This window comes from Harmonia axyridis, chromosome 3 (genome assembly GCF_914767665.1).
Source record: "Harmonia axyridis chromosome 3, icHarAxyr1.1, whole genome shotgun sequence".
Lineage (NCBI taxonomy): Eukaryota > Metazoa > Arthropoda > Insecta > Coleoptera > Coccinellidae > Harmonia > Harmonia axyridis.
Window position 1 is genome coordinate 8,983,417 of NC_059503.1, and position 288,227 is coordinate 9,271,643.

The 288,227-nt window shown below is 36.4% G+C and overlaps 2 protein-coding genes across 4 annotated transcripts; both read right to left on the reverse strand.

Moving 5' to 3' along the window:
* Positions 1–19,141: 19,141 nt before the first annotated feature.
* On the reverse strand, positions 19,142–19,932 carry LOC123675195 (ejaculatory bulb-specific protein 3-like). The gene is made up of 2 exons (XM_045610508.1): positions 19,705–19,932; positions 19,142–19,419 (listed from the first exon to the last, which is right to left on the reverse strand). The coding sequence occupies exons 1-2, from the start codon at positions 19,889–19,891 to the stop codon at positions 19,214–19,216; spliced, it is 393 nt and encodes a 130-aa protein (XP_045466464.1). The 5' UTR covers positions 19,892–19,932; the 3' UTR covers positions 19,142–19,213.
* A 7,869-nt stretch (positions 19,933–27,801) lies between these two features.
* On the reverse strand, positions 27,802–191,847 carry LOC123675196 (neurotrimin-like). 3 transcript variants are annotated; one of them, XM_045610510.1, is made up of 11 exons: positions 191,706–191,846; positions 90,443–90,540; positions 80,749–80,956; positions 76,780–76,938; positions 47,530–47,658; positions 47,007–47,141; positions 38,154–38,303; positions 30,842–30,916; positions 29,705–29,797; positions 29,172–29,347; positions 27,802–28,028 (listed from the first exon to the last, which is right to left on the reverse strand). In XM_045610510.1, exons 1-10 carry the CDS (start codon positions 191,800–191,802, stop codon positions 29,178–29,180), a joined length of 1,314 nt encoding a protein of 437 aa, XP_045466466.1. In that variant the 5' UTR covers positions 191,803–191,846; the 3' UTR covers positions 27,802–28,028; positions 29,172–29,177. The 3 variants fall into 3 exon arrangements, with proteins under 3 accessions (XP_045466466.1, XP_045466465.1, XP_045466467.1); XM_045610509.1 differs by lacking the exon at positions 27,802–28,028 and having other exon boundaries at positions 28,484–29,347; XM_045610511.1 differs by lacking the exons at positions 27,802–28,028; positions 29,705–29,797 and having other exon boundaries at positions 28,484–29,347; positions 191,706–191,847.
* Positions 191,848–288,227: the final 96,380 nt, after the last annotated feature.

The window sequence follows — 288,227 nt, forward strand, 5'->3', positions numbered from 1 at the left end:
AGATGTCCTTTTGAGAGCAGCGGCAGTCGACAAATGTTTGAGTTGTTCCCTCTTTCGCGCTGATATGTGGGAGGGTGTCAAAGATTGGTTATTAGGGTTGATTTTCAAATGAGCGGCCTCTAGAGGTTTCAATGTGAAAGGATGTGAAAATTAAGCAACGAGGTTTCAACAATGGTTGTCGCTTGGAATCATAGATTCATTCCGGTGGATGATATGTTATTTGTGGTTGAGTTTTTTTGAAGTAGAAACTGAAAAAGCTATTCTTAACATGTACTTCACTCAAAAACTCCCGATGGTAACCAGTAAAGACACATACTTTATTAAAATTCGACTCTAGTTGTCAATATAGTCACTTTCAAGAGTGATACATGTAACGGGTGTTTTTCCAACTGTGGTTCCAACAAGACGGCGCAACATGTCACACAGCTCGTGCCACAATCGATTTATTGAAAGACACGTTTGGTGACTGCCTAATTTCACGTTTTGGACCTGTGAATTGGCCCTCAAGATCTTGTGATTTAACACCGCTAGACTACTTTCTGTGGGGCTATGTAAAGTCATTGGTCTATACAGATAAGCCACAAACCCTTGACCATTTGGAAGACAACATTCGCCGTGTTATTGCCGATATACGGCCACAAATGTTGGAAAAAGTTATCGAAAATTGGACGTCCAGATTGGACTACATCCGAGCCAGCCGTGGCGGTCATATGCCAGAAATCATATTTAAAATGTAATGTCACAAGATTATCTTGCGGATGAATAAAATTCATGTCAATCGAATAATCCATCGTTAATTTATTGCAATTTAAAATTCAATACCTCTAAAAAAAACACCCTTTACTTCAATATAATTATAATTTTTCAATACCTAAGTTGTATAAGATTAGTCTCTGCTTTCGAAATGGGCAATCACTGCCAGTGATCACTGGTGTCCAGATCTGGCGAACCAGCTTGATAGGGATATATCAAACTGAGTAGGTTGACATTTCAACCAACTACTTGACTTGAATATCAAGCTCATGAAAAATTACATACTTGGGCTTGACTGAGAGATTGGAGCATTCGCCAGTTATCAGTAGTTTTCTCACAATTCTAATTAATCTATTGATAGATTTTGGTAGTTTCAGAAATATCTTCCCAAACTTGGCCAAAATGGCCAAGGATTTTTCATCAACGCCAGCATCTTCAGCTCCTGTTGAAAGACAATTTTCCAGAGCTGCTCTTACAGTTACAAAAACTCGCAATAGGTTAGGCGACAAATCTATAAGATGCCTCATGTGTCGCAGATCCTGAATGGAAAATGATGAAATCAACCAAAGCCTGGATGTTTCCCAACATTAAGAAACTTTAATTTTTATTGTTTTTCATTTTGTTATGATTCATTGCGATTTAATTTATGTTTCTATTTCAAAAAAGTCAATATTTTCGGTTCTTTTAATCGATAAGTTTAATAAGTAAAAGTGTTTTTTGCAAGGTTCCTTATCATTTTTTCATTGATGTGACACTTCACAATAAAACTGCTAAAAATCAAATAACTTGATATGATTCAAGTATTCGATAAATGAATACTTGACATGCTTTGAGATTGAAAAACTACTACTTGCTTTGAAATCAAGTCAAGCTCAAGCCAAGTAGCTTGAAAATCAAGCCAAGCCGTGAATCCCTAAATATGAGTGTACACTTCATTTGTTGAGTAGTGTATAGTCGATGAGGGAAGCGTGCAAAACTTAGCATATTTCTGACATCGGACAGATACTCGCAGATGTGTGAAATTTTTCAAAGGGCCTCAAAAAAAAATCGACGGTGCTTTCACTCCACGCCACCTGAATTTCGGGTGATCAGATTCAATAAGATATTTTGTTTACAGCTTCACGGCACGTACCTCGGCTAAGAGATCGAGTGTTGGCCGTGGAAATATTTCAGGCTGGAAAAGCTCCCAGAAAGGAAGGAAAGGAAATTGAAGTCGATGTGAACGGGAAAAATTCGGAAAATCCATTAGCTTATCGGAATAATAAACCGGAATATCAATTAGAAAAGAGCGACGCTGACGAATTTCTCCATGAAGAAATGTGAAATCGTTTGTTCTGAATAAAATATAATTTTTCCGAGATCTCATTTTGCTCTTGAGCGGAATGGTGCCGTTCGAATGAGTTTTAAAGTCGACTGGAATTTTATTCATAATCGAGGGATAACAGGGCACTCTGAATATTTTTATTGGTTGATGGATATAAAAAGTATTCAATTAAAGTTCTGCTTCACCCATTAGGAAGTGGCCATGCCGTATTTTTCGTGATTCTGTATTCGAATTGGATCGCAGAATACAGAATTTCAAATATAGGTAAGACTGCACAATACTTAAGATACAATAATTAAGAATTTCAACAAGAAATGCATTTGAACCATTACAGCGATATTTGTATGTAGGCTTGGTTAATCGATCGTCTAGAGGTATGATTCGATTACCTGGCCTTTCGTCTATTTCTCCGTGACTTTGTTGAATTTGTAATAATTAAACTCTTTTGAATTATTTACATCTATTTACAAAGCCACAATTATACAGCACAAACTCAGTATTGAGAAGATCCTAATAACGTCCTAATTACAAGTTTCTCACTACGGTACCGAATTTCGTCTTTAACTCTAGTTTTAATTACTCGAAACGTCTTCGATTAGCACGTCTTTGTCGTACTGAAAGTTTTCGGTCGTCTCGTCTTTGATTTGTTCGCGACTCTTCTTAATCTAGTCCGCAAACCGTCTTTTCGTCTTACGTCTTAAGTTTCATCCGACAGAACTTACTCTTACTTCGACTTAGACCGAACTTTACTCGTCTTCGTCTTAACTTGAACTTTACTCGTCTTTGACTTAACTTGAACTGACCCTCTGCCGATTGGAACTACCCTGTCTTGAATATCGATCTCCCTTCTTTCGGCTTGACCACACTCTTAGGGAAAGTACCATCCCCTAGTCCAATAAGAGCTTTGCCGTACCGCCCACAAAGATCTTCGCGGATTCCTGGAAATCGAATATTCTCGAAGGACTAGAACCTGATACACAGATGTGACACATCTGGTAAGACCGTATTGTCTTCGAACTTTCACAACCCCCCAGTAAATCTCTTCAAGATTTACAACTCTTGACATATCTTCGACACCTCGAAGAATAACATATCCTTTTTACATTATATGTACAATAACAATTCGTTCCCTGTTAATTCATTGAAACTGTCATGCCCTCGACACTAGAAAAAAATAATAGGTCTCCAAGCATCCGGTTGACCATCTCAATTATTTACAGGGAACAATAACTGGATCACACATGTATATTTATGGACAGTATTGAAGGAAATAACAGTCATGAGACTAACCAGAAAAACACAAGACTACCACTGGCGAAAAAAAATAGTAAACTTAGTTTGAAGAATCAATATTTACATAATGATATTTGCAATCAAATGATAGTTATTCCAGATTTCCTTTATAATGATAAGGTTTACAACTTTCTCCAGAACTACAGAAATAGGTATGGCACTGGAATTTTTTCTCATTTGTATTCAGTATGTTATGCCATTCATCCTGGAAAGATACACGCTTCGACAAAGTTTAGACATTGTTAAATATTTTCTTCAAAATCAGTGCTCATTTGTGAAAACTAAGAGATATGTAAGAAAAATTCATTTACAACCTTATTCAGATAATCCACTCACTATTGTAGACAAATTTGAAGTGGTACCAAGTACGCCACAGTACTCCGTGAAACATACGAACTTGGGAATCCCTGTACATCACATTCTTCGTACAGCAGAATACCGACACAGTTACTTTAATAATGTCTTGATGTAATTTCTCTCCAGCGCTGAAATCATTTTATTGCTCCAACAATCGACCAGAGATGCTGCAATTGTAACAATTCGAATGTCTACTAAAATCCTAGACGTCATCTTCAACAACTAGCATATTCGGTTTTTCGAATTCAATTCTTAGCATCTTCATTTCTCGCTACCAATAAAAACACAAGTGCTTTTCTAGTTTCGGACTCCATCCAGAGAAATAAAAGTTCATGATAACGTATTTTTCCAACTAGGGGAAATAAACCAAAAATATGTCCCAACAAAAACATAGAGAAATGCTTCAGCATTGTAGAATTCAGTTACTCACTCCTCATACCATTCCCAGATATTCAACTACGTATCGTATAATTTACTATCTGAGGCAACAACAGAATGAGAAAATATAAAATGTTAATGCTGTTCATCAGTTCTTTATGGTTCATGAAATATATTACCTCGATGCTGTTTAACTATCAATTTCATCCGTTGTTTATGTTTACGAAACCCTCTAGGTACGCAGTTTTTCCCGTGAAAATTGGAATTGATGTCGAAATTTTGCTCAGATGCACGGGCTTAAGGGTGCTTTTATGACTGGATAATTATAAGAAACTATAAAAAGCTGAAAACGAATTTTCGGTGGAAACCGAGATTTGAATATTCAGCTGGAATATGAGTTGAAGAGCGAATTACTCTCTTACTGAGAGTTGCCCGATTTATTCTGTCGAAAAGATGGAATGTTGACCTTACATGTGGTGTAAGAAGCACCGATGATGCTTTGGTGGCTTTAATTCGGCAGTTGTTTCAGAAGTCATAAAAAAGTCGACGAAATGGTTTTGAAGTAGAGTGAGATAGAGGTGGGGTTGAAGATATGAGAAGGTAGTATCTTAACTATTTTTTGAAAATGGTGCCCCGCTGGCTCCTCACAGATCAAAAGCAATAACGCATAGTCGCTTTCGAACCCTGTTTGGATCTGTTTAAACGGAATAAACGGGATTTTTTTAGTCAATAAGTGACAATATCGAAACATGGACACACTGCTGCAATACGAAGACCCCTGCTGGGGCCGAAGTAGAGTATAGCGTGACACCCATAACGCCACCTTTCGGTCAGACAGAGTCACTACAACTATACTCCTGAATCAAAGTGAGCAACAGCTGAGTGGAATTGATTATCTTGACAAAGGTTGAACCTTCCACAGTAAAACGTTATTGGATCCATTGAGTGCAGAAATTAAGAAAAAAGTCTCAAATCCAGAAGAAAAAAATCTCAATCTCTTTGTACTAAATAGATAGAACCCATGTTCAAATAGAACGAATTGCGCTACCAAGACCTTCACCACTTATAGCTTCTCGAGATCTGGCTCCCAGTGATAACTGACTTTTTGCAAAACTCACAAAAATGCTCCAGGGAAAGAAGTTTCGTTGGCTTATGGAGAAGCTATTTCTCATGTTGAAGTCTTCTTCGATAGCAAAGACTATTCGTTCTGTAGGAAAGGTATTTTGAAGTTGAAGGAGCGAAGAAGTATATGTATCTTTTGTGTAGGTAACTCTGTTGACGAATGAAGTTGAATTTTCAAAATGTCTTTCTTTCTGGATCCCATTTTGAAAACCACAATTCTTCTCTATATCTCTAAAGCGGTGATTCATTTCTATGATATGTTATGAGTAAAAATATAGACCATAAGAATTACTGGAAATGAATGACCGCCACGGCTGACTCGGATGTAGTCCAATCTGGACGTCCAATTTTTGATGACTTTTTCCAACATTTGTGGCCGTATATCGGCAATAACATGGCGAATGTTGTCTTCCAAATGGTCAAGGGTTTGTGGCTTATCCGGATAGACCAATGACTCTACATAGTCCCACAGAAAGTAGTCTAGCGGTGTTAAATCACAAGATCTTGGAGGCCAATTCACAGGTCCAAAGCATGAAATTAGGCGGTCATCAAACGTGTCTTTCAATAAATCGATTGTGGCACGAGCTCTGTGACATGTTGCGCCGTCTTGTTGGAACTACAGCTCCTGGACATCATGGTTGTTCAATTCAGGAATGAAAAAGTAAGTAATCATGGCTCTATACCGATCACCATTGACTGTAACGTTCTGGCCATCATCGTTTTTGAAGAAGTACGGACCAATGATTCCACCAGCCCTTAAAACGCACCAAACAGTCAGTTTTTCGGAATGTAACGGTGTTTCGACATACACTCGAGGATTAGCTTCACTCCAAATGCAGCAGTTTTGTTTGTTGACGTAGCCATTCAACCAGAAGTGCGCTTCATCGCTAATGGACGTAGTGCGCGATACGTATTCCACACAGAACCATTATTGTTGAAATAAAATTGCACTATTTACAAGCGTTGTTCAGGCGTGAGTCTATTCATGATGAATTGCCAAACCAAACTGGGAATAAATCACTTGACAGCTGCTAAATCGGTCATCATCTTGAACAGTGATGCCATATTAAAGTTATATACCTCGAAAAAAAACACCCGTTATTTTGAACAAAAACGAAATATTTGAAACGGTTATTTCTTTGGAAGGTTTCTTAATTCGAGAACGAATCAATATATCTCTGTTCTGCTTATCTCCACCTATTATTGAAAAAAAAAGAAATCGAGGGTCTTCGAAGATTTTTCCTCTGCATTCAATGTTGATGATATTCTTTCAGTGAGCATTGAATTTAGGGCTTGTTCCATACGTGAAGGTGGCTAGGTTGACGAATAATGTAAAATTTTTAAAAATGTATTTTAGTCATTAGATTTTGGCTCCTTGATTGAAGTGTTAAGTACCTACCTTATTCAGACCATCAAGTCAGCAATTCAGCAGAAGCTCTTGAGGATATTACCGAAGTAATAGGCGAAACTAACTAGTCCTAACCTCACCTAACCTAACCATTTGATACCAAACTTAACGAAGTCATCATCAAGCATCAGATTTTCCTTAAGTGAGATTCATGCTAAAAAGCCAGACTCTTAAATCCTGAACCCCTCACCCTAAATATGCGAAGCAACCATTACGTCACTTTATTTTCCGAAAACATCTCGGAACCATCGTAGCCTGATATTTATCCAGCCTTCGGGAGAATAACTCAAAAATAACACCTCCAGATTTCCACCTATTAGAGGGCATGGCGTGAGGAGTCAACACGAAAAGTGGACCCCCCGAGACCTGTTACGCGGGAAGAAGTCCCGTAGGCCCCCCATTAACCTTTTGCGGGGCCCTTCTTCACACTACTTTATCTCGCAAAGCAAGTGCCAGAATAATGAAGGTGTTTACATGCAGAACGGCAGTTCTACAACGTGAAACTCGATAATTAGACGGCTGAAGAACGTTCCGCTGAAAGTACTTCATTATCGGAAGGGCTGAAGGGCGGTGATTGCCCCTACATTCATAATTTCCTCATTAAAAAACCCCATTCCAATTTAAATATCCTAGTTGCGTGTCTTTTGGCCTGCAACTCTTTATCTTCCTGTTCACGGTGAACGATAGTGAGGTGTTAATTGCTAGGGTTGGTTGGCGTTAACTTAATTGAAGCATTTCTTTCACATCGACACTTTGGTCCTAATTACATTTTTTTTTTAAGTTCGTTCATTTTTGTTGTGATGGAATGAACGAGCGTTGTGACTCTCGTGTAAAGATTCATTTATTTCGCTTATTTTCAGTGGATTCAGTGATGATAATTAAATGTTGAGTTAATTGGTTAGTCTAGAAATCTGCACAGTGGTGGAGTAGTTTCAAGAATGAGTAAGCAAATGGTGCTGCGGACCTTCGTTATTTTATTAAAGCTGTTAACCCACATAGGTAAAGACGATTATCAGCTACTATAGAGTTTGTACAAAGTGTACAAAATAGTACTTTAAATTCGTTGAAGTATAAATCTCAAATTTTTAATATTTTCTTCGGAATAACTTAAGAAAACTTGTCATCCTTTGGCGGCGCTTATGACAGTTGATACCCTCTGCCAGGCACCCCTAAGCTATTATGATTAGAATTATGCTTTCGATATAGTGTGTGTGCCAATTGCAACTTTTCGAAAAATATAATAGTGTTAAAATAGCGAAAATAATCTTCTGTAAGGAGATGATTTTTGGAGCAAATGACCAGGAACCATTCGTAGTGTCACACTAATTGGCAGAGCTTTTTCCTTGATCTTGCTTGAAAGCTATTGAATTTCTGAATTGGATCCAGAAATTAAGAGAAACATTTTAATAAAATAACAAATATCTGAATTACCAACAAAATCAAATCAACGAAAATAGTTTTTTTCGATAAGAAGTCCAGATGACAGACAAATTATTTTTCCAAGTATGAATTGTGGATATGAGATCACTAAATTCGTTATTGAAATACTAAGTAATAATAATTTCAGTAAGATAGGAATATCAATCTCAAACGATAAGCAGAAATGGACGAGCTTTCATCAGAGCTTTATCAAGAAATCCACCTGAAAAGTTCAGATCCATTAGGAAATCAAGAATTTAAGTTAATCCGAGAAGTTTTAGAATATTCCAGAACTAGATTTGATATTTTAATAAACTGAATTGAATGAAAATATGAAAAAGAGATGTTTTTCAATTTTAATAATAGTAGCATAAAGTTTCTCGGCCAACTTGAAAGGAATCCTTCTAAACTTATCTATAAACCATCGTGAATGAGAGTGCTGAAAATATACATATCCTTTCCAAACTAATTTCAGGGTTCTGCATCTTCACGGATGAAAATTGTAGAGATGCAAGGTCATTGGAAATTTATGAAATAGTCGAACAAACTTCGCGCATAATTTTCAACCAAACCAACTTTATCATTCAATGGTTTCCTACCCAACCTAAAGCATCCACAAGATTATCTTGCTGATAAATAAAATTTATGTCAATCGAATAATCCATCGTTGTTTTATTGCAATTTAAAGTTCTGTAGCTCTAAAAAAACACCCTTTACATTGGTACAGTGTTTTTGGTTACATAAAAGATGAAATATTTTCAATATTACTGAGCATAATTGTCGAAATATCGAATCCTACTTGAAACTGGAAATCATCTATCGAAATTAAACAGACTTTCCTCCTCGATTGACCTTTTCCCAGTTCTCGATGAATAATAGACAAACGCAAAGGACGAAGTCATCCAGGAGTAATTCCTTTGTTTCCCAGCCTCCGAAACTCCGAGCTATTTCGGAATGAAAGATCTTATATATAACGGACTTAAATTTTCCAGAAACGAAAGGAATATGGATTCTTAACGACCCACCACTCTCGGAGGAAATAAAGGGAATTTTTATCTGCATAATTATTTTACCTTCTCGGGAGCATTCAGGAGAAGAAAACGGACGCTATCTGTGACTTCCACTTTTTACTCCTTATTCCTATCCGAGGCGGCTTGGCTGCGTCTCCTTTCATGGAATTATGAGTTCCGACAGTTCTTGACAGTCGATTAACGCCTGATTTTATTTATGATGTTACCCTCGAATCCTAATACCTTCCTAAATTAAAAAGATATTTCTTCCTCGCTTTTCAATAGTAAGACGGCAAATATTAAAATCGCATCGTCTGGAGGCAGCTTTGACGTTCTATTTTTGAAGTGGGAGACGAAGAAGAAGAAGAAGAGGGGGATATTAGGTATTGTGTGGGGGTGATATTGGATGGAGGGGGTGGCTTCGACAGTGAATATTTAATTAGAAGGTGGTAGGAGGAGGAGGTGGGGTGAGATGTTCGATTCTAGATCAAAGGAGGGTGCACTAATAAGCTGCAGAATAAGTCTTCTATAGTTTTTTTTATCCATAGATTATTATCGCTAACTTTTCTTCGTATAATTATCTGTTGGAAAAAGCCAAGATGGGAAAGTCGTAGAACTAATTGATAAGTTTTAATCACAATAATGAATAATAGAACATTTTCACATTAAAAAGATATACTAGAGGTGACTCGTGACATAAAAGACAACGCTTCAGAGGAGACAGATGATTATATGGGAATTGATAGTTTAAAATATCTTAGGATATTAGTCTCAGAGCTTCAGCGTGATCATCGATAAAATGGTGAAATTATGATCTACTCTATGTATTCGGAATTATAGATTCTCGATTATTTGGTTTGAAACATCGTGTGGTTGGTAATATCATTTCAACCAATTTTTTTCAGAGACGATAGGCAGACCAAGCACTAAAAGGAACTATAGAGAGTTTTTTTTCGAGGTATATAACTTTCAGTTGGCATTACTGTTCAAGATAGCGATCGATTCAACAGCTGTCAAGTGATCTATTCTCAGTTTGGTTTGGCACTTCATCATGAATAGACTCACGCCTGAACAACGATTGCAAATAGTGCAATTTTATTTCGAAAATAATGGTTCTGTGCGAAATACGTATCGCGCACTACGTCCATTTTATTTTGCTTAGCAATGAAGCGCACTTCTGGTTGAATGGCTACGTCAACAAACAAAACTGCCGCATTTGGAGTGAAGCTAATTCTCAAGTGTATGTCGAAACACCGTTACATCCAGAAAAACTGACTGTTTGGTGCGCTTTATGGGCTGGTGGAATCATTGGTCCGTACTTCTTCAAAAACGATGATGGCTAGAACGTTACAGTCAATGGTGATCGGTATAGAGAAATGATTACTAACTTTTTCATTCCTGAATTGAACAATCATGATGTCCAGGAGCTATGATTCCAACAAGACGGCGCAACATGTCACACAGCTTGAGCCACAATCGATTTATTGAAAGACACATTTGGTGACCGCCTAATTTCACGTTTTGAACCTGTGAGTTGGCCTCCAAGATCTTGTGATTTAACACCGCTAGACTACTTTCTGTGGGGTTATGAAAAGTCATTGGTCTATGCGGATAAGCCACAAACCGTTGACCATTTGGAAGACAACATTCGCCGTGTTATTGCCGATATACGGCCACAAATGTTGGAAAAAGTCATCGAAAATTGGACGTCCAGATTGGACTACATCCGAGCCAGCCGTGGCGGTCATATGCCAGAAATCATATTTAAAATGTAATGCCACCAGATTATCTTGCGGATAAATAAAATTCATGTCAATCGAATGATCCATCGTTGTTTTATTGCAATTTAGAGTTCTATAGCTCTAAAAAAACTGTTGTTTCTGTACAGAATTATGGAAATATCAATTTTAGAAAAGTCGATACCTAAAGTCACAGGAGATGAAATGGTTCCTTATTGGGTGCTAAAGAATTGATTTGAGGGTTGAGAACGAAAAACTTGGCAACTAAGAAAAACCTTAAAACTTTTTTCAAAGTTACGCACATATCAGAAATAATTTTCATCTCTAGAATATTGGTCCATCATTTCTAATAATGTATCTTGGGTTTCATTCGAAAATAGGAGTCTGAGATTTCTACAATGAGCGTTTTGATATGATCAGAATATAAAAATAAATTTCGAAAGCTTTGACCATGAAGTTAAGTATAAGAATTGGTTCCTGTGTCACTTTGATTCCTCCTCAGTGCACAATAAATATATGAATTTTGAAAAGTGCAATGGATGAACCTTAATCGAATATTTTACTTTCGGAATAATCCAATTTTAACTGCGTGTATCTGAGTTCAAAATTCCACTGAACTCTAATAACCTTTTTCTCTTGAGTTGTGATGTTGGATATAATGAACCCTTCTGTGAATTTTACGTGTGTTTTTTCCACAAATTTCATTTAATTATCTCTCAGAGCTAGCGTGGAAAGCACCGAACTCGACTGGAAAGCATACAGCTGACTGAATATAGACGTATTTCTGTTTTATTATTTCTAATAATAAACCTTGCGAATTACTCTCAAGAAAAAACTCAACCTACCCTGAAATTCACACACTTCACATCTGAGAGGATAAAAGGAGCTTCAAATTTATGACAACTGACAGTAATGACAATTAATTAATGCCAACAATGAAATAAATGCTGAGAGAAACATTTTCTATCCTATAAAAGCCAAGCAGAATATCTCTACAGTACAAATTTCTATGAGAAAGAGAACATTTCATACGCATTAGAGTTTCAAATATGCGGAATAGCAGTATAAAAGGCTTATGCAGCAAACGCCTCAGGATTTTCTGAGAAAATAATAAGGAATCCGATTTTCTCTAATTAGTAGCTCTGTTACTTGTGAGTTGAATTCAATTTATACCTGATTAAGTTGCCAGAACTACAATGTTCATATTTTACGAAACTTCTGCCTCTCTTGCAGTGGAAAATTATTTACCTGAATAGTTCATGAGCTCAGGGCCGGGCCCCGGTTATGTTTTCAGTTTTTTCAAAGATTATAACTCAATCCAAATTCATTGAATTCTGGATATTCTTCCAATTTTTATTTCGAATGAATCGATTTAATTGGATTGAGTAGGTTTTAACCGATGAAAATTCATTTAAATTCAAATTAAAAAAAAACAATTTACTACACAGCAACTCCTTCAGATTTAAGATTTGGAATAACTGTTATTTCAAATAGCAGTTATTAAGTTACTGTTATTTTAAATAGCAGTTATTAAGTTACTGTTATTTTGAATAACATTTATTAAATAACTGTTATTTTGAATAGCATTAGTACCTCTTATTGGAAAAGTCTATAGTTAGAAACTATTCCCGGCTCAAGATTTTGAATGTACAGCCCTCAAGAATTAATTAAAAACATGCACACCATCAGTAAAGATCTTTCCAATTTATCTTCAAACTACCAACTGAAATTTCTGCTAGCCCTACATGTTCTGAGGTGGCTACAACGCGCTATTGACACAATGACGTGTTGTTAATGAGTTTCAGTCTACATCGTGATACACTTGTTAGCAATCACGCTTCCCTTCTACAACTACTGCAGCACGTAACTTCGGCAACACATTTATTAAAACGAATATTCGACATGAATATCGAGGAGCTCACCAATTAAGAACTTCGATGTTTCGGCTCCGTTGTTTGAGGTCCAACTTTGCTGCATTATGATTCAGTCGAATCGGATACCGTTCATTTTGGAATTGAAAATTGCGGAGAGATTGACTCAGGCATAAATATTAGGTTCGATAGTTTTGCCAGGATATACTGTTATTGGAAATTTAAGGTTTAGGCACTCACCATATTGTAAAGGGTGTTTTTTAGAGCTATAGAACTTTAAATTGTAATAAAACAACGATGGATTATTCGATTGACATGAATTTTATTTATCCCCAAGATAATCTTGTGGCATGATATTTTGAATATCATTTTTGGCATATGACCGCCACGGCTGGCTCGGATGTAGTCCAATCTGGACGTCCAATTTTCGATTACTTTTTCCAACATTTGTGGCCGTATATCGGCAATAACACGGCGAATGTTGTCTTCCAAATGGTCAAGGGTTTGTGGCTTATTTGCATAGACCAATGACTCAACATAGCCCCACAGAAAGTAGTCTAGTGGTGTTAAATCACAAGATCTTGGAGGCCAATTCACAGGTCCAAAACGTGAAATTGGGCGGTCACGAAACGTGTCTTTCAATAAATGGATTGTGGCACGAGCTGTGTGACATGTTGCGCCGTCTTGTTGGAACCACATCTCCTGGACATCATGGTTGTTCAATTCAGAAATGAAAAAATTAGTAATCATGGCTCTATACCGATCACCATCCAACGTTCTGGCCATCATCGTTTTTGAAGAAGTACGGACCAATGATTCCACCAGCCCATAAAGCGCAGCAAACAGTCTTTTTTTCTGGATGTAACGGTGTTTCGACATGCACTTGAGGATTAGCTTCACTCCAAATGCGGCAGTTTTGTTTGTTGACGTGGCCATTCAACAAGAAGTGCGCTTCATCGCTAAACAAAATAAAATGGACGTAGTGCGCGATACGTATTCCGCACAGAACCATTATTTTTGAAATAAAATTGCACTATTTGCAAGCGTTGTTCAGGCATGAGTCTATTCATGATGAATTGCCAAACCAAACTAAAAATGAATCATTTGACAACTGTTGAATCGGTTGCCATCTTGAACAGTAATGCCAACTACAAGTTATATACCTCGAAAAAAAACACCCGTTATTTATCAATTTCTTGTGAAAACTCTTTTTATTTGAGAATGAAAATATTTTATCTCATTATTTTGTTTTTTTTCAAATGTTGTTTATGGTTATTCTGCCCTGTGCCTTGTGATACCTTGTTGACATAAACTCAAACTCGTGATTTTTCATATGCAAGAATGGCTAAAGAAAATTCTCTGAAATTTATTTATAAGGTACTGAATGGGATGTTTTTAATATCCAAGGTTGCATTATTGAGTATTTGGTGGATGCTGAGGGCAAGAACTTATGAATATGCTAGTTACTCACGTAGATGATAAAACGTCAGTTTTGTTGGTAGATGTATAAGGCACAAACACCGCTAAAAAGCTTGGTTCACGTTTGTTAAAGACGACGAAATACATATTTTAGAGCTGATGACAGAATACATGTATTTACACGTACAGGATTCTCCAAAAATTAAATCTTAAATAGATGGCTAAAGGGGTAGGTGGTAGTCGAAATAAATAGATCGTAGATGTCATACAATAAACTAAGGTATTTTCAAACATTAGTTTAACATTTAAATATTAGTCAATTTGTGTCTGCATCGTGAAGTTGTTCTTGATTAAACATGTCAGTTTACGAGCCACACTCTCGTCTTTTCCGGGAGGTTTAAATTTTCTGCTTCAATATGAAGAAATCTGTGTCTGAGACTCATCGAATGCTCTCAATGACCTCTGGTGAGGCCGTTATTAGTGAAAGAAAGCGCTGAGAGTGGTTTCGACGCATCAAACACGGTGATTTGACGTCGAAGAAGGTTTTTGAAGATGCAGAATTGGAGGCAATACTTGATCAAGACTCGTGAAAAACGCAACTAAATTTGGCAGGATCATTAGGAGTGACGCAACAACCATTTGAAAACTCCTGAAAGACCTGAGAATGATTCAGAAACAAGGAAATTGGGTGTCGTATGATTTGAAGCCGAGATATGTTGAACGGCGTTTGTTTGCTTGTGAACAGCTGCTCGCAAGGCAAAGATGGAAGGGTTTTCTGCATTGCATTGTGACTGGAGACGAAAAATGGGTCCATTGGGATATTTCCAAGAGCTGAAAATTATGGGGATATCCCGGCCATGCTTCCACGTCGACGGCCAAACCGAATATTCACGGTTCCAAGGTCATGCTCAGTATTTGGTGGCACCAGCTCGGCATAGTGTATTATTAGTTGAGAAACCGACTGAAACAATTAAAAGCGATCGTTATCGGACACAATTAATGCGTTTGCGCCGAGCATTGAAAGACAAACGTCCAGAATACAACGGGAGACATAATAAAGTGATTTCACAGCATGACAATGCTCGACCCCATGTTGCGATCACTTGTTTGATTGCTTCAAAAGATGATCAGTTTTTTTAACGTAGGATTCGTTCGTTGCTCATTGCCCCGTTGTAAATTTTGATCCTTAATTTTACCCAAAAGAAAGTTCATTTCTGACCCGGGGCTCCAACCCTCAACCTCCGGCTTCAAATACGCGCTCCATCCCACCGAACCAACATAAAAAGGACAAACGCATCAAATCCGCGCTGTGACAGGGCCATACGTTCCCCGAACACATCACGCCAGTCCCAAGGATGCGCCCGCACGCTCTAATTTTAATTGCAGCGTCGATCATTCAATCTATCCCCAAAATTGCGATCGGCGAAAGATCACGCGACGTATGAATCACCGTCGAAGAACACGCGAGCGTCCCAAAGGTGTCGACGTTCCACGTCGACGAACGGAGTGAATCATCATTCCAGGGACGCCCCGCTAATTATCGGCGCTTCACGCCCTCTTTGAAGTTTTCAGATTGACGTCGATGAGATTGAAATGTTAATTTCGGTAAATGGACTCCGTGCCAACAAAGGAGGCCGATGATTATCACGACACGTCGGATAAGGGTGGAGGAGGGGGTTGTTTGGGGGCGGTTTTAGCCCGTGCGAGGATTTGTGCGGGCAGATGGAAAATAGTTGGTTTGGGGAAAATTAATCCGGGGGAAATTGGATGTGTAGACATTGAGATGTATGTGTTGGAAGATTCTATCTCGAATTTCCGCAGGTTCTAATGCATATTGAATAGATATTCAATTAGTTGAATGGGACAATTATACAAATAGGTATACCTGGAATAGAATGGGTGGATATTCAATGTTTTAGATTAACAAAAAGGTTCGCGTATTTGACCAGGTATGTTCATTGAGTAATCCTGCGAATTTCATATGAAGGTTTGTTTTAGGAAACGATGTTCGAATGTTTGTAATTTCCGAAATGTTTCAAGAGCTTGGTCAAATTTAATTTTGTCTGTAAACACGATAACTTGTGATTTAATAACCTTGATGATTTGATTAATTAACAGAATGGTTCCGGTGTAATACCTGGATGAATTATATTTTGCAATAATTCCGAAAATACTGAGCGGATTGATTGGAATCCTTGTATTTCATTATCCACAGTATTTTATAAGATTCTATCGGTGAAAAAGTAATTTCAATAATTGGTTCTCACCGAAAATGTTTGCTAAATTGACAAACTACAAAATCTAAAGAAAATGAAAAAAAACTGAAACATGTGGTTAAAATTTTAGTTCCGCACAACAACGAATCGTATCTGGTCGAGAAATTGGGTTGAGATTTTAAGTAGCTTCCTACTCGGCCTCAAAGATTTGATATAGGCCCCAACAAATTCTTGAGGCCTAGGTCTAATCTTTGGGGCTTAGTAGGATTCAGTCCCAAAGTTGCAGTTGAATGAGGTGCAATGAATGAACATACGCTGAAAATCTTTATGGGGATATAAGATTCTATCTCGAATTTCCGCTGGTTCTAATGCATATTGAATAGATATTCAATTAGTTGAATGGGACAATTATACAAATAGGTATACCTGGAATAGAATGGGTGGATATTCAATGTTTTAGATTAACAAAAAGGTTCGCGTATTTGACCAGGTATGTTCATTGAGTAATCCTGCGAATTTCATATGAAGGTTTGTTTTAGGAAACGATGTTCGAATGTTTGTAATTTCCGAAATGTTTCAAGAGCTTGGTCAAATTTAATTTTGTCTGTAAACACGATAACTTGTGATTTAATAACCTTGATGATTTGATTAATTAACAGAATGGTTCCGGTGTAATACCTGGATGAATTATATTTTGCAATAATTCCGAAAATACTGAGCGGATTGATTGGAATCCTTGTATTTCATTATCCACAGTATTTTATAAGATTCTATCGGTGAAAAAGTAATTTCAATAATTGGTTCTCACCGAAAATGTTTGCTAAATTGACAAACTACAAAATCTAAAGAAAATGAAAAAAAACTGAAACATGTGGTTAAAATTTTAGTTCCGCACAACAACGAATCGTATCTGGTCGAGAAATTGGGTTGAGATTTTAAGTAGCTTCCTACTCGGCCTCAAAGATTTGATATAGGCCCCAACAAATTCTTGAGGCCTAGGTCTAATCTTTGGGGCTTAGTAGGTATCAGTCCCAAAGTTGCAGTTGAATGAGGTGCAATGAATGAACATACGCTAAAAATCTCTATGGGGATATAAGATTCTATCTCGAATTTCCGCTGGTTCTAATACATATTGAATAGATATTCAATTAGTTGAATGGGACAATTATACAAATAGGTATACCTGGAATAGAATGGGTGGATATTCGATGTTTTAGATTAACAAAAAGGTTCGCGTATTTGACCAGGTATGTTCATTGAGTAATCCGGCGAATTTCATATGAAGGTTTGTTTTAGGAAACTATGTAATTTCCGAAAGGTTTCGAAAGACAACTCCTGATGGTTAAATTCAATTTTGTCTGTAAGTATGATAACTTGTGATTAGATAACCTTGATGATTACATTAATTAACCAAATGGTTCCGATGAAATAGCTGAATGAATTATATTTCTCAATCATTCCAACAATACAGATCCGATTGATTTCATTATCCATGGTATTTCATAAGATCCTATCTCTAAAAATTGATTTCAATAATTGGGTTTTAAAGAAAATGTTTGCTAGATTGGGAACCTACAACATCGAAAGAAAATAGAACAACTGAAACATATGTGGTTGAAATGTTGGTTCTGGTCATCAACGAATCGTATCAGGTCGAGAAATTGAGTTGAGATTTTGCGCATATATACAGGGTGTTCCGCATAATATTGAACATACAAAAATGGGATATAGGTGGAATTGGTTTGCTTCCTACTCGGCTTCGAAAATTCAACCTAGGCCCCAGGTTTTTTTAAATGCATCGCGAAGATTAGCTTTGAAATATTTGGTAATTGTTTTTTATATTTGTGGGTCCATAATTTTGTTCCTAGCAATAACCTGCAACAAATATCTATAAATACATACCAACCATTAAGATTCTAATAAAGAGAATATTTTCAGATCTGTGCATGAAATAATATTGAAGGGGTTCAAAAGCATGAAATTAAAGAAATTTTCGAAAAATTCTTGAGGCCTAGGTTGAATCTTTAGGGATGAGTAGGTATCAAACCCCGTCTACTTCCCATTTTTGTATGTTCAACCTTCTGCCGAACAACCATTTCAATCTTTCTTGAAGAATTTCTTGCCGATAGTGCTCATCAGAGCCATAGAAAACTCAAGCAGAATATTGAAAAAATTCTTTAATAACTCCGATCGATCCGATAGAGTTGAAATTAAATAAAATAAGTTTCATGCTAAATTTCGTGTTGCTCACTTCATCATAACCATAGGAAATACAAGCAAAATAAAATGGGAAAAACAATGATTTGAAATCAGTAGCTTTTGAATGCTGGATACCTCATATCTTTATACAATTCTGTGGTCTCCAAAGGTGCAGTTAGCGCATGAACGAACATACACTCAAAAGCTTCTGACTTCGCTTCAATGATATCCCCATTTTTATAAATAATTGTTTTCCTTCTAAGAATTCTGTGTTGTTTTACCTATAACATAAAAAAAAAGTCGAAACTCTGCAAAAGTTGTCACTGGTGACTCGAAATAAAAAATTTAGGACCAACGAAAAGGCCACCTAAAAAAGTTGTGACCTTTAGATCCCATTTTTTTTTTAATTGGGGATATTCATCAACCTTCATATTTTAAATATATGAGTCCAAAAGAGCTCAAGTTAAACGTTATTTAATCTCCATATAAGATGTAATGTAAGTAATGTAATTAAGTTGTACCCAATCAGTTTTTTAATTAGATAGTGAAGTTACTTTAACTTTGCTCAAAGAGGGTTCTATTATAGGTAGGCTTATGTTTCATTCGAGAACATAGGTAGATAGACAAAAAGGATATGCTTCAATTATTTATTCTAGAGTCAAAATATACATTAAATTCAAAATCGTTCACCATTTTTCATCATATTTAGAAACTGCTAAGGTCAATTCCGCCAGATTGGAGATTCTCGGCACACTTCTTGGCATATTTTCTATCAGGGTCATATTTATCCAACATTTGCTTGATGTACTCTGGTTTGTTATCCTTCAAGTATTGGGTCATCTTCTTGGCTCCTTCCTTATGCTTGTCTGTACATTTGGCACAGCAAGTTTCCATAATTTCTGGGATATGGTCTGAGAAAAACAAGTTAATAAATAATAATCGACCATTAAAGTCTTAAGAAACGTTTGGTGATGTTATTTTGTGGTGGAAAATAAAATATGAATTGCCAAGAATTGTGGGAAAAAACTTTATGAGTTGATTAAATAATTCTTTATGCATATTTTATTTCAATAAAGAGATAAGGATAATTTGAATTGAATTTGGTGTAGATACAATCAAACTTGGAAACTATCTATTTTACCATTCAATTTGCAAAAACAAAGATGATATGTAACAACAAAAATTATGCAACTTACTTTTCAATTCTTCAGCCTCTGGTGTGCAACCCTTTCCTTCCAAAAGGCAATTGAAATGATTCTGGAGTAATCTTTCATTTTTAATGATGGCATCGATGTCGATATTCTCGAATTTCGAAGAATAGAAGTCATCGCATTTCACGATTGCTGAGAATGCAACAACTGCGACAATCACAAGAGAGTACATTTTGAGGTTGTTCTGTTGAAGAAGCTACTGATGACTTGGTATAGCTCGAGGCGATATTTATAGTCGAAATATTAATTCAGCCACCAAATATACCCACAATTATTCTATCATTAGAAGACCAATTAAGAATTGTTGTGAATTGAATTGTATAAAAAATCAAGGATGGTGCTCATCGTCTTCGTTAACAATTCGAAGATGAAGATGGTGATGGAGATAATCTCCATCTTACGTAGGTCGATTAGATATATTGCATTAATAATGTGTTGTTGTATTGTGGAAAGTTTTGCACGTTATATTTTTTGTTTATTACGTGACCAAAACCATGGAAAATTGGAGAAGAATATCAAGAAATTACCGAATATTGCCGTATCCATAGAACCGATGTAGTTGAAATAAAGGTGTTGATATAAAATGAAAATTTTCAATGAATATCCCAGCTGGTAACATAAGAGAAATCATGGAATATTCAAGAAGAATATTGGAAAATAAATACCCAATTTTTTCCATGATTTCAGATATTCAGATATTTCAGTGACAACATATTGCATTGAGTAGAGATTTTGCTATTTAATGAAAAAACATTTCAACTTTCAAACAATATTTCTTTTCGATCGTGTCATATGAATCATAGAAAATTCAATCAGAATATCGGAAAAATACGATGGATGAAGCAATGACGTGAAGCCAGGAGCATAGTACCTTCCATGACCATGGACACCTTGTTCACAGGATCTTAATCCATTAGATTTTTCATTAATGTGTGGTCATATAAAGCAGCTGATCTATCATGTTTGAATCACATCTCAACAACAATTACTTGATGAAATTCAAGATGCAAAAAACCAAATAAGAAATGACCCAAATCTGATCCACTGAGTAACAGAATCCTCAGTTAGTCGATATGAGGCATTCAAGCCGAATATGGACATTTCAATTTTCATTGTTGAGGACGGTTGATACAATGTTTAGAAGTGAAACATAATTCTAACTGTGACAAGAAATTTTTTTCGAATTCCTTTAACTTCTAAACAAAAACGAATCGGACCTATGTTAATACGAAACAAAAATGTTCAGGATGAGTGCAGAGGGTCACAATTTGTTAAAGAACTTTTAGAGCTACTGAAAGTCCAGTCAATATGGAAGTTTTCATTTCTTCGATTTCATATGTTTTTTGATGTGCTGAATCCTAATCTTAGGTTTGCCAACAAAATTTTATGAGGAACATTGAAAAAAAAGGCAAAAAAAGGGGAAAAATTGCATTTTTGGCGATTTTTTGCATAACACTAGAGAAATATCAGATTTTCGTGAATTTTTCTCCTTTTTTTGTATTTTGTCAATGTTCCGTCATGAAATCTCGATGGCAAACCCTCAGATTCGGATTTATAGCTCTCAAAAAAACATATGAAATCGAAACGTCTTTGTAAGCACAAATTGACTATGAAAGTGAGGGGTGTTTTTTTTAGGGCTACAGAACTTTAAATTGCAATAAAACAACGATGGATTATTCGATTGACATGAATTTTATTTATCCGCAAGATAATCTTATGGCATTACATTTTAAATATGATTTCTGGCATATGACCGCCACGGCTGGCTCGGATGTAGTCCAATCTGGACGTCCAATTTTCGATGACTTTTTCCAACTTTTGTGGCCGTATATCGGCAATAACACGGCGAATTAATGTTGTCTTCCAAATGGTCAAGGGTTTGTGGCTTATCCGCATAGACCAATGACTTTACATAGCCCCACAGAAAGTAGTCTAGCGGTGTTAAATCACAAGATCTTGGAGGCCAATTCACAGGTCCAAAACGTGAAATTAGGCGGTCACCAAACGTGTCTTTCAATAAATCGATTGTGGCACGAGCTGTGTGATATGTTGAGCCGTCTTGTTGGAACCATAGATCCTGGGCATTATGGTTGTTCAATTCAGGAATGAAAAAGTTAGTAATCATGGCTCTATACCGATCACCATTGACTGTAACGTTCTGGCCATCATCGTTTTTGAAGAAATACGGACCAATGATTCCACCAGCTCATAAAGCGCACCAAACACTCAGTTTTTCTGGATGTAACGATGTTTCGACATACACTTGAGGATTAGCTTCACTCCAAATGCGGCAGTTTTGTTTGTTGACGTAGCCATTCAACCAGAAATGCGCTTCATTGCTAATCAAAATTCGCTCATGAAAATCGGGAACAACGACAATCTCATTTTGCACTTTTTGCAAGCGTTCTTCAGGCGTGAGTCTATTCATGATGAATTGCCAAACCAAACTGAGAATAAATCACCTGACAGCTGTTAAATCGGTCGCCATCTTGAACAGTAATGCCAACTTAAAGTTATATACCTCGAAAAAAAACACCCTTTATTATTATGTGGTCTTCGAGTGTTCAACTGACGAATGAAAGCTCTCGAGTTCATACGTCAGTGCTTTCCTCATTTCCATACTCAAAGTGAATCACCATAGGAATTCCGCAGACGACACGAATTGCTCTACGACTCCTTAAAGTCAATCATACCCGCTCATGCAAACACGCCGAATCCCATACGCCATCAAACTGCGGACGATCGAACATCTCCTCATCCAATAGTTGACAAAACGGCATTCCGGTCCCAGAGGAAGAACGACAGTCGATTAGTGACTTGCCCAAATCGCGAAACATTCCTCATTTCGCATTCAACATCAATCGGAGCGGTTCAGCCGGCGAGATAAGCCGATTGCAATCCGGAAGGTCAATTCGGGGGCGGTTGGCGGCACTGACATCGTTCCCCCATCTAATACCGCAGGCAACCCTTCCTCTCCCGCTCTTATCAAACACATCTAATTACTTGAAGGATTTCATTAGCCGCCCCCTTGAGATTTGGGGTCGGCGGTGTGATCGCACCCTGTTTGATTCCCTGCCGCAAATTAAGTCCGTGATGTATACGCTTTTGATTAGCCGCCTTCTTTTTTTCGGGGATGCTCTCACGGGCCGGACGACTGCGTGCAGTGGCGGCGATGTACCAAATAGAACAAGGTCCATCAGAACTTTCATATTTCAACTCTGATTCCGCCGTTTTGCAATAGATGGTTGTAGCGGTGAGTGGTAGTCGAAATAAATAGATCGTAGATGTCATACAATAAGCATAGGTATTTCTAAACATAACGCGAAATATCGAAATATCAGTAGATTTGAGTCTTCATCATAGTTATTCTCGATAAAAAATGTCAACTTACGAGCCAAATTCTCGTCATTTGCGAGTGGTTTTAATTTTCTGCTTTAATATTAAGATATCTGCGACTGGGGCTCATTGAATGCTCTCAAATACTTATGGTGAGGCCGCTCTTAGTGAAAGAACGTGCCGAGAGTGGTTCCAACGCTTCCAGAACGGCGATTTTGACGTCGAAGACCAGCGTGGAGGTGGAAGAGAGAAGGTTTTCGAAAATGCAGAATTGGAGGTACTACTTGATCGAGACTCGTTTTAAACGCAACAAGAATTGGCAGGATCATCGGGAGTGACGCAACAAGCCATTTAAAAACGCCTGAAAGTCATGGGAATGATTCAGATACAAGGAAATTGGGACCGTATTAGTTGAAGCTGAGAGATGTTGAATGGCAAGGCAAAGACGAAAGGGATTTCTGCACCGCATTGTGACTGAAGACGAAAAATGGGTTCCTTACGATAATCCCAAGTGCAAAAAATCATAGGGATATGCTTCCACGTAGACGGCCAAACCGAATATTCACGATTCCAGGATCGTGCTCAGTATTTGGTGGGACCAGCTCAGCGTTGTGTATTATCAGTTGTTAAAACCGACTGAAACAATTACAGACGATCTTTATCGAACGCAATTTATGGGTTTGAGCCGAGCATTGAAAAACAAACAGCCCAATACAACGAGAGACGTGATAAAGTGATTTTACAGCATTACAAAGCTCGACCCCATGTTACGAAAGTGGTCAAGACATACTTGCAAACGTTGAAATGGGAATTCCTACCCTATCCACCATATTCTTCAGACGTTGCTCCCTCGGACTATCACTTGTTTCGATCAATGGCATACAGCCTGGCTGATCAGCACTCTTATGAAGAAGTAAAATATAGGATCGATTGGTGGATCGCTTCAAAAGATGACCAGTTTTTTCAACGCCGGATTCGTACCCTGCCCGAAAGATGGGAGAAAAATAGACAATAGTTTGAATCATAAATGTATCACCAGGTTTTCACAATAAAGCCTTGAATTTCGGAAAAAAAAGGCGGAAGCAAATTGAACGCCTATGTTATATTTTTCAACTTTTCCGTGAAGCGCTTCAGTCGTGACGCCGTCTGCGGTCACCAACATCGCTGACTGCCCTGTCCGCCACTGACTACGATGGAAACTTTAATGATTTTTGGTGTTTGAATAGGGATAGATCTACTGGGAAATCTGCTCGATAACATCGGGGCTAATTGCCAGAGCGATTGAAGTGTTGCGGCAGATCGTGTGGTAATGGGCTTAGCGTGCGCTGCTCCCTCTGGTGGAGGCGACGGAATATGGAAATGAGAGATCTGGAGCGTGATAAGGCGGAAAGTTGGGTTTTTATGTGGATATCGCCACACACTGGAAAAACAATTTCGAATTTGCCGTTCTGGTCGAAGAGAGATGAGTTTCGATGGGAAAAGCACTGATGCCAAGTGGGGAGCTTTTGAGCGCTCGTTTTATGTGCCAGTTGAACCCTTGAAGTGGACGAATCAGAACTCAAAAGCTCCTGACATAACGTCAGTACTTTCGTCATTTTTTTTACTGCTAACTAGTTTATTCGTTTGAATTATTTTGCTTCGACAGATAAATTCATGATTTCCAAGAGAATTACTTCAATATTCAATCATAAAGAGCCTCCAGATAGAGCAAATTTAGGTTCGGAATATTTCAACTTTCCGTTGTTATCTTGTTAGCCATGATACTATGGCAGAAGCCAAGCAGCTAGTACAAAACTTGGTATGTCATTCGAAAGCACACTAAATGGGGTAATTTCTAATGTTAAATTGAAGAATTACCATAAACATTTCGACCATGTGTTATTTGACATCTTTTGTTGCAAATAACTTGTTTGATCTACACTTGAACTTTGACCCTTTTAAAAGTAGACACCCTGTAAAGAGTTGAATCTTCAGGCGTAGAATTAACTGATATAGGTTCAAGTATGAAATTTTTTTCTTAGTTCACTATAATTAGCAGACAAAAAGAAATGCATCTTCTATTTGGTAATTTTAAAAACTCGGTGATGAGGTAATCCAATCACCTGCCGCCTTGTTATCTATCAGTTCTTCTCGGGATAATAAGGGTTAAAACCCTACCCCTTAAGAGCTTGCCGCCCACATTTTGACAGAGGAATTAGTTTGTTCATTGAATTTTTCATTTTACTCATGGCAACTTTGGCCATGAAATTGTATTCAAGTAAGTCAATTCTCATTGAGGATGGTATATAATATATTCTCTTGATGCAGAGAAATGAAAAAATTGTTAATTTCATAGAACAAAGCATGTGTAGATAAATTTCAGTATTAGCAGAGGAAATGTGTGCTAATTACGTTTCAACGTATTACACAAGAGCACAGATGAAAATCTCAGCAAAAACTCCGTCTCTCCGAATATGTGTAGTTATTGATTTATGTATTTGTTTACAGAATGAGCTGACATATTTATATCAAAGAGCTTATTCTTCATCCAAAAAAATCTTTTCATCTTTCCTCTTCGTCAAAAGTTGACGACGAATATATTATTATCAAATCTTAAAACAGAAAAGAAAAAACCAGAAAGGAGTAATAAATGCAGAAGATTGTAAAAGTTCGACACGAATCAAAGTCCAAATTAATTCCCCACCATGCAAAACTTTCGGCCACCCTATGCACGAACACCACCAGGCTAACACACGTATCCTGCAAATTGGGAGGACGACAGGATTTCGATAACCTACATAATTCATGGCAGAGCCCGTGTAGCTCGTCGAGGTCCATCCAACCAAAGTTGTTCCACGAAACGGCAAAACACCAAACATTTCGATATTGTAAAGTTGGCATTCGCCATACAGCATTGTTGTCTTTCGGAAGGTCACCCGGGGAGGAACAATGGAATCTATTCGGTGAAAAGTGACCGGAAACGGTCGGACGTTAACATTAACTTCCGGTTTGGGGAGGGAGGGCAAATCGTGATATGTGTGGTGCGAAATAAACAAGCCTGATGTGTGTACCGCTTGCGAGATTTGTTTACTGAATTATGACTGCATCGAATTATGAATTTCGTTTCGGTTAACCCTTTATTGTGTGCAGATATGTGGATTTTTGGCAGGTCTTTCTCTCTCGACAACTATAACATGGGCCAATAAAATGAGGAAAAAATTGGTGGTGCCGGAAGTCAGATCTAGTTTTAGAGATACAGATTGATAGACTTTTTCTCGATTCTGTCCAAAAATAAAGAAATAAATGAATCTTTGAGGGCTAATAAGATAAATATTTAACAGCCCTTTCTATACTAGGCTAACTTGCCCTTCTCAATTTCATGCTTATGATATTATTTTGTTTAAATTTCCTTCACGAAACCATCACGGCATTTTTGGCTTCTTTATACTAAAGATATACATATGCCGTGTTCTCAGTTTGGTTTGGCAATTCATCAAATTCAGCCAAGCGATCATCAAGTAAGGCGTAGATTCGTCGAATGGCCCAAAATGACATTGCCGTTGTTCCCGATTTTCATAAACGAATATTGTTTAGCGATGAAGCGCACTTCTGGTTGAATGGCTACGTCAACAAATAAAACTGCCGCATTTGGAGTGAAGCTAATCCTCAAGTGTATGTCGAAACACCGTTACATCCAGAAAAACTGACTGTTTGGTACACTTTATGGGCTGGTGGAATCATTGGTCCGTACTTCTTCAAAAACGATGATGGCCAGACCGTTACAGTCAATGGTTATCGGTATAGAGCCATGATTACTAACATTTTTTCATTCCTGAATTGAACAACTATGATGTCCAGGAGCTGTGGTTCCAACAATGTCACACAGCTCGTGCCACAATCGATTCATTGAAAGACACGTTTGGTGACCGCCTAATTTCACGTTTTGGACCTGTGCATTGACCTCCAAGCTCTTGTGATTTAACACCGTTAGACTATTTTTTGTGGGGCTATGTAAAATCATTGGTCTATGCGGATAAGCCACAAACCCTTGACCATTTGGAAGACAACATTCGCCGTGTTATTGCTGATATACGGCCACAAATGTTGGAAAAAATCATCGAAAATTGGAGGTCCAGATTGGCGGTCATATGCCAGAAAGAATACAATTCAAGCTATTCAAAATGAAATCTCCCATTGGAAAACCCCTTTATAATGAAACGATACAGCATAAAATTGTAACACTACTGTTTGAAGGGCGCAAAGTAACAAAACCATAGCCCTATTCATTTAAGATCTTTTCATTGCCTTGGAAACGTACTTTTCATTGAGCGTTTTATGAAAGAAAAGCTTCGATTCTTTCATTAAAACCCTTATATATTCCGAGGTGAAATGAGTTGAAAATTGACTTTTCTTGTTGTACCTATTCAATTTCCTCACAATAAACTTCTTGACCCTTATCAACTGACTGCTAATGGAAAAGGTGATTAGCGACTGATGCTTATAACCCCAAAAAAACTGTCATAAACTCACCATTTTAACGATGAACCTCCTTCCGAATGTCATTTGATTTTATGGATAAAATTCTCCCGACCTCGTCCATCCATATCGAAGTTTTAAAACCCCGAGATAGAGTTGATGCATTTCACAAACTCCAAGGCGACAGATAACTCAATGATTTATATTCCTTCAGAGACTCCACACCCATAATATACCCTTTGTGCTCTTATATTAAAATGTAAATGTCACACTTTCATTGACTACGAAAGCTCCACTGTCGATGAAAATGATTTTATTAAAGTACTGTAGTACGCGTTGAAAGCAGACTTGGTGCCTTTAATATTGAAATAATCAATCAATCTTTCAGATGGGGAAGAATATATTGATTGTCGGCAAACAAACCCAGTCAACTGAAACTTGGATGATGCTGCTACGGATCGTTCAAATTTGACAGTTAATTAATGTTCTTCCAGCGCTGGCTCTTCAGCAAAATAAAACTGAAAAATGAAAACTTTGTTACTGGATTCGCTCTTGGTAAGGATATTAACTTCGCTGATATGAAGCGTATTTCCGTTCAAGAATTTTCGTCTAGAATTTCCATAAATTGGGTGCAGACATCTCAAATGAGGGAAACACGTCTTTGCGAGTTATTATTTTCTATTTTTATCGACAATGATTTTCAGTGATCAGAATTTATTTCAGTTTATTTAGTTGTCTCTTAACGAAGACTATGAAATATGTACATGATCGAAACAGACACTAAAGAACAATTAAAAGTTTTGTGCCTGAAGTGGTGATGAGAAACAGTAACAAAACCTTCACAGAATACTTCTCCTAATTAATTTGCACAGTTTCAGAAAGGTTTAACACAGACCTAGGAGATTCATGAAATATAATATCAGTAGATGAGGGTAAGGACCTAATTGTGGATGATGGAATAAAGGCAAATAAAACAGCTTCAACCTTTTTGGTTTTACTCAACATATAATTTACAACTAATACATAAATTGTACCTCATTGTCATTTTCTCTTTAAAAAAGAAACTATCAACCATTTCCGATGGAAACAACTATACTCATAAATTATTTACTCTGTACAATTCTATAACCGATAAACTTCGTTGATAAACGTCAGTACTCCGGAAAAAATACATTAGGTATTTATAGATACTCATCAGTTCATATCACGCTTGAAAATGATTCGAATTCATTAGTTATGGATTCCATAATAGGAAATATAAATAGTGTGATATAAAAAAATTAATGCTAGAGCAGATTGTAGTTATTGATTTTGAATTCATAGACTTCCCTTTCTTTCAGAACAGCTCAATATTTACACGATCTCCAAATCCTAAGAATGTTTATCGGATTTGTAACTTACTATCTAGATTGTCTTAATAAATACAATATGTACAATTATGATTACGAATAAATTAAATTACAGGGAAGAATGAACATCATAGGTCTATCATACATTACCAGCATTAAATATAAGTAAGTTCTTAGGGATTTATAAAAATACTTAATGATTCTTTACAACAGCGGACACAAAATTATTATATTCGTGAAAAACTGAGAGGAAGAGCTCAAAAAGGATCATGTTCAAAATAAATCATCTTTAAGAAAAATATGCTATTTTACATTATATTACACCCTGCACCACATAAGAGATGTTGCCACAAGGACTGTCTTCAGGATATAGGACGATGTTGATGATGACAAATCGCCACTGTTTGTCGAACGAAGGGAGTAATCATTAATATTGCTTAGGTTTTCTTCAACGCTTACTTTGCTAGGATTACTCCTGAGTCTGAGATCTGTAAGAGATGTGTAAAAGATAAATCATTGTGAAATGTTAGATATTCAATGATGTGATAACAAGGGCAGCAATTTTTTTCTGAGAGAGGTGTAATAGGAATCCCGAGTATTATAATGAAGATAGAATTAGTAATAGTTCGAAAAATGCCGATTTGAATAAAAATTCAAAAAAGTTTTGATATCTCTGAAATGATGCATATTGAAATATACAGAAGAAAAATATATTACAGGATTGCATTCATATTCAACTTCATAAAAAAATTGAAAAAAAAATATGTGAAGAAATAATCCTGGCGTGTTTCAGTGGAGATGTCAGAAAAAAATGTTTCTGTATGAAAATGTGGAAACATATTCACCTTTTCCCCTCTCCGTTACTGCAGGTTCGGATATTTCATTGCTGCTTTGAGCCGAGCTTAATTCTTTTAAACGGGTGCGCTGTTTGCCGACAGCTGCAAAGAAAAATGTGCATAATTTACTATTTTGTTTTGCTTTGTTCCAGCTTGTGTTTCGTATTTAATATCAAGAAAGGAAGCTGTTCAATGTCTCGAAAAATTCGAGTCTTTATTGCCGAACCACGAATATAAAAGCAGTTGTATCGTGTGTGAGGATATACGCATTTTTATCATTCCGCCCATAAAATTTATCTCTCATCTTTCCTGAACTTGGTTGATCGTTAAACTCTCCATCGGGAAGTGAATAAAAAGTCCTGGAAAATATTGACTACGTCGTTCTGAAGTGGAATCGGAGTATAAGGACGTTTATTTTGTGTCTTTCAGACTCACCTTGATGATTGATATGACCCATTTGATATTCAAGGAAAAAACATTGAATTTTTATGTTATGTTCCTATGGGAATATAAGCTCTTCAGCAGATAGTCTAAATCGGTGGAATTATGGAATAATGACATGGAACAACAATAAAATCTCTTTTTCGCCTGTCCTAGCAAATTGAGGCATCGGTAGGCGAAATGGACTGATATTAAATCTGTTGAGCATCTGATGCATCTCTTATCTTCGCCTAAGTTAGCGTTTCCCTATTGGATTGAATGTAAATTCTTGTATGAAAAAACCTTATGCCTGCCTCGAGAACCTTTTCTTCGTCAAAAGTTGCTCAAGTGAGTGCCAAACTTTACGTTCGTCCTTAAAGCAGAAATTCTAAAGTGTGTGAAAAGTCAGAAGAGCATTGGATTACATGTATCATCTTTTGAAGGTGACTATGCTGAACTTCTTTTAGTGCATATCTAAATCATTAAGGATCTTTGTAGATTCCTAGACAACCAAAAACATAGTCCCACACTTTCAATTTAGGCACTCGATATTATTAGTTCTTTGAAAACGCGTACAGCTTCTAAAACGAGTACAGCTTATCCTTAATGTTATCCTTCAAATTGTTATTTCCCTAAGGACATGCAGGTGGTTTTTGAGAAAAGAAGAATATTTGAATTGTAACCAACAAGAAGCAAAAAGGTTATCATAATTCTATTATCACATACCTTTATCCAGAATCAATTTGATAGGAGCAGGTGTCGTGGTTGTTGTTGTCCTCACCGTTGAAGGGGAAGGTATGTCTGCAAACGAAGAGAAAGTAACAATGAAAAAATGAAGTATGAACTATTGTAATGAATTAAGTGAATCGATTATAATAAAAATTCTTTAAAATTCATACCGAAGACAGTCGCGCAATGTTTTAGTTCATACTCAAAATAAACTTTCAATGGCTTGACATCTATTGAGAACGCTTATGTTTATAACACAACAGTCCCCATTCAGGTATAGTATATCCAAAGGCATTTGGAGGAAGATGAATATTTCGATTATACAAGGTTTTTCCAAGTTTCCAGAAATTCCTTCAGGGCCAGTGAAATTATTGCTTAACAATACTTTCAAATAAACCCCGGTATTTAGCAGAAGGCGGTATCCACTTCAAAGGGACATATATAGCCGAGCGTTTTTATGGACTAGTTCAAGTGACTTTGGATATACTATACTGACTTCATCGGAAGCTGTTTATGGGAGGGGACTTAGAGTAGTTGGGAACAATTGGAAAAATAGCATCGTAAAGACTTATTTTTTATGTGAAACTTGACTACTTTCGGATACATTGAACATTAAAAATTTCATGAATCTCTTGATGGGAAGTTCCTGGCAATATTGAAACCAAATTTAAATTCCAACCCACGCAATGAATTGAGCGGAAATCTCAGGATATCCCTTTATGCATAGGTCCAGGGAAAGAGTCCGCCATTTTTTAGAGGCGAGCGCAAAAAGGATTAGGCGCTCCGAGACTTCTTTGAGGGACATTCAATGATTTCCCAGAGGATGTGAATCATGCAGGTGGCAGATGAAACATTTTTGGGTTTGAAAAATTCGTAGCGTCTCTCCACGCAGTCGAAACGGCGAAGCGTGAGCTACGTCTGGAAAATCTGTGTATTCAAAGTTCGGGAGTTTTGTGCTCAATAATTCCTGAGATTGCGTAAAGGTGATTCATCAGTGTATATTGAGATAAATTGCATTATATGGAATGAATGCCGTTCCGTTTCGGAAACGACGAGATTTGTCCATTTGTGCTCTTAGTAATTCGAGAGTAATTCGATGGAAGCATGATTGGATCACAGGTAACCGGATTTTTATGTGCACTCTGAAACGTAGCTATTGTTTCAGGGTCTTTGATGTTGACTGCTCAGACATCATATTGCATTAGGTTCGTCTACATTCGTATGTTGTTTTTATTTGTTATTCGATTGAGAATTTTATGGAATTTTAAATTATTGACAGCTTTCAATTTATAGTGCGGTGAAGAAAAAATCAGTTTTCATTTTATTCATTCAAAATACATACATCCGACAGAACGAGGCCCAATAATAGGTGTATCCAATGAAGAAAAAATTATGATTATGAATTGAATGAGAAAAAAAATGCAATTGCAAATAAATAAACAAACAAAAGTCTTTCATGATTCTTAGTACCTCAATGCATGACTCACCGATGTCCTAAACTGAGATAATGACAAGAATAAGATGTCAACATTTCTGAGATTGTAATTCGAACTTTCCATATCTCGCAATGGAAAGTCCAGACGTGGAAAATAATTTTGCGTATAAGGATATTGAATCAATTATACTTGAACCTTTTGGCAAAACCATAGGATGCCAACTATATTCAATTTGAAAACGCTCTTTGAAACAGCCATCGATGACCATTTCAGTGCAATCAACTTCGTAAATCGTCTGGACAAAAAGTTCTCTATATGGTACTCGTATACCGATGGATCATAATCAGAGGTCAGATGGATCATAATTTGAGGTCTCTGGAATCACATGTATGCCACTGACCATGAAACAACTGGCCAGGAATCGAATCAACTATGGGTACATGGCCGATGATCTTACGAAAACGGCATCAAGATAAACACCTGTTGGCTCCGAGCCTTTCTGTGGTCCTAAAAACGACCAATATCAGACAACGGTCCAACAATGAGAGTAGAAAAATAGAAACACTCCTAGCCTTGATCAAGCAAAGAAATTTGTGGTTCTTTCACCTACCAATACCAGAAAGTTCTTGGAGCTGCCACGAGCTGGTGGGACTGCTGACAGAATATTGTAGATCCAAATAACTTTTGTACCACATGAGTGAATCAGCAGATGAGATCTGCAGGCTCTGTGGAGAAGAGGATGTCCAGGGTTGACTGGCCTAAGAACCAAACATATGGGAAAGTCAGTTCTGGATACTCACGAAGTAACAGGCAAGGCTCCAAACATCTTAAGGAATTGTATGAATAGGTAGGGTTGAGAACAAAATATCAATTTAACAATTAACAAGGTTAACAGAGCCCCAACGACCTGGATTCAGTAATAATAATAGATCATTTCTGCGTATTTAAAATCACCCGCAAACAGACATGTACAGGAACAAATGACATCTAAAATGTCATTGACAAATGAAAGTGCTCCCTAAGTTTGATCACTGAGGAACGTCTAAAGTCTCCGAGAACCGTTTCTGTCATGGATACAGAACCAACTTCCTGTTTCGATAATTTAAATGACCGACAGAGAGCAATAGGTTTTTACAGGATTGATATTTTCAATTGGAGGCATTCCCTTTCACATAGAACCAAACAAAAAAAAACCATTCCATCGAATCAGCTCGCACAATTAAATATCCACATTACGTTGGTATAAAACTATCGAATCCTCAGCTCACTTCATTAATGGCCCGGCCATCAGCGTTCTGTCGAATCGAATAGATCAACGTTTTCCACCTCATGTGGGAGGAATCGAACGGAAAACAGATATTTCCCGGAGAATTCGCCGCTCCCAACGTCCATCGGAAGCCATTCCGAGAGACGAACGGCAAATGTATTTAAGTTTTTTATTCGGAAAAGTTCCCCATGTTTCGAATTCATCACAATGAACCTTTGAGCCGAAATGGCCTCGGGGAGGTTCAATTAAAAATTCAATCAATTCCGAAGAAACGTCGTTGATTGCCGCCGGTCCTAAAAGCACATTTCTTTTGTTAAGACAAACAATATCCATATTTCTTGCTCTGGATGGAGTCGCTTAAATTTTCGTTTGCTCATAAATAACCAGCCGTTTTTTTTTCAAGCGGTGAATTTGGTGCTTGAATAAGAAAATCGATCGTCAAGTTCATGAAGTGAAATTGAAAGCGATTTGAAATGACAGTTTCCTTTGTGTATCACCTAAACCAAACATTTTGCCTGGTGCTGAAATGTGTATCAACTGTTTCAGAGGATCCAGTGAATGAGAGGCTTGCGGCAAAACCTAACAAACGTTTCTTGGAGAAAGTCTATAGTTGATTGCTTGATTGTCTGCTGATTTCACCTCCATCTTATGATCTTTTGTGACTCCATCAGAGCTCTTCTCACCGCTGCACCAGTGACTACCCTTTAGAGTTAGACTTTTGATGAACTCTAAAACATGAATGGTGAGGCAGTCTGTGAACAGACGATTAGAAGTTTTTCCATTCAATTTAATCTGACAAACCTATTCTCAATATATACTTCCTTCCTTACAGCGATCCAAGTTTTGAAGTATGTATTCCGAAAAAACTTCTTGGAGTGAACCACCCTGGATGATTCCGCCGAGTACTTCTTTCGGCTGCCATCTTCTCTCGAAACATTTTCTTACAGTTAAAGTTTCCTACATCACAGAACGGTTCCGAGTCAGTAAAAGGAGTTCTCCATCCTTTCTGGTAAGTGTGTATAAATATCTTTGTTTCCTTTGATTCAAGACTTATTATTCTTGCCTTAATAATTGATTTTTCTTGGGAGTTCCTATATAAATGTTGGACTCGACGATAAGGAGCTCAGTGCTGCGATAGCAGTTTGACAATCACTATATCACAGTGGCTACTGTGAGTACTTGGTGCTTGCCTCAGAGACCCATGCAACGGCTCTTCTTTTGTACCATTTGATGCTATTCCCTTTAGAAGTTTAGGTAAACGATGACCATGTCCTAATAAGTAAAACTATGAGTTTAAAGGTACAGCTCTCTTGAACAGGTAAAATCACAGGAAAGTACGAAATAGAACTTTTCACACCTAATCTCTCGTCAACCCTATTTTGTGACAAAACCATCAACCTTTCAATCCATTTAAAAAAAATGAGTATTTTGCTTTGGTGGCAATCTCTATACAACTTTAAAAACAAGTTCTGCTTAACGTGGCCTTGAGCACTTTCAGCTTTTCAATCTTCTTCAACATCATTATTTATAATTCACGGAATTATAATTATGGATACTGAGCCGGGCCTCATATCTCAATTTACCACCAAGGGATCTGATGAAAAAATATCAACATGACCCGTATTTCAACATTTCATGCAGATATAGTAGGCAGCGCTTTTATGAGTTATAATTCCGTGAAAAAAATGCGAATGCATTAACCTTATGACTCGGATATTTTATGTCGATATAACTTTGGTTATTAACGGGAACGTAAAAGACGTTATTATCTGAAGGGTGCCAGAAAATTATTCAATGATGAGAAGTGGAGTTTTCAGTGGGGCTTGAATTGTATGGAATTTGGTTGAAATGAGAAATATTCACTTATAATCGTAGAAAACAGTGTGATTTACAATTTCAAATTTGATGAGAATGGGGACAAATTATTCAATCTCGTTATAAATTTTTTTTCTTCTATATTTTCTATTTCTTTATGAAGACCCGAGACTACTAGTCTCCTCTACATATTTCTGAACCAGTTTATTTCTGAATTATAGATGGCGTTCAATAATCATTCAGTGCTTCACGCCTTGTTGCTTATAAGGAGACTGCATTCAATCTAGAATTGTTATGACTGTGGTTCTGCTGGTGGTAAGAAAGAATCTTGAAGAAAAACTTTTCATTCTGATCTTACAGCATCTGAACTAGGGATTATTACTTGATTCAGTATCATAGCAAAATTCGCGATTCAGTTGTTCAAGCTACTAACGTTGAAATAAAGTTGTGCATATCTACACTACACAATATAATGAACTCGAATGTCAAAAGATATTTTTACCGAATATAAAGAATGGTGTTCTTCGATTTCCAGATATATTTCATTGTTCAGTTCAATACAAGGGTTCGGAGAAGATTGAAGACCTAATAATGTTTCCTGAGAGTTTCCATTGATTATCGAACTCCTCTATGCGTGCTTTTACGAATGCGCTAATGTTTTTCCAGGAACAGGTGGCTTCAAACGCAGAAAAAAGATGTGAGGATGATGGAGGGTGCTGAATTTTTTGTAGAATCCTACAAATTTATTTCAGAAGCTGTATGTGTTGTTAGTTGTTGAAATATTATTGGCCGATTCTAATCGATATCTAGAAAACTGTAATAATATGATATTTATTTTTACAAATAGAGAATGAATTATGCAATATTCACTATTCACAAAGTATAAATGGGCTTATTAAAGAAATATTCCTAGAAATATTCAAGGATTTTCGCTGCGAACGAGACTAGGAATTGAATCATTATATAGGAGCTTAGAAGAATCGACGTTGATACTAAAAGATTGGACGGTCAATATGAGAAAGAAAGACGGAACCGAATATGAAGAAGCAACGGTGAAGACAATGTGAAACGCCTTATGCAAACTCTTACAAGAAAGTACTATAAAAATTGTAACATTATGATTGATCCGTTTAACAATAATGTATTTAAATCAGCCAGAAATGTCCACGATGCAATAGTAATAGATCATTATAGTAGAGAATAGCAACGAATTCAATGTTTACTTGAATTTTTATAAAGTCATAAATTTTTTTCTCAAAAAATTTTCCGCCGAATATCTCTTGGGAATTGGCAAATGCCTCATAATCTTATCACAAATTTCTCAAGCTTTTTTCTTGGCGACAAACCTCAGCCTTCAGCATCAGGCTGTTAACCAAGTAAAGAGCTTTCACTTGTCATAGAATTATCTCATCGATTTATCAATGTCCCAAGGATATTACCACTGAAAAGTGTATCAAGGTGAAAAGTTCTAATTGGATTTTCAGATTCTCCGCCAGAATCGACAACTGCTAAATATCCATCGCAAAAAGAAATCGAATGAAACCGAATCTGAGCAGTAAATTCGCCGAGCGACCACAATTCATTCCGGCCAAACTAGGGTGAAATAAAATCACTTGGGATAACCGCCCTCGAACTTGAAAAAGCGTTGTAGAAAGAGCAGTTACGGTACAGGCCGGAATTGCTACGAATGGCTGACAGCAATAGTTTCCTCGGCAAAGAAACGATAACAAGACCACACTCCGCGAGAGCGAAAATCTCGACCTAACCCCCTTAAACCTGTCGAATGGCCGGAGTCAGGTATATATACTTTCCGACCATCAATCTGATAAAGCGAGTTCATAGAATTCGAAATACTACCCCGGAATCGAAGAAGTGAAACCATTGTGCGCGATTTTCGCCGACGTACAACATATATCGCCTGTCATTCTCACTTGTAGCCGTCCTTCTACTTGTCAACTACACGCGCGACGGTGGCGCCACCTTCGTTACGGCCGTAAAAGGACACGAAATGCGGCTCAGCCGTCATCCCAAGATGCCACATTCCTTATTTTACGCTTCTTCCTTTTTAATACGACCCGCATGGTTTCTTGTTGGTGTTTCATCTCTCAATATCCGGCAAATTGGATTCGAGAGTTGCAAGGAAACCGCCATGGTGGAAGCAATCAATTCATATTTTCTTCGGTGAGAATTTGACAGCATCGGTATTTTTATGTCGCGGGAGAAATTGAACAAATCAAGATGAATGTATTCTTTTAATGATGTTCTTTGTCTCTAGGAGTGTTGGGAATTTGATCCTGATATGGCGCCACAAAAGGATCAGGGTTGTGTTCATAAGAACCGAATATAAAGCCGATTTTCTGAAAGTCGAGTGTGAATGAACAAAATTGTATCAAATCTCTTGTTTGAGTTATGGGAATATACTAGAATGGATTTTTTCTACCTCTGCTATGAAAAGAATCATATATTTCATAGCTCACAAAATTTCAAAACTATGTATTGCTCATACTGTGAGATGTTTTATTCCTAATGCCGCTTTGCCACCACGCTTGATGGACCAATGAAATTGGGCTTTGAAAACAACCTTTCTTCGGAAACGCAAAATATGCATAGATACCGTCAACGAAGGCCAGTTTGAACTGAAGCTGTCTTTTTCTTACTCATGTGTTTGCGCAGTCACCTTTCAGGCTCGTGCCACAAACTTCCACAGCCGTGAGAAAAGATGAACTTTCCCCACTTGTAGCATAATATTGTATTTCTCAGGGAAATTAACTTTTCTGGAAAAATTACTCACGATATAATTTGATGGTACCATCCGTTTCTCCAAGTGAATTTTTTGATACACATTTGTAGGAACCATAGTCATTTTTATTGACTGATTTTATGGTCAGCTTCATGTGTAGTTTGTAGGCGTTATTGTCCAGGGTTTGTTCATATTTGGCACCTGAAAAAAAATTGAAGAATTACACCATGAAAATCTTCAGTTCTTTAAATGACAAAAAAAAAATTGAAGGCACATTAGTAATACTGTCTGCATATTGTTTCTTATATCCCTCATAATAACCATAGGTATATGAGATAAAAGGATTATAATTCAGTGAATAATTCTCAGAGTACGAATTAGGTTATTGACTTTCACGATGATTAAACATCAGAGTATGCAGATTTAATTCAGCGAGTTTTCATAATGAATACTTTCGTTTCTTTTTTGCACGGTTTCAAATAATCCCTTTCTCCGACCTAACAATTTCACTCAGATGAATATGATGAAATACAGGAAACAATGGAAATCCCTATTCCTGAAAATATCCTGTTCAGATTCCTGGAATCTGAATAATCTGATCCTCAATTACCGTATTCAATGTAAGTAGGTACCTTTGAGGAGAGATATGAATTTCCTGATGAAAATATTCCATTAATGCATTCAATGCTCAATATTTCATCGTTAGAGCGCTTTTAGAGATACCTACCTATTCGATTCTAGTGTAATGTGCGCCGATGTTTGCAGTGAAATTCATAACTGAATGAACGAAATTCTTTCCTACAACTAGGTATTTCGGTTCGAATGGAAATTTTCCTATAATACGGCCTTCAAATCAATAATATCTCACCATGAGGAATTTTCATTTCAGTCATCAAATTCATTATAATTCGTTTATAGAAAAATACTCGGCCAATAGGAAATTTAATCAGAATTGGAGCTGTAGAACGTGAGCAAACGGGAATTTTATGTTTGCGCATGCTCAACGCCCTCTATATTTGTTGAAAGACCGAAATAAACTGTGCTGACAAGTCAGTATCTCAGGATTTGATATAAATCTATTGGTGAAAAACTGATCAAAAATACCGTCAAATAGAAGGCGAAAATATTTTTCCTTCTTACCTACCACAAATACTAGATCTCCAATTAGCCACATTTATGAAACTCCTAGTCGGATTTTGCCTATTAAGTTGTTCAACTGAGACATATTTCTATGAAAGAATGCATTTTTTCAGGAGTTGCATCTTCACAGGCCGGTAGCATCTTCTTAAAGCAAAAAGAAGCTGTTCGATTACTCGCTGTTCCTGACAGGATTAAAAGCTGTCGATCACTGTTCAGGAAAGATGTTATACTTATTGCTCCGTCTCAATAAAGTAATTCTACTATGGGTACCGGGGCATTGTGGTATTTAAAGGAACGAAACAACCGATAAACTTGCAAAAAAGGCATCAAGGTTAAAACTTGTTGGTCCTGAGTCTTTCTGCGGGCTTGGGAAAGACCAGTATAAGTCAGCGGTCCAACAATGGGAGTGGAACAATGGACAACTCTCTGGAGGAACAGTCCGGGTCTTGCTCAGCCAAAGAAATTTGTAGTGCTTTCACCGACCTATAGCAGGAAGCTCTCAATGCTATCACGAGCTGAGCTTCTGGTAATACTCAGTTCTAGTTACTTACGAAGAAATAGCCAAGGCTAGGATATGTCTGTTTCGTTAACAGTATCCTCTTTGGATTTGTATGAATAGGAAGGGTCGAGAACAAAAGATCTATCTGGTCGCAGTTTCTGGAAGGCTGACTACTCCGTCAGCTTGCATATTGAGTATCTTATACATACATCTTTGAAAACAAGGACAACTTTTATAAATACTAAAAACGCTACGACCATCATATCAAAAAAGAGGAAGAATATGTGCCACTATTTCATCGCCAATATTTGTCACATGTGATTTATTTTAGTAACCGTTCCATAAAAACATTGTTTTACACTCATTATTGACACCTCCTTCAAATTTTGAATAGATGGAAGAGTACGAATATGATCCTAGCCTGAAAATTTCAAGTTTCTAGAGGGTTTATGGCCTTTCTGGACCAGAGGGACTTACATAATTGAATTTGCCGACTGATTCGTTATCGGTCAGTTGAATCTCATCTTTCGGGACAATTCCCAGCACCAAATTCGCGAATAACGAAATGATCTGTTCAAAGACGAGCGCTAAAAGACAGACCGTGCCGCCGCCCGTAAATAAAAGCAAGAATAAAAAGACCACCGATAGAAACATACTGCAGATAAACAGACAGCTCCACCGGCAATCTTGTCGTAATTCTGTCAAAGAGATGCAGATTGATGGCCGTTCCCCCCTTCGGTAATGAATTCGAACGTGTCCCTCCCTTACATCTCCAACACCCCCATCCGAAAACGGAGAGAGCGAACTTCCAAGGATGCCGCCGACAGAAGCTCTCTTAATGGAAATCATTTCGATTCGACATGTCCGAGCAGCGCGATCTGGAATTGCTGGAATCACGGGGGCGGCGTGAAATATTCATACTGTGTTGTAGGTGAAAGGGGAGAGGACGTCCCGCATCATCGTGATAACGGCCATTTGGACCCTTTTATCCGCGAAGTGGCCCCAAAATTCCTTACGTCAGTCATAATGTTCCAGATTTTTTTCCATTAACGAATCATCTGCGGTCTCGATGCGGGATTTGGAGCTGAAATCGACATCGATTTGTGATTATGACCGGTCGTGGGATGTGTTGACGAAGGTTAGGGGCATTTCGTTCCATTGACGTTACAAATAACCTGTCATTTGGGAGCGGACGGTGTAAACACACGCTTGTCGTTTCAGTGGGGTGTTGCTGTTGGAATTTGGAGAGGCGATTTTGAACGATGCCTGATAGGATTTGAAACTATGCTTTTTTTTTGTTGAACAAAATGGAGTTTCTCATAAGAGAAACTCCATGATGTCGACCTATCGACATAATAATCGGATAGCTTACATATATGTTATGGGATTGTATGGGTACTTTTATGTACCTTTCACATCAGATCAGATCAAGCTTCCAAATGGCTAAACAGTCAAGTTACCAATTCAGTATTTAAACCTGTTGGGAAAGAAGTTCTGATCCGTTAGAGAGTGATTTGATCACTGCGTCCATAGTACTAACAACTAGAGGATGCCACAAATTCGAAGCTCACTGAGAGCATCTTGAGAAATCGAGAAATCGAGGACCAACTATTATTTTTTTCAGAATAATAAGATAACAGAAAGCAGATCATTGATAGCTTGATTCCTTACAGGTTACAGGGGGTTACTGACTTTCAAAAATTTTGGCTATACCTTGGATTCTGTTCAAGATATTTGAGAAGTTTTAAAACTTTTTCATACCACCAGTGTTCGAAGTAACATCTTAAGATGCTTATTGCAGTTGTATGCTGAGTGTAAGGTGTAATATCAACTATTCATTCCACTTCCTCTTCACCTCCGCTCCATTGAATTAACTCATTCAAAACGATTCAATTTTGGATCGAAACTGATCCGACCTACGTTAATGTCTTTTCCATGAAAACAGAAACTTGTTTTTCCCTATCCCCCAAAATTATCAATCCTAATGTCATACACGATCGCATATATGTCCGAAAATAACCGTGTTAAGGGCTCGAAAGCCCTACCTATCCGTCTTTTCGTAGGCACATGTCGCGCGCGTTGAAACGAAAACATAATCAATCTTAAAACGTAACAAGGATCCTTCTCAAACTTCGAGTTTATTTACACTGTTAATGCTATGCCCGTACACGCTTATCTGGCGCCCTCTGTGTACCCGCCTCATGCGAAAACAAGGTCCTGTCACAGATCCGATTCTCCTTTATTTGGTCTCTCTCCCGGGGTCCTGGAACTGAAATCATCTGAATTATTGGCCTCGGGGCATGCCGTGCGTTCCTAGCCTTAAGCCTTAGTTGATGACACACATAAATTACCTTTAAATACTCGGCCCTATATATCCTTCTCCCTAATGCGTCCAAGGTAATTGTTCAATATTAAATGGAGATAAATAGAAAGGCATGAATAAGAGAAAACTCGCCCACGCTCTGACTCAGGAAACGTACGATATGCGTGAAAACGGGCCTAGATTAATCATCAAAATTTTCCGAAAATTTATCAACGTTGCATGTTTCAGCTATCTTTCAACATCTGAAATTCTCCACTGACCAGACGTGGATGAATATTTCTACCTATCTGGGGTAAACTAAATATCACGTCTCTTTCAACATTAAGTAGGCCATAATGGTTTCCATTGGTGCCACCACTAATGTTACCGAACTTTCAATGTCCAAAAATTATATTCTCAGCTCTTAAAACTTGCTAGGTTTCTTTTGAGGTTACCTATACATTTTTTTGAGTCAAGTAACCCCATCAAAAATTGTGAGTTCAATTCAATGATTCTGCCGGTCAGAGTAAAGTACCTACAGATAGAAAGAGCCGTACAGATGAAGTTTTATTCCAAATTACTGAATTGGACTTTCAATATTAGCCTGACATCCATTTTTCTGAAATCAAATTTCTTTGGAATCATTATTGAAGTTCAGTGCTGCTGGTATAATGACATCTAATATCAGATGCTACGGAAAACAAATGTCAGATGCTAATAGTTTCCTTCATTTAAGTTGCCTCAAAGGTCCAATCATATTAGTTTTCGAATATCATTCGATAATATATATCTTTTTTTCACCAGAATAATTTTTTTTTCATTTTCAGAATGGAGAAATTCTTACTCTACACGAAAGCTCTCACGAAAGCAAGAGGAGATGCAAGTTCAAGTTTGATGCTGACACCAGAGATGAAGATGGTAAGAGAAGATTCAAACTGGACTCCACTGTTTGTGGAAGGTGAAGGAGAAAACTTTGTCATTTTCTTTTTGACTTCTGGCATTCTGCATTCCTTTTCAACACATTTATTTGACATCCTTAGATACCGACTTGCTAGCACAAGACTCAGTTAGTTGCAATGTTTGAGCAGGTGCTCTGAAGAAGATAGTAATAACTGTCGCAAGGAAACATTGAGAAGTTCATTACCGAGAGAACAACATTCGAGAATTGTAGCATCACATGATGAAGTTTATATAACAAGTTCAATAAGATATACCTAGTTGCTAACAACCTCTGGTCTTGAAAACTTTCCGGAATTATCAAGTTTGTATATTTCATCTGACTCTCCTGAATTCATGGGAAAATTTCCTACTCCTATCAAGTTATGCTTTTCATCTTATATCTCCAGTTGAATAACATTCATAAGTGTGAGCAGATAACAGGATTGCATTTTTATTTTTTTGCAATATAAGTCAACTGATGAAAAAATGCTCGATGAACATATATTTTTTCTCAAGACAGTTTTGAGATATCCCCACTTTATTTTCATCAACTCCCATTCAAAACAAAAGATTTTAGATGTTACGCACAAAAAAACCCATGCAGAATCATTTTTCATAGTTAACACAATTTGTGCGTAATGATTCTGAACAGCAAAACACCGATGAAATTGGTACACATTTGAGGACTATTCACTATCACAGAAAAAGTTACTGTAGTTCAATTCATTGAATGCAATTTCTCTTCAGATGGGACCAAGAATTGCTCGACATTCATTGTGGATGGAAGTCATTTCAGATCAGAAAATTTCAATATTCGTATCGCAAAGACTCATCTGAATGTTTTTCGAATCGATATCAAGGAGATCACAGGCGACGAGGGAATTTATTACGCCAAAAACGTCAAACAAAAGGAAACTGCGAATATGCCAGACACCAAAAAGGCCAAAGAGAAAAATAATGAACTCTGCCTGGCGAAATTAATGAACGATTGTGCCACAATAAAGAACAGGGCGAACACATAACGTCGAGTTTGTCAGTGAACAAAGCATACTGACAATTTTTCAGGCTGTGAAAGGAATTTATACATAACAATGCCCCCCACAGTTCGCCGATCGAACTTTACAACTATCAAATTTTCCAGCCGTGAAATGTTTTGTTTCGCTAATTGTTTTGGCATAGAGTGTATGCAGTACTTTATCGCAATATCCGGTGAACATATCTGGAATGGGAGATTTAATTGATTCCGAACCATTGGGTTTTAAATTCGGAAAACGTGCACTGAATTTACACATATCGAGTTCTATTCGGAAAAAGGTATCGCTTTACATGCGTGGTTATCAAAACAAACTGTCCCCTAAATGGGATTTTTCGTATTTTCAGTTATTGTTATTTTGGTTTATTGTTTCCGATGATAAACCGCTGGAATTTTACCGGCAAAAACATTCAAGTTGCCTAGAAGTATTCACTAATTCATACAATATGATATTTTCAATTATGCTGAAAGCTTTTATGGCCGGATTGCTGAATAGAACCAAATTTTTTAGGATTTACCTAAAGTTATTCTTTTCAAGAAATGTTGAAGGAAATGTAGGCAAGTAAGTTTTCTTCCCCAAAATTATTTCTGAAGCCCCGACTTCTAGTGTTTGACATCTTTGCCTTAGTGCTCATTTATTTAATTTTGAGCTGTAACCAAGTTTCAAGATTCAACTTCGAGTTCGAGTTGTACCAGCACCTTAAACATCAACTAAACAGGCCATATGTCCAGGTTACTGAAGCTAGATCCTAAGAGAATCTGTATGGATGTTCGGGAGGCTTTCGATCTGTAGTTCTCTAGCTCCATACTAACTTCTTTTTGAATCTTTTAAAGATTGCAAAGACACCTTCTGCAAGATGACCACCAGTTGAACCACCTCAGATGAAGTGGGGTCTGATTTTCTGGTATTCAATTGATATCGGGTGTTTCTGATACTTCATGATTTGACTGTCCTGATGGTTTGGAAATCCTAGACCCTTACTCCTTCAGCTGTAGAGTCTGGTATAGAGTGAATATATGCTTGGATATCTGTTGCTTTATATCTTCAGAGGAATTGTCTTTCAAGAGCTGAGCAGTGCACTTAATTGCAGTCATCACGCCTTCGTTGAATAGTCGACTTGTTTGAATCGAAATGTCGTAATTTTCTAACTCTAACTGCTCTAACTCTACTCTAACGGCTAGATCTTATCTTTTATTTGTTTTAGATTTTAATCACGTTGAAACGTCACCTCAGAATAAAAAAAGGTATTTCGAATTGATAGGCGCACCCCAAATGTGAAATCATACTAGTTCCTTCAATAATTCTTATAATTAAAGGTGAAGGTCCTGAGATCCACCTACGCCAAGTTTCGGGATGACCCGTTCGCTTCAAACTCGGCAACTTAATAACATCCACGTGATTGCTCCAGAGACACTGAAACTAAGTAGCAGTCTCGTCGTTCACAGAATAATGCCCTGGGTAATAATGCAGCTCGAAGACGAGGCACCCTCTTAATTTTACAACCACTACGTGACCAATATGGCTTCGGCTTCACGTTCTAGTTCCTATTAACATCCTTTCCGAAGTCCTGGGTATTAATTCGGTACGTCATAAATTGAGATATGGCAAATACCGCCGCGCCCCCTCTACTCGACGACTTCAATTAAACCGAGTCTCGCAAAACGAGGATTGCAGCTGATCCTCGCAGTCAGAACTTGCAATGTCTTCAATTCATTAGTTAATTAATAGGTTCGGGAGTACTTGCGCAATGAAAGTGGATGTCGCTCTCGGATATGGAGCTTGCAGGATGGCTCAGGTGTTCTGGGAAGAAGGAATCTCATTTCGATTCGGATGAATCGATTTTTTTGTATAAAATGTGGTGGAGAACGGATTGCATGCATATTGAGGTTGGACATACACTGCGCAAAAGAATTAACGCACATTATGGAAATCTCAAATTTATTCTACAACTGAAGGTGTTCTCAATGATAATTATTTTTATCAGAATTATGCATGCATATGTTATCCACTTTCAACGTTTTTCTTCAATACAGATGTTTTTTCCCAGCAGGAATAAAAAAAGATGAGATTATCAGATTTTGAATGTATTGGCTCCATTCTGAAATCAGTTGTTCTCGATCAATTCTAGTGATCAATAGTTTTTCTTTCATTTGATTTTCTACACTCGATCGCTATGCAACGCGAAACACGCAATTTGACCCAAGGGGAATGTGCCCAAGCGGTAGTTTTGCGAGAAGAAGGGTGGACATACACAAGAATTGTAGCAAGGTTTGGAGTTTCCCATACAAGTGTGTCCAGAATATTGCAGCGATTCAGGGAGACAAGTATGAATGTCCGAAGACCAGGACAGGGTAGAACACGGGTAACAACTGCCATTCAAGAACGTTACTTGAGTGTTTCTTCGTTGAGACAACGGTTTGCAACTACTCGCCTCCTTCAAAATCAGCTTGAGCAAACTCATGGGTGCAAATTACCACTCAGACAAGAAGAAATCGCCTCATTAAATTTTAAATCATTTTCTGAGGAGATTTGTTATTGTCTGAGTGCTAATTTGCACCGCATGAGTTTGCTCAAGCTGATTTTGAAGGAGGCGAGCGGTTGCAAACCATTGTCTCAACGAAGAAACACGAAGTCCATCGAGGGAGATACCCACGGTACAATCTGTATATTTGAAGTTATAGATATCTGAAATTTTATTTTTCCTCTTTATAATTTTCATTTCTTCCGATTGAAATTTTTCCTGAGGGTATCGTTAAAATTACTGATAGAACATTTCAGCCTTAAAGCTGTTTAATCATAAAAGAAAATGAGAATTTACTGAAAATCCCTGTTATTGACGGAAACTCTTTCAGGTTATTTTTCCTAGAGTTTTCATCTTCTGAACTTAACAGTTTCGGCAATTAATTAGGGAATATTCCTAGAGGACATTCACGCGGCTTGAAACTTTGTCAAACTTTCGTAAACTAATAGTATCTAAAATGATAAATTACCTTCGACAATCATGTTCCCTTCTTTTGTCCAGTAATTAATCGACTTTGGATATGCTTCTGAGTAACACTCCAGTGTTATTTGTTGACCTTCCATAGCTCCAACTAGTTGGTTCTGAATCCATATCATCGGTGGAACTGAAAAAAGCCAAAGTTATAGCAGAGTATATTTCAGAAAATTCATTAATAAAGTTTGAGAAACCACACTGTAGCACATAATATTCATAATAGTTCAACAAATCGTTTCCATTCTGAGGATTATAGTGTCGTTATTACAACGTCATTACAAAGAACGTTGTCATTACTATTGAATTCCACAGAAAGTCACAAATTTTTATATATTCTAAAATCATCTCAAGATTTCATAGGGAAAGGAATGAGATTCATTCAGAAAAAAAAATAAAGGAATACAAAAAAAGGAATATCCAAAACAAAAATATCATTTGATATCAATTTTCATCTATCTCAAAAATGAAATATTCATCATTTGTAGCTAATATTCTGCATGCTTCAACATTCTACTCACAATGTACAATGAGCATTATCCGCTTGCTCACTGAAGGAGGGACACCATTGGAGGCTATACACAGATATGGACCCATATGTAACCTGTTCACCTTTGTTATGTTGAACGTGGTTCCCTCTATCGATGGCACTGAAATGAAAAAAATATTCGAAATTATTACCTTCCTGGAAACTTCATTATACAGGGTGGCCATTTGAAAACGAAACAGACGAGATTACAGACGAAATAAAGTTTTTCGATAGAAATGCTCGGACAGGTCGATTTCTGTTTCGAGGGGGACAACTTAAGATGTAGGTTACGGACGCATAGCGCTTCAACCCTTGCTACTACAACCCTCACCCCCAAATTTTGAATAGGGAAGATGGGGTGAGTGATACCTCATTTGAAAGGTATCTTTATACTGATTTCAGCACAGTAATTGCTTTTTCATTTTATGCATTAGTTCTCGAAATATTCTTAACTAAGTATTTGAAAATGAAGTGGTGTTTTCATGGCACTTGTAGTGTTTTGTGAAAAATCGACATTTTGAGCTTCAAAACAACCATGACTGTGGATTCCTTCCTAACTAACTAACGCATGAATATTTCGAGAACTAATGCATAAAATGAAAAAACAATTACTGTGCTGAAATCAGTATAAAAATACCTTTCAAATGAGGTATCACTCACCCCATCTTCCCTATTCAAAAATTGGGGGTGGGGGTTGTAGCAGCAAGGGTTGAAGCGCTATGCGTCCGTAACCTACATCTTAAGTTGTCTCCCTCGAAAAAGAAATCGACCTGTCCGAGCATTTCTATCGAAAAACTTTATTTCGTCTGTAATCTCGTCTGTTTCGTTTTCAAATGGCCACCCTGTATATTTTTATGAAATGATAAAAAACAGAGAATACTTTCTGCTAGGTGTTTCTAATAAACAATATGATTCGTTTATGAACAAAATCGGACCTAATCAAGAACCTTGGGGAACTTCAGAGGGAATATTTTATGAACCTGAAGAGCTAAACATATATAGAATAATAAACATAATCCTGATTCTTGAGGAAACGACGAACCCAATTAAGCCCACCATATCAGCGTTAAATAGTGGTTTTTATAGGTGCTTCATCGTTGAATTGTTGTTGAGTTAGTCACGTCGAAAATTATAGAAAATGATTGTACAAAATGCTCACGAGTCCATATACTTGTCGAGATGTAGTTACTGTAAAAAAAATTCGACTGAATCTTCAAACGTCTGGGTATGTTCATGCTAAAAAATGTCATACTTCACGATGGTAATGTCACTTTGAATTTTTGGTCATTAGTGTTGCCAATTACCAAAATACACTGAGAAATTCTCCTATTGAAAAAAAAAGAAGAGATGATGAGAAATTCGAATCATATCCGAACAAATGTCATCCGTATTATCCCAAATTGAAGTGTCACTTCTAATCGTTAACCTACAATGGTCGAAACCCACAATTAGGATACCCCAACCAGGGCACTTCTCGAACTTTAAGATTCATGATCATTAAACTCCAGGGGCTCTCTCGATGAAGAACTTATTAGTCCAATATTCAGCCATACTGATTCATCCTTAATCTTATCTCTCGGAGTAGCTTCTTTCAAGCGACCCTCATTCATAAGCGACTGTTATCCCGTCTCCATCGGTTTCCATTTATATTTGGCTATAATGGCGTGGGTCGACGCTATATTCATTATTTCGGTAACGTTTCAATACAGTCTTATCTCCTTGTTAACACTCCACTGATCGGGACGTAGTTCATAGTTAGTCGAATGAATTTACCATACAACCCGATTCGATAGTGGCGGTGGAGAGTGGACCAATTGAAAAAAAGGGGTTGCTGCCGATACAGCATCGAGGTTATGGGCATTGGTGGGTTGTAATGTCGACTTCCTGGAATGGATTTGTGAAATATTCATACGGTGGTGTTGAACTTTGATTCGCATTTGGAATGGAAAGAATCTGAGAGGCGCTGGCTGCCTCCTTGAGGTCTAACAAGCTACAATTCATATTGGTAACGATATTATTACAAAAATCTTCAAGATTTCTGCATTTTCGAAAAACGTGACAACGCAGTGAGTTCTCTGTGAAAAGATTCTGTTAGAAGCCGGAGGAGCATCTTTTTTTCGAAGTTTCACATCGATTTCACGAATATGACAAACTGCATTTTGTTCACAACAAAAACTCGTGAATATGGGAAAATTCGGAAACCGTTTATCTGATTCTCAGAAATTTCAAGAGACTGCAATAAATTTGAGCCGAGATAAGGTTTCAAAGGTTCACCAGGAAGTTTTATATACACAGACACTCATTCTGGATCTTCATCCTCTGAAATAGACTGTATTGCTTCAAGGAGGTGTTTTCCTGAGATCCAGACACTCATTCTGGATCTTTATCCTCTGAAATAGGCTGAATTGTTTCAAGGAGGTGTTTTCCTAAGATCTAAAACCATTTCGTCCAAACTATTTTTGCAATGGCTAGTGATGGCGAGGCATTCCGTCACCAGGTGATCCGAAGATTCTTCACATCCCCTCAAAATCTGCACTCGTCGTTTTCTGCTCCTTTACCTAGATTCTGCTAGATTACCTATAAGGAATTCATATTATCTAAATACGTCTAAGATCTTAGTTTTGAAGAATTTTTGTAATGATTCAACCCAGAACTCCGTTAGAGTGTTTCTCTCTCTGTTTTTTCTTCTCCTGAAACTCTTCTTTCGAGGTTCATTTTCCATATACCTATACTACAGAAAGGTTTTGAGTCAATGGGAGCAGTTTATTCTCCTTTTCTGGCAAGTGTGTTGGCCTCTTCATTTCTGAGTGACCGAGAAACCAGACTAAGCAGACCTTGTTTTCCCTGCCCTTTATATGAGTTTTATTTGGCACTCTAATACCAACTTAGAAAGGAGGATATGTAAGCTCAATGCTTTGATTGGAGACGAACTGTCACATTGTATCGCTATCACATTTTTGTTAGTTTCTTACTAGGCTCATTTTCAGCCATCTTTCGATTGCAAGTATATAGATCTCTGCCTGAAAAACTGAGCATTTGGTGGCGGCCCCGAATACTCCAGAACCAGTCCCCGGTGTGTTTTTAAAACCATGTCTGTACCATGTGATGGTATTTTTGTTGACAGCCGAAATTATTAATTCTCTTTACCAAACATCTTCTCTACTCAACATAGAATTTTTTTTTTATCATCTGTTCACTGCGAAGACTGATTTTATCTAATTGTTCAGAGAAGACCAGGTTCTCTGATTTCTAATTATCTCATAGCCTGGAGGATCTTAGAATGTCTCATAAGTTGATCTATTTATCACAAAATGAAGAGGTGTGATATCTGTAATGTCTTCAATGCCCTAGTTGGTCACATTCTCAGAGCCCCATCATGCAATCAAAGGTGTTCTATTCTATCGAGGGCTCTCCTCATGCTGTTCTAATCAATGCTCAAAATGCGCTTATTGAAAAGATATTGAAATTTCAAATCATCTTTACAATCTTCACAATCAGTAAAGATTGTAACTTAGAGTTTGTATCTAAATTTGCTGCTGTTTCTGAATATTATTATAATTATTATATTGAAATTTCAAAGGGAAAACTAACGAATAACTGCTAAAATCAATTCAATGGAATGAAATGTCAAATATAAAAATGTTGCAATACTTTACTACAGAAAACTGTTCAACTCTAGATTGTGGCATTTTAATTGACTTTTGACTCGCTAGAATTTTCGCACTATCAAAAGGAATAATTATTTGATCCAAAAGAATTCATAGGCAATATCAAAAAGACTTCTGATCTTTACCAGGCCAACGGAAAAAAATCAACGGTTCACAATACGAATTCACCCTATTGAATTAAGTCCGAATTACGAAAAGAGCTCCATTTGTGACGAAAATAAAACCTCCACTTCTTAAATACATTATACCTTCTGTCAGCTCGAAAGAGATGGAATTAATCTCCCCATTATTGACTCAAAAGACCGACAACTCACCGTGAAAACTGAAAAGTTAACTGAATTGGAGCGGTGAAACTTTCAGAGTCCCGTTCCAATCAACAATCCCAAACAGTGAAAATATAAGAGTCCTGCCGTCTGAAGTTTCAGAGGAATCCGCCATAATTTTCCACTTTATTCTTATAATTACAAGTTTTATGCACCGCAGCTTTGCTAATATTTTTTGTCAACTTTATTTCCTGAACTCGTTTGCATTGCAGATAAAACTTGGAAGAAAAAAAAATAACGTGCTTACGGGGATCGGGTTGAAACTTTTAGATATATTTTCAATTTAGTGTGGCGTGCGGAGTCTGCTTTAGGACTTTTTGTGTTCCATTTCCGTATTATGTAGCTAGGAGGTTATCTTTATATTTTTATTTTCATATTTCTTTCACTTTAAGCCATATTTAATTGCTGTGATTCACAGAGTAACTGAAATGTTTATATTTGTATCGTAAATTTTTTTGTTCTTTAATCAACTGAAGGAATCAACTGTTCTATTGTTGCTAAAATAGCACACCATATTGAAGTTATGTATCTATTTTCTCCTCTCCTTGTCCATTTTTCCCTTGTGAAGGGTGTTTTTTTTAGAGCTATAGAACTTCAAATTGCAATAAAACAACGATGGATTATTCGATTGACATGAATTTTATTTACCCGCAAGATAATATTGTGGCATAAGATTTGAAATATGATTTCTGGCATATGACCGCCACGGCTGGCTCGGATGTAGTCCAATCTGGACGTCCAATTTTCGATGACTTTTTCCAACATTTGTGGCCGTGTATCGGCAATAACACGGCGAATGTTGTCTTCCAAATAGTCAAGGGTTTGTGGCTTATCCGCATAGACCAATGACTTCACATAGCCCCACAGAAAGTAGTCTAGCGGTGTTAAATCACAAGATCTTGGAGGCCAATTCACAGGTCCAAAACGTGAAATTAGGGGGTCACCAAACGTGTCTTTCAATAAATCGATTGTGGCACGAGCTGTGTGACATGTTGTTGGAACCACGGCTCCTGGACATAATGGTTGTTCAATTCAGGAATGAAAAAGTTAGTAATCATGGCTCTATACCGATCACCATTGACTGTAACGTTCTGGCCATCATCGTTTTTGAAGAAGTACGGACCAATGATTCCACCAGCCCATAAAGCTCACCAAACAGTCAGTTTTTCTGGATGTAACGGTGTTTCGACATACACTTGAGGATTAGCTTCACTCCAAATGCGGCAGTTTTGTTTGTTGACGTAGCCATTCAACCAGAAGGGCGCTTCATCGCTAAACAAAATAAAATGGACGTAGTGCGCGATACGTATTCGGCACAGAACCATTATTTTCGAAATGAAATTGCACTATTTGAAAGCGTTGGTCAGGCGTGAGTCTATTCATGATAAATTGCCTAACCAAACTGAGAGTAAATCACTTAACAACTGTTAAATCGATCGCCATCTTGAACAGAAATGCCAACTTAAAGTTATATACCTCAAAAAAAAACACCCTATATATTGATGAAGAATTTTTTCGGCATTTTCTCTCTCGATCTAAAGCTTTGTTAATCGAACGGAATAACTGCCATACAAAATTTAAGTTTTTACTATTTGTGAGCTAAAGGAGTTACCCACGACAAGGTCCAACCTGATGAGGAAAATCAATGATCCCGAGTCAAAGAAATTCCTCCGAGTTCGACTAACTCAATTTCCCAAAATAAGCCTGACGAGAGGAAGTGGATCTACCTCACATCAAAAACATGCAGGTAACTACTATACATTCCGTTCGCTTTGAAGTCGACATCTCAATAATTCATCTGGGTAAATTCGTCCATCAGTCGGCATCTGAAGAGTTCTACATGTGAATGGTACGGTTTCGAATGATATTAGGTATTCAAATCTGAAGGGACGAATCGAAATATTCAGCTAACCTCTCGACAGTGAGAATATTCCTTGCATTATTGACATTCAAGTCTGCGGACGTGGACAGAATGTTGAGTTCGTCAAATTCCTGTATTATATTTATTCTTCTGCCGTTGGAATGCTACTTTTTTTTTTTGGACGATTGAAGTCATCTCAGCGAGAAAGAGACCGATTTCGACCAGTAATGGGTATGTTCGGGGAGATGGATGAAGAAAATCGTTGAAATTTCTATTGGGAAATGAGATCACAATCCTTCGGAGGCATGGAGAAAAATATTGAATTGTGGAGAGTGTAAGGTCTAAGAATTGAAGAAGATGCACTGAAAATGGTACAGTTGTTTTACGGTCTTCTTCTTAATAGAAGAACATTGAAACAGGAAAGCACTGACTGGAACTTTCAAGCGCTCGTTCACCCTTGCAGCAATTATTTTTTAGGAGATCATACAACTCCTGACGCTATCAACAAGAAAATTTGCACGAATCTTGGAATTGTCAACTTAATTGGATCAGTTATCAATGATATATTCTGTGTTTCATTTCCAAAATTCTTCTTGAATTGGAGTTCCAAAATGGGCGTCACGGTGAGATGACTACTTCTCCTCACGTCCCATTTTGGAGCTACATAGTTTGAAAGAGTCTTTTAGAAAATAAGATTGAAGCGTTTGTGAAGTTAAAATTGTAAAAGTAGTTTGTGATTGTTGAGATTTTTTGTGATTTTGGAGATTTGTTGAATGTGTAGATGGCGACCAGCTAGGCACATGTTAAAAGATAAATGATGGTGATGATCTTCGTGAATTTTATATGGTTTTGATGAACTGTTTCACATTCCGAACAGAGCTTGAAATTGTTCTTTCATATTAATACCCTAAATCTCATTTTGTCACTTTTCTGGTCACGGAACTAATGAGTCACTTTTTTCAATATCCCTCTTCAATATTCTATGGTTCTAGTTAAGAGATCAACATAAAATTTTGCACTGAGCATGAAAATGTTATTCTTCACACAAGCGTGAATTTTCATTTGGATCGTGTATCTGGTTTCGAAAATAAAAGGAAAACAAGTATGAACAGAACCCCTAGTTTGATTATGCTTTTAGCTGCGACATTCGAAATCATTAGAAACAAGGCAAAACTTTAATTTTGTAAACAACTTATTTTCGAGGAAAATTGGAACTTTTTTGAAATTCCTCACTTCTATTGAACATCCAATCGTTCCGGCAACACCGCATATTATTTTTGTCCCTCCTCCTCTGTGAAAATATTGACACATCACGCGAATGCCACGTGGTGGAGTTCCCTCTCGAAATAAAACGAACCCGTCCCTGGTCGAAAGTTCAACAGAGTAAACTCCAAATCCCGAAGAACTAAATGTGAGGGTAATTCGTATCACGGCAACGGGAAAATGGGCCGAATCGAATCTTGAATTGATTCGAGCCGTGATAAGAACCTGCATGGAGTTTTTCTGCCCGGACCCGCTGATAAACGTCGTAATTTTCAGTTAACCCGAGAAAAATTCCGAGTTTCCATGTCCTCGTATCTTCGCGATAATCGACCCGGGAGTAAAAACAAACAGACAAGGGTTGTTCCACAGGCTATTTCTTTCTCGAAACAAGGTGGATGTATCTATCGGCCTGGAAGGAAAAGCAATTTCACTTTTTAAGTTGTTTCGGCGAATTTTTTTCGCGTCGAGAGGATGCTGTATATCAGGTTTTGTTGGGACTCTACCTCGGCGAAAAATAAATTTCAATTCTGAAATTGTTGCTAATGTCGTACCTTGTTTTGTCATTTACGTGGAATATCTGAGCTCGATTTGAAAAAAATTGAGAAAATTTGTGACAATTAACTTTTTGTTTTGAGTTTTTTGTAGTTGTTTTCTGAGTATTTCATAGAAGCTCGGATGTTTAAATGCCCAACTTCAAGATTATTCAATAAAAATGTTTACAATGGTGACACAATCCGTTAGTATTCGATTTTTTCGCGTGAAAATTGTAAATGTAAATACACGATTCAACAACACTCAGAATTTGTCAAATTGTGTTATCAAACTCAGATCGACATTATTCAAATAATCAACTAATACAAATCTGAAAGTGCATTTTCTTCACACGATACAAGAGTACCAGTACTAAGTACTAAGCCGTATATGGTACCACTCACAAATTTATCTTCAATACGACGAATATTGAGTCGATTAACTGAATAATGTTGTTCATGAATTCTTCCTAAATTTCTCTAGGCAAAAACTTGGATTTTCAAAACGATAAAAAAAAGAGATTTCCAAAAGATTTGCTCTTTTTCGAAGTGAGTTGAGGGTAAATTTTCTGTTTCGTCTTCGTCTTGTCATTTCTGCTGTCGGTCTCAGTTGATCTTGACGTCCAACTCTCATACCACCTCTTGGGCAGATTTTTTCTTTGAGGTTTGTGGTCTTTCGCTCACTTTCAAATTCTGCTATCGTTCATTCTATCTACGTGTTACCACCATTCATTTTCTTTTCCTCAAATCTTACCCACCTGACCACATCATCTACCAGTTGTTAAAGTTCTGGCCAAAAATGCAGTAGGGATTGAATGTTTCATAACTTTAGAAGATTACGAAAAAATTAGAAAAATAGACATAGGTAGCTTTTTCATCGGTGAAGCATGACCACCAAATGCCATCTTTATACCTCGTCAAATTTATAAGAGGAAGTTCTGTCGATTTTATCAAAAAACGTCCTACATTGTTTAAAAATACCATACTCTATGATAACTAGTTGAAAGCACCTATTCGGTTTAAATAATTTTGGCTCTTTGGCATTTTTAGAATTTCAATAAAAAAAGAGGTATAAAACATCATTTGTGTGTCAAAAATTATGTCTTGTTTTATCTACTGACTTTGCCCCGCGGCAAAATGTCCGGTATGCCGGTCCTGGCGGCTTCCCTGCTCTTTCCCATGAATTGTTTGCAATCAAATCTTACAAATCAGGATCGAAACAACTCTTTTGGGAGCTAGGTGTCTTAATTTGCCGTTGAAAATTTGTACTAACTGTGTAAATATTGAAATAGCTAATTAAATATATTCTATTCCCTCTATCCAAACCACGAGCGTCCGGATTCGACTGCCGCGTGCCGGCGACCGACGCTGCCGACGTCGCAAAACAAACCCTCATTTCCTGCGTCAACACACGCCCCCAACGCGTCACGTAATCTATACACCTCGCCCAGTAATTGCTATAAGTTCAACCGGGAGAAAACGTCCGATATAATTATAACGGCAACAAACTTCCTAAAAGACCTCCTGCCGGACAGCGGTCCGGGGATTACCGACCCGGACCCGCACCGCGATGGAAATCTAAGCGAGCGTCGCCCGAACTCACCCACCCGCTTATTTATCGCGAAGGGGTGACCCTGGCCACCCTCTGTTCCTTCTCATTGTTACGCTCATGTCATGCATACATTAACGTACTTGCGGACGCCCCGCGGTGGTCATAGATGAGCATATATCAAATTTCAGTTTGTTATCTGTGTGCCGGCTTTCTCACGCTTTCCTTTGAGGGAGGGGGAACGTTCCGTTCTCGGATTTCGAGGGTTGCGTTCGAAATGATGACTTTGTATTGTGTTGGGAGTTTGTCGATAGTTCTATGCGCATATTTTAGGTGACGGGATTTTGCGGATGGGGTGTTATCGGTGGAACGATCTGGTGTTCGATATTGGTTGGTTGAGGGGATGATAAAGTTCATCGAAACATATTACTTTTTTCTAAGTAGGCTTATCGCCAGTTCACCCTGTGGAGGTATCGTTTTTTAGGGGTCTTTCTGTGATTCGCCTTTCCAACGGTAATTTGTCACTCTAAAAGCAGAAACACACTTCGACGTCGACGCGACGAGACACTGGATCGACGCGTCGATTGGCTTTGCAGCATGCTTCTATGGTCCCACTCGACGCGTCAACTCACACTAGAATAGCAGCTCTGTTAAGGCTTACAGAGGAAGAAGAAGAACTCCTGTGATTCTACTCGATACTTCCTCCCACCATGGTCCCACCTCGAGAGAGTGCAGTCAATAATTCAGTATTCACTCAGTAATATACAATCACTCAGTAACTCAGCATCAATCATTCAAATATTCAAGTATTCAATCACTTGGTATTCACAAGTTATTACTATTATAACATTATAGTTATATACACTGTTTGTTAACATATTAAACAAGTAATAATCATACGTATTTTCCTTCATCCAACCAAGCATACATTCGTTAATGGTACTTCGAGCCAGAAGATCATTTTGTAATTCAATCAACCAGAAACACCACATGGTCCTTCGAAGCCGAATTTAAATATATCGAGCATACAATCGTTCATGGTCCTTCGAAGCCGAACAAACAATCCATATACACGTTCAAGCTCGCTTTGCGGTACAGAGTTGAAATAATTATTTTATATCAAGACTGCTGCATAAGCAAAGTATATAATTTTGATCTCATGATCTCTCAATTCGTACCCTCTTCTCTTTTTGTTATTTCATACATAATGATGTTGAAGAGAAGTGGATTTAATGAGTCAATTAGCTCTGGAGTCCATTTTCGCATGTATTTGGATTTATCGATAAATATCTTCGATGGTCATACAGAAGGTCCACTACATCTTCCAATCGTATTCGATCAAATGCCTCTTCTAGGTCTATACAAAAAAAAGAATACTGGCTTATTCAAGTCTATGTTGTTTTCTCTTATTCTTCTTATAGCGAGAACTGCATCCGTGCATGCATGATCGTCCGGATATAAAGCCTTTTGTTCATCAGATAATGAGATCCGTTCATTTGTTATCATCTTGATTTTATTGCGAATGATCCCAAAAACAATTCAAAGAAATCGGCCATCCACCGTCCAGAGTTCTTCTTCAAACCTTTTCAGAGCTGTTTACGTGAAACTTGGCACAAAAAGATTTTGTATGGCATCGACCCTCCCAGCTCGAAAAAAATCATCCATGAATTTTGGCAAAAAATAAGAAGATAATTTTTTTTTTCAATTCATAAAACTAAAAATGGAAGTCACAAACAAACAAAATTCGAAGTGCCGTGTTGCCAGGAATTTCATCAATATACGTCCATATATTTCGTTTCAACTATTTTGTTATGGAAGCATAATTCGAACCTAATTTCGTTCAATCAAATGTCATTTATCTTTGAGTTCAATGCTAATTATTTGTGAATTAATTGGGTTTCAATTTGTATTCACTGAATTTACCGAATGGTCAAATAATTAGTTTTTTGCCTAGTCGAATTAAATTTACTATCGATATTGCTGTTTTTATTACCATTGAATTCGTAATTTTCTGGATTTTACATATTATCAACATATTGTATTTGTTTATTGATTGATATATATGAATGCAAATATCAATTTAATTGACTTCATTAACCCAACTCAATCATTAAATTGAAAACATGTATTGCTAGGATGATTTGAAATTTAATATTCATTACCAAGAAGTATCGACATATTATCGGACATGGAAACAGATGACCCATGGTACAATCCCACCACTGGATATGTTTTTCGTCGATATTTTTCAAATAAATTCTGTGTTGAAAGAGAATATAATAAACCATAGGATATTTTTTCTTAGACACTTCATTACAACTTCTGTAGTTCTCCTTTATTTTCATCGAGATCATATAATACTAAGAAATATTTGGTTTTTATTAGATCCAGTATTTGAATCTTCGTTGTAGTGAGGTTTAGTAACCCAAATCATCATTCAACAATTTTTTATCACATGAGGAGATATATGATGACCGTGTTAGACCGAGAGATGGCACAGCAGGTTCCGCAATACTCGCCAGAACGGCTCCATTGAAATATAAACCGAACCGTTTTACGGGAAACAAGCCACACTCGAAAGGTGTATAAGGCAGGGACCACTGAGTTGCCACACAGAAGAGTCCACCAGTGGTACCGAAAAAAAACACCGCAATGTCCTGACAGCGCATTATCGTATTCGGCTAGGACCTAATCGTCTGAATAGGGACAAATATCGAAATAACCCCTGGCACCGAATCGAATCGAGGAGGGATGAATAAAAAATATTTACCGCATCCACTCTCCGATCCCCATCGTCCGAATCGATAGGGTTACGACCTTTAGCCGCATTCATTCATTAAAGGGACCATAAGGGTGTCCACACCATAACCCTAAATCTAGAAAACACGGCGGAACGGTATATCCAGGACCGAACACGGAATAGACGAATGGTCGTGGGGCGGTAAATCTGCGCCTTATTTTACAGAACTAATAAGGTGCGAGTTTAATGTCGGAAACGTAAAAGTAGTTCGTCGTCGCGTGAACCAGAAATGAAGAATTATTACCGTCGTTTAATATGCCGCTCTACGTGCTGAGCCCCACGTATGGTAACGACTATGAATTAACTCTGCCATTCTCAGTATGGAGAGGCAAACGACGTTCTGCCACCCCGGGAGTTTATCACCCTCAATCACATCTGTTCGAAAAAAAGGAGGTTATCTGGAGGCACTAAAGGTTCCATACCTGTTGACTTTGAAAGGGGATGGAGTGTGTGATGTTCGTTAATCATTTTCAATGATGTGCATACAGGAATATTGAGGGAAAATTTTACCTTCTCGACGCCCTAGTTTTCTTTTACGGTAGGCTATTATACTCTGTAATCTACCTCATAGAAAATACAACTTATTGATATTTTCATTTTTTGAGCCGGAAATGGAATCCGAATGTTTTTTACAATCTTTTTCGTTTTCCCAACAAAATTTTTCATTCAACGGAGCAATGAACGATATTGTTGTGAGGAAATACCTGTCTCGCCTGTTGGATATCAACATTTATGTTCAAAATTTTCTGTTTTAATATGAAGAAATCTGCGGCTGAGGATCATCGAATGCTCTCGATTACCTACGGTGAGGCCGCTATTACAGAAAGAACGTGCCGAGAGTGGTTTCAACGCTTCAAGAACGGTGAATTTGACGTCGAAGAGTAGATTTTCGAAGATGCAGAATTGGAGGTATTACTTTATCAAGACTCTTGTCAAACGCAACAAGAATTGGCAGGATCATTACGAGTTACGCAACAAGTCATTCAAAAGGCCTGAAAGTCATGAGAATGATTCAGAAACAAGAAAATTGGATGCAGTTCGAGTTGAAGCCGAGAGATGTTGAACGGCGTTTGTTTGCTTATGAACAGCTGCTTGCAAGGCAAAGACGGAAGGGATTTTCATCATTGTGACTGGAGATAAAAAGTGGGTTCATTACGATAATCCCAATGTTGATGGCTGAACCGAATATTTACGGTTCCAAGGTCATACTCAGTATTTTGTGGGACCAGTTCGGCGTAGTGTATTAGGAGTAGTTGAAACCGACTGAAACAATCATAGGCGATCGTTATCGGACGCAATTAATGCGTTTTAGCCGAGCATTGATAGACAAATGGTCGCAATACAACAAGAAACATGATAAAGTGATTTTACAGTATGACAATGCTCGACCTCATGTTGCGAAAGTGGTCAGGACAGACTTGGAAACGTTAAAATGGGAAATCCTACTCCACCCGCCGTATTCTCCAGACGTTGCTCCCTAGGACTATCACTTGTTTTGATCATTGGCATATGGTCTGGCTGACCAGTACTTTCGGTATCAATGAAGAAGTTTTTCAACTCAGGAATCGTACGCTGTCCGAAAGATGGGAGAAAGTAGTGGCCAGCGATGGACAATACTTTGAATCATACATGTAACAGGTGTTTTTTTTCGAGGTATATAACTTTGAGTTGGTATTACTGTTCAAGATGGCAACCGATTTAACAGCTGTCAAGTGATTTATTATCAGTTTGGTTTGGCAATTCATCATAAATAGATTCACGCCTGAATAACGCTTGCAAGTAGTGCAATTTCATATCGAAAATAATGGTTCTGTGCGGAATACGTAACGGGCACTATGTCCATTTCATTTTGTTTAGCGATGAAGCGCACTTCTGGTTGAATGGCTACGTCAACAAACAAAACTGCAGCATTTGGAGTGAAGCTAATCCTCAAGTGTATTTTGAAACACCGTTACATCCAGAAAAACTGACTGTTTGGTGCGCTTTATGGGCTGATGGAATCATTGGTCCGTACTTCTTCAAAAACGATGATGGCCAGAACGTTACAGTCAATGGTGATCGGTATAGAGCCATGATTACTAACTTTTTCATTCCTGAATTGAACAACCATGATGTCCAGGAGCTGTGATTCCAACAAGACGACGCAACATGTCACACAGCTCGTGCAACAATCGATTTATTGAAAGACACGTTTGGTGACCGCCTAATTTCACGTTTTGGACCTGTGAATTAGCCTTCAAGATCTTGTGATTTAACATCGCTAGAATACTTTCTGTGGGTCTATGTGAAGTCATTGGTCTATGCGGATAAGCCACAAACCCTTGACCATTTGGAAGACAACATTCGCCGTGTTATTGCCGATATACGGCCACAAATGTTGTAAAAAGGCGAAAATTGGACATCCAGATTGGACTACATCCGAGCCAGCCGTGGCGGTCATATGCCAGAAATCATATTTAAAATGTAATGCCACAAGATTATTTTGCGGATAAATAAAGTCATATCAATCGAATAATCGTTGTTTTATTGCAATTTAAAGTTCTATAGCTCTAAACAAACACCGTTTATAACCAGTTTTCAACAATGGACTGAAGCAAAGTTGTCCGCATATGTACTTAGTCTTTTAAAATCAGAATATCATGCCGAAACGCCCTATATAATCATTTCTGCAATAAAACCTGAACCTGAAAAAGAGTAGGACCGATGCGTTGAAAACTACCGATATTTCTTACGCGTATCCTTTGTCCGTAACACCGGAGTATCCGGACATGCAAACATTTTTCCAGCGGCGGACAGGGGAACGCACGTTGCGCGTCATGCAACGTTTCGGCCCTCACGCAATTACGACCTCAGAGCGTTGAAATATTATCTTGTTATCGCGCCTTTCGGTCGGGCAGCGTATAACGGCCATAAATCAACGTTTTATGCCGATTTAAATGCAAATGATGATGGGCGTAATTAAAAATCGGGGCTCGGGCGCAATCTTCGGCATCTACCTACCGAAGGGGGGTACGAATAGATCAACAACGTGTCGCCCGAATGGAACAAAGTGACATTAATTGATGCACACTGGGCGGCAGGAGAGCAGATTGCTGGTGAGTTTATGGATTTTTCACACGCGATTTTTATGGGGGTGGAATTATGCGAGGTGTACTGAGGTTGCCGCATCTTACACTTATCAGGATGGTAGGGTGTGTTTAATTTGTGACAACATGCAAAAAATCTTTTTCGAGAATATCAGCTTCATATCTTATTATCTGTTAAGTTGAAATCTTATGCATGATAGAAAGTTGATCCAAATGGTGGATAGAGGAGAGGGGGGAAAAGCGAATAGGATAATAAACCCCTCTCTCCAAGCCCCATCAGAATATCCATAGTTTAAGAGCCGAATCAGCTTTCGACCAAGCTTTTAGTACAACTGCTGTCTTAACAAATAGCAACAAATACCATTGATCAAGAAGTTAAGGTGAAGGCATTTCTTTTAATGTCTGTGATATGAGGAATTTTCTCAACTGTTGTGCTCTCATTTTAGCTGGTCTGATAAGGAAACAATTTCACTGGGTGTAACACAGGGCTCTGTTTTGGGCCTGTATTATTTTTAGTTTTCACTAATGACCTTCCTTGTTTTCTCACAAAATACACCACTATCCTCTTTGCTGATGACAGTACTGTCTCTGTGGCATCCGATGATTTGGCTACCTTGGAGAGAGGGGCTGCTGCGCGGGACGACGCTTTTGAGTGGTTTACGTCAAATGGACTGGGACCGTATTCTCGACAAGTGATCTTTCAAAACTGGTTCTGGTTGCAAATGACCAGAAGGCTGTTAAGTTGCTCAGTCTTTATGGGCAGTACTAAGTTTTTGGGACTGTCGATTCTTGTCTTCGCTGGGATTTCCACGTTGGCCAACTGGATATGAAAGTTTCAGAAAATATTTTCCTCTTAAGATCAATGTCTCGAAATGAGATTTTAAGTGGCTTATTTCTCGTATATTACTTTTGTCATATGAACATTTCATATTTCCAGCTGGGCAGATGATTGAGGCTCAATAATTTGTACGTTGAGAATCAAAATGTTTCGCGGAGAACGATATATGGTGAAATTGCAGAAAGTGAGGAAGTTTTACCTTGCCTATTTCTTCCAACATATGAAAGATGTAGACTATCAAATGAACCATCAGAGAAAAACAATAGGGTGTTACGGTTTTTCCAAGAATATAATCTCAAGAGAAATGAAGAGGAGAGGTGTAGAATATCCTAAGAGAAAATTTTCCAGACTAATTAAGTATCAGTACATAATTATCTACAACATCTTGAACAGAAAACATATGGGGCGCAAATGAACGATTATAGAAACAAATATTTTCTCATTCATAATACCTTAAAAACCTCAACCGCTTTCACATCTGAATTATCTCGAATACCAAGATATTGCCGTGTTTCCAGGTGCATTCATTTGGCAAATAATGAAGTCATTGGCATAGATGTTGAAAAATACTCAGAGTAATTCAGAAATTCAAGGAAATAATGTATTTTACACCGACTGTATCGAAAATTTTCCAGACTAATTAAGTATCAGTACATAATTATCTACAACATCTTGAACAGAAAACATATGGGGCGCAAATTAACGATTATAGAAACAAATATTTTCTCATTCATAATACCTTAAAAACCTCAACCGCTTTCACATCTGAATTATAGAAAAAATTCGTGACAAACCAATCAGATCATCTGAGCTTCAGAATCTGATCTACAAACTTCAAAGGTTTAAAAACAATCTATCCAAAATGTTCTGGATTTGAAACATAGCAAACCAATGAATAAAACACACAAAAAATTTCCCAAAGGGTAAAAACTGAATTACCCGATGAAAATATCAGACTAGAGGCCAATTGAATGGAAAGTGGGAATTCCCATGAATTTCTAGTGAAAAGGATCAACGTGAAATGACGAAATTGAAACTTCATCGTAGAAGGCGGTAAAGCCCAGCTTACAAACTTCAATGGAGGTATACAACATCAGGATTCTTTTGCTTCTCACCCCTTCATCCAATTTATAAATTCGGACGAAGAATTTGATGCAATAAGATATGCATAATTAACTTTACAGAGCCCCTTGGGGGTCTGCGAAATACCCTTGTTACGTTTTGAGCTTTTCCTTTTGAGACAAATAAAAACAAATCGATCGGAATGAGGTTGGCGTAATTGAATTTCTCGTTTTATTCCTCACTGAATGTAGCAACGGATTATTCTGCCCATTCTTCGAGATTACTCTGTACGAAAACATTGTTTCGGGTGGATCAAAATATTATAAAGCCTTCAGAACTTTTCGCTGCGTAGGAATTTATTTGTCACTCAACATAAAACTGGAATAATAATTTTATTCACATAAAAAAAAATTAAATTTCTGTCGGTCATTTTTCAATATTCATTTCTGGAATTGTGAAATATTAAATGTTCATTCGATCAAGATAGCTGAGGCTAAAATATATCAGAGGAATGATTTGGGCATATCGTGGGTATGCGAAAACTCTTTTGAAAGTGGGTGCCGCGCGAGCTCACAATTGACCAAAAACAAAAAGGAATCGATGATTCTAATCGGTATTTTGAGCTGCTCTATCGTAATAAGCTCGAATTTTAGCGAATATTTCCCTCCTGTCAAAAATTCTATGTATCTGGAGAACAATTATCGAAAATTACAGCGATAATTGCATTGTAGGAAGCGAAACTGCACTGCGATAATTGTTCTGTTCATAGATGCTTAGTTTCTATGCATCTAACACAGTTCGAATCTATGGCAATTCCATTCTAAATCAGTTTGACAGGTAATGTAACAGTTTATTCGGGAAATATTCCCCCGAATTACACTCGTGCATCAAAATTACCGGATAATTTCGCATTCCAGCGTGTTTTCTTTGAAAAACTGCATTCGGTCATTTTCATTTTTGGAGAAAGAGCCCTCCACCTTCGGTGTCGGGCTCTTTCTCCAAAAATGAAAATGAACTCATGCAGTTTTTATGACAACACGCTGTCATGCAAAATTATCGGTAATTTTGATGCACTTGTGCAATTACCTACGAATACACGTCATATTGGACGAAACAAGGCTCAATCCAGTCACACTGGAGTCCAATTGAGTGGACTGCTCTGTATAAACCGTCACCAAAGCGCGAAAAGACGCAACAGTTGGCTGGTAAGGTTATGGCATGAGTATTTTGGGATACGCATGGTATTATACTCATTGACTATCTTGAAAAGTGCAAATCCAACAACACCGATCATTATTTAGTGTTATTAGAGTGTTTGAAGGACGAAATCTCCGAAGAAAGAAGAAGAAAGTGTCGTTTCATCAAGACAATGCACCATGTCGCGAGTCAATATAATATAATCAATCAATATACAGGGTGCCCCTAAAGACCACGTCAAACCGAGGGAGAATGTAGATCAAAGGATAACCCACCTGCTATGACAAAATTCCCATTATAAAAGTCTTAGCGTTTTCGAGATATTTTTTTTTGTTGAAAATAATGAATTTTTGCCCCTTTCAATAGTTTTCCCTTACGGGTGGTACAATTTTAAATTTTTCTGGTTGATTTTTTCAGTAAAATATTGCTGAAGAATGATTTAAGCGTTTACATAAAAAACATTATCCGCAAATTCTAAAGGGGGGCTATGAGTAAAATTTTTATTGGAAATTTTGGTAGTGGATTATTTCGTTCATGAAGTTTATCCCATCGTAGAGGAACCGAAATGCACCGAGCTACTGATGCACATTACACCAATAAATTGTCTATTTTATAGTGATTTCAAAAAGGTATCACACAAGTCATTTGTTATTCAAAGAAAAAAGATATGGCCGTTTTTATCCAAATGGGTACGTTTCTGACAAAATCAAGTTTGTCAATTCTGTTGAGAAATCTTCGATGTTGCATTACTTAGTGAACAATGGCAATTGTTCACGTGCGAAAATATTACTCGCATAATTATTCACCTCAACGAAATTCAATTTTGCCGGCCAATTTTGGAAAACATCATGCACATCCAGATTTTTTTAATAAGCTCATTTGGAGCGACGAGTCTTCCTGTACCAAGGATATTCCTCGCGGTTTTCGAGTATACGGAGTGTTGCGGATTATTTCGACATTCGAGTCTCATTCCTCGTGGGCAATTTAAAAGTACCACGACGAAAAATCTACTGAGGGTCACAATCTCATATTGTACCAGTTATTATCTCGATATTTGAGGTAAGCTGTTTTCTTTAATGATAGAGATTTTGATACTCTTTATTCCAACCATTGAAAGTTATTTGCATCAAATATTCTCATGTGGGCATGGGCCTAGGAAATAAAGTCATATGGAGTTGCCCTTCTAGAATCAAAAAAGTATACTGGGTGGATCGTCTAAAATCAGCTCACGATCCTGAGTGTCTGAAAAAAAAATATTTTTCTTTGACGGATACCCAGTGAAGGATCTTCCGGCACAGTGACGAGGTCCTATGACGGGTGGAACATGTGACTCGATAGGAAGACGATCGATGGACTAAGATAATTGTACATTGGCGACCACGAGAACATAGACGAAGTGTGGAAAGACCACCAAAGCTCTGGTTAGATGACATTAAATCAAAGGTCGGGCGATGTTGGCACCAGTTGGCGCAAGATAGGGGAACTTGGAGAATTCAAGGGGAGGCCTATGTCCAGGAGTGGATGCAGACAGGTTGTTGAAGAAGAAGAAGTGACAGGGTCCAAGGGGAGGAGCCCCTTTCACTATTGTGCTCTCATCTCAGCTGGCCTGATAAGGAAACAATTTCACTGGGTGTATCACAGGGCTCTGTTTTGGACCTGTATTATTTTTAATTTTCATTAATGACCTTCCTTGTTTTCTCACAAAATATACCACTATCCTCTTTGCGGATGACACTACTGTCTCTGTGCCATCCGATGACTTGGAAACCGTGCTGGAGGGAGGAGCTGCTGAGTTGGATGACGCTTTTGACTGGTTTTACGTCAAAGGGACTGGTACCGTATTCTCGACAAGTGATCTTTCAAAACGTATACATACGTACTTTCAGTGTTCTGAACACTGAATGTACGTATACGTTTTGCATGTTGCAAATGACCAGAAGACTGTTAAGTTGCTCTTCTCACTTGAGAAGATAGATCCCCTTTGGCGAGAAAAACGAGTCATACTATAAAAATGGTATCGAAAAATTGTATGACCACTATAACCGTTGCATCGCCGTCGAAGGCTCGGTCGAAGGCAACTATATTGAATAATAAAATCACTGTTAAAATCAAGGATTAAATTATAGGATGGGGATCAAATTATAGGATGGTGGTGTAATCCCCTAAAATGTTGGGGTTTCCCTGTTAAACCAAGGCCATCAAATTAACACCAACCACCGCGAGAAACTATCACTCATCGGTATCAGCGTCGAATATCTCTTAATGAAACATAATCAGCCGAGTCGAGTGTACTAATGAAACCTGGCAATATAAACAATCGCCGAAGTTGAGCGTGCATTCCTATTTTAAACTTCAACACTTATTTATAGCGTTGGCGGTGGCTTAGAGAGTGGGTGAAATTCTTGCCAGTCCGCTATCTGAGTACTTCATTAACGTCGACGAGTTGTTGAGGGCGGCGAGAATTGCCTCTTGCGGTTGTTTCGCGGTGAATTATGGCGATCGCTATTATCGGCAAATCTTAATGAATGCAACAAACAATAGCGGACGTCTTTGCAAAGACGGTGTCAGTGCTTGGGGGTTGCACGGGTCTGACCTGGAAAGTACGGGAGACAGTGGCGGGGCGCCAGAACAAAGAGTCACATCCATAGATTAAGAGAACACCGCCACGTGATATTCTCGTGGTATTTGTCTGGAGGAGGTGAGACGAGGATAATGCGCGGTGTTGTCAGAACGATTGAATGGACAGTAGATGTTAGGAATATTACAATAGTTCCAACTTTCATCCGAAGGAAATACTTTACGAGTATTTTTTAATTTTTCTTGGGCGATTTTTACAAATATTTCCAAAATATATCATTGCTCTGTAGAGATACCATATCATCAATTTTTCTGCGGCAAACGAAAAGTTATCGAATTTTTTTTTTAATTTTCATTCGCAAATTGAAAATATCAAAATACTACAATGTAGATTATTGTGTGGATAGATTATGGGAAATCCCCATAAAAATCGGTGATTTGTGAGAACAAAAATCTCTAATTTCGTCTTGAACTGAGCTGTCAGTCACCGATTGGCAACTCTAGCGATTTTATTGTAGACCTTGTATGTATATGGAAACTGGTTCTGTGGTCTCCAATATGCGTATCAACGAACGGCAACTCGAAAACCCCAGATAATCAGTGCTTTTCTGCAAATTTTCTATTGAAATCACATAAACAATCACATAATAATATAAAAATAACAACTTTGTTCGATTTTTTGTTGAGCACCTCAGTAGCGAGGCCGTTGACAGTCGCCGCCACTGATTACAGGGTCGATTATGACGCAAAAACGATGAAGTAGACGTTACGAAAACTGCCCCGTTTAAGGAAGGAAAGATGAAGTCGATTTTCAACAGGAAGTAATTACAGCACCTCCCTGGTAGAAATAAGGAGTTCGATCAAATATTTGAAGAACCTTGAATACATGGAGAAGGAGTTAATTAATTTTCAACTTTCACGAAAAAGAACGAGTATTTTATGAGTACGTTCCCAATAAGAACATCGGGTATTGGAACGAGCTAATGAATGAATATTAATTTCTTCATTATACAATTTGTAGAATATTTTAATATGTTCGTTTTTTCACTCTTCTGAGGACCCTGCAAAGAAGTTACATTTAGGAATATCTCGACAGTGGTGTTATAGAATATTATTATTTTTATTTGAACCAGGGTCGTTGTAGATCTTTTGTTCTCTACCCTAATCATTCATGGAAACCCAAGGAGGTCGTCAATGACGTTAATAAAACTCTTTAGGGAGGTTGTCAGTTGGTTTAATAGATAAACGAACAAGAACTTCTTCTTCTAGTTCTTCAGTGCTCTTGCCTATCGAAACTTAAAAAACAAATTGCAAGATGACGATGTTAAAAGTTGTTGATGTTTGTGGAACCGAATCTCATATTTTTCTGCTTCAACATTCTCGATGTTTCTGATTTTCTCTAGTCCATCCCTGACGGCAGAAATGTCTCATGGATTATTGGACGGCTGTAGTCGAAGCGCTTTTCCGTTTCTGCGAACACAGAAGCACAATGCAAACTACAATGTGAGTTCACTAGAATTCGTTTAATTGGCGGTATTTCCGAAGTTGAGCCACTTTAAGCATGAGAGCACCATGAAAGGAACGGTTTAAAGAGAGGACAATAATGATTCAAACGAAATACTACTAGATAGAGCTACACCTCCTACCGAATTATTATCTACGTTACTCTTTTCCGAACCAATGCTTCTTCATTTAACATTCTGTAATTTTCTGAACATTATATGTTGCATTATAACGAGTGATGAAACACCTCAATCAAATTATTTATGTTTGTATCAGATTTGTGACTGCAAAAAAAATTAAAGACAGTTCGGGAATATAATGGTGTGCATTCTATAAAATGTTTCAATGAGTGTAGTTCAAGAAAACTCAATGAATGTTCATTTCATGGAGGATAGAAAGGTATGCCATTAACAATGGAAAACGATATCAGCCACCAAACAAATGGCCACCACAGCTAAGGTTGCAGCAGCATATCCTTCTCATGAAATTTTCTAAGAGCAAGTCTCATTTTAGCCGCTGTATGTCCTCGATGACTAACAAATTCTCATCTTGTGTTTCTAGTTCTAGATTGGGAGTTTTCTGCTTACGTGGGACCATCCAACTAATCGCTGCTGGGAAACAAATCGTGAACTGCTTGAAGTGGCGAAGGGACACAGTAACAAAGTCTATATAGAACAGAACCGGTTTTCTTAAAACGTACTAGAAAGTTTTCACAGAGGACTAGGACACACGTAGTAGAAGACTTGAACACAAAACACAAGAATTTATATAAAAACATCCACAAAGAAGACATGAAGCTACAACAAAAATTAGGAATCAAATTCTTCACACTGAGCAGAAATTATGTCAACATTGATGAGACAGAAATGAAGAAATAGGTGAATGACCAAAAACAATTTTGTTGGTAATCTATTTCAACTCTATGTCAAATTCTGTTGGTTTAGGTTAGGTTGGGTTAGGTAAGGTAGGTGAAGGAAGTGTATTGAATTTATGTCATGCAATCTAAAATAACCGTAATTGTACCTTGATTATTACTCGCATAGATGTACAATTGATATCAACTTCCCGTTTCCTGTTCGTTCGGACGTTATAATGGATGCTCACGCGTATGGTATTTTTCTAAACACTTTTGGCACGTAATTGTCACTGCCAATCAATCTATCAAAGCGTAATGTAATCGTCACTATTGTAGTCAAAATAAAAAGTAATTCACCCTATATATACAAAAGTATATTTATATTTCCATTCAACTCCCAGTCGAATGCACTTCCCTCATACTCGTATACGGCGCCGAACAGTTCGCAAGAAAGTATGTGAAGCGACGCAAAAGTACCATTTATATTGTTGTCGAGTTTTTACCGTCCTTCTCCATCACGTGCCGTGAGTTGGGGCAAACGGGCCTTTCCGCTTGACCAAGGTCTGTAAACACCTAAACGCTCCAATGCGCCGAAAAGTTTTACAGCCCAATGTAACACTGTACGTGACGAGGGTGAAATTTTGAAATCTCTGATTGTAACCCGGATTTATCTTTCAATTCTTGTTTGTTTTCTATTTTATGGGTTATGGTTTGAGGGGACGGTTCCGGACTTTACGGGATTCGGGACTGTCCACCCCCAAGCCTCCTCTTTATGATTTTATGGAAGTTTTCAGTTTAGATATTTCGGCTGAACTATCTAGATTTTGCCAAAAAAAATTGGTTGGTTCGGATAACAAATGAATCGATAGATGAATACTGCAACTAGATGTTGATAGGTCCAAAAAGCACCTACGCCTTTATCACTTGAAAAGATACTGCAAACTTTTACACATAAAGTGTCAAATTGAATGAATTTTTAATATGTCATTCTCAATAAAAAGATTCGTATGCAAAAGTTTTAATCTAGGCTAATATTGACGCTAGAGGCCTCTGAAATTGATAATATATAGGTTAACCTGCGCCCAGTGTGATGTGTTGAATTGTTTTTCAATTTTTGATAAAATTTTAGTTATTCTCCTTTCTTCAATATATATTTATATATCGTTCTACCGACGAATTCAAGATGACATCATTTTACGTGTTTTCTAAGTGGACAATAGGAGTAAATTGATGTTGTTTGTCACCTTCTTTGTATCTCTTTCTCTTATATTTATTCATTATATATTTTGTGTGTTGTTTATTTCTGATGTTTTCAAAATGTTTATAATTTTCAATGAGTCAACTAGATTCATATTTCGAGAGTGTTAGGTAAAATCAAATTGTATGTTGTTTTAGAGCCCCGAGGATGGTTTAAATAAAAATGGAAACGTTGGCGGAATTTCCTCAATTGATTTCCTCAATCCTTGACCTCTGCCTATTAATTAACTTATATCATATTGAATGTCAATGAATTAAATATTATGAGAGCTTTTTCATTGCAAATTGAACAAGAACTCCAAAATTTAGTTTCGATTTCAAATATCTCAGTGGCGTATCCTTTTTCTTTCAAAACATTGATAGACATAAATAAACATTCAGTACCTAACACCCCATATATCCTCATGAATTTCAAAAGCTTCGCCATTAATCAGTTTGTCTTCTACGCAACATTTCCGACCACAAACAGGACACCCTATTGAATAGAGTCTGACTCGATTTCCATGCTCGTTTGTCTCATTTGAAGGTTGATTTCACCATCAACAATGATGCGGTGACTAACAATCCCTTTGATGCACTAAATGCTTTCAAACGGACGTCAATTGCAGAGGATGACTTGGAGGACGGCGTTCTGTGGATGGCCAGCTGTTGATGTCGACGATATTCTTGAGTTTGACCGATTGTTATCGGTGATCTCAATCGAAAGAATAGGGATGCGGGAAATTTCGTGAAAATGGGGTTCTATGTGCCCTCAGCTTGTTTAGATGTACTATAACATCCTACCTATTGCGTTAACCTCTTCCAATGAGTTATGACAAGAATACGTAAGTAGTAAAGGTACTCTTGAACCACTTATGTATATGGTATACGCAATTTTTCCCATTACCATTTTGTCCCCAAGATGGTAAGATTACGTTGTCGTATTGTGATAAATTTTTAAATACACAATTTTACTATATCGTTATGAATGTGTATTATATAGAATGAAATAGATTTATTTGAGTGATTCCCGATTAAATATGCAGATTTGCATATTTGGAATCCGATATCCAAGGTTTGGCAACTTTTGCTCTCCTAGTGTCATCGGTTGTTTCACGTCGTTTGGCGCACTTGAAGTTTGTTTTCTGAATTTCTGATATATTTAGGTATTTGTTTCAATATATTTTGAGTTGATATGTATCGTTGATTCTCTATGGGACATAAGAAGTGCGTTCTTTGTGGAGACAATCGTCCATTGAGTGGAATATCGTATCACTGATATGTTTTCATTTCCGCGCGCTTCATGTCAAACTTGATAGTTCATGTTGGGGACAAAATTTGCTTACTGAAAATGACATATGCTCCCTCTATCTATGTTTATTACAATGAGACCCGATCGAATTTGTGATCAACTAAATATTGTATATTTCCTCAATGTTCTTCCTGAATTTTATATGATTCTGGTTATGTGATCATCTTTAAAACTGTACGAAATTGATTCTTAATATCAACACTTAGAATCTGACATCAGTCGGTTTGGTGGTCATAGAAATATTTAATGAAATTTTTTCGATACTCTGCTTGAATTTTTTGATTCTGGTTAGGTTAGGTTAGGTTAGGCTGGATACTCTTCTTGAATTTTTCGATTCTGGTTAGACTATCAAATATAATTCTGCACATGACTTCAAATTGACATTCTTAAATCCCGATGCAAATTTCGTTCCTCATTGAATTTGCAGTTTTGAAATGAAGGAGAAGAACAAAATTTACGGAACCTCTTGCTGGAGACGCTAGAGTCGCTTATTACTTGAGGCATTCAACATTGAAACCTACTTTGAAAATTTTAAGTTTTTAGATCCTTCCAATCGTGTATCAGGACGGACGGACAGTATAGAATTTGAGGACGGATTCGTCATCAGGTAGTCGAACAGATCTTCCTGTTAATCGACTGACATTGCGAAACACTCAGACCCGCCATGAAATCACACGTTTAACCCTAATAAAACAACATTCTATGATTATTTATCCAGCAAATCTCTCAATCTCGATGGATTTCCACGTTGAATTTCGCCTCGTCATCTTGTTCATGCCATCTTGACTTGCATATCCCTCGGGATTTCAAGATCTCTGGCAACTAAACCGTGTATGAAGCAAACTAGACGTCTGCCTTTGTATGCTCGAAGGCATAATGTACTAAGGTTATCATCTGGACATAATTATGTGTAGCTCTCGTGATCCTAACCTCCCTAAATTTCCCAGGCGAATAGCAAGCGTCTTAATTAAGCTATTCGTGTTTCTGCAAACCGCACCGTTGACTGGAGAAGACGCAATAATGATTGTATAATTTCGGTTACACAAGTGAAATTGTAGTTCAGTTGCGAACAATCTAAGATGGCCTCGGCAGAGTGGGAATTCCGAAACCGATCCTGACATAGGCTGAATTGGGACAATGCAACTGGATTCCCTAAAGAGCCTAGGCTGAATGTTCCGAAATCCGGAGACAATTCTTATTATTTTTTTTAGCTGTAACTACTATTGCATAGTTGGTTTGTTTGGGTGATGCATGTAGGGAATTTCGGGGGTACATTGTGTTAAAACTGGAAATTTCCTACCCGGTGACTAGATAGCGAATCAATTGAATTTAGGGATTCACGGCTTGGCTAGATTTTCAAGCTACTTGACTTGATTTCAAGTCAAGCTCAAGTCAAGTTAAGTATTTATTTTTCAAGTACATGAATCATACTAAGCTACTTGATTTTTAGTAGTTTTATTGTGTAGTGTCAAATCAATAAAAAAAATGATGAAATAAGAAGGAACCTTGTAAAAAAACTTTTATTTATTGCACTTATGGTATAAAATAACCGAAAATATCAACTTTTTTGGAATAGCAACATAAATTAAATCACTATAAATCATAACGAAATAAAAAATGAAGTTTCTTAATATTGAGACCCTCCAGGCTTTGTTTGATTTCATAATTTTCTATCCTGGATCTAAGACACATGAGGCATCTCATAGATTTGTCGCCTAACCTATTGCAGATTTTTGTATCTGTAAGAGTAGCTCTGGAAAATTGTCTTTCAACAGGAGCTGAAGATGCCGGCGCTGATAAAAAATCCTTGGCCATTTTGGCTAAGTTTGGAGAGATATTTCTCTAATTCTGTGGTTATTCCGTTCATTCTTCCACATCTTGTAGAACAAAATCGTGCGAGAATATATCAGAAACGCACAGTTTTCATGATTATTTTTTGTTATTTTATGTTAGTACTCCGAACTTTCCGCCACGGCTTTATCTGTCAATTCATCAATTTGCCTTAAAGAAATCAGTTCTGCCAGCCAACATTTTTCAATGCAAAAATCACTAAATTATATTTATGGAAATATTTCATTAATTTCAATGAAAATGCAATGAATTAGAGGAAATAATGTATAATACTCGTACAGAAGGCTCATTCTACCACTCGTTCATTCCAAAACTCGCAGTTCGTGGCTCGTTTTTGAATTTTGAACTCGTGGAAGAATATCAATGCCTTCTGCACTTGTATTATAAATAACTATTCTGAAGCTATCAAAATCTACCGAAAGATTCCATAGAAATGTGAGAAAACTACTAATAAAGTAACACTGGCGAATGCTTTAGTCTCTCGGCGCTCGAGGAATTCCCTTATTTAGTCTATGTGCGCACGAGATTGCAGAAATATATGCCGTGCGATGCGTGCATATGGTCGTAAACGATATGTCCCCGAAGTTTAGGAACAAATTTCAACTGTATGGAAAATTCTTAAAAGTCCAAGAAAAGTGCCAGTAGATAAATACTGAGAATGCGATGCTATGAATTTGGATGAATTGTATACATTTTGTGATTCATCGAATAGCATATACCATACAAATTCGAAGGTTTAGTAATTTCAAAAAAAATCATATTTATCCTATAGAAGAATAACTGCAAGCCATGTGAGTTGGGTATATAAATGTTCAATTATTTCCATTACGGTTAATATCCCCAGAACAAAAAAAATGAGGCGAAAGTAGCGTCTTCAATAATTCAGGAGAATAACTGATGTCGTTTATATTAACTTAATATTTCTCATTCATTCTCCACTTTACGAGATCTCACCATTTCAAGTATATTATTTTTTCTCTCAAAAGTGTCAGATTTATTCGCCAATAATCGTTTTCGTGAAAAAAACTCCCAAGCTCTATATGAATGTGGAACTTTATTATTTTCAAGAATTATGACTGTCAACTGTGGACAGGAGAAATTTAATAACTGCTCAAGTATTTATAGCCCCTATTTATAACATTTCCTACAGTAAGCTGAAAAAGGTAAGAGGGATATGAAGAACAGCTACCTGAAGTGATTTCTAGTGGAACATTTCGAATCTTCAATTCTGTGGCAAATCCTTTTATTCTTTTCGTAAACCTTAAGAACCGAATCGTGGGGAAAGAATTATTATATATTTATACCCGGAATTCTTCTGTCACAGATTATTTCATTATCTGTCAAATTTGTGGCACCGAAAATAATTCTGCCAACCAACATTTTTCAATACAAAAATCACTAACCAATATTTTATATGGGACTATTTCATTAATTTCAATAAAAAGTTAATTACAGAAAATAGTGTATAATACTCGTACCCACAGAAGGCTCATTTTAATACCCGTTCATTCAAAAACTGGCCTTTTCGTCGCGTTTTTGAATTTTGATCTCGTTGAAGAATACCATTGCCTTCTGCACTTGTATTATGAATACCTAGTCTTTTATATGAATTGTTTATCTTGAAATCATGATTTTTTCTGTTACAGAGTTCTGGAATCAGACCAGGAAATTTTATATGGACGAATTCGAAGATGAACTCCGCCTCTACCTTTTCCTAAGCAAACACTCACCTTCCTTGCCTGTCCCAATGGGTATATATTCCCCTCCTTCCCTCCTCCAAGTTATCGTAGGTTCTGGAGATCCTGTCGCAGCGCATCTCATCGTAACGTTAGAACCCTCTCTCACAACCATGTCGGTGCTTGTGGGATAATCCAGAATATCGGGTGGCACTAGAAGTACGAATTCATAAATTAATTCTGGATCCGATCGTATTTCATCCGGGTTAAATTATTGAGGGGCGTTTCAGGTTTATCTATGGTGGAATAGCATAACCGTCCTGATGGAGTGAAATGTCTATCAAATAGTTCACAATCAACACACTCAATAAAAGGACATAATATATAATTCGGCAGAGCCAGCATTAGGATGAAACGACCGTTTCAGGCGGCTCTATTTGAGGGTCGGCAATTCGGCCAAGTTTTCTGGCAGCTCTTTCATATTTGATCCTTGATTAAACAAATAACGAAATAAATAAAATAAATAACGAAGGTTGTTCCGCTACGATGCGTTTGTCAATTTTTCCTGCAATAAAAATCTCTAAATCGCCTTTAATAAGACGCCTTTATAATGGCAGCCCAGCCAATATAAACATAATACCCTATTCACCACCCTCATTGAAAGATATCGCTTCTTCGAAACAATAAAGAACAGAAAAATTGACGACATCATTAAAGTCTCTATAATGGATAATGGCTACAAACCGAATTTCTTGAAGTTATCTCCTGAAAAAAATTAGTTATACGGTTTTCAGTTCTTTTCGAGATATCTCGAGAACCATTGTAGATATTTTGGATCTATTAACACCAACACACTAATCCCTAAATAACTCAATTTTTTCAATTCAAGCCACCTTGTTTCTCTAAGGGTTTTCGATATACCTGCAGTACCCCTCTAAATAGTTCTAACTCTATATATTGAAAAATTTCAATGTGCTTCATTCACTTGAATTCAATAATCCTTGTCCTAGGTTCAAATTTCATTTGAGGAGAACAAATCTTGTTTTATTTGAAGAAAATCACTTTTTGTGGCTGGACTGGAGATATCAAAGCATTTTTATGATACTTCCAAAGTGAATTCTTGCCGCGCCACTGTATAAGCGCTCATTCGAACTTCTGCAAATGATTTCACTGGCACACTATGAACTTTATCGACCTTAAATTTCAACAAAGATTCTCGATATGCCTTTCAGACGTTTTTCCGAGTTTTCCACTTTCATTCTCTGCCTCGCTCCCTGAGGCCAATCCTTGTATTTCTGCATTGAATGGAAAAACTTCCCTGCGATATTTCCCATAAGCTTGGTTCGAAATTCAATGACGGTAAAGGTGTGTATATTCATCAAATAAAGTTTTCACCCCATTTCGAGCATTTCATCCAAGGTTAACGTTTTTTTGCCATTCTTCTCCAACATTATTTGGATTTTAAAAAATAATCATTTGATGCTTTGTAAGGGGTTAAACTATGGTTTTCTACAAAGTGGTATCCTTCGATAGCAGCAATAATATCACACCATGAAAAAATTGCTGTGAGGTCCAATGATATCATAGGCATAAATGACAATCACACTTCAAACTGTTTCAGTTGCAATGGTTGCATCAGAAAGAGAACAAACCACTAAATTCAGATGGAGACGACTTCAGATCACTCCCAACATCTGATAACGTCGTAAAGTGGAACAAACAGGCACGTGACCGTCAGAAATATAAACGAAAACGATCTAGGCACTTCAAACTGACGTCAACTAATCGGATTGGTAGAAAACGGATGCAATTCAGTCCCGTTTCCTGCGATTTGGAGACTCTTCTGCTATCCTGTGACAGTTGAATCGATCAATCCATTGATATATTTGCCTTAAAATAACGTTTCTTTTGACTGTTGTTGTCACACTGTTTGTTCCACCTGTTTTGTTTGACGTCGGCATATATCGGAAATGATTTGGATAGGCAACTGAGAGAGATAGGAAACTCTACGTGAAAAAAGATGACGTTATAGGCAAGTAGAAGCAGGAGTGCCGTAAGGCTGTATTCTAGGACCTCTACTCTACAACATCACTACACCGAAGAAATCTGTTAGCCCTATATGCAAATGATGGTAAATTTCAATAAATGTCAAAAGGAGCCAGGCGATTCACTAACAGAAGAGTAGACCAGATCAATATGAAGCAAGGGATAAGTGGAGAATTAGTGATAAATGTAGAGAATGAAGTCTTGTATCTAGGTGTACCATTAGATAATAGGCTCACATGGAAAAACCATATAAAATACTCAGAGGATAAAACAAACTCAGGAATGATCAGATTTGAGCTACTTATAGGAAAAAAAGAGCCACATTAATCAAAATACGAAACTGAGTATCATCAAATTGATTGCAAGACCTCAACTAACATTTGGATCGGCAGGCTGGAGATATGCAGCCAAAACTCATATCATGAAAATTCAAGCAACAGAAAATAAATTATTAGGAGCTGCAATGAATTATTTATGAGGAACAAACAAATACCTAGAATGAGAAAGTGTCACGATTTTCCTGCAGTGAGAGGCCGAGAAGATTTTTGAAAAAGTATGTCAACATTCAAATGAAGACCCAAAAAGACTAGTTGACTACAACCCTGTAGAACAGGTAATTATAGGATTCCAACCTATCACAAACGACCCAAAGATCAACTGAGTAGAAACATATAATGAGTAAAATCAAATTCCAAATATCAAAGGTAAGAGACTCCTCTATGAAGGACATAGGTACCAAAGCCACACGACAGAAATCGTGAATGAGATACAAACTGAAAGAGTCAAAAGATTAAAAGAATAATAAGTGAATAGATGTCCGGAAGCTGAAAGCAGCTGGTTTAGTTTAGTGGGTTCGTCTCACACTGTTCTACCTTTCATAAGGTAGTTAGTCCATTAGAATTCCCACTGCTCAATAAAAAAGGATTAGAGAAAAGATACCAAGCAGCCTTATTTGTACCTTCTGATTTGTTTCTTATTTTGAAGTTAACATTTCGAATCCGATCTTCAAAAAGTTGATCCCATTACCCCTCATATCAAACTCAATCTTCATTTGGCTTCATAGAGTTTTAAGTTCCTAAGATCTGCTAGAAAAGTCGATACCGACCGAATTTATCAATTTTCCCCGAAATGGGGTACATTTAAAACCTAATAGCCCAACTTAATGTCACTCCCTCCATCTTCGCAAAGTTTTTAATGGTGACCTCAAGCCAGATCTCTTTTCGCGACCTGCGTAGCGATGTAATAAAACATTTATTGTTATTTCACCGTCCGCTGTGGGTACTCCCAAGAAAGATGCACGCGATAATGTTACCTATTCCCTTTTATTACTGAGTATATGAGTTTCAGCTAGATTATATCGCGTAAACTTTTTATTGTGATGTGCTGAAGCTTTAAGCAGTTGGTAACAATTTTCAACTTCTTATTCGAGAATTTTTTTCGGCGTTGGGGACTTTTTTTCAATGATAATAGGAAGAATTATGAACGCCATTTCAGAATAAATTTTGTAGAGGGACCTATTATTTTCGAATTTTCAGATAGATTCATCGTTGCCATATTCTGAATTTTGGTTGATTGAACACTATACTTTATTCATAAAGTTTTATGAGTTCACAATGGATATACCAGACTGTCAAGGGTATGTTTGTGCTAGTTCCCATTCTATATAAATAGCTCCACAGCATTTTAGCGTTTACATTCAATTCTCTTCACTTCGTTACACGTTCACGCAAACATAATTTACATGTTAAATTTTTCGATAGCTTCATGAAGTTGCATGTATACAGGGTAATACAAGTTTTGATTTGATGCCACTCTCAGGAAATGCATTGTAGTTAAAAAACAATAACGAAGTAGTGGCATTGACTTTTAGTTGTAGAAGTCCCTACTGAGATGCTGTTTTCTATCCAATTAATCCCTACATTAGATGTATTTCTATATCCTGTTAGAATAATTATCGAATAATTAATTTCCACTTACCAACAACATCTAGATATCCTACTTGACTCTTCATAGGATCTGTGTTGATTTGACACATATACCATCCTCTGTCACTTTCTCTCACATCTCTAATATGTAGATACCAAAGCTTGTGCTCGGCATGTGTCACAGCTATCCGATGGTTTTTGGTAATGACGTGGCTGTGAATAGTTAGTATGGTCTGCGTGTCAACTCTTAGCCAAGCAACCTGAAATATAAGAATAAACTCTGAAGATAAAGTGCTTTCCATCCATGAAATATAAGAAAAAACTCTGATGATAAGGTGTTTTCCATCTTCACCTTTGAAATAGTAAACGGAATCATTAAAAAAAATTGATACACGAAAATAAAACAGGCGTGATTTTAAGGTTTTATTACTAATCGTTCAGTTGTCACTAAGAATTGCCCTTATTTTATATCAATACGCTCAATTAGGTTTAATTCCTTGTAGTGTATTTAGATTCCAAGCTCTCTCGGACAGACTAAGTAAACTTTCTAACTGACAAATTGAATAGGCTGATAATTCTGTCTTGTTCTTTTTCGAGAAATATACTCAGGTTCGTATATTTCGTTTTGTTGAGACGCATATGCGATATTGTATACTGGTATGGAGAAACAGCTCTCAATAGACAAAGAGTTGTGGATGGTCTCTCCTATTGCGATTGCTGCAGGGCTACTTCTGAAAAATTGAATCTCCTCACGTTTCTATTTATTTTCATATTAGAAACTGTAATGTATGTTTATAGTAAGATGATTTCCGTGTTCAATTGGATGTTCATATCATAACATAAAAGGTGCGTCCTTTATGAGAAGGATTAAAAAGATTATTGCAAGGGACGGATTTCTGGGAAATTTTCCTTTATAATTCGGGAAGACGCTCCCAGCCAATGGTGTGCCCTTTCTCTGATTGAACAAACATGATGTCCAGGAGCTGTGGTTCCAATAAGACGGCGCAACATGTCACACAGCTTGTGCCACAAACGATTTATTGAGAGACACGTTTGGTGACCGCCTAATTTCACGTTTTGGACCTGTGAATTGGACTCCAAGATCTTGTGATTTAACACCGCTAGACTACTTTCTGTGGAGCTATGTAAAGTCATTGGTATATGCGGATAAGCCACAAACCCTTGACCATTTGGAAGACAACATTCGCCGTGTTATTGCCGATATACGGCCACAAATGTTGGAAAAAGTCATCGAAAATTGGACGTCCAGATTGGACTACATCCGAGCCAGCCGTGGTGGTCATATGCCAGAAATCATATTTAACATGTAATGCCACAAGATTATCTTGCGGATAAATAAAATTCATGTCAATCGAATAATCCATCGTTGTTTTATTGCAATTTGAATTTTTATAGCTCTGAAAAAAAACACCCTTTATAACCTAATATTCAGATTTCAATTGGCGCACTAATGAACTAGCGCCCAATAGCTCCTGACTCCGGGTCAGTGCTTCCCTCATTTCGACATTAAAACTATTCCATCACAGAGAACTTTATTCCCCATAAAATCTAGACCGTTATTCGTCAGATCCGGGAGATATTGTCGAGAAATCGCTCTTCCACGAAATGAGGTAAAAATAACAGTTCCCTCCGAATCCCGACCATCCCTCAGTCCATAAGTGAATTCACGAAATAAATTTCAATTCACCGTCGAATGTGGCAAGTCTGCGAGGTCTACGACATCAAATCTCATCCCCCGAGCCTTGGCGGGTCCTCATTCCAATTCCCAGACATCTCATCCTGGGAGAAACACTTATCAGGAATGCCAGGAAATAAAGTGTCCAACTTCAAATTTCAACCGACCTCAGCTCCGGCAAAGTCAGTGGGGAATTTTTAATACCCCCGGCAAGTCGATGTGAATAACATCGTTATCATATCCCGTGACACCCCGAGAACGAACGAACGTCACGGGCATGATTCATAACAATCGAGATAACATCGGCGATAAAAATAAGAAATGAAATTGTGTACGTTGTTGGCTCGCGCGCGCGAATGTGTACGCGATGAAACTATATCATTTCTAGATGCAGCAACAATCCTTTGTGTATACTATTTCAGTCATGTCAGGCACATGCATTCAGGAGACCAAACAGAGGAAGATTAATTTGCTTTAATTATTTTAACAACGGTACATAAACTAGTCGCTATAGTATCAGGTGCGGTGAATGTATTTCAAACAACTGATTTAACTTCTGTCTAGTTGATGATAATGTTTTAGTATCGAAAATTATCGGTTGTTTGTGAGGATGACCTTATAACATAAAACGAAATTTCTGATAGAATAGGAAATTTGATCCTTTTTATTTTATTGATTTGTTATGTTATTTTAGGTGATTGGTAACTCCCTTTTCTGGTTATTTTCATTTGATTGAAATTTAAAACCGACGCATTCGCCATTTTGCCACTCATAGCCTTTTGTATTGTATCTGGCTTCGAAATGAAATTATAAAAACTGACAAATAAACTGCAACACCCAGAAGGAGCTGTTTGAATTAAAATTTTTTTTTTTTGGTAAAACAAAGATAGTATCGCAAGCAGTAAATGATTGAATTTGGAGGAAGAAATCGTGTAGGTTTTTTCATTTAAAAAACAATTTTTGTTTGTGTTTTTTTGCAAGTTTTTTAAATTTTACAACGAACCAGCTGTTCGACGAGATCTAGAGTCGATGTTTACTTGTTGTTAAAATGCCTAGAGCTCGTGAACGCGGAATTTATCGCCAGCTAAGGGAATTTGGAAGAGGTCGAATTATTGGTCTACGGAAGGCGGGGTTGTCATTTTGAGAAATCGCTAACCGTACGAACAGAAATCCAACTACTGTTATGACATATTGTCAAGCGTGATTTGATAATGACTAAAATCGAAGAAGAGTATGCACAGGACGTCGAAGAGGCACAAATTAATTTCAAGATCGACATCTAAGACTTATGGCCATTAGAGACCGATTTGCGACAACTGAATCTTTGGCTGATAAGTGGTTAGGAGTACAAGGCCATCCTGTAACTGTCCGAACGGTTTACCGCCGGATAAGGTCTTTTGGTCTGCAGCATTATCGACCCCATCTGGTGTTACCTCTGACGGTAGAGCATCTCCGGCAACGATTACAGTGGTACAGAGAACGTCAACATTGGAATGTGGAATGGCATCAGGTCGTTTTTTCTGATGAATCTCGATTCACCTTGGGAGCACATGATGGCCGAAGAAGGGTTAGACGACGTCGGGGAGAATGACGTGAATCTCAGTTTGATGTTGATCGTCAAGTACACCAGACAGTAGGCATTATGGTATGGGGTACTATTGCACATGCAAGTAGGTCACCTTTAGTCTTTATTCGAGGTAACATTACAGCGCTGCCTTCAAGAAATAGTGGAGCCATATGTTCTCCCTTACCTTAACCGGCTCGAGAATCCAATCTTTCAGCAAGATAGATAGACCAAAGTCAGGGAATAAGAGACTAAATAGATTACATCAATTTCATTACATTTCAAGTCAACTTGAAATTGACAAGTACCAATTTGATTTTGTGTATTGTCAATTTGGAGTCGACTAGTATCAATACGGTATTGATGACAAGTGACAAGCCAGCATGTGGAATCCCAACTTCGTTCAATAGAGCGATCCCTACTTTATCGACCTTAATCCACACCCCCACCCCACCAAGAAGACCACCCAACTCGCTATTTATTCAATGCCTCATTCCGAAGGAATGAATTAAGGAGGATCTCCACTTTTATTTGCTTTCTCGGGACGTGTAACGGCGCACCTAAAATATCCCGCGGAACTATTTCCAAACCAAAGTCAACACAACATCTCCCCATGGCCTCCTAATATTTGCCATTCACGTACGAGTGAAATCAGGTTAGCACACAGACAGAGCCAGGCTAGGGCAACGCTACCCCTCCCCTTGTCACGGTTGATACGGCAGAGGGCTAGCGCGTCGGCAAACTTGAACTTAGGCGGCGTAGGCCGACAACACAACTTAATTGATTTCCAACTGGAATTAACGGAGTGAAACTCTCATATTTTCATATTCGCGTCGCGTTACCGGAACCCGGGTCTGCGAGGTATATACGGGCAAATATTTCATTTCGGTAATTGTGCGGCCTTGTATCAGGATGTCGTTTCGGAGGTATGAATGACGTTCAATGGACCTACATGTTCATATCAAAATGAGAGTGGAATTTACTGCTAATTACATTTGCCGATGGCTGGGTATTCGACCGATCGTATGGGGGCGGAAGCGGAGTAATACTGGTAATTTTTTTGTCGCCTTATATGACCTGTTCGGGCGGTGGCTTTAGTCGCGACATAATGTGATTGTATTAGCTGAATTAACAGAGGTTGCTGGACCTTGACTGGTACAAGAGGCTGTATATTCAGTACTTACAGCGTTAATAGGTACGTCATCAGTCGAGTGGATACTCGACATTTCGCTGAAACAATTACTGGACACACTCTTTTTCCATATCATATAATGTGGTTGTTGTTTTCTTCTGCTTCTCTAACCACTTATCAGTGATTTAATGGGTTCGCACTTAGCATGTACCCAGATTGGTAAGGTTGTTGTGTATGGTTTGACTGTTGAGAATGTGTACCTGCATTGACATGTTTCCTCAGTAAGGTTTGGCAATTTATCATGAATCGTTTAATGCCAAAAATCCACCCAATTATAACACATCGCCCAAATTCCAATGGGCTTGTCGATCAGGTGATACCTCCTGAGCCATATAAATTTTTTTATAGTCAGTATTGAATTTCAAAAGATGCGTGTTAAAATTTTGGATAATAGAGTCAAGTATGAATCGACATATTGAAGGTTAAGTGACGGTACAGTCTTGTTATCTCCCTTACACAATCTCAAGATATTCGAAAGTGAAGTTTGACGAATAGAGGCTTGGGGAACACCTTTTCATTGAGTCAAACTCAGGAAGTTGATTCATGATATCATGCTCAAGGAACATTATGACATAAGAGGAAAAAAATGCAGGTTATGGCACCTAGTAGTCCAGATATCTAGACAGACAAGAGAAGTGACAGGTCAAGGTGATTAGAATTTCACTATGCTCAAAGGATGTAATATGGAACAACAAAAATATGAGTATGACGTTAAAAGTGAGGGTTTACAAGACTTCTATCTGACGCATCATTACATATGTTGAGCTAAAATAGAGACGAAAGCTGATGAAAGCAATTCTTTGAACTGCCGAAATGAAAATTCTAAGAGAAATATCAGAAACTTGGAGTCAGCGACAGTGTGAGAAGAAAAGCCTGGAAATAGGATAGTGAGAATCGCGAGAGATGACATATAGAACATCCAGAAGACCTATTGGTACACCACCTAAAAGACGAAAGAAGTCATATCAACATCCAATGAAATGAATGATTCGATTCGAAAGAACAGGCTGGTAGCCTATAACAAAAAACAGAAGAGAAGAGAGTGAAACATGCATCTCGATGACAGAACTCCATTTTTCCCACAGCAACAAATTGGAATCAAAATCACCAATATATTACAGCCAGAAAGGCAAAAATTATTCTCATCCTGGAAGGGAATGCCTAAAGAACTTTCGAACTCATTTGAGCATCAAAACAACTGCTTGGAAATGAAGTTCTCAAAGAACTGAACAGAGGAGCTTGACGAATATTTCCTTGTGGAACTCCCTCCGATATATGTTTCATTTTTATCGAGCTGAGCCAGACAGTTTTTTCACAGTTTCATGGCCAGGCACATCATTAAATGAGAAAAACGAAGAGAATCAATGATCTCGATGACAGAATACCATCTTTCTCCCAGCATTCCGAGGAGACCGAACAAACAAGATCGAAACCACCAGAGTATTGTTATATAGCCGAAAATGCCTGAATAATTCCCAACATCCTGACAGGAAAACCTGCAGACCTTTCGAATTCATCTCAACACCAAAACAACGCCTCGGAAAACCAATTACGCGTTAATAAACGGAAAAATAAAATCCCAACAGCGAAATTACATTACAGGTAGTCCTGTAACTTCGGGAACGGAGGTTTAAGAAAACCGCCAACTCAGCAACATGAAGCCAGTTCGGTAGGAAATAACAGCCAATATCAAATTACCTAGTGGCGAAAATGAATACAACTGGGGAAAATATAATTTGCATAAGACCTTTTCCGGCATTTAATTAAGTGTCCCAGGCAAGGCAGAGGGGTGCGGATGGGGGTAACTTTACGACTATCTGCGAAAATGCTGACTAAATAAATTCGGATCGTTTGGAAATAGTTCCATTTCAGTTCGGTCCGTGATTGGTTCTACGGATGACGAATTTTACAGTGGTAGCGGGGAAATAGTCGATAGGAATCAAATCAGCGTCTCTCATATTATTCTATATCCAATAGAAAAGTTGCAGAAAATTCAGGAGAGTCTTAAATTATGCAGTTCATACTGTTCAACTGAAAATTGAGAAAAGCATTGATGTCGAATCGGGAGCTTTTGTTCAAATTCGTAATCATAAAGTTTTTCACAAAATTTCATAGATAAACTTCAATTCAATGAAATTGATTCAGTCTTCTGAACAAAAATATAAAAATAATTTTTTTTATTGTGACATGTCATAAGAATATAGAATCACGTGATGCAACATAATGTCATTCAACAAGTTTTTTGAAGGAAATTTCTTCAGGAAACAAAAGAGTATATAATAGATTTTCGCATATCAATGAAAGAATTTCATTCCTAATTCATTATACACAATTTGTTTTCATCTGAAAGATTGGAAATGTGCCTAAAGTGGCGAAGGGTCACAGAAACTTAACCTACATAGACTTTTATAACTTGTATAAGCTCTAAGTTACTGGGATGTCTAACAGAGGACTAAGAGATAGACAAATTTTGAACATATATCTATATTTTTCTGTAATTCACTAATGGATGAACTGCCACGAACTGGGCACCTCACGAAGATCACCACCCTTTTGATGTCTTCTTGCATTTTGGAATTTCTTAATTTACCCTCCGTATGCTTGAACTTTAAAAAATTCGAAGCAAATCATTGTTCTTCGACAGAAATTTCATGATTATCAGATGAGAAAAACTTTTCTCATCATCATCATCATCATTTTTCTACTAGAAGCTACATAGAATCAGATGTGTATTTTTTCGAATATTGAGACCAAAAATTCCATATAGTTATAATTCTTGAATCTGTAAACGAATTTTGTGCATAAACGAACTATACCAAGATGGATGGACCTACTCCGAAAGTCTTCAGCATATTCAGTTCGAGAGTTTTAATGTTCCTTCGAACGCCAGGACGACATAATTGAATTTGATATAGAATTCTTCATTTGTAAGTCTTCCCCAATAACTTAGGACCACCCTGAGCTGTCTTATTCAGTATGTCATTTAGGCGCATCATTCGTACATTAAACCCTTTTGGAATGGAGTACTCAATTTGACAAAAATCTCAGTTCCAAAGCCAAGTGTGAACTACAATCTCCATTCATTTCTTCATTCATCATTGTTTTCTCCACGTATTAATCTTGTACACGCCAGAGTTCCTCATCTTCACCCAAGTGCACCAATCCATCATAGCGAACGAAAGTTTCTATTTAACTAATATCAGGAATTTTTCATCGAAGACAGTTGCAAGCCTACAGCAGCAGGAAATTCCATCACAGCTGTCTTGAACTTGAGGTGTATTATTAAAGCAACTCCTTCACGATGCCTTATATTCACTTCGAAGGAATTCTTTTAATGAATTGAGCTTGACGTGTCTGAAACAATTCCTATGTTCGGGCTTAATGCCGGGAACGGATGCAGAGGGCGCTGGAACGCTGAAAAAGTCGGCAACTTTCAGTGGACCGTCGTCACGACCACCTTCTACCAGGTAAATAAGTTTAATTTAGGAGCCTGGGCTCTTCTACTTTTTGAATTTAGAGTCAGTCTAGCTGTCAACATAAAGTTAGGAAAGTGGAAAAATACGGCGCATTTTTTCCTTTTCCTGCAAGTTTAATTAGACTGGTTTTCCTCGCATTTTTAACTAATTCTTTCGTTCTGTTGAAAGTGCCATTCTGAGTTTTCGTGCTGCATGATAATGGGATAATTCTGGATTTAAATTTTGTGGAGGTGTGAACTGAATAAGGGTAATTGGTTGGCGTGGACATTAAAAGGATGCTAATCCGGGAACTTAACGTTTGTAACGGTTCAGGATAAAGCTGGAATTTTGAACATTGACGTGATCGCGATGTGGGATTTTCTTTTCCCCCAACATCGGTTATTCCCATATTTTTACCAGTTGAATTAGAGCTGAATAGTTATGTAAAACATCTACGTGAAAAATAGAGATGCCACAAAAAGTTTTTGTGCTTGGCTTTTCTAATCACATGTTTTTCTCACCAATTTGAAAAATCCTCATAATAACTCCACAACTGAAACTTTAGGTCATAAAAAAGATACAAGTATTGTGGAGTTGGTTTATATAAATATCTTCTTAGACCCATAGAGTGAAGTAAAATTGAGCAGGTAGCTCAGGCAAAGATTTGGACGTTGCATCAAAAACGATGGTACTCATTTTAAAAAAGAGAAAGATGCAGACATGAACTTCTGTATATTTGTTTGAAAAATAATCTGAGTCAAAACTTCAGCATACAATTCAACCTTCAAGATGACATACCTAAAATGAAACTTTCAACATTTATCGCTCCTTTGTAGGAAAAATGTATGATCTGGGCATCATATGCAACTATGATTTCAGCTGATCCCACCACGTGGTGATGTGGCAGCAAAGGCAAGACATGACCTAAATGATTCAGAGATCATTTGAGGGTATCGGCCACTTTATTGTGGGTCTTCTGATAGAATATGACCGGTGTGGTGCCCTTCTCCAAGAAACGATCAACTTCTCCTCGAGTCTGTACAGCGTTGGAATATAAGGATTACCTTTTGGAAGTCCAGAATATCACGTTCGTTTAAGACTACTCAATCTGCAGAATTTTTGGGGATCGACGAGATGGAGGTGATCTTATTGTGACTTATCGGGCTCTGCATGTGTTCTTTGGGGTGAATCTGGATCACCTCTGCATGAGAGCAGCACACAACTCAGTCGCTATGCCTTCAAACTGACGAAAGAGAATTTTAGGACCACACAGCGTCAACAGAGTTTTAGAAGGATGGAATAGGTTGCCACATGGTGTTGTTGGTACATATTCGCTGAATTCCTCCAAAAACCGACTTGACAAGATCATTTGAGACAAGAATTGCCTCTAACTCCTTAATTAAGTTACTGTAAACATGTGTGGGTTTCCTTTTCATTTCTAGTAGTTCATGACTATTATCATTTGTTGATGATAATAATGTAAATAAGGGAAAAATAACTACTCCAACCAATACGTTCAATATGATGTCTTACACCTGAGTGGAATCCAACACCTTTCATAAATGATGAACTCTGCCAAATGAGATCGAAAATAAAATACGAAGATATTCACATTCGATAAAGCGACATATTGGTCCTATCATCTCGCCGTATCCTCCATGCACTCAAGATAACGGGGTTCCTCCGTCAAATCCCAATATCAAATGCATAAAACGTATTCATTTCCGCCATCGCGATTCTCTTCCCCAACCATCGGAAATATAAAACTCGACGCAACAGATTTCGGCACGACTCGGCATGTCGTGTCAAATATCGTATATTTTCCATATTTCCACTCACCTTAAAGGTTGACAAACTGTCGACTCCGCACTCCAGCTGAGCCTCTCTTCCAACGGGCACCGTTATGTTCAGGATTGGTCCGGTGAATTTAGGAATTTCTGAAACAAAGAGTCAGCATCAAATTATGTCGCAGATCGACGTCCGAGAGAATTAAATTTCACAGGTCGGCATTTATATGGGTTTTGGGAGGGAGGGGAGGTTTTTGGGTAGCGATAGGGTTATATTGCAATATACTTTGGAGGAGGTGACTATAAACATCGGAGTTTAATTGCATATCGGAATTAACTTAACTGGGACCACCGATATTGGAACTTCATGAAACGCTTTGAGCAAAGTTCGAAACATTCAGGTTTTTGTCATGCTCAATCAACAAGTATAGCTCTTTGGTAGTTTCCTGTGTCGATAGGATATTGCAAATTAGTTTCGAGTCGTGAATATTTTCCACGCGTATGTTAATTCATGTGAGAGAAATGCAATTTTTGAAAAGTGAAGCGGTGAATGCACTTAGACAACTCACTTTGTATAATATCACATCATTATCACATTCAAGCGTGTTATCTCAAATATAATTCATTTAGATATTTTTATATTTCTCAGAAAATCTCCTATATTAAGGGGAAGTTATCACCTTCCAGGAATGAAATTGACGATTTCCGTATTAGCTTAGAAGACTCAAACATTATCGTTTTCAATTGAATGATCTGGAAATTCGGGTTTGTCCATTTTTACTCCGGAGGAGATAATCTTGTGGCATTATATTTTAAATATGATTTCTGGCATATGACCGCCACGGCTGGCTCGGATGTAGTCCAATCTGGACGTCCAATTTTCGATGACTTTTTCCAACATTTGTGGCCGTATATCGGCAATAACACGGCGAATGTTGTCTTCCAAATGGTCAAGGGTTTGTGGCTTATCCGCATAGACCAATTACTTTACATAGCCCCACAGAAAGTAGTCTAGCGGTGTTAAATCACAAGATCTTGGAGGCCAATTCACAGGTCCAAAACGTGAAATTAGGCGGTCACCAAACGTGTTTTTCAATAATTCGAATGTGGCACGAGCTGTGTGACATGTTGCGCCGTCTTGTTGGAACCACAGCTCCTGGACATCATGGTTGTTCAATTCAGGAATGGAAAAGTTAGTAATCATGGCTCTATACCGATCACCATTGACTGTAACGTTCTGGCCATCATCGTTTTTGAAGAAGTACGGACCAATGATTCCACCAGCCCATAAAGAGCACCAAACAGTCAGTTTTTCTGGATGTGACGGTGTTTGGACATACACTCGAGGATTAGCTTCACTCCAAATGCGGCAGTTTTGTTTGTTGACGTAGCCATTCAACCATAAGTGCGCTTCGTCGCTAATGGACGTAGTGCGCGATACGTATTCTGCACAGAACCATTATTTTCGAAATAAAATTGTACTATTTGCAAGCATTTTTCAGGCGTGAGTCTATTCATGATGAATTGCTCAAACCAAACTGAGAATAAATCACTTGACAGTTGTTAAATCGATCTCCATCTTGAATAGTAATGCCAACTTAAAGTTATATACCTCAGAAACAAACACCCTATACTATTGAGTGACAAAAATAGAAGAGAATAAAATAGGCTACCGGCAAAAGATGTTTGCACAATTTCACAGAAACTATCCCGAACTCCAAGTTCCTGAGCAAAGATTAGCCGACCAATACTGGGTCATATTCAGAAATGAATTCGTACCCGATGAGAGACTGAACACTACAAGGAATGATGTCCAACTGAAGCTACAGAACAAGAACCTCACTAACAACGAAGCGACAATTGAAGAAAACTACGATTGTGCTGAAAACCAACACAACATCAATGCAAAAATTAATATAGAGGAACAAAACAGCGGAGATTTGATACCAGTAAGAGATGAGCAACGGCGGTACTGATCCTCTTGAACGACTAATTCTTCTTAGATTGAAGACATCGAAAAAACTCACATATAGTGCACATAATGAACAAAGATATAACACCACTGTTTCTTTCGAATGACCAGAACCTTGAGTCATTGCATCTTATTACCTACTGTGCAACCTCCAAAATATCAGCAGTTCCCGGCTTGGAGCCAAAACCTGGAAGTGAGCAACTAGCCCGGAAAAAAAAATGGCAAAACGATATTACGTCTTATTGTTATTACTATTATTATTATAAGGCGCCCACGCATCAGTTACTCAACATTATTTACACGAGATTCTTTGTTGATCCTACATTGACTTAAAATTTGGTCAAGTGAATCGGAGAATCTGCGAAACAAAGAGTCAGCGTTAAATGATACCCCCTCCAACCAACGAAATTTCACCGGTCGGCATTTATGGCGCATTCGGAGTAGGCCGCGATAATTGGGATGGAGAGGTATCATCGAACCCGTTGAACGTTGTGTACTTTTACTGCAATACACAGTATGAACAATCCGAAGGTAATTGGGAAATGTGGGGGATTTTCCCTCCGAATGGGAGGCTGGGAGTGGCAGTGTTTATTATTAGTTACGATATATTACCAACTGGTCTCATAATGTGTGCCATCATTGTTTGACGAATGTACAAGGGTGGATTGCTTCCATTGTTTGTTTTCGAGCTTCACTGTTTGACATTATACGGGATGCTGTTGTCCTAGATGACGGTGTTGGATGTGGCCGAAGAGAATTCATCGCGCCACCAGACTGTTCAATTTGAGGAACAAATAAATGTGTCATATTTTTAGCGCTCGTGTCCGAGACGATAAGGTTAAACTAACCGGTGGTAAAATTTTATTCTGTCTGGACATGAACACAGTGACTGAACGAATGTTCATACCGAATATCAGCAGGATCGTATTATCAGAACCTCTAATTTAGATGAACTGATCAATAACAATGATATTATAACAATTGATATTTATATATTTCTTCTTTTTCTTTTTCAGCCACACTTGATCCACTTCCTGACATTGGCCTCCAAATTCCAGCACTTTGATCTGTCCTATGCTACTTAATGCTACTTTCTTCCTAGACGAGTCTTCATAGAGTTAAGAGAAGAAAGCTAGAATACCTGGGGCTTATTATGAGAAATAAAGAGAGATACTCCCTACTGCAGAATATAATTCAATGGAAAGTAGTAGGTAAGAGAGGTCCCGGAAGAAGAAGAATATCATGGCTGTGTAACCTGAGAACGGGGTTTGGTAAAAACTCAGCAGAATTATTTCGAGATGCTTCCAACACAACATTATGATTAATGAATGAAGAAAGTGGCAAAGTGGGCAAAGAACGAAGAGCCAATCTCAAAACGCCCTTCCGGCCGACCACCAAAGAGATGGTATGAGAGTTGGACGTCAACATCGCAAGAGGCTAGATGAACAGAAGATGACAAGACATGGTCTTAAGAAAAAGGAAGAAGAAGAAGAAAAATGAAGAAAAACAAATATATTCCAAAATTCGAATCGGATAGGTACTGGAGGAAGAAGAGTCTTTATTTCGTCTAGCCATTTTCTTTACCGTCAACTCACGCTACTTTTTGTCAGGTCGCTAGTGTGTTAGCTTATGTGTCCATCTGTTAGGAGCTTGGTGAGGCAAGTGTCTTACTCATTGCCATTTTCCTAATCTGAATTTTATCGACGAATTTTATTCTTTGTTGTATTTCTTTATTTTTTTACTCACAGGCTCTAGCCAAGCATCAACAATTTAGAGAGTTCTTTGTGAGTGCCATCGTTTCAAGGTCTTGTTATCTTCAGGTAATATACAGGTGTCAAATACTTTTGTTTTCAGGTTTATAATGATTTTGTTGTTTCTAAATAAAAAAACTTCAGATAAAGATAAATATATTCTGCTATGTCTCTCAGCTTTGAATTAGATTGCTATGTGTCTTCCTTTCTTTCACTCGTTTTCTCGGTCTTCAAGATATTCGTTTCATACTTTTGTAAAGCGTCAGCTAGCTTTTACAAAATTTCAGCCAATTCATGTGCATTGCAGCTAATAAGGACGGTATTATCTGCAAATCCTATATATTCTTAATAAACCACTATGTGGTGTCGAAGGGCGTAATAGGCGCAGGAATCAACAAGTGGTTAAAGATCTTGACGTCAAGTCAGAGTTAATATTTTTTCTTCCCTTAGCCCCGGTGCACACATCCGACATTTGCAGTTGCGACACCGTTGCGGTGTCGTACGCTAGTGTGCATGCTCCCATTTGATTCTTTGTTCCACAGCCCGCATGATGGCAGTTACGACGTCTCAACGGCACGGCGGGTAGTGTGCATGCTCCCATTTGATTCTTTGTACCATAGGCCGCAAGTACGACACAGCAACGGTGTCGTAACTGCAAACGTCGTATGTGTGCACCGGGGCTTAAACTCCCTATATTTCGGCCAACACATCTTGGCTCAATTATTACTAGTGAGTCAGCTGATCTATCAGCCTGACAGATCCTCATAATCCATACATCGGTAGAGCTGATAGATTCTAAATAGGTGATCAGCAGTCGGTAGATCAATTGAATAGTTAACCTGTCGAAAGTACACCAAATCGATTGTTTGATTGATGTTAAACCAAAATAATTTGGGTTTCCAACGTAATATAATCATAGCCACATGACTCTTAAAAAAACCCATTCATCAATCCAAAGGATCGTTCTCATTGAATCAAAAGGAATTCAAAACCTACAAGAGCTTCCTTCATGAAGGGCCGTCTCATCCAGCCAAACTGTTAATTTTCTCAGATATCTGGCAAACAAAGCGAACTTGGAGTGTGACACCTAGAATTGGCTCGTTGAACCTTGCAATTTAGGGTACAAAAGAAGGGCGGTAATTATCCCAATCGTCGCAAATGTCGGCTTCATTTTGCGATGGAGATAACTCTTTCAAGAAGGTTTTTTGTATTCAGACTGAGGGGTTAATAGGTGGCGATTTTGTCAACACTCCAATTGTTCAGTTTTTGTTGGGATAACGTACCCGACCAAGTCTTTGAGCATAATACGCTTTCTGTTTCAAGGTTCTTTCAGATGGGAGTAATTGAAAACTTCGTCGAGAAGTGCTTCAGATGTTTCACAAGGTTTCGTCGTTTACTCTAGCCCGAAGAATATGATATCAAATAAAGAGTATACAGCATGTTTTTTCTGGCTGGACCTGAACCCTTATATGGCTCGTAAAGGAACATCACAGGGCAGCAAATCAGCGAAGGCAGCTGAAGAATGAGCTTAGACGAATACACTGAGTCTCGCAAAAAAGTTAAGATTCTCGAAATAGAGGTAATGTAGTTTCTATAAGCTCAGTTTCCAATAACTATGGAGATTAATAACAGAATACTATTTTTATAAGTGCTTTCTGTACAACTTTGACCTGTCGTTAAATTCAAGAAACTTCTAAATCCTTACGAAGTGATAGCTGACGCAGTATTTTCTGAATTCGTACTTTCTATACTTCCGATAAGATCTCGTTGCAATACAGTTCCAAATCCTCACAAAGCGATAGCTAAGATGTTATCAGATTTGCCGGTATGTTAGAAGATTTCCTTGGAATTATTGTTTAAAGTTCAACTCGTCGCAATTCTGAGACTTCTTTCCAGCTATCCAATTCAATCAATTTTATCTAATGGAATGGAGTAGTTTAGTGATGTTGATAATACTATATTTGACACGATATAATTAAAATATAGAGCAAAACTGATAAATCAGTGAAAAAATTTTGAAAATCCATCAATAAATGACTGAGAAATAGATTATTTAAATTAACGTATTTTAGCGCAGAACGTCTTTGGTCTGTGACGTCACGGCTCTTGCCTGTGATCGCTACACCATAAATTACGTTTAAATATTCAGCCGCGCAAAGACTCTCACGCCGTTTGTAGTTGTACAATGTAGTTTTAACTCGAGTTTTGTTTTTATGTCACCATAATGGAAGAAGGCTTCGTGAAAAGACAAAGTGACAATTTGCCTAAAATAGATGTATTCGCAGTGATGGAGTTTTTTTCTTCAAATCCATTTTATGTCAGTGCTGAAATAAAATGAGTTAAACTTTTCGAGTAAGTATCTACTTTTGAGTTTGCTTCATCATGGTTCAACTTATAACGATGATTTATTTAAAAAACGTTTCATAAACAGTTTGTAGTTGAGTACTGGTTGTTGAAGTCTATCAATGGCAAAACATATTAATGTGAGGAGTAAAAAGTAAAAAGAGAAAAAAGTAATTTATATGTATGTATATAGTAAGTTATTTCAGCCATCGTGTAACGAACAAAACACGACACGAACGGCATGAGTGATTGTACGCCAATGAATCCGTAAGCACTCTGCGAATACCAGTCGTCTAGTGTGTGACGTCACGTCACTTACACGTACTATGAAATTATTCTTCCAAGCGCAACTTCAAAGTCCCATAACTTTTTCATTTCTAGAGATATTTCAATGATTCTTCCACATTTTTGTTTCATTTTACTTACATTTTTAGAATTAATCCTTAACAAGAAAATGAAAACTAGTCCATTTATAACTAAATTTCGTTTTTTGGATGCAAATTCTAGAATCTCTTAAAATCAGTAAATCAGAGCTAAAGTTTAACGATTGTTAGTTTTCTTCAGACAATAAACTTGTCATGTGCTTCTGTCTGGATCGAATGCTAAACTTTCAGTCTGGGAAGATCAAAACGACACCTTTAGTCTCAAGAAGTTAAAAGTAAAATGTGAGCACTGAGAATATACTCAGTTGCAATGGGAATGTAACCCATATAATTTAAAATGCATCAAAATTATTCAGATGCAATTTTCCCCAACATGAGTAAAAGCGGAATGCACAATTTGTGTTCATACAATGAAATTCATTTCCCAACCATTACTGAAAATTTTCCGTTTGTATCTGCACACTTCTCGAATTGAACCATGTAAGTTCATAAAGGGAGTCCTTTAAAATAGACTTCCTATGAATATGTATAGACGCGATAAATCAGTATACATCAAATGCTATCGACGTGATTCAGTCGATTCGATATTGGAACCGAATTTTTCCGATTCTTCCCGTATTGCCGACCATATTCGTGATTTGTGTATATCTCAGGAATTCATCTGTTCTCGTTGAGTGTTATCCACGTAGCGTGTTGCGCCTCGGTACTCTATACGAATGAAAATTTCAGCGTTATCCCAGTTGAACTCATACAGGACATGAAATATCGATAAATCAAATAATCGTGAGCTCTCATCGTATCAGGCAGGCTCTGCATTTCATTCTGGAGAGTGCCGCTTCTGTCGTTGCCGAAAAAGCAACTTCCAGTCGTTTGGGATTCGTCGAATTTTTCGTTGCTTTGATCTCGGGTACCTTTGGAGCCATATGGGGAAATATTTGTTGCGCTGCTTGAGATGTTGGACTTCAGTGGCGACTCGGAGGTATTTGTCAGATATATTTTTCAGATTTTGACATAACCTTTTGTGATTGTTTCTCGGATAAATCGCACGTTGAAGTGGACTGTATTTATATTCAGAATAATAAACAAAACAACTACAATGCGATAGAAAATTATTTTGATTGAACCTCAATTGCATGATTGCACTTCAAATTTAGGGTGAGTAAATGAGGATCATTTATAGAGTATGTTTTCTTCTTATCCGATGATTGTCCATTAAATTTGCAAACTAAGACTAGCATTGCGTAGTTCTAACTTCTCGCTTTTGATGTTTTTTATACTAACCAATATTGAAATTGATGAAATGAGAAACTATGAATTAAACGGGGACTCATCAATACCGTTAGATCACATGATGAGGAATATAAGCGATGATTGACCAGAAAGATTCCAAACAATTCTGGAAAAAACTTCTAGGGGACTGTCAAAATGAAGCGAGCGATATGAGGAGTAGAAACTTCCTGCTGAAATCAATTATGATAGGAGATTTCCATCTAGGTTTCAAAACTCATCTCATATTCAATGTACAACCAATATTTTTCTCTTTCGTTTCATTGCCCGCTACTTTTTATTCAATTTTTGCTTCGGATTTGATCTCGAGAATTTCCACTTGATGTTTCGAAGTTGTTGAAATATCAAGATGAGGAACTGGAACAGTATAAAGAGTTTATACAGAGAGGGCCATTGAAAACGAAACAGCGGCTCTGTAGGTCGGCAGAACCGAGTTATATAAAAACGCTCGGACACGTCAACAACATTTTCGAGGGGGACATCGTTCGCGATGAAATTCACCCGAAATACATTTCATCCCTCGGAGCTGTGACCGCCACCCCTAAATTTTTAAATGGCATCATATGGCAAGTGATACCTCATTTGAAAGGTAGTTTCCTTCTCAATATCAAACAACAAAAATAAATGAATTCTATCCATTCGTTTTCGAGATATAGGAACTTGAAGTTGGGAAATAACTGTTAGGGCGTTTTTAGATAGAATGTTTCCTGGAAGTTGGATTGGAAGAAGAGGCGCTATAGAGTGGCCAGCCAGATCTCCAGATTTAACCCCACTCGACTTTTTCCTGTGGGGTCACTTGAAAAACAAAATCTATGCAACCGAACCAGAATCTCTGGAAGATTTACGACGTAGAATTATTGAAGAATGCCGTCGAATAACGCCGGAAATGCTGCAAAATGTGAGGTCTCATTTTGAACAAAACTTGTACTATTGTATGGAAATGGGTGGTAGACAGTTTGAACATTTAATTCATTGACAATGATAATTATCTTTCAACAGTCGCAATGTTAGATCTTATTTTTATTGATTGAGTGAATAAAAAGTTATTTCCCAACTTCAAGTTCTTATATCTCGAAAACGAATCGATAAAATTAATTCATTTTTGTTGATTGATATTGAGAAGGAAACTACCTTTCAAATGAGGTATCACTTGCCATATGATGCCATTTAAAAATTTAGGGGTGGTGGTCACAGCTCCGAGGGATGGAATGAATTTCGGGTGAATTTCATCGCGAACGATGTCCCCCTCGAAAATGTTGTTGACGTGTCCGAGCGTTTTTATATAACTCGGTTCTGCCGACCTACAGAGCCACTGTTTCGTTTTCAATGGCCCACTCTGTATAAAATTAAAATATTTGTGAGGGACTCTTTCCACTTTGATGAAATTTCTAACCACTTCTGCCGCTTTGATATCAAGTTTGTACTCCCTGAATAAGCGAAAATTTTGTTTGTTGCATCAACTTCCTATTTGATTTAAAGCATCTTGCTCTCCACAAGAACAACGTGAAGAATGACTGGTTCATTGGATTATAGAGAATGAAGTTATATCTTTCCCTAACTCGAATGGGTCGAGTTTATTTGAGAATACTTGACCTAGATGGAAATTTGTCGTTCCTAAGATATGAAGAGTTGAAAGGTCACTTCCTTCTAAAGGGTGTTTTTTTTAGAGATATAGAACTTTAAATTGCAATGAAACAACGATAGATTATTCGATTGACATGAATTTTATTTATCCGCAAGATAATCTTGTGTCATTACATTTTAAATATGATTTCTGGCATATGACCGCCACGGCTGGCTCGGATGTTGTCTAATCTGGACGTCCAATTTTCGATGACTTTTTCCAACATTTGTGGCTGTATATCGTCAATTACACGGCGAATGTTGTCTTCCAAATAGTCAAGGGTTTGTGGTCTTATCCGCATAGACCAATGACTTTACATAGCCCCACAGAAAGTAGTCTAGCGGTGTTAAATCACAAGATCTTGGAGGCCAATTCACAGGTCCAAAACTTGAAATTAGGCGGTGACCAAACGTGTCTTTCAATAAATCGATTGTGGCACGAGCTGTGTGACATGTTGCGCCGTCTTGTTGGAACCACAGCTCCTGGATATCATGGTTGTTCAATTCAGGAATGAAAAAGTTAGTAATCTATACCGATCACCATTGACTGTAACGTTCTGGCCATCATCGTTTTTGAAGAAGTACGGACCAATGATTCCACCAGCCCATAAAGCGCACCAACCAGTCAGTTTTTCTTGATGTACCGGTGTTTCGACATACACTTGAGGATTAGCTTCACTCCAAATGCGGCAGTTTTGTTTGTTGACGTAGCCATTCAACCAGAAGTGCGCTTCATCGCTAAACAAAATTCGCTTATGAAAATTGGGAACAACGGCAATCTCATTTTGTGCTCATTCGACGAATCTACGTCTTTCTTGATGATCGTTTGGCTTCAATTTTTGCACGAGTTGGATTTTGTAAGCACGCAAACCAAGATCCTTCCGCAAAATCTTCCATAAAGTGGATGGACACAGATCCAATTCCTGTGCTCGATGGCGGATAGACTCATTCGGGTCTTCCTCAATGCTACGCTCTACAGCAGCAATAGCTTCTTCTGTGCGCACCGTACGGCGTCTCTGGGGATACGAGTTATCAATAAGAGTAAACGTGGTGCGAAAACGTTCCATGGTTAATCGAATCAACTGCTCTGATGGACGATTTTGTCGACGATAAAATGGACGTAGTGCGCGATACGTATTCCGCACAGAACCATTATTTTCGAAATGAAATTGCACTATTTGCAAGCGTTGTTCAGGCGTGAGTCTATTCATGATGAATTGCCAAACCAAACTGAGAATAAATCACTTGACAGCTGTCAAATCGGTCGCCATCTTGAACAGTAATGCCAACTCAAAGTTAAATACCTCGAAAAAAAACACCCATAATTCATCTCGATATATTTTGGAAGACATATTAAATTTTATTCGGGAATGAACATGTTGATTACAAAATGTGACACGGCTGACATATTATTATTATTCTCTTTCTTTATTGCTATAGCATGGAGGTTTAATTGAATCATAAAAAAATGGTTTCTTCCTCTCAATTCAATCGGTCCAATATAATTAATTCATTTCTATTTCTTCCTACAGACGCAATATATCGAACTCAAACTATCGATATCAATCAAAAACACGTTCCGGAAAATAGTATCAATCAAGCTTTCCCACAGTATCCGATAATGTTTGCGGGAGAAAAAGCGTTTTCTCTCCCCACAAACAACTCCAAACATCCCCATCTCCTATATATAAGAACCCTTACACACTCAACGCCCCACGTACACCCTAAGGACTATTTACCAGTTATTATTTCTCCTTAGATAAACTGGCGTAAACAAATCAACATTATAGACCTTCGAGGGGTTCTCCCCTAACATTCTGGACCCTCACCCGTAACAATATGTTTCCTATATCAAATAACATACAACGCTTACAGATAGTGGGGTGAAATTTGATTTGGCCCGTTTTACCACATGTAAACCGTGATAGTGTCTTGTGCTATGGGGGTCCCCGCGTTGACTCATATGACGCTGGGCTCGAAATTAGATGTAGATTAGTAGCACCGGAAATTACTCGAACCCTTGAGATTGCTTGGGATTCGGTGGAGTGGGACTGAATGAAGAGCACGTATACAATATAGACACATACCAATAAGACGAATCACTTCGTTAGTACTCGATATGTTTCTCTGAGCTTGAATTACACTAGGTTTACATTGTGTAACCACGCAGTTTCGATCTTATTTCGAGTTCAACTTCACTGAAAAATAATAATGTGAGGATACAACAACAAAATATTGAATCAGAATTCAGATAATCTAGATCAACTCATTTCTAATACTACTACTGGTACTCCCCTTCCCTCAAAGCAACATTATTCTTCTTCTTCCTCTTGTAATAGGACGAAGTCTTGGGGAAAATACAGTTGAAGCAAAATCTTGGCTTGATGAAGAGTTTCCGGGGTCTGTACCAGGAAAATCAACCATCATTGATTGGTATGCTAAGTTCCAACGTGGTGAAATGAGAACCGAAGACGGCGAATGTAGTGGACGCCTAAAAGAGGCTGTCACCGACAAAAAAAATCAAAAAAGTCGACAAAATAATTTTGAATGACCGTGAAGCTATCGCTTTGCGACCTTCTGGTTTTTTCATACAAATTTGATGGAATTTCTGTCTTTGTCAAAACCTAAAGACACAATTTGGTTTTTGGCCGTGCATCATTTGTAGAATATCTGCTTTCGGCCATAAGTTCAGAGCGCCGGAAACCATCGATTTGCGACGTTCAGATTTTTTCATGCAAATTTGATGGAACTTCTGTTTCTGTTAAGAACATTCTATCATTACATTAGAAATTTCGGATTAAAATGAACAAAACAATGAACTTCTGACTTAGCGCCACCTATCGAAATCAGCAAAAACAAATTTATCATGAGTATATTTTGTCCTCAATCAACAAGATATTATCTTTCAGACGAGATCTAATTTGCTCGAAAATGTTGAGCCAAACTGAAGTTACAGGCACTTCAATCAGTCAGATTTCTCACTTTCACCTACCCTAATTTGATGTCGTAAAATCGAAAGTGACAATTCAAAAAGACGGAGAATTTTACAAGGATTACAGTGATGATATTTTTTCTTCAACTTCATATGAAACATTTTCGAGTGAAATACATTTTTCTACTCGACGATAGCTATTACGCCCCCTAGCGATAGAGGTATGAAGTTCAAACCCGTTTCCTGTGGGTTTTCTTGTACACTTTAGTGGTAATAATTTTTACCGCAAGTCTCTACGATGAGTGGATCCTGAGATATAGCCGCTTACCTCGCTTATTTGCCCACCCTGTACATCATATCATTCACGAATATTTGTATATGAGAATGCTGTGTGCAAAATGAGTGCCGCGCGAGCTCACAATCGATCGAAAGCAACAACGTTTCAATTATTCTGAGCAGTGTTTGAAGCTGTTCAAAAAACCTTAATTTTTGCGTCGATATGTGAAAATAGATGAAACTTGGCTCCATCATTTCACTCTGGAGTCCAATCGATAGTCAGCTGAGTGAACTGGAAACGATGAACAGAATTCAAAGCGAGGATAAACACAACAGTCAGCTGGCAAAAGTATGGCATCAGTATTCTGGGATGTGCAAGGTATAATATTCATCACCTCCAAAAGACCAGACCATCAATTGCAACAATTATATAGCGTTATTGGATCGTTTGAAGGATAAAATCGTAAAAAACGGCTCCATTTGAAGAAAAAAGGTGCTGTTTCATCAAGACAATGCTCCGTGTCACAAGTCAATGGAAACAATGGCAAAATTGCGTGAATAGGGCTTCGAATTGCTTCTTCGTCCACCTTATTCGCCAGATCTGGCCCTCAGCGACTTTTATCTGTTCTCAGACCTCAAAAGAATGCTCACTGGAAAGAAATTCAGCGCCAATGAAAAAGTAAACGCCCCAATTGAGGCCTATTTCGAAGTGAAAGACAAATCGTACCCAAAAATGGTATCGGAAAGTTGGAAGATCGCTATAATCGCTTTATCGCCCTCGAAGGCAACTATGTTTAATAATAAAATCGAATTTTGCCAAAAAAGTAAGTTTTACTATGGTAGATCGGGGACTTTCCAGTTGGTCTGTTATATCTTTATGATATATTCGGTTTATTTTGTATTGAAATATAATTCCAATTCTAAAAATGACAAAATTAATGACTAACCAAAAGAAAATCCAAAATAACTAAAACTGTACAAATTGAGTAAACAGTTAACAAAAATATATCATAAAGATATATTATTGTGAAGGAATAGACGCAAAGTTGTGAATTTAATGATATTTTTACAAATCCTTTTTATCACAATATAACAGTGGTAAAAATAGAATGGCTTCTGTTGAATCGATCGGAATATTCTCTCGACGAAACCGCGAAAATCCCCTTCGAACTGTTTCAGCTCGGCCATGAATCAAACGTCTTCTTCAATATTCGAATTCATTCCGACATATCTCAAAAATCCATCCTGAAACCCCAATTACGGTCTCACCTTTCCCTCCGTTCTCCCTCTCATTCAATTTGCCGGAATCTTAGTGTGCCAGGCGAAGTCAGAAATCGAAAGATATTGACATTTTCTGGCCTCAGCTCCGCTGATGAGGTATTTTCTATGGACGCTCCCCGAATTTAATGTTGCGAGAAAATGACAATGTTCTTCATGTTACAAAAGGTCTGGGATCCTTTGTGTAAATGTCATTTCATAAATTACTGTGTATGGAGACGGGGGAGAGGGAGACCATGGGGGAGGGAATGCAGTCGGTTACAGGCCGAAATCTTGAAATTAGAAGTTGTGTTCGTGATTATAGCGTCCTACGTACAAGCCGAAATGAGGTTGTTGAAACGTGTAATATTCGGGGTTGCTTTTTTCTTCAGAGGGTGGAGATTTGGATTTATTTTCGGAAATGAGTTTGATTATGGACCAAACATTGAGTAGAACTTTGTGTAACAGCTTTTGAAGGCTCTATGCTCTATTTTGGAGACCGCAGATCTGTCTCATTTGAGATGCGACTAGGGATTCACGGCTTGACCTGATTTTCAAGCTACTTGGCTTGAGCTTTTCAATCCCTAGTCAAGTACTTGAATCATCAAGCTACTTGATTTTTAGCAGTTTTGTGTAGTGCCACATCAAGAAAAAATGATGAAATGAGGAGAAACCTTGCAAAAAACACTTTAATTTATTAAACGTATTGTATAAAAGAACCGAAAATATCAACTTCTTTGAAATAGAATCATGAATTAAATCACTAGGAATCATAACAAAATGAAAAATAAAGTTTTTTAAAATTGAGAAACCTCCAGGCTTTGTTTGATTTCATAATTTTCCATCAAGGATCTAAGATACATGAGGCATCTTTTAGATTTGTCGCCTATCTTATTGCTGGTTTTTGTAACTGTAAGAACAGCACTGGAGAACAGTCTTTCAGCTGAAGATGCTGGCGTTGATAAAGAATCCTTGGCCATTTTGGCCAAGTTTGGATAGATATTTCTGAAACTACCAAAATTTACTAATAGATTTCATAGAAATCTGAGCATACTACTAATAAGTCATCTCAAGCTCAAGTATGTAATTTTCCACGAGCTTGATTTTCTAGTCAAGCAGTTGGTTGAAATGTCAAGCTACTTGGCTTGATGAATCCTTAGTTATATGTATTATATGTTGGTACTCGGAACTCTCTTGTCACGGATTCATCTATTATCTCTCGAATTTGTGATACAGAAAATCACTTAAATGCTATTCATAAGAATATTTATATAGATATTATACATAACTATTTCTGATATGAAAAAAATGAACATGTTCAATATGAAAAATGAAAAAAAAGACCATTGGACTCTGGAACTATTCGTCCTAATTGAAAGAAAAATTATAATTGAAACACGTTACACAGAAACATTCAAATACGCACATCATACGCATTTTCATTGTATTTTTCTACTGTTGATGACAAGGAAGTAATCCCCTTTGTCGATATATTCACAGTTTTCCAATTCAATCTAGAGGGCGTTATGCTCAAAAGCTGACCTTTTTAATTCTTTCCCATCGATGTAAAAAAAATATGATTCGATGAACTCGCACATATGGAATATGTTATCTCTCCAGCCATCAGAAGTGTGAATGAACCCAAAACACGCAAAAAATTTCCAGTTCGACTCGTCGATAACATTTTATATTCTGTTTTATTCGTTTTATCAGTGATTCCGTCGAAAACGGAATTCTCGATAATATGCCGTTTTGCAACTTTCGATTGATTAAATTTCGAACTGAACATGTATTGTTCGCAGTGTTGGGTAATTCAAACATTCGAGTACAGGATTTACTATCTTCTATACATGGATGGTCCAATGATATACTAATCATTTCAGTTTTATAGCTTGCGAGGCAGGAAATATTCGTTGAATTTCTACTGAATATTTTAGATATTTGTTGGAATGAATTTCATGATTTTAAATTTTATGATCATAGGGTTCCAATCCCGATGCAATATTCACTGTTTTTAAAATTTTTTCAAAACATTGGAGTGCCCTAGAGGCACTTTTCAGATATTTTGTCCCATACATGAACATGATTTCCAAATATCCAACTAGAGAAAACCATGTTTTATTGAATATTGCTTTTTTTGTACCACTAAAGGTCATCGAGGGAAAGTTTCGGAGAGATAAATGCCAAAGTATATACTTATAAAATTAGGCAAATACTAAAGATATTCATATCAAATAAATAAGGGAGTCAGGATTGAAAAGTGCAAAAAGAACCAGGATATTTTCCTCCAGAAGAGGCTAGAGATCAATTCAAATATAAGGATGGATGAAGAAGAGATAAGTGTATGTATTTGGGTGTAACACTAGATAAAAGACTAGTAAAATAAAAAGTGCATAAAAAAACTCAGCAATGAACAGACTTCACCTAATTCAAGGAAAAAAGAGCCAAATTAACCAAAATACAAAACTGTTACTAGACCTCAACTAATATTATATGGATCGGCAGTATGGGGCTAACCAACCAAAAGAAGAAATTAAGAAGATTCGAGTGATATAAAATAATTGAAAGTCATACAAAGAAGAAATCAAGAAGATACAAGTGATAGAGAATGAACTTTTAAGAAGGGCTGCAATGAATATACTGGAAGGTGCAAAAGATTTTGGAAGAATCAAGTTACTCGTAACATCCAAATGACGAGCTGAAAAGACCCAGATATCAACTACGAAGGAACAGAAATCGAGTAAAACTCAATATCAAATTTGAAAAAGAAAAAACTCTCCAATACACACATACTCTACATATACACAAAAACCTCACGATAGAAACCGCGAAAGAGATACAAACAAAAAATGCTATGCTCATGGCCAGACAAAAAATCCACGTTTGTGAAATAAACCTTATTGGCCGACTTAGATCTAACGTTTGCAACGAAAATGATTTCGCTTTATCTGTTTATTCTATTTGGTGATTTCCTGTTCAAATACGGATGTGAACAGTGCATATCGAATGAAAATACAGTAGTAGAAAATGAAACATATATATCCGGAGTAATATTATTTTTTTAAATCCATTTCTGTTTGAATTCGGTTAGTAAGCTAACGTCCGATATTCGACAAAACTGTTTCATGTTTTTGACTGAAGCTACACACAAGGAAAATCTTTTAAATTGATATTCCATCCATCGACTCGGCCCATGATCAGAAGCAGAGCCGTACCTACAATATTGATGGAGTGAATAATTCGATCAATCTCAGTGAATCGAATGAAGTTTCTCATCAGATTAGTTGATATAATTTGAACACGTTTAATCGTTTAATGAAACGGCAGACAGGACGGAGGAAAATGGAGAACAAAGAAAATTAACACTGAACTCATATCCGAGTACTTTTGGATGTTTCAGAGGCCTATTCGATTAATGAAGGAGGGGAATAATGGATGTTGGGCTAACAAATGGGAAACTTCTGGTATGAATAAATAATGGGCAATGTTTTCTCCTCCGGTAAGACTTACTGATTGGAGGGAGATTCTGAGAGGTTATATACTGTAACTCTGGAGTTGCCGGATAATTATCATTTTTTAAGGAGTTCATGTAGAAATAAATCTTGGTAGAAATTTTAGCAGTTGATTATTTGGCCTTTCAGTACACATTTTAGGATTCTGGTAATAACTTGTGTCTTTCGTTACTAACTTTTGAATATCATCAGTAATTTTAGGAGGGTACCAATTGTATGTAAATAATTTGTGCATCTCGTTAACATTTTTGGAATCTCCTCAGCAGTGAGTTATTTTGTATCTCACCAATTTCCGCATCCCGGTAAAATTTTGAGCATCTCAATAAGAATTTTAGCAGTAAAATATTTAGCATTTTAGCAACGGAAGCATTTTTCGGTGCGCAGAATATTTGGGCCTCTCTTACGACACACTACGACGTAATTATGCATCTATATTTGCATCTTCACACTTATAAGATTCAGTTGACACAAAAACTGTGACCAGTTGACCATATAATGCGTAGAACATATGCCGATTGTCAGTTTGAACAACAACGTTCAGAAGATTATTTTTTGCATCGGATTTTTTTCGGTAATGAAGCACATTTTTCTCTCGGTGGCTATGTAAACATATTAAATTGTCGCATATGAGGCAGCGAAAATCCTCATGTAACTGCTAAGAGACCATAATCCCTTCATGAAGTCATTGAATGGCGTGCAATTTGATCCGGTTATTAGCCCGTAGTTTGCAAAAAAGAAGATATTACTCAAACCATCAATTCTCATCGATATAGCCAAATGCTTACCGATTTTTTTGACCTAGTTCCATCAGGACGATACAACAAGCCACAAAACATGATATGCCTTCAAGCAAGAAAAATTCCCAGGACGCCTAAATTTTTATTTCAGCCAAATTTGTCACCAAGATCATGTTGAGCGGAGGTAAAATGCATTTTACCATTCTTTTGAGGATTTTTAGGTTCAGGTTGTCGTTACACATCGCAATATCTTTCACTAGATCGATATTATTGCGCAGGCATATCACTTAGAGAATAAGAAAAGGAAGAAGAAATTAACGGTATACAATATGATTTTATGTTTGTAATCCAGGTATAAAACTGGAAAAAGAAGTGGTGATGACCAGTTGAGTTAGTAGAGTGTGCAAGGATATTTCCAAGTGCTGCACCACAATAAAGTTCTCGTATGTCGATCATCAGTGTTTTAAAAATCCCCGCGAAAACGCGATACCCCAAAAAAACTGATCATATGTAGCATTCTACCATTCTTTATATAGAAGGAAGATACTATCGGTGGCTTTAAATCTTAATATGATCGTCATAAATCAGTCAAAACTCAAAATAGGTACAGGTGTAGTTGCATTTTTCAGACACAAAAAAAATCCCACTACCCGCTACCCTCTCACCTTTGGCGAATCCCACCTCTCCGCCAGAGACAGGCACATGTTCTCAATAATTTATCGGCGATCGGCTTTCATGTCCGAATTGACGGTAACGGAAAAGAGAGAAAAATAACCACCATAAATATTTCATAACGCAACTCTCGGGGGCGTTTTTATTCGAAATGAACGTACGTGGAATGTATTGGCGAGTTTGAGTGATGCACAGAGGTGAAATTATGAGGATAATTCAATTATATCTTCGCATGTGCTCTCTCGCACGGACAAATCCGCAACCTGGTTTATGTATGCCGGCGTAGATCGGAAGCTGTAATGACATTCTCTCCCAAGCGGGAAACAGCTTTACGTATCGGGAATTACCATAAAAAAAACTCGGTCGATTTCGCATGGAAGTCAATTGTATTTTGCGCCTCATGGAACGTCTTAACTCATTTATACAGATTGCGCAAAAACGTACATTTGGTATGAGCGTGGAGCTTTCGACGAGACAGAGGCTAGTGCCACAACCACACTAGTACGAAATTTACATTGGCGTACACCTTTGCTTCCGCCGTTTTTTTTCGCGAAATTCGAGGCTTTATTGTAAAAAACTGATTACACATTTATGATTCAAATTTTCCTCCATCGCTGGCCACTACTTTCTTCCATCTTTTGGGCATCGTACGAATCCTGCGTTGAAAAATTGGTCATCTTTTGAAGCGATCCACGAATCGATCCAAATTTTTACTTCTTCATAAGACTGGAAGTGCTGGTCAGCCTGGCCGTGTTTCATTGATCGAAGCAAGTGATAGTCCGAGAAAGCAACATCTGGAGAATACGGCGGGTAAGGTAAGACTTCCCATTTGAAGTTTCCAAGTATGTCTTGACCACTTTTACAACATGGGGTCGAGCATTGTTATGCTGGAAAATCACTTTATCATGTCTCTCGTTGTATTGCGGCCATTTGTCTTTCAATTCTCGGCTGGAACTCACTAATTGCGTTCGATAACGATTGCCTGCGATTGTCTCAATAGTTTTTTACAACTCATAATACACTACGCCCAGCTGGTCTCACCAAATACTGAGCATGACCTTGGGATCGTGAATATTCGGTTTGGCCGTCGATATGGAAGTATGGCCGGAATATTCCCATGATTTTCTGCTCTTGGGATTATCGTAATGACCCCATTTTTTTGTCTCCAGTCACAATGGGATGCAGAAATCCCTTCCGTCTTTGTCTTGCAAGCAGCTGTTCACAAGCAAACAAACGCCGTTCAACATATCTTAGCTTCAACTCGTACGGCATCCAATTTGCTTGTTTCTGAATCATTCCCATGACTTTCAGGCTTTTTGAAATGGCTTGTTGCGTTACTCCCGATGCCAATTCTTGTTGTGTTTGACGCGGGTCTTGATCAAGTAATGCCTCCAATTCTGCATCTTCGAAAACCTTCTCTCTACCACCGCCATGTTGGACTTCGGCGTCAAAATAACCGTTCGTGAAGCATTGAAACCACTCGCTGCACGTTCTTCCACTAAAAGCGGCCCCACCATAGTTATTCGAGAGCATTCAGTGAGCTTCAGCCACGGATTTCTTCATATTGAAGCACAAAATTAAAACCTCCCGCAAATGACGAGAATTTGGTTCGTAAGCTGACATGTTTAATCGGGAATAACTTTATGATTCAGACACAAATCGACTAATGCTATGAAAAATAGCCTATATTTTATAGCTTATTGAATTTTAAAACTATTCGTGCTCATATTGTAAGAAATATTTTACGACAGCCACAACCAGAGTTGAGCAGAAAAAAGTTCAAATTTTATTACTAGACATTTGTGGTTGTTTCAATTTTCTCGTCTTCAATTCTAGACTGAATGTAAAACAAGGCAATTCCGCTGAACTCATTATGATATATCAAAAACTGCTAATTACATCCAGCCAGAATTAATTGAAGAAATGCAAAACCTTCCACGGAAATTCCAAGTAATTAATCGGATAATATTCTAGCAGTTCGACCTCATATCTCTTCGGACGAAGGCACCGTTTATTGCTTTAATTAATGAATCGCCTTAATCTAAAACTTTCGGCACAACAAGCAGTCTCGGTTTCCTGCTACAGGTAAAAATTCTGCTGCGAAACATGGAACTATGTTTGGAAGTTCATGTTTCCGAACCAACAGATTAATGTTCTTCCGACAAAACTCGAAGCAAATATGAAATATCACGCTCAACTTTTAAGGCCATTTGTACCGGTGACAAATAACAAGACCCCCTATGAATATTCAACAATAACCGAGAATCTATGCAGGCCGTCCTGTGAAATGTATCGTGAAGGCCACTTTGTAACGATATCCGACAGATTATTATGTGGAAAGATTTACAGGGGCTTCAGGCGTTCCCAATAAAATATCACATCCTTTTGGTGGATGAACAGGCAATTCGTCAAGCGGGCCATAATATGCTGCACATATATTTTTATGATACTTCGATTATCGGATACTATGAGGGCTGTTCGTAATGTCGGTCTTTTGATCAACTGCGCATTGTATCCGGTAATATGCTCCTTTCATCAGATATTACATGTCCGAAGGATTATTAATACGGTTTCGATTTTGGGGCATCGGAAAAATCTTCGAGTACACGCCGCCTCCCTTGTATTTGCCGAGATGAGGGATGCCAACCCTTCGAATGAATGAACGGTTATAATGAGTTCATCAGTTAGGAAATTAGAAAACCGGTTTGAAGTTATTGAAGTATAATGAAGGACTTTCATTTTCTTGCTTTTGAGAAAGCTATAGAATGATTTTTCAAAAATAATTTTTTTATTGTGGGGTGAAAATTTTTCACTCACGAATGGAAAATGAAAGTCTGTCTCAGCTAGCCTTTCAATAGGCTCAATAAAACAAGTGTCAAGTGAAAGGAACCTGATCCAGGAGACACTAAAACAAGCGATGAAAGCATCAACGGATAACTGAGAGATATGTTTGTAAGAACAAAGTGATGAGCTCACAAAGCCAGACCAGAATGAATGAAACATGTGTAAGACCCACATACGCCACATAAACTAGATCCGAGACATCAATAACAAAAACAAAAATAATGAAAACAACTGAAATAAATCATCAAGCAGGTAACCTGCAGGGATCGAACAAGGAGTGAATATTTGAGGTGACACGTTTTGGTGGGGATTATTAAAACACTGAAGAACGACAGACGAGAAATTTATTGTGATACAGCACTTGGAAACATCCTTGAACACTCTACTGACTCAACTGGTTATAACCTTGTAACTTAATCCACTGCACTCCCCTTTTCCCAGTTTTATACCTGGGTAACGAACATAAAATCATATTGTACACCGTAAATTTCTTCTTCCCTTTCTTATTCTCTAGTTTGTATGCCTGCGCAATGGTATCATGGTGCCTGCACACTAATCAGGGTGGTGGAAACATATTCTCTATTGTATCTTTCTGAGAACCCTATGAATGAGAAAGTGGTATTCACAATTACCACGAACACCATTGTTACACTAATGCAGGTACATTTATATTTAGTACTAGCTGACCCGGCGAACTTCGTACCGCCCTATAATCAAGAAATATCTGTTACCTTTTTATCTGAATTGAGTTAATTTCTTTATAAAGTAATTTAACTTGACCGTTCGAGCAACACAATGCAGGGGCTTCATTTTTAAACTTAAATGCCTTGCAATATTGACAAACAACGTTCATTGGTCCAATAGCAACGATACGCAGTGTACTGTAGTCAATTTCTTTGTTATAATTAAATGCAGCTCTATAGGGGTTAAACGCAACACTTCTATTTTGTTGGTTCCGGTTTCATCGATTCTGTTCAACTTCATTCCGCGTTTCACGTTGCTCATCAGTTTGACTTGCTCTTGTATTTCTTTGACTTGCAGTATTACGGGTTCTGCGATTTAAGTTTGTACGTCTAATCGCCGGCATTTTTAGAAACAAAAATTCAACTGAAAATAAAAAAACTATAGTACCTCTTCTTTTTAAAAGTATGAAAATGGTCTATCAAAACTTTCCAACACTATATTAATTTGACTAACCTTGTTGAACAAACACTTCAGAAAAAAACACACACTACAAATTATCCTGTAGAAACCAATGTGAAAAGTACACTAAGAAATGGTAAATGGTATAACTCTGACCACAGACCAACTCCGACCGATATATTTGCAAAGAACATGTAAACTACGTTTCTTTGTTTTAATGTCAACTACGTGAATATTACTGCCAGTGACACATTATTTTATTAAAAAAGTGGAATGTTCTAGTTTCCTGTGCAACTTTCGTATTTTTTTCTCACATAAGAACCTTCTCCTAATAATAAAAAATACAACAAAAAAAAAATTTGTGAAATCGGTCAAGCCATTCACGCGTGATGCCGTGACCAAGGGAAAAAGGGATTCATTTCTATATATATAGATTGTGACGATAATTTCGGATAGGCACAGATATTATGTCTAATTGTTTTTTGTCGCTACAAATACATCAGAGAAGAACTTGGAGTATAAGATGTGTTGATATGGTGCATAAAAAGAAGTCGGTTTTAGAGGGACCATGTCAGAAGACATATGGGCAAAGTGAGCTAAAGTGATACCTGCAGGTAGATCAACAAAAAGTGATATGGGAGGTGGAACTCAGTCTCGCAGCAACATAGAGGATTAAACAAGACCTGATCCTATTAAAGGAAGAAGAAAACAAATGAAAGGAGTACATGAACGTACACCCCATACTGCATAAACTTTTCTCGAACTGCCACGGGAACGCAGATAAAGCAGCGACAACGAGAGATAGACATCAGAATAATGACACCCGGGCATAACAGATAGTCAGCGGAATTATCATATCATTCTGACAAATCATTCCGCAACTATTTCGTTATGCTGGCAAACAATATCGTGGGATTCGGGTGTCCTGGAATTGACATCGCACGGCACATTGCCTCCCTCCGAAGCCTATCCATCACTTTCTGCGGTAGTTAGCGCTGTCAGGCAAACCGGCGAGATCATTGATATCAAACTCTCCTTCCAGCCCATGCCGTGTACTGCCAGTGGCGTATAACTCGGGGTTACGACTGTTCATACGAATATATCAAACGAGCGTCTCGCGAATGTTTTCGTTTGTTCTTGCGTTATTAATATTCATAGATTTTTTTTTTGAGAGGAGTCTTGTCGTCGCAGAAACGTTATTGCTTGCAGACGATAAAGCACTGATTTGTGGAGAATTGTCGTTAGGAGTTCGTTAATGGTTATCATCTATCCAGGTGATGTTCTCTAGAAAATGTATGTTTGGATCTGAAGAATTTGCGTTCTTATTCATTCGTTGATATCTACATATACTCCTCTACAGAAACTTTGATTTATATTCAAGATGGTTTCATTGCACTGTGACCTGATTGTCTATTTTGCCCCTCATCGCCATTACGTCTTCCAGAGTTCTAATGAACTCCAAATATGAAATGGCCTCAAGGGCGTTACTTACTCACTTTCTTCTCTCTCTCAGTTTCTTGTGCAAAGCAGATTTTGCGTAAGCTAGTGATGGCAAGGCATTTCGTCACCAGGTCATTTGGAGTTTTTTCCTCCTAACCAAAGAATCTGAGATGCTGCTAGGGAGGATCCCAGAGAGAAGATCCCAGGAAGATTTCTCCAGATTGTTTCTCTTTCGGTTTTTTCTTTCTCTGAAACTCTTTCACTCTTTCCAGAAGGTACTTTTGCCACAGACAGGTTCTGGGCCGATGAATGGAGTTTGTGCTCTTTTTCTGGCAAGTGTGGCTGGACTCTTCATTTCCTTGAATTCCTGAGTGTCCGGGAACCCAGATTGGAAAGACCCTCTTTCATTGCGTTTTCTTCGGCGCTCTGATTGCAGCCCGACTCAGAATGTTTCGCTATATGACATTTCTGATAGTTTGTTAATTATGTTTTTTTTCTACACATCTTTCTATATCAAGTATCTCTGCCTGAAAGATAATTCGACGGCAGCCTTACGATAGGGAGCATTTGATGCCAGTTAGGAATACTCCAGCGCCAGTCCCTGTCATGGCTTTAGAACCGTCTGAAGTTAGACTTTTTGTTTGTTGTGTTTCGTCATGAAGTTCATTTCTGGTTGAATGGTTTCGTCAATAAGCAAAATTGCCGAATATGGAGCAGAGAAAATCCCCAATCCACTAACGAATCACCATACCATCCATTAAAATTGACTTTTTTGGTATTTCACACTGTACCATTTTGCCCTAAGTTTAGATCGGTATTCTATTCCATAACTCAAGTTAGACACCTGTATCATCCGAATTTGCCGAAATAAACAAAAACAACGATTGGTTAAATTCAATACCATCCAAAAATGTAATACTTTGTCGGTTACACCAGATAGCTACACAAATGAGGAGTACGAAACACAAAACAAGGAAACTTAATATACACACTGAACTTACTGGATCGGGGGAAAAGTTCGGTTGACTGGAAGCGATGGATGACGAAGCAGTTCGAATCGACCAGAAAGTTTAAGAACGGCGGATTTAAAGAGATGAAGCTAACGAACCGATTAAACTTTCATAGTTGTTCGACATTACTCCTGAACTTTAATACAGCAAGGGGGATTTCTGAAATGCAGGCATTAGAAAATAGAAACGGTAACGAACGGATTGAAATGAGAAAATTCAATTTTCAGAGGTAAATACAAACCTACATCTCCGGGTCGTTTTTTCTGCGAATGGCGTTTGTGGTGTGAAAATTTCAAATTGAATCCGGGTGGGTTTCTCTTATATTAAGAATATTCGAGTGGTAGGAATTCAGGTTGAATGTTGACCTTGAGAAAACGTGGGGTCATCGAAGGTGAGTAGCGATAGACTGGTTTCGTTCTTTTTCTCTAGAGATCATCTGCATCGCATATTCCATTATACTTTAACAGGCCAATTGAATATTTCCTGGTCTACCATAGTAAAACACATGTTTTTTGTCAAAATTCGATTTAATTATTCAACATAGTTGCCTTCGAGGGCGATACAGCGATTACAGCTATCTTCCAACTTTTCGATACCATTTTTGTAGTAAGATTTGTCTTTCGCTTCCAAATAGGCCTCAGTTTCGGCGATTACTTCTTCATTGGCGCTTAATTTCTTTCCAGCGAGCATTCTTTTGAGATCTAAGAACAGGAAAAATCGTTGGGAGTCAGATCTGGCGCATACGGTGGATGCAGAAGCAATTCAAAGTCCAATTCATGCAATTTTGCCATTGTTTTTATTGATTTGTGACACGGCACATTGTCTTGATGAAACAGCACCTTTTTTTTCTTCAAATAGGGCCGTTTCTTAAAGATTTCATCCTTTGAACGATCCAATAACGCTATATAATAATCACTGTTGATGGTCTGGCCCTTTTGGAGATAATCAATGAATAATATACCTTGTGCATCCCAGAATACTAGTTTTTATAGTAGGCTTATCATGATTTGTTTCTTTTTTTTTTGATAGTATATCGACGCAAAAATTCAGGTTTATTGCACTTAAACAGCTTCAAACACTGCTCAGAATCATTAACACTACTAAGAAATATGTTAAGCGTTGCCTTATAAAAATGAACCTGAAATTGATATGAGATTTCAAGAGCGAATTAACGAATTACAAATTACCGCACGTATGTAAATTACTCTAACGGATGTAAATAAATTTCCTCCTGATTAGAATTCAGAGCTGCGAGGAATATTTCTCGATGAATCATCGAACCCTGGAGAACGCTACATATAATGTTGTTCCCGAAAGCCTCAGGGCAGAGCTCAAGTTACGCCACTGCGGCGGCATGGCCACAATTCCCTCTTAATTCGTTGGAATAATGAAATTTGCAGCTATAAATTCAAACAGACAAAAAGCTTTCAACTTGTTGGTGTCGAATGTTCTAAACAAATATATGAGGGTCGCGTTGGGGATTGCTCAGCATTTGATTACTTCAACCCAGGACTGCAGATCCTATTGTTTTAATTTGTTTCACTTTTTACTGACGTGCGAGTCGATATAGGGGGGAGAATCGGCTGTGTTATTGGAAATGGGCCTTATTGGAAACTAGCGCAAACGATCGGAGATTCGCATGTCATGTTATTCATTGGTTTAGTTTGTGAATAATTACACATCTGTTTTGGGTTGAGCGATTTTCTATATGCATACGATAAATCTGTAGCATTATTAGTTAGTTTATTTACCATTCAATTCATTTCTGTAATTTTGGTAGCTGATTCTTGGAATATTTGCTTTAGCCAATGAAAACGCATTGTTTGGATTTTGATGGATTCTAGGTACTTTAATTTTCGACCTCACTCTACTCAATAGATGGAATTTTGTCCATATTTCAATTGAAAGCAAGTGCTATCGACAATCAAGTTTTTTGCGCATACAACTACTAGGTCCAAGGAGTTGAAGTTGAAGTTATCACACTCGAATGGACTAGTGTAGTGATGTTGATGATACTATATTTGACACGATAGAATTAAAATATAGAGCAAAACTGATAAATCAGTGAAACAAATTTGAAAATCCATCAATAAATGACTGAGAAATAGATTGTTTAAATTTACGTATTTTAGCGCGGAACGTCTTTGATCCGTGACGTCACGGCTCTTGCCTGTGATCGCTACACCATAAATTACGTTTAAATACTTAGACGCGACAAGGCTCTCGCGCCGTTTGTAGTTGTACAGTGTAGTTTTAACTCGAGTTTTGTTTTTATGTCACCATAATGGAAGAAGGTTTTGTGAAAGGACAAAGTGACAATTTGCCTAAAATAGATATATTCGCAGTGATGGAGTTTTTTCTTCAAATCCATCTTATGTCAGTGCAGAAATAAAAGGAGTTAAACTTTTCAAGTAAGTATCTACTTTTGAGTTTGCTTCATCATGGTTCAACTTATAACGATGATTTATTTAAAAAACGTTTCATAAACAGTTTGTACTTGTGTACTGGTTGTTGAAGTCTATCAATGGCAAAACATATTTTTCTGAAGAGTAAAAAGTAAAAAGAGAAAAAAGTAATTTATATGTATGTATATAGTAAGTTATTTCAGCCATCGTGTAACGAACAGAACACGACACGAACGGCACAAGTGATTGTACACCAATGAATTCGTAAGCACTCTGCGAATACCAGTCGTCTAGTGTGTGACGTCACGACACTTACACGTACTATGAAATTATTCTTCCAAGCGCAACTTCAAAGTCCCATAACTTTTTCATTTCTAGAGATATTTCAATGATTCTTGCACATTTTCGTTTCATTTTACTTAAATTTTCAGAATCAATCCTTAACAAAAAAATGAAAACTAGTCCATTGGTGGAATATCGTTTAGTGAACGGTCTAACAATGATACTAAAAGTTTTAATATGCCCAAAAGACATAGTGAGAAAAATAAAAAATTTAAAGTTAGCTCTTTGAAAGTTCAGTTATCGATACCGTTTTGGCACAATTTATGTAGTAAACCCAGTTGATAACGGATTATGCAATAAGATATTTGTATACACCGGTAAAATTAGGGCTAAATCGCGCTACAATAAAAAAAATTCCTGAATAGTTCAAAGTGTTCAAGAGAAATTGAACTCAATATCCTTGAGATATTATCCGTTCTCCAAATTTTGCCCAGAATGTATCTTTCTTTATATGAAGGGGTGACTTTGCCTTGTGCGGTGAGTCATACTACGGTACTAGAGTGCGACGCGAAGCCAGCACCGCCATCTATCGGGCATGCAGAGTCACTACACTTGAATAATATCGAGAAAATATATATCGCATTTACACCAAACTCATAGAATGCGAAATCTTTCACAACGAACTGCTATTCTGTCACGTATAGTTCTACTCCATATGGATTCGAAGAATAGAAGACCATACTCTTTTTCCATTTCGTCGATATCTCCCGAATTGATCCGCATAGTTCCAAACGAGTCAATCAGTAAATCCTCGCAATTTTCGTTCAGTAGGTGAGTAATCGAATTTATGAGTTCCCAGTTTTCTAACAAGATAGGAGGAAGTTTGCAAAAATAAGCAAGTCCCGACTTTTTAATGAATTGCGCTTTCTCAAGCTATTTAGATCTGTGAACGGAACAGACGGAAGACTGAGGAAATTGGGGAAAACTTTGTTTGGAAAATGATGCGACACTGGGACACAGATGACAAATTGCCAATGTGGTAAGTTGAAAAAGATGGGCTTCATTAAATTCGTGGGAAAAGCAGTTTCGCGAAGTTCTGTTACTATAAGTTTCGTTATCTGTGAAATTTGTAGTCGAGAAGTTATTCTCGTGCCAGAAGAGAGAAGGTTTCAGTTCGCTCCAGTCCTGAATTTATGGAAATTTATTTTCTTTCGGAATCATGATAGTTTTCAATATAACTTTCTGGAAAACGCGGTGGATCTTATATATCTACATATAACAAAGTCGGATAAGTTACACCATTTATTTATAACAAGAGAACGGCTGCACCGATTTTTATGCTGTTCGAATTTCTGGATTATGCTACGTTTTGATGTGCAAATAAGATATGCACGAAAATTAAACATTAGATCTAGAGGAAGTGAGAAGTCACTCTGCGGAAAATCTTATAATTCCAGAAAACAAAGAACTTATCACCAAAATTGCCGATCGGGTCCTGTGATATTCTTTGAAAATATACCGAATATACGTGTGAACATGAAGGTTGTAGTAGTCAAGTTATATATAACGGGTGTTTTTTTTTTCCAGATATAAAACTTTAAGTTGGCATTACTGTTCAAGATGGAGACCGATTTAACAGCTGTCAAGTGTTTTATTGTCAGTTTGGTTTGGCAATTCATCATGAATAGACTTACGCCTGAACAACGCTTGCAAATAGTGCAATTTTATTTCGAAAATAATGGTTCTGTGCGGAATACGTATCGCGCACTACGTCCATTTTATTTTGTTGAGCGATGAAGCGCACTTCTGGTTGAATGGTTACGTCAACAAACAAAACTGCAGCATTTGGGGTGAATCTAATCCTCAAGTGTATGTCGAAACATCGTTACATCCAGAAAAACTGACTGTTTGGTGCGCTTTATGGGCTGGTGGAATCATTGGTCCGTACTTCTTCAAAAACGATGATGGCCAGAACGTTACAGTCAATGGTGATCGGTATAGAGCCATGATTACTAACTTTTTCATTCCTGAATTGAACAACCATGATGTCCAGGACCTGTGGTTCCAACAAGACGGCGCAAAATGTCACACAGCTCGTGCCACAATCGATTTATTGAAAGACACGTTTGGTGACCGCCTAATTTCACGTTTTGGACTTGTGAATTGGCCTCCAAGATCTTGTGATTTAACACCGCTAGACTACTTTCTGTGGGGCTATTTAGAGTCATTGGTCTATGCGGATAAGCCACAAACCCTTGACCATTTAGAAGACAATATTCGCCGTGTTATTGCCGATATACGGCCACAAATGTTGGAGGAAGTCATCGACAATTGGACGTCCAGATTGGACTACATACGAGCCAGCCGTGGCGGTCATATGCCAGAAATCATATTTAAAATGTAATGCCACAAGATTTTTTGCGGATAAATAAAATTCATGTCAATCGAATAATCCATCGTTGTTTGATTGCAATTTGAAGAACCAAAATTAGAGACTTGCTTTTGGAAGTGATCGAGGTGAAATAGAATTGGACGATGACAGATGAGCTCATAAGATAACGGTGAGGAGACCCAGGGAAAAGAAAAGGAATGTTGGGAGCCCTCAAAAATGGAGAGTGGATGATGTTAAGAGGATAGCTGGGAAGAGCTGGATAATCATGGCAGAAGATAGAGAGATATGGAAGCGGCTGGAAGAGGAGTAGATGAGTATATGTTGAAAAGGAAGAAGGAAAAGTGTCACAAGACAATTCCTCAACACTTTTTCTTCTAATCGCTTCGCCATACCTCTAGTTATAATATTAATTAAATTGTATTGTGCTGAGTTTCATTATACAGACGAAATGTACCTTCCCCGACAGACATACATTGTTTTTGCCATCCGACCACCAAAGCCCTAAAAATGAATAGTGTTCGTTTCCAGTAAATTCCTCAAGTCCACAACGGGCAGTTTCGTTCCGAAAGCCCATAAATCGAATCATGGTCGGTAATGCATGGGGGTCCTTTGGAAAGTATAATGCCAAGAATATGGACTCTAAAAGTGTCCTCTGATAAATGGTAATTTACAATTCGGCCCTGATATACGATAACTGTTGAAATCCCCACACGGTCACATTTCACTGACTGAGGTTCTGTCGTCGTAAATAAGGACCGACCTGGGTTATAACCTCGTTGCATGCTAGTCCCGCCGGGCGTTTTGGGAAGTGCAATATTTGCGGATTCGTCCGAGAACCGATGTTATTGCGTCGTTTATTCATCGGGGATGCATCTTTCGAAACTTGCTGAAGCACGTCGGCGGCGCCAATGGAACTTTTGACGTTCGAATCCATCCAATGTGATATTCTGTGGTCAGTTTATGGCCTTGATGGAATAGATTATTTCTGTCGAAACGCAGATGTTTGCTGTCGTATTACTAGAAATTGTGCTGTCGTAATACTAGAAATTGGTTGCTGTCGTATTACTAGAAATTGTGAGATGACAGCTTAACTAACTCAGAAAAGGGGAAGAGTTTTTTTTGCTACATAGTCTATAAACGCCAACATCTTTCAGGTCACATGTTATGCCTTCGAAGAGAAGCCGTATCTTAAGACCGTTTGAACTTATTAGGCCAATTGAAAAGTCCCTGGTCTGATGCACAGATGGCGGTGCTAGTATTAAATCCATATAATTTTTGGTTAGTACCAATCTTCAAACGATATGTGTAAAATTTCACAGCAGTCCGACCATTAGTTTGTGAGATATTGCGTTGGGAGTGTAGCTTCTTTTGTTATTTGAAAACAGATGGAAAACTAATTTCGTGTGTGTCCATGAAATTTTGCTTTCTGAAGGCAAAAAATACAGTTGAAATAAAATCTTGGCTTGATGGGCAGTTAACAGGATCTGCACCAGAAAAATCAACTATCATTGATTTGTATGCTAAGTTTGAACGTGATCAAATGAGCACCGAAGACGGCGAACGCAGTGGACGCCCAAAAGAGGCTGTTACCGAAGAAAAAAAAAAGTTCACAAAATAATTTTGAATGACCGTAAAGAAGAGTTGATCGAGATAGCAGACATTGTGAAAATATCATATCATTCACGAATATTTGTACATGAGAAAGCTGTGTCCAAAATGGTTGCCGCGCGAGCTCACAATCGATCAACAGCAACGTGTCAATGATTCTGAGCAGTGTTTGAAGCTGTTTAAATGCAATTAACCAGAAATTCTGCATCTATATGTGACAATGGGTGAAATATGGCTGCATCATTTCATTCCGGAGTCCAATCGACAGTCAGCTGGGTGGACTGCACACGATGAACCGAATCCAAAAAGGTCAGACCTTCAACAGCGATTATTATCGTTTGAACGATTAAATCGGTAAAAGACAGCCCCATCAAAAGAAAAAGGTGCTGTTTCATCAAGACAATGCGTCGTGTATCAAATCAATGAAACTTTGGCAAAATTGCATGAATTGAGCTTCGAATTGCTTCTGCATCCACCGTTTTCGCCAGATCTGGCCCCTAGCGACTTTTTTCTGTTCTCTGACCTCAAAAAAAATGCTCGCTGGAAAGAAATTTAGCGCCAATGAAGATGACGAAAGAGTTATCCACATATAGCAGACAAGATGTAGAATTTTTTCTGAAATCATTTTGCTGATGAAGGTGATTTTCAGATAGTTGTTGGTGAGTAAGCGATAAAAAACCGCGTTTCGTTATCAACATAGTAAGCTTCTCCACTCTCTATGCTAGGAGATCCATCCCAGCCGTTTGAACAAAATAATTGACCCTTAGCGTCGATATCGCTATTCATAGAATTGTCTCTTCAGCTTATCAATACCCAACTACGTGTACATTCAGCTAGATCCATTCGTTCATTCCCGTATCCCTTCCAACTTGAAACGTAGGCAAACAACAATAGAAGAGAGGTAATTGGACGTAATGAACGTAAAAAATCCACAACTCGGTCTCCCAAAAAGTCGGTAGGGACCTCCCTCAAACCCGTTCCAACTCAAAATCAGCCAAATGAGAGGCTCCCGATCAATCCCATTAATTTCCCGATCCATCCGGCCTGTTTTCCTGGAAATATCCCGCGAATACAGGCCGGATGCATGATGTATCGGTGTGTGAATAAGTCTTTCCCGTTTTTTTTCAAATTTTGAGCCTTTATTGTGAAAAAATGGTTACAAATGAATTATTGAAAGTATTGGCCATCGCTAGCTACAACTTTTCCCCATCTTTCTGGCAACATACGAATCCCGTTGCGAAAAAATTCGACCGGTTTGGCCTCTATCCAGTCATCCACCCATTTTTTGGCTTCCTCGTAGGAATGGAAGTGCTGGTCAGCCAGGCCATGCGTCATCGATCTGAAGAGATGGTAATCAGACGGAGCAATGTCTGGACTGTACGGCGGGTGGGGTAGGACTTCCCATTTGAGCGTTTCTAAGTATGTTTTCACCGGCTGTGCAACATGTGGGCGAGCATTGTCATGTTGCAAAATAACTTTGTCGTGCCTGTCGGAGTATTGTGGCCGTTTTTCTCGCAGTGCGCGGCTCAAACGCATCAATTGTCGTCGATAGACCTCGCCTGTGATCCTTTCATTCGGTTTCAGAAGCTCATAGTAAACCACACCTAGATGGTCCCACCATATACAGAGAATGAGCTTGGCGCCATGAATATTTGGCTTGGCCGTCGATGATGATGCATGGCCGGGTAGTCCCCATGATTTTCTTCGCTTCGGATTATCGTAACGGATCCACTTTTCATCGCCAGTCACGATACGATGCAGAAAACCCTTTCTTTTATGTCGCTGAAGCAGCTGTTCGCAAGTGAAAAAACGCCGTTCGACGTCTCTCAGCTTCAGTTCGTACGGCACCCAATTTCCTTGCTTTTGGATCATTCCCATGGCTTTCAAACGCTTGGAAATGGTTGTTCGGTCAACTCCCAATGCTTCAGCAAGTTCTTCTTGCGTTTGACACGAATCTTCATCAAGCAAAGTCGCCAATTCTTGATCTTCAAAGATTTGCGGCCGCCCGGAACGCTCCTTGTCTTCCACGTCGAAATCGCCACTTTTGAAGCGTCGAAACCATCCGCGAACACTTGAATCATCGACACAACCTTCTCCATAAGCTTCCTGAAGCAACCGATGCGCCTCGGCAGCAGATTTCTTCAAATTGAACCAATAAAGTGAAACTTCCCGCAAATGACGTCGACTCGGCTCAAATTTCGACATTTTCACGATTTCAAAAATTTATGATGCGAAAAAATTTCAACTAATGTGTTAGTGTGGAATTGTTGACAGATGAATAAGCTTTGATTATGACATATGTAACCATTAAATACTCGCACAGTATTGATGGCGCCATCTCTTACAAAAAACGGGAAAGACTTATTCACACACCTGATATTTCATCCGATATTTTTGTTGGACCGATCCGGCTTCTCCCTCTCCATTCACTGTCAGATACCGAAAAGACGAAGTTGAATTGATCGCGGATGCAAAACACGTCTGGATTACAGCGGTCCAATTCGAATGTTTCTTGATTGGAATAGGTAAGCAGTTTGTTACATCGGGATTAACATGAAGACGTATGAGTCAACCTCGCGAACTCCGTCGAGAAGCTAATCCCTGAAGTTCGCAGCAAAACTGCGCACTTAAATTAGAAATTAGAAGCGCGTGTTTCTGCTGCACAGTCTTCTACGAACCTTTGGGAATTTGGGATATTTCGTTGAGACAAGTGAGGTGGAAACGATGCGGGTCTTAATGAGTTGAGCTAATATAAATAACCGTATTTAATTTGAAGGAGTGCATGGATGTTTGTTTACCTTTCATCTGAAGCCTACAGGAGGTACTTGTGAAATTTTAATTGCGATCACGTTCTATGGAAAAGGGTGTAGAGTTTTATAACACTCAATCAGTATTAATTTATAATATAAGGAGATACTTATGTCATTTATAATATGCAAGGACAAGAACAACCAGTGCCAACACACTTGCCAGAAGAGGAACACAAACTCCTTTCATCGGCGCGGAACCTTTCTGTGGTGTAGACAAATGCACCTACAAGAAAGAGTTTCAGGAAAATGAGGTAAACGAAAGAGAAAAACTCTGGCGGAATTTTCCTGGTCTGGATCCCTACAAAAATTTTCTTCGATACTTTGACTCTACAAGATCCAAGATCTGGATCTTAGTGAGAATATGCTACACCTCCTCACTGATGGATTCCTCACAGGGCATTACCGCTTTAGGAAACACCTCATGAGAATAGGTCTAACGGAAAAGGACGAGTGCAGATTCTGTGAGGAGGAGGAAGAAACCTCGCCATCGCTAGCCAACGCAAAACCTGCCTTGGACACTTGTAGAAGTGGGGAATAAGCCTCCTTGAAGCCATCCCAGATCTTTGAGTTCATCAAACTCTGGAACTGAAAGGCAAGCTGTAGATCACGCTATGGAGAGGATAGACCTGATGGGGGCACAATAGACCATTAGGTCGCAGTGAAACGTAACCTCCTTAATCAAATCTAATCTGATCTAACCAGTGTATTAGGAACTAATAAATTTTTCCATTTGTATTAGAATTATATTTCCCATGATCGTAAGGCCTAAACACTAGAATCTTCAGAAAAATAATCTGGTACCTTTTAGGCTGTCTTCGAATTATCAATATATTTATCGATATTGAAAATATTGAAAGAGCATGTCTTAACAATCACATCAGGTATTTTATATTCTAACTAATCAACCATACAGAGTTGTCAAGTCATCTGCCTCGAGAATGTAGTACAATAAAAGACTCTTCAGCGCTATCAAGTAAGCTTGAGATATGATATACTCGGTTTTTTTAAATTTTGAACTATAAAACAACTCAAAAAAAACGAATCTCAGTGGAAAATATGCTCTACACTTGCATTGTGAATGTAATTGAATTTTGCTACTATAAAGAACATTCGTGAAATACATTTTATTATCCAACATCGATCTAGGTATAGGAGCAACACGTTGCGGAATCGAAGACCCAAATAATCCCTCATTCGTAATAAGACGAAAATTCTTATAAATACGCATTTACCGTCATCGGAAAGTTGTGCCGACTGGGATGAAGAGATTTTCAGAGTGATTGTCTGCTACTACTGCGTCACCAGAATGTAGGTGGCTCCTTGGTTTAATGACTGTCAAGTAGGATTTGCGATATACTCGTTACAAGAACTTCTGAATCCTTTGCAGTCGCTATAGGATACGAGGCAACTTGAGGTTATTCCTTGGAGAATAGGATGGAGTTTCGGTAGACAAACTTTTTCCATTTATTTATGATGAGAAAATCTTGTTATTTCAGCACCATGTGTCAGCTGATAGGGATATGTGGATGAAAAGCTGTTTTCGATCATTGGAATAATGGAAATGCTTTTATGGGAAGACGATTCGAAATTGGGATGCATTCTCACACGGAAAAGTGGGAATTTCGATTTATCGATTTATTCTGAGGAGAAAACTCTCAAGACTTAAGGAATTTCAGATGATAATTCTGAAATACAAATATTCTTGCATTTTCGAGATTTCAGGGGTTTGACTGACAAACTAAGGATTCATTTGTCGTTTCATGGAGTAAATATAGTTTTTCAATGATAATTCCCTTCAATTGAGTTCGCCAATATCCGAGGAGAACTAATGCGACTTGGATTTCAAATTTTTTTTGAAGCACTTGGTTTCAAATCTGATATTTACACTTTTGAGGTTGAAAAGCAACTTATTATTACAGGCTCGAATCGTTTCGATAGTTTGTCGAGATTAATGCCTTCCAAGCCTACAACATGAAAAAAAAGCCAGTTTCATACATTCTAAAGGAAAATATTACATTCAAGCTATAAGTTATCGACGGATAAGCCTGCTCTGGTATAAAATGACTCAAGGATATAAATCCAGGTTTTCGGATAATTTGCGGTACCTCCTTTAATGGTTGATTGGTCGCCACGCTACTGTCGAAGGACCCTGTATATTTTAAAGAAACGAAGACGAGTAGATAACTGACGAAATTAAAATTGAAAACATTTTAATCGAGACTATAATTCTCCAGAATAAACGTTTCGGTTCGCAACTTGATATAAACGTAAAACTCAGATATTACCTTCAACGTAAACTTCCAATGATATAATAAACCTCTAACTGAATTTCCATGAAAATTTCCAACTGGCAGGAAATTGAACTTCACGCTTCTCCTGCATTAAAAAGTTTTTTCTCATTATACGGACGGGGATGACAAAAAGAAGGAGTTGTGATATCAACTCCTGAAGGTTTTCGACATCCTCTTGATATTCACGGACTGTCGGACACAGATCGCAATATCGGACTGGGCGAGGACTTGAGATTGGACAACGGTTTACCCGAGTCCAATTTTGTGTTGTGGGTAAATAATCTATTACCTTTTAGCGCCTCTGTTTCGGACCGACTTATTGACTCGCTGCTTGTGCCTGCAGTATACCTATTTATTTATCTTCTTGACAAGCTCGATTTACTAGTAGGTTGTTTGAAGTGAACAGGATTTATTTTCACAGATCGTCAGTGAGATTGACGTCGATGCAATATCGTAGGGAAGTTTCGCTGACATGGAAATGTTGATAGAATTTTTTTTTGAATCGTTGAAGAAAACCTACTTTTCCCTTTTTTTCCTGATCTAGGCTTGAAGTGTTTTTCTGGAATGTGTGTTATTTTTTGGAAAAAAAGAGAAAAAATACGAGATGATCAAGGTACTTTTGAAAATGTTCCATTAGCATTTTTGTTCCAACAGACTGATGCATGTGGCATTGTCTTGAAAGAAGGTTCTGTTTCCTCTGCTGATTGAGAAAAATAAATCCATGATGACTGAATTTCGGGGAATCATATTTTGAAGACTTAGAGATCAGGAGTTTCAGAATTTGTCTTCAGAAGACTAATTAATATCATGAATGCCATCTTTGAAGTCGCGAAACGAATTGGGAGCATTGGTATAGTCGTTATCTATCACTTGGTCCTAAAGAAAAAAAAACTGATAAAATCTTGGTAGCCACATCTTCGAGAAAAAGCACATCCAGAAAATCCTTTCTGTAAGTGGCAGAAACGGTAGCCCTGAGAAAAATAACAAGATTGCGAAACCCAAATTATGTTCTCCCTAGTCATCCCAATCAACATTTATATGAAAAAACAGTAATAAGTGAAAGTATCAAGAAACTCAACAAGAAGGTTTTGTCTAAACTCATTGAACAGCATAATAATTTCACGATGATGGAATAAGTCAGCAAGAAAACAGTCCACACACAGTCTTTCAAAGATGTTGAATGCCAATTAAATAATTATAGTACGATATAAAGTGTATTATTTTTAATTATAAGAAAAATGTAATTGAAAAGCTGAAGGACCCTATGTTGATCGCCATTCGTTAAGATGCAATAAATAACAGTAACCTCTACTACTCCAATCGAAGGAAATATTGAATTCGCATAACCGAAATATCCCAAATCCTCGATTACCTCCCGGGAAACACAATCATACCAACTATAGCGATGCAAATCCTCTGAAATTGTGAGAACAAACACCCAGCCGTATCAAAATAACAACCACAACCTCTGTTCCCGTCCGCAGAGGTTCAATGTTGCTACATTACTGACTTACTGTCAAGGATGTCCCGAAATGATAATACCAGAATAGTCCTCAATCACGAATCCCAATCCGACCTGTTTCAAGCCGGTCCTTTCCTCTGCGTCAGCTAGCCCTCGAACAGGTGTCATGAAGTGATGAGATTATTCCTCGCCGTGGGCTTCGAGCCAAGCTTGATTGAACTTCATCATTCATTAGGGAACAGACTTATCCTGTTATTTCTCCTGCGGAGAATTGACCCCGAAAGTTTCAATCGAAGTTCCGATTGACCTTTAGGCTATTATAGCTAGGGGGTAAGGAGAGAAGAATATACGCAATAGGCTGCTCAGAAATTTTTCAAACCTTCTCAAATTCTTTACTGATTAAAAATTTGACATTAATTATGAAAGCATAATGTTTGGTGGCTAACGGACAGTTTTTAAATTCCGGATAAAGTAACTCCTCTAGCAGAAGTGGTGAGAGCGCTGGACTAATGATTCGGAGGTTGCGGGTTCGAGTCCCGCTCGGGGAGGTACTTTTTCTGGATCTAAAAAATTGCTGTTAGCCGTCAAATATTAAACTATTATAATTATTTAGTGATATTTATGTCTTACAACTCTTGTTATGTAAAGGGTGTTTTTTTAGAGCTATAGAACTTTAAATTGCAATAATACAACGATGGATTATTCGATTGACATGAAATTTTATTTATCCGCAAGATAATCTTGTGGCATTACCTCATAAATATGATTTTCGTCATATAACCGCCACGGCTGGCTCGGATGTAGTCCAATCTGGACGTCCAATTTTCGATGACTTGTTCCAACATTTGTGGCCGTATATCGGCAATAACACGGCGAATGTTGTCTTCCAAATGGTCAAGGGTTTGTGGCTTATTCGCATAGACCAATGACTTCACATAGCCCCACAGAATCACGAGCGGAGCTTCGGGTGATGGTGGGACTGCTGACGGGGCACTGTCGGTACAAACATCATTTGTACCGTATGGGTAAGTCAGCAGACGAGATTTGCAGGCTCTGTGGATCGGAAGTAGAAACTTCTGAACACTTGATATGCAAGTGTCCAGAGCTGGCTGGCCTAAGAACCATTCACATGGGCAAGCCGGTCCTGGATACCAGAGAGGTAATGGCTAAGGCCCCTAGGAAGGTTGTCAATTTTATTAACGTCGTTGACGACCTCCCTGGGTTTCTATGAATGAGTAGGGTAGTGAACAAAAGATCTGCATGGTCGCAGTTCCCGGAAGGCTCACCGAAGCAAAACGACCCCAGTTCAAATAATAATAATAATAATAGCCCCACAGAAAGTAATCTAGCGGTGTTAAATCACAAGATCTTGGATGCCAATTCACAGGTCCAAAACGTGAAATTCACCAAAACATGGCTTTCAATAAATCGATAATGGCACGAGCTGTGTGACATGTTGCGCCGTCCTGTTGGAACCACAGCTCCTGAACGTCATGGCTGTTCATTTCAGGAATGAAAAAGTTAGTAATCATGGCTTTTCACCGATCACCATTGACTGTAACGTTCTGGCCATCATCGTTTTTGAAGAAGTATGGACCAATGATTCCACCAGCCCATAAAGCGCACCAAACAGTTAGTTTTTCTGGATGTAACAGTGTTTCGACATACACTTGAGGATAAGCTTCACTTCAAATGCGGCAGTTTTGTTTGTTGACGTAGCCATTCAATCAGAAGTGCGCTTCATCGCTAAACAAAATAAAATGGACGTAGTGCGCGAAACGTATTCCGCACAGAACCATTATTTTCGAAATAAAATTGCACTATTTGCAAGCGTTGTTCGGCGTGAGTCTATTCATGATAAATTGCCAAACCAAACTGAGAATATATCACTTGACAGCTGTTAAATCGGTCGCCATCTTGAACAGTAATGCCAACTTAAAGTTATATACCTCGAAACAAAACACCCGTTAGTATACAATTTTTTTTAACTTCCAGTAATGTATTAATGGGAATTGATATCTTTCATTTTAGTTTTAATTGTTCGTAAATATTTCTTCAATTATATACTTTTTCTATTTCTAATCAATAGATAATACTTTCCCAATCTTATTCTATGAATATGAGATCATATTCTTTTAGCTGTCTTCTTTATTTCCCGAAACAAAATATATATTCAATTGATCTATTTGAACGCTAATTCATTAGACCACTTCAATCTTCTTCCACTGAAAGAAAATCCAATAACAGAAATTCATTCAATTCATTCAATCGTTATTCTTCTATCGACTCACAAGATACCAAATATGAGAGAGGCAACGTTTTTCTGTTATTAATTTTTCTCTTTGATAACTGGGTTACTCCATTGAGTACGCCAACGGCATAACGGATATGGAAGATTTCCTCTTCGAATATGTAGATATCTTATTTTCCTTTGAGTCGAATTTTCCAATTTATGATGTGATTTTCATTTACCGAATACTAACGAACTTATTCGACGGTGTTTACATTCTTGACAGGCAAAATGAGCATATTGGATATCCGAACCTTATGTAACTTCTTATCGCTCGAGAGTGAACTAATATATCGGATACTCAGGGGAATTACTTGAAGTAGTTCAACTCCAGTTTACGCTCGTTCAACTCTTTCAGATGGAACTGTTTTCGAATTCATTAAGGGAAGAGACTTATCTTGTTATTTCTCTCTTGCACTATATTATTGATCGTGGAAGTTTCAATCAGAGCTGCAATCAACCGATCGTGAGTGGTGGTTAGAAAGGATGGCTGAATGAAAGAGGACATTCCGGTCTGATCAATCATCTCGCTTTGCTACGATTTCTGCACCAAATTGATGGAGGGAGCACATTAGGATGTAATCTATGACGAACTCATTGTCGGATTGTAGATGGGATCATGAAAAAAAAATTTTGAAATAATGTGAAAATTATTTCTAGTTCATTTTACCAAAATGGAAACCTGATTGAAACAAGTTTTTTGCTGTCTACGTTTTTGCCACCAAAAATTGAATATTGAAAATTTGGGGATTATATTATGCAACCCTGCAGTTTCGAGCTTATTCGAGTTGATCGTCAACCACTAAAGGTTCCATGCATTGTATAAAGTACATGGGCGTACAATTTTGCTTCCGCCGTTTTTTTCCGCAATTCGAAGCTTCATTGTGAAAAACCGGTTACACAGTTATGATTCGAAGTATTGTCCATCGCTGGTAACTATATTCTCCCATCTTTCGGGCAGCGTATGAATCCCGCGTTGAAAAAACTGGTCATCTTTTGAAGCAATCCATTCGATTCAATTTTTCACTTCTTCATAAGACCGAAGGAGCTGGCCAGCCAGGCCGTGTGTGATTGATCGAAACAAGTGATAGTCCGAGAAAGCAACGTCTGGAGAATACGGCGGATGGAGTAGGATTTTCAATTTCAATGTTTCCAAGTATGTCTTGACCACTTTCGCAATATAGAATCTCATCTCCTATTGAGGCCAGTTGTCTTTCAATGTCCGGCTCAAACGCATTGATTGCTTTCTATAACGATTGCCTGTGATTGTTTCTGTCAGTTTTAACAAATCATAATCCACTACGCCGAGCTATTACCACCCAATACTGAGCATGACTTTGAATATTCGGTTTGGCTGTCGAAGTGGAACCGGGATATCCCCATGATTTTCTGCGCTTGTGATAATCGTAATGCACCCAATTCTCTTCTCCAGTCACAATGCGATGCAGAAATCCCTTCCGTCTTCGCCTTGAAAGCAGCTGTTTACAAGCAAACAAAAGCCGTTCAACAACACTCGGCTTCAATTCGTCACTCAATTCCTTTATTTCTCAATCATTCCCATGACTTTCAGGCGTTTTGAAATAGCTTATTGCTTCACTCCCAATGATCCTGCCAATTATTGTTGCTTTTGACACGAGTCTTGATCAAGTAATGCCTTCAATTCTGCATCTTCGAAAACCTTCTCTCTTCCACCGCCATGCTGGTCTTAGTCGTTAAAATCACCGTTCTTGTAGCGTTGAAACTTGTAGTATTGAAACGCTCGGTACGTTCTTTCACTAATAGCGGCCTCGGCATAGGTATTTGAGAGGATTCCATGAGCCTCAGCCGTATTTTTCTTCATTATAAGCATCAAATTAAAACCTCTCGCAATTGACCAGAATTTGGCTCGTCCAGGTACAAAGAAGGTGATAAAAAACAAAAAAGTAATAATAAGAATGATAAACTTGGTAAATGACTAGGAACTCAGCTGTTATTTGAATGCATTGAATATTGAAATGAAAACCAATATATTTTAGCCCAAAATCTCACGACGGCCACACCCAAGGTTTATAGATTTAGACAGGTTGTCTCGTAACTTTCAACCAATCAGCGTCAACCATTCTTGACGTCACTCGGTTTACACATTCAAATAAATAACATTTGACTGCAATGAAATAGTGGGTTTTCACTGATTTTCTTATTAGTTTGTTCGCGTATATCGTTCGTAGTCTATCTTAAATAGTCTTCAACATCTTCAATCATAAAATAGCTACGATAAAATGTCTGTCAATGATGGTCAATGGCGATACAGACACTCTATAGACCTTGACAGACACCGGATGACGCATTACCCCACTCTTCAAACCAAGTTACGAGGCAACCTGTGTAATCTACAGAACTTGGGCCAGACATTCGTCATTTTATAAAAGCTAAAAGTTTTTGTTCATAGCCCTCACACAGGTAGATATGACCAGCGGTCATTGATATTTAGTTGTGGTACTTTGGCAGGTAACAGGTTATAAAAGTTTATGGAATAGAACCTCAAATGCTCTGAAGTATAAAGCTATTTTTTTCATATTTTCTTCAGGATAAATTGAGAAAACTCGTCATCTATTGCCGGACACTTATGATAGTTGATACCCTTTGCCAGGCACTCCTGTATCTGTGTCGGCATTTTTCGGAAGAATCCATTCTTACGGATATATTCGGATGGACTTTTCCTTGCGACGAGGCAGGTATTCTATGCATTCTCTACGTAACTTTCTACATCTTTATCGATCAATAAACGACCGAAATGTATTGAGAGATTCACCAGAACAAATGAATGAAACTACCGCGAGATAACACCACAACTCGAAGTATACTGGTCTCGTAAGACGCTGTAGCAGAACGGGGAACTGGCCGAAAAGTTTGACTGTTTCCCGGTTCTGACGTCGTCATATATCATAATCCGGGTCGAATTTATCATCCATCAAGACGGGATTTATCAGCGAGAGTTATAGATAAAGATGAAGCCGGGCTTGCGTTACCGGGAAGAAGAGCAACAGAGTATCAAAACTCGAGATCCTGGAAACTTAGCCGGCTCGCGAACTTTTCGAGCTCACGTAACCCTTTATGTTTATTATGGAGATACTCATATGCGCCAGAACTTTTCGCTAAGTGTATAAAATTTTACGATGTTTCTTAACTTTTCCGAGTCCGCGGAGCCGATGCGTCCTGGATGTTGCCGAGATTTTATATCGCAGCATCCCTCCGAGGATCTCGAACAGGTGTCATAGAGGGCTGTTTTTGAACGCTGGATGCTCGTTATGGAAAAGTTCTTATTAGTTCGTCCTTGTGGATTCGCCTTGGAACTGGTTTATTGAAACGGTGTTTTTTTGGGGTTTCTGAGATATGGTGTATACAAGGCGATTCAATAGGAGACGTGGAGTTTACAGCAACAGTTTTCCTCTCATGAGAATATAAAAAATGAGAAAAGGCGAGAGGTTACAAGTGCTAATCAATAATGCACCGATTGCACTATTGGAAATCACAAAATTGTATTCAAAGGAACTTTTTTTAAGAGATTGAGAATTTTTCATTACTTTCTACAATGAATATGGTTGTATGGCGTCAATGGTATCATCAATATTCGCTAATGCTTCGATAGTTGCTAATTTGCCGGCATATACCAATGACTTAACATCTTCTCTTGCCTCGTTTTCTAGGACATGGTCCTGTTTTGCAGAAACGCCTTGATCTCTTGGGAGACTGAGTTTCATATCATCTCTTCGGTGTTCTGCCTGAAGGTCTTCTCCTACTCATTACACATTCCTTGACTATTTTGGCTATCCGATCTTCAGCCATGCTGTCTACATGATCTCTCATTCTACCTCTAACAACAATTGCTTTTCTATCATGGTAGACACTTCGAAATTTTGTAATATTTATGAAGTCTGTATGCCTCTACATCTTAACGACAACAAAAATATATTTCTTTTATATCTTCTGAATGTAGTATTAACTAACAACGCTGTCTTCCCTTCAAAATTTGGCCTAACAAGTAATTCTGCATCTATTTCGTTACTTTTTTGAACTTTCAATGAATGAAAATCCAGGAAATATCAAACAGAAAAACAAAACAAAATTCAACATCTCATTCGTGAATAGGTAATGTCAAGTCAACCAATCTTTACAGTTTCTTGTCTGGAAAGACTGAAACCAATCATCCCCCATCTCTGAACCATCATATAATAACGTCTATTTCACCCTGAAATTTTGATCGATATTCACAGAATCTACCGTTCCGAATATTTTAGGGGCCTTGAAGAAACAACGTGATGCCTTTCGGCTTTCGTGATGGTATACGTATATTGACCATCTCCGTGGCTTGAAAAGAGAAAGCTATTTGAATCGATGCGTCTGTATTATATCCCATATTCTTAGTGATGATAGATGATGAAAATAAACAAAGGAATATTCGGATAGCATATTTTGATAGAAGCCTATTTGTCTTTCCAATGCAAAGTCTCCGTTATCATTCAAGATTTAGAAAGGCTATATTTAGATGAATAACTAATTTATATCGAAAAAATAAATGGTTATTTTTTATCAAGATGTCGGTGTGCATAGATGACACATTCCTCAATTTTCATTCTAGTCAGTAGTATTTTCGATGTAATGTAATATTTGTGATTTTTGACGCGTAAATTATTGGAAACGACTTTTTTACTCACCTTTGATTCATAAAATTCATCTTCTTTTAACCTCTTGAAAAAAAAATCTCATAGAAATGGCTCACCTGAAAAAAAAAGATAATATAAAAGTTAGTAGAGCCTGTAGGTCGTGTTTCAGCAAAAAAAAAACTATACAGTGTCTCATATTATTCAATGAATCTATTTTATGATTTGATTTATGTTTTGACATTTATTATGTTCTCGGAGCGTAGATTGAATAGAATAGTTCACAGTAAGAACCCTTGACGAATATCATCCCTCTACCACATCAAATATTATCACTTCATGATCACAGTAGGAGTATAAGACTATTACGATGCCTCCGAGTTCTATTATACTCTTCATTAAAGTTTTTAATTACTAACTTCATCAAAGATATGCACATCACCATTTTATGTCTCGATTCAGGTCAGGGCAACTTAGGAAAACATTATCGTGAATAACTACTCTCAATTCAAGCTATTAAATGGATTGGCCCCATTACAAACCAAAAATTACGATCTCAGTAAAGGTTTGCGACTATTTTGTATCTTTCTATTCTCTTCAATAACGTTTTTATAATTCAGGCAAGTGAATATAACCCCGCTTAAGTGTATCCTTGTTGAATGTGTGGACATCTTTGCAAGATAATGTCACAAATGGCCAGTTTTAATTCAATACGACAGTATTCTTTTTTACTCCTACTAACCAACCATTCCTCATATTTTCCTTCGTGAACTTCACATGTAGCCAATACAGACTTTGTTATTCTTCCTGATGTACATTCCCATCAACTGAATTGAAACACATATACAATATCCAAAACCTTATGATACGAATAAAACCGACTCTTGCTTCTGAAAAATCTGGCTCGAGTTCAATCATAAAACTCTACGAAAGCCCTCAGACGCCCATAAATATCTCAATATTCTTCCAGTCCCTCTTTCCATTCAGCACGATCGGATACGTAAGAAAACGGAAAAACGGAAGACATTGTTTTCTGTCCACACTTTAATGCATTCCCGACCTTCGAGGTCAAGCGGTGGGATAACAGCGAAACACTTCTTCTCCCTCTCCTTTATCTAGAGAAACTCTTTGGACGTTGTAGGCCATTGATTTTTCTCCAATAAACCGATATAAAATAGTTCACCTTCAAAAGTAAGATAATATAAATAGTAGAGTCAATAGATCTTGAGCTGTTTCAGCTGTATCGATACTGTCTGCTCACAGATGGCCGAGCAGATGGCACTATGTGTTTTCGCACCACACATACTTTGGCCCCGGCGAATTTATAGGGTTCAAAGCGTTGCAACAGAGTCACCTCTACACGATGATGTAAGAGAGTATGTCTTAGGCAGAGATCGCGGTATAGCCTAACTGAAGAGTCCACCAGCGATCTCGGGACGAAACACCAAACCCCTGGGAGGGGGCGCACCTCGAAACTTGGCTCGAAAAAGACAGCTAATAGCACTAACCTTTAGCGTATCACAGATTTCCAGTAACAAATGCCATTGAATGTAATTCATATGCTCTAACTAAACTGCAGCTTATTTTCTATGTCCATGGAGCATGAATTGAACAGAACTGGAAACTTCTCTCCTCTACTTTCACGGAGTAGATAATTCAACTGTATCTACGGCAACTCGAAAAGGTTTGTGGAGGTTAAGGAAAACCAATGCCTCAAGTTTCAGAGCTAATAGTTTCTCCTTCTACCTCTACTCATAAATCTTGCCCTGTAAAATTAGGTGTAGAAGGATGTTGACGATCATTTATGCTAACTATCTCGTCCGTTCTTCTTTCTGCTTTTTGGTCATGATCTTAGTGAATTTTTGACACTATTTTTATGTGTCCAATCAGATTATTCTCTTCTATAACGTTTTTATGATTCATACTTGCGTCTGAGTCTACAAATCTTAATGGTAAACCAATATTCATGAGTGGGGATAACCAGTCTCAATTCAACTTGTTATATTTGATGCACGACCAACCTACGATAGCATTTTTTCATAACTGCTTCCCATGTTTACTCTTCGTGAATTTCACATGGGTTCAATACAGACTCGCTATATTTCCTGATATCCATCATCCGAATTCAAACAAATATAGGATATCCATAAGAGTACAACACGAACAAAACTGACTCCTCCCGAAAATCTGTCTCGAATTCAATCATAAAACTATACGAAAACTCTCAGACGCCTATAAATATCTCAATATTCTACCGGCCCTTGTCTCCCTTCCGCGCGATCAGAGTTCACGACGAAAATACGCGAAGAGAAATTGGAAGAACGGAGGACATTGTTTTCTGTCCACACTTTAGTGCTTTGCCGACCTTCGAGGTCAAGCGGTAGGATAACTGCTGCACACTTATCCCACTTCCCCCTTCGTCTGGGGAAACACTTTGGACAAGGTAGGCCATCGACTTTATCCCCATAGACCGATACGACTCCATCCCATCACCTTTTCGACTGTTTTAAACAAATTTTCACTGCCGCATCGCGAGCAGAACAGAATCGAATGTGGTAACCGAGACGGCTGAGACAGGGGAAAACCGATTTTCCGGTCAGATAATTCGGTCGGCTCGAGTGTTAGGACGTCGTTTTGATAACAAGGATAACGCCGGTTTTGTTCAACGATGGTACATTCGACTTTATGGTTTCCATCTCCTTTGTTTGCTTACAAGTTGAACGTTATGTGGCGTTCCCGGTGATTGGATAGCGAGCGGAAGAGTCGATGCAAATTTCGGGGTTCCTGATGGCAAGGGTTGAATTTTAAAGATCGCGCAAGGCTCTCTGGCTGAAAGGTGGTGTATTAGATTGGATGCCTTAAGAGGTGGTTGGGAACCTAATGTGATCTTCCTTTTAAGTATTCGATTGATCTGATTTTCGTGAAAAGCTTGAGGAGAGGTCACCTGAAGATTCTCTCCCTGTCGAACCCATTTGAATATGCATATATATAAATATTCTTACGAACAAAAAAACTAATGGAAGAATCAAACACATAGAAATTATAGCAAAGAACATAACATAAATCAACTTGTATTTATAAACTTAACGTTGTCGTTGATATTTACAGTTGACATGCTTTCTAACGTTGTGATTGTTTGTTCACAGCTCACAAAATATCTCTACTGATAAATCTGCTAGTATTAGAGGCAGTGGACATATTTTAGGAAAGCCTTAAATTTTCTCAGTGAGTCTGTTGTACCTACCAAATATGATGTGGTGGCTAGCAAAATGAGGACATTTGATATGATGCTGAAAGATTCTTGAATTGTGATCGGAAAAATCTCAGCTTTCCCAAAATCCGGAGTGACTATCCATAATCATTTCTTTTTAATTTGAGGGTTCTGATGCCTTTGACGATTCGAAATATCACACCAAAGAAATTTTCGATTCGATCATTACTGCATAACTTGAATATTTATCCGGTATTGATCTTGTACCGAGTCTTGTACGGTTGGAAGAGTATATAAACAGCACAGTTTGTTCATTTTCTGAAGTCCAGGTAGAAACTTCGGATGAATAATCCCATAGACCCTCCTCCTTGGACCATTATCAGAACATTGTTTCGACAGCGAACACACTAAACGATGGTACGTTCAACTTTATGGTTTTTATCTCCTTTGCTTGGGTAAAAGTCGGACATTATGTGGTGTTACTGTGATTGGACGCAGCGTTTATAGGAGTTTATATAAATTACTCTGCTTCTGGTGTGTGCAATTTAAAAACATACGTCGGTTTCTCAGCAAATTGATCTAGATAAAACAGATAGTTAAAGGGTCCACTAATAGGATTCAAGATTCATGAAGAGTCTATTTCGAATAGCATCAATACCATATCCATTAAGCTTCACCTTAGCAGTTAAGCCCGAATTAAACTAAATACATCGTGATGAGAACACTTCTTTTTCTGTCTTTTTTTAAATTCATCCTTATTTCGCCTGTGTAAGATTGGTTTGTAGCAATTTGATAATTGGTTTATGATGACCCAGTGTTGAAAATTTTTCAATGATTTTTCAAAATTGTGAACTGTATTAACATGTAAGTTCGTTAAATGTGATAGCACAGAATTGTATTGCTTCGACTGAAAATCCTCAAAAAAAGTTGTAAATAGACTGGATTCAATCGAATAACCCCAGCTCAATACTTTACTTTGAATCCTCCAGAGATTGCGAACAAACTGGAAAACGTTTAACTTGTTCAAATAAGACCGATTCACCAACTATACGAGGTTCAAACAGGTTGTATGTTACTTTTTTGACGGTAGTTTGAATGAGAGAATTTTCAATACTAATCTAATGTGTTTTATTCGCGATTTGTGTGGAAAGGTTTCACCTTTACAGTTACCGAAGTTTTATGCAAACGAATCCTGATGAGAATTTACAGCATCCAATATTTCTTCCGGTTTAAAATGTGCATACAAGGAAAACACGATTTCTTGACATACTGAAATATTCAGAACGTTGTCTACTTTGTAACATCTGTTTCCCTCATAATACCACATAGGTATGAAAAATGGTTCATTTTGCACATACATATAGTCACATCTCCTGGAACTGACATTCGGATTACCTCGAAGAACATTAGAGACACGAGGTGTAGCGTCAGTCTGAAACCATTAACAACTGCAGATAGACAGTAATAATAATAAAAAGTAACTATAAACGATTTTCGGACCGAAAAAAAAAGATTAATTGAACAGGTTGGCTTAGTGTTGATACTTTTCATTAAATGATGTGTTTCGATAAAAAAAATATATAAATTCTTGAATGTGAAGGTGATTGAATATGTCACGAAAATTTCACAGTAAAATCTATTAACATCTTATGTGCTGGTTGAGTACCTATTGCATGAGGTGCATGACTGCATAACACTGATACTTTTTTGCGGTAGTAGACTGAAGCCTCTGCATTTTTCACTTCTCTCATAGACGTTTGATAAATGTCAAATATTTCTGTCAGTGCCATAGAGTTTCATGCTCCTAAAATGGCTATATGTTCGCCCACGCGTCAAATTTGACCTTAATTGTCATTTCTGTTGCTTGATTTACAGTCAGAACACAACAAACAATGGGGTACAATCAGACGCATATCATCTCCCCCAAGGATGACCTCTATTAATGTGAACAGCTTGTTGTGTACAGTCTGCCTGTAGGTAACATGTAGAAACATGGGCCTATCAGCTCAAACGAAATAACAGGAGGATATTGCTCGAATTGCTTCTTCTAGAATGTCCTAGACTCTGTTATTTATTTGCGAATTTTAAAATTCTACAGTTTCGACAATTTTCGCTAAGAGATTTCAGCGTCTTCTGTAGACAATATTGAGTGTTTTATATTATATTTTTAGGTATGGAAAATTTGAGAAAAATTTTTAGATATGAAAATTTTGAAGCAAGTGCGAAATAACGCTTATTGGCAATCATTTATTCCAATACTGCTAACCCATTGTTCGTAGAAATCCCAGTTTATACAATTTTTGAACTCGAAATTTGGAAAAAACCGTAAGTATTGAAACTCTATACAATAATCGTTATATCTCCTAAAATATTGGTCATAGACCCCTCAAATAAAAACGTTTTTCATAGATCGAGCTGTGATCTACAACATATTGAGGTTTTAAAACCGTATCATGCCTCACGGAGAGTTGGCAACCTCGAGAATATTTTTAGATTTTTTTCCAGAATTTCAGATTTCAACCTGTAATTTCCGAAAAAATGGAACTAATCGTTGAATTGCGAGCATCTTTGTCATCTACGATATTAAATCAATTGATTTGATAGTTTGAAATAATAATTTATCAAATAATGTACTGATCGCTCCACTGCGAGCGTTTTCGGTTTTAAAATATATTTCCAACAAACTATGGAAATCCTAAGAATAAATGAATGGATAAGTGTTGAGAAAATTCTAATCGTCGGAGTTGATAAAACACATTGTACACTTGGACTAACTCACGAAAAAATAAATAAATTCAGGATAAAAACTCAATCTTGTTGATGAAAATAGAGCAAACCTCATTAGCCGACATTGGAGCACCAACCTACTCTTCTATCCACTCATGGAAGTTCAAGGGGCCTTCTGTTCAATTTAATGTAAAAAGGAATATATAAATACAAACACCGAAAAAGTTCGGAACTTGATAGAACGAATTCCTTCACTACCGATTCCATTAATAACCCAAAAAGAAGAATGGGGAGAAAATGAAAAGGCTAATTGCGAAACTAATTTGAAAGTTGAGGGAGCAATTTAATTTGCATGAACCACCATGTAGATTATGAATTTTTAGTTCGAGGACCGAAGTCTAGGGCCATGTTGAATCGGTTTAACACTCGACCGCATCCACGAGGAGGGCATTTGGGTTCGAGGCTGAACTGCTTTCTCGACCATGATGGTTCGTGATGTTCATCATAAGCTCGTTTTTCGAGTTTGTTATCTTTCTTTTTCGATTCGCGGAAGTGGATGCGAAGTTTGGTATAAGCCGAATGAATTAGATTAATTTCTTTCATACGTTAACCCGGTTATCGTGATTTTAATTGAAAACTAAGTTGACCAGGTGGTTAAAAATTTTTCCTACAACTGCTATGGAAAGTAGCGTATTCTTCATAGCATATTCTACTTCAAAACTATGTAGTGCCATAGTATAAGGAAAGGATAGTAAGCCAGTGTAGTGCTTTTTTCGATTTTGTTGATGTTGAGCGTCATCTAGTTGTACTCACGTTTTTCTCGAATTTTACTGTCAAAAATTGGTCCGTAAAGTGGAGTCCTCTGAAAAAATCGGTGTTATTTTGAAGAACTAAAATATTTGAATTAGAGTGGTCAGAAGATTTCTATATTTTGATATTTTTTCTGCTCTGTAATAAGCATTTACACCAGTGGCGTGTATTTGTGATAACTTAATAATAACATAAAAATTGTTGGCAATGTCATGCGACCCCTTTTCAACCACGCTACTGAATGAATTATCGTATTATTTTTGCGCCATCTATAGCTCATGATTCAGTGCCATCTATTATCGAGTTTCTTCTCCAAATCCAAATCCAACTACAGTAGCGACCCCTGATGACTATTTTCTTGCCGTCAAACGGCGGTTGGCTTACTGTCCTTTCCTTATACTATGGTAGTGCTTATACTGTGAGAAATATCCTTCCACACGGCACTTTGCCCACACCTCGTTTGGTAGACCAATGAAATTGGGCTTTTGAGTCGTTTCTATGGAAACGCAATAAATTAGCACATACTGTCATTTTGATTTGAATCCAGTCCATTACTTGGATTATTGAAATTTGTGCAGTTGTAGGAAAAGTAAAGTGTGCAAAATGTGGAGAAAGTCTTTTTCTCGCTCGCGTGTTTGCGACCACCCTCGCGAGAAAAGTTGGACGAAAATTATGTATTCTCATATTTTGATAAATAATATGTATTCTCATATTTTGATAAATAATCTGCTCACGTCTAAATGAACCCCTGATCAATTCTGTTCCTTTCAGTTTCTGGAAAGTACAGTGCATCCCATTTTGGGTGAGACTGCCAGGTTTCTCGCTTGTTATTTAAGATAGAGCCTTGCAGTTTTCACGTTCCTGTCCTAGTTTTTCGTGAAACTCAAGTTGGTCTAATCAGATTTTGCATAACTGTTTCCGTTCAAGAGATACAGGGTGATTTTGGAAATTGATACTTTTCGGACCCCTCCTTTATCTCCGAAGTTATTAGAAATAATGCTGAGGTAAAAACTACGTCTGAATCAGAATTTTGCGTAGAATCAAGTGGCGTACTCAATTATTTTTTTCGGGGTATGGTTTTGAAGATTCAACACAAACCTATATTTTTTTCAATGGAACACCCTATATACCATTACTTCGTTGAATTCGTAATTTTTTTCCCTTCAAAAAAATATATGATACTATATAGGTAGGATGGTCAGAAATGTTAAAAAAACACTAAAACATCGAATAATGATGATTTTTTGTTAATGAGCAATGGATTTTCCATATGAAAAAAGAGAATGAATTGGATAATTTTCATTTGTGATTTTTATTTATAGTAGAGTAAGCAAAAAAATATAATACACTCATCACTAATATGAAAAACAAAACGTAGGTACCTACCTAATAGCAACAAATGAATAATAAAAAAATTCATAAACATTTCATAATATCTTACAGATTAAACTGCTCAAATTGCTGTCCATTTTCCCTAATACATAAAATATACTACAGTAAAAGACAGTCTCGAAGAACTTCGTGCATCAACAGAGGCAGTTTTCCAGGATTTACAAAACCGCCCTTTTATAATATTAAATGCACTCAGGCGTATTGAAAAGTTTTGTCAATTATGTATTAGAGAAAAATGGACAGTAATTTGAACAGTTTAAGCTGTAAGATATCATGCAATGTTTATGAATTTTTGTATTATTTATTTGTTGCTATTAGGTAGGTACCTACGTTTTGTTTTTCATGTTAGTGATGAGTGTATTATCTTTGTTTGCTTACTCTACTATTTATAACAATCACAAATTAAAATTATCCAATTGAACCTTTTTTTCATATGGGAAATCCATTGCTCATTAACAAAAAATCATCATTATTTGATGTTTTAGTGTTTTTTTAACATTTCTGACCATTCTACCTATATAGTATCATACATCATTTTGAAGGAAAAAAAATTACGAATCCAACGAAGTTATAATATACAGGGTGTTCTATTAAGAAAAATATAGGTTTGTGTTGAATCTTCAAAACCATACACCGAAAAAAAAATTGAGTACGCCACTGGATTCTACGCAAAATTCTGATTCAGACGTAGTTTTCACGTCAGCATTATTTCTAATAACTTCGGAGATAAAGGAGGGGTCCGAAAAGTATCAATTTCCAAAATCACCCTGTATCTCTTGAACGGAAACAGTTATGCAAAATCTGATTAGACCAACTTGAGTTTCACGAAAAAGTAGGACAGGAACGTGAAAACCGCAAGGCTCTTTCTTAAATAACAAGCGAGAAACCTGGCAGTCTCACCCAAAATGGGATGCACTGTACAGGGTGGGCAAATTTCGATGTTTTAGCACTACAACTTTTGAACCAGAGGAGATAGACAAAATCTGATACCCACTTCTCGATCTCTTTTTCTGAGAAACTAACAAGGGTAGTATTCATTTTTGGCCACCTTCTTTTGTTTTCGAGTTATAAGCGAAAATTGGAAAAATGGCGATATCGAAAAACATTTATATCTCCGCCAATACTAATGATAGAGCTCTGAAATTAAAACATTATACAGGCACTTTTTTACGTAGAATCCAGTGGCGTGCTCGTATTTCCAAAAGGGTTTTTAATTACAAAGCTATGACCCAAAGTTATGTTTTTTTAAATGGGAACACTAGATTTTTGTGCCATTTTCTGAAAGCTTAATTTTTCCTGATTTCAAAAATATATAACATCATTTGGTTTGTTTCAATATGAATAATAGAAAATGGTCAAAAACCTTTTTTTACTTAAGAGTCTCAATATTTCTATGGTTTCAACTGTTGATGAGCCTTCCTATAACAAGAGCAGTGTCCTTCCGTCAATCTGATTATTTCTATGGTTTTCACTTATTTCTACAAAATTCGAATCTATATTTATTTTATACAAAAAGTTTCGAAAAGATAAACGAACTTGGAAAAAGTTTCCTAGGTAGCTTGAACACAGTTTCAAATATTCATCTATTGAAATATCGAGAAGAGGTGTCGACTGTGCATTGTGCTATTGTTGTCATTATTAGGTTAAATATTATTTCTTGTTTGTCCCTTCGTAATTAAAATGTTGAGTTCAATCAGATATGCATTGTTTCATATGCTGTTTAAAATGGATTGGTACTTGTGCGTATTGATTCTTGAGACCTATGTAAATAATCTCCTGATACATGTATCTCAATAAAACTCTTTCGATTGAAAAATTCGATCTTGTGGTTTCTCCGTTATTTCCAAATCAATTTTTAGATAAAAAATTCATAAAACATATCTAGATTCTAATTTTGTAGAAATAAGTGAAAAGCATAGAAATAATCAGATTGACGGAAGGACACTGCTCTTGTTATAGAAAGCTCAATTTTTCTGTGTTCATCAACAGTTGAAACCATAGAAATATCGAGACTCTTAGGTGAAAAGAGGTTTTTGGCCATTTTCTATTATTTATATTGATCCGAATCATACGATGTTATATATTTTTGAAATCAGGAAGAATTAAGCTTTCAGAAAATGGCACAAAAATCTAGTGTTCCCATTTAAAAAAACATAACTTTGGGTCATAGCTTCGTAATTGAAAACCCTTTTGAAAATACGAGCACGCCACTGGATTCTACGTAAAAAAGTGCCTGTATAATGTTTTAATTTCAGAGCTCTATCATCAGTATTAGCGGAGATATGACTGTTTTTCGATTTCGCCATTTTTCCAATTTTCGCTTATAACTCGAAAACAAAAGAAGGTGGCCAAAAACGAAAACTACCCTTTTTAGTTTCTCAGAAAAAGAGATCGAGAAGTGGGTATCAGATTTTGTCTATCTTCTCTGGTTCAAAAGTTGTAGTGCTAAAACATCGAAATTTGCCCACCCTGTACAATGTGTGTATGTGTGAATGCGAACATTGTCGGTCAGAATTTCTTATCCCCAAATGATTCGAGAGTTCATCAACAGAAATAATTAAACAAAGGAATATAATTGCGATAGCGCTGTAGACCGCAACGTTATTAGTTTGTATACAATCAAGAACTTATTGAAATTTATAGGGTTCTGTTATTTCATGGTTCTAATAATAACAAAACCGTATTCAGATGAGGAACGTTGAGCTAACATTGGAATTAGTACCAGAGATACAAGTAACCCCATGGGTTCAATAGCGAAGGAATTTCCATACCATCAATATACGTGTGTGCTATTTTCCAATAATTGGAGTCTTGATAAAGTTTGAGAGCAATAAAGCACACTCATATTAATGATCATATATGACCGTCGGAGGAAATCGATTGCAGTTCTCATTTTTATTATATAAATTTTACAGACATTTCATTTCTCATGATATCTGAAAATAATCTCAATGGTAATGAAATACAAGTTTTTTTTTGTGATGGCACTTTATATTTCTCCCAATAAAGGTTTTCATAGAAGTTTTTTCAAATTTCAAATGAGAAATGAAACTTATCGACTCTTTAGAAGACGAAAAATATAACAATATTTCATAACACAGTGCTAGACAGAAATCGTTTTTTTTCTCGTTTTTTTGCCGTTGAACTCAAGAAAATAGTGATATGTGGTGAGTTAAGCGGTTGTATATGTCACGTTACTACGTCATTGATGACTTCACGAAGCAGCTACCAATTAGAGAAAACTCCCAACCAAAAATTCTTGTCTTTTCCATCCGCGATATTAGAATATCCTCTAGTGTTGCAAAAGTTGAAACTCACCACCGGATGGTCCACAGATGCCGCGTCACCCAAAAAATACATCGAGATCGGAATCTTCTTCCACGATGACTCGGATTTCTTGAAACTAATCAAATCGAATGAGTTCGGAGTTTATTTATGCATATAATTAGGAAAGTTCGCCCGCACAACTGTCGAGATCAATTTTTGAATCGCCATCAGTCTAACAAGCTGAGAAGTCGAAGCGAAAAATAACTTCCGGCATTTGTTCGGAGTTTGGGGCTCACTGGGAGGAATTAACTATTAATTCTCTGTTCTCCACACGACATTTTCCAACTTCGACATCTCTCCTGGGAAGTTTCAAACCGGTTTTTCATTTCGGTTTTTGCCACTCTTCTTTTCTAGCAACTTTTCTTGAAATTACTGGGAGAGTATGATTTCTAGAGATTTTGGGTGTTGGTGTCAAGACAGGAAGGGTACGAAATGGAGGAAAAGAGTCCTCTACAACGAAAGGTGCTTCAGTTCAGTGTATTGCCTTTGTTCAATTGTGTAACCAAGAGTAGTAAATTTGGATTAGCAGGATAATACATCACTCAATGAGTCCCAGACATGGCGCACCAAGAGTGGCACTGCCAATGCCATACCATTTTTTTTTTGTAGTACTGAGCTACGTTTGGATCGAGATATTGAGTGCTAAAAAACGGTACATTTATTGTTTCAAAAATAGATGAAACCAGTATGAACAATTTTTCTTCTCACAAATCGATGAGAAAGAAGCCTTGATAGTTGAGTACTTCGTTTTCTTAATTGTGTAACCAAGAGTAGTAATTTGGATTAGCAGGATAATACGTCACTCATTGAGTCCCATACATGGCGCACCAGGAGTGGCACCGCCAATGCCTTACCATTTTTTTCTAGTACTGAACTACGTTCGGATCGAGATATTGAGAGCTAAGAGACGGTACATTTATTGTTTCAAAAATGGATGAAACCAGTATCAACAATTTTCCTCTGCACAAATCTATGAGAAAGATGCATTGACTAATTGAACGAATTACTCTCCTAACTGCTTGACCATCCAGCTTAATCTCCTGATTTGGTTCCCAGTGATTTATGGCTTTTCGCAGGCCTCAAAATCATTGGCGTAACTAGCGTTGAATTATAGGGCAGGTTACCCCCACTTTGTAAAAGCAAAATTTTTTATATTTCTTTAATTGTTACCTACGCCTAAACTCGAATTGAGGCCCAGAATGAGCTTGAGCTGAATGAACCGATAAGATTCAAAAATATTTGTATACGATTCGACGCAAACAGTTCCAATCAAGCAAAAAACTCCTATCACAAAGTATATTCGAAATAAACACATTAGAGAGGCTATTCTTTTATTTTACGAAGCAAGCAGTTGCTCCATTCGTTCTCCTTACATACACCAAATAAACCCAAGCAACCTCTGACCTCCATAGATCTCATCTTATCTCCAACGTGTATCGGAACCGAACGGAAACCATTCCTTATCCGGTTCCAGTAGTCATAATAACTCTTCTCAGTAACAATAGAAAACGCATTTCTTTTGGCAAGCTTTCAAATTAAGAATACGTAAATATGCAAGGGTATCGATTCCGGATTATTTATGGCCACGGATTTTTCATTTGTGTCGCGCTTTTATGCTTCCTCGGAGTACATTTTCTAGGCAATCGGGTAATGCAGAGGGGGTAACTAAAAGCGACGGCTCAGATAATCAGACGGGGGTGCGTTTTTTATTTTTTCCCTGAGAGGATCGGGCTTGGTTCCCTACGGATGACATGGATTTGGATTCTATTTTTTCTCGATGTATCCAAAAGAAATTTTCATAACCTTAACGCGGTATCGTTTTATGTTTCGAATATAAACACAATAAAAAATCTGCGAATTGATACTAGTTCACATTTCGTGAAATTTGGGATAATCATCCTTCTAAGACTTTTTGAAATTTTGTTGTTAAATCGAGTATCGAGGCTCGGTACCTAATATGTACATCACGTTCAAGTGAAAACATGTCAGCCGTGAGCCACAGTTTTGATCTGCAAGATCCGAATTTGTCAATTCCTCGACGTTCTCAACAAATGAGGTTATCCACAACAATCACTTGGCGAATTCTACGTGAGTATTTGGCTTTCAACTTCAACAATGTGCAACTGGTGCAACAATTGGAGACGGCCGTTCATTCACATTTTCACAATGCTATAGGTTCAATCAAGAACGACCCGTTGGTTTTTTGAAAAAAATTGTTTTCCAGACGAAGCCAATTTTCATGTTTTAGGCAATTTCAACCATCGAAATTTTTGCATTTGGGATTCTGGAAATCTAAGACAGATTGTTAAGAACTTTTTACATGCTGAACTGGACACTGTATGGTTCGCTGTGTTCTTGAGGTGTTATTCGGCCGTTTTCTTGGAAAATTCGGCTGAAAATGTGGTTTCAAATATTGGATTAATTCGGTCTCCACTTGATCCGAATTGAATATGAAGAAGCTATTATGTAGCGAAACAATTGTTATATTATCAAATATTCAAAAGTGGAAAAAACCGTCATTTAATATAAAGGTGTTTTTTTAGAGCAATAGAACTTTAAATTGCAATAAAACAGCGATGGATTATTCGATTGATATGAATTTTATTTATCCGCAAGATAATCTTGTGGCATTACATTTTAAATATGATTTCTGGAATATGACCGCCACGGCTGGCTCGGATGTAGTCCAATCTGGACGTCCAATTTTCGATGACTTTTTCCAACATTTGTGGCCGTATATCGGCAATAACACGGCGAATGTTAACTTCCAAATGGTCAAGGGTTTGCGGCTTATCCGCATAGACCAATGACTCTACATAGCCCCATAGAAAGTAGTCTAGCGGTGTTAAATCACAAGATCTTGGAGGCCAATTCAAAGGTCCAAAACGTGAAATTAGGCGGTCACCAAACGTGTCTTTCAATAAATCGATTGTGGCACGAGCTGTGTGACATGTTGCGCAGTCTTGTTGGAACCACAGCTCCTGGACATCATGGTTGTTCAATTCAGGAATGAAAAAGTTAGTAATCATGGCTCTATACCGATCACCATTGACTGTAACGTTCTGGCCATCATCGTTTTTGAAGAAGTACAGACCAATGATTCCACCAGCCCATAAAGCGCACCAAACAGTCAGTTTTTCTGGATGTAACGGTGTTTCGACATACACTTGAGGATAAGCTTCACTCCAAATGCGGCAGTTTTGTTTGTTGACGTAGCCATTCAACCAGAAGTGCGCTTCATCGCTAAACAAATTAAAATGGACGTAGTGCGCGATACGTATTCCGCACAGAACCATTAATTTCGAAATAAAATTGCACTATTTGCAAGCGTTGTTCAGGCGTGAGTCTATTTATGATAAATTGACAAACCAAACTGAGAATAAATCACTTGACAGCTGTTAAATAGGTCGCCATCTTGAAGAGTAATGCCATCTTAAAGTTATATACCTCGAAAAAAACACCCGTTATATGAAAATGAGGTTACTTTCAATGGAAAACACTATTGAGAGATATGAACAACTCAATTTTCGCTTAGTATTGATGATACGGATATAAATTACATTTGGTTTCAACAAGATAGTACCAAAAGCCAAACTGCCTCCGAAACAATGAATTCAATGCAATCCAAAATTCTCAAAATTCATTGTCCTTTGATGAATGGGAAACCTTAGTTTTTTCATTACTCGGACATTGCCTGTCGCATAAGATTCTCGTTATATTATCATTATTAGCTATAATTATTCAAACATAAAATCTATTAGTCTATAACCAAATCGTGTAAGTTCCCTGTTCGAAAACTCAAGAAGAACAGGTTCACATTCCCGCAAACTAGCTCAAAATTCCTAGTAAATTTTTCGCCTCAATAACCCGTATCTGGTTTCCACCTAAAGGGCAAGCGAGCCGAATTTGAATATCTAAGTTTCCCTTGAATCTCAATGACGAACTCCGCAAATTGATACTAGGCTGCCAGGCTCTATGTCGATTCGAGAACTCAATTAAGAATTAGAAACTGTTAGACTGGAATAGACTGCCGCCCCCAACTTCTGACATTCCTACATTTGCACTTGCGATTTGCGGATTTGGGTCGATGTTCGTGTTCTTCTTCTTCTTCAACTGGCACATAATTAATGAAGAAAGGTCGCATCTTCTTTATTCGAGGAGCGCGGTAAAAACAAGAGACAGCTGTCGTCGCCGGTCTTTTGATTTATGTATGAAAAGGTGGTTAAGCGAAATACCACTCCTGTTAGTTCTTGTCAGGGATAACGAAGAGTCAGTCGGGCATTTTCTGATAATTAAGCGAAATTGTTTCTCGAGTTTCGCCTTATGAAGAAGGATGAGTATCTTTGATGATTATTTATTGAGGAAACGAAAGGAAATCCTCTATATTAAACCAGCATCAATAGTAATTTGATGAAAATATTTTTGTGAACAGGTGCCCAATATTATTCATTCTCAATAACTTTATTCTTGATTAGGGGTTCACGGCTTGGCTTGATATTCAAGCTAATTGTCTCAAGCTCAAGCTCAGGTACTCAAGTAGCTTGAGCTTGACTTGAAATGACTCAAGTTCAAGTCAAGTACTTAGAGAATAAATACTTGACTTAACATTGAAAAACCAATACTTGACTTGAACTTGAGATGATTTCAAGTCAAGCTCAAGTTACTTGAGTACCTGAACTTGAGCTTGAGCCAAGTAGCTTGAATATTAAGCTAAACCGTAAATTTTTATTCTTAATATGGTAACTAGAATCTAGTGTCTGTTTCATATGATATCATCTGAACGTAGTACATAGTACAAATTTCTAAGATGCTAAAAATTTTACTCTCACCAGGAGTGAATTGATCAGAAGTAGAAGGAATTTTTTATTTTTCACCTAATAAACTAATTGTAATTGTAACATATTCGTTTTCAAGCTTTTTCCTCTCGAAATCTGAATGAACGACTGGAAATGATCGATTATATCAAGACGGAATTGATGTGCCAAGTATGAGCAGCAGTTGTTCCCCAGACGTTCGTCGTAATGGGTCATTGAGATTAATTAAATACCTATTGCGATAAATTAATCGCGGTACGTAACAGCTATGGATATAATAACGCTTCAAAATTGCATTAGCAGTAAACCCCGGATTCATGACCATTCTTTTCTAAATTTATGACGGCGCTCAAATTTGTCGGCCGTAAAACTATTAGGCTACGAGTATTTCAGAATCATTGGATGCACCTCAAAATAATCTACTCTTTAAAAGTTGGGGAGAGAATTTAGGAAAAAATGTATGAAACAGATCCCACTGAGTTGAGATTTTGCGAGGATAAAATTTGAAAACAAAATAGGTGAAAGATTACAATTGGTCCACAAAGATTGGTCTTCATTCGAAAAAAAAGAGGAGATTGTAATTTTGAATAATGGTATTTCAGGTTTTTAGCAGTATGTTTCCAGTATAACCGGAAGTTGTAGAGGCCTGAAAATATTTTAGGGAGAAAGTTCATTATCTCAAACTCAACATACAAATTTTCAGGTCAAAATTATAATTATTTCTACCTAAACGTCTAATAGGCCATCCCGGTGAATCACCCTGTATGTTATTCAATTTCAAAGTTTCCATTTTGCGATATGCTGATTTTGAGTGTAAATCTACAGGTTGATATTTATTCTGGAACAGTGCCATCTCCTTTCAGTGGACCACTAGTAGTTCAAAAAAATAAAAAAAAAAATTTTGGTCCAGTACCACACTTTTTGGTTTTGATGTATAAGGTGTACAACTTTGCTTCTGCCGTTTTGCAACAGTTTCAGTTTGAAAAATCTGCGGCTGAGGCTTATTGAAATATCTCAAATAAGTATGGTGAGGCCGCTATTAGTGAAAGACTGTGCCGAGAGTGGTTTCAACGCTTCAAGAACGGTGATTTTGACGTCGAAGACCAACATGGCGGTGGAAGAGAGAAGGTTTTCGAAGATGCAGAAATGGAGGCATTACTTGATCAAGACTCGTGTCAAACGCAACAAGAATTGGCAGGATCAAACGAATGAATACTATCTAATAATATGAATATTACTCTCATTATTATATTGTTTTCGATTGATCTACTCATTCATTTTGCCAACAATCATATTATTAGATAGTATTCATTCGTATGTGTGAAGTTCAAAAAGTTCATTAAAAAAAAATAGTATTTTCAAGAATTCGTGGGTTAATATCGGAAGTTCCATTCATAGTTAGCTTCCAGCACTTGGACTTCTATATTCTACCTGGATAGTACTATATTGTATCAAAACTGCAGACATTTTCACGGATTCGTTTGTCTGTGAGATGCTATCATCAATTTCGAGACATTCTGAGGAAAATGTTTTGGCATCCCATTATCAGATCATCGAGATTTGTGGGAAACAAATCACATATCATATGTAAATGACATCAATAGTGATCACAATTGTTATCCCTGAGGGTATATGATTATGATTTTCCCATTTTCTCCAATTACAGCTCGCGGTGCCTGGTTATGAACATTTTGGCTAACATATTTGATATTATTGGACATCAGATATATGAGGATTCAGTTATTATGGTCTCTCTTGAAAAAATCTCACAATATGTCGTGTTTCGGTCATGTGAATTATTCTGGCGTTATCTTGTGACATGAAAAGATGTATGGAAGTTCTTGGATTTTGTATCTCATTTCATAGCCAATGTGGAGCAGTGTTTAGAAAAATTATCGATGGCGGTGCCTTATATAACCAAGGAAGATCATTTCTCAGTCGGGTTCTGGCCGCCGAACATCCAAATTCCATCCCAACCAGAAACGAGAGCTTCCCGATTGATGAGCACAAACCCCGAAAATTGCAAAAAATCCATTTTCAAAGCTCCATATCTCGAAAACTGTCCATTTTTGAGCTTTGTGGCTATGGACACTTCTGATCAGTTTATCAAGAACTATACAACATATCAAAAATTCAGCCAAATTCACGGAAAGCCATTTTCCATAAGGAACGGGCAGGGTCCTTTAGGAACTCCCTGAACATTTTCTTTTGAAAAATGATCGTTTATGTGGTCGGACAAAATCGAATTTTAGACTCATTCGCCATCAGTGATTTGATCCTTATCGTTTGAGACAATTCCCATCTCAAAATGGTGGCGATTTTCCAAGTACCTACTAACAAAACGTTTACCCAGCTTTTCGATTCCCTCAATCGATTACCTCCGCTCCTACATCTCGATAACAGAAATTCGGAATCGATTCTTCCCGCAAAGAACTATTAAACGCCGCACCTAACAAGACGTTGTGGTATGCAAATCCGCATCCGACCCAGAGACCTTTAATGCCCCAACATGAATTTTCCGAAATGTCCGGGTTATCGAACGTGGCCAGCCGAAATGGCCATAATAAAGTTGAGTAATTCTACTTTTGGAAGTTCAATTTTCCTATCTGATCGATAATGCCGATGAGTATTCAGGTCGAGTATAAAATAACCGACTTACTCACGTTCCCGGCGAAAGAGTTATTTTATATTCGTTCTCATTCGATGCCGATGGAGGAGTGAATTTTAGGACCTTGTTCAGTATCTCGTGAATAATTTCGGAGAATATGGTCCTCCTCACCGGAATCGTTAATGCGGAACAATGTTACGTGGTCGTCGGGAGTTGCTTGTGCAGACCATCTGAGACGCGGAGAAAAAACATTCACATATAGGAGGGTGAATCGTTTTCTTTTTCGAATGCAGTATTGGTTTTTTCTCTAGGTCCCTTTCTTATCTACCCAGAATAATATTTTGATACTAAGGAATCTCATTCATAGAAATATTTAGCATATTTAGTGCTCTAATACCTATTGATCATCTACTCTCTAATTTTCAGAAGAGCTCAATGAAAAAATTAGAACAGCATTGATGTCTGGAGTTCTAGAGATCTCATATACCTTTGTAGTGACTCTGTCTGCTCACAGGTAGCGCCACACATCCTTCGGCCCCGGCAGATTAATAGGGGTCCTAGCGTTGCAACAGATTCACCTCTCCACGATGGTGGAAGAGGGTGTGACTTTGGCAGAGATCGTTGGATAGCCTAACTTCTACTAACTATATATAGTAAATTATCTTTTAACGTATTCAATAAACACCATTAAAACAATTGGACCAAACGTTAGATTCGGAGTTTTTTTACGCTTCTTTGAATTCATAGATATAATTGCAATTTTTCAAATCATTGGATCTTCAATTTTCAACATCAATATCATTTCCTCCTTATATTTCTCAATTTTATCTCTTCATTATAAGTTTTTCAAATCAACACTACTGAAAATTTCACATTTTGATTTCAGTCACTTTTATTCTATAACTCTTACTAGCTTTGAATCTTTTTTGAACAACATAGCACGGTCCACTGTTTCATAGTTACACAAATGGTTTCTTATCCCGAATGAAATGACCTTGCTTTCATCTCCTTCTAAGCACCACCTTTCTTGTGCTACCTTCGTAAAAATATCAAGTTTCTGTGAGGTACTCTGTGTGAATCATATTATAAATTGATCGATAACAGCTAAATGAAGTTCATTTAGGAACTGAAGTCCCATTCATCAGAGTTCGTCCTTTTCTATCCAATCAGTTCCGAAACGAGCCCATCTTATACCATTATCCTAATTGATATTCATTACTTCATATCGAGGTAGAAATGGAGAACATTTTTTTTTGGCTTCGAATTGATGCTTAGCGATCGGCCAATACTAAATAATGTATCTCAGCGTTCATCTCGTTGAATGTACTCCGATAACGTTAACGATTGGTTTTTCCGAATAGTGAATATCTTTTTTATTTTCAAATGCATTTGGATTGATGAAATATTGACGAGGAACTTTATGAGATTTAGAGCATAGATTCCAGTCATTTACGATCTATTTTATTGTGGTAATTTCCAATTGGATTTCAATGAATGTAAAGGGTGTTTTTTTAGAGCTATAGAAATTTAAATTGCAATAAAACAAGGATGGATTATTCGATTGACGAATTTTATTTATCCGCAAAATAATCTTGTGGCAATACATTTTATATATGATTTCTGGCATATGACCGCCACGGCTCGCTCGGATGTCCTCCAATCTGGACGTCCAATTTTCGATGACTTTTTCCAACATTTGTGGCCGTATATCGGCAATAACACGCCGAATGTTGTCTTCCAAATGGTCGAGGGTTTGTGGCTTATCCGCATAGACCAATGACATTACATAGCCCCACAGAAAGTAGGCTAGCGGTGTTAAATAACAAGATCTTGGAGGCCAATTCACAGGTCCAGAACGTGAAATTAGGCGGTCTCCAAATGTGTCTTTCAATAAATCGATTGTGGCACGAGCTGTGTGACATATTGCGCCGTCTTGTTGGAACCACAGCTCCTGAACATCAAGGTTGTTCAATTCAGGAATGAAAAAGTTAGTAATCATGGCTCTATATCGATCACCATTGATTGTAACGTTCTGGCTATCATCGTTTTTGAAGAAGTACGGACCAATGATTCCACCATAAAGCGCACCAAACAGTCAGTTTTTCTGGATGTAACGGTCTTTCGACATACACTTGAGGATTAGCTTCACTCCAAATGCGGCAGTTTTGTTTGTTGACGTAGCCATTCAACCAGAAGTGCGCTTCATCGCTAAAAAAAATAAAATGGACGTAGTGCGCGATACGTATTCCGCACAGAACCATTATTTTCGAAAAAAAAATTGCACTATTTGAAAGCGTTGTTCAAGCGTGAGTCTATTCATGATGAATTGCCAAATCAAACTCAGAATAAATCACTTGACAGCTGTTAAATCAGTCGCCATCTTGAACAGTAATGCCAACTTAAAGTTATATACCCCGAAAAAAACACCCTTTATTTCAATTCTTTGCATATCACCTCAATCAGGTATACCCAATCATTCTATTCGATTAACGGACAAAACTGGAAAGTAGAGAATATTTAAGGAAGAAATATTGCATATTTAAATTCTCGCATCGTTCATTCTTAAACAAAAAGAACAACCAGAAACGCAGCATCAAAATCGATGAATTAATGTCAGACCTTTCATTTGACGTTGAAATATCAACTTCGAATGTTCAACAGAAGCCATTAATTATGACAATACAGCAGAAGTTCAACAGATCTGAGCCTTATATATGGAGAGGACGTCATGAAATATGTAGACCTCGTGAATGTAGGTATTGTTCACGTACCGTTCACACGTTACATTCGTTAGTTATTCCCTTATATTCATGAGAATAATGGATGAATGTTGATGATCCACTTCATATTGAGGACTCTTTTACGTTCTGGAGATTAAAAATGAATGAATCGTCAATCTACTGATTACTTTTCATGATGACGTATCCGCTAAACGTTCTTCTCAATAAGGAATTATCCTCAGAGTAATAAACACAGATAGAGGAAGCATATGTCATTTTTGGTGAGCAAATTTTGTCCCCAACATGAACCATCAAATTTGATATGAAGCGCGCGGAAATGAAAACGTATCAGTGATACGATATTTCACTCAATTCGCGAGTTTCTCCACAACAAAAGTACTTTTTATATCCCATAGTAAATCATCCTCTCAGATCAACTCGAAAAATATTGAAATGAATGTAGGATCCAGTTATTGTTCCCTGTAAATAATTGAGATGGTCAACAGGATGCTTGGAGACCTATAAGTTTCTTCAAGTGTCGAGGGCATGATAGTTTCAATGAATTTACAGGGAACGAATTGTTATTGTACATATAATGAAAAAGGATGTGTAATTCTTCGGGGTGTCGAAGATGTGTCATGTCGGTTGTAAATCTTAAGAGACTTACTGGGGTTGGGAAAGTTCGAGAACAAGACGGTTGTACCAGATGTGTCACATCTGTGTATCAGGTTCTATTCCTTCGAGAATATTCGATATCCAGGAATCCGCGAAGATCTTTGTGGGCGGTACGGCAAAACTCTTATTGGACTAGGGGATGGTAGATTCCCTAAGTGTGTGGTCAAGCTAAAAGGAGGGAAGGATATTCAGAGTGGACGGTGTAAGTTGCGGTCAGGAGACGAAGTAAGTTCGAGTCGAGAGTCAGTTCAAATTAAGTCGAAGTCGGGTAAAGTTCAAGTTCGGTCTAAGTCGAAGTGAGAGTAAGTTCTGTCGGTTGAAACTTAAGACGTAAGATGAAAAGACGGTTCGCGGACTGGATTAAGACGAGTCGCGAACAAGTCAAAGACGAGACGACCGAAACTTGTAATAAGACAAAGACGTGAAATATCGAAGACGACTCGAGTAATCAACAAATGAGTTGAAGACGAAATTCAGTACCGTTGTGAGAAACTTGTAATTGAGACGTGTGGCTTTGTAAATAGATGTAAATAATTAAAAAGAGTTTAATTATTACAAATCCAACAAAGTCAAGGAGAAAAAAACGAAAGGCCAGGTATTCGAATCATACCTCTAGACGATCGATTAACCAAGCCTACATGAATACCAATATTTATCAGAAATTCAGAAAACAAACTTCAAGCGCGCCAAACAACGGAAACAACTGATGACACTAAGAGAGCAAAAGTGGCCAAACCTTGGATTTTAGCAGGTAAGAGAGAAAAAAATAAATATTCTGCTCATTATAAATTTGACAGTTAGGAGAAATATCAGATTCCAAATATCCAAATTTGCATATTTTATCGGGGATCACTCAAATAAATATATTTTGTTCAATATAGTGTATATTCATAATGATATAGTAAAATTGTGGATTTGAAAATATATCTCAATCCGACAACGTTATCTAACCATGTTGGGGAGATTTAAAAATTGCGTATACTTTCTCTATCTATGTTTATTACTCTATGGAGTAAAGTATTTTCTATATCTCCTTCTAGAGTAGGTTCAATTATGTACGAAATAATTCCTCAATCCAAAAGAAGTAAAACATTGAATAAGAAAAGAGAGTAAGTATCTTACTTGAGTAAGTTAATTCGTATTTATATTCCGTAAAAAGAGGGGAGCATAATGACTCGGTGCAAAATTCACCCCAGTCTACATAATTTTGGGCGTATTTCGTGGGGCATACTAATGACCCTTAATTATATCGTTTGGTCAAAAATCGGAAAATGGCACATCATTTGTATGCCGCTTAGGAAGTGGTAATTACCAGAAGCCATGTATTTCGTACGATGTGTGAATTATTTATCTCTGTACGATAGTTAGTCAAAAATTAGATCGCGTTGAAATTGGGAAAATGGCTTCATTATTTATAATCATGAGGCTATTCCCATTCATGATCATTGGTTGCTATCAATGAAGATATGAAACCTGTTCACTTTTCAGTAGTAATACCACAAGTTAGTTATCAAATTTTCGCGATAAGTTCTCGATTTTTTTCATAACGAAACTAAATGGAGCTATGAGATTAATTCGATTTATTAGACTATTTCATTTACTTGTTCTGTAGATAGCAAGGTACAACAACTTTGTTCTCGCAACGTGGCTTAAACACTAATCGGAAAATCCCATGTAAATAAAAGAGTGTAGTCATTACAGTTTCGATTTGATAACTGTCCAGGAAGGTTATGGTTATGATATCTGCAAGTGTCATCATTAGATGTGTCCGAGCAGTTTCGACCAAAAAATTCTTAATTTCTGAACTTGAATTAGATCACAACCTGAAGAATCTACAATGCCAAAACAATTAATGCATAAAAGATTATTTCATGAGAGTTGATATGAGTCGAAAGTTAGCTCAAGCTAGAGTCACAAACAAAACTTCTGTAGAAAAAAATATAGAAGAAAATATAGAAAGTATATTATAATATTGAAAGTTGAATAGAATTTTTGAAGAAGAAAACTAAAATATTCAGTTGTGAAATAGTGAGTGCATCAAATGAAAGAGAAAGATCTATTATTTCCTGCCTCACTACTCCTCAAACACATTTGGACTACATTTACATTTTCCATCGAGAAGATCACAACATGCTCAGAAGGGTACTTTAGCAGATTCACATGAGAAGAGTCATTGTCGCTATCAAATGTGATAGTGGAATATTTCACCACCAGAATGCATTAAACGCTGAGACCTTCTAGCAACACCACACGAGAGAGAGCGTACAAGATAAAATGCCCCAACCGATTCGAACTGGTTATTTTCCTACATTTCTAGGTAAATGTGCGCATAAATATGTGTAGACCCCCTGATATATTAGGCTTTCTAGGGTTCATTTAGCCTCTATAAACAGAAACTCTCAGCAACTTCCCAGTTCTGCATATACATCTGCGGCATCTCTGTGTGCATTTCATTTACTTTGTGCCGAATCCGGGGCATGTACATATTTTTAAAATATTGATGCCGGTTTTGGGTAGCAGAGGTCAGGAATGGATTATGCTCTTACGGACGTTATCATTTATTTACCTGGTGAAAGCTCTTGGAGATGATTGATTTAACCCTTGAATGATTAATGAGGAATGTTTGGGATATATATTAAGCGGGAAACATGTTGGATTTCGCTTTTAGATCGTAACTCGGTGCATTCATCGATGTCGGATCTGGCGTATCCGATTCACGTTCTGGTCGAACGGAATCACGAAATGCTTTTGTTATTATTCGATCACGGCAGATGATTGATGACCAGCACTGATTGATTCGAAGAGTAACGTGTATTCTTCGAAATTGGGCAGAAACTTTCCCTATTTTACTTCGGATATGGAAAACTGCCAGTGTTAGATTTCAATTTTGGTTATATGTGTTCAAATGATATAACAGTTTATTCAATAAATATCGGAACTAACTGGTAAAAACACACTTTCTCTGAAAAATTCGACTTTATGCGTCAACGTCGTCAAAGCTCTTGCAGGTATTTGTAATCACATTCTGAAATTGAAATTTTTCTAGATACCCTTATGGAAGAGAGCTACCGCGATTTTTGTCTTGAAGCTAGGAAAAAACAAGAAATTCCCCAGAAATCAGGCTCCTCGGAATCATTCACTCTTCTGGTTGGTATCCAAACACCTCCAGTCATCTGAAAAAATGGTGGGGTAAATGGCTAATCAAAGTGAACCCAGAGAAGAGAACTGCTCTCCTCTTGTCACTGAGATTAGTCAAACAGGCCAAGTCCAAATGTGCTGTGGAAGAAATTTCTTCATGAAATCGTTCTCGAAAATCTTGGGAAGGAAATGAAACATCCCAAGCGATTACATAAAAAATCCCTTGATTACGACGATTATTCCACCATATTCAAAGGACCAAAGCCTGCACTTCAGATTTAGTCTTTGATGGCCTTGAATAGTGCACTGCATCACTTAATCTTCCACAACAGGCCCATTCTGCCAATGTATTCTTTCTAAAAAAAGGAGATATGACATGCTATCCCAATTTCTGCCCAATTCCAATTCTTTTCAAACCAGGATGAAGGAGTCTATGACTCGCATATTTAAAACAGCAGTTTAGAGAAGTACATATTGGATAACACACTGGCGACCAAGAATGACGAAGTGTAGGTAGACCACAGAGAAGATGGCTGGATGGTATAACACAAAATGCGGGAAATAGATGGTTTCAGCTAGCTCAGGACAGGACAGCATGGAGGTATAGAAAAGAGGCTTATGCCAGAAGTGGATAAGGAAAGGTTGACGAAGAATAAGAAGAGGAGTTTGGGTTTAGCGTGTAAGAGTCTCGTACTCTTCGATCTTTCATGAGACAAAATTTGAAGTAACTTTTAACTTTTGCTGTGGAAGTAGCAGAGTCTGAATTTCACTTATCAAGCCGTTGCTCGGTTTAAAAATGTCCAAATCTGACAGGATATAATTCTAGCTCATTTTTCCATAATAACCATTTTATTTAATAGTTGGTATGTTTTTTCCACTTCACTTGAACTATATTCTCTCCTTTCTCTATTAACAGGAAGCTGATATTTCAAATTGGAGAAACCAAAAGAATCTATTACGATTAGGTTCGACATATAACGTTGCACTTTCTATAAGAAATGAAGAATACATTATTGTTTTGAAAATCTAAGACAACATAGAAATGAATGGAAGAAGAAGGGTGGATCATATTCTCAAACGAGCAGCCATCTTAACCCACCTTAAAATATTATAAATTTGTGGAATCACAGAAATAATGACGCTCTCTACAAACCCAAGTTTCGCTGAGCTTTTCCAACACAAAAGAAAAAACAATGTCGATGGAAACTCAGCTATGATTCAGCAATCTCGGATAAACAAGCCAAAAAAAAAATGTTTATTTTGGAGCTGCAATCGGGACCTCTCTGGATGTATCAAAACTCCCCGACATGTTTTCTATAAGGAATAGCGTGGAATTGAATTATTCAGCGTTATTTTCGGAAAGAGCGGAAACGTACCGTCCCTAAATCAAAAATGAACTCGGAAACGATTACAAATGACTCGAGGGGCACCTTTGATTGCCCGAATTGAAACTCAGCATGTTGTCAGATATCGCAGGCTCGGAAATTTTCGATTCTAGAACGAGAGTAACAGATTTGCGAGGGATTCCGTTGTATGGGGGGGAAATTGAAATTTGCTACACCTGCGCCGGTTTGTTTTTCGTTTGAGAAAATAATTATGTTTGTTTTTCTTGCAGGGTGAGATGGAGCAAATCCCCCCGAAGCTAGATTTAGGGCCAAATTACTGATTTGCGACGGAAAAAACATCCATAGGCTTGTTGATGAAATAATTTAACAACAGGCGAAATTCTCTTGCCAGTTTTAAGTAGCTCTTCAAAATTCATCCTGCTATAGACATGGAATTCTAAATTCCAGAGAAGATCCTGCAATTCTTTGTATCTCACCTTCCTCTAATCTGACCTTTGCAAAACAAATATTTTCTTTGCGAGATTTCATTTCTGGTAGTCGAATCGAACATTTTTTATTCCTTCTCTTTCATTCTTACATTCACGTTTTTTTTCTTGTTAAGCTGATATAGTCTATGTTCCATTAATTCCTGTTTAGTGTTTTGTAGTTGTTCTATTCACCGATCATCAGTTATCTCATTTAAAACTTTTGTCATTATTTTCTGCTTTGTTGGCTCTTTTCTCAAATGGTCCATTATCCGTTTTACCTCATGTACCTTTTTGACCCACTTTTGTTATTTTTGTCATATGATAGCTCGATTATAGTGTAAATCTAGTTGATATATCTTGCCATGATACATATGTTCGTCAAAATATTTTTGTAGTATTTATGTTTGCGTATTTGTTTCGATTATGTGTTCTACAAAGTTTTAATTGTCGCGTCTTTAGGATTCCTGTACTATTGTTATGCCCATACTTTCTTTCTAAGTTTCTTTGACATGTAAATATAGCTTCGGTGTGTTGTTCTGTACTTTGGTCTTTATCAGATGTCTGACCTACTCTTCTGTTTTTGATGCGCTTCAAAACATTTTGTCGGCGGTAATTAGTTTTTTCCCTATTACCTGATTGTTTTATATAAATTCCTCTGTAAGATATTGTTAGGTTTGTCGATAGCTGTTGCTATTTATTTGTGCATGTGATTTCGATTTACGATGGTGACAGTGAACTACGGTCTTAGTTTTTTATTTATCCTCCATATGGCTCCCATGTCTATATCTTCAAGTTTTTTCCATAATGCTTCTTATCTTCTCAGTGTTGTGAATCTTCTTTAGAGTTGGTTCATAGCATTTTACTCTTTTCAATTTGTTATATTATTTCAATATTGACAAATAACGCTCTAACAGAAAGTAATCAGTGACAGAAACATAAAAAACAATTTCCAACTGAAAGAAAACTAGGAAAACGTCATCAAAGATTAGACTGGTTTGATTTTTTTTGTATCATCAGTATCATTTTTTTAAAATTTCACATATCAGCTTCAAAGCTAAAAAGTCCTCTCTACACAATATGCGACATTTTCCATGCTAACATAACATCCCTAGCGAATATCTAGTTCTGAAAATTCACACGTTGTTCAAATTGAGATAGCAGAGGTATCAGTCAACTCTGAATTCAAACTGCTGATAGATGGCCAAGCGAAATGAATGACCTATGCCTTCTACAAATATTCATTGGAACACCACTCAACATGCTCAAACTGTCAGCCCTGATGGTGATTGAACAGATATTCGGGCTGACTGAATGGGACGTTATCACGTGCTCGATGGCCATTCAACGCAACAGAAAAGAGCTCCCTGTTTGGTGAGATATTGGTATTTTCAGATTAGGATCATTTGAATGGAGCATACTCACTAATAAAGATTGAAGAGTTTGCAGAATGCACTATATTAGGAAAATTCCCATGCAGATAGATATAACGAACTGTTTTCGTGGAATATTTTTCGTAGGTTTACTGCATAGCGATATTTTAAATCTCTCTTAAAAGAGAAATATTGCAATTACTTTGTTCGCTCATTGCCATCATTTATTGAGGATTCAAAGATAGCGAAATACAACAAATTTTTATGATTCCTTAATATTCATAGCGAGCATATGTGTGGACAATAAATTTTAATTATGATAAAACGTTTCGAAAGGTCAATAGTAACAAACTGTTGAAATAATAGTGTTTCCACAAAAGACAAAGTGCAAGTAAACAAAATAACATGGAAATTGGATTCGAATAAATTTGCAGTCTACAATTCTCTCCGTTTGATTAATGAACTAACGAGCTTCGACATAAGCCACAAAATGTTAACCACATTCTCGTTGCTACATTTTATTACAGACTTTTAATGAGCTAAAATGTCATGGCAACATCAACGCGGTTCTACTCGACGATATTACAAATTTTATATAATATAAAGGGAGTTTGCTGCTAACTGGTGGTTTTCTGTTACTTATTTTTCCCGAGAAAGAGGGTTGAATTTCAATTATTCATTTTCAGATAATTGATGCTCCAGGAAAAAAATTTGGCTCCAATGAAGATAAAGATGAATTTTTCTACAGAAAATGTATTGAAAAGTTATGGGAGGGTTGGCATACCTTCATGCATCACTCTTGAAAGTCACTATATTAATTATTTTTTTTTTTATTTCATCAGAAATGTAAGAATAATGTATTCGAAAGAACAATCTGATAAACTGAAGGTCGATGGCTATTTGCACCGCAATAAATGATCTATCTATAAATGGGAAAAGCTTCAGAGGATCGATGAAGTTAAAGATCTTGAAATTATTTTGGATTTGGAGATTTCAGATTTAAATAATTTAAGAGGAAGGGCTTTGAGAGTTCTTGATCTTATTCATCTTGTGATGATTTTTCCATTCAGACAAGAATAACATTGTATTATTCATTTCCAGGAGTGTCCTTAAGCATGGCACCTTACATAATTTGATCTTCAATGACTGTGTATGGTTCTAAGTTATAGATAATATTCAAAATTGATTCATTCGGTTAGTTGCTCTTAGGCAAGATGTTTGTATGTCGCCTTTAGACTGAGTAATAATGAGGACCTTCCAAAATTCAGTGACTCAAAAGATCATTGTATACACGATGATGAACTAAGCTTAGTAGAATTCAATCTAGTACCTGTCTATATCGTAAATGAATATTTTTTCAATACAGAAAGAGGCTTGTGGTTTCACTCAGGTTTCTTTTTGCCTTTTAATGTTTCACGAGGTAATTCTATTCCAGCTAAAAGGTCGATATCACTTAGATATTGGCCGACTTCATATTATGTCATCTAACGTAGGGGTGTGGTTAGAAACCTTAGATCCCACCGCAGTGTTTCTTCGATCTAGTGACCCAAGAGTACCTTCCGAGCTGAATATAAGCTTCTCAAATCGATATTCGTCATTCAAAATCCGAACCTAACCAATTAATTTCAAATTTCTAGATCTTCTCGTTTGAGGGTCATCGTTTTTTATTGTCGGACGGACATTGTTGAATTTGACCAAGAATCATCAGTGATTTTAATCTCAAGACTTGAGACCATTCTAGGCGCGAAGTTCGAATAATACTGATTTCTTCGCGAAGGGATAGAGCGATCTATTCAGGGACGAGCGCTCAAAAGGTGAAAATTGCAGAGTTATAGAGTTCGGCGAACTCCCCCCATACGATCTCATTTTCTGCATTCCATCGATTTCGTATACGCGGTTTTCTCTACTCTTTTATAGGCAGGTCGTAAAATTCCACGAATGCGGAATTTCGAGAGGGACTATAAATTGAGCTTTCCAGCGGATGGAATGTTAGCATATTCTAGTGTAATTTCAAAGAGATCATTTCCGCCTATAAAGCTAATGAATAATTTCAATAATAATTCACTATGAGCGCACGACTCGGTGAGAAAATCAGTCTCCATTATGAACCCATGAAATAGACTTCATTATTCTATACAGATCGGAGTATTTACTGATTTTATACGGCTTTTATGATTTAGGGTAACCACTTTGTATGATTGAAAAGAGCATACAATAGTATATCATAATATCACGAGTCAATATTAATATATTATTTTCGAGAACCGGTTGAATACTGTTTCTAGGAGTAATATATCAATTTCAATGAACAATTGTATTGGTCAATTACATTAGATTAGTGATATTATAATTAATAAACCGTCTTGTAAGGGATGAATAGATAGAATAGAATAAAAATTATCAACTTCAAGCAACCAAGCATGTATAGATGTAATTCCAGTATCAGTAGAGGAAATGTAAACGGGGCATCATACATTTCAACGTATGATACAAGAGCACAGATGAAAACCTCAGCAAAAACTCTGTATTCCCGTATAGGTGTACACAGAATAAGCTGAACTATTTATATTGAAGGGCTTCTTCTTCATCCAAAGCAGAATCTTCTCCATCATTTCACTTCACCAACTGTTGACGACTTTATAATTAAATCCTAAAACAAAAAAAAGAACAAGAAAGAAGTTTCAAATATTAATTTCCATCATATTGATTCGAAGTAACCGTCAATGCTAAAAAAGAATCTGAAACTGAATGGATAGCTTGGAAACCACTATGAAATTTATATTGGTCAAATATTCACCAAGTCACATCAGTGGGCTATCAATATAATGCCATTGGAAGAGCATACTATTGCAACGACTATGACCAGTCCTTAGTCAATTTGAAATACAACAAATTTTGCTAGGAAGATTGAAACCTAAAACTTTCTCTGGAGGATCAACGATAAGATTTTTGTTGAAGACATTACAAGAACTCCATTCCGAACGCCAAATTTCCTTGTCACTTTCTTTAGAATGGAGGAAGTCCATCCATAAAGGTTTGCAGGTATAAGTTATCTATGTGAAAATACTATTATGCTTTACTTGGATCAAATTCACGAATGAACAATTGGTTTTTTGAAAATTTCTTATTAGGCCAACAGAAACAGTCATACCCTTCCAGTTTAGCTGATGACTTGGTCATAAAAAAATCCGTAAAATCGACATTCAAATCACCTCATTGATTCCTCAAGACTATTCACGTCGGCCTGATTTATAGTGGCTGAATTGATATAAATTACTGGCGTCTTTTAACGTGAATTATGGTCATTCGGCAGTATAAATCTTTTGTGATGCTTCGCGGCCCTGAGTTTGCGGACAAAGGCGCTCCTAAAAGCTTCCGATTTTTTGTGTGTTATGATAGAAAGCCAAAAACAAATGGACGAGCTGTTAAGAGGTGAAGGAAGTTGAATCGGTGTTTCTGATGTATCTACTTTCGTTTCGATTGTATCCAGTTGGAGGATTTGTCTTAAGTTGGTGGAGATCTTCTTCGAAAAAATGTTTGGTTGAGGAAAATTCCGTTTATACAGGGTGAGTTTTAAGTATGGAACTAGGTATTCACGGCTTGGCTTTTTTTTTCAAGCTACTTGGCTTGAGCTTGACTTGATTTCAAGTCAAGATCAGGTCAGGTTGTGATTCTTCAATTTCTAGTCAAGTCAAATATTCATTTATAAGATACTTGAATCATATCAAGCTACTTAATTTTCAGCAGTTTTATTGTGTAGTGTCGCATCAATGAAAAATATTATGAAATGAGAAGAAACCAAAAAACACTTTCATTTATCAAACTTATTATATGAAAGAACCGTCGATATCATTTTTTCTGAAATAGAAACATTAATTAAATCACTATAAATCATAACAAGATGATAAATAATAGAAAAATAAAGTTTCTTGAAATTGGGAACCTCCAGGCTTTGTTTGATTTCATAATCTTTCGTCCATGACCTAAGACACATGAGGCATCTTATAGATTTGTCGCCTTACCTATTGCGGGATTTGTAACTGTAAGAGCAGCTCTGGAAAATTGTCTTTCAATGCTGGCGTTGATAAAGAATCCTTGGCCATTTTGGCCAAGTTTGGAAAGATTTTTCTGAAACTACCAAAACCTACCAATAAATTTCATGGAAATGTGAGAAAACTACTAATAAATTCACACTTGCGCATGCTTCGGTCTCTCAGCGCTCGAGGAATCCCCTTATTCAGTCTAAGCGCGCACTAGATTGCAGAAATAGATGCCGTGCGACGCGTGCATATCAAGCTCGAGTAATATCAATTAGCTTGATATCAAGTCAAGTAATAAACAACTAAAATCAAGTCAAGTTAACTCAAGTATGTAATTTTTCACGAGCTTGATTCTCAAGTCAAGGTTAAGATGGCAAGCTACTTGGCTTGATGGATTTCTGTATGGAACGCTTCATTGATTTCGGAGATAGACTGATTTTTATTGATTTTGGGTTGTAAGGATATTGTTTTATGACCGATGTTATGGCGGTATTTCCATTGTTGTCAGATTTTTTCTTTGTCGGGAATGAAAGCATTTTTTTGCTGAATAGAGAAGAAATATAAAGTCATGGAGAAAATCTCTTCTAAATTTTTCAAATATTTTCACGGTTCCTACTGTACTTAATTCGAAATATGCCAGATTTGTTCTCCGTATCGACATCTAAATCCAATGCAAATACTTGTATTGTTCGCCACTACGCGGAAAGGTTACCAATGCCCAAATGCAACATACAATTTCGATTATGCATTCGTGAATTAGCCGTACAATTCGTCAGGGTTCAGTAATGAACCTAGAGTAGGCGTTACGTGCCGATCTAGTTGTATTGTTACGCTACTGTGGTTTTACCTTCCATAAGAGCGGTTTTTCAGGTAGTAATTGATTATACGCCGATTGTAAACCTGGCTTGCAGTGGTGCTTTTACGGTTTAGAGCAAATAGAATAGTTGGTTCTCGGTAAATACGCAAGGATGTTTTTACCTCCGTTGTATGTCCGACCGCACAAGCACATACCTCGTGATTTAATGGCTCCAAATTATACGAAACCAATCCATTCATTCACTTCCATGAAGGCCAGTTTTCGAATTGCATTGGACTATTCGAACAAGCGAATCATAGCTTTTAGGGTTCTACCTGGATGATCTGAAGTTACAAAATCGCAAAATCTATTGAATTTTATTTCAGATATCCTTCCCGATTTTAAAGGGTGTTTTTTTAGAGCTATAGAACTTTAAATTGCAATAAAACAACGGTGGATTATTCAATTGACATGAATTTTATTCATCCGCAAGATAATCTTGTGGCATTACTTTTTAAATATGATTTCTGGCATATGACCGTCACGGCTGGCTCGGATGTAGTCCAATCTGGACGTCCAATTTTCGATGACTTTTTCCGACACGGCGAATGTTGTCTTCCAAATGGTCAAGGGTTTGTGGGTTATCCGCATAGACCAATGACTTTACATAGCCCCACAGAAAGTAGTCTAGCGGTGTTAAATCACAAGATCTTGGAGGCTAATTCAAAGGTCCAAAACGTGAAATTAGGCGGTCACCAAAGGTGTCTTTCAATAAATCAGGAGCACGAGCTGTTTGACATGTTGCGCCGTCTTGTTGGAACCACAGCTCCTGGACATCATGGTTGTTCAATTCAGGAATGAAAAAGTTTTTAATCATGGCTCTATACCGATCATCATTGACTGTAACGTTCTGGCCATCATCGTTTTTGAATGATTCCACCAGCCCAAAAAGCGCACCAAACCGTCAGTTTTTCTGGATGTAACGGTGTTTCGACATACACTTGAGGATTAGCTTCACTCCAAATGCGGCAGTTTTGTTTGTTGACGTAGCCATTCAACCAGAAGTGCGCTTCATCGCTAAAGAAAATAAAATGGACGTAGTGCGCGATACGTATTCCGCACAGAACCATTATTTTCGAAATGAAATTGCACTATTTGCAAGCGTTGTTTAGGCGTGAGTCTATTCATGATGAGTTGCCAAACCAAACTGAGAATAAATCACTTGACAGCTGTTGAATCGGCCGCCATCTTGAACAGTAATGCATACTTAAAGTTATATACCTCGAAAAAAAACTTGCGTTATAAAAGCACTTATACTCACCCTGCCTCCGAAAGATCAAAGTCTAAAAGTCGAAGTATATATTGGCTGTATCAATTTCTATATGCATCATTATTATATTTCAAAGAACCCTGTGAGCGTGAGAATCCTTTAAGAGCTCTGTTCGATGGCTCAATACTATGGTTCCTTTGAAGTCGAAATACGTTTATTTCAATTCGAAATTTCTCTTGTGACAATAAATGAAGCCAGGAATTAATCACTGGAATATATCAATTAGTCTTCTCACTTCCGAGGATCAGCTTCTGTTCTGAATAATATCTTATCACAAGACTGTGAGGGATCGCATTGCTTTAACCATATTCAAATCACATAAGATATACAATCGACTTTAGGTAATATCAAACATTAAACTGAAATCATTCTTTTGTTTTTCCCATTTTGAAAATCGAGGGTAGTGCCTAGATGAATATTATTGTTTTGCTATTGTGCCTTTTAATATTCATTTCCTGCAGATCTGATTTCAGAACTCAACTTGCCCGTCTGTGAAATATTTAAGGTATCACTGTATCCATATCCGATAGATCCAAGTCAAAGAGCTCGTAAATATCAAAGAATATCATAGCTTGACGCTTACTACTGCTCTCAAGCTTCAAAGAGCCCGTCGAAGAGCATTGATTGAACCGAAGTGATTTGAAAGCATCTATACAGCACCCTTCGATGGCTTGATGGCTGATAATACCTTTGAAGTTTGAAGACGTTTATCCTAATTGGGGATATCGATCATGAGATATATGAAGCCGGATGACGATAGGGAGAAAGTGCATATGGAATATATTATCAATGAGGCTTCCAGGCTTGGCATTCAATGTTTTCAATATATATATTACTATAAGCTTCTTATAATTTTGAATCTGAACCTGTTTGCCAGTTCCATATCAAAACTACATTCGTAATGTCTCAAATCATAATATTTTGTCACCTTCGTCGATCATGAAAGCATTTATATCAGCTCTTTATAGAAATATTTCAGTATTGTCACAGAAATAATAGTCCCAAAAGAGAATAATGAGAGGTGGAAATTTCATTTAGTAAAGATACCAATACATTAACACATACAAAGACAAAATCTGAGTATTAACTAAAATATACAGAGAACAATGTGACCTGAAATATTCTGGACATCTTCTGATGAATAAGTTGACTTCTTTTCTAAATTTGTTTTCAGTAGTTGACGTTGTTAATGGTTTCAATGCATAAGAAGCAATGTTAGACTTCCGTTCGAAATTTACCTAGTTGTAACGGGTGTTTTTTTCGAGGTATATAACTTTAAGTTGGCATTACTGCTCAAGATGGATACCGATTCAACAGCTGTCAAGTGATTTTTTCTCAGTTTGGTTTGGCAATTCATCATGAATAGACTCACGCCTGAACAACCCTTGCTAAAAGTGCAATTTCATTTAGAAAATAATGGTTCTGTGCGGAATACGTATCGCGCACTTCCTACATTTTATTTTGTTTAGCGATGAAGCGCACTTCTGGTTGAATGGCTACGTCAACAAACAAAACTGCCGCATTTGGAGTGAAGCAAAGCCTCACGTGTATGTCGAAACACCGTTACATCCAGAAAAACTGACTGTTTGGACCAATGATTATTGGTCCGTACGTCTTCAAAAACGATGATGGCCAGAACATTACAGTCAATGCTGATCGATATAGAGCCATGATTACTAACTTTATCAATCCGGAATTGAACAACCATGATGTCCAGGAGCTGTGGTCCAACAAGACGGCGCAACATGTCACACAGCTCGTGCCACAATCGATTTATTGAAAGATACAGTTGGTGACCGCCGAATTTCACGTTTTGAACCTGTGAATTGTCCCCCAAGATCTTGTGATTTAACACCACAAGACTACTTTCTGTGGGGCTATGTAAAGTAATTGGTCTATGCGGATGAGCCACAAACTCTTGACCATTTGGAAGACAACATTGGCCGTGTTATTGCCGATATACGACCACAAATGTTGGAAAAAGTCATCGAAAATTGGACGTCCAGATTGCACTACATTCGAGCCAGCCACGGCGGTCATATGCCAGAAATAATATTTAAAATGTAATGCCACAAGATTATCTTGCGGATTAATAAAATTCATGTCAATCGAATAATCAATCGTTGTTTTATTGCAATTTAAAGTTCTATAGCTCTAAAAAAATCCTTAATATTCGATCTTCGAGAAGTAAGATCAAGAAGAACCTAGAAAAACTTCTCTTAAAATCTCCATTCAATTTTCAAAGAATCTATCGAGAAGCAATTATTGGTTTGGGCTCTTTAAAAGCTGCATTAATGACGAATTCAACTAGATATGAGCCCCAATGCAAATAGAGATGTAGCTCATAAGGAATATATCACCGCATACCAGAATTCCATGGATACCAACAGCTTTAAATAGATTGATACAAAACTCCAACCTTATCGTTACTAGGCACATTAGCAGCATTCGAGGCGAAACTCCACTCAGTGTAACTTGGCTGATGATTCCCATGTAGTCATTTTGGCCCACGTTAACTGCCCCAAATGTTTGTAGTGAATATTCTCCTGTTTTAGTTAATACCCCTCGGTTGCATTCGGCAACAAACAATGACAATGTGCAGGAAATTTATTGAAGTGTTCCCGACCGCAGGCTATAAGAGATTTTAGCGAGTTTCGAACAGATGCAATCAAATATCCTGTTTCTCTATTCGAATGTCTTGGGGTGGATATTGATTTCCAGACCAGACGGAGTTTCCTGCTAAGTGTTTATGTGGAAGGAATCGGGGAACTCCTTGGGAGACGAGTTAAACGGAATCTACTTCGGTTTGATGTAAGCATTCCTGTCTGCTCCTCTCTGATGCAATGTCTACATCCAGTTAGCCCTTTTGACCATCTATTCCGAAAACTTATTATACAGGGTGTTTCACCAGTGATGAAACGCCATATTATGATTATGATATCATTAGCCATCGTTCTCAAATTGTTTGAAAATATAGAGGGTGTATCAAAAAAGTGTAAATGACCAAACATTTTTTTTCTCATGGAACACCCTGTTCTTTATTGAATGTTCAAATTGCATGGAATGAATAAACCCAAGTTTTTTCTATAATTTCAATAGTTAATTCAAACTCTTACTAAGGTTTTTTTGGTTTCTGAATCATTTTCGGAAGATCAGACTGCGGGTAACCGTGAGTCTGATATAAAAATTATTCCGAAACACAAAATTTATTTTTTCATAGGATTTTTATCATATCTCCGTTTTATCATAGATCCGAGATCGTAGATCACAAACTTGCAATAAGTTCTTCCCTAAAATCCGTAGTTTGAGAAAAAATCAACATTTTATAAAAATTTTCGAAAATTTTGCTCGACTTTGAACAGCTGTATCTCCTGAAAGAACGATCCTAGGGTTATTTTGATTCTTTGACGAATAGAATGATCTTTTTTTAATACTATAGTGTAATTTTCAATTCCAACAGTTACTATGCGTTTTTGAATCGTATATCCATCCATTTATTGTAATGGCGTAGTTTTTACTTGTGAAATGTCAAAAGATGACAGCTGAAAAAGTGTCAACTGCCCAGAAAGAGGCCTATTCAAAATGAAGCCTCTTATTGGTAAACCCCTTCATATTCAATTTTCATTCCTCCAACTTAATATCCTACCACTATTCAACAAGAGGAAATCTCTGCAGACACTACCAAATCAACTGGAAGAAACACCCAAACCTCTATCCAGAACTAACTAAATGCAGTTATTAAATAATCCACATCTCGACCCTCTTAGACATAGAGCGAAAGCAAGAAGAAAAGCACAGTTTTTCCAGAACACCGACGAGATTACCCTTGACGCAGATTATGTTATAAATATTATTCCAACGGCAAAACCTTTTTATAAATGGATTACTTATCTCACTACAAGGGAGGTTGGCTCGTGAGAACTCTCATCTCCTCCTTCGCGCCGATTTACTATCACTCTATTTATAGCAATGGCATAGTTTTCACCTGTCAAATGTCAACAGATGACAGTTGAAAAAGGGTAGCTGCCCTGTTAGTGGGTTATTCAAAATGAAACCTCTAATTGGAGAAACTGTGAATATTTCCTGTTAATCCCTCCAACTCGATATCCTACCACCTATTGATTTTCTCCATTACTCTACACATCAGAAAACAAAGTGGAATTCTTCCTAATCCAACCAGAAAAAATATCCGCAGAACAACACCACCAAATCAACTGGAAGAAACACCCAAACCTCTATCCAGAACTAACTAAATGCAGTTATTAAATAATCCTCATCCCGACGCTCTTAGACATAGAGCGAAAGCAAGAAGAAAAGCACAGTTTTTCCAGAACACCGACGAGATTACCCTTGACGCAGATTATGTTATAAATATTATTCCAACGGCAAAACCTTTTAATACGGACGTATAAATGGATTACTTATCTCTCTACAAGGGGGGGTTGGCTCGTGAGAACTCTCATCTCTTCCTTCGCGCTGATGTACTATCACTCTATTCAAGCAATGGCATAGTTTCCATCTGTCAAATGTCAACGGATGACAGCTAAAAAGAGGTAGCGGCCCAGTTAGCGGGCTATTCAAAATGAAACCTCTTATTGGAAAAACTGTATAATATACTCCCTGTTAATCCCTACAACTTGATATCCTACCAGCTATTGCTTTTCTTCATTATTCTACTCATCAGAAAACAGTGTGGAGTTCTTCCCAATCCAACCAGAAAAAATCTCCGCAGACCAACACCACCAAATCAACTGGAAGAAACACCCAAACCTCTATCCAAAACTAACTAAATGCAGTTATTAAATAAACCTCATCTCGACCCTCTAAGACTAAGAAGAAGAAAAGCACAGTTTTTCCAGAGCACCGACAAGATAACCCTTGACACAGATTATGTTATAAATATTATTCCAACGGCAAAACCTTTTAATACGGACGTATAAATGGATTACTTATCTCTCTACAAGGGGGGGGGGGTTTGGCTCGTGAGAACTCTTATCTCCTCCTTCGCGCCGATGAACTATCACTCTATTTATAGCAATGGCATAGTTTTCACCTGTCAAATTTCAACAGATGACAGCTAAAAAAGGGTAGCTGCCCAGTTAGTGGGTTATTCAAAATGAAAACTTTAATTGGAAAAACTGTGTATACTCCCTGTTAATCCCTCTAACTAGATATCCAACCAGCTATTGCTTTTCTTCATTATTCTACTCATCAAAAAACAGTGTGGAATTCTTCCCAATCCAATCAGAAAAAAACTCCGCATACCAACACCACCAAATCAACTGGAAGAAACACCCAAACCTCTATCCAGAACTAACTAAATGAAGTTATTAAATAATCCCCATCCCGACGCTCTTAGACATAGAGCGAAAGCAAGAAGAAAAGCACAGTTTTTCCAGAACACCGACGAGATTACCCTTGACGCACTTTATGTTATAAATATTATTCCAACGGCAAAACCTTTTAATACGGACGTATAAATGGATTACTTATCTCTCTACAAGGGGGGGTTGGCTCGTGAGAACTCTCATCCCCTCCTTCGCGCCGCTCTATTATCGCCGTCGAGGCAGGCTGCCAGATGAACTGGATTAAATCGAGACTGGTGATAGATATTTATTCATGCCATATTTGGGGTAAGTCGAAGCGTTTGCGGTTAACCTGGGGCCGGGGCCGTTTCAACCGTTCCTTCGTTAATAGGACGGATTGTTATTAATGCATATGGAATCGAATTCGGAAGGGCGGATTGGGTCGCGGTGATATTAACGGCGTAACAGTTTTTGGTTTGATACGAGCGGATTTGCGTCCCGCTGTGCTGATAACAGGGAATGATTTTGGATCGGTTTGTGAATAACGGGGTGGAGGAGGTGTAGAAGGTGAATAATTATTACAAATGTCAAATTGTAGGTGATGATCGATATCGTGATTTTAAAATAACGTTGTGAATCGTGATTGTGATTTTTTGTTATCAGTTATTTTAAAGCGTGATGTAATAACGGTTTCAAAATAAGTTTTGATACATCTATCTACGGTTTTGGTTTCGCTCATCACTTGACTGCTGTTATAATTTGTATTTATTCATTTCGGCTGAATCTGCTAGCACTGGAGGTCTTTTTCGAATTTCCCATCCCAGGTTCAATGACATATGTCAAACAGAACTGTTACCAAAGCGTCATATTATGTTCAGATGAAACTTAGATATCTAAAACACCGATGTTGTGCCCACTTACTCTTGAAAAACCTTAAGATTGAAGTAGCGACTTTTGAAGGGACCAGCCTTCTTGGATTTTAAAGGTATTGGTCCATTTGCTCTTGATTTCCGCATCGTTTCCTATAGCTCTCACGTCGTCTTTCTGTCAATGTCATGTTTTGAGGTTGAATCAACAATAATAACAAGATCAACAACTTTTGATAGAACAAAGGATATTTTTAAAATGATGCCATCGATTGATCAATCCTTTCTATAGCGCATTCTTTTGACATGTTTGAAGAATATCAACTTTGCCACTATTTCATGAAACTTTTTATGACCTACAGAAGAGTAACACTTAAGCACTATTCACTTCCTTTCTGATACAATCATCAACGTAGGCGAGTTCAAATCTCAAATTCACGATGTAGATACATAAGGAATAAAATTATTTCAGTGTTATGAAATAGTATATTATTCAACGAGCGGTAATGTAGGTCATAACTCACGCAGATGAAGTTTGCGTTTTTGTTGTAATTCATCAAGTGAGTTATGACCATGACCGCAAGTTGAATACTATATTTTATCTACGACTATATCAATAAATACTAAGAAAAAATACAGACTTAGAATATAGACATAAGGAACTGGAAATAAGCATATATGCTCGATCTCGAGTACAAGAGATATGGAAACTTAGTGTCACCAATCACAATCGAACTAGCTTCGGCTAGCTCGAATCCAGTACAGAGTACAGACATAGAACTTTATTGAAGAACTTTAATAGTTGCCTACAAATATGCATTAAAATATACCAAACAACATTCCCTGTGAACAATGACTTATTGATCTTACTGCTACAGGCTACACCAATCTTGAAATTTTTTTCAAACTCCTTTATATTTTTTTCGGGCAAGTAATTCTGTATGGTAACATTAGCTGTTCGTCTTTTGCAAATGTATACCTATATAATATTTCATCTTCACTATCTGAATTAATCGTTTTCAGCAAAACATTCACAATAATTAGAGATCAACTTAATTTGAAAACGTCCAAATTATTGAAGTGACATTCCCTCGGACATTCCATCCCTCAATAACCATAATGGAATGTTCCCTTTCGGCCAATTGAATAGAAGCAGAGAAGTATAGAAGACACAGATCCATATTTTCCGATTTATTATAGTGAGTTATAGTAGTGAGTTATTATAACTCACGCTGTTTGTTAATAGATACTCTAATTGCTCAAAAGCAGTGAAAATGGATATATAATTCAATAGGAGTAGGTAAATGAACTTTATTATTTGAAGCATAAAGATAACGGCCCCATCACCGATCCTTGAGGCACACCAGACTCGACTAAACGTAACAAAGAGCCCAAACTTTCAACCCTCCCATCCAAATTTCCGCCTGCATCGTTCGAAAACCGAGACGTGTTTTACCAACATAATAGCGCGAAATCCATACTCGCGCGTCCGGTGTGTCGCAAGTATTTAATCGCTCCGTTCGTCATGAACGAGCCAGAATGGTACATGGCTCGGCGTGTAGTTGCCGATTTCAGACCGTATTAATCGTTTAAAAATGACGCTGGCTATAATGGACGAACGGTACAATAACTGTCGTTCCCAGGATTTATAGAAACGTGTAAAACTCCGGCCCTAATTGAGTATAATCGACGTCGGTGTCTTCATTCAGAAGCTATTCGCGCTGAATTCATGAAACATATCGCGTAAGCTTTGCCGATTCGCCGGGTTTGTACCTATACAGGGTGATTCACCGCGATGGCCTATTAGACGTTTATGGAAAACTGATCATAATTTTATGCTGAAGATTTGTTCGTTGAGGTTTGAGACAATGAGCTTCCTACCTAAAATACAAGGTGCGGCAGAGCCGATTGACGAGTTTTGACAGGTCATTGCTCGGGATATGGCGGAGGCAAGAAGATGCGGAAGGGGTCTTTGTGTTCCATGGAAACAGTTGTTTTTAGTCAGCACCATGATTTGGACCGGAGTGCATTAAGGTATCGTCTTCATTTCCATGAAAGACCACTACATTCACCTGGAGTTTGGTGTGTTGTGTCTCAATTCGTAGTGATAGGCACTTATTTTTTCGAGGAGGGAAATGTCACCGTCACAGTTACATCCCAGAGTTATGTGTCAATGTTGGTAACCTTCCTACAGCCCGAATTAGAAGAACTTGCTGAAGAACGCGATCTGGGTGATATCTGGTTTCAGTAGGATGACGGTACAGCCTACACAGCTCGAACTTCATTAGCTGTTTTGAGACTGGTCTCACTCAGAGGGGACGTCGGTTGACCAGCGCGCTCAGCAGATTTGAGCATCTTCGACTTCTTCCAATGGGGTTACATTAAAGATAAGGTCTTGAAACATCGTATACACCCTGTCAGAATTCAAGCAGTGAATAACCGAAGAATTTCGCTCGAGTTATGCCGAAATGTTGTCAAAAACTCCAAAATCGACTACATTAGTGTGTCGCTGCTGACGGCCGCCATCTTAGTGATATCGTTTTCAAAACATGAGCAAAAAAATTATATCTCCTACTGCTTCGAATGAATAAAACAGTTTTTTTCTAACTTTCACATTTTTTTTTACATAGCCCTCTGAAATTCGTCAGTCGGCTTGCCGCACCCTGTATTTTCAGATCTCTACCACAGATTACTACTTTCTCATTTCGAATTGCAAACTCAGTATTTCATTGGATTACCAAATAGCTTATTTATTTATTTAATGAGAATTGCAGTAATATGCCATAACTTAGGTTAAAACTCAACGGCATATTTCTGTTAAAATTTCTGCAGAAATGTTTTTTTTCGAAAAAACTTTTTTTTATTCGATTCTGGGAATACGTAGTATTGTCTGACTATTTCGGTTTGGACTGAAAATGGACAGGGTATTTATGAGAAGATCATGAAATTGGACACCTGAACAGGACGAGTTATCGACAAAGAACTTGAACTAACAGCTCGAACACTAATATGCAACTTCTCAGCACAGAATTATGATTAGTTTTCCATAAACGTTTGATAGACTATCTCGGTGAACCACCCTGTATTGTGCACATAGCACGCTGGCGCTTTGGAACTTGGCGAATTTAATTAATTTACACTCTATTGGACGTACGAAAAACGTATAGCCAACTAGAGGATATATTTCCTGGTTATTTTCACGGAGTAATGAATCCGCGATTTTCGCTTGTAAAATCGAATGCCAGCTCGGAAAGATAGCAATTAAAATTCAGGATTGGGTTTTAACTAGTGGAATGAATGGAAGGTGAGATTTGAGGTCACTATGGAAAAACTGTTGATTTTACGTGGGTTGTATGATATATCTTTCATTTGATGAATTATGTATTTCTCGCGGGCTTTTGAAATAACTGCTGAACTGACAGGAGTAGGTATTCACGATGTAGAATAAATAATTTCATTTTATATTCTTGTGTCAGTCATCACATGTCTGCGAATCTTTATGTCAGCCTCAACTTCTATCTGTTTCCAATGAAATTTGGTGAGAGTATCCTGTTTTTACAGTAGACAGTCCCACAAGATTTTCAGATTTTCCAGACATAGATTGCACTTTGAACATGTGCAAACGTGATGAAATATAGAGAGCGTTCGATGAGGGACTCACCACCGTTCTAACCCCTTTCAGAGTTCGCCAAGACATTAGATATTCTTGATTATAAATTATAACGGTTTTAACTCAATCACTGAACTCTTCGGATCTCACCTCAGAAGTAGGTTCTATTTTTTGTTTTATGGTGTCCCACAGGGTTCGATACTTGTACCTATAATTTTTGACCTAGTGGCAGATATGTATAAGAAATTTTCATCTGCCATGTTTAAGGCAAATTATGCCTAAATATGCCTTTCGTTCTCACCATCTAGCATTCGTGAAGTAACTGAACATATCAAAGACGATTTATTCACATGAGTACTCGCAAGAATATACATATTGAAATTGTGGTATTGTGTTTCGATATTATTTTCTCAAGGCGGTAATCAGCAACTTAATGCTCAGCAGGAGGCCATTCTTTTAATATGAATGTCCATATTTACGGGATAAATGGCATGATATTTCTGTTAGACATATATGTATATACTCGATTGTCTCGATTCAGCCATGTTATAGCGATTGTTTCCTTTTAATGCAGTCACTATTTTTGAAAGCATGCCGAAGTTTCATGAGAGTTCTCTATTGGAATTGAAAAAGGAGCTATATGAGCAACTGGTTTTGACTCAGCTCGACCAGCAATGGAAAATAAATGTGGTGTCCGAACGTACAATAGATGCAAGAGTGCTCAAAAGCTCAAGAACACTTCACATCATGTTAGCGTATTTAAAATATTTTTCAATATTATGCTTGAATTTTGTATTATTCAGACTCATTATTGAGATGAAATTTTATTCAAAGCTCAAAATCGCTATTCTATAGAAATAATAAATATATACACGCAAAATTTCAAATCGGCCACATCACACTGCTTTGTTTTTGTCAACGATTAACTTGTCCTAAAATTGCATACATATTGATATGCCATTAATCAAAATTATTAATATACGGATAAAACAGACTTGTTGGACATCAAATTGATAGAAATATAAAAGTACCAATTACCAATATTTGATCATTGATGTTATTCAGTCCATCATTTCCAGCTTAAAATAATTACACAAAGTATAACAACATTAATTTGGAGCAGCATAACATCGAATTTGCTCTGTTTCCACTTCCTCAGGTAATTCCTCGTTGACATTGTGAAATCCGAACAAAGCTTGTAGAAAGTTTTCGTTTCACGGGAGTTTAATTTATATTTCAGTATACAATGAAACGTTCAAACTTATTCAATAAATCTCAAGACAAATGAATATCTCAAAGAAGAACTAGACGGTCTGGGTAGTATCGGTTGAATTATATAAAGAGGAAGTCTAAAACAAGGTAGATTAAAGTTTCGGATACTTCGGTTTAAAAACACACTGATGGAATTATTCTCTTCGCTGAAATATTAGCGCTAATCAAACAATAAAAAATTCACTAGTCTGTGAAATACCCAATATACTTAAGAATTCGAATGATGTGGATAGAATAATGAAATTATAAGAAGAAGAGCACTGACGTGAAGTCAGGAACTTTTGATGCATTAATTCCTTACAATAAAGTTGCATTTTCATTAAAAAAAAAGCTAGAACTTAATTGCTAACTGATAACTCAGTAAGATCTCTTGTTGAAGAAATATTGGTGAATATTTTTATCGACATTCTTCATGATTCTGACAACGCCATGAACATACATTCTTGCTGGGCGATTAAAAGCATTATTCTTCATCCATTTCCAATATTCCTCTTCATTTATGATGGTGCTAATGACGTGATCAGCTTGAAAATTCACTAGAGTGATGACCAAAATTTCATTCCACAAATCATTATTGATTCCATCCAAGATTCATAATCGATCAGAATATATGAAACTGAACGTGCATTTTTATACCAACCCCATCCGACTCTACTAAATTATAACTAAATGAAACACTCAAGTGCACATATTATTCTGAATAACTAACAAGATCACGCTTAAGGGTAATTCATTATAACTGCCTAGTTGACGAGGCAAACTGTGCGGAGATTTATTAATTTGTAGGAAGATGGAATCCCATCTAGTTTATTGCCGCTTACGATCCCATATGGTCTGAGAATATTAAACTGTGCAAGATGCACCCCGAGGATTCCAGACTCAAAATTAGTATACCTACTCAAAGTCTTGATTAGGTGTGCACATATTATGATTTCAGGAGTGATATTCTGATAAATCACGTCCTGGTTCCAAGCATTTAATGATTTTATTGTCGCCAATAACCTCAAATGAGTAATTAGCGCAAAATGTTAAAGTGATCGCAGAGAATGTTCGATAAGAGATCTTTGGAAAATCAAGAGAATTGACTAGGCGTCAGGAGATTTTCAGCGCCTGTCGAGATCATAGAACTGTATATAATATGAGATGACATTGTTGCCGGTAATTTTATCTAGATGAGGGGTGCGGATGATGCGATCTTATTAAAATTTGGCATGAACATTAGGGTTGTTGATTTACGTATATATACAAACTAAATTTCAACCTTGTCAGAACTTATGTTACGGAAATTATGGATATTTTGCTTCTGATGTGACAATCAGCATAAAATACGGCAGACAGCCAGTCTCAACTCTGGTCTGGCTTGTGGAAATATTTGGTGAATATTGTTCGATATTCTTCTTCGAATATTTCTGGTTCTGGTGACGCGATTAACTCAAGATTTGGAATGGAGCTGTATTGTCAAAGCCTTATTATTCTATTAACGAAATACCCCATAGATTTCAAGGCTCGAGCCTACCCTAAAAAATTTCACTCTTGTTGTCAATAGTGTTTACTCGAATGACAAGAGTCGTAATGATTGTGATCTGTCCGGAGAACGAGAACTCAAAAAGGAGATCATGGAAATATTTGACATGAATACCAATTTGTTCCATAATTTTCCAACAAAAATGATCACCCAAGGTAGAGACAACTCATGTCAGTCACCTTCAAGGGTGATAGCAGATACTCCAAAGCTACTCATTACATTTTCTCTTTGAAGATATCAACGTTGATTACATTAATTCGTATATGTATTGGATATCGATATCAACTTCAGTTCCCTAACTTTATTTTCTTCTTTGCCAGGACAAACAAGCATCCACTCTAATGAAATCCGAAGCTTCATTTGGCACGTGCCATTTGAAATGACCTAGGTCGGTTGCGTGACCAAGCGGTAAATATCAGGAAACCCTTCTTACGTTTATTTGTTTTTCACCGGGCTATTGTGATTCAAGATTGAAAAAGGCCTTAGAGCTTGATGATTTAGACGGAAGGATGGAAGGTAGGCTGGTTATGAAGGAAAAATGGATAGGTTTCGAGGGGACGAACAAAAAGTATGAATAAGTATGAATCGTAGAACTCAACAGGACAACTATTCCAATGAATAATTGAAACTTTAGAGGAAGCACAGGTTTCATCTCCCTCTCTTGAGAATTTTTTAGTTTTCATCTTGGAATTGGCTGGAGTGACTCTGTCTGGCCGAGAGATGGCGTTATGGGTGTCGGGCTACACTCTTCTTCGGTCCCGGCGGGTTTATGGGGGTCCGCTTTGCAGCAGAGTCATCTCTCCACGACGGTGTGAGAGGGGGGTCTTAGGCAGAGATCGCTGGATTCCCTAACTGAAGAGTTTACCAGCGATCTCTGGACGAAACACCGTAATCCCTCGATAAAGGGTTCAACTTGGCACGAAAACGACTCGCCAAAGTGCAATATTTAAAAATCAAATAAAAGAAAGGTCCTTCCACCATATAAAGTGTTTCTCAGGTACCAGTATGATCTTTTTCTGTGAAATATTGCATAAAAATCAATTGCTATACCGCACAGATACTCTTAGCTCAGGAATATGATAGATGACTTTGTCAAGATTATAAATTACCTTTTTAATTCTTGGAATTGCTGATGACTATGGTGTTTCAAAATCAGGAACATCATTCCTTGGTCGTACTCGATTTGGTTTATTATTGTGTTTCCGCAGGTAAATTTATAATATCGTTTTGTGTTAATTTCGTTGTTTTGTAGTATTGAAACATTGTACTAGAATGATGACATCTCCAAGCAGACTTAGCTGTGTATATAATCCCGATGTTCTTTGTTATGTATGTGGCGACAACAACACTACGGAAGATCAAGAATGATGGGATATCTGTTACAATAAGAAATTATTTCCATACAACTATTTCAATACAACTTCTCCACAAGTCACTGTCATATTGAATATTACCTCTTTAACCATATACAGTATATCACAATATCCACATGATGGTTGACTACTGTCAGCTACTGAACTCCATGATAGAAAGTCATATAAAAAGAAATTCTCAAGTGATGAATAAGTGACTAACGTATTTAAATTCTGTTGATAAATACTTAAATCCTTGTGTTTTCAAAACAGACAAAAGTAATGATTATAACGTGAAATATATAAATAACTAAACAAAATCTGAAGGCTTTATCGAATTCTGCGCCCTGAATTAACTAGGAACACACGAAAAAAGCATCCTCGATGCTCTTCTGGAATATAATCAATATAAATCATAAATTTTCGAAGAAGTTCAAACAATGATACAAATTGGCCCAGTTATTCCGCATAAAACATTCCAGCAAACTTCATTGCAAGTTCGAAAAAGCACAATGACCCCAGTAAACCCCCACTACACGAAAGAACCGCTCTGCCGAGCGGAACATCAGAAAAGCGATCTGCAAAACCTCCAAATACCCCTTTCCACGAGCAAAGATGAACTGATAATGCAGCAGATTATGCCCAACTGGCGTACGCCCGCATACAGCACCTTGATCCGAAAGGAATCAAACCTTCCGAACCGTGACATTTTTCTTTGGGTCGAAACGCAGCCATACATTTGCTTTTTTTGCCGATCTCATTACTCAGAGAACGGCTATAGAGATTTCGGAGCTTTTCAGTACACGCCAGGAACCTCCCGCTTTGTGGAATGCTATCGATGCAAAGCAATTTTCTGCCAGTTAGGAACACACAGGTATGTTCCGTCCTGACGAATAATCAGCTTAATGGACTTTTCAGGGATTCTACGGAATTTTTGGTGCATGGACTCGTCCTCTACCTAATCTGCCGATGATTCACTTAACGAAGGGCCGAGGGACTTCGAACATGCATGCTCTCCTAGAGATCGGAATCGATGGAAAACGTGATATCGGAGATGTAAGTCTAAAGGCGTCCACACGTTTTGGATAAGCGATAGTGTCTGACCTTAATCGGCAGTTAAACATGAATTTAAGAGCTCCTTAACATGAGATACTACCACGGGGTTATTTGATGGTTTGTTCCATCAAATATTTTCAATTTAAATTTCAACTTCCTCGATGTCTTAGTGGTTATAGCGCTGGACTAGTAATTTGAAGGTGCGGGTTCGAGTCCCGCTCGAGGAGGTACTTTTCCAGAATTGAAAACTTTTATTTACGTATAAAATAGAATATCCATTGCGAGCTCTGCGATCTGATCGTGTTGAAAAACTTAAATAATTTTACTGAAATTTGTTTTACGAGCTCCATCCACCTGCTGTTGAAAATTAACCAATTTTTATCCGTTTGAAATCACAACATTTTGTACATATAAAAACGGTCACGCACTTCTACTACTTTTATTATTATTATTTTTATGTGCCTTATCTCTATGGAGAAACTACAAATCAGCCATAAAGAGCACTAACAATCCGAAAATATATTTCCGTTAAAAACGAGTTATAAATTCCAATTCCAGTATATTTCTCGCAGTTTATTGTGTGAGAGTAATAAAACATTGCGTTCCGTAAATGTGAAAACAGGTCTGATATTTACGTTGGATAATGATGATACCATCGAACTGGCAGATTTGTCGCAGTCGTTTAAATTCTCGACAACTTCAATTGTTTACACATGACAAATCATACGGGATTAACTTCTGCTCTATCATATTTTTTTTTTCATGTTGGTCTATATCTATCGATTTCATGGACGTTTTTCCAGATGAATTATTATGAATAGTGGTTGTTAATTCATAAATTGACTGTATGGTCTACCTTTTCGATCATCATTAATTAATGATTTTTTTTCTAGATTATGATGCTATTTCCTATCACTACTTTAATTTTTTAAAAGTAATTTGCGTTGAAAAATAATAAGCGTAATACGCTCAATTAGTGTGACGTCAAACACCGTCATTTTTAGTCCTCCTATCAGTGTTCGGAATACAAACAAATAAAGTGTCATTCAAATTAGTACGGTGTCGTTGAAGGAATTGGCTTATTTTCATAAATTTGAGTATTTGAGGAACGATTTCAGTATCAATTGATAGACAGAAGGATCAAGGTTAATACCAGTGAGTTTGAATCCTGTATCATTCCCCAGATTTTGTAAAAAGCCGTGGTTATAAGTTGAACTTCAAGTTCGAACTTACTGGCATTAATCTCGTGCCTTCTGTCAATCAATTGATAGTAAAATCTTTCCTCGAATAATCTTAATTATCAAAATAAGCCAATTTCTTCAATGACAAGGTACTAATTTGAATGAAAATTTGTTTGTTTGGATTCCGAACACTGACAGGAGAACTAAAATGGCGGTGTGTGACGTCATCACTAATAGAGCGGCCGGATCAACGTCGACTCAAAAGTCCTGTAACTGCAAAAATGTCACCAATTTCGAAGTGAATGTTAACAATAAATGTTGTAGAATATTGTATCGTTTCATTTTCAGTAATGGCGTAGTTTTTGTTTGTCAAAAGTCAAATGATGACAGCTTCAAAAGTGACAGCGGCCCAGATAGCGGGCTGTTCAAAATGAAACATATTATAGAAAAACCCTATAATTTCCTTGAATCAATATGTATTGAGCATTCGCTGGAATAATTTCTTTATTATCTACCTACTACATATTTCTCTATTTTTTTTGCGATGCAATATCCGCTCCGCTGCATTTTCCTATAATTACTTTCCGAAAAATTCCATGTATGAGCGAAATATCCCATGAAAGATTCCACCCAAACTATAAACTCCAGCGCCCTAAACACCGCAATATAGAAATTGCGCCCCGGAATGGAAAGCAAACATAAGTTCGGATAAAATAAAAATGACTTTCGCGCTATCAAAATCCAGGATGATTGCTTCGCAGCGTAAGAAAACAAGAAAGTGGAAAACGCCGGACAGCTATCGATCTTGTTGATTGAAACGAACAGTTATTTAGCGCATCGTCTTCGGAAAATAGGCTTTTTCCATCCGGACCGACCGGAATGGGAAATAATATCTTGGAGAAACCAACTATTCTCCTGGAACGCTCCCCAAGGAGCGAGGAAGAAAGGATCATATAAACTAGGATGAATGAGCCCAACTTCCGGGGCAATCTGATGGCCGATGTTTTGTATTTGACAATTTTTTTTTTTTGGCGTCCAGGGACTAGAAACGGGTTGTCATATTATGAAAGGAAAATCTGAGTTTGCACGCTTATTCGGCATCCAATTCTGGATTATGGTCGCCGTGGATTCTTACAAAGACAGGATATGACTCGGGAAATGACCTATGAAATAGTGCTGACATAGAATCAGGGTCATTTACTTGTAGCAGGAGTGCTAGAAATCCAATTGACTCACCCATTTCTCACAAAGGTAGAAAATTTTTTAATAATGTTTTATTATTGGTCTATTGAAGAAATACTGTTTTAGCAGGCAGCGCATGATTGCCTCATCAACTTTTCAATTTTGAAAGTGTCAAAAACACTCGCACAGTGCTAAAATTAGGTTTTTATTCACATATGTTCGAATGTCAAAAAAATTACCAACTCATTTTAATGGTTTGAGGATTTTCCAGAACATAGTGAAATTGCGATGTTAAAAATTCAAGTGACAAGTTCAAGAATGAACGAGTGTCAGAATAAGTGCCCTGTACGAGTATCATACATTACCCCCTCCAATTCTCTGAATTTTCATCGAAATCAATCGAATATTTCCATAAATATCCTTTAGTGACTTTTGCATTCGAAATGTTGATTGGGTGAACTGTTTTCTGTATAACAAATATTACAGATAATAGATGAATCCGTGTTACGAGAACCAACATAAAAAAAATGAAAAATAACCATGAAATCTGTTTAAAACTGAGATATTTCCCAGCACGATTCTGTTCTTCTGCACTTGTATTATTAATATGTATCCACCTCAGAGTTATAAACATAAATAAAGGGAGCATAATATGTCATTTTCAGTAAAAAAGTTTTGTCCCCAACATGAACTATCAAATTTGACATGAAGCGCGCGGAAATGAAAACATATCAGTGATACGATATTTCACTCAATTCGCGAGTTTCTCCACAAAGAACGCATTTCTTATGTCCCATACTGAATCAATGTTTCATATGACACTAGGAGAGAAAAAGTTGCCATACCTTGGATTGCTTATTATTCGACAATCAGGAATATCGGATTCCGAATATTCAAATTTGCATATTTAATCGGGACTTACTCAAATAAATATATTTCATTCAATATAATATACATTCATAACGATATAGTAAAATTGTGAATTTGAAAATATATCACAATCCGACAACGTAATCTAACCATGTTGGGGACATGTAAAAATTGCGTATAATCTCTCTATGTTTATTACTCTATGGTTTCCACAAATACTTCCTCACACTTCTATAAAATTGACAGTTGTTCGAAACAAAGATCAAACCATGGAGATTTTCGAAATTTATAAAATATCCAACCGCAAAATTCATCTCTCATTCTTATTAGATTAAGCATACTTCATACTCAATATATTTGAAATTGCACCTAATAGATATATTTTCATGATATCTGAATAAATCTGTAGGCAATATCTGATATAATATATTTTCAAAAAATTGGTGGGTGTCAATGAAAACTATTATTTCTCTTAGTAAAAAAAATAGCTTTCTGTCATAGGTCAGTAAGGAAACCTTTAGGAAAAAAATCAGTGCACTACACTACACTGATTTTATAAAGTATAGCACAAACAGAGACAGAGATTATAACAATGATAAAATCATAAATAAATAAAAAGAAGAAATAAAATAAGGAAAAATGCATTTATCGGCAATACTAAAAACAAATTACTGCAATATCCCATTCATTTTCCGTTGTCTCTTGGAGTTGAAATTTTTTAATTCAGTATCACCTATTTTGACCTCCAAATACATCCCCCCAAAAACTGATTGTCCCCATAGATTATTCTTCCCATTGACTCCGAAACTGAACTTCTGGAATAGATATCGAGAATGCGACTCCTTGTATTTATCGTACCGGAAAAAGATATTCATCCTCCACGAAAAAGATCCCTTCTGAGGATATTCATGAATAGTGGGTATCTACTTATCGAAGGATATAGAGCACTCCACATTAATCAGATGCTGCGATAGGGCAGAGAAAACGGAATATAAATGGATTAGTTGCTGAATTTATATCACACGAATCCGAGAAGTCACTTCCTTTTCTCCGATTGAAGAGTGGGTGTACTATCGGAAGGTTAGATCTCTCATACATCTCGAATGATATACCAATTCAATTCTTTTACCAATGATATATCAACCTTCTGTTCCGATAATTTTTATACAATGAATAAGTATTAAATCTAAGGGTGTTATGAAGATTTGAATCTGAATGTGTTATTATGAGACAAGTTTGCAAAAAAAGCAAAGAGTGAAAACATTTTTAGGATTCAAATTTACTAACAGGATGAAATGGACATTGCAAAATGACATTATCATAGAAAAAGGTATCTTATGAAAGGAGCAATAATGTGAACAAATCGAGTGAAAGCTCTAGTTGTATTCTATATCAGAGGTTTAACGAGCCATATTATTGAAATGCAAATGTTGAGTCCTCAAAGAAACCAGATATGAGGCTAGGACAACAGTATTTCAATGAGCTATTACTTTTAAGGAACTTCACATTTCTAATGATCAAGCAAATGGACACGAAGATCATGAGCTTATTCACATACAAGGAAAAAAGAAAGCATTTCAAATAAACGTTGAAACTACCAATTGAGTAATAGATATAGACAACTATGAAAAACCATGAGGGGAATTATCGTAAGTAATTACACAAGTGCATCAAAATTACCGATAGTTTTGCATGACAGCGTGTTGTCATAAAAGATGCATGAGTTCATTTTCATTTTTGGAGAAAGAGCCCGACACCGAAGGTGGAGGGAATATTTCCCGAATAAACTGTTACATTACTTGTCAAACTGATGTAGAATGGAATTGCCATAAATTCGAACTGTGTAAGATGCATATAAACTATACATCTATGAACAGAACAATTATCGCAGTGCTGTTTCGCTTCCTACAATCCAATTATCGCTGTAATTTTCGATAATTGTTCTCCATATACGTAAAATTTTTGACAGGAGGGAAATATTCAAAGAAACAGGCCTCTAATGAGAGAAGCAATAAGACAATCGAGTGAAAACTCTAGATATTTTCTATATTAGAGGTTTATTGAGCTCCATTTTTGCATGTTATTGAAATGCAAATATTGAGTCCTCAAAGAAACTCAATATGAAGCTATGGCAATAGTGTTTCAATCAGCTACTACTCAACAAGAAATTGGACTTGTACTTGTTACCAAGGCAAAAAACTAACTTCAGAAAGAACCATTGGGAAATCCATATTGGTAGCTATGAAGAACCAATATTCTCCAGAAAATAGGCGTGGACAGCCTTTAAAAAGATGTAGATGTGGATATAAAGAGGATTCAATTGAACCGAGACCTTATGGTCTATTGAGCCCACCATCAGAGCTTTTCTCATGATTAGTCGTTGTAGTCTACAGCTCGTCTACCAGTTCCAGAGTTCTGATGCATTCCAGTATCTGGGATGGCTCTAAGGAGGTTACTGCCTCTTTTCTACGAGTTTCTTGTCCAAAGCATGTTTTCAGGTCTCCAGGACAGTCTTTGAAAATAATTTCATCTGATTTACCATAAGAAAAATCCCTAATTTTAATCAGCATGATTTTTTCTAATTGATGCATTCAGTTTGAATATTACTTTAGTTTAGTTATGTGTTGAAACTGTATGTTTTTCTTTGTTCCACCAGTTAGTCGAATGGTCTCCATGATCTGTACTACACTAATTCGAAATATTGAAAAATTTAATATTGAATATCGAATCAAAATAATGACTATAAACTTGAGTCAGTGTCTATTCGTTCGACAACTCTATCCTGCCATTAAAATATATGTCATCAAACATTCAAATTCGAGATAAATTCCGGAAGCCAAATTGTTGTTTTTTAATTTCTTTTAATCGAAATGTCACTCAAACACATTTTCATCCCACATGATTTCCATCACTACCAATCCAAGGCGGTCAAAAACAATTTTTTTTTCAAATATCATCTCACCTATATTCGGATCCATGATACTCCAAACGGTTTCCAAACACCCTGTAAAAACGACGATCGCCGTCAGGACCGCGCAAAACCGCAAATTCTCCCGCATCTCCGGTGTAACTCGGTTTGGCACCGCGTCGCGTACAGACTAACGCCGGGACGCCACAACTTGTTAAGGGAATCCCGCAAGGGTGAGCGGACGCAAGCGCGTCGCCAGTTCTTGACCTACACAACAACGGATTCTTATCATAAGTGAGTTTGGACCGTTTAGGGCACGTAACATTCTCTTCTTGCGTCCACTGTCATCTCTCGTGAGTGATTGATTTTTCCGATCCTCGAGGACGAGGAGGTTCTTCGTATTGTTTTCAATTTGTTTTTTTGCAGGAGAAGGACGGGATGTACGAGATAATGAAGCTGTCGTAGATGACGTGGCGCTGAGGGAAGGTGGAAAAAAATTGGCCAGTGGGATGTCATCGCTTCTCAATTAGGAGAGATAGGATTTTGGGTATGGGAGGATTTTCTTTTGGTTGTTTCGAAGAGGTGGTAGGGAATTGAAGGATTGATGAAGCAAAAATTCGGTGTCCACCAAGTTCTCCGGATTTAACACCGTTAGTTTTTTTCCTTTGGTCATACTTAAAGAACAACATCCATCATTTTGAAAACGTTGAAACAAATCTTAAGTTGCTAGTGCGACGACAGTTCTTGACCTACACAACAACGGATTCTTATCATAAGTGAGTTTGGACCGTTTAGGGCACGTAACATTCTCTTCTTGCGTCCACTGTCATCTCTCGTGAGTGATTGATTTTTCCGATCCTCGAGGACGGAGGTTCTTCATATTGTTTTCAATTTGTTTTTTTCTGTAGGAGAGGGACCGGATGTACGAGATAATGAAGCTGTCGCAGATGACGTGGCGCTGAGGGAAGGTGGAAAAAAAATTGGTCTCTGGGATGTCATCGCTTCTCAATTAGGAGAATTAGGATTTTGAGGATGGGAGGATTTTCTTTTGGGTGTTTCGAAGAGGTGTTAGAGAATTGAAGGTTTGATAATTTAAAAATTAGTTACCCACTAAGTTTTGAGGATTTAACACCGTGAGGTTTTTTCCGTGGTCACACTTAAAGAACAACATTCATCATTTTGAAAAAATTCAAGTTGTTAGTGCGACGCCAGTTCTTGACCTATCAATCTTGCATAAAAAAATTCATTCATTTTTGAGTATCATTAAGTTTGTAATAATTCCATCAAATTGTTTCATTTCGAACAGTTATTGCTTTTTGAAAGAGCACACTATATTTGGGCATTTTTTATGAATTAATTCAATGTTAGATGAGAAGTAACGGGTGTTTTTTTCGAGGTATAAAACTTTAAGTTGGCATTACTGTTCAAGATGGCGACCGATTCAACAGCTGTCAAATGATTTATTCTCAGTTTGGTTTGGCAATTCACCGTGAATAGACTCACGCCTGAACAACGCTTGCAAATAGTGCAATTTTATTTCTAAAATAATGGTTCTGTGTTCAATTATACAGGACAAATCATCCAAGGCCTCTATGCTAATCTGTGAACTTCCGATAATTAAAATATTCGGTGGCCACCAAGTTCTCTGGATTTAACAATGGGATTTGTTGTCTTTGGATTCTGCTCACATTTTCTATAGTTCTGATAAAGCCAACGAAACAAAATTTTGATAGAATATTCAAAATATATTTTTGAATATACTCGCAGAATTTCGAAACTATCTGTTATCACAAAAATATTGGATTTTTGTTTTTCAATATTGACTTGAACTTCCTAAAGTTTTGACATGCGATCCGGTCAAAATTTCGCAAAAAGGATTTTGTTATTTCACATCCAAATGCAATGTTTCATCTCTATCTAAAAAAAAAGTTTCGATATTAACAGGAAAACAAAACCCATAATCGTAATATCGGATTATCCCAACGAAAAACTCAACTTTCGAGATCCAAACCAGATTTAGAAAATGTCCTGTTCCTAGGTATTTGCGTTCGGGAGTAATCATGTTTACGGCTGGACGGAGGGACATTCTGGAATTTGTCAAACCTCATCCACATCCGAGAATGACACACAATGTGATGAAATAATGCAGCGATTCGATCAGGGAACCATCGCTCAAAAATTATCTCATCAGTCAGTAGTGGCTTAATACTTGAGAAACTGTTTACCTACTTATGCTTTTCCACTGAAATCGGTAGTATTTGAGAATATTTTCCATTATGCTACTGCAGCAATATTTATGAAACAATATCCAATATAAGAATTAGGCCAATAAGCTTCCATCCTTTTGTTTTCCACTCGATGAAATTTTCAGAATGACGAATTTAGAACCTAATGGGCTAATTAGAAATTAATTAAAGCCATCCGAGTACAATGGAGCTTATGTTTCGAAATGATATAACCTAATATACCTTGATTGAACTAACAATTAGTTTTCATGTTTAGCGCCATGAGGTATAATGCAATATTTTCGATCTAATGGGGCTATTAATTGTTGAAATATTGGGTTTTATTGTCTTCGTAATCAAGATCCATATTATAGTTTATGATTATTCTCTACGTAGTATGAATATCCATGAGATTATCCATCCAAATTAAAACATGCTCGTTTAACTGGCTTTGCTCGGGAATTATGTGACTTTCTCTGCTGAATTCAGCATCCTTGTTCTACGCTCTTAATTGGAAAAGTCCTAAAACAATGTCAAAAACAGTGGAAGGAGATAGTTTGTTTGGAATTTCGTATAAGTTTTTGTTCAACGAAATGAAATTAATGTTCTTGTTATTACTATAGAAACTTGTGATGACCTAAGAGTACGAATGTACCTCTATAATATCTATTTCTGGTTTTATATACAGGGTGGTCCTACAAAAACTAAACACCTAGATTTTCAGACTTTGAAATAAAAATGAAGAAAATCATTAGGACCCGTTAATTCTGATTCTCTACCTGAAGAAAGCTTCATCCCCGTAACTTCAAACCCCCGACGGGGTTTAGTGCCACCTCTTGATTTTGAATGAGAATGATGGGTGTTGCGATAACTAATTCTGAGAATCGTATCGAGTACTATCTGACCCTAAAATTTCGCTTCAAATAATCTATCGAAGATGAAAAAACATCGAAAATAGTGAAATTTATCTCAAGAATATTATTCGTATCCGACATATTTCAAAGGAAATTTGGAAGCGAAATTTCAGGATCCGATAGTAATTGATAAGATCTTTAAATTGAGGTTTCGCAAAACCCCTCAATCCTTTTCGAAATGAAGGGGTTGTACCTACTCATCCCTGTTAACGGGATGCAGTTAGAGGGATGTGAGGAGCGGAAAAATTGTTTACCCTCGAATCAGAAATTGACAGGTGCGAGCGATTTTTCACATTTTCATTTTGAAGCTGGAAAATCGAGGTGTTAAGTTTTTGTTGGACCACACTGTATATTCGATTAATTGTCAAACTACGCGTATAGCATAAGTGAACACCTCAAAATCCCTTCCCGATTAATCAATTTGTAATTAAACGCTGTAGGAAATTTCAGCATAGAAGCTCTTTCTTGAAATCTGCATAATCCCTTGTAGAATCAATCACAATCACAATTTTCAAATAATTACCCTGCGACAGTTTCAGTTAGATATATCCCACAATGTTTCCGTTTTGATGCCTCGAATTGGATATTGGATAGGAAGTGGCATCGGAAATCCTAGGTTTAATTTATTGCCAGGCTGTTTCACGTTAATTCGGATGATTTACAGTTACTATTGTAGATAGATTAGATCAAGAATAATATGCTTGAGTGACGTGACGAACAAGTCAGCGATCTAATTCGATTGTTGAACATGATTTCGTGAAAAATAATCCATTTGAGAAGTTCGTGGTGGAATGAATGTACAACCGACTTCTGCCAATGGTTGAAAGTCCAAATTGATTGGGAATTGTAGGAGTTCTCAACAAATATCATGAATATTTTCGGTAAATTGCTCGCTAATGCATCCTAGTATCGAATCCATCCTAGTATCGAATATGAATCGATGTCTCGTGCCTTTAAATTTCTGACCTAGAATATTGCTTCAGTGTACTTGATTAAATTTTCTGAGCATCAATCTGAGTCCTGGCCATTAAAATATAAATTAGCATGATACTTTCAATACAATCATGTTGTTAATTACCTACATTTTTCGAATAATTTCAAGCGGAAAATGAAAAAGTATATAGTAATCATAAACTCATGCAGATACATTCGATTGTTTTCCTTCCAATAAACCTATGCAATAATGCATTGGTACAAAATCAACCGCAAAATTATTTTTCCAGTTCACGAGAAGGGCTTGATTCGCTAACTGACTGAATATTCATTTGATTCGTTGATTTTTTCACATTATGAATTGTAAACAGCAAAATTTCAGTCCCACTGAATTATATTATTTCAAACTATTGCGAGTTACTGGAAATAAGTACCTAATCAGTATTATTTTCTCTTTGAATGAACATAATGAACATAAATGAAACAATTCGAGAACTAATTGAATCAACAACTACTGATGGATTTATTAAATATTTGCCGACGTAGTTCGATTGAATAGAACACATAATAATATTAGTTTTACAACTTTGCTTCCGCCCTTTTGCAATAGATGGCTGTAGCGGTAAGCAAGTCGAAATGAATAGATCGTAGATGTCATACAATAAGCTTAGATATTTGTGAACATTACGCCATTGAAATATTAATTGAGTTATTCTCGATTAAACATGTCAGCTTACGAGCCAAAATCTTGTCGTTTGCGGAAGGTTTTAATTTTCTGCTTAAATATGAAGAAATCTGAGACTGAGACTCATCGAATACTCTCAAATACCTATGATGAGACCGCAATTAGTGGGAGAACGTGCCGAGAGTGGTTTCCTCGCTTCAAAAATGGTAATTTTGACGTCAAAGACTAGCATGGCGGTAAAAGAGAGAAGGTTTTCGAAAATGCAGAATTGGCAGCATTACTCGATCATGATTCGTTTCATACGTAACAAGAATTGGCAGGATCATTGGAATTGACGCAACAAGCCGTTTCAAAACGCCTGCAAGTCATGGTAATAATAAAAAAAACAAGGAACAACATACATGTGTAACCAGTTTTTTATAATAAAGCCTCGAATTTCGAAAAAAAACTCAAAGTTGTCCTCCTCTGTATATGGCATATAAATGGCACCATCAGTGTATGTATTGATGTTTCCGTCACTGCACCAAAATCAGCTCCCAAGACCCAAGACATCCGTATTTTCAGACTTGCTTGGTATAGTGTTCATTAACTGTCTTGACAAAAGTGAACAATCAACAGTGAATATAACATTACTTTATTGGTTCGAATTGAATGTAGAAATTAAAAGAAAACGCCCTCAAATGCAAAAGATTAAATTTTAGTTGTCACAAATCAATTGAAACCATGGTTGCATTGAATGAATTGCGCTACCAACCTCTTACTGGGTTTTACAGACCACAAAAGAATGCCCCAGAAAAAAATTGGCTCTAGTGATGAACTGATTTCCGAGGTTCATACCCTCTTTTGAAAAAAAAAGGTTTTCTACAGGAAATACATTGAAAAGAAAGAGTATCGTTGGAATGCCCAATCAATGTCATATTTGCAATGTGACCTTGATGAAGCAGCTTAGATGGCTTGTTTGGTCAATGCTTCGAATTTCGACGAATCTAGGAAAATCTGGAACCGCCAGATCAGTAGCCGACAGTCAGCGTCAACTAGCGTCGAGTTGTCCTAGTATGTTCACTTATAGGGAAACCAGCGCTCTAGATTTATGCAACATGGATGACCTTGATGAAGCCGCTTAGGTGGCGAAACAGTTGCCAGAAAAAATTCAAAATCTGTGTAAACTAAAGAGTGCTTCCATTCATTTTTATCAAAACATTTTTCACTCTAGACTGTTGAAGAATAAAGGCGAATTTTCAAAAAAAAATGTGATTTTACTGGTCGTGCTTGATAAAAACTGAGTGAAATATTAAATACACATTCCAACTCCGGAGGCCCCCTCTCCTCTCTCCCTAAAAATAAACAAATACCGATACATCGTCCATTCCGAGCACCCCCCCATTTTTTTTCTCTCATCTGGGGGACATAATTGAATTGGATGCACAGACCGGAAGTGCGCCGTCGTATTTTATTGAAATGAAGTCGCAGGTGGGACGTCCAGAATGGGGTATAAAGCTGGCAATAAGTCACGACGCGATAACTTAATGGCTGTTATGAGGCTCGCGCCCACAGAACAAAAGTTGCACGGGGCCGAACCCGTGCTAGCCGAACGGAGTGTCTGTCCTCCAGACCGGGAGGTTGCCTTTAACCGGTCCGGGAGATTTATGGGGGTGGAGGGGGGTCGCGGGGGTCCCGTTCGAGAGAACAATCGATGAAAGGGTGTAAAGGGGCTTCTTCATTCTGAGGCCACTAAATATTAACACGGGAACAGGTGATTGATTTATGCGGGTTCAAGCGGAAGAACGATTCGAATGGAAGGCTATCATCCATGAATGGGATAAAAGTTCTGATGAAATTGTTTATTCTTCAAGGCCAATACGATCAAATTTTAGTATGAAGAACAGAATAATTGATAAGATGTCTATCTTGACTTAGAATTTTATACGCATAATACAGCTGTCGGAACCGACCTACAAGTGAAAACTCCCTCTAATTTAATCCTTAAAAAATCAAGCCAACAAGATTTATTGTTTAAGATAATTGCCTTACTGGAAAGTAAAAATACTTTACTTTAAGAAAATATCGAATTAATGAATTATAAAATTTCCATCCTAGAAGATAACATCACAAAAAAAGATTCCATTATAACGCAATGGAACAAAAAATTAAATAAACAAACGAACGCAGGCAACGGGAATAACGCTAATGTTCAGGAAAGTGATCGTGATCGACATACTGTAACTGATGCTCCCGAGGTTACCGTGCTATCGACGACGCGTGTATTTAAAGTAAGGTCTCCAAGGCTATTGTATCACCACAAGTAGCACTAGATGATATCCGGCAACACTGTTGTATACGTTAGGCCCCCCTCGACCAATCGACACCTGGTGGAGCTCATTAGGACGCTCAGTCTTGACGTAGCAGCCATTTGCAATAGAAGTGCTCCTGCCAGGTGTGAGTTACGTTCAGTCATTAAGTTTTTGCACTAAAAAAAAACTCCACCTATAGGAATTCATCGTCAATTGGAAGAAGTGTGTGGTGAGAAATGTGTGGACGTGAAAAACGTTCGAAAATGGTGTAGAGAATTTTCTGTTGGCCGACTAAACGTTCACGACGAGGAGCGCAGCGGCAGGCCGTCACACTCGGACGAAACAGTGCAGAAAGTTGAGGCGCTTGTGCTGAAAGATCGCAGGCTGACTCACAATGAGTTGGCCGAAAAACTCTAAGATGTGTGCAGTAGACTCTATTCATTCATCTAGGAGGAATGAAATTTGCGAACGATAAAGAAGTTCATAAAGCGGTCATTTCGTTCTTGCGCGAGGCGGCGGGATCGTGGTTCGAGGAGGGGATACAAAAGTTTGTCGTACGAACGAGGAAGCTCATCGAAGTGAATGGCGATCACATAGAAAATTAGCTTACTTTAAATACACTGCTCGTACTTACACGGTAGAAATCTGTGAGGCGAGATCTCCCCTTGAAGAAGCGCCAACAATGTCAAAAATAGTAAACAAAACACCTGAAATAAAAATTATGAACATGAAAATAATGATAAAGAAAGATCAGGATCCTCCTCTAAATGAACAGGTCAATCTTAGTACGAGTGTAGATATCAAAAACATATCCTTCGATGGAGAGGTGAATAATGAATGGAAAAAAGTTTCTCGAAAACGAAATAGAAAAAGTTCCCGACCTGCATTAGTTACAGGAATATTCTCGGGTCCATAAGCTGTAGAGGGGATCAAGAGACAAGGCACTGCATGTAACAAACCTAAAACCTAACACTGCAGCTGAGGATCTACGACGTTTAGCAGAATTTCTCTGAAGTGATATGTGAGTCAATTAAATCACGGTTCCCAAATATTTACTCGTCCTTTAAACTCCTCATTCCCACTAGTGAAAATGACAAAGTTGGGATAGAATCGAATTGGCCAAATAGATCCACAGTACATTATTTTCTCCAGCGAAAAACGAGAGAACAAGAACCCTTAGTCTCAATAATCATACAAGTGAACAATGTGAAGAGGTATTCAAGATGAAAATATTACATAAAGGAATGAATGTTGAAGAAATCTTACTATTGTAATTTTTGAGTGAGAGTTGAAATTGTGTTGACTTGTCCTATACATTGTTATATGTCTCACACGATTAATAAATATTATTTTTATTATCGGATCGAAGGGGCAGTGTGTGCCAGAATCCGATTGAAGTTGAGTACAAAAGCTGAACCCCAAATCCATCCTAAAAACATTTTCAAAACGAAACGCACCCATCAAAGATGCGGGCAAAAACAAAACAACAGCAAACGAAATTGAAATACAAAATTAAACCGTCATTCGAGCCTACACACTCAATTCTCAGCAGTACACTCATCCGACTCGAATTGGCGCAATGAAATTAAATTGATATTGCGGAATATTCCTGCGGGATAAAACATCCTGATACCCGAATTAATTTTCACACCGCCCCGTCCAAATAGAAAGAGAACCGGCCGACGCAATCCTGAATGACTAACTGGGTTATAAATTTTCCGCGGTTTTACCTAGCGGGCGGCCAGCGCCTGATGCCCATTATTCTCTTTTTCCCGGGACCCCGTCTTGGAAAGCGAGTAGATAAATTAGGGCCGAACGTTCGACGTTATAAAAATTTATGAAAAATATCCTGTATGGTCGACCGGCCGGTCTTGTTACAATGGGAATCGGTGGGTTGCTTTTGACAGGTGCATTTAGATTTATCGGACGCTGCAAATTATCGTGGCAATTAACGACCACACGAATGAAGCTATCAACTAAGATGCATAGAAAACGTGGTGTGTCTACTTATACCTGTAAAACTTTCAGACAAAACGGCAGATTTTTCAGATTTATACCTACTTGATTACAAGGGATTATTTTCAACATAATTGCATAGTTGCATAATTCTTTTATAATTCTAGACATATTCAATAATGTTAAGCCTGTTACGTACACGCATGCAAAATGGCCATGAAGACTTTTGTTTGTTCTCTTCTCTATATGTGCCAACTTACTCGACGACTTCTTCAACGATTTCAGTACAAAAATGTCGTTTGATGAACTTATTGCTACAGCATTTTATGTGAAATCAAAATCCAAAAAGTTATTATGGTGCACTTGCATTACGATAAGACGGATAAAACGCAATGGGTTTTGTTCAAATTTTTTCAAACCCAACTCAAGCTCCAACTTCCTCACACACTCTCATGCAAATCTTTAAAGTTAGACTTGCATGCGTGTAAGTAGCAGGCTTGAAAGGCGATTCAACATAATCGAACGATCATCACATCAAAACCTATTGAATTAATCCTCACAGCTCTCTATCCCCAATATTGCGCCATCGGTATTCCCGCTCACCTCCAAATTCCGCACCTGACAACGTAATAAAAATGTAAAAGACTCATGACAGAAATCATCCCGCACGTTCCTGCGGAAATACAGTCATCCGACCCTGCCATTCCGATTCGTACCGGAAATATCGCCCGAGATGATGCGAGTCGATCATAGCCTTCTCCTCCTCAGACAGTTTTTACATAATCCGTTCGAGTGATTGCTCAGAATGGGATCGGTTAGGTGTCCGCTTGCTTTTTCGCTCTTTTATTTCCCATCATGAATGATCCGATTGAATTTTTAATTAAATTTCACGAACAGAAATCAACTTGATGAATGGTTATCGATTTATATATACTTCATGACTGCACTCGGTAGTAGGGGGATTTCGAGTTTAATTGGAAATTTAGGTTATTTGTTCAGCTTTTATATTCGATGGGGACAAGATGTATTTCTATGGTTCCGGAAGTGGGCGTGTACAGTAGTATCATAGATGATATTCTGGTGAGATAATATGAATTTTGAATTCAAGATTAGTTTTCAATTTGGTGAATTTGGTTTGGGATATACCATTCCTTTATCTGAACATAGGATTCGAGTCAAGCTTCTAGATTGGTTACTCTACTCTTATATTTCGGGCATAGAAAGAAAATTGTCTTTGTTGTTCCCAAAAATATTCTCCATATGGATTCATTAAGTTTTTCATACGTTCAAGCCAATTTTCAGGTAGATCCAAAAAATGCATTTTGGTGGCATTTATTGCCTCTTCTGGTGTTACTCTTTATGTGAATGACTAAGAAGAAGTCATTGGTTTCTGAATCAGGGCTACACGGTGGTGTTTACGTTTTTATGATGAAAAATGATTTCTCTACGCGAAATTCTTCTTTATAATTTCCGCTAACACGTGGAGCAATAGTCGTGTACTACTCAAAATTGACTCTTCTAAATTGCTCTAAAATGGTACAGCAGTCACTTGTCGGGTTATTGCGAAGAAACAGGCGACCATTTGCTCCGAAGTGCTTTGAGTACGAACAACTTTTGTTGGGTTTGGTTTATCTTGGAGAAGCCATACTGTCAACTGCTGTTTAGTTTCGGTATCATATACAGATATCCCAGATTGGTCATCAGCTACTACCTTATGAACGACTTTTAAACTATGACTATTGAAATTTTTGAACATTCCTTTGTACAAATTTTCACAAGCTTCTTCATGAGCGATTCTCAAATTATAAGAGATTCAACTCGAGCAAAGTCCAAATCATGTAAAATTGAATCAAATGCTGGTGGATCTAATGAGCAAACGTACAACCTCCATCTCACGGTATTTTAAATTAAGATAGTGCATTATTATTGCCAAGATGAAATCATCTTGGCAAGGAAATCTTTTCAACATATTCAGAATGTTCCAACATTCGACTGCAAATTTTTGTTAGCAATGACTCGGAATAATTGCCAACAGAAATGTTAGAACATTCGGAGTATGTTCATGCTCAGTACTACAAATTACCAAATTATAAAAGGCAATTCGATGTCAAAAAGTATCGGGAAGATAGGCCAAAATGCAAACAATTTTATAATGATAATTTATTATCATTTTCAAAGTATGTCTTTCAGGTATAATGTACTCATGCCAGCTAATTAGATTTTCGAGTGTACCTAGTTGTTGTGGCAATTGTGTTAACCTGAATTGAAAATGATGAGAGAATATCAACAGAATCACATGGCATCTCAGTGAAATTTCAGTTTGCTCCCATATAATACAAACTTCGACCATATCTTAATATTTTTATGGATTCCAACATATTTATGCACTTTCTCATACTGGTTTGGATTGATGTTCAAACTTCCATTATACTAACCTATAAAGGACCCACTTGGGATATTCCACGAATTTTAATATATAATGCCATAAGTTAGGCGTAATAACTGCAGTTGACTGCTCGGAAAAGAATTGGGAATGTGGGAACTTTATATTCATACTGGAGTTGAATACGCCTGAATTGATGAAGAAGAAGAAAATCGATGGAAAAAATTATTTGAAAGACTTTTTGCCTCTCCACCACTGAATTTTTGAGTTTGAAATAGTCCCTTAAGAAATTGGGATTTTTATTGGTTTAAAGTTGATTTTACGTTGCTTGTATCCAGATTGAAAACTGCGTAATATGTAGGCATTGAGAATCATTACCACGTCTTTCTGGCTTTTTGGAATGGCTCCCAATGATCCTGTCAATTCTGTTTGAGTTTTAAGTCTTGATCAAGTAATGCCCCCAATTCTGCATCTTCGAAAACATTCTCTTTTCCACCGCCATGCTGGTCTTCGACGTCGCAATCACGGTTTTTCACTAATAGTGGCCTCACCATTGGTATTTGAGAACATTCGACTTCTCCATATTAAATCTATACATTTGATCCCTTATTATGCAGACACAAATCGACTTATATTTCGATGACGTTATGTTTACAAATTACTTACCGCTACAGCCATCCACAATCATAGATCGTCAATTATGGCACTGCTCACCGATTTTCCGTAGAGCTCCCAGTTTCGAAGAAAATTGAACTCGAAATTTGGGAAAAAATTGAATTTGCCTCTAAAAATCGTTATATCTCCTGAATCATTCGTCACAGACCATTCAAATAAAAACGTTTCCAAACTTCAAGTTCCGCTCTAAAACATAGTGAGGTTTCAAATGCGTAGTCCATGTCTAGAAGAAGTGGCAGCTTCGGGAAAATTATCAATTTTTTCTTTAAAAATTACAGATTTTTGCCTATAATTTATGTAATAATGTACTACTGATCGCCCAACTGTAAGCATTTTCGTAATCTACATAGTCGAATCAATCAATAAAATGATACAATATTCCCATGAAGGAACTTTTATTTTTCAGAAAATTTTCTAAGGGTTAGGTATAGAAAATTTTACGAAAATTTTTGGACAAAAAATTTTTCAGGTGAGATCGAAATTCGGCTAATCAGAGATCGTCAATAATGGCACTGCTCACCGATTTTCCGTAGAGCTCCCAGTTTTAAAGAAATTTGAACTCGAAATTAGGGAAAAAATTGAATTTGCCCCTAAAAATCGTTATATCTCCTGAATCATTCGTCACAGACCATTCAAATAAAAACTTTTCCAAACTTCAAGTTCCGCTCTAAAACATAGTGAGGTTTCAAGTGCGTAGCCCATGTCTAGAAGAAGGGGCAGCTGCGGGAAAATTATCAATTTTTTCTTTAAAAATTACAGATTTTTGCCTATAATTTATGTAATAATGTTGTGATCGCCCAACTCTGAGCATTTTCGTAATCTACATAGTCGAATCAATCAATAAAATGATACAATATTCCCATGAAGGGACTTTTATTTTTTTGAAAATTTTCTAAGGGCTAGGTATAGAAAATTTTAAGAAAATTTTTGGAGAGAAAATTTTTCAGGTGAGATCGAAATTCGGCTAATCAGAGATCGTCAATTATGGCACTGCTCACCGATTTTCCGTAGCGCTCCCAGTTTTAAAGAAATTTGAACTCGAAATTTGGGAAAAAATTGAAATTGCCTCTAAAAATCGTTATATCTCCTGAATCATTCGTCACAGACCATTCAAATGAAAACGTTTCCAAACTTCAAGTTCCGCTCTAAAACATAGTGAGGTTTCAAGTGCGTAGCCCATGTCTAGAAGAAGTGGCAGCTCCGGAAAAATTATCAATTTTTTCTTTAAAAATTACAGATTTTTGCCTATAATTTATGTAATAATGTACTGATCGCCCAATTGTGAGCATTTTCGTAATCTACGTAGTCGAATCAATCAATAAAATGATACAATATTCCCTTGAAGGAACTTTTATTTTTCAGAAAATTTTTTAAGGGTTAGGTATAGAAAATTTTACGAAAATTTTTGGACAAAAAATTTTTCACGTGAGATCGAAATTCGGCTAATCAGAGATCGTCAATAATGGCACTGCTCACCGATTTTCCGTAGAGCTCCCAGTTCTAAAAAAATTTGAACTCGAAATTAGGGAAAAAATTGAATTTGCCCCTAAAAATCGTTATATCTCCTGAATCATTCGTCACAGACCATTCAAATAAAAACTTTTCCAAACTTCAAGTTCCGCTCTAAAACATAGTGAGGTTTCAAGTGCGTAGCCCATGTCTAGAAGAAGGGGCAGCTGCGGGAAAATTATCAATTTTTTCTTTAAAAATTACAGATTTTTGCCTATAATTTATGTAATAATGTTGTGATCGCCCAACTCTGAGCATTTTCGTAATCTACATAGTCGAATCAATCAATAAAATGATACAATATTCCCATGAAGGGACTTTTATTTTTTTGAAAATTTTCTAAGGGTTAGGTATAGAAAATTTTACGAAAATTTTTGGACAAAAAATTTTTCAGGTGAGATCGAAATTCGGCTAATCAGAGATCGTCAATTATGGCACTGCTCACCGATTTTCCGTAGAGCTCCCAGTTTTAAAGAAATTTGAACTCGAAATTAGGGAAAAAATTGAATTTGCCCCTAAAAATCGTTATATCTCCTGAATCATTCGTCACAGACCATTCTAATAAAAACTTTTCCAAACTTCAAGTTCCGCTCTGAAACATAGTGAGGTTTCAAGTGCGTAGCCCATGTCTAGAAGAAGTGGCAGCTCCGGGAAAATTATCAATTTTTTCTTTAAAAATTACAGATTTTTGCCTATAATTTATGTAATAATGTACTGATCGCCCAATTGTAAGCATTTTCGTAATCTACGTAGTCGAATCAATCAATAAAATGATACAATATTCCCTTGAAGGAACTTTTATTTTTCAGAAAATTTTCTAAGGGTTAGGTATAGAAAATTTTACGAAAATTTTTGGACAAAAAATTTTTCACGTGAGATCGAAATTCGGCTAATCAGAGATCGTCAATTATGGCACTGCTCACCGATTTTCCGTAGAGCTCCCAGTTTTAAAGAAATTTGAACTCGAAATTTGGGAAAAAATTGAATTTGCCTCTAAAAATCGTTATATCTCCTGAATCATTCGTCACAGACCATTCAAAAGAAAACGTTTCCAAACTTCAAGTTCCGCTCTAAAACATAGTAAGGTTTCAAGTGCGTAGCCCATGTCTAGAAGAAGTGGCAGCTACGGGAATATTATCAGTTTTTTCTTTAGAAATTACAGATTTTTGCCTATAATTTATGTAATAATGTACTGATCGCCCAACTCTGAGCATTTTCGTAATCTACGTAGTCGAATCAATCAATAAAATGATACAATATTCCCTTGAAGGAACTTTTATTTTTCAGAAAATTTTCTAAGGGTTAGGTATAGAAAATTTTACGAAAATTTTTGGACAAAAAATTTTTCACGTGAGATCGAAATTCGGCTAATCAGAGATCGTCAATTATGGCACTGCTCACCGATTTTCCGTAGAGCTCCCAGTTTTAAAGAAATTTGAACTCGAAATTTGGGAAAAAATTGAATTTGCCTCTAAAAATCGTTATATCTCCTGAATCATTCGTCACAGACCATTCAAATAAGAACGTTTCCAAACTTCAAGTTCCGCTCTGAAACATAGTGAGGTTTCAAGTGCGTAGCCCATGTCTAGAAGAAGGGGCAGCTGCGGGAAAATTATCAATTTTTTCTTTAAAAATTACAGATTTTTGCCTATAATTTATGTAATAATGTTGTGATCGCCCAACTCTGAGCATTTTCGTAATCTACATAGTCGAATCAATCAATAAAATGATACAATATTCCCATGAAGGGACTTTTATTTTTTTGAAAATTTTCTAAGGGTTAGGTATAGAAAATTTTACGAAAATTTTTGGACAGAAAATTTTTCAGGTGAGATCGAAATTCGGCTAATCAGAGATCGTCAATTATGGCACTGCTCACCGATTTTCCGTAGAGCTCCCAGTTTTAAAGAAATTTGAACTCGAAATTTGGGAAAAAATTGAATTTGCCCCTAAAAATCGTTATATCTCCTGAATCATTCGTCACAGACCATTCAAATAAAAACTTTTCCAAACTTCAAGTTCCGCTCTAAAACATAGTGAGGTTTCAAACGCGTAGCCCATGTCTAGAAGAAGTGGCAGCTCCGGGAAAATTATCAAATTTTTCATTAAAAATTACAGATTTTTGCCTATAATTTATGTATTAATGTACTGATCGCCCAATTGTAAGCATTTTCGTAATCTACGTAGTCGAATCAATCAATAAAATGATACAATATTCCCTTGAAGGAACTTTTATTTTTCAGAAAATTTTCTAAGGGTTAGGTATAGAAAATTTTACGAAAATTTTTGGACAAAAAATTTTTCAAGTGAGATCGAAATTCGGCTAATCAGAGATCGTCAATTATGGCACTGCTCACCGATTTTCCGTAGAGCTCCCAGTTTTAAAGAAATTTGAACTCGAAATTTGGGAAAAAATTGAATTTGCCTCTAAAAATCGTTATATCTCCTGAATCATTCGTCACAGACCATTCAAATAAGAACGTTTCCAAACTTCAAGTTCCGCTCTGAAACATAGTGAGGTTTCAAGTGCGTAGCCCATGTCTAGAAGAAGGGGCAGCTGCGGGAAAATTATCAATTTTTTCTTTAAAAATTACAGATTTTTGCCTATAATTTATGTAATAATGTTGTGATCGCCCAACTCTGAGCATTTTTGTAATCTACAAAGTCGAATCAATCAATAAAATGATACAATATTCCCATGAAGGGACTTTTATTTTTTTGAAAATTTTCTAAGGGTTAGGTATAGAAAATTTTACGAAAATTTTTGGACAGAAAATTTTTCAGGTGAGATCGAAATTCGGCTTATCAGAGATCGTCAATTATGGCACTGCTCACCGATTTTCCGTAGAGCTCCCAGTTTTAAAGAAATTTGAACTCGAAATTTGGGAAAAAATTGAATTTGCCTCTAAAAATCGTTATATCTCCTGAATCATTCGTCACAGACCACTCAAATGAAAACGTTTCCAAACTTCAAGTTCCGCTCTAAAACATAGTGAGGTTTCAAGTGCGTAGCCCATGTCTAGAAGAAGTGGCAGCTACGGGAATATTATCAGTTTTTTCTTTAGAAATTACAGATTTTTGCCTATAATTTATGTAATAATGTACTGATCGCCCAACTCTGAGCATTTTCGTAATCTACATAGTCGAATCAATCAATAAAATGATACAATATTCCCATGAAGGAACTTTAATTTTTTTGAAAATTTTCTAAGGGTTAGGTATAGAAAATTTTACGAAAATTTTTGGACAAAAAATTTTTCAGGTGAGATCGAAATTCGGCTAATCAGAGATCGTCAATTATGGCAATGCTCACCGATTTTCCGTAGAGCTCCCAGTTTCGAAGAAAATTGAACTCGAAATTTGGGAAAAAATTGAATTTGCCTCTAAAAATCGTTATATCTCCTGAATCATTCGTCACAGACCATTCAAATAAAAACGTTTCCAAACTTCAAGTTCCGCTCTGAAACATAGTGAGGTTTCAAGTGCGTAGCCCATGTCTAGAAGAAGTGGCAGCTTCGGGAAAATTATCAATTTTTTCTTCAAAAATTACAGATTTCTGCCTATAATTTATGTAATAACGTACTGATCGCCCAACTGTAAGCATTTTCGTAATCTACATAGTCGAATCAATCAAAAAAATGATACAATATTCCCTTGAAGGAACTTTTATTTTTCAGAAAATTTTCTAAGGGTTAGGTATAGAAAATTTTACGAAAATTTTTGGACAAAAAATTTTTCAGGTGAGATCGAAATTCGGCTAATCAGAGATCGTCAATAATGGCACTGCTCACCGATTTTCCGTAGAGCTCCCAGTTCTAAAAAAATTTGAACTCGAAATTAGGGAAAAAATTGAATTTGCCCCTAAAAATCGTTATATCTCCTGAATCATTCGTCACAGACCATTCAAATAAAAACTTTTCCAAACTTCAAGTTCCGCTCTAAAACATAGTGAGGTTTCAAGTGCGTAGCCCATGTCTAGAAGAAGGGGCAGCTGCGGGAAAATTATCAATTTTTTCTTTAAAAATTACAGATTTTTGCCTATAATTTATGTAATAATGTTGTGATCGCCCAACTCTGAGCATTTTCGTAATCTACATAGTCGAATCAATCAATAAAATGATACAATATTCCCATGAAGGGACTTTTATTTTTTTGAAAATTTTCTAAGGGTTAGGTATAGAAAATTTTACGAAAATTTTTGGACAAAAAATTTTTCAGGTGAGATCGAAATTCGGCTAATCAGAGATCGTCAATTATGGCACTGCTCACCGATTTTCCGTAGAGCTCCCAGTTTTAAAGAAATTTGAACTCGAAATTAGGTAAAAAATTGAATTTGCCCCTAAAAATCGTTATATCTCCTGAATCATTCGTCACAGACCATTCTAATAAAAACTTTTCCAAACTTCAAGTTCCGCTCTGAAACATAGTGAGGTTTCAAGTGCGTAGCCCATGTCTAGAAGAAGTGGCAGCTCCGGGAAAATTATCAATTTTTTCTTTAAAAATTACAGATTTTTGCCTATAATTTATGTAATAATGTACTGATCGCCCAATTGTAAGCATTTTCGTAATCTACGTAGTCGAATCAATCAATAAAATGATACAATATTCCCTTGAAGGAACTTTTATTTTTCAGAAAATTTTCTAAGGGTTAGGTATAGAAAATTTTACGAAAATTTTTGGACAAAAAATTTTTCACGTGAGATCGAAATTCGGCTAATCAGAGATCGTCAATTATGGCACTGCTCACCGATTTTCCGTAGAGCTCCCAGTTTTAAAGAAATTTGAACTCGAAATTTGGGAAAAAATTGAATTTGCCTCTAAAAATCGTTATATCTCCTGAATCATTCGTCACAGACCATTCAAATAAGAACGTTTCCAAACTTCGAGTTCCGCTCTGAAACATAGTGAGGTTTCAAGTGCGTAGCCCATGTCTAGAAGAAGGGGCAGCTGCGGGAAAATTATCAATTTTTTCTTTAAAAATTACAGATTTTTGCCTATAATTTATGTAATAATGTTGTGATCGCCCAACTCTGAGCATTTTCGTAATCTACATAGTCGAATCAATCAATAAAATGATACAATATTCCCATGAAGGGACTTTTATTTTTTTGAAAATTTTCTAAGGGTTAGGTATAGAAAATTTTACGAAAATTTTTGGACAGAAAATTTTTCAGGTGAGATCGAAATTCGGCTAATCAGAGATCGTCAATTATGGCACTGCTCACCGATTTTCCGTAGAGCTCCCAGTTTTAAAGAAATTTGAACTCGAAATTTGGGAAAAAATAGAATTTGCCTCTAAAAATCGTTATATCTCCTGAATCATTCGTCACAGACCATTCAAAAGAAAACGTTTCCAAATTTCAAGTTCCGCTCTAAAACATAGTAAGGTTTCAAGTGCGTAGCCCATGTCTAGAAGAAGTGGCAGCTACGGGATAATTATCAGTTTTTTCTTTAGAAATTACAGATTTTTGCCTATAATTTATGTAATAATGTACTGATCGCCCAACTCTGAGCATTTTCGTAATCTACATAGTCGAATCAATCAATAAAATGATACAATATTCCCATGAAGGAACTTTTATTTTTTTGAAAATTTTCTAAGGGTTAGGTATAGAAAATTTTACGAAAATTTTTGGACAAAAAATTTTTCAGGTGAGATCGAAATTCGGCTAATCAGAGATCGTCAATTATGGCACTGCTCACCGATTTTCCGTAGAGCTCCCAGTTTTAAAGAAATTTGAACTCGAAATTTGGGAAAAAATTGAATTTGCCTCTAAAAATCGTTATATCTCCTGAATCATTCGTCACAGACCATTCAAATAAGAACGTTTCCAAACTTCAAGTTCCGCTCTGAAACATAGTGAGGTTTCAAGTGCGTAGCCCATGTCTAGAAGAAGGGGCAGCTGCGGGAAAATTATCAATTTTTTCTTTAAAAATTACAGATTTTTGCCTATAATTTATGTAATAATGTTGTGATCGCCCAACTCTGAGCATTTTCGTAATCTACATAGTCGAATCAATCAATAAAATGATACAATATTCCCATGAAGGGACTTTTATTTTTTTGAAAATTTTCTAAGGGTTAGGTATAGAAAATTTTACGAAAATTTTTGGACAGAAAATTTTTCAGGTGAGATCGAAATTCGGCTAATCAGAGATCGTCAATTATGGCACTGCTCACCGATTTTCCGTAGAGCTCCCAGTTTTAAAGAAATTCGAACTCGAAATTTGGGAAAAAATTGAATTTGCCCCTAAAAATCGTTATATCTCCTGAATCATTCGTCACAGACCATTCAAATAAAAACTTTTCCAAACTTCAAGTTCCGCTCTAAAACATAGTGAGGTTTCAAACGCGTAGCCCATGTCTAGAAGAAGTGGCAGCTCCGGGAAAATTATCAAATTTTTCATTAAAAATTACAGATTTTTGCCTATAATTTATGTATTAATGTACTGATCGCCCAATTGTAAGCATTTTCGTAATCTACGTAGTCGAATCAATCAATAAAATGATACAATATTCCCTTGAAGGAACTTTTATTTTTCAGAAAATTTTCTAAGGGCTAGGTATAGAAAATTTTACGAAAATTTTTGGACAAAAAATTTTTCAAGTGAGATCGAAATTCGGCTAATCAGAGATCGTCAATTATGGCACTGCTCACCGATTTTCTGTAGAGCTCCCAGTTTTAAAGAAATTTGAACTCGAAATTTGGGAAAAAATTGAATTTGCCTCTAAAAATCGTTATATCTCCTGAATCATTCGTCACAGACCATTCAAATAAGAACGTTTCCAAACTTCAAGTTCCGCTCTGAAACATAGTGAGGTTTCAAGTGCGTAGCCCATGTCTAGAAGAAGGGGCAGCTGCGGGAAAATTATCAATTTTTTCTTTAAAAATTACAGATTTTTGCCTATAATTTATGTAATAATGTTGTGATCGCCCAACTCTGAGCATTTTTGTAATCTACAAAGTCGAATCAATCAATAAAATGATACAATATTCCCATGAAGGGACTTTTATTTTTTTGAAAATTTTCTAAGGGTTAGGTATAGAAAATTTTACGAAAATTTTTGGACAGAAAATTTTTCAGGTGAGATCGAAATTCGGCTTATCAGAGATCGTCAATTATGGCACTGCTCACCGATTTTCCGTAGAGCTCCCAGTTTTAAAGAAATTTGAACTCGAAATTTGGGAAAAAATTGAATTTGCCTCTAAAAATCGTTATATCTCCTGAATCATTCGTCACAGACCACTCAAATGAAAACGTTTCCAAACTTCAAGTTCCGCTCTAAAACATAGTGAGGTTTCAAGTGCGTAGCCCATGTCTAGAAGAAGTGGCAGCTACGGGAATATTATCAGTTTTTTCTTTAGAAATTACAGATTTTTGCCTATAATTTATGTAATAATGTACTGATCGCCCAACTCTGAGCATTTTCGTAATCTACATAGTCGAATCAATCAATAAAATGATACGATATTCCCATGAAGGAACTTTTATTTTTTTGAAAATTTTCTAAGGGTTAGGTATAGAAAATTTTACGAAAATTTTTGGACAAAAAATTTTTCTGGTGAGATCAAAATTCGGCTAATCAGAGATCGTCAATTATGGCAATGCTCACCGATTTTCCGTAGAGCTCCCAGTTTCGAAGAAAATTGAACTCGAAATTTGGGAAAAAATTGAATTTGCCTCTAAAAATCGTTATATCTCCTGAATCATTCGTCACAGACCATTCAAATAAAAACTTTTCCAAACTTCAAGTTCCGCTCTAAAACATAGTGAGGTTTCAAATGCGTAGTCCATGTCTAGAAGAAGTGGCAGCTTCGGGAAAATTATCAATTTTTTCTTTAAAAATTACAGATTTTTGCCTTTAATTTATGTAATAATGTACTGATCGCCCAACTGTAAGCATTTTCGTAATCTACATAGTCGAATCAATCAATAAAATGATACAATATTCCCATGAAGGAACTTTAATTTTTTTGAAAATTTTCTAAGGGTTAGGTATAGAAAATTTTACGAAAATTTTTGGACAAAAAATTTTTCAGGTGAGATCGAAATTCGGCTAATCAGAGATCGTCAATTATGGCAATGCTCACCGATTTTCCGTAGAGCTCCCAGTTTCGAAGAAAATTGAACTCGAAATTTGGGAAAAAATTGAATTTGCCTCTAAAAATCGTTATATCTCCTGAATCATTCGTCACAGACCATTCAAATAAAAACGTTTCCAAACTTCAAGTTCCGCTCTGAAACATAGTGAGGTTTCAAGTGCGTAGCCCATGTCTAGAAGAAGTGGCAGCTTCGGGAAAATTATCAATTTTTTCTTCAAAAATTACAGATTTCTGCCTATAATTTATGTAATAACGTACTGATCGCCCAACTGTAAGCATTTTCGTAATCTACATAGTCGAATCAATCAAAAAAATGATACAATATTCCCTTGAAGGAACTTTTATTTTTCAGAAAATTTTCTAAGGGTTAGGTATAGAAAATTTTACGAAAATTTTTGGACAAAAAATTTTTCAGGTGAGATCGAAATTCGGCTAATCAGAGATCGTCAATAATGGCACTGCTCACCGATTTTCCGTAGAGCTCCCAGTTCTAAAAAAATTTGAACTCGAAATTAGGGAAAAAATTGAATTTGCCCCTAAAAATCGTTATATCTCCTGAATCATTCGTCACAGACCATTCAAATAAAAACTTTTCCAAACTTCAAGTTCCGCTCTAAAACATAGTGAGGTTTCAAGTGCGTAGCCCATGTCTAGAAGAAGGGGCAGCTGCGGGAAAATTATCAATTTTTTCTTTAAAAATTACAGATTTTTGCCTATAATTTATGTAATAATGTTGTGATCGCCCAACTCTGAGCATTTTCGTAATCTACATAGTCGAATCAATCAATAAAATGATACAATATTCCCATGAAGGGACTTTTATTTTTTTGAAAATTTTCTAAGGGTTAGGTATAGAAAATTTTACGAAAATTTTTGGACAGAAAATTTTTCAGGTGAGATCGAAATTCGGCTAATCAGAGATCGTCAATTATGGCACTGCTCACCGATTTTCCGTAGAGCTCCCAGTTTTAAAGAAATTTGAACTCGAAATTTGGGAAAAAATAGAATTTGCCTCTAAAAATCGTTATATCTCCTGAATCATTCGTCACAGACCATTCAAAAGAAAACGTTTCCAAATTTCAAGTTCCGCTCTAAAACATAGTAAGGTTTCAAGTGCGTAGCCCATGTCTAGAAGAAGTGGCAGCTACGGGAATATTATCAGTTTTTTCTTTAGAAATTACAGATTTTTGCCTATAATTTATGTAATAATGTACTGATCGCCCAACTCTGAGCATTTTCGTAATCTACATAGTCGAATCAATCAATAAAATGATACAATATTCCCATGAAGGAACTTTTATTTTTTTGAAAATTTTCTAAGGGTTAGGTATAGAAAATTTTACGAAAATTTTTGGACAAAAAATTTTTCAGGTGAGATCGAAATTCGGCTAATCAGAGATCGTCAATTATGGCACTGCTCACCGATTTTCCGTAGAGCTCCCAGTTTTAAAGAAATTTGAACTCGAAATTTGGGAAAAAATTGAATTTGCCTCTAAAAATCGTTATATCTCCTGAATCATTCGTCACAGACCATTCAAATAAGAACGTTTCCAAACTTCAAGTTCCGCTCTGAAACATAGTGAGGTTTCAAGTGCGTAGCCCATGTCTAGAAGAAGGGGCAGCTGCGGGAAAATTATCAATTTTTTCTTTAAAAATTACAGATTTTTGCCTATAATTTATGTAATAATGTTGTGATCGCCCAACTCTGAGCATTTTCGTAATCTACATAGTCGAATCAATCAATAAAATGATACAATATTCCCATGAAGGGACTTTTATTTTTTTGAAAATTTTCTAAGGGTTAGGTATAGAAAATTTTACGAAAATTTTTGGACAGAAAATTTTTCAGGTGAGATCGAAATTCGGCTAATCAGAGATCGTCAATTATGGCACTGCTCACCGATTTTCCGTAGAGCTCCCAGTTTTAAAGAAATTTGAACTCGAAATTTGGGAAAAAATTGAATTTGCCCCTAAAAATCGTTATATCTCCTGAATCATTCGTCACAGACCATTCAAATAAAAACTTTTCCAAACTTCAAGTTCCGCTCTAAAACATAGTGAGGTTTCAAACGCGTAGCCCATGTCTAGAAGAAGTGGCAGCTCCGGGAAAATTATCAAATTTTTCATTAAAAATTACAGATTTTTGCCTATAATTTATGTATTAATGTACTGATCGCCCAATTGTAAGCATTTTCGTAATCTACGTAGTCGAATCAATCAATAAAATGATACAATATTCCCTTGAAGGAACTTTTATTTTTCAGAAAATTTTCTAAGGGTTAGGTATAGAAAATTTTACGAAAATTTTTGGACAAAAAATTTTTCAAGTGAGATCGAAATTCGGCTAATCAGAGATCGTCAATTATGGCACTGCTCACCGATTTTCCGTAGAGCTCCCAGTTTTAAAGAAATTTGAACTCGAAATTTGGGAAAAAATTGAATTTGCCTCTAAAAATCGTTATATCTCCTGAATCATTCGTCACAGACCATTCAAATAAGAACGTTTCCAAACTTCAAGTTCCGCTCTGAAACATAGTGAGGTTTCAAGTGCGTAGCCCATGTCTAGAAGAAGGGGCAGCTGCGGGAAAATTATCAATTTTTTCTTTAAAAATTACAGATTTTTGCCTATAATTTATGTAATAATGTTGTGATCGCCCAACTCTGAGCATTTTTGTAATCTACAAAGTCGAATCAATCAATAAAATGATACAATATTCCCATGAAGGGACTTTTATTTTTTTGAAAATTTTCTAAGGGTTAGGTATAGAAAATTTTACGAAAATTTTTGGACAGAAAATTTTTCAGGTGAGATCGAAATTCGGCTAATCAGAGATCGTCAATTATGGCACTGCTCACCGATTTTCCGTAGAGCTCCCAGTTTTAAAGAAATTTGAACTCGAAATTTGGGAAAAAATTGAATTTGCCTCTAAAAATCGTTATATCTCCTGAATCATTCGTCACAGACCATTCAAATAAGAACGTTTCCAAACTTCAAGTTCCGCTCTAAAACATAGTGAGGTTTCAAGTGCGTAGCCCATGTCTAGAAGAAGTGGCAGCTACGGGAATATTATCAGTTTTTTCTTTAGAAATTACAGATTTTTGCCTATAATTTATGTAATAATGTACTGATCGCCCAACTCTGAGCATTTTCGTAATCTACATAGTCGAATCAATCAATAAAATGATACGATATTCCCATGAAGGAACTTTTATTTTTTTGAAAATTTTCTAAGGGTTATGTATAGAAAATTTTACGAAAATTTTTGGACAAAAAATTTTTCTGGTGAGATCAAAATTCGGCTAATCAGAGATCGTCAATTATGGCAATGCTCACCGATTTTCCGTAGAGCTCCCAGTTTCGAAGAAAATTGAACTCGAAATTTGGGAAAAAATTGAATTTGCCTCTAAAAATCGTTATATCTCCTGAATCATTCGTCACAGACCATTCAAATAAAAACTTTTCCAAACTTCAAGTTCCGCTCTAAAACATAGTGAGGTTTCAAATGCGTAGTCCATGTCTAGAAGAAGTGGCAGCTTCGGGAAAATTATCAATTTTTTCTTTAAAAATTACAGATTTTTGCCTTTAATTTATGTAATAATGTACTGATCGCCCAACTGTAAGCATTTTCGTAATCTACATAGTCGAATCAATCAATAAAATGATACAATATTCCCATGAAGGAACTTTAATTTTTTTGAAAATTTTCTAAGGGTTAGGTATAGAAAATTTTACGAAAATTTTTGGACAGAAAATTTTTCAGGTGAGATCGAAATTCGGCTAATCAGAGATCGTCAATTATGGCACTGCTCACCGATTTTCCGTAGAGCTCCCAGTTTTAAAGAAATTTGAACTCGAAATTTGGGAAAAAATTGAATTTGCCTCTAAAAATCGTTATATCTCCTGAATCATTCGTCACAGACCATTCAAATAAGAACGTTTCCAAACTTCAAGTTCCGCTCTAAAACATAGTGAGGTTTCAAGTGCGTAGCCCATGTCTAGAAGAAGTGGCAGCTTCGGGAAAATTATCAATTTTTTCTTTAAAAATTACAGATTTTTGCCTTTAATTTATGTAATAATGTACTGATCGCCCAACTGTAAGCATTTTCGTAATCTACATAGTCGAATCAATCAATAAAATGATACAATATTCCCATGAAGGAACTTTAATTTTTTTGAAAATTTTCTAAGGGTTAGGTATAGAAAATTTTACGAAAATTTTTGGACAAAAAATTTTTCAGGTGAGATCGAAATTCGGCTAATCAGAGATCGTCAATTATGGCAATGCTCACCGATTTTCCGTAGAGCTCCCAGTTTCGAAGAAAATTGAACTCGAAATTTGGGAAAAAATTGAATTTGCCTCTAAAAATCGTTATATCTCCTGAATCATTCGTCACAGACCATTCAAATAAAAACGTTTCCAAACTTCAAGTTCCGCTCTGAAACATAGTGAGGTTTCAAGTGCGTAGCCCATGTCTAGAAGAAGTGGCAGCTTCGGGAAAATTATCAATTTTTTCTTCAAAAATTACAGATTTCTGCCTATAATTTATGTAATAACGTACTGATCGCCCAATTGTAAGCATTTTCGTAATCTACATAGTCGAATCAATCAAAAAAATGATACAATATTCCCTTGAAGGAACTTTTATTTTTCAGAAAATTTTCTAAGGGTTAGGTATAGAAAATTTTACGAAAATTTTTGGACAGAAAATTTTTCAGGTGAGATCGAAATTCGGCTAATCAGAGATCGTCAATTATGGCACTGCTCACCGATTTTCCGTAGAGCTCCCAGTTTTAAAGAAATTTGAACTCGAAATTTGGGAAAAAATTGAATTTGCCCCTAAAAATCGTTATATCTCCTGAATCATTCGTCACAGACCATTCAAATAAAAACTTTTCCAAACTTCAAGTTCCGCTCTAAAACATAGTGAGGTTTCAAGTGCGTAGCCCATGTCTAGAAGAAGGGGCAGCTGCGGGAAAATTATCAATTTTTTCTTTAAAAATTACAGATTTTTGCCTATAATTTATGTAATAATGTTGTGATCGCCCAACTCTGAGCATTTTCGTAATCTACATAGTCGAATCAATCAATAAAATGATACAATATTCCCATGAAGGGACTTTTATTTTTTTGAAAATTTTCTAAGGGTTAGGTATAGAAAATTTTACGAAAATTTTTGGACAAAAAATTTTTCAGGTGAGATCGAAATTCGGCTAATCAGAGATCGTCAATTATGGCACTGCTCACCGATTTTCCGTAGAGCTCCCAGTTTTAAAGAAATTTGAACTCGAAATTAGGGAAAAAATTGAATTTGCCCCTAAAAATCGTTATATCTCCTGAATCATTCGTCACAGACCATTCTAATAAAAACTTTTCCAAACTTCAAGTTCCGCTCTGAAACATAGTGAGGTTTCAAGTGCGTAGCCCATGTCTAGAAGAAGTGGCAGCTCCGGGAAAATTATCAATTTTTTCTTTAAAAATTACAGATTTTTGCCTATAATTTATGTAATAATGTACTGATCGCCCAATTGTAAGCATTTTCGTAATCTACGTAGTCGAATCAATCAATAAAATGATACAATATTCCCTTGAAGGAACTTTTATTTTTCAGAAAATTTTCTAAGGGTTAGGTATAGAAAATTTTACGAAAATTTTTGGACAAAAAATTTTTCACGTGAGATCGAAATTCGGCTAATCAGAGATCGTCAATTATGGCACTGCTCACCGATTTTCCGTAGAGCTCCCAGTTTTAAAGAAATTTGAACTCGAAATTTGGGAAAAAATTGAATTTGCCTCTAAAAATCGTTATATCTCCTGAATCATTCGTCACAGACCATTCAAATAAGAACGTTTCCAAACTTCGAGTTCCGCTCTGAAACATAGTGAGGTTTCAAGTGCGTAGCCCATGTCTAGAAGAAGGGGCAGCTGCGGGAAAATTATCAATTTTTTCTTTAAAAATTACAGATTTTTGCCTATAATTTATGTAATAATGTTGTGATCGCCCAACTCTGAGCATTTTCGTAATCTACATAGTCGAATCAATCAATAAAATGATACAATATTCCCATGAAGGGACTTTTATTTTTTTGAAAATTTTCTAAGGGTTAGGTATAGAAAATTTTACGAAAATTTTTGGACAGAAAATTTTTCAGGTGAGATCGAAATTCGGCTAATCAGAGATCGTCAATTATGGCACTGCTCACCGATTTTCCGTAGAGCTCCCAGTTTTAAAGAAATTTGAACTCGAAATTTGGGAAAAAATAGAATTTGCCTCTAAAAATCGTTATATCTCCTGAATCATTCGTCACAGACCATTCAAAAGAAAACGTTTCCAAATTTCAAGTTCCGCTCTAAAACATAGTAAGGTTTCAAGTGCGTAGCCCATGTCTAGAAGAAGTGGCAGCTACGGGAATATTATCAGTTTTTTCTTTAGAAATTACAGATTTTTGCCTATAATTTATGTAATAATGTACTGATCGCCCAACTCTGAGCATTTTCGTAATCTACATAGTCGAATCAATCAATAAAATGATACAATATTCCCATGAAGGAACTTTTATTTTTTTGAAAATTTTCTAAGGGTTAGGTATAGAAAATTTTACGAAAATTTTTGGACAAAAAATTTTTCAGGTGAGATCGAAATTCGGCTAATCAGAGATCGTCAATTATGGCACTGCTCACCGATTTTCCGTAGAGCTCCCAGTTTTAAAGAAATTTGAACTCGAAATTTGGGAAAAAATTGAATTTGCCTCTAAAAATCGTTATATCTCCTGAATCATTCGTCACAGACCATTCAAATAAGAACGTTTCCAAACTTCAAGTTCCGCTCTGAAACATAGTGAGGTTTCAAGTGCGTAGCCCATGTCTAGAAGAAGGGGCAGCTGCGGGAAAATTATCAATTTTTTCTTTAAAAATTACAGATTTTTGCCTATAATTTATGTAATAATGTTGTGATCGCCCAACTCTGAGCATTTTCGTAATCTACATAGTCGAATCAATCAATAAAATGATACAATATTCCCATGAAGGGACTTTTATTTTTTTGAAAATTTTCTAAGGGTTAGGTATAGAAAATTTTACGAAAATTTTTGGACAGAAAATTTTTCAGGTGAGATCGAAATTCGGCTAATCAGAGATCGTCAATTATGGCACTGCTCACCGATTTTCCGCAGAGCTCCCAGTTTTAAAGAAATTTGAACTCGAAATTTGGGAAAAAATTGAATTTGCCTCTAAAAATCGTTATATCTCCTGAATCATTCGTCACAGACCATTCAAATAAGAACGTTTCCAAACTTCAAGTTCCGCTCTAAAACATAGTGAGGTTTCAAGTGCGTAGCCCATGTCTAGAAGAAGTGGCAGCTACGGGAATATTATCAGTTTTTTCTTTAGAAATTACAGATTTTTGCCTATAATTTATGTAATAATGTACTGATCGCCCAACTCTGAGCATTTTCGTAATCTACATAGTCGAATCAATCAATAAAATGATACGATATTCCCATGAAGGAACTTTTATTTTTTTGAAAATTTTCTAAGGGTTATGTATAGAAAATTTTACGAAAATTTTTGGACAAAAAATTTTTCTGGTGAGATCAAAATTCGGCTAATCAGAGATCGTCAATTATGGCAATGCTCACCGATTTTCCGTAGAGCTCCCAGTTTCGAAGAAAATTGAACTCGAAATTTGGGAAAAAATTGAATTTGCCTCTAAAAATCGTTATATCTCCTGAATCATTCGTCACAGACCATTCAAATAAAAACTTTTCCAAACTTCAAGTTCCGCTCTAAAACATAGTGAGGTTTCAAATGCGTAGTCCATGTCTAGAAGAAGTGGCAGCTTCGGGAAAATTATCAATTTTTTCTTTAAAAATTACAGATTTTTGCCTTTAATTTATGTAATAATGTACTGATCGCCCAACTGTAAGCATTTTCGTAATCTACATAGTCGAATCAATCAATAAAATGATACAATATTCCCATGAAGGAACTTTAATTTTTTTGAAAATTTTCTAAGGGTTAGGTATAGAAAATTTTACGAAAATTTTTGGACAAAAAATTTTTCAGGTGAGATCGAAATTCGGCTAATCAGAGATCGTCAATTATGGCAATGCTCACCGATTTTCCGTAGAGCTCCCAGTTTCGAAGAAAATTGAACTCGAAATTTGGGAAAAAATTGAATTTGCCTCTAAAAATCGTTATATCTCCTGAATCATTCGTCACAGACCATTCAAATAAAAACGTTTCCAAACTTCAAGTTCCGCTCTGAAACATAGTGAGGTTTCAAGTGCGTAGCCCATGTCTAGAAGAAGTGGCAGCTTCGGGAAAATTATCAATTTTTTCTTCAAAAATTACAGATTTCTGCCTATAATTTATGTAATAACGTACTGATCGCCTAATTGTAAGCATTTTCGTAATCTACATAGTCGAATCAATCAAAAAAATGATACAATATTCCCTTGAAGGAACTTTTATTTTTCAGAAAATTTTCTAAGGGTTAGGTATAGAAAATTTTACGAAAATTTTTGGACAAAAAATTTTTCACGTGAGATCGAAATTCGGCTAATCAGAGATCGTCAATTATGGCACTGCTCACCGATTTTCCGTAGAGCTCCCAGTTTTAAAGAAATTTGAACTCGAAATTTGGGAAAAAATTGAATTTGCCTCTAAAAATCGTTATATCTCCTGAATCATTCGTCACAGACCATTCAAATAAAAACGTTTCCAAACTTCAAGTTCCTCTCTGAAACATAGTGAGGTTTCAAGTGCGTAGCCCATGTCTAGAAGAAAGGGCAGCTGCGGGAAAATTATCAATTTTTTCTTTAAAAATTACAGATTTTTGCCTATAATTTATGTAATAATGTTGTGATCGCCCAACTCTGAGCATTTTCGTAATCTACATAGTCGAATCAATCAATAAAATGATACAATATTCCCATGAAGGGACTTTTATTTTTTGAAAATTTTCTTAGGGTTAGGTATAGAAAATTTTACGAAAATTTTTGGACAAAAAATTTTTCAGGTGAGATCGAAATTCGGCTAATCAGAGATCGTCAATTATGGCACTGCTCATCGATTTTCCGTAGAGCTCCCAGTTTTAAAGAAATTTGAACTCGAAATTTGGGAAAAAATTGAATTTGCCTCTAAAAATCGTTATATCTCCTGAATCATTCGTCACAGACCATTCAAATAAAAACGTTTCCAAACTTCAAGTTCCGCTCTGAAACATAGTGAGGTTTCAAGTGCGTAGCCCATGTCTAGAAGAAGGGGCAGCTGCGGGAAAATTATCAATTTTTTCTTTAAAAATTACAGATTTTTGCCTATAATTTATGTAATAATGTTGTGATCGCCCAACTCTGAGCATTTTCGTAATCGACATAGTCGAATCAATCAATAAAATGATACAATATTCCCATGAAGGGACTTTTATTTTTTTGAAAATTTTCTAAGGGTTAGGTATAGAAAATTTTACGAAAATTTTTGGACAGAAAATTTTTCAGGTGAGATCGAAATTCGGCTAATCAGAGATCGTCAATTATGGCACTGCTCACCGATTTTCCGTAGAGCTCCCAGTTTTAAAGAAATTTGAACTCGAAATTTGGGAAAAAATTGAATTTGCCTCTAAAAATCGTTATATCTCCTGAATCATTCGTCACAGACCATTCAAATGAAAACGTTTCCAAACTTCAAGTTCCGCTCTAAAACATAGTGAGGTTTCAAGTGCGTAGCCCATGTCTAGAAGAAGTGGCAGCTACGGGAATATTATCAGTTTTTTCTTTAGAAATTACAGATTTTTGCCTATAATTTATGTAATAATGTACTGATCGCCCAACTCTGAGCATTTTCGTAATCTACATAGTCGAATCAATCAATAAAATGATACAATATTCCCATGAAGGAACTTTTATTTTTTTGAAAATTTTCTAAGGGTTAGGTATAGAAAATTTTACGAAAATTTTTGGACAAAAAATTTTTCAGGTGAGATCGAAATTCGGCTAATCAGAGATCGTCAATTATGGCACTGCTCACCGATTTTCCGTAGAGCTCCCAGTTTTAAAGAAATTTGAACTCGAAATTTGGGAAAAAATTGAATTTGCCTCTAAAAATCGTTATATCTCCTGAATCATTCGTCACAGACCATTCAAATAAGAACGTTTCCAAACTTCAAGTTCCGCTCTGAAACATAGTGAGGTTTCAAGTGCGTAGCCCATGTCTAGAAGAAGGGGCAGCTGCGGGAAAATTATCAATTTTTTCTTTAAAAATTACAGATTTTTGCCTATAATTTATGTAATAATGTTGTGATCGCCCAACTCTGAGCATTTTCGTAATCTACATAGTCGAATCAATCAATAAAATGATACAATATTCCCATGAAGGGACTTTTATTTTTTTGAAAATTTTCTAAGGGTTAGGTATAGAAAATTTTACGAAAATTTTTGGACAGAAAATTTTTCAGGTGAGATCGAAATTCGGCTAATCAGAGATCGTCAATTATGGCACTGCTCACCGATTTTCCGTAGAGCTCCCAGTTTTAAAGAAATTTGAACTCGAAATTTGGGAAAAAATTGAATTTGCCCCTAAAAATCGTTATATCTCCTGAATCTTTCGTCACAGACCATTCAAATAAAAACTTTTCCAAACTTCAAGTTCCGCTCTAAAACATAGTGAGGTTTCAAACGCGTAGCCCATGTCTAGAAGAAGTGGCAGCTCCGGGAAAATTATCAAATTTTTCATTAAAAATTACAGATTTTTGCCTATAATTTATGTATTAATGTACTGATCGCCCAATTGTAAGCATTTTCGTAATCTACGTAGTCGAATCAATCAATAAAATGATACAATATTCCCTTGAAGGAACTTTTATTTTTCAGAAAATTTTCTAAGGGTTAGGTATAGAAAATTTTACGAAAATTTTTGGACAAAAAATTTTTCAAGTGAGATCGAAATTCGGCTAATCAGAGATCGTCAATTATGGCACTGCTCACCGATTTTCCGTAGAGCTCCCAGTTTTAAAGAAATTTGAACTCGAAATTTGGGAAAAAATTGAATTTGCCTCTAAAAATCGTTATATCTCCTGAATCATTCGTCACAGACCATTCAAATAAGAACGTTTCCAAACTTCAAGTTCCGCTCTGAAACATAGTGAGGTTTCAAGTGCGTAGCCCATGTCTAGAAGAAGGGGCAGCTGCGGGAAAATTATCAATTTTTTCTTTAAAAATTACAGATTTTTGCCTATAATTTATGTAATAATGTTGTGATCGCCCAACTCTGAGCATTTTTGTAATCTACAAAGTCGAATCAATCAATAAAATGATACAATATTCCCATGAAGGGACTTTTATTTTTTTGAAAATTTTCTAAGGGTTAGGTATAGAAAATTTTACGAAAATTTTTGGACAGAAAATTTTTCAGGTGAGATCGAAATTCGGCTAATCAGAGATCGTCAATTATGGCACTGCTCACCGATTTTCCGTAGAGCTCCCAGTTTTAAAGAAATTTGAACTCGAAATTTGGGAAAAAATTGAATTTGCCTCTAAAAATCGTTATATCTCCTGAATCATTCGTCACAGACCACTCAAATGAAAACGTTTCCAAACTTCAAGTTCCGCTCTAAAACATAGTGAGGTTTCAAGTGCGTAGCCCATGTCTAGAAGAAGTGGCAGCTACGGGAATATTATCAGTTTTTTCTTTAGAAATTACAGATTTTTGCCTATAATTTATGTAATAATGTACTGATCGCCCAACTCTGAGCATTTTCGTAATCTACATAGTCGAATCAATCAATAAAATGATACGATATTCCCATGAAGGAACTTTTATTTTTTTGAAAATTTTCTAAGGGTTAGGTATAGAAAATTTTACGAAAATTTTTGGACAAAAAATTTTTCTGGTGAGATCAAAATTCGGCTAATCAGAGATCGTCAATTATGGCAATGCTCACCGATTTTCCGTAGAGCTCCCAGTTTCGAAGAAAATTGAACTCGAAATTTGGGAAAAAATTGAATTTGCCTCTAAAAATCGTTATATCTCCTGAATCATTCGTCACAGACCATTCAAATAAAAACTTTTCCAAACTTCAAGTTCCGCTTTAAAACATAGTGAGGTTTCAAATGCGTAGTCCATGTCTAGAAGAAGTGGCAGCTTCGGGAAAATTATCAATTTTTTCTTTAAAAATTACAGATTTTTGCCTTTAATTTATGTAATAATGTACTGATCGCCCAACTGTAAGCATTTTCGTAATCTACATAGTCGAATCAATCAATAAAATGATACAATATTCCCATGAAGGAACTTTAATTTTTTTGAAAATTTTCTAAGGGTTAGGTATAGAAAATTTTACGAAAATTTTTGGACAAAAAATTTTTCAGGTGAGATCGAAATTCGGCTAATCAGAGATCGTCAATTATGGCAATGCTCACCGATTTTCCGTAGAGCTCCCAGTTTCGAAGAAAATTGAACTCGAAATTTGGGAAAAAATTGAATTTGCCTCTAAAAATCGTTATATCTCCTGAATCATTCGTCACAGACCATTCAAATAAAAACGTTTCCAAACTTCAAGTTCCGCTCTGAAACATAGTGAGGTTTCAAGTGCGTAGCCCATGTCTAGAAGAAGTGGCAGCTTCGGGAAAATTATCAATTTTTTCTTCAAAAATTACAGATTTCTGCATATAATTTATGTAATAACGTACTGATCGCCCAACTGTAAGCATTTTCGTAATCTACATAGTCGAATCAATCAAAAAAATGCTACAATATTCCCTTGAAGGAACTTTTATTTTTCAGAAAATTTTCTAAGGGTTAGGTATAGAAAATTTTACGAAAATTTTTGGACAAAAAATTTTTCAGGTGAGATCGAAATTCGGCTAATCAGAGATCGTCAATAATGGCACTGCTCACCGATTTTCCGTAGAGCTCCCAGTTCTAAAAAAATTTGAACTCGAAATTAGGGAAAAAATTGAATTTGCCCCTAAAAATCGTTATATCTCCTGAATCATTCGTCACAGACCATTCAAATAAAAACTTTTCCAAACTTCAAGTTCCGCTCTAAAACATAGTGAGGTTTCAAGTGCGTAGCCCATGTCTAGAAGAAGGGGCAGCTGCGGGAAAATTATCAATTTTTTCTTTAAAAATTACAGATTTTTGCCTATAATTTATGTAATAATGTTGTGATCGCCCAACTCTGAGCATTTTCGTAATCTACATAGTCGAATCAATCAATAAAATGATACAATATTCCCATGAAGGGACTTTTATTTTTTTGAAAATTTTCTAAGGGTTAGGTATAGAAAATTTTACGAAAATTTTTGGACAAAAAATTTTTCAGGTGAGATCGAAATTCGGCTAATCAGAGATCGTCAATTATGGCACTGCTCACCGATTTTCCGTAGAGCTCCCAGTTTTAAAGAAATTTGAACTCGAAATTAGGGAAAAAATTGAATTTGCCCCTAAAAATCGTTATATCTCCTGAATCATTCGTCACAGACCATTCTAATAAAAACTTTTCCAAACTTCAAGTTCCGCTCTGAAACATAGTGAGGTTTCAAGTGCGTAGCCCATGTCTAGAAGAAGTGGCAGCTCCGGGAAAATTATCAATTTTTTCTTTAAAAATTACAGATTTTTGCCTATAATTTATGTAATAATGTACTGATCGCCCAATTGTAAGCATTTTCGTAATCTACGTAGTCGAATCAATCAATAAAATGATACAATATTCCCTTGAAGGAACTTTTATTTTTCAGAAAATTTTCTAAGGGTTAGGTATAGAAAATTTTACGAAAATTTTTGGACAAAAAATTTTTCACGTGAGATCGAAATTCGGCTAATCAGAGATCGTCAATTATGGCACTGCTCACCGATTTTCCGTAGAGCTCCCAGTTTTAAAGAAATTTGAACTCGAAATTTGGGAAAAAATTGAATTTGCCTCTAAAAATCGTTATATCTCCTGAATCATTCGTCACAGACCATTCAAATAAGAACGTTTCCAAACTTCGAGTTCCGCTCTGAAACATAGTGAGGTTTCAAGTGCGTAGCCCATGTCTAGAAGAAGGGGCAGCTGCGGGAAAATTATCAATTTTTTCTTTAAAAATTACAGATTTTTGCCTATAATTTATGTAATAATGTTGTGATCGCCCAACTCTGAGCATTTTCGTAATCTACATAGTCGAATCAATCAATAAAATGATACAATATTCCCATGAAGGGACTTTTATTTTTTTGAAAATTTTCTAAGGGTTAGGTATAGAAAATTTTACGAAAATTTTTGGACAGAAAATTTTTCAGGTGAGATCGAAATTCGGCTAATCAGAGATCGTCAATTATGGCACTGCTCACCGATTTTCCGTAGAGCTCCCAGTTTTAAAGAAATTTGAACTCGAAATTTGGGAAAAAATAGAATTTGCCTCTAAAAATCGTTATATCTCCTGAATCATTCGTCACAGACCATTCAAGAGAAAACGTTTCCAAACTTCAAGTTCCGCTCTAAAACATAGTAAGGTTTCAAGTGCGTAGCCCATGTCTAGAAGAAGTGGCAGCTACGGGAATATTATCAGTTTTTTCTTTAGAAATTACAGATTTTTGCCTATAATTTATGTAATAATGTACTGATCGCCCAACTCTGAGCATTTTCGTAATCTACATAGTCGAATCAATCAATAAAATGATACAATATTCCCATGAAGGAACTTTTATTTTTTTGAAAATTTTCTAAGGGTTAGGTATAGAAAATTTTACGAAAATTTTTGGACAAAAAATTTTTCAGGTGAGATCGAAATTCGGCTAATCAGAGATCGTCAATTATGGCACTGCTCACCGATTTTCCGTAGAGCTCCCAGTTTTGAAGAAATTTGAACTCGAAATTTGGGAAAAAATTGAATTTGCCTCTAAAAATCGTTATATCTCCTGAATCATTCGTCACAGACCATTCAAATAAGAACGTTTCCAAACTTCAAGTTCCGCTCTGAAACATAGTGAGGTTTCAAGTGCGTAGCCCATGTCTAGAAGAAGGGGCAGCTGCGGGAAAATTATCAATTTTTTCTTTAAAAATTACAGATTTTTGCCAATAATTTATGTAATAATGTTGTGATCGCCCAACTCTGAGCATTTTCGTAATCTACATAGTCGAATCAATCAATAAAATGATACAATATTCCCATGAAGGGACTTTTATTTTTTTAAAAATTTTCTAAGGGTTAGGTATAGAAAATTTTACGAAAATTTTTGGACAGAAAATTTTTCAGGTGAGATCGAAATTCGGCTAATCAGAGATCGTCAATTATGGCACTGCTCACCGATTTTCCGTAGAGCTCCCAGTTTTAAAGAAATTTGAACTCGAAATTTGGGAAAAAATTGAATTTGCCCCTAAAAATAGTTATATCTCCTGAATCATTCGTCACAGACCATTCAAATAAAAACTTTTCCAAACTTCAAGTTCCGCTCTAAAACATAGTGAGGTTTCAAACGCGTAGCCCATGTCTAGAAGAAGTGGCAGCTCCGGGAAAATTATCAAATTTTTCATTAAAAATTACAGATTTTTGCCTATAATTTATGTATTAATGTACCTACTGATCGCCCAATTGTAAGCATTTTCGTAATCTACGTAGTCGAATCAATCAATAAAATGATACAATATTCCCTTGAAGGAACTTTTATTTTTCAGAAAATTTTCTAAGGGTTAGGTATAGAAAATTTTACGAAAATTTTTGGACAAAAAATTTTTCAAGTGAGATCGAAATTCGGCTAATCAGAGATCGTCAATTATGGCACTGCTCACCGATTTTCCGTAGAGCTCCCAGTTTTAAAGAAATTTGAACTCGAAATTTGGGAAAAAATTGAATTTGCCTCTAAAAATCGTTATATCTCCTGAATCATTCGTCACAGACCATTCAAATAAGAACGTTTCCAAACTTCAAGTTCCGCTCTGAAACATAGTGAGGTTTCAAGTGCGTAGCCCATGTCTAGAAGAAGGGGCAGCTGCGGGAAAATTATCAATTTTTTCTTTAAAAATTACAGATTTTTGCCTATAATTTATGTAATAATGTTGTGATCGCCCAACTCTGAGCATTTTTGTAATCTACAAAGTCGAATCAATCAATAAAATGATACAATATTCCCATGAAGGGACTTTTATTTTTTTGAAAATTTTCTAAGGGTTAGGTATAGAAAATTTTACGAAAATTTTTGGACAGAAAATTTTTCAGGTGAGATCGAAATTCGGCTAATCAGAGATCGTCAATTATGGCACTGCTCACCGATTTTCCGTAGAGCTCCCAGTTTTGAAGAAATTTGAACTCGAAATTTGGGAAAAAATTGAATTTGCCTCTAAAAATCGTTATATCTCCTGAATCATTCGTCACAGACCACTCAAATGAAAACGTTTCCAAACTTCAAGTTCCGCTCTGAAACATAGTGAGGTTTCAAGTGCGTAGCCCATGTCTAGAAGAAGGGGCAGCTGCGGGAAAATTATCAATTTTTTCTTTAAAAATTACAGATTTTTGCCAATAATTTATGTAATAATGTTGTGATCGCCCAACTCTGAGCATTTTCGTAATCTACATAGTCGAATCAATCAATAAAATGATACAATATTCCCATGAAGGGACTTTTATTTTTTTAAAAATTTTCTAAGGGTTAGGTATAGAAAATTTTACGAAAATTTTTGGACAGAAAATTTTTCAGGTGAGATCGAAATTCGGCTAATCAGAGATCGTCAATTATGGCACTGCTCACCGATTTTCCGTAGAGCTCCCAGTTTTAAAGAAATTTGAACTCGAAATTTGGGAAAAAATTGAATTTGCCCCTAAAAATAGTTATATCTCCTGAATCATTCGTCACAGACCATTCAAATAAAAACTTTTCCAAACTTCAAGTTCCGCTCTAAAACATAGTGAGGTTTCAAACGCGTAGCCCATGTCTAGAAGAAGTGGCAGCTCCGGGAAAATTATCAAATTTTTCATTAAAAATTACAGATTTTTGCCTATAATTTATGTATTAATGTACTGATCGCCCAATTGTAAGCATTTTCGTAATCTACGTAGTCGAATCAATCAATAAAATGATACAATATTCCCTTGAAGGAACTTTTATTTTTCAGAAAATTTTCTAAGGGTTAGGTATAGAAAATTTTACGAAAATTTTTGGACAAAAAATTTTTCAAGTGAGATCGAAATTCGGCTAATCAGAGATCGTCAATTATGGCACTGCTCACCGATTTTCCGTAGAGCTCCCAGTTTTAAAGAAATTTGAACTCGAAATTTGGGAAAAAATTGAATTTGCCTCTAAAAATCGTTATATCTCCTGAATCATTCGTCACAGACCATTCAAATAAGAACGTTTCCAAACTTCAAGTTCCGCTCTGAAACATAGTGAGGTTTCAAGTGCGTAGCCCATGTCTAGAAGAAGGGGCAGCTGCGGGAAAATTATCAATTTTTTCTTTAAAAATTACAGATTTTTGCCTATAATTTATGTAATAATGTTGTGATCGCCCAACTCTGAGCATTTTCGTAATCTACATAGTCGAATCAATCAATAAAATGATACAATATTCCCATGAAGGGACTTTTATTTTTTTAAAAATTTTCTAAGGGTTAGGTATAGAAAATTTTACGAAAATTCTTGGACAGAAAATTTTTCAGGTGAGATCGAAATTCGGCTAATCAGAGATCGTCAATTATGGCACTGCTCACCGATTTTCCGTAGAGCTCCCAGTTTTAAAGAAATTTGAACTCGAAATTTGGGAAAAAATTGAATTTGCCCCTAAAAATAGTTATATCTCCTGAATCATTCGTCACAGACCATTCAAATAAAAACTTTTCCAAACTTCAAGTTCCGCTCTAAAACATAGTGAGGTTTCAAACGCGTAGCCCATGTCTAGAAGAAGTGGCAGCTCCGGGAAAATTATCAAATTTTTCATTAAAAATTACAGATTTTTGCCTATAATTTATGTATTAATGTACTGATCGCCCAATTGTAAGCATTTTCGTAATCTACGTAGTCGAATCAATCAATAAAATGATACAATATTCCCTTGAAGGAACTTTTATTTTTCAGAAAATTTTCTAAGGGTTAGGTATAGAAAATTTTACGAAAATTTTTGGACAAAAAATTTTTCAAGTGAGATCGAAATTCGGCTAATCAGAGATCGTCAATTATGGCACTGCTCACCGATTTTCCGTAGAGCTCCCAGTTTTAAAGAAATTTGAACTCGAAATTTGGGAAAAAATTGAATTTGCCTCTAAAAATCGTTATATCTCCTGAATCATTCGTCACAGACCATTCAAATAAGAACGTTTCCAAACTTCAAGTTCCGCTCTGAAACATAGTGAGGTTTCAAGTGCGTAGCCCATGTCTAGAAGAAGGGGCAGCTGCGGGAAAATTATCAATTTTTTCTTTAAAAATTACAGATTTTTGCCTATAATTTATGTAATAATGTTGTGATCGCCCAACTCTGAGCATTTTTGTAATCTACAAAGTCGAATCAATCAATAAAATGATACAATATTCCCATGAAGGGACTTTTATTTTTTTGAAAATTTTCTAAGGGTTAGGTATAGAAAATTTTACGAAAATTTTTGGACAGAAAATTTTTCAGGTGAGATCGAAATTCGGCTAATCAGAGATCGTCAATTATGGCACTGCTCACCGATTTTCCGTAGAGCTCCCAGTTTTAAAGAAATTTGAACTCGAAATTTGGGAAAAAATTGAATTTGCCTCTAAAAATCGTTATATCTCCTGAATCATTCGTCACAGACCACTCAAATGAAAACGTTTCCAAACTTCAAGTTCCGCTCTAAAACATAGTGAGGTTTCAAGTGCGTAGCCCATGTCTAGAAGAAGTGGCAGCTACGGGAATATTATCAGTTTTTTCTTTAGAAATTACAGATTTTTGCCTATAATTTATGTAATAATGTACTGATCGCCCAACTCTGAGCATTTTCGTAATCTACATAGTCGAATCAATCAATAAAATGATACGATATTCCCATGAAGGAACTTTTATTTTTTTGAAAATTTTCTAAGGGTTATGTATAGAAAATTTTACGAAAATTTTTGGACAAAAAATTTTTCTGGTGAGATCAAAATTCGGCTAATCAGAGATCGTCAATTATGGCAATGCTCACCGATTTTCCGTAGAGCTCCCAGTTTCGAAGAAAATTGAACTCGAAATTTGGGAAAAAATTGAATTTGCCTCTAAAAATCGTTATATCTCCTGAATCATTCGTCACAGACCATTCAAATAAAAACTTTTCCAAACTTCAAGTTCCGCTCTAAAACATAGTGAGGTTTCAAATGCGTAGTCCATGTCTAGAAGAAGTGGCAGCTTCGGGAAAATTATCAATTTTTTCTTTAAAAATTACAGATTTTTGCCTTTAATTTATGTAATAATGTACTGATCGCCCAACTGTAAGCATTTTCGTAATCTACATAGTCGAATCAATCAATAAAATGATACAATATTCCCATGAAGGAACTTTAATTTTTTTGAAAATTTTCTAAGGGTTAGGTATAGAAAATTTTACGAAAATTTTTGGACAAAAAATTTTTCACGTGAGATCGAAATTCGGCTAATCAGAGATCATCAGTTATGGCACTGCTCACCGATTTTCCGTAGAGCTCCCAGTTTTGAAGAAATTTGAACTCGAAATTTGGGAAAAAATTGAATTTGCCTCTAAAAATCGTTATATCTCCTGAATCATTCGTCACAGACCATTCAAATAAAAACGTTTCCAAACTTCAAGTTCCGCTCTGAAACATAGTGAGGTTTCAAGTGCGTAGCCCATGTCTAGAAGAAGTGGCAGCTTCGGGAAAATTATCAATTTTTTCTTCAAAAATTACAGATTTCTGCCTATAATTTATGTAATAACGTACTGATCGCCCAACTGTAAGCATTTTCGTAATCTACATAGTCGAATCAATCAAAAAAATGATACAATATTCCCTTGAAGGAACTTTTATTTTTCAGAAAATTTTCTAAGGGTTAGGTATAGAAAATTTTACGAAAATTTTTGGACAAAAAATTTTTCACGTGAGATCGAAATTCGGCTAATCAGAGATCGTCAATTATGGCACTGCTCACCGATTTTCCGTAGAGCTCCCAGTTTTAAAGATATTTGAACTCGAAATTTGGGAAAAAATTGAATTTGCCTCTAAAAATCGTTATATCTCCTGAATCATTCGTCACAGACCATTCAAATAAAAACGTTTCCAAACTTCAAGTTCCGCTCTGAAACATAGTGAGGTTTCAAGTGCGTAGCCCATGTCTAGAAGAAAGGGCAGCTGCGGGAAAATTATCAATTTTTTCTTTAAAAATTACAGATTTTTGCCTATAATTTATGTAATAATGTTGTGATCGCCCAACTCTGAGCATTTTCGTAATCTACATAGTCGAATCAATCAATAAAATGATACAATATTCCCATGAAGGGACTTTTATTTTTTGAAAATTTTCTAAGGGTTAGGTATAGAAAATTTTACGAAAATTTTTGGACAAAAAATTTTTCAGGTGAGATCGAAATTCGGCTAATCAGAGATCGTCAATTATGGCACTGCTCATCGATTTTCCGTAGAGCTCCCAGTTTTAAAGAAATTTGAACTCGAAATTTGGGAAAAAATTGAATTTGCCTCTAAAAATCGTTATATCTCCTGAATCATTCGTCACAGACCATTCAAATAAAAACGTTTCCAAACTTCAAGTTCCGCTCTGAAACATAGTGAGGTTTCAAGTGCGTAGCCCATGTCTAGAAGAAGGGGCAGCTGCGGGAAAATTATCAATTTTTTCTTTAAAAATTACAGATTTTTGCCTATAATTTATGTTGTGATCGCCCAACTCTGAGCATTTTCGTAATCTACATAGTCGAATCAATCAATAAAATGATACAATATTCCCATGAAGGGACTTTTATTTTTTTGAAAATTTTCTAAGGGTTAGGTATAGAAAATTTTACGAAAATTTTTGGACAGAAAATTTTTCAGGTGAGATCGAAATTCGGCTAATCAGAGATCGTCAATTATGGCACTGCTCACCGATTTTCCGTAGAGCTCCCAGTTTTAAAGAAATTTGAACTCGAAATTTGGGAAAAAATTGAATTTGCCCCTAAAAATCGTTATATCTCCTGAATCATTCGTCACAGACCATTCAAATAAAAACTTTTCCAAACTTCAAGTTCCGCTCTAAAACATAGTGAGGTTTCAAACGCGTAGCCCATGTCTAGAAGAAGTGGCAGCTCCGGGAAAATTATCAAATTTTTCATTAAAAATTACAGATTTTTGCCTATAATTTATGTATTAATGTACTGATCGCCCAATTGTAAGCATTTTCGTAATCTACGTAGTCGAATCAATCAATAAAATGATACAATATTCCCTTGAAGGAACTTTTATTTTTCAGAAAATTTTCTAAGGGTTAGGTATAGAAAATTTTACGAAAATTTTTGGACAAAAAATTTTTCAAGTGAGATCGAAATTCGGCTAATCAGAGATCGTCAATTATGGCACTGCTCACCGATTTTCCGTAGAGCTCCCAGTTTTAAAGAAATTTGAACTCGAAATTTGGGAAAAAATTGAATTTGCCTCTAAAAATCGTTATATCTCCTGAATCATTCGTCACAGACCATTCAAATAAGAACGTTTCCAAACTTCAAGTTCCGCTCTGAAACATAGTGAGGTTTCAAGTGCGTAGCCCATGTCTAGAAGAAGGGGCAGCTGCGGGAAAATTATCAATTTTTTCTTTAAAAATTACAGATTTTTGCCTATAATTTATGTAATAATGTTGTGATCGCCCAACTCTGAGCATTTTTGTAATCTACAAAGTCGAATCAATCAATAAAATGATACAATATTCCCATGAAGGGACTTTTATTTTTTTGAAAATTTTCTAAGGGTTAGGTATAGAAAATTTTACGAAAATTTTTGGACAGAAAATTTTTCAGGTGAGATCGAAATTCGGCTAATCAGAGATCGTCAATTATGGCACTGCTCACCGATTTTCCGTAGAGCTCCCAGTTTTAAAGAAATTTGAACTCGAAATTTGGGAAAAAATTGAATTTGCCTCTAAAAATCGTTATATCTCCTGAATCATTCGTCACAGACCACTCAAATGAAAACGTTTCCAAACTTCAAGTTCCGCTCTAAAACATAGTGAGGTTTCAAGTGCGTAGCCCATGTCTAGAAGAAGTGGCAGCTACGGGAATATTATCAGTTTTTTCTTTAGAAATTACAGATTTTTGCCTATAATTTATGTAATAATGTACTGATCGCCCAACTCTGAGCATTTTCGTAATCTACATAGTCGAATCAATCAATAAAATGATACGATATTCCCATGAAGGAACTTTTATTTTTTTGAAAATTTTCTAAGGGTTATGTATAGAAAATTTTACGAAAATTTTTGGACAAAAAATTTTTCTGGTGAGATCAAAATTCGGCTAATCAGAGATCGTCAATTATGGCAATGCTCACCGATTTTCCGTAGAGCTCCCAGTTTCGAAGAAAATTGAACTCGAAATTTGGCAAAAAATTGAATTTGCCTCTAAAAATCGTTATATCTCCTGAATCATTCGTCACAGACCATTCAAATAAAAACGTTTTCAAACTTCAAGTTCCGCTCTAAAACATAGTGAGGTTTCAAATGCGTAGTCCATGTCTAGAAGAAGTGGCAGCTTCGGGAAAATTATCAATTTTTTCTTTAAATATTACAGATTTTTGCCTATAATTTATGTAATAATGTACTGATCGCCCAACTGTAAGCATTTTCGTAATCTACATAGTCGAATCAATCAATAAAATGATACAATATTCCCTTGAAGGAACTTTTATTTTTTTGAAAATTTTCTAAGGGTTAGGTATAGAAAATTTTACGAAAATTTTTGGACAAAAAATTTTTCAAGTGAGATCGAATTTGGCTAATCAGAGATCGTCAATTATGGCAATGCTCACCGATTTTCCGTAGAGCTCCCAGTTTCGAAGAAAATTGAACTCGAAATTTGGGAAAAAATTGAATTTGCCTCTAAAAATCGTTATATCTCCTGAATCATTCGTCACAGACCATTCAAATAAAAACGTTTCCAAACTTCAAGTTCCGCTCTGAAACATAGTGAGGTTTCAAGTGCGTAGCCCATGTCTAGAAGAAGTGGCAGCTTCGGGAAAATTATCAATTTTTTCTTCAAAAATTACAGATTTCTGCCTATAATTTATGTAATAACGTACTGATCGCCCAACTGTAAGCATTTTCGTAATCTACATAGTCGAATCAATCAAAAAAATGATACAATATTCCCTTGAAGGAACTTTTATTTTTCAGAAAATTTTCTAAGGGTTAGGTATAGAAAATTTTACGAAAATTTTTGGACAAAAAATTTTTCACGTGAGATCGAAATTCGGCTAATCAGAGATCGTCAATTATGGCACTGCTCACCGATTTTCCGTAGAGCTCCCAGTTTTAAAGAAATTTGAACTCGAAATTTGGGAAAAAATTGAATTTGCCTCTAAAAATCGTTATATCTCCTGAATCATTCGTCACAGACCACTCAAATGAAAACGTTTCCAAACTTCAAGTTCCGCTCTAAAACATAGTGAGGTTTCAAGTGCGTAGCCCATGTCTAGAAGAAGTGGCAGCTACGGGAATATTATCAGTTTTTTCTTTAGAAATTACAGATTTTTGCCTATAATTTATGTAATAATGTACTGATCGCCCAACTCTGAGCATTTTCGTAATCTACATAGTCGAATCAATCAATAAAATGATACGATATTCCCATGAAGGAACTTTTATTTTTTTGAAAATTTTCTAAGGGTTATGTATAGAAAATTTTACGAAAATTTTTGGACAAAAAATTTTTCTGGTGAGATCAAAATTCGGCTAATCAGAGATCGTCAATTATGGCAATGCTCACCGATTTTCCGTAGAGCTCCCAGTTTCGAAGAAAATTGAACTCGAAATTTGGCAAAAAATTGAATTTGCCTCTAAAAATCGTTATATCTCCTGAATCATTCGTCACAGACCATTCAAATAAAAACTTTTCCAAACTTCAAGTTCCGCTCTAAAACATAGTGAGGTTTCAAATGCGTAGTCCATGTCTAGAAGAAGTGGCAGCTTCGGGAAAATTATCAATTTTTTCTTTAAAAATTACAGATTTTTGCCTTTAATTTATGTAATAATGTACTGATCGCCCAACTGTAAGCATTTTCGTAATCTACATAGTCGAATCAATCAATAAAATGATACAATATTCCCATGAAGGAACTTTAATTTTTTTGAAAATTTTCTAAGGGTTAGGTATAGAAAATTTTACGAAAATTTTTGGACAAAAAATTTTTCACGTGAGATCGAAATTCGGCTAATCAGAGATCATCAGTTATGGCACTGCTCACCGATTTTCCGTAGAGCTCCCAGTTTTGAAGAAATTTGAACTCGAAATTTGGGAAAAAATTGAATTTGCCTCTAAAAATCGTTATATCTCCTGAATCATTCGTCACAGACCATTCAAATAAAAACGTTTTCAAACTTCAAGTTCCGCTCTAAAACATAGTGAGGTTTCAAATGCGTAGTCCATGTCTAGAAGAAGTGGCAGCTTCGGGAAAATTATCAATTTTTTCTTTAAATATTACAGATTTTTGCCTATAATTTATGTAATAATGTACTGATCGCCCAACTGTAAGCATTTTCGTAATCTACATAGTCGAATCAATCAATAAAATGATACAATATTCCCTTGAAGGAACTTTTATTTTTTTGAAAATTTTCTAAGGGTTAGGTATAGAAAATTTTACGAAAATTTTTGGACAAAAAATTTTTCACGTGAGATCGAAATTCGGCTAATCAGAGATCGTCAATTATGGCACTGCTCACCGATTTTCCGTAGAGCTCCCAGTTTTAAAGAAATTTGAACTCGAAATTTGGGAAAAAATTGAATTTGCCTCTAAAAATCGTTATATCTCCTGAATCATTCGTCACAGACCATTCAAATAAAAACGTTTCCAAACTTCAAGTTCCGCTCTGAAACATAGTGAGGTTTCAAGTGCGTAGCTCATGTCTAGAAGAAAGGGCAGCTGCGGGAAAATTATCAATTTTTTCTTTAAAAATTACAGATTTTTGCCTATAATTTATGTAATAATGTTGTGATCGCCCAACTCTGAGCATTTTCGTAATCTACATAGTCGAATCAATCAATAAAATGATACAATATTCCCATGAAGGGACTTTTATTTTTTGAAAATTTTCTTAGGGTTAGGTATAGAAAATTTTACGAAAATTTTTGGACAAAAAATTTTTCAGGTGAGATCGAAATTCTGCTAATCAGAGATCGTCAATTATGGCACTGCTCATCGATTTTCCGTAGAGCTCCCAGTTTTAAAGAAATTTGAACTCGAAATTTGGGAAAAAATTGAATTTGCCTCTAAAAATCGTTATATCTCCTGAATCATTCGTCACAGACCATTCAAATAAAAACGTTTCCAAACTTCAAGTTCCGCTCTGAAACATAGTGAGGTTTCAAGTGCGTAGCCCATGTCTAGAAGAAGGGGCAGCTGCGGGAAAATTATCAATTTTTTCTTTAAAAATTACAGATTTTTGCCTATAATTTATGTAATAATGTTGTGATCGCCCAACTCTGAGCATTTTCGTAATCGACATAGTCGAATCAATCAATAAAATGATACAATATTCCCATGAAGGGACTTTTATTTTTTTGAAAATTTTCTAAGGGTTAGGTATAGAAAATTTTACGAAAATTTTTGGACAGAAAATTTTTCAGGTGAGATCGAAATTCGGCTAATCAGAGATCGTCAATTATGGCACTGCTCACCGATTTTCCGTAGAGCTCCCAGTTTTAAAGAAATTTGAACTCGAAATTTGGGAAAAAATTGAATTTGCCTCTAAAAATCGTTATATCTCCTGAATCATTCGTCACAGACCATTCAAATGAAAACGTTTCCAAACTTCAAGTTCCGCTCTAAAACATAGTGAGGTTTCAAGTGCGTAGCCCATGTCTAGAAGAAGTGGCAGCTACGGGAATATTATCAGTTTTTTCTTTAGAAATTACAGATTTTTGCCTATAATTTATGTAATAATGTACTGATCGCCCAACTCTGAGCATTTTCGTAATCTACATAGTCGAATCAATCAATAAAATGATACAATATTCCCATGAAGGGACTTTTATTTTTTTGAAAATTTTCTAAGGGTATAGAAAATTTTACGAAAATTTTTGGACAAAAAATTTTTCAGGTGAGATCGAAATTCGGCTAATCAGAGATCGTCAATTATGGCAATGCTCACCGATTTTCCGTAGAGCTCCCAGTTTCGAAGAAAATTGAACTCGAAATTTGGGAAAAAATTGAATTTGCCTCTAAAAATCGTTATATCTCCTGAATCATTCGTCACAGACCATTCAAATAAAAACGTTTCCAAACTTCAAGTTCCGCTCTAAAACATAGTGAGGTTTCAAGTGCGTAGCCCATGTCTAGAAGAAGTGGCAGCTTCGGGAAAATTATCAATCTTTTCTTAAAAAATTACAGATTTCTGCCTATAATTTATGTAATAACGTACTGATCGCCCAACTGTAAGCATTTTCGTAATCTACATAGTCGAATCAATCAAAAAAATGATACAATATTCCCTTGAAGGAAATTTTATTTTTCAGAAAATTTTCTAAGGGTTAGGTATAGAAAATTTTACGAAAATTTTTGGACAAAAAATTTTTCAGGTGAGATCGAAATTCGGCTAATCAGAGATCGTCAATTATGGCACTGCTCACCGATTTTCCGTAGAGCTCCCAGTTTTAAAGAAATTTGAACTCGAAATTAGGGAAAAAATTGAATTTGCCCCTAAAAATCGTTATATCTCCTGAATCATTCGTCACAGACCATTCGAATAAAAACTTTTCCAAACTTCAAGTTCCGCTCTAAAACATAGTGAGGTTTCAAGTGCGTAGCCCATGTCTAGAAGAAGTGGCAGCTCCGGGAAAATTATCAATTTTTTCTTTAAAAATTACAGATTTTTGCCTATAATTTATGTAATAATGTACTGATCGCCCAATTGTAAGCATTTTCGTAATCTACGTAGTCGAATCAATCAATAAAATGATACAATATTCCCTTGAAGGAACTTTTATTTTTTAGAAAATTTTCTAAGGGTTAGGTATAGAAAATTTTACGAAAATTTTTGGACAAAAAATTTTTCACGTGAGATCGAAATTCGGCTAATCAGAGATCATCAGTTATGGCACTGCTCACCGATTTTCCGTAGAGCTCCCAGTTTTGAAGAAATTTGAACTCGAAATTTGGGAAAAAATTGAATTTGCCTCTAAAAATCGTTATATCTCCTGAATCATTCGTCACAGACCATTCAAATAAAAACGTTTCCAAACTTCAAGTTCCGCTCTGAAACATAGTGAGGTTTCAAGTGCGTAGCCCATGTCTAGAAGGAGGGGCATCTGCGGGAAAATTATCAATTTTTTCTTTAAAAATTACAGATTTTTGCCTATAATTTATGTAATAATGTTGTGATCGCCCAACTCTGAGCATTTTCGTAATCTACATAGTCGAATCAATCAATAAAATGATACAATATTCCCATGAAGGGACTTTTATTTTTTTGAAAATTTTCTAAGGGTTAGGTATAGAAAATTTTACGAAAATTTTTGGACAAAAAATTTTTCAGGTGAGATCGAATTTGGCTAATCAGAGATCGTCAATTATGGCAATGCTCACCGATTTTCCGTAGAGCTCCCAGTTTCGAAGAAAATTGAACTCGAAATTTGGGAAAAAATTGAATTTGCCTCTAAAAATCGTTATATCTCCTGAATCATTCGTCACAGACCATTCAAATAAAAACGTTTCCAAACTTCAAGTTCCGCTCTAAAACATAGTGAGGTTTCAAGTGCGTAGCCCATGTCTAGAAGAAGTGGCAGCTTCGGGAAAATTATCAATTTTTTCTTCAAAAATTACAGATTTCTGCCTATAATTTATGTAATAACGTACTGATCGCCCAACTGTAAGCATTTTCGTAATCTACATAGTCGAATCAATCAAAAAAATGATACAATATTCCCTTGAAGGAACTTTTATTTTTCAGAAAATTTTCTAAGGGTTAGGTATAGAAAATTTTACGAAAATTTTTGGACAAAAAATTTTTCACGTGAGATCGAAATTCGGCTAATCAGAGATCATCAGTTATGGCACTGCTCACCGATTTTCCGTAGAGCTCCCAGTTTTGAAGAAATTTGAACTCGAAATTTGGGAAAAAATTGAATTTGCCTCTAAAAATCGTTATATCTCCTGAATCATTCGTCACAGACCATTCAAATAAAAACGTTTCCAAACTTCAAGTTCCGCTCTGAAACATAGTGAGGTTTCAAGTGCGTAGCCCATGTCTAGAAGGAGGGGCAGCTGCGGGAAAATTATCTAATTTATGTAATAATGTTGTGATCGCCCAACTCTGAGCATTTTCGTAATCTACATAGTCGAATCAATCAATAAAATGATACAATATTCCCATGAAGGGACTTTTATTTTTTTGAAAATTTTCTAAGGGTTAGGTATAGAAAATTTTACGAAAATTTTTGGACAGAAAATTTTTCAGGTGAGATCGAAATTCGGCCAATCAGAGATCGTCAATTATGGCACTGCTCACCGATTTTCCGTAGAGCTCCCAGTTTTAAAGAAATTTGAACTCGAAATTTGGGAAAAAATTGAATTTGCCTCTAAAAATCGTTATATCTCCTGAATCATTCGTCACAGACCATTCAAATGAAAACGTTTCCAAACTTCAAGTTCCGCTCTAAAACATAGTGAGGTTTCAAGTGCGTAGCCCATGTCTAGAAGAAGTGGCAGCTACGGGAATATTATCAGTTTTTTCTTTAGAAATTACAGATTTTTGCCTATAATTTATGTAATAATGTACTGATCGCCCAACTCTGAGCATTTTCGTAATCTACATAGTCGAATCAATCAATAAAATGATACAATATTCCCATGAAGGAACTTTTATTTTTTTGAAAATTTTCTAAGGGTTAGGTATAGAAAATTTTACGAAAATTTTTGGACAAAAAATTTTTCAGGTGAGATCGAAATTCGGCTAATCAGAGATCGTCAATTATGGCAATGCTCACCGATTTTCCGTAGAGCTCCCAGTTTCGAAGAAGATTGAACTCGAAATTTGGGAAAAAATTGAATTTGCCTCTAAAAATCGTTATATCTCCTGAATCATTCGTCACAGACCATTCAAATAAAAATGTTTTCAAACTTCAAGTTCCGCTCTAAAACATAGTGAGGTTTCAAATGCGTAGTCCATGTCTAGAAGAAGTGGCAGCTTCGGGAAAATTATCAATTTTTTCTTTAAATATTACAGATTTTTGCCTATAATTTATGTAATAATGTACTGATCGCCCAACTGTAAGCATTTTCGTAATCTACATAGTCGAATCAATCAATAAAATGATACAATATTCCCTTGAAGGAACTTTTATTTTTTTGAAAATTTTCTAAGGGTTAGGTATAGAAAATTTTACGAAAATTTTTGGACAAAAAATTTTTCAGGTGAGATCGAATTTGGCTAATCAGAGATCGTCAATTATGGCAATGCTCACCGATTTTCCGTAGAGCTCCCAGTTTCGAAGAAAATTGAACTCGAAATTTGGGAAAAAATTGAATTTGCCTCTAAAAATCGTTATATCTCCTGAATCATTCGTCACAGACCATTCAAATAAAAACGTTTCCAAACTTCAAGTTCCGCTCTAAAACATAGTGAGGTTTCAAGTGCGTAGCCCATGTCTAGAAGAAGTGGCAGCTTCGGGAAAATTATCAATTTTTTCTTCAAAAATTACAGATTTCTGCCTATAATTTATGTAATAACGTACTGATCGCCCAACTGTAAGCATTTTCGTAATCTACATAGTCGAATCAATCAAAAAAATGATACAATATTCCCTTGAAGGAACTTTTATTTTTCAGAAAATTTTCTAAGGGTTAGGTATAGAAAATTTTACGAAAATTTTTGAACAAAAAATTTTTCAGGTGAGATCGAAATTCGGCTAATCAGAGATCGTCAATTATGGCAATGCTCACCGATTTTCCGTAGAGCTCCCAGTTTCGAAGAGAATTGAACTCGAAATTTGGGAAAAAATTGAATTTGCCTCTAAAAATCGTTATATCTCCTGAATCATTCGTCACAGACCATTCAAATAAAAACGTTTCCAAACTTCAAGTTCCGCTCTAAAACATAGTGAGGTTTCAAGTGCGTAGCCCATGTCTAGAAGAAGTGGCAGCTTCGGGAAAATTATCAATTTTTTCTTCAAAAATTACAGATTTCTGCCTAAAATTTATGTAATAACGTACTGATCGCCCAACTGTAAGCATTTTCGTAATCTACATAGTCGAATCAATCAAAAAAATGATACAATATTCCCTTGAAGGAACATTTATTTTTCGAAAAATTTTCTAAGGGTTAGGTATAGAAAATTTTACGAAAATTTTTGGACAGAAAATTTTTCAGGTGAGATCGAAATTCGGCTAATCAGAGATCGTCAATTATGGCACTGCTCACCGATTTGCCGTAGAGCTTCCAGTTTTAAAGAAATTTGAACTCGAAATTTGGGAAAAAATTGAATTTGCCTCTAAAAATCGTTATATCTCCTGAATCATTCGTCACAGACCATTCAAATAAAAACGTTTCCAAACTTCAAGTTCCGCTCTAAAACATAGTGAGGTTTCAAATGCGTAGTCCATGTCTAGAAGAAGTGGCAGCTTCGGGAAAATTATCAATTTTTTCTTTAAAAATTACAGATTTTTGCCTATAATTTATGTAATAATGTACTGATCGCCCAACTGTAAGCATTTTCGTAATCTACATAGTCGAATCAATCAATAAAATGATACAATATTCCCTTGAAGGAACTTTTATTTTTTTGAAAATTTTCTAAGGGTTAGGTATAGAAAATTTTACGGAAATTTTTGGACAAAAAATTTTTCAGGTGAGATCGAAATTCGGCTAATCAGAGATCGTCAATAATGGCAATGCTCACCGATTTTCCGTAGAGCTCCCAGTTTCGAAGAAAATTGAACTCGAAATTTGGGAAAAAATTGAATTTGCCTCTAAAAATCGTTATATCTCCTGAATCATTCGTCACAGACCATTCAAATAAAAACGTTTCCAAACTTCAAGTTCCGCTCTAAAACATAGTAAGGTTTCAAGTGCGTAGCCCATGTCTAGAAGAAGTGGCAGCTTCGGGAAAATTATCAATTTTTTCTTTAAAAATTACAGATTTTTGCCTATAATTTATGTAATAATGTACTGATCGCCCAACTCTGAGCATTTTCGTAATCTACATAGTCGAATCAATCAATAAAATGATACAATATTCCCTTGAAGGAACTTTTATTTTTTTGAAAATTTTCTAAGGGTTAGGTATAGAAAATTTTACGAAAATTTTTGGACAAAAAATTTTTCAGGTGAGATCGAAATTCGGCTAATCAGAGATCGTCAATTATGGCAATGCTCACCGATTTTCCGTAGAGCTCCCAGTTTCGAAGAAAATTGAACTCGAAATTTGGGAAAAAATTGAATTTGCCTCTAAAAATCGTTATATCTCCTGAATCATTCGTCACAGACCATTCAAATAAAAACGTTTCCAAACTTCAAGTTCCGCTCTAAAACATAGTGAGGTTTCAAGTGCGTAGCTCATGTCTAGAGGAAGTGGCAGCTTCGGGAAAATTATCAATTTTTTCTTCAAAAATTACAGATTTCTGCCTATAATTTATGTAATAACGTACTGATCGCCCAACTGTAAGCATTTTCGTAATCTACATAGTCGAATCAATCAAAAAAATGATACAATATTCCCTTGAAGGAACTTTTATTTTTCAGAAAATTTTCTAAGGGTTAGGTATAGAAAATTTTACGAAAATTTTTGGACAAAAAATTTTTCACGTGAGATCGAAATTCGGCTAATCAGAGATCGTCAATTATGGCACTGCTCACCGATTTTCCGTAGAGCTCCCAGTTTTAAAGAAATTTGAACTCGAAATTTGGGAAAACATTGAATTTACCTCTAAAAATCGTTATATCTCCTGAATCATTCGTCACAGACCATTCAAATAAAAACGTTTCCAAACTTCAAGTTCCGCTCTAAAACATAGTGAGGTTTCAAGTGCGTAGCCCATGTCTAGAAGAAGTGGCAGCTACGGGAATATTATCAGTTTTTTCTTTAGAAATTACAGATTTTTGCCTATAATTTATGTAATAATGTACTGATCGCCCAACTCTGATCATTTTCGTAATCTACATAGTCGAATCAATCAATAAAATGATACAATATTCCCATGAAGGAACTTTTATTTTTTTGAAAATTTTCTAAGGGTTAGGTATAGAAAATTTTACGAAAATTTTTGGAAAAAAAATTTTTCAGGTGAGACCGAAATTCGGCTAATCAGAGATCGTCAATTATGGCACTGCTCACCGATTTGCCGTAGAGCTCCCAGTTTTAAAGAAATTTGAACTCGAAATTTGGGAAAAAATTGAATTTGCCCCTAAAAATCGTTATATCTCCTGAATCATTCGTCACAGACCATTCAAATAAAAACGTTTCCAAACTTCAAGTTCCGCTCTAAAACATAGTGAGGTTTCAAGTGCGTAGCCCATGTCTAGAAGAAGTGGCAGCTACGGGAATATTATCAGTTTTTTCTTTAGAAATTACAGATTTTTGCCTATAATTTATGTAATAATGTACTGATCGCCCAACTCTGAGCATTTTCGTAATCTACAAAGTCGAATCAATCAATAAAATGATACAATATTCCCTTGAAGGAACTTTTATTTTTCAGAAAATTTTCTAAGGGTTAGGTATAGAAAATTTTACGAAAATTTTTGACAAAAAATTTTTCAGGTGAGATCGAAATTCGGCTAATCAGAGATCGTCAATTATGGAAATGATCACCGATTTTCCGTAGAGCTCCCAGTTTCGAAGAAAATTGAACTCGAAATTTGGGAAAAAATTGAATTTGCCTCTAAAAATCGTTATATCTCCTGAATCATTCGTCACAGACCATTCAAATAAAAACGTTTCCAAACTTCAAGTTCCGCTCTAAAACATAGTGAGGTTTCAAGTGCGTAGCCCATGTCTAGAAGAAGTGGCAGCTTCGGGAAAATTATCAATTTTTTCTTCAAAAATTACAGATTTCTGCCTATAATTTATGTAATAACGTACTGATCGCCCAACTGTAAGCATTTTCGTAATCTACATAGTCGAATCAATCAAAAAAATGATACAATATTCCCTTGAAGGAACTTTTATTTTTCAGAAAATTTTCTAAGGGTTAGGTATAGAAAATTTTACGAAAATTTTTGGACAAAAAATTTTTCACGTGAGATCGAAATTCGGCTAATCAGAGATCGTCAATTATGGCACTGCTCACCGATTTTCCGTAGAGCTCCCAGTTTTAAAGAAATTTGAACTCGAAATTTGGGAAAAAATTGAATTTGCCTCTAAAAATCGTTATATCTCCTGAATCATTCGTCACAGACCATTCAAATAAAAACGTTTCCAAACTTCAAGTTCCGCTCTGAAACATAGTGAGGTTTCAAGTGCGTAGCCCATGTCTAGAAGAAGGGGCAGCTGCGGGAAAATTATCAATTTTTTCTTTAAAAATTACAGATTTTTGCCTATAATTTATGTAATAATGTTGTGATCGCCCAACTCTGAGCATTTTCGTAATCTACATAGTCGAATCAATCAATAAAATGATACAATTTTCCCATGAAGGGACTTTTATTTTTTTGAAAATTTTCTAAGGGTTAGGTATAGAAAATTTTACGAAAATTTTTGGACAGAAAATTTTTCAGGTGAGATCGAAATTCGGCTAATCAGAGATCGTCAATTATGGCACTGCTCACCGATTTTCCGTAGAGCTCCCAGTTTTAAAGAAATTTGAACTCGAAATTTGGGAAAACATTGAATTTACCTCTAAAAATCGTTATATCTCCTGAATCATTCGTCACAGACCATTCAAATAAAAACGTTTCCAAACTTCAAGTTCCGCTCTAAAACATAGTGAGGTTTCAAGTGCGTAGCCCATGTCTAGAGGAAGTGGCAGCTTCGGGAAAATTATCAATTTTTTCTTCAAAAATTACAGATTTCTGCCTATAATTTATGTAATAACGTACTGATCGCCCAACTGTAAGCATTTTCGTAATCTACATAGTCGAATCAATCAAAAAAATGATACAATATTCCCTTGAAGGAACTTTTATTTTTCAGAAAATTTTCTAAGGGTTAGGTATAGAAAATTTTACGAAAATTTTTGGACAAAAAATTTTTCACGTGAGATCGAAATTCGGCTAATCAGAGATCGTCAATTATGGCACTGCTCACCGATTTTCCGTAGAGCTCCCAGTTTTAAAGAAATTTGAACTCGAAATTTGGGAAAACATTGAATTTACCTCTAAAAATCGTTATATCTCCTGAATCATTCGTCACAGACCATTCAAATAAAAACGTTTCCAAACTTCAAGTTCCGCTCTAAAACATAGTGAGGTTTCAAGTGCGTAGCCCATGTCTAGAAGAAGTGGCAGCTACGGGAATATTATCAGTTTTTTCTTTAGAAATTACAGATTTTTGCCTATAATTTATGTAATAATGTACTGATCGCCCAACTCTGATCATTTTCGTAATCTACATAGTCGAATCAATCAATAAAATGATACAATATTCCCATGAAGGAACTTTTATTTTTTTGAAAATTTTCTAAGGGTTAGGTATAGAAAATTTCACGAAAATTTTTGGAAAAAAAATTTTTCAGGTGAGATCGAAATTCGGCTAATCAGAGATCGTCAATTATGGCACTGCTCACCGATTTGCCGTAGAGCTCCCAGTTTTAAAGAAATTTGAACTCGAAATTTGGGAAAAAATTGAATTTGCCCCTAAAAATCGTTATATCTCCTGAATCATTCGTCACAGACCATTCAAATAAAAACGTTTCCAAACTTCAAGTTCCGCTCTAAAACATAGTGAGGTTTCAAGTGCGTAGCCCATGTCTAGAAGAAGTGGCAGCTACGGGAATATTATCAGTTTTTTCTTTAGAAGTTACAGATTTTTGCCTATAATTTATGTAATAATGTACTGATCGCCCAACTCTGAGCATTTTCGTAATCTACATAGTCGAATCAATCAATAAAATGATACAATATTCCCATGAAGGAACTTTTATTTTTTTGAAAATTTCCTAAGGGTTAGGTATAGAAAATTTTACGAAAATTTTTGACAAAAAATTTTTCAGGTGAGATCGAAATTCGGCTAATCAGAGATCGTCAATTATGGAAATGATCACCGATTTTCCGTAGAGCTCCCAGTTTCGAAGAAAATTGAACTCGAAATTTGGGAAAAAATTGAATTTGCCTCTAAAAATCGTTATATCTCCTGAATCATTCGTCACAGACCATTCAAATAAAAACGTTTCCAAACTTCAAGTTCCGCTCTAAAACATAGTGAGGTTTCAAGTGCGTAGCCCATGTCTAGAAGAAGTGGCAGCTTCGGGAAAATTATCAATTTTTTCTTCAAAAATTACAGATTTCTGCCTATAATTTATGTAATAACGTACTGATCGCCCAACTGTAAGCATTTTCGTGATCTACATAGTCGAATCAATCAAAAAAATGATACAATATTCCCTTGAAGGAACTTTTATTTTTCAGAAAATTTTCTAAGGGTTAGGTATAGAAAATTTTACGAAAATTTTTGGACAAAAAATTTTTCACGTGAGATCGAAATTCGGCTAATCAGAGATCGTCAATTATGGCACTGCTCACCGATTTTCCGTAGAGCTCCCAGTTTTAAAGAAATTTGAACTCGAAATTTGGGAAAAAATTGAATTTGCCTCTAAAAATCGTTATATCTCCTGAATCATTCGTCACAGACCATTCAAATAAAAACGTTTCCAAACTTCAAGTTCCGCTCTGAAACATAGTGAGGTTTCAAGTGCGTAGCCCATGTCTAGAAGAAGGGGCAGCTGCGGGAAAATTATCAATTTTTTCTTTAAAAATTACAGATTTTTGCCTATAATTTATGTAATAATGTTGTGATCGCCCAACTCTGAGCATTTTCGTAATCTACATAGTCGAATCAATCAATAAAATGATACAATTTTCCCATGAAGGGACTTTTATTTTTTTGAAAATTTTCTAAGGGTTAGGTATAGAAAATTTTACGAAAATTTTTGGACAGAAAATTTTTCAGGTGAGATCGAAATTCGGCTAATCAGAGATCGTCAATTATGGCACTGCTCACCGATTTTCCGTAGAGCTCCCAGTTTTAAAGAAATTTGAACTCGAAATTTGGGAAAAAATTGAATTTGCCTCTAAAAATCGTTATATCTCCTGAATCATTCGTCACAGACCATTCAAATGAAAACGTTTCCAAACTTCAAGTTCCGCTCTAAAACATAGTGAGGTTTCAAGTGCGTAGCCCATGTCTAGAAGAAGTGGCAGCTACGGGAATATTATCAGTTTTTTCTTTAGAAATTACAGATTTTTGCCTATAATTTATGTAATAATGTACTGATCGCCGAACTCTGAGCATTTTCGTAATCTACATAGTCGAATCAATCAATGAAATGATACAATATTCCCATGAAGGAACTTTTATTTTTTTGAAAATTTTCTAAGGGTTAGGTATAGAAAATTTTACGAAAATTTTTGGACAAAAAATTTTTCAGGTGAGATCGAAATTCGGCTAATCAGAGATCGTCAATTATGGCAATGCTCACCGATTTTCCGTAGAGCTCCCAGTTTCGAAGAAAACTGAACTCGAAATTTGGGAAAAAATTGAATTTGCCTCTAAAAATCGTTATATCTCCTGAATCATTCGTCACAGACCATTCAAATAAAAACGTTTCCAAACTTCAAGTTCCGCTCTAAAACATAGTGAGGTTTCAAATGCGTAGTCCATGTCTAGAAGAAGTGGCAGCTTCGGGAAAATTATCAATTTTTTCTTTAAAAATTACAGATTTTTGCCTATAATTTATGTAATAATGTACTGATCGCCCAACTGAAAGCATTTTCGTAATCTACATAGTTGAATCAATCAATAAAATGATACAATATTCCCATGAAGGAACTTTTATTTTTCAGAAAATTTTCTAAGGGTTAGGTATAGAAAATTTTACGAAAATTTTTGGACAGAAAATTTTTCAGGTGAGATCGAAATTCGGCTAATCAGAGATCGTCAATTATGGCACTTCTCACCGATTTTCCGTAGAGCTCCCAGTTTTAAAGAAATTTGAACTCGAAATTTGGGAAAAATTTGAATTTGCCCCTAAAAATCGTTATATCTCCTGAATCATTCGTCACAGACCATTCAAATAAAAACGTTTCCAAACTTCAAGTTCCGCTCTAAAACATAGTGAGGTTTCAAGTGCGTAGCCCATGTCTAGAAGAAGTGGCAGCTCCGGGAAAATTATCAATTTTTTCTTTAGAAATTACAGATTTTTGCCTATAACTTATGTAATAATGTACTGATCGCCCAACTCTGAGCATTTCCGTAATCTACATAGTCGAATCAATCAATAAAATGATACGATATTCCCATGAAGGAACTTTTATTTTTTTGAAAATTTTCTAAGGGTATAGAAAATTTTACGAAAATTTTTGGACAGAAAATTTTTCACGTGAGATCGAAATTCGGCTAATCAGAGATCGTCAATTATGGCACTGCTCACCGATTTTCCGTAGAGCTCCCAGTTTTAAAGAAATTCGAACTCGAAATTTGGGAAAACATTGAATTTACCTCTAAAAATCGTTATATCTCCTGAATCATTCGTCACAGACCATTCAAATAAAAACGTTTTCAAACTTCAAGTTCCGCTCTGAAACATAGTGAGGTTTCAAGTGCGTAGCCCATGTCTAGAAGAAGGGGCAGCTGCGGGAAAATTATCAATTTTTTCTTTAAAAATTACAGATTTTTGCCTATAATTTATGTAATAATGTTGTGATCGCCCAACTCTGAGCATTTTCGTAATCTACATAGTCGAATCAATCAATAAAATGATACAATATTCCCATGAAGGGACTTTTATTTTTTGAAAATTTTCTAAGGGTTAGGTATAGAAAATTTTACGAAAATTTTTGGACAAAAAATTTTTCACGTGAGATCGAAATTCGGCTAATCAGAGATCGTCAATTATGGCACTGCTCACCGATTTTCCGTAGAGCTCCCAGTTTTAAAGAAATTTGAACTCGAAATTTGGGAAAAAATTGAATTTGCCTCTAAAAATCGTTATATCTCCTGAATCATTCGTCACAGACCATTCAAATAAAAACGTTTCCAAACTTCAAGTTCCGCTCTGAAACATAGTGAGGTTTCAAGTGCGTAGCCCATGTCTAGAAGAAGGGGCAGCTGCGGGAAAATTATCAATTTTTTCTTTAAAAATTACAGATTTTTGCCTATAATTTATGTAATAATGTTGTGATCGCCCAACTCTGAGCATTTTCGTAATCTACATAGTCGAATCAATCAATAAAATGATACAATATTCCCATGAAGGGACTTTTATTTTTTTGAAAATTTTCTAAGGGTTAGGTATAGAAAATTTAACGAAAATTTTTGGACAGAAAATTTTTCAGGTGAGATCGAAATTCGTCTAATCAGAGATCGTCAATTATGGCACTGCTCACCGATTTTCCGTAGAGCTCCCAGTTTTAAAGAAATTTGAATTCGAAATTTGGGAAAAAATTGAATTTGCCCCTAAAAATCGTTATATCTCCTGAATCATTCGTCACAGACCATTCAAATAAAAACTTTTCCAAACTTCAAGTTCCGCTCTAAAACATAGTGAGGTTTCAAACGCGTAGCCCATGTCTAGAAGAAGTGGCAGCTCCGGGAAAATTATCAGTTTTTTCTTTAGAAATTACAGATTTTTGCCTATAATTTATGTAATAATGTACTGATCGCCCAACTCTGATCATTTTCGTAATCTACATAGTCGAATCAATCAATAAAATGATACAATATTCCCATGAAGGAACTTTTATTTTTTTGAAAATTTTCTAAGGGTTAGGTATAGAAAATTTTACGAAAATTTTTGGAAAAAAAATTTTTCAGGTGAGATCGAAATTCGGCTAATCAGAGATCGTCAATTATGGCAATGCTCACCGATTTTCCGTAGAGCTCCCAGTTTTAAAGAAATTTGAACTCGAAATTTGGGAAAAAATTGAATTTGCCTCTAAAAATCGTTATATCTCCTGAATCATTCGTCACAGACCACTCAAATGAAAACGTTTCCAAACTTCAAGTTCCGCTCTAAAACATAGTGAGGTTTCAAGTGCGTAGCCCATGTCTAGAAGAAGTGGCAGCTACGGGAATATTATCAGTTTTTTCTTTAGAAATTACAGATTTTTGCCTATAATTTATGTAATAATGTACTGATCGCCCAACTCTGATCATTTTCGTAATCTACATAGTCGAATCAATCAATAAAATGATACAATATTCCCATGAAGGAACTTTTATTTTTTTGAAAATTTTCTAAGGGTTAGGTATAGAAAATTTTACGAAAATTTTTGGACAAAAAATTTTTCAGGTGAGATCGAAATTCGGCTAATCAGAGATCGTCAATTATGGCACTGCTCACCGATTTTCCGTAGAGCTCCCAGTTTTAAAGAAATTTGAACTCGAAATTTGGGAAAAAATTGAATTTGCCTCTAAAAATCGTTATATCTCCTGAATCATTCGTCACAGACCATTCAAATAAGAACGTTTCCAAACTTCAAGTTCCGCTCTGAAACATAGTGAGGTTTCAAGTGCGTAGCCCATGTCTAGAAGAAGGGGCAGCTGCGGGAAAATTATCAATTTTTTCTTTAAAAATTACAGATTTTTGCCTATAATTTATGTAATAATGTTGTGATCGCCCAACTCTGAGCATTTTCGTAATCTACATAGTCGAATCAATCAATAAAATGATACAATATTCCCATGAAGGGACTTTTATTTTTTTGAAAATTTTCTAAGGGTTAGGTATAGAAAATTTTACGAAAATTTTTGGACAGAAAATTTTTCAGGTGAGATCGAAATTCGGCTAATCAGAGATCGTCAATTATGGCACTGCTCACCGATTTTCCGTAGAGCTCCCAGTTTTAAAGAAATTTGAACTCGAAATTTGGGAAAAAATTGAATTTGCCCCTAAAAATCGTTATATCTCCTGAATCATTCGTCACAGACCATTCAAATAAAAACTTTTCCAAACTTCAAGTTCCGCTCTAAAACATAGTGAGGTTTCAAACGCGTAGCCCATGTCTAGAAGAAGTGGCAGCTCCGGGAAAATTATCAATTTTTTCATTAAAAATTACAGATTTTTGCCTATAATTTATGTAATAATGTACTGATCGCCCAATTGTAAGCATTTTCGTAATCTACGTAGTCGAATCAATCAATAAAATGATACAATATTCCCTTGAAGGAACTTTTATTTTTCAGAAAATTTTCTAAGGGTTAGGTATAGAAAATTTTACGAAAATTTTTGGACAAAAAATTTTTCACGTGAGATCGAAATTCGGCTAATCAGAGATCGTCAATTATGGCACTGCTCACCGATTTTCCGTAGAGCTCCCAGTTTTAAAGAAATTTGAACTCGAAATTTGGGAAAAAATTGAATTTGCCTCTAAAAATCGTTATATCTCCTGAATCATTCGTCACAGACCATTCAAATAAAAACGTTTCCAAACTTCAAGTTCCGCTCTGAAACATAGTGAGGTTTCAAGTGCGTAGCCCATGTCTAGAAGAAGTGGCAGCTTCGGGAAAATTATCAATTTTTTCTTCAAAAATTACAGATTTCTGCCTATAATTTATGTAATAACGTACTGATCGCCCAACTGTAAGCATTTTCGTAATCTACATAGTCGAATCAATCAAAAAAATGATACAATATTCCCTTGAAGGAACTTTTATTTTTCAGAAAATTTTCTAAGGGTTAGGTATAGAAAATTTTACGAAAATTTTTGGACAAAAAATTTTTCACGTGAGATCGAAATTCGGCTAATCAGAGATCGTCAATTATGGCACTGCTCACCGATTTTCCGTAGAGCTCCCAGTTTTAAAAAAATTTGAACTCGAAATTTGGGAAAAAATTGAATTTGCCTCTAAAAATCGTTATACCTCCTGAATCATTCGTCACAGACCATTCAAATAAAAACGTTTCCAAACTTCAAGTTCCGCTCTGAAACATAGTGAGGTTTCAAGTGCGTAGCCCATGTCTAGAAGAAAGGGCAGCTGCGGGAAAATTATCAATTTTTTCTTTAAAAATTACAGATTTTTGCCTATAATTTATGAATTAATGTTGTGATCGCCCAACTCTGAGCATTTTCGTAATCTACATAGTCGAATCAATCAATAAAATGATACAATATTCCCATGAAGGGACTTTTATTTTTTGAAAATTTTCTAAGGGTTAGGTATAGAAAATTTTAAGAAAATTTTTGGACAAATAATTTTTCAGGTGAGATCGAAATTCGGCTAATCAGAGATCGTCAATTATGGCAATGCTCACCGATTTTCCGTAGAGCTCCCAGTTTTAAAGAAATTTGAACTCGAAATTTGGGAAAAAATTGAATTTGCCTCTAAAAATCGTTATATCTCCTGAATCATTCGTCACAGACCACTCAAATGAGAACGTTTCCAAACTTCAAGTTCCGCTCTAAAACATAGTGAGGTTTCAAGTGCGTAGCCCATGTCTAGAAGAAGTGGCAGCTACGGGAATATTATCAGTTTTTTCTTTAGAAATTACAGATTTTTGCCTATAATTTATGTAATAATGTACTGATCGCCCAACTCTGAGCATTTTCGTAATCTACATAGTCGAATCAATCAATAAAATGATACAATATTCCCATGAAGGAACTTTTATTTTTTTGAAAATTTTCTAAGGGTTAGGTATAGAAAATTTTACGAAAATTTTTGGACAAAAAATTTTTCAGGTGAGATCGAAATTCGGCTAATCAGAGATCGTCAATTATGGCACTGCTCACCGATTTTCCGTAGAGCTCCCAGTTTTAAAGAAATTTGAACTCGAAATTTGGGAAAAAATTTAATTTGCCTCTAAAAATCGTTATATCTCCTGAATCATTCGTCACAGACCATTCAAATAAGAACGTTTCCAAACTTCAAGTTCCGCTCTGAAACATAGTGAGGTTTCAAGTGCGTAGCCCATGTCTAGAAGAAGGGGCAGCTGCGGGAAAATTATCAATTTTTTCTTTAAAAATTACAGATTTTTGCCTATAATTTATGTAATAATGTTGTGATCGCCCAACTCTGAGCATTTTCGTAATCTACATAGTCGAATCAATCAATAAAATGATACAATATTCCCATGAAGGGACTTTTATTTTTTTGAAAATTTTCTAAGGGTTAGGTATAGAAAATTTTACGAAAATTTTTGGACAGAAAATTTTTCAGGTGAGATCGAAATTCGGCTAATCAGAGATCGTCAATTATGGCACTGCTCACCGATTTTCCGTAGAGCTCCCAGTTTTAAAGAAATTTGAACTCGAAATTTGGGAAAAAATTGAATTTGCCCCTAAAAATCGTTATATCTCCTGAATCATTCGTCACAGACCATTCAAATAAAAACTTTTCCAAACTTCAAGTTCCGCTCTAAAACATAGTGAGGTTTCAAACGCGTAGCCCATGTCTAGAAGAAGTGGCAGCTCCGGGAAAATTATCAATTTTTTCATTAAAAATTACAGATTTTTGCCTATAATTTATGTAATAATGTACTGATCGCCCAATTGTAAGCATTTTCGTAATCTACGTAGTCGAATCAATCAATAAAATGATACAATATTCCCTTGAAGGAACTTTTATTTTTCAGAAAATTTTCTAAGGGTTAGGTATAGAAAATTTTACGAAAATTTTTGGACAAAAAATTTTTCACGTGAGATCGAAATTCGGCTAATCAGAGATCGTCAATTATGGCACTGCTCACCGATTTTCCGTAGAGCTCCCAGTTTTAAAGAAATTTGAACTCGAAATTTGGGAAAAAATTGAATTTGCCCCTAAAAATCGTTATATCTCCTGAATCATTCGTCACAGACCATTCAAATAAGAACGTTTCCAAACTTCAAGTTCCGCTCTGAAACATAGTGAGGTTTCAAGTGCGTAGCCCATGTCTAGAAGAAGGGGCAGCTGCGGGAAAATTATCAATTTTTTCTTTAAAAATTACAGATTTTTGCCTATAATTTATGTAATAATGTTGTGATCGCCCAACTCTGAGCATTTTTGTAATCTACAAAGTCGAATCAATCAATAAAATGATACAATATTCCCATGAAGGGACTTTTATTTTTTTGAAAATTTTCTAAGGGCATTTTCGTAATCTACATAGTCGAATCAATCAATAAAATGATACAATATTCCCATGAAGGGACTTTTATTTTTTGAAAATTTTCTAAGGGTTAGGTATAGAAAATTTTACGAAAATTTTTGGACAGAAAATTTTTCAGGTGAGATCGAAATTCGGCTAATCAGAGATCGTCAATTATGGCACTGCTCACCGATTTTCCGTAGAGCTCCCAGTTTTAAAGAAATTTGAACTCGAAATTTGGGAAAAAATTGAATTTGCCTCTAAAAATCGTTATATCTCCTGAATCATTCGTCACAGACCATTCAAATAAAAACGTTTCCAAACTTCAAGTTCCGCTCTGAAACATAGTGAGGTTTCAAGTGCGTAGCCCATGTCTAGAAGAAGTGGCAGCTTCGGGAAAATTATCAATTTTTTCTTCAAAAATTACAGATTTCTGCCTATAATTTATGTAATAACGTACTGATCGCCCAACTGTAAGCATTTTCGTAATCTACATAGTCGAATCAATCAAAAAAATGATACAATATTCCCTTGAAGGAACTTTTATTTTTCAGAAAATTTTCTAAGGGTTAGGTATAGAAAATTTTACGAAAATTTTTGGACAAAAAATTTTTCACGTGAGATCGAAATTCGGCTAATCAGAGATCGTCAATTATGGCACTGCTCACCGATTTTCCGTAGAGCTCCCAGTTTTAAAAAAATTTGAACTCGAAATTTGGGAAAAAATTGAATTTGCCTCTAAAAATCGTTATACCTCCTGAATCATTCGTCACAGACCATTCAAATAAAAACGTTTCCAAACTTCAAGTTCCGCTCTGAAACATAGTGAGGTTTCAAGTGCGTAGCCCATGTCTAGAAGAAAGGGCAGCTGCGGGAAAATTATCAATTTTTTCTTTAAAAATTACAGATTTTTGCATATAATTTATGTAATAATGTTGTGATCGCCCAACTCTGAGCATTTTCGTAATCTACATAGTCGAATCAATCAATAAAATGATACAATATTCCCATGAAGGGACTTTTATTTTTTGAAAATTTTCTAAGGGTTAGGTATAGAAAATTTTACGAAAATTTTTGGACAAAAAATTTTTCAGGTGAGATCGAAATTCGGCTAATCAGAGATCGTCAATTATAGCACTGCTCATCGATTTTCCGTAGAGCTCCCAGTTTTAAAGAAATTTGAACTCGAAATTTGGGAAAAAATTGAATTTGCCTCTAAAAATCGTTATATCTCCTGAATCATTCGTCACAGACCATTCAAATAAGAACGTTTCCAAACTTCTAGTTCCGCTCTGAAACATAGTGAGGTTTCAAGTGCGTAGCCCATGTCTAGAAGAAGGGGCAGCTGCGGGAAAATTATAAATTTTTTCTTTAAAAATTACAGATTTTTGCCTATAATTTATGTAATAATGTACTGATCGCCCAACTCTGAGCATTTTCGTAATCTACATAGTCGAATCAATCAATAAAATGATACAATATTCCCATGAAGGAACTTTTATTTTTTTGAAAATTTTCTAAGGGTTAGGTATAGAAAAGTTTACGAAAATTTTTGGACAAAAAATTTTTCAGGTGAGATCGAAATTCGGCTAATCAGAGATCGTCAATTATGGCAATGCTCACCGATTTTCCGTAGAGCTCCCAGTTTCGAAGAAAATTGAACTCGAAATTTGGGAAAAAATTGAATTTGCCTCTAAAAATCGTTATATCTCCTGAATCATTCGTCACAGACCATTCAAATGAAAACGTTTCCAAACTTCAAGTTCCGCTCTAAAACATAGTGAGGTTTCAAGTGCGTAGCCCATGTCTAGAAGAAGTGGCAGCTACAAGAATATTATCAGTTTTTTCTTTAGAAATTACAGATTTTTGCCTATAATTTATGTAATAATGTACTGATCGCCCAACTCTGAGCATTTTCGTAATCTACATAGTCGAATCAATCAATAAAATGATACAATATTCCCATGAAGGGACTTTTATTTTTTTGAAAATTTTCTAAGGGTTAGGTATAGAAAATTTTACGAAAATTTTTGGACAAAAAATTTTTCAGGTGAGATCGAAATTCGGCTAATCAGAGATCGTCAATTATGGCAATGCTCACCGATTTTCCGTAGAGCTCCCAAATTCGAAGAAAATTGAACTCGAAATTTGGGAAAAAATTGAATTTGCCTCTAAAAATCGTTATATCTCCTGAATCATTCGTCACAGACCATTCAAATGAAAACGTTTCCAAACTTCAAGTTCCGCTCTAAAACATAGTGAGGTTTCAAGTGCGTAGCCCATGTCTAGAAGAAGTGGCAGCTTCGGGAAAAGTATCAATTTTTTCTTCAAAAATTACAGATTTCTGCCTATAATTTATGTAATAACGTACTGATCGCCCAACTGTAAGCATTTTCGTAATCTACATAGTCGAATCAATCAATAAAATGATACAATATTCCCATGAAGGAACTTTTATTTTTCAGAAAATTTTCTAAGGGTTAGGTATAGAAAATTTTACGAAAATTTTTGGACAGAATATTTTTCAGGTGAGATCGAAATTCGGCTAATCAGAGATCGTCAATTATGGCAATGCTCACCGATTTTCCGTAGAGCTCCCAGTTTCGAAGAAAATTGAACTCGAAATTTGGGAAAAAATTGAATTTGCCTCTAAAAATCGTTATATCTCCTGAATCATTCGTCACAGACCATTCAAATAAAAACGTTTCCAAACTTCAAGTTCCGCTCTAAAACATAGTGAGGTTTCAAATGCGTAGTCCATGTCTAGAAGAAGTGGCAGCTTCGGGAAAATTATCAATTTTTTCTTTAAAAATTACAGATTTTTGCCTAAAATTTATGTAATAATGTACTGATCGCCCAACTGAAAGCATTTTCGTAATCTACATAGTTGAATCAATCAATAAAATGATACAATATTCCCATGAAGGAACTTTTATTTTTCAGAAAATTTTCTAAGGGTTAGGTATAGAAAATTTTACGAAAATTTTTGGACAGAAAATTTTTCAGGTGAGATCGAAATTCGGCTAATCAGAGATCGTCAATTATGGCACTTCTCACCGATTTTCCGTAGAGCTCCCAGTTTTAAAGAAATTTGAACTCGAAATTTGGGAAAAAATTGAATTTGCCCCTAAAAATCGTTATATCTCCTGAATCATTCGTCACAGACCATTCAAATAAAAACGTTTCCAAACTTCAAGTTCCGCTCTAAAACATAGTGAGGTTTCAAGTGCGTAGCCCATGTCTAGAAGAAGTGGCAGCTCCGGGAAAATTATCAATTTTTTCTTTAGAAATTACAGATTTTTGCCTATAATTTATGTAATAATGTACTGATCGCCCAACTCTGAGCATTTTCGTAATCTACATAGTCGAATCAATCAATAAAATGATACGATATTCCCATGAAGGAACTTTTATTTTTTTGAAAATTTTCTAAGGGTTAGGTATAGAAAATTTTACGAAAATTTTTGGACAGAAAATTTTTCACGTGAGATCGAAATTCGGCTAATCAGAGATCGTCAATTATGGCACTGCTCACCGATTTTCCGTAGAGCTCCCAGTTTTAAAGAAATTTGAACTCGAAATTTGGGAAAACATTGAATTTACCTCTAAAAATCGTTATATCTCCTGAATCATTCGTCACAGACCATTCAAATAAAAACGTTTCCAAACTTCAAGTTCCGCTCTGAAACATAGTGAGGTTTCAAGTGCGTAGCCCATGTCTAGAAGAAGGGGCAGCTGCGGGAAAATTATCAATTTTTTCTTTAAAAATTACAGATTTTTGCCTATAATTTATGTGTTGTGATCGCCCAACTCTGAGCATTTTCGTAATCTACATAGTCGAATCAATCAATAAAATGATACAATATTCCCATGAAGGGACTTTTATTTTTTTGAAAATTTTCTAAGAAAATTTTACGAAAATTTTTGGACAGAAAATTTTTCAGGTGAGATCGAAATTCGGCTAATCAGAGATCGTCAATTATGGCACTGCTCACCGATTTTCCGTAGAGCTTCCAGTTTTAAAGAAATTTGAACTCGAAATTTGGGAAAAAATTGAATTTGCCTCTAAAAATCGTTATATCTCCTGAATCATTCTTCACAGACCATTCAAATGAAAACGTTTCCAAACTTCAAGTTCCGCTCTAAAAAATAGTGAGGTTTCAAGTGCGTAGCCCATGTCTAGAAGAAGTGGCAGCTACGTGAATATTATCAGTTTTTTCTTTAGAAATTACAGATTTTTGCCTATAATTTATGTAATAATGTACTGATCGCCCAACTCTGAGCATTTTCGTAATCTACATAGTCGAATCAATCAATAAAATGATACAATATTCCCATGAAGGAACTTTTATTTTTTGAAAATTTTCTAAGGGTTAGGTATAGAAAATTTTACGAAAATTTTTGGACGAAAAATTTTTCAGGTGAGATCGAAATTCGGCTAATCAGAGATCGTCAATTATGGCACTGCTCACCGATTTTCCGTAGAGCTCCCAGTTTTAAAGAAATTTGAACTCGAAATTTGGGAAAAAATTGAATTTGCCTCTAAAAATCGTTATATCTCCTGAATCATTCGTCACAGACCATTCAAATAAAAACGTTTCCAAACTTCAAGTTCCGCTCTAAAACATAGTGAGGTTTCAAGTGCGTAGCCCATGTCTAGAAGAAGGGGCAGCTGCGGGAATATTATCAGTTTTTTCTTTAGAAATTACAGATTTTTGCCTATAATTTATGTAATAATGTAGTGATCGCCCAACTCTGAGCATTTTCGTAATCTACATAGTCGAATCAATCAATAAAATGATACAATATTCCCATGAAGGAACTTTTATTTTTTGAAAATTTTCTAAGGGTTAGGTATAGAAAATTTTACGAAAATTTTTGGACGAAAAATTTTTCAGGTGAGATCGAAATTCGGCTAATCAGAGATCGTCAATTATGGCACTGCTCACCGATTTTCCGTGGAGCTCCCAGTTTCGAAGAAAATTGAACTCGAAATTTGGGAAAAAATTGAATTTGCCCCTAAAAATCGTTATATCTCCTGAATCATTCGTCACAGACCATTCAAATAAAAACGTTTCCAAACTTCAAGTTCCGCTCTGAAACATAGTGAGGTTTCAAGTGCGTAGCCCATGTCTAGAAGAAGTGGCAGCTCCGGGAAAATTATCAATTTTTTCTTTAAAAATTACAGATTTTTGCCTATAATTTATGTAATAATGTACTGATCGACCAACTCTGAGCATTTTCGTAATCTACATAGTCGAATCAATCAATAAAATGATACAATATTCCCATGAAGGAACTTTTATTTTTTTGAAAATTTTCTAAGGGTTAGGTATAGAAAATTTTACGAAAATTTTTGGACAGAAAATTTTTCAGGTGAGATCGAAATTCGGCTAATCAGAGATCGTCAATTATGGCACTGCTCACCGATTTTCCGTAGACATCCCAGTTTTAAAGAAATTTGAACTTGAAATTTGGGAAAAAATTGAATTTGCCTCTAAAAATCGTTATATCTCCTGAATCATTCGTCACAGACCATTCAAATAAAAACGTTTCCAAACTTCAAGTTCCGCTCTAAAACATAGTGAGGTTTCAAGTGCGTAGCCCATGTCTAGAAGAAGTGGCAGCTACGGGAAAATTATCAATTTTTTCTTTAGAAATTACAGATTTTTGCCTATAATTTATGTAATAATGTACTGATCGCCCAACTCTGAGCATTTTCGTAATCTACATAGTCGAATCAATCAATAAAATGATACGATATTCCCATGAAGGAACTTTAATTTTTTTGAAAATTTTCTAAGGTATAGGTATAGGTATAGGTATAGGTATAGAAAATTTTACGAAAATTTTCGGACAGAAAATTTTTCACGTGAGATCGAAATTCGGCTAATCAGAGATCGTCAATTATGGCACTGCTCACCGATTTTCCGTAGAGCTCCCAGTTTTAAAGAAATTTGAACTCGAAATTTGGGAAAACATTGAATTTACCTCTAAAAATCGTTATATCTCCTGAATCATTCGTCACAGACCATTCAAATAAAAACGTTTCCAAACTTCAAGTTCCGCTCTGAAACATAGTGAGGTTTCAAGTGCGTAGCCCATGTCTAGAAGAAGGGGCAGCTGCGGGAAAATTATCAATTTTTTCTTTAAAAATTACAGATTTTTGCCTATAATTTATGTAATAATGTTGTGATCGCCCAACTCTGAGCATTTTCGTAATCTACATAGTCGAATCAATCAATAAAATGATACAATATTCCCATGAAGGGACTTTTATTTTTTTGAAAATTTTCTAAGAAAATTTTACGAAAATTTTTGGACAGAAAATTTTTCAGGTGAGATCGAAATTCGGCTAATCAGAGATCGTCAATTATGGCACTGCTCACCGATTTTCCGTAGAGCTTCCAGTTTTAAAGAAATTTGAACTCGAAATTTGGGAAAAAATTGAATTTGCCTCTAAAAATCGTTATATCTCCTGAATCATTCGTCACAGACCATTCAAATGAAAACGTTTCCAAACTTCAAGTTCCGCTCTAAAAAATAGTGAGGTTTCAAGTGCGTAGCCCATGTCTAGAAGAAGTGGCAGCTACGTGAATATTATCAGTTTTTTCTTTAGAAATTACAGATTTTTGCCTATAATTTATGTAATAATGTACTGATCGCCCAACTCTGAGCATTTTCGTAATCTACATAGTCGAATCAATCAATAAAATGATACAATATTCCCATGAAGGAACTTTTATTTTTTGAAAATTTTCTAAGGGTTAGGTATAGAAAATTTTACGAAAATTTTTGGACGAAAAATTTTTCAGGTGAGATCGAAATTCGGCTAATCAGAGATCGTCAATTATGGCACTGCTCACCGATTTTCCGTAGAGCTCCCAGTTTTAAAGAAATTTGATCTCGAAATTTGGGAAAAAATTGAATTTGCCTCTAAAAATCGTTATATCTCCTGAATCATTCGTCACAGACCATTCAAATGAAAACGTTTCCAAACTTCAAGTTCCGCTCTAAAACATAGTGAGGTTTCAAGTGCGTAGCCCATGTCTAGAAGAAGGGGCAGCTGCGGGAATATTATCAGTTTTTTCTTTAGAAATTACAGATTTTTGCCTATAATTTATGTAATAATGTAGTGATCGCCCAACTCTGAGCATTTTCGTAATCTACATAGTCGAATCAATCAATAAAATGATACAATATTCCCATGAAGGAACTTTTATTTTTTGAAAATTTTCTAAGGGTTAGGTATAGAAAATTTTACGAAAATTTTTGGACGAAAAATTTTTCAGGTGAGATCGAAATTCGGCTAATCAGAGATCGTCAATTATGGTACTGCTCACCGATTTTCCGTGGAGCTCCCAGTTTCGAAGAAAATTGAACTCGAAATTTGGGAAAAAATTGAATTTGCCCCTAAAAATCGTTATATCTCCTGAATCATTCGTCACAGACCATTCAAATAAAAACGTTTCCAAACTTCAAGTTCCGCTCTGAAACATAGTGAGGTTTCAAGTGCGTAGCCCATGTCTAGAAGAAGTGGCAGCTCCGGGAAAATTATCAATTTTTTCTTTAAAAATTACAGATTTTTGCCTATAATTTATGTAATAATGTACTGATCGACCAACTCTGAGCATTTTCGTAATCTACATAGTCGAATCAATCAATAAAATGATACAATATTCCCATGAAGGAACTTTTATTTTTTTGAAAATTTTCTAAGGGTTAGGTATAGAAAATTTTACGAAAATTTTTGGACAGAAAATTTTTCAGGTGAGATCGAAATTCGGCTAATCAGAGATCGTCAATTATGGCACTGCTCACCGATTTTCCGTAGAGCTCCCAGTTTTAAAGAAATTTGAACTCGAAATTTGGGAAAAAATTGAATTTGCCTCTAAAAATCGTTATATCTCCTGAATCATTCGTCACAGACCATTCAAATAAAAACGTTTCCAAACTTCAAGTTCCGCTCTAAAACATAGTGATGTTTCAAGTGCGTAGCCCATGTCTAGAAGAAGTGGCAGCTACGGGAATATTATCAGTTTTTTCTTTAGAAATTACAGATTTTTGCCTATAATTTATGTAATAATGTACTGATCGCCCAACTCTGAGCATTTTCGTCATCTACGTAGTCGAATCAATCAATAAAATGATACGATATTCCCATGAAGGAACTTTTATTTTTTTGAAAATTTTCTAAGGGTTAGGTATAGAAAATTTTACGAAAATTTTTGGACAAAAAATTTTTCAGGTGAGATCGAAATTCGGCTAATAAGAGATCGTCAATTATGGCAATGCTCACCGATTTTCCGTAGAGCTCCCAGTTTCGAAGAAAATTGAACTCGAAATTTGGGAAAAAATTGAATTTGCCTCTAAAAATCGTTATATCTCCTGAATCATTCGTCACAGACCATTCAAATAAAAACGTTTCCAAACTTCAAGTTCCGCTCTAAAACAAAGTGAGGTTTCAAATGCGTAGTCCATGTCTAGAAGAAGTGGCAGCTTCGGGAAAATTATCAATTTTTTCTTTAAAAATTACAGATTTTTGCCTATAATTTATGTAATAATGTACTGATCGCCCAATTGTAAGCATTTTCGTAATCTACATAGTCGAATCAATCAAAAAAATGATACAAGATTCCCTTGAAGGAACTTTTATTTTTCAGAAAATTTTCTAAGGGTTAGGTATAGAAAATTTCACGAAAATTTTTGGACAAAAAATTTTTCACGTGAGATCGAAATTCGGCTTATCAGAGATCGTCAATTATTGCACTGCTCACCGATTTTCCGTAAAGCTCCCAGTTTTAAAGAAATTTGAACTCGAAATTCGGGAAAAAAATTGAATTTGCCCCTAAAAATCGTTATATCTCCTGAATCATTCGTCACAGACCATTCAAATAAAAACGTTTCCAAACTTCAAGTTCCGCTCTAAAACATAGTGAGGTTTCAAATGCGTAGTCCATGTCTAGAAGAAGTGGCAGCTACGGGAATATTATCAGTTTTTTCTTTAGAAATTACAGATTTTTGCCTATAATTTATTTAATAATGTACTGATCGCCCAACTCTGAGCATTTTCGTAATCTACGTAGTCGAATCAATCAATAAAATGATACGATATTTCCATGAAGGAACTTTTATTTTTTTGAAAATTTTCTAAGGGTTAGGTATAGAAAATTTTACGAAAATTTTTGGACAAAAAATTTTTCAGGTGAGATCGAAATTCGGCTAATCAGAGATCGTCAATTATGGCAATGCTCACCGATTTTCCGTAGAGCTCCCAGTTTCGAAGAAAATTGAACTCGAAATTTGGGAAAAAATTGAATTTGCCTCTAAAAATCGTTATGTCTCCTGAATCATTCGTCACAGACCATTCAAATAAAAACGTTTCCAAACTTCAAGTTCCGCTCTAAAACATAGTGAGGTTTCAAATGCGTAGTCCATGTCTAGAAGAAGTGGCAGCTTCGGGAAAATTATCAATTTTTTCTTTAAAAATTACAGATTTTTGCCTATAATTTATGTAATAATGTACTGATCGCCCAACTGTAAGCATTTTCGTAATCTACATAGTTGAATCAATCAATAAAATGATACAATATTCCCATGAAGGAACTTTTATTTTTCAGAAAATTTTCTAAGGGTTAGGTATAGAAAATTTTACAAAAATTTTTGGACAGAAAATTTTTCAGGTGAGATCGAAATTCGGCTAATCAGAGATCGTCAATTATGGCACTGCTCACCGATTTTCCGTAGAGCTCCCAGTTTTAAAGAAATTTGAACTCGAAATTCGGGAAAAAAATTGAATTTGCCCCTAAAAATCGTTATATCTCCTGAATCATTCGTCACAGACCATTCAAATAAAAACGTTTCCAAACTTCAAGTTCCGCTCTAAAACATAGTGAGGTTTCAAGTGCGTAGCCCATGTCTAGAAGAAGTGGCAGCTACGTGAATATTATCAGTTTTTTCTTTAGAAATTACAGATTTTTGCCTATAATTTATGTAATAATGTACTGATCGCCCAACTCTGAGCATTTTCGTAATCTACATAGTCGAATCAATCAATAAAATGATACAATATTCCCATGAAGGAACTTTTATTTTTTGAAAATTTTCTAAGGGTTAGGTATAGAAAATTTTACGAAAATTTTTGGACGAAAAATTTTTCAGGTGAGATCGAAATTCGGCTAATCAGAGATCGTCAATTATGGCACTGCTCACCGATTTTCCGTAGAGCTCCCAGTTTTAAAGAAATTTGAACTCGAAATTTGGGAAAAAATTGAATTTGCCTCTAAAAATCGTTATATCTCCTGAATCATTCGTCACAGACCATTCAAATGAAAACGTTTCCAAACTTCAAGTTCCGCTCTAAAACATAGTGAGGTTTCAAGTGCGTAGCCCATGTCTAGAAGAAGGGGCAGCTGCGGGAATATTATCAGTTTTTTCTTTAGAAATTACAGATTTTTGCCTATAATTTATGTAATAATGTAGTGATCGCCCAACTCTGAGCATTTTCGTAATCTACATAGTCGAATCAATCAATAAAATGATACAATATTCCCATGAAGGAACTTTTATTTTTTGAAAATTTTCTAAGGGTTAGGTATAGAAAATTTTACGAAAATTTTTGGACGAAAAATTTTTCAGGTGAGATCGAAATTCGGCTAATCAGAGATCGTCAATTATGGCACTGCTCACCGATTTTCCGTGGAGCTCCCAGTTTCGAAGAAAATTGAACTCGAAATTTGGGAAAAAATTGAATTTGCCCCTAAAAATCGTTATATCTCCTGAATCATTCGTCACAGACCATTCAAATAAAAACGTTTCCAAACTTCAAGTTCCGCTCTGAAACATAGTGAGGTTTCAAGTGCGTAGCCCATGTCTTGAAGAAGTGGCAGCTCCGGGAAAATTATCAATTTTTTCTTTAAAAATTACAGATTTTTGCCTATAATTTATGTAATAATGTACTGATCGATCAACTCTGAGCATTTTCGTAATCTACATAGTCGAATCAATCAATAAAATGATACAATATTCCCATGAAGGAACTTTTATTTTTTTGAAAATTTTCTAAGGGTTAGGTATAGAAAATTTTACGAAAATTTTTGGACAGAAAATTTTTCAGGTGAGATCGAAATTCGGCTAATCAGAGATCGTCAATTATGGCACTCTTCACCGATTTTCCGTAGAGCTCCCAGTTTTAAAGAAATTTGAACTCGAAATTTGGGAAAAAATTGAATTTGCCTCTAAAAATCGTTATATCTCCTGAATCATTCGTCACAGACCATTCAAATAAAAACGTTTCCAAACTTCAAGTTCCGCTCTGAAACATAGTGAGGTTTCAAGTGCGTAGCCCATGTCTAGAAGAAGGGGCAGCTGCGGGAAAATTATCAATTTTTTCTTTAGAAATTACAGATTTTTGCCTATAATTTATGTAATAATGTTGTGATCGCCCAACTCTGAGCATTTTCGTAATCTACATAGTCGAATCAATCAATAAAATGATACAATATTCCCATGAAGGGACTTCTATTTTTTTGAAAATTTTCTAAAGGTTAGGTATAGAAAATTTTACGAAAATTTTTGGACAGAAAATTTTTCAGGTGAGATCGAAATTCGGCTAATCAGAGATCGTCAATTATGGCACTGCTCACCGATTTTCCGTAGAGCTCCCAGTTTTAAAGAAATTTGAACTCGAAATTTGGGAAAAAATTGAATTTGCCTCTAAAAATCGTTATATCTCTTGAATCATTCGTCACAGACCATTCAAATGAAAACGTTTTCAAACTTCAAGTTCCGCTCTAAAACATAGTGAGGTTTCAAGTGCGTAGCCCATGTCTAGAAGAAGTGGCAGCTACGGGAATATTATCAGTTTTTTCTTTAGAAATTACAGATTTTTGCCTATAATTTATGTAATAATGTACTGATCGCCCAACTCTGAGCATTTTCGTAATCTACGTAGTCGAATCAATCAATAAAATGATACGATATTCCCATGAAGGAACTTTTATTTTTTTGAAAATTTTCTAAGGGTTAGGTATAGAAAATTTTACGAAAATTTTTGGACAAAAAATTTTTCAGGTGAGATCGAAATTCGGCTAATAAGAGATCGTCAATTATGGCAATGCTCACCGATTTTCCGTAGAGCTCCCAGTTTCGAAGAAAATTGAACTCGAAATTTGGGAAAAAATTGAATTTGCCTCTAAAAATCGTTATATCTCCTGAATCATTCGTCACAGACCATTCAAATAAAAACGTTTCCAAACTTCAAGTTCCGCTCTAAAACATAGTGAGGTTTCAAATGCGTAGTCCATGTCTAGAAGAAGTGGCAGCTTCGGGAAAATTATCAATTTTTTCTTTAAAAATTACAGATTTTTGCCTATAATTTATGTAATAATGTACTGATCGCCCAATTGTAAGCATTTTCGTAATCTACATAGTCGAATCAATCAATAAAATGATACGATATTCCCATGAAGGAACTTTTATTTTTTTGAAAATTTTCTAAGGGTTAGGTATAGAAAATTTTACGAAAATTTTTGGACAAAAAATTTTTCAGGTGAGATCGAAATTCGGCTAATCAGAGATCGTCAATTATGGCAATGCTCACCGATTTTCCGTAGAGCTCCCAGTTTCGAAGAAAATTGAACTCGAAATTTGGGAAAAAATTGAATTTGCCTCTAAAAATCGTTATATCTCCTGAATCATTCGTCACAGACCATTCAAATAAAAACGTTTCCAAACTTCAAGTTCCGCTCTAAAACATAGTGAGGTTTCAAATGCGTAGTCCATGTCTAGAAGAAGTGGCAGCTTCGGGAAAATTATCAATTTTTTCTTTAAAAATTACAGATTTTTGCCTATAATTTATGTAATAATGTACTGATCGCCCAATTGTAAGCATTTTCGTAATCTACATAGTCGAATCAATCAATAAAATGATACGATATTCCCATGAAGGAACTTTTATTTTTTTGAAAATTTTCTAAGGGTTAGGTATAGAAAATTTTACGAAAATTTTTGGACAAAAAATTTTTCAGGTGAGATCGAAATTCGGCTAATCAGAGATCGTCAATTATGGCAATGCTCACCGATTTTCCGTAGAGCTCCCAGTTTCGAAGAAAATTGAACTCGAAATTTGGGAAAAAATTGAATTTGCCTCTAAAAATCGTTATATCTCCTGAATCATTCGTCACAGACCATTCAAATAAAAACGTTTCCAAACTTCAAGTTCCGCTCTAAAACATAGTGAGGTTTCAAATGCGTAGTCCATGTCTAGAAGAAGTGGCAGCTTCGGGAAAATTATCAATTTTTTCTTTAAAAATTACAGATTTTTGCCTATAATTTATGTAATAATGTACTGATCGCCCAACTGTAAGCATTTTCGTAATCTACATAGTTGAATCAATCAATAAAATGATACAATATTCCCATGAAGGAACTTTTATTTTTCAGAAAATTTTCTAAGGGTTAGGTATAGAAAATTTTACAAAAATTTTTGGACAGAAAATTTTTCAGGTGAGATCGAAATTCGGCTAATCAGAGATCGTCAATTATGGCACTGCTCACCGATTTTCCGTAGAGCTCCCAGTTTTAAAGAAATTTGAACTCGAAATTCGGGAAAAAAATTGAATTTGCCCCTAAAAATCGTTATATCTCCTGAATCATTCGTCACAGACCATTCAAATAAAAACGTTTCCAAACTTCAAGTTCCGCTCTAAAACATAGTGAGGTTTCAAGTGCGTAGCCCATGTCTAGAAGAAGTGGCAGCTCCGGGAAAATTATCAATTTTTTCTTTAAAAATTACAGATTTTTGCCTATAATTTATGTAATAATGTACTGATCGCCCAATTGTAAGCATTTTCGTAATCTACGTAGTCGAATCAATCAATAAAATGATACAATATTCCCTTGAAGGAACTTTTATTTTTCAGAAAATTTTCTAAGTGTTAGGTATAGAAAATTTTACGAAAATTTTTGGACAAAAAATTTTTCACGTGAGATCGAAATTCGGCTAATCAGAGATCGTCAATTATGGCACTGCTCACCGATTTTCCGTAGAGCTCCCAGTTTTAAAGAAATTTGAACTCGAAATTTGGGAAAAAATTGAATTTGCCTCTACAAATCGTTATATCTCCTGAATCATTCGTCACAGACCATTCAAATAAAAACGTTTCCAAACTTCAAGTTCCGCTCTGAAACATAGTGAGGTTTCAAGTGCGTAGCCCATGTCTAGAAGAAGTGGCAGCTCCGGGAAAATTATCAATTTTTTCTTTAAAAATTACAGATTTTTGCCTATAATTTATGTAATAATGTACTGATCGCCCAACTCTGAGCATTTTCGTAATCTACATAGTCGAATCAATCAATAAAATGATACAATATTCCCATGAAGGAACTTTTATTTTTTTGAAAATTTTCTAAGGGTTAGGTATAGAAAATTTTTGGACGAAAAATTTTTCAGGTGAGATCGAAATTCGGCTAATCAGAGATCGTCAATTATGGCACTGCTCACCCATTTTCCGTAGAGCTCCCAGTTTCGAAGAAAATTGAACTCGAAATTTGGGAAAAAATTGAATTTGCCTCTAAAAATCGTTATATCTCCTGAATCATTCGTCACAGACCATTCAAATAAAAACGTTTCCAAACTTCAAGTTCCGCTCTAAAACATAGTGAGGTTTCAAATGCGTAGTCCATGTCTAGAAGAAGTGGCAGCTTCGGGATCGCCCAACTGTAAGCATTTTCGTAATCTACATAGTCGAATCAATCAATAAAATGATAGTTACGCACAGGTAGTTAATTTTAGAATTAAAAACCTCTGTAACTCACCATGTGTATTTATGTTGAATAAACGTTATTATTATTATATTATTATTATACAATATTCCCATTAAGGAACTTTTATTTTTCAGAAAATTTTCTAAGGGTTAGGTATAGAAAATTTTACGAAAATTTTTGGACAAAAAATTTTTCAGGTGAGATCGAAATTCGGCTAATCAGAGATCGTCAATCATGGAACTGCTCACCGATTTTCCGTAGAGCTCCCAGTTTCGAAGAAAATTGAACTCGAAATTTGGGAAAAAATTGAATTTGCCTCTAAAAATCGTTATATCTCCTGAATCATTCGTCACAGACCATTCAAATAAAAACGTTTCCAAACTTCAAGTTCCGCTCTAAAACATAGTGAGGTTTCAAATGCGTAGTCCATGTCTAGAAGAAGTGGCAGCTTCGGGATCGCCCAACTGTAAGCATTTTCGTAATCTACATAGTCGAATCAATCAATAAAATGATAGTTACGCACAGGTAGTTAATTTTAGAATTAAAAACCTCTGTAACTCACCATGTTTATTTATGTTGAATAAACGTTATTATTATTATATTATTATTATACAATATTCCCATTAAGGAACTTTTATTTTTCAGAAAATTTTCTAAGGGTTAGGTATAGAAAATTTTACGAAAATTTTTGGACAAAAAATTTTTCAGGTGAGATCGAAATTCGGCTAATCAGAGATCGTCAATCATGGAACTGCTCACCGATTTTCCGTAGAGCTCCCAGTTTCGAAGAAAATTGAACTCGAAATTTGGGAAAAAATTGAATTTGCCTCTAAAAATCGTTATATCTCCTGAATCATTCGTCACAAACCATTCAAATAAAAACGTTTCCAAACTTCAAGTTCCGCTCTAAAACATAGTGAGGTTTCAAGTGCGTAGCCCATGTCTAGAAGAAGTGGCAGCTTCGGGAAAATTATCAATTTTTTCTTTAAAAATTACAGATTTTTGCCTATAATTTATGTAATAATGTAATGCAAAACGGCGGTAGCAAAGTTGAGCGCCAATAATATATTTCTTCTTCTTCTGTATATGGATAATACCATTTCACTGTTTTTATTTAATGTCATCTCTTCTGTTATAAGTCATCGTTCCATCTTTTTCTAAGACTTCTTCTAGTGCCGGTTGGTGACTTATCTCAGCTGACTATCACTTATTGTTGTTCCGCCATCCAATCCATGTGTTGATACTAAGATGCATAGAATTCCTGGTGTATGTACTGATTCGATTTTCTTTCATACTTTTTGAGAAACCCACCTGTTGCTTTGGTGTTCTGCTACACCAGAGTTCTGTAAGGTGGCGCTCTTCAGAAATTTGCCGTTTGAAAATGAAATACTGATTTTAGACTTTACAATTTTCACAATAAATTAAAATTCAGTTCCTATCGAAATTTTAAGGAAATGAATGGAATATAATGACAAAGTTTAGAAGATTGTTACGAGCATAGAATATAAAATATTATTGCTCTATACTCAAAGGTCACGAGAGCCGAGAATCGAGAGAAAAGACATTATAATAACCATCGGTGTTTCGACATAAGTGGGTTCGAACCTTTCTTTTGCTAATTGAAGACTTTTGATTCAATAAAACAAGGTTTTCTGTGAAAACATATCGAAAAAACAAAGGAGCCAATACACTTCGCTTGAAAAGGAGCACGAACATTTTTACAAGCCCGAGGATTCTATGGTATAGCAAAATGCACCTACCACGTCATACAATAAGGCCTGAGCTGGGCACACATATGACTCTGTCAGTGCCAAATAACTTTTTTCGGCAACCGTTTTTACTCTAAGAAAGTTGCATTTTCTGGCCTAGTCCGGAAAGTACGTACTTCCCGGACTAGGCCGGAAAAGAAATACGTCGTTTGTGTCATTGTGAATCTGAAAATCTTGGTAGGTATATTTTTAATAAATGCAGTTGATCACTACCATAGCAACTGAGAAAACGACCGACAGTACATATGAAATTAGTTGTCTACAATTTGCATGTTTTTTATTTCAATCGCAATAAAATATGGAAAGCAGCAGCAATAGTGTTATTCTACACGGTTGCCGAAAAAATATTGTACGCAACACGCCCGAAAATGGTTTTTTAGAAGCACAGACTTTTGTCTATTCGTCCAAAAAAACCTATTTTCCGGAATTGTTACGTAATAGTAATTTACGTAACAAGTCCGGAAAATAGGGTTTTTTTGACTGTGAGTCCAAAAAAACCATTTTCGGGCGTGTTGCGTACAATATTTTTTCGGCAACCATGTAAAATATCACTATCGCTGCTGCTTTCCATATTTTAATGCGATTGCGATAAAAAAACATGCAAATTTTTGACAACTAATTTCAAATGAACTGTCAGCCGTTATCTCGGTTGCTATGGATTCTATGATTCTTTTCCGGCCTAGTCCGGGAAGTACGTACATTCCGGACTAGGCCGGGAAATGCTACTTTCTCAGAGAAAAAGCGTCCGGGAAGTGAGCACTTCCCGGACGGTTGCCGAAAAATTACTATTTTCCTCATTTGTACCAAGCTCCAAAAGTTGAGTGTCAAATTTTTCGGTTCTTTTCAGTGAAGAAATTATAAGCAAAACTGGGATCGAAATAATCTTCAAAGAAGATTGGAAAGAGGAGTCCACAATCCCAGCTCTCCACAGGAATACCATCAAACGTTACACAAATGGTTGTAAAACCATAACGGAGACAGGCGTTGAGGTATTCAGGACTGGCACCAAATGGTCACTATCAGAAATGAGATATAGCGATACATTCTCAAAGTCAGGCTGCAATCAAAATATTGAGTTCACATATCATCGATTCTACGATGGTGTAAGAGTGATTTAGCAAACTAAAAAGAAATAGGAAAGTCTTTTCAGTCGGGGTTTTGTCTCATTCGACGATACACTGAAAACGAGTACAAACACCCTTTATTTGTCAGGATCTATGAAATAGGTGGAGCTATCAACAAGGAAGAGTTTCGGGAGAAGGACTGAACTAAAACAGAAATAATCTTTCTGGGTTCTTCATCATTCCAGAAAGTTCATTCAAAACTTGGAAACTGCAAGATCTAAGCAGTATCTGGATCTCTGCAAGAATATGCTACACCTCCTAACTGGATTCTTCACATGGCATTGAATTCAGAAAGCTCCTGGAAGCTATGCCAGATACTGGAGCTCATTAGAACTCTGGAGCTGGAAGGCGAGCTTTAGGTGACTAGCCCAGATTATGGGAGAATCAAAACGAAACTCCCAATCACCTGGTCATAAAATAAATTCAAACGCAATGAGAAGGGATTGGCGAGCTTGAAACCTATTTCGAAAATACCTAAGAATCTTTCTGCAGAAAAGGCATTTGAAAGTGAGCGTGTATCACACTTGAAGGTAAATGCGTTGATGAATAGAGTCAAATGTCTAAGAAAGAAACGTGCTTTTACTGGTTACAACCACGAATTATTCAATGATTTTAATGGGAGTGAGGATATAACTTTTCTGAAACCATCCCATATAATGAATTCTATCAAAACCCTAGAATTCTAGGGCGAATTGTAGAGGGTGCAGAGGTGAGAACAGCTTGGATGTAGGCACAATTAATAGACCGTCAGGTAGCTGTGCGATATGACCCCTTACACAGTAATCAGTAATACATTCCTTCTTGAAACAGCCCCCACAATCATTCATCAAAGAACCACTAATCCTTATACGTTGCAATTATCATTTATTCATCCGGAAACCCTCCGGTCATCACTCGTAAAAAACTCAACAGACTGATCGGTTCAACGTTAAGAAAAAAACACATCCACGCACGACATCCGAGAGAATCGTCGAACGGCAACTCTTCCTCAGAATTGTTTTGCCGAATAATTTATGAATCGGAAGAAAATCCGCAATTTCATCATATTGGCCGTACCAGGAAGCAAATATTAAAAAACCCGTCGCCTCCGTCTTCCTAAATGGCTATATTTGTCTTCCGGGTTTCCGGGGAAAAAGAGAGTTCGACGTTTTCTTCGAGGTCCCCGATGACCGCTAAACACGCCCGATCTCCCAGATATACGAAGACGATTTACTGCGTTTTATAAAATATTTTCCGACCGTTTATATGAAACATTCCAATATACGCGCGCGAGGCAGTTCCTTGTTCTACCGAACGAAACGGCAGGACAATATTTTCCTGGATGTGGAACGGTCCCCCTGTTTTTGTGCTATGATTTAGGAGTAAGGGATATACCGTACGATTTTGGGATGCCTTACGTTTATCGAGATTACTGCGATTTTGATATTCCTTTATCTGTTCGATAAATTTTTATTTTCATATTTTGATTTTTTTTATAAATATGTTTAGTTAAGGGTGTACCTTTCTCACTGCAAGGACGTACTTGAGATCAAAACTAGGGGGAAGCAAATCATGGTCTTTCAGTTTGTTACATTTTTTAAAATAACGATATATTACCTTATTGATTAATTTTCAATGATATAAGTTAATTTTTCATTATCAAAAAAGTTATTTCCAGAATTTTGATGAATTGCATAAACAAAATTCAATAGCGAATAATATTATTGCTTCCAGGGGGGCGGCTGCCCCCTATTGCCCTTCGCTGGGTACGCACATGTCCCACTGGGCTCTTCAATTCTGATTCATCTCGATTTTGCGCGGAAATCGCTTGATAGATTCAATATTTGGAATTTTCACATTCTGATGAAAAAATACTTACAATATATTTAGAATTCATAAAGAATAGTTTATTGATTTACCTTTGTATCCATATTTAGGTTGAATTGTACTCAAATATGTTTGGTATAAGAAACTGTACTCTGAAAAATGTTTTAATTTTGCTCAATAAACTTATAATAAAAATAATAAAAATAATAATAATTCAATAAAAAAATTAGTTTTCTCATGTATTTCAATTGGAAAATTCAGAATATCAATAAATATGAATACTACCAAATAAAAAAGCAATAAATAACAAATGGCTCGAAGTAGTATTTCAAAAAAATCAGTGATTCCGTGTTAATGAAAAAATGTTGAAACTAATAATTGAGATACAATAGCAAAATCTTTCAATTTTCTAAGTGGTATAAACCAAAACTATAAATTCTTTGATGACAAAATCAGTTCATTCATTCATTCAAAAGGCCATTCGAATGTTTCTTCCAAAAATTGAAAAAATAGAAGCAGTGATTTCCGCAAAGAATCAAAATAAATCTACACTGAAAAAGCTAGTGAGAAAGGTAGTGTACCACCTCAATATTCTCTTGATTTTTTCAAAAAACTGCGTTTATCCATGAACTTAACTGAGCTATTGATATGGTGTGTGATGAGAAATAGGACTGAAAGAATAATTTACCTCCATAATAATTTTTATAACCTCTGAATGAATTTTGTTTTGATTAGTGATCAAGTGAGCTTATGCTTAAGGTATAGACATACAGGGTGATCTTGTATTAGAGATGTGAGAGAAAATGAGAGATTCCTCCTATAATTTCGAAAAAAAATGCCTATAAATGTGAGGCCGCAAACGCTTCATTTGATGATTATACTAGTTTATCACAACTTACTGAGTGGATCTTCATAATAATTTGGATTTTCTTGAGCGTTACTAGAAAATTGTACGAAATATTTTTCTCGTAATCAGTACGATACGATAAAACTACAGGAAACCAAAAAAAAATAGTACTGAACAAAAATTTCTTTCTATATTTTTTCAAACTGCCATCGAATCAATATTTCTAGAAAAAACGACGAGCCAGTTCCAGAAGAATAGCAGCCTATAGATTTGTATTCAAAATTTATAGCACGTGATGAAATTTCCAAATTTATGCCGAATTGAATTAAAATACCTTGTGATGGGAAGATGCTAAGCGAAAAAAACTTGAAAAAAAAATCAAAGTTCAACATCTTGTATTATTTCAAAGAATTTTTGTCCTTAAAGTGATCTGAAGAATCTCATTCTTTTTATGTACCTGCAATTTAGTAACACCTAGTATACCTACATTTTATTTTCACATCACTGCAGCTCAAATAAAAAGACACAAATGAAATGAAATACGTCACAGACACAATATTCAAATTGAATATGAATCTACACATATATGTAGATATTATAATATATATGTTAAATGGATTAATTACTTATTCATAAAACATTACTCACCTGCTGGCTACCAGTGGTATAAAACCGTAAAGCTATCATTAATTTTGCTATTGGAAGTCCTCAGTTGTTATCTTTCCTGAGCTACATCCTCAATGTATTCTCATATTCCTTTACCATGTCAATTGAATTCAAGGAAGTCGATACACTTTTATTCCCATATATAGTCACATATTTTGTCACCACACACGTATAATTACTATCACCGAATACGAATAATTACTATTTCAACATAATTCAATAATTTCAGATGACAGAATACAAAATACATCATTATATTTATGTTCTAAGCTCTGTTATCTGTGGTTCAAAAACTGAACAAAACCCCAAGTAGCCGACTTGACGAAGTACGACGTCAGGCAATTATTATACCGTGTTTGGTGACCGAGTAACGACTATGAGGAGATCACAGAGCCTTGATAACTTCACAAGCTCGGAGTATCGACTATGGGTAGGTACAGCCATAAGTTATTAGGAAGAATGAGTTGTTTCAACCGATTCTTGTTGAAAATTTCATGTGAATGGTCAGTATGCGAATTGTTAATGTAACAAAGTAATAACAACGGTATTTTGGCAAGTCAACCGATATAAATGAAGACAAAATCAATTATAAGAGATATTCTTATATTGGAGGTACAAAGGAAAATGACAGATTCTTTGGATACTTGTAAGAAAAAACAGTCCTATAAACATGGGACCGCAAACTCTTTGTTTTCAAGATACAGGGTGTTCATTGTTGTGCTCCTTTTTTGTGATGGTTAAACCAGTTCATCGAATTTTTGTTGATCTTAGCTACATATTGGTTAGGTAAGTATCAAAACTTTTAGTAATTTTTTTCATCACAGCTCACTAACTAGGATCTTCATAATAATTTGCAATTTCCTGAGGATTTCTAGGGTTATATGAGTGTAATAAAGTGAAATATTATTCTCAAAGTCGGTAGCAGGTACGAAAAAATTACAAAAGAACAAAAAGTGTCGTATTAGACCAAGGTAACTTTTTTCATTTCATTTAACTACCAGAGGTCCATCAAGACCAAAATTCTGGAGGAAAAAAGATAGCACTGTTCCAGAAAAAATATCACGCTATAGATTTGAATTAAGAATGAATGTAAAATTTTAGTCAAATCTGTGAAGGGAAAATGCTATGAGAAAAAACTGCAACACCCTGTATCTAGAAAACATAACATTTGCAGGCCCATATATATAGGCATTTATTTTCTCAAAATGATCCAAGAAGATTGTCATTTTCTTTTATAGCTCCAATTTATGAACACCACGTATGAATATTGAATTTTGTTTCCACGAAGTGCTCGCAACGCTCATCTAGAAAACCGTAGTAGCCAAACAACTCTGTATTATGCATGCAATTTCCACACAAACAGTGTTTCCACTTATCACCATCACCCTCGAAGCATAAAATTAAAATCAACAATCAAACGCCCACATCAGAAAGTTCACGAAGCAATTATAATAGAAGGGGCAGATCGAAAAAGCTCTCCCATACTCGAAATCCGCGGGGACGTGAAAGACTCGAATTCTAATTAAACTGATCTCCACAATTTATGTGTTTCTGTTTTCGTTAGATTTCCGCATCTGACGTAACTTCCTGGCTGGCCCAACGCGTACCCTATGCAAATATTGGACTTTCAGGCTCCCCCGAACACCAATATTTACAATGAATGATTCAATTTATATTATTTGACGAAACACATGGATTTGGCAACCCCGATCTAATCGTTGTGATGCAGGGAGCGTATTTCCGTTTGCCCTTACAGTATGATAGTTGCGTCGCGTGAGATGTTGCATCAATCTCGTTGATCTATGGAAAGTTTCTGGAGAAAAAGTAATTGGATTATTGAACTGTTTCTGCCGTAACTAGTTGGTAGTTGATTAGTTCATCATGATTTGAAAAGGTTTTGAAAGTACTTTGTTTTTACTACTAATAACATTAAATATCACCTACATCACATTGTGGAAACACGCAGTATCTGAAGTTCAGGCACAGAAGGATCTACAAATGCTACAGAGTATTAGTGCTAGTATTAAATCCATATGATTTTTAGTTAGTACCAAACTTCAAACGATTCGTGTCGAAATTTGACAGCAGTCCGACTATTAGTTTGTGAGATATTGCGTGTTGAGTGTAGCTACTTTTGTTATTTGATAAAATATTGCTTCTTGAAGGGAACAAATACGGTTGAAGCAAAATCTTGGCTCGATGAGGAGTTTCCGTGGTCTGCACCAGTAAAATCAACCATAATTTATTTGAACCTATGCTAAGATTAAACTTGGTGAAATGAATATGAATATTTGTTCATGAGAAAGCTGTGTGCAAAATGAGTGCCGCGCTAGCTCATGATCGATCGAAAGCAACAACGTGTAAATGATTCTGAGCAGTGTTTGAAGCTGTTCGAGTGCAATAAACCAGAATTTTTGCGTAAATATGTGACAATAGATGAAACATGGCCATATCATTTCACTCCGGAATCCAGCTGAGTGGACTGCACACGATGAACCGAATACAAAACGAGGAAAACACAACAGTCAACTGCCAAGGCTATGGCATCAGTATTCTGGGATTTGCAAGGTATAATATTCATTGATTATCTCCAAAAGAGCCAGACCATCAACAGCGATTATTATCTAGCGTTATTGGAAGTTTAAGAGATGAAATAGTTAAAAAACGGCTCCATTAAAAAAAGAGGTGCTGTTTCATCACGACAGTGCAACGTGTCACAAATCAATGAAAACAATGGCAAAATTGCATGAATTGGGCTTCAAATTGCTTCCATATCCACCGTATTCGCCAGATCTTGACCCCAGCGACTTTTTCCTGTTTTCAGACCTCAAAAGAACGCTCGCTGAAGAGAAATTTAGCGCCAATGAAGAAGTAACCGCTGAAACTGGGGCTTAGTTTGAAGCGAAAGACAAATCGTACTACAAAAATGGTATCGAAAAGTTGAAAGATCGCTCTGATCGCTCTGATCGCTATGATCGCTGTATCGCCCTCGAAAGCAACTATATTTGCTAAAAAATGTGTTTTACTATTGTTGACTAGGGACTTATGTCCACTTATGTATCTACTCCTTTCTCTATCGAACAAAGTTCTAATTTCCTCCGATTCTAACAAACGTCTTGACTAAGATGTCTGAAATACTGGTGTATTGTCTGATTAGATTTTGTTTAAGATAATTCTGGCGACTCGCTAGGCATATTATTTGACGAAACACATGGATCAATTAATATTATTTGATGAAATACATGGATTATTTCATATTATTCGACGAAACACAGGATCAATTTATATTATTTGAAGAAACACATGGATAAATTCATATTATTTGTCGAAACACATGAACTGTCATGTTACGATCAAATTCGAAACAAAAAGGCTATATTTCATAGCAGTCGCAAGGGAAAGGAAAAACGCCCCTCGACCATCAACAATGAATAATTCAATTCATATTATTTGACGAAACACATGGATCTCGCAACCCCGATCTAATCGTCTCGAACCAAGAGGACTTGGGCGACGCTCTCCTCCCGTCACGCCTTTTGAGTGGGACACCAGGGATGGTCCCTTTATTCCCGTTATCTCATCATCGGGAGTTTAAGCGGATCGACCAGGAGATAAACATGATTCCGGCGTCACATCTGAATTACAATGGGGTGCGGTCTCAACTGGAAAATGTTTGGTAGTTGAAACCGAAGGAGCTGCGAACACTCTGATAAGCTGTATAAGCTACTCAGGCTGTGCAGCTTTCGGCTGAACGCGTGGCGAGATTCAAAGGAACTGCTGGTTAAATCTGCACGGCGACGATGTATATATATATAGAGAGAGGATGTGCGACGCGCTGCTCTCGAGATTTATACTGAAGTTTATGACGAACCAAAAACGGAATCCCTGTTTGGGGGCTGTGTTAATCCTGCCAGAACGTTCCTAATCCTCTCTGTGCGTTTAATGACTAGTGTGGAGGAGGTATCGTCGTGTGTGATTTCTTTAGATTCTGTTGTGTCTGGATTTGATTTTCAATTGATGCGCTAGTTTGATTGAACTATAATTTGCCGTAAGCTGAATAGTTTGATTCATGCTGGTATTAGTGGAATTAAGGATTCCGATTGTTTTGAAATTGAAATTCAAGTGAGGACCGAAACAAACATTCTCATAACAGGTATGATGTTAATTTTTATAATTTGTCTCAATTTAAACGGGTGTTTTTTTCAAGGTATATAATTTCAAGTTGGAATTTCTGTTCAAAATGGCGACCGATTTAACAGCTGTCAAGTGATTTATTCTCAGTTTGGTTTGGCAATCCATCGTGAATAGACGCACGCCTAAACAACGCTTGCAAATAGTGCAATTTTATTTCGAAAATAATGGTTCTGTGCGGAATACGTATCGCGCACTACGTCCATTTCATTTTGTTTAGCGATGAAGCGCACTTCTGGTTGAATGGCTACATCAACAAATAAAACTGCCGCATTTGGAGTGAAGCTTATCCTCAAGTGTATGTCGAAACACCGTTACATAAGGAAGAACTGACTGTTTGGTGTGCTTCATGGGCTGGTGGAATCATTGGTCCGTACTTCTTCAAAAAAGATGATGGCCAGAACGTTACAGTCAATGGTGATCGGTATAGAGCCATGATTACTAACTTTTTCATTCCTGAATTGAACAACCATGATGTCCAGGAGCTGTGGTTCTAACAAGACGGCGCAACATGTCACACAGCTCGTGCCACAATCGATTTATTGAACGACACGTTTGGTGACCTAATTTCACGTTTTGGACTTGTGAATTGGTCTCCAAGATCTTGTGATTCAACACCGCTAGACTACTTTCTGTGGGGCTATGTAAAGTCATTGGTCTATGCGGATAAGCCACAAACCCTTGACCATTTGGAAGACAACATTCGCCGTGTTATTGCCGATATACGGCCACAAATGTTGGAAAAAGTCATCGAAAATTGGACGTCCAGATTGGACTACATCCGAGCCAGCCGTGGCAGTCATATGCCAGAAATCATATTTAAAATGTATTGCCACAAGATTATCTTGCGGATAAATAAAATTCATGTCAATCGTATAATCTATCGTTGTTTTATTGCAATTTAAAGTTTTATAGCTCTAAAAAAACACCCTTTACTTAAAGTGACACTCACCGACAATATTCGAATGGAGAAAAATATACAAGATGTCCCAACGAAAATGTAACCCCTCAGAACCATAAATTTTCGAAGATTTTGAGAAATAGTTCTATCTTTGCATCAAGAAAATTATTGAACTTTCTTGAAAATTTCTGATTATTACCTACAATTAATAAAAAAATGGACTAATCGCTCAACTCCGAGCATTTTGAATTGATATACGTAATACGTAATAGTACCAATCAGTCAAAAAGTAAAATATTTCCATGGAGGAATTATTGGGTTTTTCAAATTTCCTAAGGTCTAGGTATGGAAAATTCAAGAAAAATTTTTCGATAGAAAATTTTCGGGTTAACTCGAAATTCGACTAATTGACCGTGATCAATTCGGACACCACTAACCGATTCATCGTGGACATCATAGTTTTGAGGGAATTTTAACTCGAAATTTGGGGAAAGACAGTAAAAATTTAATCTTTATCCAAGAATATTTATATCTCCTAAAATATCTGGCGCAGACCCCTCAAATGAGAATGTTTTTCAGAGATCGAGTTCTGATCCCAAACTTAATGAGGTTCCAAGTGAGTATCTTATGTCCAGGAGAAATGTCAGCTTCGAGAAAATTATCAATTTTTTTTTTTTTTTAAATTTCGTATCATTACCTAAAATTAATGGAATAATGGACTAATCGAACAACTACAAGCATTTTCGTGATCTACGTACTATTATCAATCAGCAAAAAGGTACAATATTTCCATGAAGGAACTTTCAACTTTTTTCAATTTTTTAATGGAAAATTGGAACATGAAATTTAGGAAAAAACAGTAAAAATTCGATTTCTATCCAAGAATCGAGTGCTGCTCCAAAATTTAATGGGGTTTCAAGTGAGTAGCTCATGTCCAAAAGATGTCAGCGTCGAGAAAATTATCAAAAATTTTTTTGAAAATTTTAGATTTATAAAGTTATGGAGTAATCGGCCAACTGCAAGCATTTTCGTGATCTAAGTGATCGAATTAATCGAAAAAAAGGTACGATATTCCCTCGAAAGAATTTCTAATTTTTTTTTTATTTTTCCAGATAATTAGGGACATTCTGACACCCTTCAACGATTCATTGCAGACATCACAGTTTTGGGGAAATTTGAAGTGGAATTTGAAAAGAAAAAATTAAAAATTAAATCTTTATCCAAGGATCGTTATATCTCCTAACATATTTGTCACAGAACCCTCAAATATGACTTACGAAATACCTCTATGGCATTCGGACTATCAAAGCATCAAAACGAATGCCAAAAAGCGATCGCAGTAAACATTCGCATCGAGAACGTGTTCGTTTCAAAGTTCACTAGTCAAGAATACCAAAACGTGTGACATTCGAAGAGTTTGAAAAGATCACTTGTCGAGAATAGGGTCCCTGAAAAATCCAAAGGATCCATTTTACAGGTTTCTCTTCTCCGATTACAGTTTCACCAGAAATCGGTCCCCAAAGATGTTTCCTACCCTAAACAAGCCAATGGAAGCCAGGTTTTCAGGGTGAAAAGTAGAGGGCGCGACGAGTCGAAAAACTTCTAAATACAGTTCTGTAACTTTTATGTTCATCCATTCGAACGAAGTCGAATATCCTCGTTAAAATTCATACATTAGGAACTGTCAACTGTAACTATACCGGTTTAATTGCAGATCCAGCCAGGACACTCAGTGAAATATTGATAACTCAATTACTGGACATAGTACGTGGACTGAAACTGTGCCGACTTCATTTCCGTCCGGCATTTTTCAGGGTGATTATGCGTTTTTTGGTTCGCTTGTCACGATATTTTTCGCCGGCGTATGGTCTGAGCTGAGAATACGTTTCAATTCGCACCTCAATGAGAAATGTAATATTTATAATGTATTCAACTGACGCTCCTCACGGATTTACTTTGGATATTTTTCTGAAAATGAATACGTTCAGCTATACTGGGTGATTTTATCACACTTTCTTGCTCGAAATGGATTCCCATAATCATATTTGCATTTTTTTAACTAATTTGCATAATTTTATCGAAGTCGAAGAGCATAATACAAGCGACGGAAGTAAAGTATCTCCGGAAAGTAGGAGGTGTAACAAAAATGCAAAAGAAAGGATTTGAGAAGACATCAGAATAGAATTTCTTCTGGATTCTATTGAAAAGAGAAAATTGAGCTGGTGGGAGCATTTTAATTGGATGAACTGTGAAAGACCTTCAGGAAAAAATTGAAAATCTGAGCTATTATCTCCAATGGTTGTTAGAGCCAGGTTTTATCACGACTTCAGCATTTTCTTTCACCCAGAGCTTAGACATATTCGATGAAATAAATTTTCGTCGAGTTATGTTATTTAATGAAGGATTTCCCAAAAAGAAGTTCTCATTTTGATATAAAAAAAGATGAATCAATAGACGTTTATTTCATTCAAAAGATTAAAGTATGCCATTCACGATGGAGCACTATATGAGCCTAATGGTTGCCACAGTAAAAGTTGCAGAATCATATTCTTCTTATGAAATTTTCCATCATCAATTCGCACATTTGATGTATGTCTTTGTTAACTCGTTAACGAAATCCATTTTCAAGTTGTTGAATTGAATGTAGAGCATCGGAATAAATCTCATTTTTCACATGACCCGACAGAAAATAGTCTAGAGATGTTAAATCACAGAATCTTGTTGGCCAAATTTGATCACTTCCACGAAAAATAACACCAGGAAACTTTTCTTGAAAAATTGTGATTATTCCGTTGCTTGTGTGGCACGTTGCGCCATCTTGTTGAAAATAAACATCATCCTCATACACATCTTCCAATTTCGGCCAAAAGAATTATCATTCATAGCTCGATAACAAAATCCTTCCTGTAACAGTTACACCAGTTCCATCTTCTAATAAGTAAGGTCTAATCACAGCAGCATGGCGAAAGATCAACTTGAGTTCTTGTGTTAACTGAACTTTAAAACCCATGAGAAATACCCTGTAATGTCGTTTGTGGATTTTCTAATTCCAAAGATGGACGAGGAATCAAGAAACCAGGGTGTTCTTCAACACTCAATGCTAGAGTAGAAATATTCTAATTTTTTTTTGAGCGACGCACCCGGTTTCGATTCTTCGCGTCACTAACTGGTCCCAACCGCTAAAGTTTTTCCACCACTTTCGCTATTGGCGTGAAGCTGAGTGCTTTAGTTTTGAAAATTGTCACTGCAATTATATATATATGTGTAGTGAATTTTAGCAATTTCGATGCTTTTTTGAAATATGTATCTCTATTCTTAGTAATGGATAGTTTTATTTGTCAAATGTCAAAAGATAATATCTTCAAAAGTGATAGCTGTTCAGTTAGCGGAAATCAGGGACGGATCCAGGAATTCTTCAGAGGGGAGGGAGGCGTGGATTTATTTGTCAAATGTCAAAAATGACCGCTTCAAAAGTGACAGCTGTTCAGATAGCGGGAATCAGGGTCTAGAAATTCTTCAAAGGTAGCGGGAGCACACATTACAAAATGTACATAAAATGAAAAAAAAGTATTTTTTTTCATTTTTAAAAATGCATCATGGCTTGAAGGAGGGGTGCGCGCCCCTCTATATGTGCCCCTGGCCGGAATTCAAAATGAAATCCCTCATGGAGAACCCTTCATATATATTTCTGGCATATGGGACTTCTACTGTCAGATAATATAAGGGGACCCGTGTTGTCATGTTGTTGATGAAATTTGAGGTTTTCCGGAAAACATCCACTATATTTTTATTATTCATTATTATTAGGTTTTGTTTTTACTCGATTCTCGTATGTTTTGATAGCGATTCTTAAATTTGGGTTGAGGATTAAAATCCGACCAATTGAAAATCATGAAATCCATATCTGGAGTTTTGAATGGTTCAATCCTCAGAGGAAAGAAAAGATAGAGGTGCCTTAGCATTTGTTGACATCGCTATAACATTTTTGTTTACAAACACTTATAATGTACTGCGTTGCCATTCTGAGGAAGAAGTAATCTTTTCTCCGTTCTGTGGCATAGATGTTTTGCGAATATTAAGAGGATTTGGCAACACGGTTCTGTTGTTGTTATTGCACGTGTCAACTAGAGGTGCGTTAAGGGTTAACTATTCATTTTAATTTCACGTTTGTAATCGGCGTTATTTCATACAAGTTTGTGAATTTTAAGTTACATATTGTTAATTTTAATCATGGTAAATACTCGAAAAACATGTATAGTGTGTAAAACATCGGAAATGGAAACCTAACCTATCATAGGTAAGTTCACGTTTTGAGTCCATAGGCGTAGAATATATCTCGTCTATGGCGTAGTATTTGTGAGATATCGAAAACTTAATTCAATGCTAACATTTGTAGGTTTCCTTCAAATAGAGAATTTAGCAAAATATGGTGCCACGTATTAATATTGCAAATGAACAATTTGTCGAAATATGCATATGTTTGTTCCAAACATTTCAGCACCGAAAACTCGATAAGAGGCAGTAAGAGAACCATTGACTACGCCACTGAAATGTTTACCGCCCCTCTAGTTTTCAATTTTGCAGGTTTGTTGTTGTCCTATCTCACTTTATCATCATACTGTTGCAATTGATTACAATACAACGCTATTTACTTCTAAGGGCACCTCTATCTTTTCTTTCCTCTGAGGTTCAATCACTCAATTTTCTAGAAATGGTTTTTTTCTTGATTTTCAAGCAGCGCAACAGATCCAATGATTTTGAAATGAGTAGTTTCTCAAATCAAACAACTACTACTTACTGAAAGTTATCACTGGAATTGTTGTGGGAGTAATGAAGTTCCTTTCAACTTCCATTCGAAAGTCATCTAATTCAACCAGTTCGAAACTTTTATATCCTCTACGGAAAATCTTGCTGGAATGAAATCAGTAGAAACATCCTGCGGGGAACAATAACGCATAATATCGATTGTATCCAATACAATTCGAACACAATTGCTTCAAGGACGGGTCCTATCGTTGCAAAATGGCGTATGCGTCTGTTATGGTAAACATCTCGCTCCCAGGACACAATAGGTGTTGTTCCACAACTATCGATTGCTATTGGAGCTTGATGACTTACTCCGAATATTTGCGATTATGATGCAACCTACTTCTCACCATCCATAACATAATGTATACAATGCAATATCTAATGCATACATAGGTACTTCTATAGGGCATGATATTTCGTATGATGCCAATGCTCATATTGTTCGGAATTTCAGGAACATCAGATAAAATTGGGACAACAAATAGATTGACTCTTCGGTGAATTTATTGTGTTCAATAATGATATATGTAGGTGTTGCCAAATTTTAATCTAACAAATGAGACCGCCCCCTGCTAACCACCCCCTGTATCCGCCCCTTGAAGTAGGTGCAGCTTCAAGCTTTCAAGTTTAGAGATTTTTCGAAATTTTATTGAGTACGCATTTTGCCTATAATCCACAGTCCCATTAAATCTG

Coding starts and splice junctions, on each gene's coding strand:
- LOC123675195 (XM_045610508.1), bottom strand. CDS start 19,891: ATGTACTCTCTTGTGATTGTCGCAGTTGTTGCATTCTCAGCAATCGTG. Junction 19,420..19,704: donor AGAGGCTGAAGAATTGAAAA/GTAAGTTGCATA, acceptor TGTTTTTCTCAG/ACCATATCCCAGAAATTATG.
- LOC123675196 (XM_045610510.1), bottom strand. CDS start 191,802: ATGCGGGAGAATTTGCGGTTTTGCGCGGTCCTGACGGCGATCGTCGTT. Junction 90,541..191,705: donor TATCATGGATCCGAATATAG/GTGAGATGATAT, acceptor TCTTTGTTTCAG/AAATTCCTAAATTCACCGGA. Junction 47,659..76,779: donor CATTGGGACAGGCAAGGAAG/GTGAGTGTTTGC, acceptor TTTTCATTTCAG/TGCCATCGATAGAGGGAACC.